At 42.8% G+C, this 243,642-nt stretch overlaps 3 protein-coding genes and 1 long non-coding RNA gene across 6 annotated transcripts; 1 reads left to right on the forward strand and 3 right to left on the reverse strand.

Annotated features, from left to right (window-relative positions):
* Positions 1-16,575: 16,575 nt before the first annotated feature.
* Positions 16,576-22,930, reverse strand: LOC141991933 (uncharacterized). Its single transcript, XR_012640497.1, has 3 exons — positions 22,876-22,930; positions 19,623-19,746; positions 16,576-16,695 (listed from the first exon to the last, which is right to left on the reverse strand). It is a non-coding gene; the product is annotated as an uncharacterized LOC141991933 (long non-coding RNA).
* On the forward strand, positions 22,875-99,669 carry FAM13B (family with sequence similarity 13 member B). 2 transcript variants are annotated; one of them, XM_074960387.1, is made up of 24 exons: positions 22,875-23,154; positions 37,820-37,986; positions 39,273-39,463; positions 39,956-40,168; positions 45,071-45,248; positions 45,770-45,914; positions 52,579-52,736; positions 62,928-62,969; positions 64,381-64,536; positions 68,129-68,264; positions 78,775-78,842; positions 79,579-79,633; positions 80,104-80,251; positions 84,098-84,163; positions 85,311-85,521; positions 90,382-90,511; positions 91,199-91,280; positions 91,597-91,826; positions 92,340-92,423; positions 94,350-94,445; positions 95,092-95,175; positions 95,262-95,434; positions 95,904-96,005; positions 97,349-99,669. In XM_074960387.1, the coding sequence occupies exons 3-24, from the start codon at positions 39,307-39,309 to the stop codon at positions 97,470-97,472; spliced, it is 2,838 nt and encodes a 945-aa protein (XP_074816488.1). In that variant the 5' UTR covers positions 22,875-23,154; positions 37,820-37,986; positions 39,273-39,306; the 3' UTR covers positions 97,473-99,669. The 2 variants fall into 2 exon arrangements, with proteins under 2 accessions (XP_074816488.1, XP_074816489.1); XM_074960388.1 differs by lacking the exon at positions 84,098-84,163 and having other exon boundaries at positions 97,349-99,646.
* An 8,062-nt stretch (positions 99,670-107,731) lies between these two features.
* PKD2L2 (polycystin 2 like 2, transient receptor potential cation channel) lies at positions 107,732-129,520 on the reverse strand. Its single transcript, XM_074960389.1, has 15 exons — positions 129,394-129,520; positions 127,922-128,023; positions 126,828-126,961; positions 124,265-124,521; positions 123,119-123,340; positions 122,245-122,473; positions 120,420-120,590; positions 117,619-117,800; positions 116,744-116,864; positions 115,519-115,620; positions 114,231-114,322; positions 112,409-112,490; positions 111,329-111,453; positions 109,291-109,412; positions 107,732-107,869 (listed from the first exon to the last, which is right to left on the reverse strand). The coding sequence occupies exons 1-14, from the start codon at positions 129,476-129,478 to the stop codon at positions 109,295-109,297; spliced, it is 2,022 nt and encodes a 673-aa protein (XP_074816490.1). The 5' UTR covers positions 129,479-129,520; the 3' UTR covers positions 107,732-107,869; positions 109,291-109,294.
* A 5,578-nt stretch (positions 129,521-135,098) lies between these two features.
* MYOT (myotilin) lies at positions 135,099-152,990 on the reverse strand. 2 transcript variants are annotated; one of them, XM_074960392.1, is made up of 10 exons: positions 151,984-152,990; positions 149,387-149,987; positions 145,246-145,399; positions 143,370-143,471; positions 140,893-140,939; positions 140,081-140,216; positions 138,490-138,697; positions 136,893-137,058; positions 136,180-136,313; positions 135,099-135,639 (listed from the first exon to the last, which is right to left on the reverse strand). In XM_074960392.1, the coding sequence occupies exons 2-10, from the start codon at positions 149,821-149,823 to the stop codon at positions 135,467-135,469; spliced, it is 1,557 nt and encodes a 518-aa protein (XP_074816493.1). In that variant the 5' UTR covers positions 149,824-149,987; positions 151,984-152,990; the 3' UTR covers positions 135,099-135,466. The 2 variants fall into 2 exon arrangements, with proteins under 2 accessions (XP_074816493.1, XP_074816491.1); XM_074960390.1 differs by having other exon boundaries at positions 140,893-140,942.
* Positions 152,991-243,642: the final 90,652 nt, after the last annotated feature.

Consider the following 243,642-nt stretch of genomic DNA (forward strand, 5'->3'; position numbering starts at 1 on the left):
TTTCAAATTGGGGCCAATTCAGACTCCAATTACCCATTGTGAACATTAGAGCAACCGCATGCTGGCAAATAAAGCTGAGCCTTGTGTTCTGACATTTCAAAGTAGTTAGGTATTTTTAAAGCACACTACAAAAAAAAAAAAAGCTGTAAAAGTCAAATTGGGATCCAAGCACTAGGCATGGTGACTGGGCTGTTAAAAAAGAACCCTTGGGACAATAAAATGGTGTGGAATGTGCTTTGGAACGAAGCAATGGCGATTTTCAGTTGGGTGCCTTAAAATAAAGATCCATATGCCGGCCAAAAAAAAAAAAAAAAAAAAAAAAGCTCCCTTCTTGAGGCTTTGTTTAAAGCCAAGACATATGTGGTCCACACCCTTCTGCAAAAATGTCTGATGAATATCTTGGAGGCTTACACCATGGGAGTGAGGTTTGGGCATGCCTATGTTTACAAGGCAGCTCTCAGTGCACTCACAACAACGCCCTGCTCACCTACAGCCTGTGTACACTTTCCTCCAGGGAAATGGTCTGCTTTCCCATTTAAAGCCAGCTGCAGAATGAATCCATCCTTTCACTACGCCACCAGGAAGTAGGCTGGAGAAACTCACCAAGGCCAGGCACTGGGTGCAAACTGAACATCAGTTACCCTGGTGTAAATCTGGAGTAATTGTGGAAGTCAGTTCAGTGACATCAGATTTGTGCCCGTGTGAAAGAATGAGATCTGGCTTCCTCTTCGGCATGTTCCATTCCTCGCCACCCCAATCCAGGACTACCTGAGCACTAGTCTGGGAACATGAGTGCAAATAGGTAGTACGGTCAGCGGTTGAGGAGAGGAAAGGAAGGTATCAGATGGTAAGGGTTACCTGCACCCTTTGTTCTAAAGGGGGACAGCCCCCTGAAGGGTCCTGTCCCGTGCAAAATCTGGCCAGGAGCTAGGGCCGAAATGAAGCAGTAGCCTAGCTCTGGAGGAGTCCCTGGCCTTGGCAGAGTGACGCCCTGAACCTGCCATAGAGACCTCCTGAATGGAGAGAACGATATGTTTTTGTCATTTGCTGCCTCTTTCTCACGTATGCGGAGTCTCTCAACAGAGTTAAATAACAGTTTTCCCACCTTCGGACACTGGAAATGCTGGGTGCTCGCTTTGCTGAGGGACCATGGCAAAGGTTTCCCTCTCGGCTGGAAGAGAAGGAAGGAGGAGAAGGGAGAGTGGAAGGGGCAGCTCCCTGCTAATTCCTGCCCCTGGAGAGAAGAGCCAGAGTTTCCAAAGTGCAGCTGGGCTTCCTCCATCCCTCCTGCCTCAGCTGGGGATGCCCACGGATGTGCTGCACGCTGCTTTCACGTCTGAGTGGGCCTCTCTGGGCTGGTGCTGCAGGTGCACAAATAGGCTTTATAGATACACAGTTGTCTTGCCTGATTAGATCAGTAAATTCTTATGACCTAAACAAAACCGAAATGCATGCAAAGGGCAGATGTGACTAGTTCAGCTGAAGGGCAAAGCCCAGGCTTTATCTTATTGAGCTGTGGGGTGGGGAGGAGCTGGACCTGGCAGGCAGCATGTCCTTGTGCCATCCAGCCGGCACTGAGCCAATGTGCTCTCTTGCTTCCATTGTTCCTGTGTGCTCCCTTCAGAGCTTGCTGTCAAGGGAGGGTGCGGCCAGGGGCCTGAGCACACCAGCAGAACAAGCCCCTTTGAGGGAGGCAGGGCTGTGCCTGGGGCTCCATTTGCTACACCCTCCCCCAAAGCATTTGGAAGCCGCACTGGATGACTTGAGTCTGGAAGGGAAATGTCTCTCCCAGGCCTTCGCTGCACTATTGTAGCCATGCAATGCAGGGCAGGGTTTTGCCTGAAGGATTTCACTGCCATCCACAGGCTAGAATATCTACACACAGCACAGTGTCACCAAGTCTCACAAATCTCATGATATTTGATGGTTTTCTTAAAGCTCCAACTACTGGAGTCCTGTGAATACATGAGAGGCTCAGCTCTAATTTTATTTTAAAAGTTCCCTGATACACGCAGGTGAGAAGGGAATGAGGGAACAGGGTTTTGCAATGCAGATACATATTGAATAAATAAAAACAAACAGGTGACTCTACTGTCTCTTTGCACTATACTTAGGGCCTGAGCCAAAGCTCATTGAGACACAGTCTCCCCCCACACACATCACTGACTTCAACGTGCTTTGAATCGGGCCTTTACTGCTGTGGTTATACTTTACGTTACATCTAGAGGTGGTTTCACTGTGGGGACACATCTGAGTACTAAATAGGGAGGCTAGGTTGGTGGCACGAGTCACAGAGGCTTGCCGTCTAGCTGGCTGCAAGCAAGTGGAGTTGCCAGAGTCCTGTCTGCTTTGTATACCACAGCGTCCCTCAAGAACATGGTTTATTTTGTCTAAGCAGGGGCGTGTGCTGCGTAGGAGGCTCCCTCGGGCTTGGCAGGAGTCAGTGCTTTTTAAAGGAGCATTGTTTGCTCCAATTTAACCTCCAAACAAACTGAGAGCTGGCCAGAGCCACCAGCTCCACACTTGCTTTTCTCTGGACTGTCTGCTGCCTTGTGCATTTCCTTCTGAGTCCCACTCCCAGCTCACACCCAGCTCTTTTGTCTGAGCTCCCCTGGTGCCTTTGATGTTCCCATGTAGCTGCTGCACTGCAGCTTAGATACTTGATCCTGCTAACCTTCTCTATTAGATGCCTCTTTTCCTCGGGCCCTGCTTGCTCCTTCGGCCATTCCCTCAGCTCTGCCTGGCTCTCCCTCACATGCCTCCCTTTTCTTTTCACGGGGGAAGATCTCCCATGTCTTGGGAGCAACGGGAACTGCATAATGGATACAATGTTGTCAACTCTGCGATTTTTTTTTAAAGTACATGCCTCATAGGGTGACCAGATGTCCCTATTTTATAGGGACAGTCTGATATTCAGGGCTTTGTTTATATAGGTGCCTATTATCCCCCAATCCCCATCCCGATTGTTCACACTTGCTATCCCGCCAACCTAATGCTTCACCACATTTGGTATGTGAGAAAGTTTGGTTCTGTATCTGAAGGTGTGGCTTGTGCCCAGCTCTAATTACTGTACTACAATGCAGCTGTTTAATGAGCTGTGTGAAACTGCATAACTTCTCGATTTATAATTATCCCCCTAGGAATGCAGAGGGCTCCTGTGCTGAGCCACCCTGTGATCAAGCACTAGCATCCTGCATAAAGATGCAGAGTAATTACAGCTGACTCATGCTGGCAGGTGGCTCCTGTTAGCTCCAGCCAGGATATGAGAGTGGATAGCAGCTTTCTGAGATAGAGGGGGAGCAGGCTTTGTGCTGGCAGTCAATTAGCAAAGCTGTGTTTGGATTATAATGTTTGTGTTTTCTGCCAGGAGTAGTGTGGGAACTCCACCTGCTTTGGAGGGCTGGAAGGTAACTTGTTGCTACATAGATTGTAGTAAGAGGTTGAGCTAAATAATGAAGGGGTATTAGTAATGTTGGAAACTTTTATATTAGTTTCATTCTAGCTCATAGAGTTTAGTGCTAGAACTATCCCTAGCTAAATAGAGGGTTTGTTGGCTGTGGTAGAAAATATTTGTGGTACCCCCTGAATGGCTAAGGGGACAAAAAAACAAACCCTGATTAGTCTGTCCCCCTCCCCCTAGCTGTTGATCTGGTGTCCCAGGAAGCTAGTATCCAGGGTGGTCACCCTGATAGCTACAGGGCCAGTCTAAGGGGCAGGCAAACTGTCTAACTGGAATTCAAGTGCTGGGGAGGGCCTTAATTTCTGAAGTGACTCTGAAGCCTGGTGATATGGGTCCTTATCCTGTGAGGTGCAGGGTGCTTTCAGAGGGTGATGAAGTCAGAAATGGGCAAAAACAAATGAGGGTTACTAGCCTGTGAGCACAGTGACATGGTGTTTGCTTGGTGCAGCTCATCTTTTTACTGTAACATTAAGTGCAAGCTAGTATTTTGCTAATGGAATGGTCAGAACCCACTTTTCTTCAAGGGGAATAAAAGCCTAAAGCTTAAATAGATAGATCATGGCCAGAAACTCTCTAGCTAGCAGTCCCAGCTTTCTCTGAGTGGTAACCCAGTGTGTCAAAATCCAACCTTCCTGTGACTGACTGATAAAACTATTTGAAGAATAATAGGATGAAAAGAATTATGGGAAAATTAGACCTATATCTGTCCCTGGCGTTCATAAATTCATATTAGCCAAATCTCCTGATCTGGTTATGGGACTGGAGGGATTTCATCCAGCAGCAGAAAGGACCCCTTGCAGAATCAGTGTCTTCAAAACTGGCAGAGACTCTTAGGTGGGGGGAAAGAAGTCATGGGGTTAGGATTTATAGAGCTGCATTTCAGGGATTAAAGGAAAGAGTTGTGTGAAGCAATAGATTCCTGCATGGCAGGAAGCTAACAAACCAATGCGGAGGCCATGAGGGAAAGCAAGTCCCCGCCCCAGTCAATGTAAACTCTTCCCTATACTGCTCTATTAGCAGCAATATAGTAGGAGCCTAATTCTGCTTTTGTTGATGTGAGTGGTGAAGCTCCCACTGATTGCAATGGCAGCAGCATTGGGCCCAAAATCCAGAGGGCTTGGATGTTATAGTGAGTTAGTACATTTTCCTCTCACCTCTGGAGGCAAGGCTTCATAGGCTCCTGCTCCCATAGACCCTAATGGAAGGGGGAACTCCCTGCCATCTGCCTTGACTTATGCTACTTCTCACTCTAGTGCCAATAAGGTGAAACTCAACGCAAGATTTGTCCATATTGCAAAACTGCCACAATTCAGCAAAACTTGGTGTCTGCTCCAGAGAGACCCAAGGATTTGGGGCTGATCTTTAACTCCCTGATGTAGTTCTTTCACTTCAGTGGGGATACTTGTCTGAGTCAGGTGAGCAGGATTTGACCTCTGGTTCCTGAGCCTGATTCTCCCTGAAGTCAATGGCAAAACTCCCCTGGCTTCAATGGAAGCCAGATTGAGCCCACAGACCATGGTAGCTCTTGTCTGAGGCTCATGAGCAAAGCTGTGCAGATGGGCCCCAGTATTAGAACAGGAAGATCTTCCAGCTCCGGAGTGAGGAGGGCTGTGCTGTGAAGCTCTTGCATGGAGCCTCCCTGAATTCTGCCTGGCCCTAGTCAGTAATACTAATCCTTTGCTTTGTGAGCACAAAATTCACAGAGACAAAAAATCCTCCTCACTTTCCTATTTTGGACACACGATTCCCCCCCCCACCACCACAAATATACTTAAGTACATCTATTAAAGCAAAGTGGCCAAACCCGTAGCCTAGAATGTGGGCTTCCCCAGAGGAACGGGGAAGGATGTTTTCCTGCAATGTTTAGAGAATAGCTACTGAGGAATTTTTTTGTGATCACAACTTAATTTGAAGAGTACAAATACTTCTAAAGCTCCGGATACAATCTCCAGGCTGCCAAGAGAATGCAAGACTTGTCAACTGAAATAAAACTCAGTCCCAGGGCTTGGGAATTGACTGGCATGGCTTTTAGAGACATAGAACTATACTGGTATAGTTCACCACGTGGATATCCTGTTCTGGAATACAAATCACTCTTATACAGTAGAATTACTCTGTTTCCCAATGGAACACTGACAGACATAGCTATGCCAGTCACTTTCCCCATGTATAAAAGTCCCGAGTTAACTTCCCTCCTGCCTCCCACTAGATGGACTGTCATATGCTGCCTAAGCAATTCCAGCAAGCCATAATGGCTTATCTGACTGAGTGGAATTTGTTTGTTTCTGGGAGCCGTTGCTTCTCTTACTAGTAGAAAAACTTAATGTCACACTGAGGAATCCTCATATAGAGCATCTAGTGGATGTTTAAAGTAAGGTATTTGTGATTTGTTAACCAGGAATGAAGTAGTGACTCTTTTTGCCTTATCCTTTTCGAATATAGCCTCTGCTTCACTTCTTGATCTCCTGAGTTTCCCACCTCTGCTTTGAATAGTTGCTTATCCTAAACTCTAGCTAAGATGGAAACAACTCCAAAGGCAAGTGTCTATGGGGAATGTGGTCTTCAGAGGAGGGTGTATGTGATTTTTGATTATAATAGCAATGTATGGCTCATGATAAAATCTCAGTGCTACTGACAATAGTGGACTACATTCTGCTCCGTTACAGTAGTTAAGCTGGAATAACTCCATGAAAGTCAGTGGAGTTAGATTGGTATAACTGAGATCCCTGGACCTCTGTATTGTAAGACAGAGAGCACCATACTCCCCTTAGACAGTGCATTGGTTGGTTTTCTGCTGTCACTGGAGATAATCTGTGACATGGCTCTAATGGAAACTTATTGGCAAAGAATGTAATTCTTGGAGCTGACTTATTTTAGAGCCACTGAAATGAAATTGTAGCGTTGTAGTTAAATATAATGGGCCAAACACCCCCCACTCAGTAACTTTATCCAGGCTTTCCAAATATTGGGCAGATTGTATGCTGTTGTTGAATGGGTATATATTTCAAGTAACTGCAAAGAAGTCACAGCACCAGTGTAAATGAGACCAGAACTTGGCCCAGTATCCACTTCAGTAACCCATCCATGGGCCAATGGGTATGCTTGTTCTCAGTGATGCAGCGAGTGGTATAGCAACAATGCAGAATTAGAGAAGAACAATTCCTCCCAAAATATCTTAGGTCAGACTGACCTTCCATTGAGGCAGCAAGATTTAACTTCTGTAGTTACTGCCCAGTGGCTTCCATGGGGAGAAGGAGAGGTGGGAGCGCTTGAGTGGGAAAAGAACAAGGCCTCCCAGCTCTTCCTCCAGGGGATCTCTGTGTAAAGGCAACACCACATCTGCAGAGTTGTCTGCATGGGAAGCTCCTAGGCACTGCTCCCTCCTCAACCAGGGGAGGAATGCAATCCCAGAAGGAGTTAAGCCATGTTGACTCCCTCCCTGAATTCCATGCTGCAGTACAAGGGATGGTACCAGGGAGTAGTTCTCTTCAGCCCTGCCTCAAACCCTGCAGCGCCTAAGGGGTTTTGATGGGGATTAAACTGCCACATGGTTGGCATTCCTTCCCTTCTGCACAGGCAGGGGAAGAGCTGTGCAAGCAGGCACCACGATGGCGGAAATGCTGGGGAGGTTGGGGTTGGGGCTTGGTTTTGTGTCAGACTTCAGTGTACTGTGACTACAGCCTGCAGCTGGAATTTCACTCAGCTGCTACAGACAGTAAGCTCTTCAGAGCACAGAGTGTCGTAGGTCTACACGGCATCTACCACCGTGTGGTTCCAACCTGGCTGAGGCCTGCAGATGCTAGTTTAAAGCAAATGATGAATAATACTCGGAAGGATTTCAGAGTTGTAAACCTATTGTGTTGGTAAGTTTCAAAGACCGATATTTTCTCTTCGACACGGAAATGGACACTTTTTGCAAGTAAGAAGGCTCATACGGGACTTTGAGTCACAGTTCTTCTAGGACTCTGTAAAAGCAAGAGTTCATCGGTTTCAGAATATTTAATTAAAACTCCTCCCCCCCCCCCAAGACCAAAAACCAAACATTTGTTTAAACAATTAAACAGGCGCCTAACAGTGAACTGAAAACAGAACGGGAGCAACCCCTCCCTGAATGAGAAGCCTGTCATCTTTTCAGTTTTACGTTCAGGATGTGCTTACTTTGCTTTTCTGTTCAATAGCTGCCAGATTTGAGAACAAAACCAAGTGTCAATAAGGTACTGTTTTGATCAGATTGCAAAATGCAGATTTGTACAGACACTCGTCGAGAGGGGATATCTGTGCCTTTTCTTCTGATATGATGAAGTTGAGTCCTTTCCATTCCCATAGAGCTCATGTTATTTCTTTATACAGGCTTGTGGACCAGTATGCCTGTTGCTTTGAACAGGGGATCGCTGTGTCGGCTTGGAGGGGAATGAATCCTCTCATTAGGCAGGGGCAACCACTGTTATAGGAGGCCAGACACTGCCACCCTCTGCCATGCAGTTCTGCAGTCACAGACCCACTGGGCATTCCTCCCTACCCCTAAATCTCCTCCCCAGATCCCCCATACTGCCACAAAGCAGTGCCTCTGAGAATGGAGGGTGCAGTATACAAACCATCCTTCCTCTTGCAACTGAACCACAAGTGCAGTGGAGAGATGAGGCCAGGATTCCAGACAATGCTTGGCTGGTGGGATTAACCCTGATGTGGTGGCTAGCACTACTGCGCCTGCCAGGGCCGGCTCTAGGGTTTTTTCCGCCCCAAGCAAAAAAATTTTTGGCTGCCCATGCTTTTTGTGTGTGTGCCCTCCCTCCCCCGCCTCCTCCCCGGGCGTGCCCCATTCCCCCCCCAATTGCTTCCTGCAGCTCCCCCCGGCCCTAGCTCACCTCTGTCCCACCTGCTCCCCTGACCACGCTGCACCTCCGCTTCTCCCCCTCGCCTCTCAGGCGAGGGAGAGGCAGCACATTCAGGGGAGCCGGCGGAGCGGAGGTGAGCGAGGGTGGGGGGGAGCGCAGGAAGTAACGGGGGGGGGGGGTAGAGGAACCGCTCCCCGTCCCAGCTCACCTCTGCTCCACCACCGCTGCCTCCCCCGAGTGCACTGCCACTAGGCTTCTCCTCCCTCCCTCCCAGGGTTGCTGCGCCAAACAGCTGTTTGGCGCATGGCAAGCCTGGGAGGGAGAGGGGAGAAGTGTCGCGGCGGCAGCGCGCTCAGGGGACCAGGCGGAGGCGGAGCGGAGGCGAGCTGGGGTGGCGGGGGCACATTTCTAGGGGCGGCATGGCCGGCGCCGGAATGCCGCCCCTAGAAATGTGCCCCCCCAAACACCTGCTTGTTTTGCTGGTGCCTAGAGCCGGCCCTGGCGCCAGCACGTCAGGAGGTCCCTGTCTCAAGCCAGGACTTGGCTGTATATCCAGGCAGAAGGCTTTTGGTGGTAGGGGAAGTGCTGCCATTCAGATGATCTGTTAAAAGGAAGTCTGGCTCCACCATAGCGTCTCTGGATGCTGTTAGGTGGAGGCCAGGACACTTTCTGCAGAAGACGAGACGTGGGTTACTTTTCTCCCCAGCCATCCTCCTCTAAAGAGAACCACTCACCAAGGTGCTCCTGGAGCGCACCATGGCTGTCATTGTAACAGTTCAGATATATACAAACCACGTTTACAAGCAACTACGTACATGCAGGGAGAGGGCTCGCTGAATTCTGCTCTGTGGGGTGGGCAAAAAAGCCACACAGGGCACTGCTGCTGAGCTAAAGAAGAGTCCTGGTTAGCTGAGGGTGGAGGTAGGTCTCCCCTGCAATCTAGGCTTCTCCCATCTACAGCAAGAGAGAGAATTACACTTGAGCAAGTCTGACACACAGTAGCCAGGAGAGGGCAAAGAATGTTTCCCTTCTCTTCAATAAGGGCAGGAACAGTCTCACAGTGCGGAGAGCGACATGTAAGTGCAGACAAAACATAAAATCAGTTAATGTCTTGTGTAGTCAGAGGGCCAACTTAATCCCTGGTGTAACTCCCCTCGAGTTATACCAGAAAGGGATTTGGGCCATTAATCCCCTAATTAGTATTCATTTGGTATATTAAGTGGAATACACCGTCTGCTGGTTGCCTTGTGTCCAATCAACCTCAGATGCACTCACTCTCTTTGCATTTCACTTTCTGCAAAATCTGGTTTGTCAGACATGATGGGTTCTGACAAAGGAAGGAAAAACATGTCCACAGCTTTGTTAGCTGGTGCCATATCAGCCACTGTAAAACATTTTCTGCTTTAAAAATGTAAATAATTTAAAGCTGACTTTTAAAATCAATCTAATGTGAGTCGTTCTGGGATAAGTCTCCCAAGAGTTCAATTTTTCAGAACAAGCAGCTGAAGAAAGTTATAGCTGTCTCTGAATCAGTGTGTAAAGAAAGTATTAAAAAAAATGAAAATTTAAGAATATCTTTATATTTAATGAAAGACCATGCATTAATTTACAATAATCACCCTTCTCACTTAGCACAAACCAATATTTTCTAGAATATCTGCTACCAGTAAACCAACAGTGAAGCCACAAATCCAATAGGAGCAAATAATTTGAAATATGATTTCTTACTGACTGGAATTAAAAAAAAAAAAAAAAAAAATTCTACTTCCCTGAAGCCTATTTTAAATATATACATGCACTTCTGGCTTAGCTGGTGTGAACAGTTGTGCTTAACAATAGGAGGACTGGTTCACAGAATGCTTTGATAGCTCCTGCACTCAATATTCAAGTTGCATGCTCAATGTTTTTGATTAGATTTTCCTTTAAAAAAACATCCAGCAAATGTACCTGTATTAAACACTTTCGCTGTCAACACTCTCCTGTGCTAACTGCTGTTTTTTAGAATAGAAATTTAGGATAAAAGTCATCCTGTATGTAATTTCACTGACTTCAATAGAGCTTCCATCGTGGATGGATTTGTCTGAGAGATTGCAGATAAAATTGTCTTATCCCTTCCTTAAAACTGTCTGCTTTTAATGCAATCTGCATTGAAGCAACAAAAGTAAATATTCACAGGCACAACAAATGAAAAGCTACTAAAGCCACGTGCTGTTACGGTTTTGCTACTCTCTCCTCAGCTGCTTCATGACTGAGCCAGTATGGGTTTAAGAAGGTCATGCTAATCCCTCCTCTCCCTCCCATCTCTATTAATATTGATTAGTTTGCTGCTAGGCCAGCTCAGCCCTTGTGCAAACCACTGACCGTTGCTGCAAAAAAGAGATGAGGAACATTAAGGAAAAAATCAACCTGCACAAAAATGAGATTAAATTCTGATTTTTAAGTTACTCGAGCACAGATACATAGAGCTAAAGTTTTCTCCCCATCTTTCACTTGTTTTATGAGGCCCGGGTCATGAGTTATCCTATAATTTAGCATTCACCGTTATAGAATCATAGAATATCAGGGTTGGAAGGGACCTCAGGAGGTCATCTAGTCCAACCCTCTGCTCAAAGCAGGACCAATCCCCAATTAAATCATCCCAGCCAGGGCTTTGTCAAGCCTGACCTTAAAAACTTCTAAGGAAGGAGATTCCACCACCTCCCTAGGTAACGCATTCCAGTGTTTCACCACCCTCCTAGTGAAAAAGTTTTTCCTAATATCCAACCTAAACCTCCCCCACTGCAACTTGAGACCATTACTCCTTGTCCTGTCATCTTCTACCACTGAGAATAGTCTAGAATCATCCTCTTTGGAACCACCTCTCAGGTAGTTGAAAGCAGCTATCAAATCCCCCCTCATTCTTCTCTTCTGCAGACTAAACAATCCCAGTTCCCTCAGCCTCTCCTCATAAGTCATGTGTTCCAGACCCCTAATCATTTTTGTTGCCCTTCGCTGGACTCTCTCCAATTTATCCACATCCTTCTTGTAGTGTGGGGCCCAAAACTGGACACAGTACTCCAGATGAGGCCTCACCAATGTCGAATAGAGGGGAACGATCACGTCCCTTGATCTGCTTGCTATGCCCCTACTTATACATCCCAAAATGCCATTGGCCTTCTTGGCAACAAGGGCACACTGCTGACTCATATCCAGCTTCTCGTCCACTGTAACCCCTAGGTCCTTTTCCGCAGAACTGCTGCCTAGCCATTCGGTCCCTAGTCTGTAGCTGTGCATTGGGTTCTTCCGTCCTAAGTGCAGGACCCTGCATTTATCCTTATTGAACCTCATCAGGTTTCTTTTGGCCCAATCCTCCAATTTGTCCAGGTCCCTCTGTATCCTATCTCTGCCCTCCAACGTATCTACCACTCCTCCCAGTTTAGTATCATCCGCAAATTTGCTAAGAGTGCAATCCACACCATCCTCCAGATCATTTATGAAGATATTGAACAAAACCAGCCCCAGGACCGACCCCTGGGGCACTCCACTTGACACCGGCTGCCAACTAGACATGGAGCCATTGATCACTACCCGTTGAGCCCGACAATCTAGCCAACTTTCTACCCACCTTATAGTACATTCATCCAGCCCATACTTCTTTAACTTGCTGACAAGAATACTGTGGGAGACAGTGTCAAAAGCTTTGCTAAAGTCAAGAAACAATACATCCACTGCTTTCCCTTCATCCACAGAATTGGTAATCTCATCATAGAAGGCGATTAGATTAGTCAGGCATGACCTTCCCTTGGTGAATCCATGCTGACTGTTCCTGATCACTTTACTCTCGTCTAAGTGCTTCAGGATTGATTCCTTGAGGACCTGCTCCATGATTTTTCCGGGGACTGAGGTGAGGCTGACTGGCCTGTAGTTCCCAGGATCCTCCTTCTTCCCTTTTTTAAAGATTGGCACTACATTAGCCTTTTTCCAGTCATCCGGGACTTCCCCCGTTCGCCACGAGTTTTCAAAGATAATGGCCAATGGCTCTGCAATCACATCCGCCAATTCCTTTAGCACTCTCGGATGCAACTCGTCCGGCCCCATGGACTTGTGCACGTCCAGCTTTTCTAAATAGTCCCTAACCACCTCTTTCTCCACAGAGGGCTGGCCATCTACTCCCCATGTTGCGATGCCCAGCGCAGCAGTCTGGGAGCTGTCCTTGTTAGTGAAGACAGAGGCAAAAAAAGCATTGAGCACATTAGCTTTTTCCATATCCTCTGTCACTAGGTTGCCTCCCTCATTCAGTAAGGGGCCCACACTTTCCTTGGCTTTCTTCTTGTTGCCAACATACCTGAAGAAACCCTTCTTGTTACTCTTGACATCTCTTGCTAGCTGCAGCTCCAGGTGCGATTTGGCCCTCCTGATTTCATTCCTACATGCCCGAGCAATATTTTTATACTCTTCCCTGGTCATATGTCCAACCTTCCACTTCTTGTAAGCTTCTTTTTTATGTTTAAGATCCGCTAGGATTTCACCATTAAGCCAAGCTGGTCGCCTGCCATATTTACTATTCTTTCGACTCATCGGGATGGTTTGTCCCTGTAACCTCAACAGGGATTCCTTGAAATACAGCCAGCTCTCCTGGACTCCTTTCCCCTTCATGTTAGTCCCCCAGGGGATCTTACCCATCTGCTCCCTGAGGGAGTCAAAGTCTGCTTTCCTGAAGTCCAGGGTCCGTATCCTGCTGTTTACCTTTCTTCCCTGTATGTATATAAGGGTATGTACCATAGTATAGCATTTAAGTCCCAATTCAGCAGAACACCTGAGCATATTCTTAAACCCCATTTAAGTCAATGGAACTTAAACACATGCTTAAATGCTTTGCTGAATTGGGGATATGGGAAACAATTTAGGTCCAAATCCAGAGACCAGCAATGGCCTGACTAGGGCTGCTAGGAATATGTGTTGGGGAGGAGGGACAAAGAATCTCTCTCCCAGTCATGGAGGGGCTACAAGGAGGTTACTTCAACCTAATCTCTAAAGAGATGCCCCACAATCCCTTGAAGGAGAACAGGAGACTTGCCTATGAGTGGACCCTAACTCAGTTGGTGCAAGAAGCTTGCATAGCCTTCCTCCTGCTTCCCCTCTCATGCAACTGAATCCCACTGGTTCTGCTGCCAGAGGAACTCCCTAGCTTCAGAGATAAACTAATATTGTGTAGACTATCATGTCTCTGAACTACTGGAATTTCCCCCCCCCCCCCACCCCAGAACCTTTAAGAGTGGTTGGTAACTCCTTAGGGTACTTTACAATAAAATGCATTTCAGGGCTGAGCATAGGGTAGCTGACTGGGAACACGCAGCATGTGGAACGTAGCTCGGCCCACGCATTACAGCAGTGTTTGCTAATGCCATTGCACTCGATTCATCAGCATCTCTGTGATGATAAATCCTACCGTCAAGGCGGTTTAGCTGCACCCCTGGACATACTGTACAATATTATCTGCATAATCCATTTTGCTGTTCAATCTGGCTGCTACTCAATCCCGTTATTTTAAAGTTATTGATTGAAAAAAAGAATTCTTAGCTGTTTGGAGCCTGATGCAAAGCCCATTTAAGTCAACGTGGAGTCTTTCCGTTGGTTTCAATAGCCTTTGGCTCGGGCCCTGGATGAGTCTGGAGACTGACGTTAATGCAAATTCCCTTTGTGCACTGAGAAAAATTAATTAATGTGTATTTATAAAGAATGTGCCCGAACCTTTTGGCCAAGATGCACCGACATTAAAATCATGAACATAATATACCAAATAAACTCACGAGTGCCCCTCTTTTATCTACTGGGATCAGTATTACAGCTCTCCAACCTACTTCCACCCTCTTTAATGCATCCTCATCTCCCCACTCCTCAGGAACCAGCTAAGCCTTGAGGTATGACCTGGCAATTAGCAGACCGAGATGGGGGCTTTGTATTTGCATCATCCGACTTTTACATGTTGAACCAAACCTAAGAGCAACAGTTGTCATTTCCACCCCCACCTTCCCTCCAAAAATACAGGTATTCATCATTGGGGTTGACAATGTATCTTTTTATCAGGTGGGAATGAACAGGCAGATGGCTGCTGGAATCTTCACTATTAATGGTAACTAAGAGTTGGCATTTGAACAACCTGACTATCCCTTTAAAGGGACACATCAACTTTGTCTTATTATGCAGGTAGTCAGACTAGATAATCATAATGGTCCTTTCTGACATTAAAATCTATGAATCACACTTAAATATGTTACCTTCTATTGTTTCAAGTAGCAGTTACGATTGTTACAATTCAAAGAAATGAGGGGGAAACACTTTGGTTTTTCAGATTGTTGGGGTTCTGCATCTGACACGACTTTGGTCCCAGAGTTTTCAGACAGGCTCAGCACCCTGGAGAGATGCCAGACTTTCCAAAGAGGGGTGACGCATTTTTCGAAACTGCTGAACTCCCAGAAGCTCACATGCAGAGCAATGGGTTAGGTGTGAAAATGGGAGCTTTTTGACAATCTGGCCCCCCATTGTAGGCACTGAGGTCTTCTGAAAATCTGACTGAGCACTTTGGAGAATCTGGCCTCCTGTGTACAGTCAGTTTCACTGTTTCTCCTGCATAGTCAGTCAACCCCCAGTCCCACCCATGCTATTTGTATAGGTCTTTCACAGAGCAAAAAGGAGAGAGTTGTTTTGTTTGTGTCACTGTAAAATCACAAATTGGTATGAGAATTTTGGGGTAGGCCTAGTATTAAAAATAGGTTCAGGTACACTTTTTTGAGGGGGAGCTGACTGGATTTCAAATTGATGGTGTCCCTTTAGTTGTAGCAGGACTAGCTAGTAGTATTATGTAATTATGAGAAGAAACATGCCTCCTGTGAATTCAAATCATCAGCCACCTGCAGGGGTAACACCTTTGCTGCAGCATGTTGCCTCTGCTAAGTTTCCACAGTTTGTTAGGACATTACTCGCTATGGTGAAACAAATGTACTGGACTCAAACATCACTTTCATGTTTCTGGATGCTGTACACAGTACAATGCCACTTATTTTCACACAGAAATCTTTGTGTAGAGTCTGTCGGAAAACATCTGAGGGAAGGGCAGATCAGAGTGCACTTCATAGAGTTGGGTACAGTCAGGGGTTATATTAGGGAAGGTGAATGGAGAAACTTGCAATTCCAGTGGAGTTGGTCGTATTTGCTAATATGATCAACAGTTAAATAGTTAATGATACTGCTATGAGAAATCATCAATAGGTTTCAGAGGCAATAGTTTAAATGAAACAGAGGCAGAGAATTACCAGCTCTCAAAGCTATTGTTATACAAGTGAAATGTAGCAATCTCTGGGGTGTGGAATGTAAACTGACCAACGCACAGAACGCCGCAACAACCAGGGACAGGAGAAATTTTGCCAAGTCCAACAGAGCAAATCCTTCCTCTTATTTAAAACAAACACATGCACCAAACCATGGGAACTTTACTGGCCACAAAAACTTGCTTATGGCCTTATTTATAAGGTTTTGAGTGGGGGTGGGGGGAACCACCTCCTATACAGCAAAAACTGCATTTTACTTAATTTACCACAGAAGGATGAAAGTCTGAGTCAGCCCTTCCTAGGTTCCAGTGCTTCATAGCTCTCATGATACTCACAGCACTAAGCCATCACTTCCTGCACAAGGCTACTTAGAAGGACTATCAGGATGCAGTAATAGGGAAAAGGAAAGGTTTAAAGAGGGATCAAGTGAATAGGAAAGTTTAAGGGGGGATTGATGAGGCAGGCAGTCTGTTTGCTCCTGGGCTTGTTTCCTGGGCTGCAGTGATTTGGAATGGGTGAACTCAGTCACTGTCAGAGACACCCTCTACTGACTCCTTTGGCCAGTTGGGTTGTTGCATTCAGAGGTCCTGGAAGATGCTATGTTCAGCCCCCTTCATCGCATCAGACGTGAGGTCTGGAGGACCCAAGTTTCAGTATAACAGAGATGGACAGTTTCTCTTTGGATAATGGATGCAGAGGAGATTGATATGATTATGGAAATTGGATTGCTAGCCTTTCTGTGTGGAGACAAAAGGGGACAAGGTACCCTAATGAATGCAGCACTTTAGAGGAATAGATGTGGTGGCAGATCAAAGTCTGTAACGGAGCCAATAAACTGACAACTGATTTTATTATGTTAGTGCTGTCTCAAAATAACACACCCACTCAACTAGGAAAGTGACTTTATTTTCATAAATGTTATGCTATTTTTGGTGCTCAAAGTAGATTAATTTTGAGATTATAGAAGAAACATACCCTTTTATTTTCAAGACCAGAAACGCTGGGCCTGATCCTATGGAGTGCTCGGTACTCCAGTTGTCATTGGCTTCAATGCAAGTGAGGGTGATCAGCACCTGCCAGGATTGCTCTGTCCCTGGCATGATTGAAAAAGAAAACAGAACAGAGCTTCACTGAAAGGATTTTCTTAGATCACGTTGTGCCTTTTGTTCCGTCTTGTTGCCAGTAAAAATATCCATGTTTGGGAACAGAGACAGGTTCCCAGGCTGAGACAAAGAATTCTGGGTGTGCAGCTGAGGCAACAATCCCTCTCTCTGGTAGGAGGCTGGTCACGATGCAGTACTGCTATGTCTAGATCACCTGACACTGGAATGCTCTTTTTGTTTCCTTGACTAAACTGTTAAGCCTTGTCTATCATCTCCACTGGTGCTAATAAACCAGGCCCTAGTGTAGACAGCCCTACTGCTCTAGCTGTTGCTTTTAGCTCCATGACAGTTAGACATGCTCTGAGCTTCTTTACTAGTGTAAACGGTCTGCAAATATCTTCTGAACCCAGGGCTGTCTATACCTGGACTCCCACTGTTGCTATACCGCAGTGCAATGAACTGTGACTAGCATGGATAATATGTACTTAACCTATGCACTGGGATGTTGTGGGGCTTAGTTTGTTAGTAAAGGCCAAACTTTCCAAAAGTGGACATTGATTTTGGGTGCTCAAACTGTGATGCCTTAGGCAAGATTTTTGGAAATGCTGAGCACCCACACCTCTAAATGAAGGCTATAGGAGCTGCAGCACTTCTGAAAATTAGGCCCAAGGCATCCCAAGCTGGGCACCCAAAAAAGAGAAACCGGGCACTCCTAACTCTAATGAAGTACCTCCGACAGAAACATCTGTAGATGGACAAAGTTCAAAAATGGCAAATATTTTACTAATAGGGATTGTCCTTCCCAAATTTGAACAGCTGGCAGATATGCTATGGATATTATAATATATCTTGTTTGTTACTATGTCTCCGATTTCTGCGGTCCTTCAGTACACTAATGACTTGGTATGAAGACAAAGAATGAGCAGTGCTATTGAATAAACTGTACATGATTGGATGTTAATGTAGAACTGATTAAAATGCCAAAGTATCCTATCTTAGTTTCCACAAGGTTTTGTATTATACTGGGCATATCCCCAAATAATCTCTTTCAGTTATTCCAAATCCCTAGTGAGGAACTGGATGGGGATATTTCTGGGAGACTATACTTATCTGAGTCTGGAAAGTTAAAGTTTTCAGAGAGTGCATCGGAGCGAGTTTATGGTGAAAGCCATATTAGGTTGGAGCACTGAAATCAGTGGAGGCAAAATGGCCCCCAATTCTGCTGTTTACCCTGTGTAAAACATGAGTAACTCCTCCTGAAATCAATGGAATTGCTCCAGGGTAAGATTAGAATCTGACCTACTGAGACACTTTGTGGATGCCTAGCTCTGGAAGCGCTGCAGGCTTCTTGGGCTGAGCAGTTGTAGAGGATGCCATAAGTCTCCAAACGTGAAAACTGGTCTTAGCCCTAAATACTGGCAAGTCTTCTTAGATCCTCCATGCTATTTAACTGTGCTCAGAAAAGACCTATTCTACATAATGGTTATAATGCTGGTGGCACCTTCTCTACACCAATTCTCTCTCCATTGCTACCACTGGTAGAGCTGAACCAGTAGTAGTAGCAGCAGCAGTGGAATAGTTTAAGAAAAATGCTAGTATAGACATAATGAGACAGGACATAGATTTAAATATGGAATAAACTACACACTTTTCATGATTTTTTGTCTCCTGACCTGAGAAGTTGACATGGAACCCCATGACTATGTAGCTGATCATCTGTTTACAAATACTCAGAAGAAATAAGGATGTATTCATTAGTAATTCAAGCCTTTTTGTTCATTTTTGTATTTTTTCCCCTTCATAAATATGGATGTGGAGCAGCTCTGTAATTTATTAATACTGCAATTTGACCTATTATTGGGATGGTTACTGTATGAAAATATTGATTTAGTATAAGAGGGGGCTGTCAGAAGAAACATGCAGGAAGGTTAAGAATGATTCAAGATAGCCACCCTTCTGTTTACATTTCTGGGGTGGTAAGGGACAATGCCTGAACTACTAGTTCTGAAGATTTTATCGCCTCTCCGGCCAAAGCTCAGGAATGGAGAAGAATGAATGAACTCTGGCGTTTAAAGGGATACAATCTCTTCTCTGGAGGGGGTTGGTAGCTTGGGGGAACCAGACTGATACACAGGCACATGCTGAGAGTGTTTTAAGAAATTAGGCCTTCCTAGGTTACCATCAGGGATGGGGAGCCTTTTAGGTAAGACAGACATGCATGTAGGCAGTCGGTCATAAAATCCTTTTTTTCTCAAATTCTTTGTTCCTACTGTGAAATAAACAATACTTTTTGTTTAATGAGGACTGTCTGATCACTGTAGCCCACTGGTCACAGACGCCCAAAGGGAAGAACCACAGGTACTCCAACTCAGTTGGACCTGCAGGGTAAGAACTGTAGACACAGAGAGTACTGTAGCCCAGGGCCTAGTGGGAGAATTTCAGGTCTAACATCTGAGGAGGTGCACTCAAAGAGGCCAGAAAGGATACTGAGCTGCAGCTAGCCCTGCGACTGTGACAGCTACTGCTTTACTATTGGCACTGCTGTGTGATATTTTCAATACCTGTATGGTTGAGACTGCAGACGCAGTTTAGTTGTCATTTTGCCTCTTTGAACAATCTCATTCTTCTCCCCTGTATGTTCTCATTGATTTTCAACAAGATTACGAAGCACCAGAAGTCCCTCTTTCCCTTCAAAACTTTTGAAAATAGGGAGTTAGGACAGAAAAAGAGCATACTGGTGAACAAATGAGACTAAGAGCAGCAGCCTAGGACTGCATATATTTTTCCCCTACAGAGAATGTTGAAGATATCTGAAAGGAGGTAGGAGAAACTGGCACAAAAAGGTGCACTCAGAACCAGTTTAGAGTAGGAATATACTGTTTCAGTTCCAAAACAGTGAAGCCAGTGCTGTTCCTACCTGTCTGACGGGAGGAGCCTCCACTATCTCCCTCACCACCTGTTCGGTGTCAGATTTCCTTTGGTTTTACTGCTGTCAGTTGGCCAATCTAGCTGCAGAAGAGTCAGTTGGAGTCCATTCTCTCCTGTGCATCATCAACAAAACAGCCAGCTAAGTTCTGATTCCAATATCTTTATTGCTGCTTATGAGGTTGTACAAATCAGAAAGAGTACAGCTTGAATTTCATACACCAGGGTGAGCTCAGTGCTATACAGTGAGAAATCTTAGTAACTGTTAAAGTGGGAAAATCTGCTGTGGAAGCCAATTGACAGTGAATAAACATACACCCCCACTAAGAGGTCATTTTCCCCTGACCATAACCATGTTAAATACAGAACTAATAATATCATTATACTACTTTTGGAGAGAGACAGAGCATTAAAAATGGGAAAATTTCTAAGAAAATTTGACTTTTTCTGTCAAATTCTGAATTCAAAACATTGACCAGGTTTACAAAAATACATACAGTATGTTTAAAATTAATAATCCTCTTAAAAGATCCCCAAACAGTGGAAAGTATGGAATATGCAAAGTATCAGAGGGGTAACTGTGTTAGTCTGTATCCACAAAAACAACGAGGACAACTTTGCATCTGATGAAGAGGGGAGTTTTACCCACAAAAGCTTATGCCCAAATAAACCTGTTAGTCTTTAATGTGTCACTGGACTCCTCAATGGAATATGCAGTTAATCTCACCCGAACAACCTTAATTCTGCTCTGTACTGCTAACTTGCTATCCTTTCATATCATCTTTGTAAGATGTTGTCCTTTTCGAACAAGGACTTTTCTGAATGGATTTTTGAGTAAATTTTAACTTCCTTAACTTTAATAAATCTACGGCACATGGTTACAGCCAATTTACATTTGGAAAAGCCGCTGTACTTTTACAGTTTCTGTGTTGAGAGTAACTATTTATTTCAAAGGACTGGGGTGTGAGTTTTGTTTTTCATGTCTCCAGTGTGGTCCTCTGTCAGCACACTAATCTCTACAAGCCCTCACTTTAAAGGACCTTTGAGATTTGGGTTTAGGAAATTTTAATTCCTAGATATGCTAGCTTTTGGTTCAAATAACATTCTTGTAATCTGGTGACATGCATACTTTTCAAGAATAACTGTTCTCAATAATTGATTCAGAAAATAGTAAAATATGCAGTTTTTCTGTACACTACAGATCAAAAAGGGCAGAAATCCTATGACAGTAAATATAAATAATTTATACATTTAATGAAGGCTTGGGCCTCAATTCTGTGGGTGGAGCTTTGAACCTGCACGGAGCCCTACTGAGGTTATTGGATGTCACAATCACTGTATGGTTAACAAAAAGGTGTTCTAGAAAGATGCATTCTTACTTCATGGGGTCATTGCTTAAATTATCCCAAGGGATAACACTACCTCTACACTTCATTCTGAAAGTAGTGACGCGGGGCCATGTTATAGTTATTTGAGTAATCCTAACTGTGCAATGCCATGCTTTTCTTGTGCTCTGTCTAGACTGGGAAAATTTACCAAAAAATAAAAACAAAAAAACCCAATCCCCCTGGTTCTACTGACTTAGTGAGAATGGATTTGTTAATTTTCCTTGTATAGACACAGCCTTAACATGTGTGTTCAGGAATCCTACTTTGATTTCAAGGCATTGCAGAGTTTTGGTAGTTTACCTAAAGAGTGAGGTTCTTTCAAATCATTTCTTAAAAGATTACAGTTGAGTCTGCTCAATCTGAACAGGTGCTCAGATCCCTATTAGCAACATGTTTGGCCCTGTATTACACACGATGAGAGCCACAAACATGTTTCTCTGACTTTCCATGCCATGCACATCAGGTAAATTCCTTCCCTGGGGCATTCCTTACATTTCAAAAATATTTGGAAATCACTCTGTGCCTGGGAAGTATTTAGAAAGAAACAGAGCTGTCTGCCTGGGGACTTTACTGGGGTGTCAGAGGCAGACAGAGAAGGGCTTGATAATCACTGCTGAAGCACCACAGCACATTTTCTACTGTTCTCCTTGCTCCCCCTGTGTCTATTATCTATTCCTTTTCTCCCCATCTCACTCCGAGTCTCCCTTCCCCTCAGTCCTAGCCCCAGCTCCCCCCATCGTCCACCCACTTTCCCTCCCCTCCCCCTCCTCTCTACCCTCAGCTCCCTCTTCCTCTCCATCCTAGCCTCAGCTCCCTCCATCGTCCACCCCCACTTTCCCCCAGTTCCTCCTCCTCTCTACCCTCCCCTCCCTCTTCCCCTCCACCTAGCCTCAGCTCCCCCCATCGTCCACCTGCTTTCCCCCACCTCCCCCTCCTCTTTACCCTCCCCTCCCTCTTCCCCTCCGTCCTAGCCCCAGCTCCCTCCATCGTCCACCCCCACTTTCCCCCAGCTCCCCCTCCTCTCTACCCTCCGCTCCCTCTTCCCCTCCGTCCTAGCCCCAGCTCCCTCCATCGTCCACCCCCACTTTCCCCCAGCTCCCCCTCCTCTCTACCCTCCGCTCCCTCTTCCCCTCCGTCCTAGCCCCAGCTCCCCCCATCGTCCACCCCCACTTTCCCCACCTGCCCCCTCCTCTCTACCCTCCCCTCCCTCTTCCCCTCCGTCCTAGCCCCAGCTCTCTCCATCGTCCACCCCCACTTTCCCCCAGCTCCCCCTCCTCTCTACCCTCCGCTCCCTCTTCCCCTCCGTCCTAGCCCCAGCTCCCCCCATCGTCCACCCCCACTTTCCCCACCTCCCCCCTCCTCTCTACCCTCCCCTCCCTCTTCCCCTCTACCTAGCCTCAGCTCCCCCCATCGTCCACCTGCTTTTCCCCACCTCCCCCTCCTCTTTACCCTCCCCTCCCTCTTCCCCTCCGTCCTAGCCTCAGCTCCCTCCATCGTCCAACCACTTTCCCCCAGCTCCCCCTCCTCTCTACCCTCCGCTCCCTCTTCCCCTCAGTCCTAGCCCCAGCTCCCCCCATCGTCCACCCCCACTTTCCCCCACCTCTCTACTCTCAGCTCCCTCTTAGCCCCGGCTCCCTCCTGTTTTCCCCCGCTCGTCCCCCTTCCTCTCTACTCCCCGTTTCCCCGCCTTTCCCTCAGCTCTCCCTCTCCGCCCCCTGCTCCCCCACGGCGGCCCGCCCACTCTCTGCTCTGTTCCCACTCCCCTGCCTTCCACCTCCCGCCTCTTGATTCCCTTCTCAGCCCCCCTCCCGCTGCACGTGACCTCGGGGGCGGGGGCGCGCGCGCGCGCTGCTGCACCTGTCAGTCAGCGCGTCACTTCCGCCAGTCGCTACTGCCGCCGCCGCTGCTAATCCGTTGGGGACCCTACTAGCCCAGGAGCTCCAGCTACGGAGGGGCCCGCGGGTCAGATTGTGTCGGGGCCGGGCTGCTGCTTCGTGCTCGGCAGCAGCTGCAGCTGTGGAAGGAGGAAAAGCCGAGGAAAGCGGCGGGGCCCACACCGGACCCCGGGGTAGAAAGAGGCGGAGGAACCTGCTGCTGCTGAAAACGGCGGGGAGGGAAAGTCATCACCTGGCAACGGTGAGGGGACTGGCACCGCGCATGCGCCACGGACAGGGTCTGTGGGGGGGGCTGTGGGGGAGTCAGATTGGGGTGGGGGAGAGAAGTGGGGGGAGGGGTAGAATCGAGTTCTGTTTGGAACCTGCCCGAGGAGCTGCTCGGGGCCACGGCCTGTTATAACATCGACCACATCTGCGGGGGGGGGGGTTTGAAATGCAGCTTCTTTACCCATTGGCCCTTGTGGTGGGAAGTTCTGCTGGGCTTCAGGCCCGTTCTGGAAGCAGCCCGTTGGGGACATGTAACTTCCGTCTTTCTCACTGCTCTTTATTCTCAGCCAAGGTTACAGAAGTGCGGGGTGGCGCCTAGGACTGTTTGAGGCTTGGCCTCTGGGAGAAGAAAGAGGATTTAAGTTGTGTTCCTGGAGTTGGATGTGTGAACCTGCTGTTTGTTCTGCTATGGGACTTCTCTTTCCCTAGTCACAGGGTACAGCCTTCATACTTCGAGCCAGTGGAGGCTTCCTGCCTTCTTCGCCATGACAGCCTTCTGAGCTTGATGCCTCCATCCCACAACAGATCAGCCTTATGCCCCTGTGAAGGAACTTAGGTTGCATTTGAGTTCAAAACTAGGCAAATCAGGGACTTACACTGATGAAGTTGGTACTGGATAGATTTGGGCTCTGTGGCTGTAGTGCCTAAGTCTTCTATGGGCTCTGAGGCCTCATCAGCACTGAGAATATTGTTTTGGAGATTTGTCTTTTAGTCTGATGCTAAATTCAGCTTTGAAGGAACATGTCAGTGTGGGTCCTTCATTGGTACTGAGAGCTCCCTAGGGAGTTAAACTTATTACTAAGGCCTGGTTAAAAATTAGATTAACCTATCTGTGTTGCTTAGGCCTGTAAAGAAGTTTCTCACCCTGACCGCTGTAGTTAGGTTGATCTAACTCTCGGTGCAGGTGCGGCTAAGTCAGTGGAAGAATTCTTCTATAGACCTAGCTACTGCCTCTTGGAGAGATGGATTAACTACACTGATGGAAAAACCCCTCCTGTCAATGTAGAAGCATCTACACTATGATATAGCATCACAGCTGCAGCACTGTAGCTGATTCACTGTAGTAGCTGTGGTGTAGGTGTGCCCCAAGTAGGCGCATCATGGCACCAAAGTGCTGTGTTCCTTTTGAAATGAGTTATTATTCGTGGCCCCTCAATGCTAGCATGTTCCTCTATGATAGGGAAGTCAGCGCTGCAACATAAAGCTGTTGGTGCAAGGTCATCTTTATTGCAGTTTCCTCAGCCTCTGGGGGAAAAGCACGTTGTTTTGAAAATATTTTGATGCTGCTGGTAAGCACAAGGGAAAGAGAGTGAAGTGGCTGGAAATTAAATATACTACAATAAATGATCGAGGTTTGTTTAGTACTACTGTTCCTTGGCTATGTTTCAGCCCCTTCTGTGTATGGAAAGTGAAACTGAACTTATTAAAGCTAGCTGTTAAGTTTTACTTTATATTTCTGAGAAGTACTCAAGGATGGAACATATGACAAAAAAATGAAGGGCATCCAAACACTGGTAAACTTTAAACAGGATGATTTTTAGAGCAATTAAGGTGCAGTAGCACCTCTGTAGAAAAGGTAGGAAGGTGAGGATTCATAGATTCATAGATATTTAGGTCAGAAGGGACCATTATGATCATCTAGTCTGACCTCCTGGCACAACGCAGGCCACAGAATTTCACCCACCACTCCTACAAAAAAAACCTCACACCTATATCTGTGCTATTGAAGTCCTCAAATCGTAGTTTAAAGACTTCAAGGAGCAGAGAATCCTCCAGCAAGTATAGCAGACCCCTACAGCAAATTTTCCATGAAAGGTAGGCATATGTGCCAATACTCAGAAAGAAAGCAAATAGCTTTTTGTCATTTGGAATATGGGGAATTCTTGTCTATTTAGCTACTTAATATTTTCTAGTCTGGTTGTCTTTAGATACCCAGTAATTACTGTTATTACTTTTGGTTGCACATCAATATTTTTGATAATACCAAGGTTCTCATGCTGACTGTGAATGACAGATGAGACATTCTGGTCCACCTGCTTGTATCTTTACTAAGATTTTGGTGGATTTCAATAAGTATATTTAACAAATCCTCAGACACCCTAATTTAAGGATGTATTGTTTCTTGTTAGGCCAAGTCCCTTTCTGATATCAAGCAGGAAGATTTACTTCTCCCTTCATTAATATTTTGAAAAAGAGAAGTAGCAAAGCTCTGGCGTATGAAAGTATCTTCCCTACCCATCTCTGGAAAGTTTGCTTAGTCTTTTATAGGAATAGCAATAAATGGAGCATGGCCTGAATAGTTTTCTGGTGTCTGGCAGGGGAGATAATTTTAAAATAAACTAAAACGCAGGGTCTGAAGCCCTCTGGATTTTGTACCTACCAATCTTGGCAAGTCTTTCCAAAACAAAAGGCATTAGCCAAAGTCTTGGATTTTTTAAAGACATCTGAAGACTTCCGTTAAGATGTTTTGGTGATATTGAATCCCTAATCTGCTTAAACAAGTTTTATTTAGAATAATGCTGAAAATTGTGATGTGTACCTTTTGGAAATGCATAGTTCTGAGAGGAAGGTCAGTGGCATGATGCCCAGGAGCACTGAGATAACTTGTGCTGGCTTGCCTGCTTATAAGCACTAATGGTGCAACTGATATGTTTTGTTTTCCAGGATCTTACACTATTCACTGTACATCAGAAATAGGAGAAGACAGATATTTGAAATATGGCTTATTAAAGAACCTTAAGTTATTGGAGAATTCTGCAGCAGATTTTAGTGAATTCTGTGACAACCATTTCAGCAGAGAATATACAGTGTAAACCACTCTCTAGTTTTACACTGTAATAGTCATTGTTAAATGAAAAAAATCTAGGATTCATCCTGACTTAAAAATGTCATTTACATAAGTATTTTTGTCCCCTCAATACTCTGGGCTGTGCAACAATGATAGAAACAGAAATGTAAAAAAACCCCTACATTTCACAGTGGAAGTACTGAAAAGATAAGAAGCTATCCATCCTGCCAAAAACAGATATTTGACATTTAAATGGGGATTCTTCATGTCTTGAACATGAGTGCAAGCTGTACTAGTCAGGCAAAAAGTGATTTGTATTCTTTCATAATATCTGTTTTAAGTAAATGACTTCCCTGAAAATCTAAGCTTCACACCCCTCTTTTAAGGCAATCTAGGAAAAAATAATGAAAATTCATTAGAACAGACAGAAAATCTGTTCCTCCATTCTTGACACGATTGCAAGAATAGAAGTAACACATACTATAGTCTCATGAAATAAAGTTTTACATATCCTGGACAAGTGAATGAGTGGAGTTTGTGTTTCTTATAGAAAACAAAGTGGAAGAAGTATGCCTTGCACTTGGAACAGAAGGTGGGAAGGCTTGATGATCCTTAGTTCCTTTGACAGGTTTCAGAGTAGCAGCTGTGTTAGTCTGTATTCGCAAAAAGAAAAGGAGTACTTGTGGCACCTTAGAGACTAACAAATTTATTTGAGCATAAGCTTTCATGAAGTGAGCTGTACCTCACGAAAGCTTATGCTCAAATAAATTTGTTAGTCTCTGAGGTGCCACAAGTACTCCTTTTCTTTTTAGTTCCTTTGGGTGTTCATCCTCTTTGAATACACAGCCTTTTGAAGATGTGCTACCTTTGGGTCACAAGCCTCCTCCTGAGGCTCATTGAAAGGGCAGCGCAAACTCCCACGCTGTGGGTGGATAGGATATTTCAAAATTGGAGGTGTGACAGGAGCGTGAGTCTGGTAATCCTTTTTCTGAAAAAGAAGTTGTGGATGTGAAGAAGAGAGATCTGTATGGAATGACAAACTGCTTCAATTCTACACATAACACCAAATAACCTTTGCTGCTGGCCAAACACCTGGCTAAAAGAAATAATTAGTAACTCACTGTTGGAGGGTGAGAGAAATTATTTTTTGCAAGGCTGCTAAATGTTTAGATTGTGAGGAAGGAAAGTGATGTTAACTTTGAAAGAATGGGTGTACCGTTTTAGAGCCAGTTATGTTTTTGCTGGCTACTCTAGGGATGGATGCTGTTCTTTAGAAACTTTTTTTATTTAATGCTTATGCAAGCCTTCTGAACAGTTGATATTCCCCTCTACTCACATGCCTTTTTTTTCTTTTTTTTTTTTGAGGAATGTGAAGGGATATGGTGGGGGTTGGTTTTTTTTGTATGCCGTTCCAATAGTGATCTGCTGAATAATCTGTTTTTGTAATTTTTCATGCTGAAGTTGGATTCCAACCTAGAATCTAAGTATTATTTCACTTTGTGAGAAGCTAGCTAACCTTTTGCAACCCCTCTTTGTGCCTGTTTCTCACTGAACATGTCTTTCTGCACATTTCAAAACATTTTCTTTAAAAAGAATGGTATAGTATATTCCTTGGTAGAATTAGGGATTAGTTTTGATTTCTGGAATATATTCTTGGTCTGTTGTTGGTAATTGAATCTGAGTTGACCAGACTTTCACAATGCTCTGAGAATACATACAGATCAAATCACAGATTTATTTTTCAGTGCAACTTCTATTATATATTTTCTTTGGACTGTAGTTAGAATATAGTTTCTACAATACTGTGTGTCAGTTTCATGAAGAGATAAATGCATTAGAAACTGGGTACAATGAGTACATCTTTTATTTTCAGTATGTGGGTGGAGCAGTGTAATGTTAGAAATGTACAATATGTTGTAGTTGTATCTAGGTCTGCTTTCTGGCTGTAGCCAAATAAGGAGTGTTATTGTGATATGGCAGTTAATAGCTATTCTCTTTTTAATTTATGATCCCTCACCTGTGTATGCATAAAGTGTTCTAATATCTTATTTAGGTATTCTGGGTATTTGTCTTAAGTACAGTATATGTTTTAGAAGGGAGAAAAATTGAATTTAAACTATAATTATTGCATCACATTTAAATTCTTGTCACTACAGTAAAGTTTATGGCCCTGCTCCTGAAAACTATACATGGGCAGGTGGCCTAGTCAGAGCCCCATTTAATTCTATTAAATATAAGACTGTGTTGGTCAGGTTAATTACTTGCAAACAGCAATTGTAAAGATTTTAACAGTGATCATTCTATCCTGCAAGCTTCTCTGCTCATACAGACTCCCTTTCCATTCCACCTTTCCCTGCAGTGTTTTAATTAAAACTTTGCTGCATATGTGTTTGATTTCATAATATAATACTTGGACAATATTACGGAGACAAAATAAAGCTAAACGTATTGTGATTAGAGTGGCAGCTGGTTTGTTTCTCCTTCTGCCCCACCACCTATACTGTATCTGCTTTTTTTTCTTGCTTGGGTGTAGGACTTTACATTTCATGAGTATCCAGTCTGTCATTGCCTGAGACCATCACTGGTCTAATCTTTCCAGGTCACTTTTAGTTTGATTGTGTCATCCTGTGTATTTGTTACCCCTTCAGTTTTAGTGGTGTTTGTAAATTTGTTTGTGGTTGAAGTTGCATTAAGAAACACTGAACCACAAGGCTCATTGGCGGTTGTTCGTTACTTTGCAGCAGCTCAAATAGACATAGCTGTGGAATGGAATTCTGTATGAACAGTGCATGCATGCGTGTTCAAAACTTTCTGGGACTGAAGGACCACCTTTTTGTTTCATATGGTCATCACCATAATAGAGGCAGTCTGCCTATCATAAGTGGACCAAGCACCACATTTTGTTGAGCATTGAGTTCACATGTGTTTTTGTTCAGCTGTCTGAGAGGGGGAGAAATAGAGACAAATCTCTATAATGGGATAATATTTATAATTATAGGTGCATTATGTACTTACATTATTTGCCTTTTTTGGGCGGGGGGAAAGCCATGTGAAATAGCTTGACTTCTGAACAGGAATCAGTCTGTAGCAGTAACAATAATTGTTAAATAGTCTTGTTTACAGAATGTGAACCTCTTGAATTGCATAGCTCTACTGATATTTTCTTCCTGTTAATATATTAGTTACTCAATTTTGCTTATTTTTATAATGCCATTACATTTATTAGCTCTGTATTATCTGATGGGTGGTGGTAAGTACAGGTGCTTGTTTTAAGGAGTGCTGTTTTTCATTATTGTAGGGCAAGTAAGACCAACATAATTAGCTCCTACACAAGATACAAAAGGCTTTTTATTTATTAACTAGTGGCTGTTAGGAATGAGATGTGATCTTTGCTAGCAGGAAGTTTCTTTATATTTCTGCACATGAGCACTGGCAGCAGCTGAGGGAGAGAATCTGGCAGTGTTTAGTGGTGTGTGTAAAGCAGCAAGCAAGGAACCTCTACTTTTGTTTTCTGGTATATGTGGTGGTTTAATCCATTTTTGTTGGTAAAATAAAATTACATAAGAATCTTGTTTTTAAGTTGTTGAGATATGCTGTTAAAATTCCTCTGGATTTGAGCTAGTAAGTGAATAAAATTATGTCTTTAATATATTAGTGAGCATATTTTCACAGAATGATTGATTTTTTTTTTTTAGTGGTGCTTGGACTAGTCTTTAACAGACTAACAGATTGCAGTGTTTCATCAGTGTATTCTTTCTAAAATGATTGTAAAATTGCAACCTAGTGCTTACATTTAAATCAAATTTGTTGATATTGGTTTTGTTTTTTACTAAGTTTACAAATAGAATATACAACCGTACAATAAGTATTTGAGATAAGACTTGTACATTTTTCTAAATTTTTAGTGTAATTATTGTAAGCAGTAATGTACCTTTGTTGATAGCCACTAGAGATTGTGGCAGTGTTGATTAAGACCTGTTTTTGTTTGATTTGTGAAGAAAATGTAATACGGATTCATCCTCTTAAAATCAAATGACTGTAGACTAAATTGTAAAGAGGAGAAAATACATACAGAAACACTCACCATCATTAAATAGTCTGTTTTTGTTAAAAATTATTTCCAAACAAGTATTACATAATACTTTTATTAATATGTGGTTTAAAAAACTATGATCGGTTGTTTGTGGTTGCGATACAATTTCTTCCCTATACTGACATAACTGCCAAATTGTCTTCTAATTGCAAGTTTTAAGAGTCACTATGGGAATGCTATTTTTATTTCTGACAAGTACATCATTCTAACACAAAATATTCTGTGCTTATATTTGTTTTGTTATAATACTAGAAGGCTTAAGTACTTTCTGAGGCTGTCCGGTTATGCAGGAAAAACTCATGGCAGGGTAATCTGGTGTTTGGGGTCATTCAGTAGAGATCTAGTCTTGTGTGTATATATTTATACTAAGTTTATAATGAAAGAATAATCAGTGTGGCTATTTCTAGTTCTTTTGATGCTGTGCAAAATTGCTGAGGCTTGTTTCCTTACAGCCAGTGTATTCCTGTTAACTAGTTAGATAAGGAACATGTGAGTTTAATAATCATCAGGTTAGGGACAGAGCGAAAAATGAAATGTTAGTATCTATTTGATAAGGCAGTCATTTCTGACTAAGCTGTAAAAATCGTCTTACGAACCCACACATTAGACTTTGTACCACTGCTTGTCTCAGATCATCACAAATTTAATAAGTCAGGTTTTACGTAGACCAAACTGTTAGATCTACAACTATAATTGAACACAAGCCTTTAATTGGAGACCTGTTAACTCAATTTTACACTGGTATCTACTGGTGATATGTCATAAGCTGCAAATAGGAAATAGTTATAATGTACTATGCACTCTTATATAGCGCTTTTCATCTTTAGATCTCAAAATGCTTTAAAAAGATCAGTAAGTAACATAACTTATTATTCAGTTCTCAAACACAAAATCAACTCTAAAATGTTCTTACCTTTTCATGCACACTAAAGTTCATTTAAAAAGTATTATTTCATTAGTGGGTGTGGAATACTTGTAATTCTGTTGCCAAGATAAGCAAATGCCATTAAGATTACAAAAAGCAAGGCCTGTAATGCTGTTTCCCTAGCAGATGTTGTGAAGTATTCACTCACCATAAAAGGAATATAACATACAAATAGATAAAAGTCATAAAGATCAAAGTGCAGAATGATACATGCTATTTCACCCTAATGTGTAGCTGATATATTTAATGTGACTTACTGTTTTTCATCTCTCTAATATTGTAATATTCTATAATACTCGGTCATGTCAGGATGAGTCTTTCTATTTTATATGATTAACTGAAACTTTAGCATTTTTGGGTGATTTATATAAAACGTATCCTCACAATATAGAAAGTATTCCAGATTTGGAGAAAACCCCACTTTTTTTTTCCCACTAAAACACACCCTAACATGTTTTTAGTGTGTCATGCTGAAGTATTTGCATTTACCCTTTTTGAAGAGGACGTAATTCCATTTTAATTCTGATATGTGGGATGAGGTGAAAATTTCAGGATACTATCGGTTCCTAATCCGCCATGGCACTCTTGCTAGTGACAGTGGGACGTTTGCACAAAAATCAAGGGTGGAATTTGTTTGGTTTAGTTTACTGATTTGTTCAGTATCTTGTCATGTTTGGCATCCCTTAGCGGGAAATGTGTTTCATCTTTAAGATCACAGCTATTTTTTCCCCTTCATCTTTCTTTATCTTCCCCCCCTCGATTCAACTCCTAATTTCTCCCTTCCCCATCTGGACTGTGAAAATGCTTGGGAATTAAATAATACAGGCATTTAAAGCGTCATTTGTAGGCTTTGGGGTCAACACCCTGGTATGATCAATGGAGGAGCAAGGGAATTAACACTTATGGGTTGTTGTTTCAGGTTGTCCACATAGTCAAGAAGACAATATTGCATCATCTTATTCTGGTGGTTCCCAAAAGTTATTGCTTCATGTACCATCTTCTTAAAAAAATGTTTGAAGGTATGACGAGCAAACTTCTCCTTTTAGTGCACATTTACTTTGGGTCTTCATAGGCTTATTCTATGTATTTCCAGACTTCAGGCTTATTTAGGTATTTATTTTACTATAAAATGTTTGATTATAAAGTCCTTTTTTAAACATCTCAGGTTTTTAGACAATACATCAAAAAGAGACACAATGAAGCAGACATTATTTGTCTTTTGTAGTATTCAAATTACAAGAAACAAATGTCATAGATAACATCTTGATATATCTTGGTATGTAGCGGAACTGCATTTGTAGCTTGACTTTTTAACTTGGCTAATTTTTAAATTTGAAGTTCCTCCTCCTTCTTATCTAGATTATTGTTGAACATGAACCAAAGTTCACTTTGCTTCCTGTTTTAGAAAATTGAAATAAAGAAAAATACAAAACATTTTGAGTTGGGGGGGGGGGGGGGCTGGGGAAGTGCCATTAATGGTAGGGTGGGGTGTGTGTGTAAAAGGGCCAGTGGGCCTTTGGGGGAGTGGGGACTCTGCTGAAAGTGGGGGACTTTACTTAGGCATCAGGCAGCTTCCACTCCAGGAGGCCTCTTGCTGCCCATCAGCTCCTGTCCTGGACGTCTGAACTGCTAGGCAAACTACACAGGGGCTCCTCCTCCTGGGAAGAGACTCAAATTGCAGCCAGCCAGCTCCTCTCCTGCTTGAAGAACCAGGTGTGTCTCCTTAGTTCTGTAGCGAAGTTTTTATTCACTGTGACTCCCCGACCCCTCGCCCCAACTTCACTGTGGAGATAAGAGGGAATTCCCCATGCATACTCCCCCCGTCTCCTAGCCCTGCAGAGGCAGGCTGCAGCCTCTGTAGGGCAGGGAGTGCAGAGGGAGCTCCTGCTCTGCAGCAGCTTCCTGTGTGTGGGAGCCCTTAGATCTCGGGGCTGCCTGCAACCAGGCGTTTTTCAGCCACTCTGAACTGGGCTTGCATCCGTTGGTTGTTTCCGATGGTGTGGTGTGGAACTTTGGGAGTTCACCTCAATATCTTGAACTATGCAGCTTGATGGAAAGTGAAGGCTAGGCCTAGCAGAAAGCCTGCCATCTGTGTGCCTCTTGAGAGTTAAGCACCCATCTGCGCTGCCACAGTGCACAACACGCTGCAAGTGTTGTTCATTATGGCCTAAAGTGGCCAGGAGAGAGTGCATTTTGCTTCATAGGCATTTTCTGGCATGTTGCAGTGCATGCGACATCTGTTTGTTTGAAATGGAAAGGGTGTTTTTTTTTGTTTTGTTTTTGTTAAGAGCTTTTAGCATAGCACTTGCAACAAGCTCACATCACTGGTGGTACATGTAGTCCGTTTTGGGAACCTTGGTTTATTCTCTGTTCGCTTTGGAAAATTTTTTCTTCACAATCATGAAGGCTAGATTTTTATTTATTTATTTATTTTTATGAAAGCTTAGTTTCTGAAGAGCCTGAATATCATGTGGACTACATAAATATATCAGATTTCAGAGTAGCAGCCGGTTAGTCTGTATCTGGAAAAAGAAAAGGAGGACTTGTGGCAACTTAAAGACTAACAAATTTATCAGTTGGGCCAGATGAGGTTTGTGAGATATGGGCATATTGTCTCATTGTACTCCACTGTCTGTCCATCTGTTGTCTCTCGTCTTTGGGGCAGGACTGTCTGTTTTCTGTGTTTGTACATCACCTAGTATATTGAGGTTCTGGTGTGAGGCTCCCAGGTGCTATGGAAGTAGACATACATGATTCATGAATTTAACATACTTGAAAATTTAACACTGAAACTCTATTCTAAAAAAACTTTGAAAGGAAAATGAGGAGAACATCAAGATGATTTCTAATTACTTAATCTTATTCATAATAAGAATCTTGAAGCCTGCAAGCGAAGAGGAATGAGTGCAGTCATTGGTGATTGAAAAAGAGAAGGCAGTGGCTGGGGTTGTAAGTTGATGGACTTGATTTGCTAGAATCTCCTGGAATGTGGGCAGAGAAAATGATAGTATGGTTCTCTATAAAGCTAGATATCTCATAATAATTTTTACACTTCTTTGTCAAAAGCACTAGATGATGGTTCATGATTGTACCTTAAGTAAATTTGGAGGCTATTGATCAATATTGCAAACAGGTAACTAGCATTTAATTAACCAACGTTGGTGTTGCAGTCTGAATTTTTATGGATTTATCTAATACAACATGCTTGGTAGGAAAGTGAGATAAGTTGTCTTTGCCAGTTGTGTAATCGTCAGTGGAACATAACCCTGGTAATGGATGTTCCTCTCCTAGGCCTTCAGCAACTCTTTATCAGCTTCATTCAGGAGCAATCCCTCTTTGTCTTGGCCACCTAAAAAATGACAAAATTGTGATTAGAACATAAAAGTAAAGGTTTGAACATGAGAAAAATGTAGCCTTGGTTTATACGAACATCACTTTCAGTGTTGCACAAAATTGGCAATATAAAGAGATGATAGAAGCTTTGTCCTGGATATATTTTTCCAGGCAGGCTTAAACTTGCATGATTACCATTAGATGCTGCAAGTGATAAAAATAGAGGAAAAGGAAGAACCTATAAGAATCAGCATTGATAGTTCAAAGATGGCTGGCTGAACAGGAGAACTGGCTAGATCATTCCTAAAGGTCATTCATCCATACAGGAGAAAATGCATTCTCACTTTAACATTACTGATTTTACACCTGAAAAGGAATACTGTAGAATATTTTGTCTAAGCTGTTGAGGTCCTCTAAGAATTCAGAGGGAACTATGACCAGGAGGACTGTCGTTTGCTCAGACAGCAAAAATGGAATGCAAAAGTTGACAGATTCTCAGATGCAGTCATCTGAAACTCCTGATTCTTCATTTCATTTCTTATTTTTTTGAGAAAGAAATGCCACCTAACTCAGCTTTAAAGTATGCTGAAATTTCAAAACTGCTTCCATAACTATCCTCACCCTCTTGGTTGGTTGACTGAAAAAGGAATGATAGTCCATATTCCCAATTACACTTGGTAGAACTCAGGTGATAGTGTCTTTATATCTGTATGTTTGCATCCATCTACCATGTCTGTTGAAATTTACATGGAGAAGGAACACTGATCAAAACATACATTTTACACAACAAAAGGATTTTACAAACAGCCAAATTTACAAAAGTAATCAAGAGTTTTTGTAAGGATTCGATATATGACAGGTATATGACACTACTGTAACTGTCTTGGTGGAAATCTGGTTTGAGCTAATTAATCACTAAGAACTGCATAAGGACAGAATTGAAAATGATTCATAAAATTATGGAGCCTTTCCATTATGTAGTAATATGACTGATCCCCTAACCGTTTCAGAGGTTGATCCCAGAACAGTAAAGAAAAGACTGAAGCATGGCTGTGGGAACATAATCTGAAGTTTCCTTTCTTCTTCACTAGTATTCAGAATTAAAGATCCAGTCTTCTACCGCAAATCTAGCTTTACAAAAGGAAAAGTTCTAGAAGAAAAATCATGGGGGGAGGACAGTCAATTCAGTATTAATCAAGCATAGTTTAACATATTTGGATTGTTCTAGTTGAAATTTCATAATGGATTGGGGCTGGAAAAGTGAATAAATTGGTGAAACTGTGTCTGGGTTTGAAGATGGAAACAACAAACCTGTAAGCCTGTATTTAGTAGGCTGGGGAATTAATTATTGTGTTCTTATAGAATTGCAAGCTTTTCATTGTAGACAATGTGTACTTTATATCTGAGGAATGCTTATAATGTGCATTGCATAGTGGTTTTTGTTTCATTTCACATTCAGTGACATTTTTCACTGGGTTTTCATTGTGTTTTTAGCTAGTGGCTTTTTTTTGTTTGGGGAAAATTACAGTAACTTTGCCAAATTTTACAAAATATTCCTTTTGTGCACATTACATATAAACTAAGCTGTGAACAGTTTACCATGAACAGGAATAACCACATTGTGCTGAAGGTAAACATCCTTCATTTAGCAAATGCATGGCAACTCCTATAACTTTAAAAGGTGAAAAATTGGGTTCAGATGGTCACCTAATGTATTGTTTATTCCATTATGACTTTGGGAGAAAAATGTGCCTCTAAAGAAGTCCTTTAATATGAACTTACTTATATAGTGATAATATCTTTATATGGATAACACTTCTTAAGGGGAAAAAAAGTTCTTAACCTGTGTAACTTGGCATTTAAAAATGTCCATAAAATACTTACTTGGTAAAGGATTATTGTTGAGTGGACTGCTTTTCAAACCTTTTCATGTTATTTGGGTTAAAGTGGAAAGGAACTTTTTGAGCTGGCTTTCAGATACACACATTCACTTTCATATGGTGCTATAAGGAGATGTGTGCAGAGCTTGGAAAAACTGCTAGTTAGTGGTGTGTGGGAAACTTTCCCTGGTGAATGAAGGTGCTGAAGCCATTAGTTTCTGCAGAGCTAAGCTTCCATTTAAAAATATTCCCCTAACCTATCTACTTGAGAGAATCTACTTTATTGCAAATTGAAACTTTATGTTTCTGAGGTTAGACAGCTCCAGCATCTCTGCTGCTGCTCATTGCTTTGCTAAATACCAATAGAGTAAAATTATCAAGACCTAGTGATTCACTGTCAAGAATCATGACACAGTCAAGCTGCTGCTTGGGAAAGCTGAACAGCAGCAAAGACAGACTTTAAAAGAAAAAAGATCCATAAAATGAAGGCTATAGGAGGAGAATAGTGGAGGACCCTGATCTTTCCCCAGCAGCTAAGAAACAGAGGTGGGGGATGGGAAAAAGGGTTGAATGCCTTCCCCTTTTAGAAGGTGGAGGGACGTGGAGATTTAAATGCATGTATTTAAAAGCCAGAAGCAGATATGAAAGATAGACTTTCTAAGCATGGGTGTAAAGCCTCACTTTTCCAAGCCGTGCGCAGACTGGGCTGGATGTCTTCCAATGCATTGTGCTTGTACCTACGTGGTCTGTGCTCATTAATCCTGTTTTTCATATTTACTTCGGCTGGTAGGTTTAGTCCTTCAGCTGGGAGGTGTCTGGCACATATGTAGCACTGTCTGTAATGCTCACTGCATCCATATTGTCTCTGGTTACTTGTGCTGTGCACTGTACTAGCATATAATAAAAAAAAAATTCCCTTCCCTCAAATTTACAGTCAAAGTGCTTCTGACTTCAGTGGGTTTAACTGAAGGTGAAGACCTCCTCTACACAGGGAAATTGACCGGCATAGCTATTGCAGAATAAGCGATCTAGCAATTTAATAATGTAGCTATTTTGGAATAGCTCCCTGTGTGGACACTGTTCAGAAAGAAAAGTGACCCTTATTCTGGAATAATTATTCCGCTTTGTGAATGGAGTAATTATTTGGAATAAATCAGTTTTAATCCTGAACAGTGTTTCCACATGGAGAGCTATCCTGGAATACCTGTATCTGAGTAGGCAAGACCTAACTCAAAATCTCAGTTATTGGTTTTTAAAACAGGGGTCAATTCTGATGTGTGCTTTATAACACATGACTCTCGAAAATGTTTACACCTCGGTGATTAGTGCATAAGAAAAAATGAATGTTTTAGATAATGGGATTTTTAAACTTCAATTTCATGATTATTAAAACTAATTAAAACTTCATGATTAAGCTTTAACTACTGTGTAAACAAAATGGATTTTGCATATCTGAGTGTTGCTGCATGTGAGCCAGGTTGGAGGAAGCATTAAGTTGGTTCTTAAGTCACATCTGTTTTTTATTGACCCTGAGAATGTTTCAAAACTAATATTTAGACTTGCAAGTATTTTTAAAAAAATAAAACATGAAGGACCTTACAATATTTTTCATATTTTTAGATTAACTGCTGAAGTACTGATCGAATTCTGCTCTTCTTCAATGAGGAACTACCGGCTGATCTTCTGCCATAATCTCAAACAACCGTAAATGACAAAAGAATGCTTGGTCAGTGAGGGCAGCTGGCGTAGAAAATATTTTTTAAACTTGGGTGTTTAAGTACTCTGAGGTAAGTTTCCTTACACTGCTGTTAAGTCTTGCTTTTTTAAAATTGAAGTAGGAAAGTTTGTGGATTCTGATCTGCCTGGTGCATTACAGTTTGACAATCCACTCATAAATTAAGGATAATCCACTTGCATGTAAAACATACTTTTAGTAATAGTCTGTGTATATATAGTATTTTCCAATGGGCACTTGAGTGGCCACCTGAGTCTAACCAAGCATATTTTTTCTTTTGCTGCTCTTTCTCCAGAAGAGGGCAACTTCCTCTGTTATAACAAAAGTAGCTTATTTTGAGACAACTCTGAAACAATAGTATGCACCTATTTTATATACATCTTTATTAGTACTTTGTAGTGTACTTTTAAGACACCATCCTTCTGTGCCTGTATTGGTCAATGACTCAATTTAAGAAGCTGGATCAGTAGCTGCTTCCTAGGATCGAATTACACTCCCTCCACAACATTTTCAATCCCTCTTAGATCACTGGTGGAGCAAAGATCAGCAAGCAGTTTTCTGCGTGGTAGGAAGAATGCTACTACTAGGTCACTGGTCAACCTGAGAGATTTTTCATGGGAATTTTCAATAAAAAATATTTTAAGAGCGAGACAGGCATTAAAAGTTTATTTAGAAATTGGTTTAAACATGAAAGTCTTTTGCAAATACATTTCATGGAAGCTGAGTTGCATAGGCTGTGGTGTTTTCAGATTCCGTAGAAATTCTGGTGGTATTGCAGCTGTAGAACACCAGATTTTAGCTTTTCATATAGCTCCATCTTGCATAGTTATGTTGACAGAACAAAACTAGACAAGACTATTTTATACCAGCAGTTTTTGGTAGTCTCTTCCAGCTGTGTTCCTCTTCATCAAGTTTGGTGCATGGAAGTTCAATTTAATATAGTCAGAAAATTATCTCCGGTGGATTGTCCAAAGCTTACTAACAAGCTCAGTTAGAAATAGGGTGGGGAAAATCAGACTCTCTAAAGCAAGTTGACCATTACTTGAATAATTGTCCAGTAACTGGAATTTTCTTGAATGTCAACCAGCTTTGCTGCTGATTTATCTGATTTGATCAAAACATATCTACAGAAGGGATCAAGAGGAACAATCCCCATATGTTCTACTGTGCTTGGATTAATGAGCCTAATGAAAATGTTTCATACTCGTGATCCAACAGAGGTTGGAAAGTATTTAAATGCTAATGAACATACTTACATGTAAAATATCAGTGTCATTTTCTTAGTCTTCTAGCCCCATCATAAACATTGTCTTAGTTTTAAATCCTTTCATTTGACAGAAAAGACAGCTTTGATTTTTGGCTGCAAAAAGATATGAGGAAGAGCTCCTCCCCTTCCTTGAGTAACTGCAACTCTGTTCTAGCTAACAAAATATTTGGAATTCCACTTGATGAGCTGCAGCAAGAAGGGCAACCAGACAATGAGGTTCCATTCATAGTCCGCCATGTTGTGGACTATATTGAGGAACATGGTATGTATTTATCTACTGTATTTTAAATCAGGAACATGTGTCTTAATTGATTTTAATTAGCATTACTGTTTTTATATTTTATTCTTGCCTTGAGAAACTATGTTTTCATGGGTCAAACTTTTTTTTAGTTTCTAATTTCCGTGTTGTGTGTTTCACTCCTTTACTTCTGCAGTTACCTTTGATTCAATCACAGTATTTGGAAGAAATGATAACCAACCAAGTACAGTACTTTGTAGGAAATTATCTTTTTGGGCTGGAGAATATTTTATCTGGCTATTGTACTTTCAAATAAGGTACAGGCATGTTTGGGGGTTGGTTTTCAGAGAAATTCTACGAAATAACTTGCTTTGCCATGATCTTGTAAAATGCATGTGTTTAATCTTGAATCTACAATTATCAATTGTAATTCATAAAAATGATGGATTTATAGTAAACATCAGATAAACCAAGAGTTGGGACTGAATTTATTTTTGCAACTTTCTACTGATTTAGGAGGTCTGGAACAAGAAGGACTTTTTCAAGTCAATGGGAATGCTGAGACAGTGGAGTGGCTTCGGAAAAGATATGATAATGGAGAAGACGTGGACTTGGTTAAAGAAGCAGATGTACCCTCAGCTATTAGCCTTCTTAGATTTTTTCTTCAAGAACTTCCAGAGCCGGTGATCCCAGGCAGCTTGCATATTCATTTGATGCAACTTTCTCAAGGTAATGAGAATTATTTTGAATAGGAATTGGGAGGTAACAAGTGGCTTTAAGGCATCATTCAGTAAATCAAAAAGTTGAAGTGATTCCAAGACTTTCCTTTAGTGTTCTATATGTATATAGATACACTTTTATTTTGAATACAATTCTCCCTTCCAAGTAAATAGGCTCTGTTCAAATAACTATTTATGGGCTGAGAGATGGAATTCACCAATTGCTTGCAGGCAGACAGTTAAGCAGCTGGATAATCTCCATATCAACCTTTTTCCAAGCCCCCCCATCATCCTGTGCATGGATTTGTGGGATGTTGGATATGTAAGTTTGGGCAGGGCTACTGGATCCGAACAGCCCACTCCATCATGATCAATTGAGAATCAGGATGGAACCTTTTTCTCTTCTCCCCATCCCCGCTTCCTTCCCACTGATTGCATGTGGTTTGACCATGCTCTTGATTCAGGGCTTTAGTGACAAGGAGGTGGAGTCTTGAGCAGACCCTCTTTAGTGTGAATTTTACCCTTTTAGTGTATTCTTCAGTTACATTCCATTCCTGTAGAAGGTGTGGTGGTCAGCATGTAACAGCTAATTTTGTTTTCTGTCTGCCATAGAACCCTTTTTGTTCCAGTTGCCACCTATATTTGCTACTTTTTTTAATTCCCAAATTTTGTCTATATGTATCCACTCTCCTGTGTCTTGGCCTTTTGCTGTGTTGTGTAGCATGGAGGAGTTAATTCATAACTTGACTAGTAAAAGCTTTTGTCTTGCAGCACTGCTATTAGTAACACATTGTGCGTTCCTCAAAGGGTATATAGGCATAGTTGTACCACACCTTGTAAATTAATGGGTGCTTTCTATAGTTCCCAATGTCATCTATAGGCTTTTGACAACATTACTCACTGTTGTTTATCCTTGTTCTTTTCTGGTATGATTTTTTTTTCTCTTTTGTTTATGTATTCTGTTAGGGTAAAGTAATTTAAGTTTCCATGTTTTGAGTTTAGTGCTATGACAAGCGTAGGCTTGACAGCTTTCATGGCAGCAGCCCTACTGGTTTATAGTGGGATACAGCATGGGGCAGGGTTTTAGGTCAAGTTTCCCAGCATTGTTTTGCCCCTGTGTATCAATGCTGAAAGGTGAGACGGTAGTTCAGTTTCCATGCCTATTTAGCTGATAACCAATTCATGTTCAACGTTTTAGTGAGGGTATCTGGATAGCTGGTTAATAGAAACTGCACACCAGCTCATTTCATATAGTACGCCAGTATCCCTGAGATGATAACTTTTGGCTACTAACAATCTGGGTCAGATCTGAATGGATGTCCTAAAGATGAGGCACCCATATACCATTCGTTTGAACAGCAATCCCATAGTAATAATGAGAAACTGAGGTGGACAGCAGTAGATTAAATTTTATTTTTACGATGATTGCTATTTTGTCTCAATGTGTTTAGCTAATTTCTCACTTCACCAGATTAGCTAATGGTGAATCACATTATTTGGGAAGACTTGCGATATACCTTGTGGATTCTTATTTTATTTATATTTTTGCAAAAGAAGATTCCATAACACAGCATTTAAGTCACAGGGGAAAGATTAATGGCTGTAGTTCTGTTCTCTAATACAGCTGTCCATCCCAGTTTCTCTTTGTTACTCATCAGATTCGTAACTAATTTTTATTTCATCATGGACCAGATTTTGGAGGGATTCCACCTCACGTTATGTAGTATATGGGCTATTTTCAGTTGTCATAATTCCCATGCATATATATGTTTGGGATTCTTGTATGTCTTGACCTTCCCTATTCCCCATATCTTGTGTAAACTTTTCAGGATCTGTTGTATTACAGGATATTTGGTACTTAGTTTATTTTTGTATTAGTACACATGCATGAGAATTATATGTTTAAGATGAAAAAAGTGCATAATTTTGCCCTCTTTAAAAATTAAAAAAAAACCCCAAGTGATTTCATGAAGCTCTTGAAAGTGTCTTTTGTTTTGTTTCCTGGATGTAACTAAATACTTACACCACTAGGAGAAACATTTAACTAGAAAGATTGATTTCCCCTTTTTCAGGTTGAAGGTTTTTAACAGCATTTTATCATGCTTTATTTACATTTTGAATGTCTAATAGACCCATATCTCTACTTAATTTCCAGGATTATAAATCAATTACAATTTAGGAAAGGAATGACTGAAATAAGCAGAGTTATCAGAAGATGTTAGTGGTTTTTGGTACATGGTTTTCTGTAGCATCCTCTATCTTGAACTGGTTCACTCTGCTCTGTAGGTTGTTATATAACTGCAAGTTATGTTTACAAGGTGTGGCATATATACCCTTTAAGGCTCGTTCTGTGCAGGCCTAATGGTGGTTCCTCGAAGGCAAGTGTCTTTACTAATTGAAGTGTGAATTTGACCCTGATGCCATAGGCCATGTGTCTCAGAAGTATGTATCCGTGGACTACATTCAGAGGACTTCACTTACAGATAAGTACTTTCTCACTTCAGGTCTTTGACTGTGTCGTTCAGAACTTAAATTTTAGACAGACTAACAGATTTTTTTTAAAGGGCAAAACTGGTTGTGATTTTTGTGGGAAAGTGTTTTCTTCTTTGCATTGCTCTGTTTCCTAAACTTAGTCTAAAGTGAAGTTGACTGTCTGTTATATGTTAAAAGAAAGTATTACCACTTTATTCAGCTTTGTTTTACTGCACTGATGAGATTAATTGTTCTTCTGTAGCTGGTTGCACAGGGGTTCAGATAATACAGGTTTACCACTCCCTTACCCATGTTCATTTTCCCCAAATGGAAGAATCCTACAGAATTACCAAATGGCACCACTGCACTTATGCTTTTACACAATAGTGCTTTCTGCTTTACTTTTTGATGTTTCAAACCAACATGTTTCCGTCATTTTTATTTTTTTTGTCTTGCTGACCGAGTGTCCATTCATTAACTTTCAGACAACTCCTCGATTTCCCTACCCAGAATAGAAAAGGTATAGTGGGTTTCTGTCCGAGAAGAAAGAGTACCCTGTTTTGGTCCAAATTGTGACCAATTCTGCTGCTGCTCCTCCTATATGACTTTTCCTATCTGTAAAAGGAGTTTCCCTGACTAATCATTCAACAATATGGAACGCTGTAGGGTTTTATATCTTGATTCTGATAATTAGTTGTTAGACTTCATGGTGATTTTAAAAATATTACAGTCTCTTGCTTTTAATTGAACTTGTTCACAAGTGTTTAATATTTAAGGAAGAATACATCTGAAGAAAGGGTAGGAGCTAGCCTGTAGAGGGGAGTTCAACTGGGTGTGTGTTCTGGGGCAAATACCTTGGAAGGTGGTGATTGGACTTGCTAGGTAGAATAACTAAGCAGCAGAGGGGAACCCATTGGTCCAGATCATCAAATGCTTTGTTGCAGAAAGCCAGTTTACAGTAAATAAGTGTCACCTGACAGCATCACATAAATGTAGACTAGTATGTTTCAGTGTTCTGGTGGCACCACGGTATGAAGAGGAACTCTGCAGGAATATGTGAAAGTTCTTGCTGAGAGAGGCTGATATAGTAAGGAGAGAGGACAACTACAGAGACTGAATTGCGGGGGGGGGGGGGGGGGGAGAACCATAGAGAAATGTTGTATTAGTCATAAGGATGGTAGATGTAAAAGTGCCTCTGACAGGGTCAAGACTCACCACTGCTGGTGCCTCCCGCTGGTTGCTCCGGGAATTAGCTCTGTCCAGTCATGGAGCACTCTCTGGGCGTGGTGTCTTGCCCCTCGTCTGCTCTGCTGCCTTGGGACCCGCGTTGCTCCCCACTCGGCGGCGTCCTCTTCAGGACACTGCCTTCCCGCAGTGCCCACTACTCCAGACTCACCCCCTTCCGGGGCTGGGTTAACTGCAGTCTTTGGGACTTGCACCTGCCTCAGTGGCCAACCACAAGCCAAAGTCTAGCCCCTTACTCAGGGGCAAGTTGTAGTCCGTATTGGCCACAGTCCTCTGTGGCCAGGTGCAGTATAAGGGAGGAAGGGGGGGGACCCAGGCCTGTCCGCTACTCTGGGTCCCGACCCAGGGACCCTCTAGCGGCAGCCTCTTTCTGCCCTCCTTCGTTCCCCTCTTGTCCGCCTTTCTTCCCTGGGCCGCTTCCCCTTTGGCCCCATGCACCTTCTCGGCCCTTTGTAGCAGGGGCCGCAGCCTGGCAGGTTGGGGCTTGAGCTCTCTCCTGCTCCCCCAATGCTGCCCAACACTGCTCTGTCCAAGGTGCTGGCTCCTTACCTCAGGAGCCCATCCTTCTCCCTCTCTAGTCAGAGAGAAAAGGAGTACTTGTGGCACCTTAGAGACTAACCAATTTATTTGAGCATGAGCTTTCGTGAGCTACAGCTCACTTCATCGGATGCATACTGTGGAAATTGCAGAATTGTCTTCTCCAGCCACAAGTCCTCCTTTTCTTTTTGCGAATACAGACTAACACGGCTGTTACTCTGAAACTAGTCAGAGAGAGACTGCCTTCTTCTCTGCTAGACAGCCTTTATATAGAGCCTCGCCCAGCCCTGACTGGCTGCCTCTTCCTTCCCCTGAGTGGCCCTCCACAGGCCTTTATTGATTGGCTGCCTGTCTGTGCAGCCTCAAAAGGGCTGGAACGACCACCCCACCACAGTGACCCCACCCCATTTTTCACTCCAATTTGTGTGATGGATTTTTTTTTCCTCTTGTATTTGGAGGAGCATGGAGTCAGAAGTCCTGGTGCAGCAAATGAAATTCAAATCTTGGGGTGTCAGGTTGTAGATTGGTATATATGTTTGAATTTCAGAGGTGAAATGGCTTAGTTTTAGTCAAAATTTAAGATACATAGTAATATCAAATGTGAAAAATATCTGAACTATATTAATTTAGATTAAAATCCTTTTATTACATTTTACAGATTATAATAACGAAGATGAATTTGGAAGAAAGTTGAGGTTCCTCTTGCAGCAGCTTCCGCCTGTTAATTACAGTTTGTTAAAGTTTCTGTGTAGATTTTTAGTCAATGTAGCATCGCATCATGAAGAAATTTGGTCTGCGAGTTCTTTGGCTGCAGTCTTTGGTCCAGATGTTTTCCAGTAAGTTAATTCTACAAATTCATTCCATCCTTTATGTGACTCTGCATAATTGCTGTATTATTCTAGTTGTATCATTATTCATAAGAATATTGTCTTATATAGTGTATTTATACAAATATTAAAAATAGTGTAAAACATATAGGGAGGGAAGTTGTTTAAATTAACTTTGATTGCATAATAGTTCCTCTGAATCAGGAAAGTGCCATTCTTTACTGTATAAAGATTGATTTTTAATTACATTAGTTACATAAGCTTGTTTTAATCAACCTTCAAGTGTAAACTATCCAAAACAAAACCGTAATGCCCCTTCTTACAATGCATCCCTTGCAGGCAGAGCTCATATGGAACATCATTGAAGTTGGGACTTAAATTGTAATTCTGTGTGTTCAGAATATGAAACAAGACTCAGTGTAAAGAATAAAGAATGACTGTCTAGTCGATCATAAAAGCCATTCACAGGAAATTTTTGAGAATTAGGTGGATTTAGTCTTTAAACTAAGATAGTTTGGAATCTTTATTAGCATTTACACAGATGTGGAGGATCTGAAAGAGCAAGAAATAGTTAGCAGAATAATGGCGGGACTTCTGGAGAACTACTATGAATTCTTTGAAAATGAAGAGGAAGATTTTTCATCTACTAATGATTTAAGTTCAATAACTGAGCAGGTGAGTATATTTAAGTGGAAGTATTCTGTCACTTTAAACTTCTGTTACAGCGGATTATTTTTCTCAAGATGTGTTGGAATAAAACTAACTTTTAATGTACTGTTGATTATAGTTTTTTAGAGTTAATACTGTTAAAACTTGATCTCAATTCTTTATTTTTTAGTTAAGGTAGCTGTGTTTGTGAAATGATCCGTTTCACAGTTCATATTTATAGGAAACGGGTACACCATAGAATTAGAACTAAAATAATACCTTACCCTTACAAAGAGGTGGGTCGTGTCATGTTGAATGAAAAATATAAAGCATAACTAGCTGTGGAGCAATAATGCGAAAGAGCTGGAGAGCTAATTAGCAAATGGGTTCAGAACCACAAAGTTAGTGGTTATGCTGATAAGTGTGTGGCCTCAGTGGAACTCAGATCTGGGTTCTGTTCCTGGCTCTGCCACTGGCAAATGATTTCCCTTCTTTGTGTCTCAGTTTCCGTCTCTGTAAAATGGGGATAATGATACCTCCTTTGTAAAGTGCTTTGAGATTGAAGAATGAAAAGTGCTGTGTAAGAGTGAGGTGGTGGCATTATTTTTTTATTGCCCAAACTTGCAGGGCCTTATGCTCTGCTTGATGGCACTACTCTGTTTTGGATGTGACATAAATTTTGAATTTTGTATCTGATCAATTTGAAAATCTCAGGGAATGTTATAGTCATCAATGGGCAGAACCCTATTGATTTTGGAGAACATTGGAAAAATGAAAGAGGGAAATGTGGGATGTATGGAGCCCCGCTATCTGGTTAGCAGAGCTACCAGTTTCAACCACGTTTGTAATTCTTGATCGAGGGCAGCTATTAACATATTTCAACATAACAGTACTCCTCATCTTAACTCTGCCATCCTCCCAATACAGTTGACACCTTGAAAGAGAGAGAAGTCAGAAGAATAAGAGGAGCATAAGGGTGCACGCAGAGCCCCTAGCAAGGGGATTGATAATGGGAGACCTTGGTAATTGTGGGGGGGAAGGGAGGAACACAGAGCCTCTGGAATAGTAGGTGGAAGACAATGGAGGACGCTGGTATAGGATGGAAGGGAGAAGTGGAGAACGGAGGGTAGGGGGAAAAGGAGGTTGCGCAGAGACACTGGCTTGAGGGTGGGAGTGCAGTGATTCCCTGAAACAGAGAGGTATGGGAGCTTGGGGTGTGTGGGTGGTGCGGGGGAGATGGAGGGATACATGAGCTTGTCCTGCAGAAGCAACAACTTGTGCAATTTCTCCTCCACCTCCACAGTTCGCATTTAAATTGTTTTTGTGCAGTTTGAATTAACATTTCCCACAGCTATTAGTCTAGGCTGTCAGTCAGACTCAGGAAGATATCCCTGCACTTTGTCTATACTTTGTTCACAGTTAGACTGTCTTTGAAAACTGGGGGCTAAAACTTTCATTTTAAAGAAAAATTAAAGTCCATTACAGAATTTTTCAGCTCTTGTTGGATTCTGCAGCTCTGTAATGTAATGTAATGTTCTAGAATTGAAAAATACGCCAGGCACTGATCAAGATTTTAACACAATCTAAACCTGTTTATTACTGTGGTGGTTCTTGGGGTACCCAGGACTGCAAGTCACCTTGTTAACCCTCTGCCTCCAGCGTGAGGGAGTGCAGCTTGTGTTTAACTGGTTGTCAGCTTCCTGCTTCCACCCAGCTAATCAGCCACCCAAGCACTCTTCTCTGGGCTATGCCAGCCCTTACTTTGCCTTGCAGGTTAAGAGTAGATGCACTTCACTACCCCAAATCCCTTTGAAGCATTCCTCCTGTAGTGTACAGCCCCTTCAGAATTGAAGAGTCACAGAAATACAGGTCTGCTGTCCCCAGAGGAACAGGAGACACACTAGCTTATATGATTCAACTCAGGATCAGCATCTTGCTTAATATCACAGCTCTTAGATAGTCTGGTCTTCACTATAAATATAAGTTTACTTTCAAATATTCAAGTGATAGTGAGTAAGAATATTGGAAACAAATGTTTACATATAAAACAATCATAACACACTTTGTAGAGACTAAACTTAACTAATAGGTTAACGTCCCTTGTCTAAAGAAGTTTTTCATCCCCAAAGTCCTCTGCAGCATTTCAGCCAAGGTTGGTGAAGATCCTGTGTTCATGAATGAAAATTCACTGCCTGTTTACTTCCTAGATGCAGGATAAAGGGGTGTGTTCTATGTCTTCTGCTTATACTCCCCAAAGTTCATTGTCTGTACTCAGAGGCAGGATAGCCACTTGTGGCTTAATTTTCATCTGTGCTGCTTCCCTGTTGACTTTGTATGTAATGAGTTACTCCTTAGGGCATTCTGCGCCAAAAAATAAAAATACGGTGCACAGGTACGCCCGGTGTGGGCACAGGTACACCTCCGTGCCAGGTACACCCGGTGTGGGCAGGCAGGCTCAGCAAGGCAGGATCCAAGTGTGGAGGGGTTTAGTGTGTGGGGGAATCCAGGTGTGGGTTGAGAGGGTTCTGAGCAGGCGGCTCAGGTGGGGATCCAGGTGCAGAGGGGAGTGGATACACAGGGACTTGTTGGGGGGGTTCTGGGTGTAACGGTAATGGGACTCTGCAGGGGGGACCAGGTAAAGGTGGTTGGGGCTCAGCGGGGGGGGGGGGTGGATGGATAGAACTTGGCAGGGGGGGTCTGAGTGTGGGGGGTCGAGATGCTGGGGACTGGGGCTTGGTAGGGTGGAGGTCTGGGTGCAGGTGTCTCATCGGGGTGGTCCAGGTTCAGGGGAAGTGGGGCTCAGCGGGAGGGTCTGGATATGAGGGGGGTCTGGATGCATGGGGATTAGGCAGATGGGGGAGCCGCTCCGTTACAGGGATCCTTCCCCCTGCCACTGAGGAGCAATGAGCGCAGGAAGCGGCGGGCAGGGGGAGAGTTTGCAGAGCTTCCTCCAGCTTGGGGTGAAATCTGGGGGTGGGTCTGACCCGGCCCCGGATGCAGTGCAGGGGAAGAGGAAGTCCCGTCCTGCCCAGCCTAGCTGGGACTAGCAGCTGAGCCTGGTGCAAGGTAGGAGTCACCAGCTGGGTCTTCTCCAGTCCTGCCCCCTGCCCCATAGTTATTTACCTCTCTGGGCACCGGAAACATAATGCTGGGGAGGGTCGCCTGACCACTCTTGTAGCTTCCCTTTGCTTACCCATCAGAAAGTCATTTTTCTGTGGGGAAACCAAGAAATGCAGGGGACATAAATTCATGCGCAGTGGTGTAGAATTTCCCCCAGGTGTAATGGATATCCATTGTGTTGGCTTTCAATGCTTAATTAACATTTCGACAGAGACTCAGGTGAATAAATATCTCGTCTGACAAAAAACCTATGTTTTCCACCTGTGCTGCGATTCACAATCTAAAAACATATTTTCAGTGTATATATACAGAATTCCTTATATAGTATCTGTATATACATTTCACAATGATATCGATGACCAATGTGACCGTCACCTTTCATTTAAGGCCTCACATGACATTGGTGAATTAGAATGTACATACAAGAATTGGGACATTCCTGTAATTCCCTTGCCAGTTGGCATTAAGGGGTTCTTGAGTCATTAGTACTGTATATCTTTTGATATTAGAACATCTCCATTTAAATACATATTTGACTTTGTGGTTTTGCTTTACTACATGGACTAAACTTTCAAAACTCTGCACCCAAAAAAGGGAAATGCACAGACAATTGGTACTCATGTAACTTGGCATATAGGTCTCTTACAAAATTAGGTGCACCACTACCCATGCATAAATCTTTGAATCCTTCAGCAGATCTGGAGAAACGAGTGGGGTGGGCAGAGATCCAGCTACACACTTGGACTTCTCTTTGAGAACACATAAGGGCAATTACAAAAATATGTGCTCATTTTTAGGTTGATTTCATTGTATTTATTTTAGGATTTAGAAGGCCGCCCATCTTGTCACATTAGGAAAAGTGTTTTAGCGGGTCCTGGAAAAAGATGAGCAGATTTAGGCGAATTGGGGAGGGAGTGAACACCTTAATTAGCCTTGAGGTTGTGAGACAACATAGCTTTATTTTGTACCGACAACTCCATATAATTTGTAACTTTACATACTTATTGGAATTAAATGTAGGGAGAGAGACTACAGGAAAAAGAGACTTGAAAATAGATGAAGAGTCAGCGAGACACAGACACAAGACAGTTACAGATGACAGGAAGTATGTTGTTTTAATAGGAGAGATTGTGGCAATAAAGAGAAGGCTGGTGGGAAAAGAGACTAAATCCTCGATGTAGCTTAGAGATGATATAAGGAGAGCAATTTTAAAGCATATTCTGAAATGAATGTGGAGGCTAAAGCACTTGTTTAGCAGTGGGGATGATGCAGCCTTGATATGTAGGAGAAGGCAGTATTTTACACATTAGAATTTGGCTAGCTGAAACGGATGGCCACTGAAAAGAGAATTTAATAAGGGTATAAGATACGTTGGCTTGGATTTTTGAAGAGGTGGAGTGGTGATAGGCAACTCTCTGTAGATCTAGATGGAGGAGAAGAATTCAATGTCGGGAATGCCTGGGGAATACCAAACTTAGGCGTAGTGGAGGCAATTGGAATCGGTCAAGATGAAAGACTGAATCATAAATTTACCTAATCAAGAAGATGGCGTGTAAAGTTATTAAAGGTGTCAGATATACAGACCAATATAATGCAAAAATTATAATTAAAGTTTGAGTTATCTATAAAATGGAGTGTGTGGGGGGAAGTACCTAGAAAGGAAACAGTGCTGAAAATTGATCCTTGCAGGACAGCATGGAGTATTTGCATCTAAACTGAAGCAAACCTTTTTTTTTTAATTTTACCCATCACTAATTTACTAGTCTGCTTACATCCTTCCTCCCCCCCGAAGTAGCAAAATTATTAGCTTTTTAGTTTAGAGTCTTTCCTAAGAACTCCTGGAGGCATTCCAGCAAGAAGCAAGTCTTACTATTTTTCTTTTATATAGAACCGAAAGCATACTACCATAATGTATCAGTGATGCTCTTGAGAGAAGAAATCCTGTATAGTTTTTCTAACAACATGTTAAATGGTAACATTAGTGTACTGCTTAGTGAACTTTCTGTTAGTCCTAGAAGCTACTGGCTGCACACACGCAAGACTGTGATCACCAGCCAATCAGTAAAAGGTTTCTTGCAAATAGAAAACATCATTGCATCTAGGTGTGGTGTTATACAAATGAAAAAGGATTTTTAGTCAAATTCCAATGATGATGTCACTTGGCTCCAAGTTCCAGCAAGCAACATACTTGCATATTTGCCCAGTCTGTTGGGCAACTTATTGAACAAATGCAGATCCACTTGAGCTGCAGTCCCAAATATTCCTATGTATTTGATCCATTCATTTTACCTATTGTGTAAAAGAAAAACTGGCTGTCATTGTTGTGGACACACTCACATTTTGCCACTGATTTGATAAGTTCTGTTAAAGTACAGAAGATTGGGATGGTAAAAAAAAATTATAGTCAGTATAGTCCCATACAAAATTTTATAACCTCATAACTACTCTCTTCCTTACTTTCCACAAAGTAGCTGTTCAAAATGAACTTAGAAATTTGATTGATATTTGTTCCTTAATGAAACATCTTTATTTATCATATCATATGTATATGTGGATATTGAAAATGTTTTTGAGAGAGTCATGAACATTTTTTTGGGGTAGAGAGACAAGATATTATGAACTTAGGAAATAGAAAATTAATGCATACTAATAAATATTGGGATTAATTTGTGATTTGATTGGGCAAATGTTTTGTTCAACTAACTTAAAATCTAACCATGTATATTCAATTCAAAAGAAGTAACTGTGTTTTTGGATAGGGGTTGACAGAGCTGTTTTTTAAATATGAAATTGCTGTATCAGTCAAGTGGGAAAAAACCAAATTCTTTAAGAGCAAGGTTTACATATGCAAGTATTAGAAAATCCAATACGTTAAGATGTTCCAGTCTTTAAAATACAGCAAGTTGCACCTGCTGAATATTTATATTCACACTTAATTGCCAGATTTTAATATGCTCATCGTATGCACCTGGAAAGAAAAAGAAATTGTTAGGGTTCCTTGATATCCTGCTAAATCACAAAACAGACTATGCCTTTATACTGTTGCACTTGAAATTGGTATTACAAATGGTGCTCGCTATTTTGAAATCCTTAGATTGAAGGTGCTATAGAAGTCCAAGCATTTCTGGGATTTTCAGGTTCTTTTCTGACATCTAATGAATAAATCTTGAAAAACCCTGTGAAGTAGGTAAGCATTTTCCCATCCCAATTTTCGAGGATGGGAAACTTGGACGCAGTGTCACATCACATTGGTGGCAGATAAGGGAATAGAGACCAGATCTCCTGACTCCTCATCCTTTGATTTACTGCTTTACAGTGCTTCCTTTCAATTTATATTCTAATGAAATTTTTAGTGGCTTATTTAGCAGTGGAGACTGTTCTGCATTTGTCCTTTTGAAGGCGTGGTTTGGGCTGCTTCCTTTCTAGTTTGTGTTTTGTAACTTTTTAAAAATTTGAAAAGATGTTTTTCTCTTAAACTGTTTTATATCCCATAATACCACATATTTCCAGCTCTGTAAAATTAATATTTGATTTTTTTAAAATTACCGAAACCCTATTGATCTTTCTGTAGATAAATGATCTCTTGGAGGAGGAGGAAGAGGATATAAAGCTTGAGCAAACTGAAGAACTTCCAGAAGATAGCACAGAGAAACCTGAGGAAAAGCCAGATATGGTACATGATATGACAGAGAGCATCTTGGACTCCAGCAGTGTTACAGCATCAACGAGGTAGAGATATGTTTCCCACCCCATCATCTAAGATTAACATTTTTATGATGGCTATTTTAATAGTTACATTTGGTGAAGTTTTTTCTTGTTGAAATTTCAGGAATTTGATATTCTTTACACTTCATTTTGTTTGCAGTATTTATGAAAGGAGACTTGAGATTCTACCAATTTCTAGCGATGGTAGTGGTAAAACCTGGGCAGAATGAGAACTCTTCCTACATTTTCTACAATAATGATTTTATGGAACTAAAGTTAAGCTAAATTCCATAAATCTGGGGGAAAATGGAGGGAAATTGTAAGCTAGTTTTTTGAGAGTGAATGTTTATTTGAAATGGTTTGTAAATTAAAAATCTGAAGATTGATAGCTTCAAATTCATTCTGCCCTGTTTTTTCTTGTTTATTTACAAAGTCTGTATACAAGTACGTGTTTGTATCTGTTAAATTATTTGAAAACCAAAGCTGACTGCCTAGTGTGTAAGAAATGCCACGTTAATTTTTTTGTCCATATGATTGTGGGGAGAAGGGATCCGATAAGGAAAATTATTTCCAAGGGTTTGTTATATATAGCTAAAGTGTTTCACAGGTATTTGCAAGTGGTTCATCCCCCCCCTTGTGCTGGTCTACGCAGAAGATAACAAACTACTATTGCTATCAGTTCCAATAGTTCAAGTAGCAAAGGGCTGTGTGGTGGATCTAAAGGTTTTAACCCTGCTGATGAACCTTGTCAGTGTCAGTATGATGCTACATGATGGAATTAGGTTTTGTTTTTTCAGTTTGCTTTTTACAAACCTAGGAAATTGCCCACGAATTGTTAAAAGAATGTTAAGGTTGCAAAATCAAGCACTCAAATGCTAGGAAGAGTCAGAATTGAGGTTGCCTTGTATGTATACACTATACAGAGATCAGGAGGTAGCCGTGTTAGTCTGTATCCACAAAAACAACAAGGAGTCCGGTGGCACCTTAAAGACTAACAGATTTATTTAAGCATAAGCTTTCGTGTTTAAAAACCCACAGATTTTGGATACCCAATCCGAGATACCTAGGACTGGATTTTTTCAGAATATTTAGCAGCATGTAGCACTTTGTGTTCAAATCATAGCTCCATTGACTTTACTTGCAGCTATGAATGCTTAGCACTTCTTGAAATTGGACCCCTGGTCTCAGTTTGGACACCCAGAATATGAGCAACACGCAATTGGTGGCCACCTGTGGAAAATTTGGTTTAAGTGATTTTCCTCACATAGGAACTGTGTGGCAGAGAGAGAATCTCATTCTCCAGGGCAGCATTCAACTGCCTTGCCATGAAACTATTCTTTCTCTTCCTGCAGTTCCCTGCTTCATTCACTACATACCTTCCAACTTCAACAACAGAGCCATGTTGTTGGTAGGATCCTCCTTTATTACACATCACCTATTCCTCCTGAGGAAAAAGTCCCTCCTGCACACTGAATGAGGTGGGAGTCCTGTCGAAAAAATAGTATATTATCATGTAATTAAAGACTGTGCCATAATGCATATGATCAAGGGTTCCAAACTAAGGTTTCACAGGCAACCTTAATTCTGGCTTTTCTAAACTTGAGTGCTTGACTTTGCAACCTTAACAATCTCTTTTTTTAATGTAGGTTTTTTGTGTGTAATTAAAATACATTCTTATGCCCAGATGGTATGTTATGAATGCATATACTGCATGATATGTAGTGTTATGTTATGGTTCCATATTTTTAGTATATGTACAAAAAGAAAATTGAGTAGTGTTTGTTGAAGGGGAACTCCTTTGAACTTCTATATACTCATTTTATTATTAGGAGAGAGAGAGGTGGTGGTCTTAATAGTTAAAGTGTGGGGTTGTGTTAATGGACCTGGGCCCTGTCCATTATAGAAAATTGCTGTATCTCCTTTGGGCAAGTCACTTAATCGATAACAAGTTTGCTCAAGTGTAAAAGGGGAAAACACCCTCGTGAAGTAGGGAAATACGTTGAGGCTTTATTCATTAGTATTTGTACAGCACTTAAAGATTCTCTAAAAAATGCATGATAACATTGCAAAAAATAATAGGTACTTAGCCCCTGTTACAGACTTCAGAGGTGGATACTGCTCCCACCTCTAGGAGTTACATGTGTAATGGTTGCCAGCAATTACAGGTTTATTTTGTAAAATTCAAATTAATTTTTTTAAGTCTACCTTTAAAAAAATTATTGCTGGAAGGAAAAAAGAAAATCACCCTTCTATCGGAAAATTTACTTACAGTTGTCATAGGTAACGTCTAGGATTTTTCTGTGCTTTTTCAGTTTTACTTTATGCATTTGATAGCACTGTGTGTGTAGTTGGCTTTACAACTTCCTCTGTATGCTCAGTTTTCCATTGGGGTATTTCACATGGTAGCAGGGGAGAGAAGAGCATGCTGAAAAAGGAAAAACCAAAAGAACGGTGAAGGGGGAGATTTAGGTACAGGGTTCGTGCCAGAAACTGACCTTTTAACTGATCTTTTGAAACTGGGAAGGCTTCAGGTTGATGTGTCACTTTAACTACATTGACATACTTGCTGTAGTAATTCATAGAAAGAATGCTTGTGCTAAAGTCAATGGTTTTAATAAAGATGGTAAAACAGCCAAATTAAAAAGAAACTCATTTGTGTGGTTTTGTAATTTAAATGACATTTGTTGTGCTGTTAATATTTCTTATCCATCACATTGTAGTTGCTTAACTTGCTTTAAAAAAAAAAACCCAAGCACCCCCACCCCTAAAAATCCCAAAACCATTGACTAGACAAGTACTGTAAGCAACTTTTAATTTCTTCAAAAATATCCTTTGTTCCAATAGAGGTTTAAAGTGATTGTAGTATTATTCATAAGATATTCACATGTCTTTGGAATTTATAAATATGAAGGTAGTGTAATAAGATATTTGTCTTTAGGCTATTCTGTGTTCGCTCCCAAATTCCATCTGACTCTTAAGTTTTAGGATTGTTTTTAAAAATTAATTAGTAGTGCTAATTAGTCTTTTTGTGTGCTAAAAATAAAATCCTTAATATTGGATAAATGTGGATTGTTTATATAAATTTTCCTTTTTGAAGCATCCTCTAAACGCTTATTTTTTATAGCAATTAAATAACCAGACTCTTAAAACTAATTTTTCATAGTTTACATTTAAAAATGTACAGTTTCTAGTAAAACTGGAGAGGTTATTAAACTGTCAGTGTAACTGGACCGAAGAAATGGATTGTCTGTGTGAAGAGGCAATTTGAACATTTTAGTAAGGAGGACATAGCTCTGATAATATCATTCCTGAACATAGACCTTTCTGTCATTTCAAGCAAATGCATTCTGAAGTGGTTACTAAAAGACAAACAGGAATTCTAGGTGTCTTGTGTTGCGCAAGATACTAGCTCATTCATGTTGTATCAAAAAGATTGTACAGGGATTAAAAAAAAAAAACTTGCTCCAATTCTTTCATTGAGTGTTGAACTGAAGAGGGTTTTTAAGAGACTGCCCTGTGAGTCACCATATTTCTTTTCATGCAATGTGGGGTATACAATTTTGCAGCAGTTTTATCCCACTATTCCGTGTGGGGAAATAGTGTGCGGTCATGTAAGACTGCATACACACAAGGGGCCAAACCCAGGCTGCATTGGTAACCTTACTTCTGCCATTTCCTAACTTCTGAGAACTTGACTTAGCAAGTTTTGATGTTTAACATTTCTTTAAAAAATTAAAAATAAAAAAAAAAAAACCCTAGGAAATTACCCACACAAATTGGAAACAGACATTCTATCATGTTGACCCCCGCATAGGTCATCAGCAGGGCTGGAACTTTTCAGATCCACCCCACAGACCTCTACGACTTGAGTGAACAGAGTAACTGATATAGGCAGTGTTGTAGTAGCTGTGTTGTTTCCAGGATATTAGAGAGACAAGGTGGGTGAGATCTTTTATTGGACCAACTTCTGTTGGTGAGAGAGCCAAGCTTTTGAGTTTACGTGGAGCTCTTCCGTAGGTAACTCATAGCAGTAGTATGTTGTCTTTCTCTTTGTGGACTAGCACTAGAGGTGGATGCAACAGATATTTGCTGACAACAGCGTGACTGTCCCCCTTGGCCCCTCAGCATAGTCCCAGTCTCCTCACCTAGTAAGTCACAGTCTTTACTTTTCAGGCTTTTCAATCTAGTCTTTTTGCCCAGCCAGTCCTAGTCTCATCCCCCTCCTGATTCCACAACCAGTCTTTCTTTACAACCCTGGCCTCCAGTCATGCCCCTTACATACGTTCTCTGGCCCCGTTGGCTCCCAGTCCCAATCTGTTGCTCTTTCTTACCCTCGGATCCTCATTCAATCTCAGTGTCTCCTACCCCCTTTCCAAGCTCCTTGTTTGTCTCTTTGCCATTCAGTCACAGTTCTCCCCTTGCACTCAGCTCCTTGTCAGCTCTGTCTTCTCTCCCCCTGTTCCCCCCTGCTCTACTGGTTCTCTCTCCCAGTTTCCTTCTCCAGCCAGTCCCTGTCCCCCCCATTCCACTATCGGTGCCTAGTGTTCTCCCTCTCATCCAGCTTCCAGCCACCCCAACTTCTAGTCCCATCCATCCTCCTTTGCAGGTCCAGTTCCTGTCCCTTCTGGATTTGAGTCAGGCAATTTCCTCTTCCATACTGGATGGTGTCACTGAGAACACAGGAGAGATGAACTCCTTCTGTCAGTTCAGATGCCAGGACCAAGAACCTAATAGTCCGCAGCAGCCCAGAGTTGCAATTGCAGGGAAATTCTCAGCCCCAGGCTGAACTATGTCCTGTGTAAACAGAATCTTGGGCGATTTTAGCTGTTAAGCTCTAGCAAATCTCTACTGTGCATGTATGAACTGTGATTTTTCAAATACTTCTGAGGTGCCCAGATTAGGGCAGACTTTCATGGAAATAGCAAAAGGCACATCCCTGATATATAGGCCACCCCCTACCAAATTTCCTGTCCCTGCTCCAGATCAGGGGGCACAAGAGATTGGTTTTGATTTGTCTTACCAAAGAAAAGGTCGCCAGAATTCTTTAACATGGGCAAAAACATATTTTTTCCTAGCCTCATTCTTGGAAAGAGGTGAACTATTTTGGCTGAAAATTTCCCAAATAATTCAGCCTATAGCAGACACCTGGAATGGAAAATTTTAGCTTAAATGATTAAAGTTTGGCAAAGTTTTATAAGCAACTGAAAATTGGGTCTTGTAATGGCAAATGTCAGATAACACTTAATAGGCAGTGCTACAAGCTCTGCTTATAATAAATACACTTAAACAGCTAGTGCCTACTTCATCATCAAAAGTGCAAGTAATTAATGTATCACTCTCCAGTCCCTTTCTTCCTCCTTGGTGCTTAGTACTCTTGTGTTGTAGCTACGTAAACATTGATATACCTAGACGTCTTCCTCTTTTGAGGATCTAAAACATGTATAAAGTGTGTGGTTTTTAAACCATTAGTATTTGTCTTAGTTATTTTGAGTTTTTTTTCTTCACTGTTGTATCAGGTTTTTTAAGAGGAAAAAAACTTACCTTAAAACATGATAAACTTCTGAATGAGAGTTTTTGTTAGCTTTTTGGGAACCAAATATCAAAGACTGACAATCACAGCTGAACATTATGCCTTATAGCCTATCTGCAAAAACTCCTTGAGAGGGAAATGGAGGCTGAAGGTGGTATGTTCATCAGATTAAGGTTTAGCTATCTTGATATAGAGTAATGTGACACCTACGTTAGACTCCATTAATTGGAAATTCATTTTAATAATCTTGAATATAACGTGCTATAATTAAATTGATGCTGTGCACTGTTTTCCTCCTCTTACTCCTTTTTGATTATTTTCTTTTGAATGTGAGGCTTTAATGCTATTTCTGGTCGTTCTGTGTGTTTATTTGAAAACATGGACAGCCATCACTAATACAGCCTGATTTAGTGACTGTTTGAAAATGGTACCTAGATTAAACATTCAAATAATCTTTGGGTAATATGGGTTATTAGTCAATCAGAGGAACACTTGTACATTAGGTGACACTACATATTTAGAAGCCTCATTCTGTACTCTTTCTAATGCATCATCAGAAGCCTATCACCCTGGCACTTCAATTCATCTACTCTGCTAGTGCTGCCTTTCATATGTTGTTTGCTAACTCACTTTTACAAACTAATTTTAGAGAGATCGTACTGAGATAATCACGAAACTCCTCATCTAGTAAATTTGCAGTTCATTCCTAAAAGTTCTAGGTTCATTCTGTTTTTACTGCTGTAAAATTCCGTGGGGTTGTCAAAGAGAGATGCATGAAAGATAGTAAATTCTAGAACATCTCTCCTCTTTGCATAAAATTCAAAAAGAAGTTACTCTTCTTTACCTATAAACTGTGTGGTATTTATTACATTAGACACTTTTAATAAAGCAATTTAATATTGCCCTTGGCTGATGAGGAATAGGGCATATTAAATAAATACACTGTCTTGCTTTGCTACTTACACTGTTTCTGACCAAATTAAAAAAAATCTAGAAAATGGATTATAATATTTAGGTCAAGATTTGTTACTTAAGTAACATACAACAAGAGCCCATGTTTCACGCCCAGAATAAGTAGTGTGAAGTATACACTAGGAAAGCTTTAAAGTGTGTTGATTGGGCAGCTTATTGTCAGTAGTGACCTCATGTTGCAGTCTATTTCTATTTAGACTGCAGGGTTTAGTGCAGCACTCCAGAAGTACCGTCTGACAAGCAGCCACAGAAATCGAACAAGCAGTATGCATAGTCAACAGCCAACATCATACTTTATTGTTTTTCAAATGAAGTATTTTTACATGAAGTGCTCGTTTGGAATAGCAAAAATAATCAGAATGGCCTGCAAAGTTCTGCTGCACAGGTAAATGAATTAAAAATGCTAGTTTAGAATGATGCGAAATAACAGACTCCTTTAAGTTAGAAATGCTATATGAAGACTAAATATTTACTCCTGGGGAGGTTTGTAAAACAGTAGGAAACAATGTTGTGTAAGAATATAATGAACTATAAAAATGCAATCAGTAAAAAGCATTAAGAAAAAATCTGAATTTTTTTTCTAGTTATATAATTGCATTTTTGTATGTCATTTCTCTTTTTAACACGGCTGTTTGTGGACAGGAACGGAGGAAGGTATCAATTATTAGGTGTTCGTTAGTTGCCAAAATATGGTAGCACTCTCAAAACTAAAGATATGTTTACTTTTGGTTTCTTGCTGTGTCATTCTGCACTAAGACTTTGTGTACAAGCCATCATGTAGTCTACAACACGAAATAATTCTTTGACTGTGGTAGCAGGTTCTGAAGTGTGATATATTTTGAACTAATATTGATACACTTTTTTCAAACAGTGCTAACTTTCTAAACTGATTAGAGTTGGAGCCATAAGAGATTCCTTTACAAATAAGAGGATTCTTCAGGCTTTGGAATAGTGCTGATTTATGCACATCTTTTGCTGAGTTACACCAGTGCATCCTAGATGTGTATTAAGAGCACTACTAAATGATATAAAGTGGCCTGTCCTGGAGGTCGTGAAGGTTGCCCTTTAGAGCTGAAGGGTTTGGTGGTCTCAGCATCATGTCTGAAATAATTTGGACTCTTTGGAACCACTAGTTTGAATCCCAAAAATATTGACACAGCCTTCTGTAATTTGAAGATGGACAGACAAAAATCTATAAGAAGCTCTGTGTGCACATTAAAGATCCCTAGTCATCACAGTTTCATAAGATGGTACTTGCGCTAGAGCCCTTGACTAAAATTTTCCTTGCTTCCCTCCTCCCACTAGTGTTTTGCAGTGTGCTATGCTCCCATTGTCTCCTTAGTTTCTACCCACCATCCTAGAGGTGACTATATTTTAATGGTGAACTGATTTGTTTATTATTTGTAAAACATTTCAAGATGAAGGATGGTATATAATATAAAATGTATCAATATCTGTTAAAAGAGCTGTTTACTAATTTGTTCTTGTAAAATAGCTTTTACAAAAACTCTATAGTGATTGTCAAGTAAAATATATTTGTGTTTTTATTTATTATCATTCTCACCCCTGAAATCATTGCTTATCTTCCTCTCCTACCTAATTTTTGTCATGGGTCTTAATTTCTCCCAGTTTTGTTCTCCTGTTCCTTCCCCAACTGTATATCAATTTTGCTTTGTTTTCCAAATGTTTCTACTTAAATATTGTCAAAATAAAATTTGCTGATCGAAAAACTCAAAACACTTTGAATGGGTGTTAGGGTTGAGTTGAATTATTGTTCCCTTGCATGTCAATGAAATTTAACTGTGCACCTAAAAAATAAATTCAAAACTAGCCTCTTTCACCCAAAAGCATTGGGAAGAAATTTAATGTTGGAGGGCTTGGGTATATATTGCTTGTTCCTGCATCTTTGAAATCAGTGGATGCGGCATCAAGCCTGTAAAGCAGATGTGTTTTAATTTTCTTGAGCTTAATGGGAGTATCTGTCTAAAATGGTACCTCAGAACCACCAGAGTTGTCTAAGCACACTGGGAATGGATTTTTTTTTTCCTTTCACTAAAAATATCACACACTAAACTGGCTGCAAAATTGACTACCCTTTAATAAAAATTTAAAAGCCAACCCATGCACCAGCCTTGTTTAAATTCCCATCCTTGTACGGTGCTAGCTAAATTATTGAAGTGTTGTACTTACACACAGACAATATACAAGTCATATCAATCTTAGCTAGCAATAAGGTCAAAACCATCCTTGTTTTAAAAAAAAAAAAAATCTGTTTTCCCCCCCCCCCCCCCTTCCTTCTGTCTGTCAATCTTAGGTAGAGAGTCCTTTCCTGCATGTAATCCTGTTTTCCACCACATCTTTTTGGGGGAAGGAAGTACAGGAAATCTTTACTTGTTTGGATAGTTAGTCCAAGCTACTTACTAACCTGTGTGACAGTAGGTATTAAGCAACTAGCTAGTATAATACTTACCTTATGATTAGCCAGTATCAACAAGTCTGAGCTGGGCACTCCCAGATGTATTCAACCTATGGTAAAGTCAATAGGGAGATAGTCTGAGCTAAGAGTGGACACTGGTGCCACATAATGCTGACCAGTGCTGGTGGGATTTCAGTTGAATCTCCTTAATATAATTGCAAGGAGCGGTAGTGTACTAATGTTTCCACTAATACATTAGGGTTTGCACTGTACATCTTGGTTGTATCTGGAATCAGATCACCAAATCTTTTCTGATTGCTGGTTCATTTTTCTTATATGGTGAAGTAGCTACTGGAATTTGTTTTTATGTATGGTGTGTGGAGTGCCTAAAACTTGGGATAAGTGCCCTCTCCTTTTCCCCATCCTCTTTTTAGTTTAAATAAAATTGGCATCTCTCTCTAGTCTTGTTTGTGTATGTGATAACATCCTTATCACTGACCATGAGAAGGCATAATAAGGCGGTGACTGTCATTGTCATTTAAAGTAGAACTTAGTTTTGTTTCAATTCACTACAAGCATATTTATGCAAGTCTGAAAAATTGTTTTGGAACAATCATTTTATTTGTGATAGTATGCAAAATTGAAGCTTTGTAATTAGAATTTGCAAAGGAAAAAATGTTTGTGTTTGGTTGAGTGGGGTATACCTTGCTCAGAAATTTAGTATACTACTGAATTCAACAATGCTCACAGTAATATTTTGAAATCTATGAATGAAAAGCACCAAAATGCAAAGTGCTTAATAATAAGCCTCGAAAAACCTTAGTGAACTGGAACTCTAGAGGGAAGCAAGGTAGGCAGAATGTTTTGGAATTTGCTGTGGGGTTAACATCTATATTATGTAAAGCATCACACAATATTTCAAGAGTAAGTGATTCGTACCTCTCGTGTGAAAGACTGCCCGTACGGCAGCTCACTGCTCCCTGAAGTGTTTGGGGTATGGGTTCTTCAATTACTTATAACTACAGAATTGCTGCTGCCACAACTTTCTGCAATATATAGTTGTTTAAGACCTCTTCGATCCAAATATTGATCCAGCTTTTCCCTGTTTCCCTTGAGGTTGGGACCATGGCACATAGCAATACTGTTGCTGGCCAATGTGTTTACTGCATGCATATGTGTATTTCATTGAGCTGATGCAATTTTTTAGTATCTTCAAAGCTCCCTTTTGTCTTCCAGAATATTTGTGTAGTGTTGAAAGTCTTTGTGAAGATAACCAATTTCTTCTTCTTTATTACAGTGCTCATCTCTCTCCCATAAGCATCTTACCAGCCTCTGCAGAGTAAGTATAACTAATATATAAAATCTGTGTATCCCCGTATTTTGCTTTTACCAGTCTGTGCCATAGTTAGCATGCCTGCTTTCAAAACAGATAAGTCAAATACACGTGACCACAATAGTTTATACTCCAAACTTTTAGTGCTGAATATATGCTTTATGAAATGTAATTCAGCATTCACAAGTAAAAAAAAAAGCACATTGTATTTATGCATGCTGTTCTCAGCTGGACACGGAACCATAAGTTTTCATGGTATGGTAATACCTATGTTCCTAAATATGCTGTTTGCATTTTTCCCCCACTTTCTTTGGATAGGTACTTGATAAACTCTGGTGTAACTCCAAAATTGTCATTAGGTACTTGCATTCACGCCAGCAGTTTTACAGTTTCTTCTAATTGGTAGTGTGAGCCCAAGTTCAACTGGGTTGCAAATATAATTGCAGGTGAAAAGTAAACACAAAGTGTTCCAGAAGAGACGGGTGTGAAGGAGTCTAGAAAAAACTGTTGTGACTCCCGCTAGGGGCCCTTCTTTAGAAGTTTGCATCTTTTCTGCTAGTTGGCAAAGACTTACTGCCACAGCTAGTCTGTATTAAAGTACCCTGTTTTGTTACTCTCCCACCTCTCCACCTTATTTGTCCCATTCACCTGTTATGTCTTGTCTTTTTTTTTTTAACATAAGCCCTTCTGGCTGGGATTTTCATAACCTATGTTTATACAGTGTCTGGCCCTGTGAGGTCCTTGTCTGTTTGAGGCCTCTTGGAATGTTAGATGGGATGGGATCTGAGTTACTACAGAGAATTCTTTCCTGGGTGTCTGGCTGGTGAATCTTGCCCACATGCTCAGGGTTCAGCTGATCGCCATACTTTGGGTCGGGAAGGAATTTTCCTCCAGGGCAGATTGGAAGAGGCCCTGGGGGTTTTTCGCCTTCCTCTGCAGTATGGGGCACAAGTCACTTGCTGGAGGATTCTCTGCACCTTGAAGTCTTTAAACCATGATTTGAGACTTCAATAGCTCAGACATAGGTGAGAGGTTTATTGCAGGAGTGGGTGGGTGAGATTCGGTGGCCTGAATTATGCAGGAGGTCAGACTAGATGATCATAATGGTCCCTTCTGACCTTAATATCTATGAATCTTACCATGCTGTAAATATAATAAATTATATAAATTTCTTGCCTATCATTTTGTACATAACTAAAATCCTATTAAGTAAGCAATTAACTCCAGTTACTGCTGTGGTCGTATTTGAGAGATTAGCTAGTCTTTTGTCTAGTCTTGTCTTGATCTATTGGGGAGCCTAGATTTACATGTCTCCTAAGGGTCTGATTTTTCTACTTTTCTGCCCACACAAATCCACTAATGCCAAGAAAAGTAAAAATACGTCTTTAACATTAATTCTCTGACTTTTATTTGTTAGCATTTTAGAAAGAACAATTAGAGCAGCTGTGGAGCAGCACCTTTTCGATCTGCAGAGCAGCATAGATGATGATCTTAAGAATTTACAGCAACACCGACTGGTCTGTAACAATGAAGCAAAAAATATTAATAGAGATGAGGAAGGATCTAACAACCAGTAAGAATTTTTATCTCTATAATGCGTTGCTTAGGCACATATATTTGAATTCAGACTTGCTAAAAAGTCACAATAGAAGTTTTGTATGTTTATAAACTTGAATTTGCCTTAAACGAACTCAAATTCCATTCGTTGCTGTTCTTTGCTCTAAATGTAAGTATTTTAATAGATTTTTCCTTGCAAGTTTTGTACTTAAGTGAGAGGCATTCAAGGGTATGATGCGCACAAGTCAACGGGGAGACAGTTATGTATTTCTAGATTTTTATTTTTTTTTAGGTGCTACAAGTAGCTATGACAAACATAATTGACATTATGATCCTCAGCTGTAGATTTTTTTTTTTTTGTTCTAATGATTGAATGGGCATAAAGCCTAAATTGCTCTGTCACCCTTAGCTTTGGTCATTCTTGGCAGAAGTCTCTTCTGATTCCAGGTGAGGTGATGAGCAAGGCAGTGTGTGGAAGCTTACACTTCTGCCCACACTTTTAAGCTAGACTCTCACATGAGCAGTAAATTGCTTTAAGCTCTCACACGCGCGCACACAAGCTAAAATTATTTTTTGCCCAAATTACTATTAAAAAAAAAAAATTCCCATTTTAAAAAATCACAACCCACAGAGATACATGGGACTGGAGATAATAATTTTCATAGTTTCAGGGTAGCTGTGCCAGTATTCCCACTGTGCGGTACACCAAGGGCACCCACTTTAGGCTCCTGGCTCCTAGCTGTCACCATGTTTCGCTCCCGCCTGGCCTGGGTTTTCAGACTGCACAGCACCCTGAATTGCACTGCAATATCCCCACCAAGACAGACTGCTTAAATGGGCCAGGGCCTCCACTTTCCTTTCTCTCTGAAGTCTGACATGTCTATTGCCTGCAGTTATAAGTTACCACACAGCTCCTTCTAAGTAAGCACATTTATTCTTAATATATTTTTCTCTGTAATGCTTTTTACTTTAAAACAACAAAATAACCTACACACATGCTAAAAAGCTTACCAGATGTCACCCATCAGTCTTACGGGGCTGAGTAAGTCAAGTCCTTCCAACTCTTATGCATACATTGGTGCCCCCCCGTTGGACAGAAGGTCTTATTCATTTGCTGGATGAGAAGGAAGGCCTTGAGTCAGTTTAAACTCAAGCTATTCGTTCAAAAATCCTTTCTTTGTCTGCTACTCTCTGAAGAATCTTGTTTCAGTGTGTATATGTAAACCTCTGTGGGTTTTACAACCTGGCTGATTTGCCTTCACTACCCACTGTTTCTGATTCCTGGAGGAGCTATGGTAGCCCTCCTCTGTGGGGTGGAACACAGCCATACATAAACCATTAATTTAAAACAATGGATCTTAAAACAATGGATCTTAAAACAAAGATACTGCATGTGGTTGCAATATCTGTCTCAGTGCTCTGTTATAAAACCTTCAGAGGACAATTATAAGTAATTTATATTTTCCAAAGACAAATGATTATAACAGAATTTTAATTTTATAAGCTAAAAGTTCCACAGATTAGTTTATAAGTAAAACTGTGTAATTGTCTGAAAGTCCTTCTGTCCACAAGCTTCTCCCCTTTGATACATTGTGAGCGCTTTAGTGGATGGCCAGGCTTGCATCACAGGGGTGCAGGCTCCCTTGTTTATCTTAAACTTGAAACCGATAGATGTTTTTGGCACTGGTGCTGCATTTCAACCCTTGTATTCATCCTAGTCACTGAGGATTAATAGACACCATATGATAACATTCCTTCTAGAGGCATCATGAGCCCTTTAAACACTGCAGCCAATGGATTATTTATACTACATACAAGGCCAAAACACAGAGAAAACATGCAAAGTAAAAGTGTATCATTCAGAGAACATATTGTTGAAAACTTAGAATACTGGCACAAAGCTTAATTTAAAAACTAAGAGAATAGTTACTTGTTAAACTTTCAACCCATCTTGTTGGACATCTGATATAGGGAGAGCGCTTGTTAAAGGCTGTTGGAAGCTGCTCAGCAGGTTGCTGTGTTGGAATAAGCCCCTGGAGGCAGAGGGGTAGAAAGAGAGAAGGTGAAGGAGCCAAAGGTTCATGATATATTTTTATCACATAGTTCTGCAGTTTATCACATGAACTCTGCCTCTAGATATGCAGTATATGTGGGGTAAATAATTGTCTCTGTTCAAAAATTCTGGAGTGTTTCACAATTCTTTATTAATTCTCCACAATTTATTAGAAGCGTATATCTGAATATGTAACATACTTTGCACACAGTTCTAGTAAATGGAAGGAAGGTGAGAAGAATTTTTTTGAGCTTTTTTTAGAGGACTTGCATCTACCAGATTGGGTCTACAACCAACCCCTCCATTTTTGTGAATGGCAAACTTAATGGGTGTAGTCCTAAGGTAATTAACAGTAGCTTTAATAATGCTGTTGAGTGGACAGTTAATCATCCCAATTCTCTCAGATCAATCTTGATCCTTGTTCTGTTTGAGAGACTTTTTTTTAAAACCTCAAAACCCCATGCCTGGTTTTTACAAGGCGTGACAAATTTGATAGAAATGGAAGAAACAGCTAATCTTCTAAATGGTGAAACGTGAAAGTCTCAAATACCAACTGAGTAAAAGGTTTCACCTGCTGATATTTTTTTAATCTATGGTTTACTTAGTTTAATCCAATTCTTATATCTTAAACCAAAAACTGATATCTAGGAAGTGAATGTCAGCAATTTAGGGCTTGTATACACAATGCGCAACATGCTAGTGCACACTGGTATTTACACCCCCTGGTGCAGACTAGTACACCCACTGGTCCATATGACAGTTTCCCTAGTGCGTGTTAATGTTTCCATTTCAAGCAGTACTATATTAATATGCACTAAGAATATTTCAGTGCACACCAGCAGGGTGTACGCAGGCCAGTTAGTGCACAACATGCTAGTGCACACCAGAATTTACACCGCTCTGGTGTGAATTAATCCACTGTGTATACAAACCCTTTGTCTTCTTGGCCTTCAGTTTTGCCATTATTCATTAGGACACATTGTAGCGGGTAGTGAATGTATGTCTGGCCTCAGTGCTTAAAGTAAAAAATGCTTGCCAGTACCTTGATTAGTACTACAGATCTCACCATTAATAACTGGAAGGATACTACTTTTGTTATCCTACCTAAAATGATTGGTTTAAACTTAAATCAATCAATGGATAACTGGTTGGCTGTATGGTCAAAATTCTTGTGTAAGATTCTTCTTATAGAAGAAACATCTATGCCAGCGTGTGTACTGCTAAATGCTCATTAGAATGTCAACTGATTATAAAATACATATATACCCATGAAATAAATACTATTCCAACAAATGCTGGTTTTCCTTGTTCTAAATAGTTTGATTAAAATAGCTCCAAATGTGTTACCCTTTGACAAGTTACATAACTCTCCAGGTAGTGCCAGTAGTTTTGTGTTTCAGGATAGTTTTGTTGCAAATAATCTGCAATGTTCAAAATTATTTAAGATGTCAGGATTTTTAAATAAAAATAACTTTCAATAACTCTTTTGAACAAGTGAAGCCATGACATAGGCTATTGTAAGCTCTTCTGAGCTGCTTGTTTCTGTCTCTTTTAGGGATGATGTTACTAAAGATAATGGTATTAATAGCAGTGAGAATACTAGAGACTGCTTTGAAACGTTGGCTTGCACTGATTTAGACAGTGCAGTTATACAGCCTGATTCTGTATCTGAGGAAGAAGAAAATGATCAGGTAAGAGGAGCAGAGGGTATGCTTTCTATATATTAGAGCAGTGTGATCTTGTGATTAGAGCACAAGAGTTGGACTGCAGACCTGGGTTCTACTTATTGATGTGACACTGCTTCGCTTTGCTGTATTACCTTGGGTAAAATCACTTGCCTCTTCTGCCAAACTCAATCTCTTTTTAAAGTATATGTGTGTAGGTCTGATCACATTTAATTTGTTTGCATCTTAAGGGGCCCTTGACTCACCATTTCTTTTTTTTTCATTTTCACAGATAGCAGCCCTATCTCTTGCTCATATGGGTTTGTGCATCAACAGGGATAGGGCGAGCTGGAGTAGCACCTGGGTTAGCAAAGGCTTCCTGAAGAAGATGCACCTTCTCAAAAAACAGCACTAGGAGGCTTAGGGGGAAGGCTGTGGAGAGAGTGGTGTTAGTTTGTTTTTTTGTTTGTTTGGGGAGGGTCCTGCAAGGGAGCCCATTAGGTCAGTTACAGTAACATCAGTCCTAAGTGTTAGATAGCAGTAGGAGTTGTGCAGAGGTTGAAACACTGCAGCTGTGTCTGGCAGGCCTTTGGTATGGTTTTGTGGGGAAAGTGGGGGTTTGTAACTGGCCTGTTGAGTTCTTGTACCCCAGCATCATCCCCACACTCCTAATTTTCACCCCAGCCCTCCTCCACGCTTCCCACAGACTTTTGTGGTGGGGGTATGTGTTCCTTCCTTTTCTCCCCAACACTCCTCCCCAGTCTCTTTGAAGCAGCTCTGTTTCTTTTCAGTCAGTCTCTTGCCCCAGGTGCTGCTGCTGTGGTGGCAGCTGGTTCTATCTTTGCTGATGTATGAACTTATCTGTGCAGAGGGAGAGAATTCTACCTGTGAAGAGGAAGAAAAAGAAAAGTCAGTTGGGGTCCCTAAAGGGTCCAGAGCTTAACATAAAATAAAATTAATACCTTCCTTTAAGCAAACTGAGATTGGCAGTTTTCTCATCCTGGAGGGGAAAAGGCCACACTTTAATAGGTGTTTGGACAGTGCTTTGGGATGCTCTGATAGCATATATATAATATAAAAAAGTTCCTAAGTATTGTTTTATTCTTAGTACTATTGTGCTCAAAAATATTACAGCGCTTAAAGTATCTGCAGGCTTTGGAAGTTTCGAAAGTAACTATAAAAATGAATTTTCAAAAATAAAATAAATTGCAGACACCAGCTGGCAATAGACTAAAAATTTGGTTTTTGTATGTTACACTTGAATTAATCACACAAAACCAACACTGTGTAAATTTGACCAGAAGCATAACACTACGGAAAAGGTTTTAAAGAATTTGTTGCTTCACCCTGTGTTGGTTTATGAGCTGCATATTAAATCTCTAGTTACACACATGCAAAGCCATGGATCAAGGATGGTCTGGTGTATGGCCTGAAATTTCCAAACTCATAATCCTAAACCTTACCAGCTGTTTTGTTTCCAGTGGAACATAGGTTCCCCCTGTCCTTTGTATTCTTATGAGATCAAACAATGTTAAAAGAGATGCACTGATAAAAACCAAAACAGCTGACTGTACTATGCAGAACATAACTTGTCCAGGCTGTACAAATGATAAACACTTCTGAAGCAATAGTACTACCATCTGAAAATGGTTAGATAGGTGGTAAACAGTACTGTTTATTATGCAAAAATATGCTAACTTTAGTTTGTCCATCCCTCTTCACTGTGGGATTCCTCCACCTGTTCCCATATAAATCTAGATTATAAAATGTCTGGACAAAGACTCTCTTTTTCCTACATGTTCCCATAGCTCTTAGCATAATGGGACTCTGGCCATTGATTGGAATTCCTCAGCACTACTGTAGTGTAAATAACTACTGCTACTAATGTAATCAAATATCTAAATGTATTCTTCATCTAAATGTCCTGCTCTCGCACAAAACTGCTGTTGTTCAATTACTTTTCTCTTAAACCACCTAAGGAACTGAATTTATTTTTGATGTCTTATGAAATGATGTCCCTTAATTTTCTCTCTTTATGCCATTGTAGCAATATCAGTATCTTCCTTTTTTTTGGATAACTAAAATTTTTGAACATACCAATTCTCCAGATTCTTTCGTTAAGTTTTTTAATACTAAATCTCTTTAAAGAGTTTAGTGAAGTGCTGTCCACTGAAGTAAAAACTAAAACATGTGAAATTAGATTTTAAAATTAGCCAGAAGGAAAACGTGAACTTCTTGTCTTCTGTCTTTTATAAACAGATTAATTCCCCTTCCCACTGGTAGCCTTTTTTATTCAAAATAATTTATGGTTTAAAGTAGCCAGGGAGAGTTTTTTCTGATATTGACTGTTTTAACATTTTGATTTTGTTGGTAAAATGCAGGCTGAGTTTTGAAAATCTAGTTATTTAAATTAATAAAATATCAAAAAATCACTTTTAATACCAGAAATCTTAGCTAGACTGCTAAAAAGTAATTTTTTACTGATACCATCAGAAGGCTCTCTTTCATGCTGGTGAGGTCCATACCATGAAATAGGACTTTCTAGAGACCAGAATATTTGCAATATCTTAATGGAATATTGCCAGTTAGGACCCCAGACCTGGAAAGACTTGCACATATGCATAATTTATTCATAAACATAATGCATGGGTGTATATTCTTTGCAAGATGAAGGTCTTAAATTAAGTTCAAAAGCTATATGTTGTAAAATTAGGATTTTTGTTTAACTGAAGATCAATAGAGATGTGTCCACAATTTTAAAAATTGAATTTCAGTGCAAGCTTTGTTCTTCAAGTATGTCAGTGTGGGTTCTGCTGTAGGTGCATATGTGCTTCATGTGCATGAAACCAGATTCTTTTCACTCGCAGCGTCCACTGGGACCACACGTGCACTTTGAGCCTCCTTGTGCTCTTGCATGAGGGCATAAAAGGTGGGATATCTGTGTTGCTCCTCCAGTTACCTCTTGCTACCTGTGCTAGTGAGATGGAACTTGGAAATGTCTTACCTGCTGGTGCTCTAGCATCCGCTATCTTGTCAAAAATGTTCAGCTCATCTGAAGAATCTTCAGAACAGCCTTTGGTTTCTTCATTTTAAAATCTTGGACTGAATAAACTCCACTTGGATTGAATTCTGCTCACCTGACACCCCCACTTCTCTGGTACAAGGATTCAAGATGGTGTACTCAAAATCCATGGGCTTTAAGCCTTGCACATCCTGCAATGAACTGAATTCCGCTCGAAGACTTGACATAGCAGGTACCTACCCAGCAGGTACTTAGTCTGCTTTTCATTCTCCACCCAGACCTGAAAAGAAGTTTAGAGAGACAAGGCTGAAGCTCCAATTCTTAAACCCGTAAAAGAGTCATTTTGGACCTTGAAGACCCAGGTTCCAGGTCCCTGTACTGGTTAAGCCAGCACAGTCCAATGGACCATCAAGTAGGCTGGGGTGGGGAACCTGTGGCCCAGAGGCTGGATGCAGCCCACTGCTTCATTTCATCTGGTGCGAGGCAAGTCTCCGTGCAGCAGCTGGAAGCCCCAAGCCTTGATGCCCTCCCCACCCTGTGAGGCTGGAACTGCAAGCGCTGGCTTGCCCTGCTGCAGGAGGAAGCTAGGGTTGCCAGGCCATTAAAAGTCTGGTCAGCTCTGCACAGCTCCCAGAAGCGACCAGCATGTCCCTGCGGCCCCTAGGAATAGGAGTGATCAGGGAAGCTCCGTGCACTGCCTTCAGCGCCAGTTCTACAGCTCCCATTGGCCAGGAACTGCCCCTCCCCAGGGCTGTGTGTGGCCCGCAACTGATTTTTTTTTTTTTTTTTTTTTTTCCTGTGGATCAATGGCCCTTTGGTTTGAAGAAAAGTTCCCCACCCCTGACGTAGGCAGTTGATGATTAAGACTTTGGCAGAGAAATTGGCACTGAACAAAGAGTTGGCTCTGACATATACATTGATGTCATTCATGGTGTTGGATGCATCCAGAAGCTTAACCTCAAAGGCAATGCCCCAGACCTCAAAGCAAGGCTGTGAAAGGGAACTCTTAGAACAGGGGCAGGAGCTCAAGGAAGAGCTCTACATCATCTCATACAGAGAGACCCAGACATACCCCCGAGGCTTCATTCAACAGCAAGTGAGATGGAGCAGACTACACTGGCACTGTGATTCGTATCAAAAGCACCCTGCCAACCCTTGCACCAGAGGTGTGACCACAACCAGCACCTACTGTCCCAAGCATCAAAGAGCCACTCAGAGAGAGGTCTCCCCAATGGCATCACTGGCTTGGCCATTGTTGCTTGACTGCCAGGAAGAACAGTGTCCAGGGGTACAAGCACAGCAGCTCCTGTCTCTGTACCCTTTAATGATTTATCCTCCTCATCAGCTGACAGTCAGCCCAGCCCAAATATTCATGGGGTGATTTTAAAGTATTCCAAGAGCTCCTGGTTTAGATCACAGACTTCAGTCATCTCCAAGAAGTCTCATAAATTGACAAACCATCCACGGACCAACCAATGTTGCTCTCCCCATAAATGGTCCTTAGGAATCTGTAAATTTCCGGTATACCACAAATCATACCACAACAAGAACATTAGCAGAGACAGTGGATGAAGTCATAACATAGACAGATTAGCAGTCTAAGAAGCAGCTGAGATATGGTAGAGCCTGTCAACTCTCCTCAACTCAGGCCACATGCACATCATCCATCCATATGGCAGCAAATTTAATGATTTGTTCAAGAGCTGTACCATGACCAGTCAAATGAGCAGCACTTCTTTCGGAAGCTATCTTGCCTCATTTCACCAGGCATTGTCAGATATTGTCACCAACAAATGGGTGCTGGATATCATCACTGACCACTGTACCATCCAGTTCCTCTCCCTACTCTTCCCACGGTTTTCCCCATGCCTCTTCAGGGACTATTCTCATGAGAGCCTTTTACAAACAGAAGTGGCCTCATTGCTTCGTAGGTACCATAGGACAATCTGCCTCAAGAATACTGGCTCCATTGCATTCCCACAGATTCCTCTGTTTCCCCAGGATAATACCCAGATCAGATGAGGCAGGGCTACTGTTATCATGATAGCATCATGCTGGCTGAGACAATTTTGGCTATCAGATCTATTCTAGATATCCAACCAACTTTCCATTTGCCTGGACATAGTGTCTCAGAACTAGGGTCAGATAATGCACCTAGACTCACAGTCCCTGCGCCTGATGGCCTGGATACTGCTTGAAATAGTATCACTGACAGGTACTCCACACAAGTACAGGAAATTCTGATGCAGAGCAGGAAAGAAGAACCTACTCTGTGAAATAGAAAAGGTTTTCCATATGGGTGACTCAAACCAAGGTGAATCCAGGCAGAGCTCTGAACCCCAGGATCCTGGACTATGTGCTGCTTCTGAAACAGTCAAGACACTCTGTCTATCTAGCAGTAATGAGTGCACCATGCGCCAGTTCAGTTGCATTCCATTTTCTTATGGCTCATCAAGGACCTTCTCCATGCCTATTCCTTGGTTAGAGACCCAACTCTCACCCGAGACCTTAGTGTGGTCCACTTGTGGCTCATGGAACCTCACTTCGAACCTCTATTGGAATGTTCAATGTACTACCTTACCATCAAGATGGTTTCCTTGGTTGTCATACGTCAGCATGAAGAATCAGCAGGATCTAAGCTGTTATGGCTAAACTGCCTGACACTCCATTTCACAGGGACAAAGTGTGATGAGACCACACCGCAAGTTCATTCCCAAAGTAGTCTCAGAATTTCACTCGACTCAATCACCTTACTAGTTGTCTTCCCAAGAAGAAAAGAACTTCACACCCTGGACTTCTTCTCCAGAGCTCAGCTCTACTATCTAGACAGAACCAAGGCCTTTCAGCTTTCTACCCATCTCTTTGTGGCTGTATCAGCTGTATCAAAAGGCTCAGCAGTCTTCTCAAACTTTCCAGTACATCACAAAGTGCACTTCCACCTGTTCCTAATTGTCTTGTGAACTTCTCTCTTTGAATGTGAAGTTGAACTCCATCAGGGCACAAGCAGCCCCATCGGCCTGCTTTAGAAATGTGCCAGTTCCAGAGATTGGTAAGGAAGCTACGTGGAGTAACGTGCTGAATTTTGTTGAATGTTATGCACTTGACATGTCAGCCAGGGAGACACCAAGTTTGGAAGGGGAGTGCATCAATCTTTATTTGATTAACACAATCGATACTCCTCATACCCACCATCCCCATAAGGTTACTGCTTGCCTATATCGTACAGTGAGATCCATAGTGACACATACTTGACGAAGAAAGTATGGTCACTTCCCTACAGTAACTGTGGTCTTTAAGATTTTGTAGTCAGTGTGGATTCCAAGATCTGCCATCCATTTCTGCTTTTCAGAGTCCTCAGCTTCACAGGAATTGCGAGAGAACTGAGGGGGTTTCAGAGCCCACCCCCCTTTTATGCCTTTATAGGAGTACGAGGACGCTCAGGGTTTGTTCATGGCCCTGATGGACACTGCTAGCAAAAATAATCTGGTCTCGCTCATATGGGGTGCATGTGTACTTACAGTGGGATCTGCATTGACTACAACATCTTGAAGGACAAGAGTTACTGAAGGGTAACTAATTAATTTGTACTCTTTTTACAGTAAACATTCCCTTCCAGTATCTGAAGTACAGATACTAAGAACCTGGAGGGGAATCTTGATTTTTTTTTTTTTTCTTTTTAAATATGTTGAAATCACATCCTTTTACATAGATGCACTCTTGTTTTTGTGCCTGACGTTCAGCACAGTGGAGATCTTCTGGCCATTTTTGCCTTTTGATAAGTGTGCACTGTGCCCGTTTATTTAATTGGAAGTGTTGTGTGTATCCAAGAGCAACGTTTTTTTAAATATAGACATTAGGGTTTTATAGCCCCTCATTAGCATGATGGCTCAGATTATAATAATGTACTATTATAGGAAATATCGTTTGAAAATCTGCATGGCATTTTTCATCTCAAAGCAGCTTTATAAGACTATACAGCAGAGGTGGTGTGACAACTCATCTCCATTGTGAAAACATATCTGTCCTCGTATGCCAAAAACTCTATATTCCTGTATAAGTGTTTTTTGGGGCTTTAGCCATCCAGCTGAAACTGAAAGGGAAACTTAGTTGGCAGAAATCATCTCCCTGAACTGGAATGGGGCCAGAATGTTGGGGCTGAAACTGTATGCATGTAAACAGAGTAATGCAATCTTCTTCGAGTGATGTCCCTGTGGGTGCTCCACTTTAGGTGTCCGTGCACCCCTGTGCTCATAATCGGAGATTTATGGTAGCAGTGCCCGCTTGGGTCACACATGCACGGTCCCCATCTTGCGCCGCTTCAGGCGGTTAACTGGCGCTGTGTGACCAACCCCCAAGTTCCTTCTCTACTGCCTTTGGCTCGAGTTGGAGCAACTAGCAGTGCCTCGCAGCTTCTGAGTAGCTTAGTTCTCGCTTTGTTAGAATAGTTAGCATTAATACTTTATCCCCATCCTTTTGATTTTTTTAAAAAAAATCAAGCCTTTCCCACCACAATGGCCATTTTGGAGCCCGTGGGCAGCATATCCACAACAACAACGACGTGTACTTGTCAGTCTTCCCAGAGCTGGCACACATCAATCACCTTTATTAACACCACAGGGACTGTCTGACACCTCAGAATGGGGCTGAAGAGGAGGAGGAATTCTCTGACCAGGACGATGCACATGAAGTCCACTTCTCTTCATCCTCACCTGATGACACGATTATGCTCCCACCTCCCAACACAGGTGATAATTTCAAACAATTCCAAGACCTCTACAAGAGAGTTGCCACCTCACTGGACATTTCTTTGGAAGAAGTCCAGGAGTCTTGACATAAATTAGTAGATATACTGCACATGTGGACCTCATCTAAAATTTCCCTTCCGATGAATAATGCGGTTATGGACCCTGTGTAGTGGCTCTGGCAAACCCCTGCAATGATTCCACCTACCTGTAAGAGATCTGATTTAAAAAGAATTACATGCCTGCGAAGGGCACTGAATTCCTCTTTTCACATCCAACGCCAAACTCATTGGTGATTGACGCAGTCAATGAACAGGGTAGACCACAATACTCCAGAAATACTCCGTATGACAAAGACTAGAAACAGCTCCACCTTTTCAGCTGCAAAGCATACTCTGGTGCGACCTTGCAATTAAGAATAGCAAACTACGAAGCCTTACTGGCAAAGTATGACCACAATAACTACTCAAGTCTTTCTGAATTTACTGAGTTTATTCCAGACAACAAAAAAGAACAGTACAAATCTGTCATAAGGTCAACTCATAACCAGAACAGCATTACAGGCCGCTCTTGACTCAGTAGATTCAGCAGTGAGATCTATAGCAACCGCAATGGTTATGAGGAGGGCTTCCTGGCTCCATCTATCTGGATTCCTATAGCTGGTACAGTTGACTGTAGAAGACTTACCATTTGAGGGATCCAAACTCTTTGCAGACAAAACAAAGATGAGTCGTTACACATGCTCAAGGACTCGAGGGTGACTTGTGATCTCTGGGCATTCACACACCTGAGATCAAAAGAAGACAGGGAAGTTATCAAACCTCTCAAAGATTCCAATCCCCTCTGTATGCACAACACCATAGATACTATGAACATCGGGGGCGGAAACAGAAAATTTCAAGGAGCTCTCATGGCAGACCCACCTTACACAATCTTTTGCAAAGATAAAGTATCCCTCAGACCACATTCCAACTTTCTACCTAAAGTTGTCTCATCCTTTCACCGCAATCAACCAATCCACTTACCAACATTTTTTCCCCAAACTACATACGGACAGACAATAGTCCAGATTACACTCCTTGGATGTCTGCAGGGCTATAGCCTTCTGCATTGACAGAACAAAATCTTTTCACAAGTCTCCAAAACTGTTTTTCAATCACCAAACGATCAAAAGGCAATGCCATATCCAAACAGCTATCCAAATAAATATCGGACTGCATAAAATCCTGTTACCTCCAGCATGACCGACAGCCCTCTACGGGGATCTGCATGCATGTATTCTGCCTGAGCCCTATCAGCCTCCATAGTGTTTCTTCACAATGTTCCCATCATGGATATCTGTAGCGTCGCAACCTGGGCCGCACTACACACATTTACTCAGCATTATGCTTTGCAACAACATGCATCTTACAATACCCTGTTCTGTCACGTTGACTCTCATTTGCTACAACTTCAATGCCGAAGCCCCCTCCTTCCACCGGAGGGCACTGCTCTGAAGTCCACTTAAAGTGGAGCACCCACAGGGACATCACTTGAAGAAGAGAAAATTACTCACCTTGTGCAGTAACGGAGGTTCTTAGAGATCAGATGTGTGTCCCTCTGGGTGCTCCACTACCCTCCCGCCTCCCCTCTGCTTAGGAGTTCATTACTAGGCTCTGCGGTAGAGAAGGAACAGAGCAGGGGTTGGCTACCCAGCGCCAGTTAACCGCCTGAAGCGGCCTGAGACTGGAACTGTGCATGTGCGACCCAACTGGGCACTGCTATCATAAATCTCTGATTACAAGTGCAGGGGCACACGGACACCTGAAGTGGAGCACCCACAGGGACAAGCATCTCGAACCTCCCTTCCTGCACAAGGGCCTCTTCAGTGGTCCTATCTGATAGAAGGCTGTCTATTTTGCAAAATTGGTTGCTGTACATGAATTTGTATTTACTTAGCTGTATTGAGTAACATTCTGTTTAAACAGTTTTCATTTGATTTGAGAGCTGCTTATTAACTTTGCACTTCAGACACTGAGGTAATTTAGGGTCTTTCTTATATTTCATACTGTTTTGAATAACCATCCCAAATGAGCCACTTGCTTTTTAAAAGGGTACCTTCTGTGGACATTTGTTTTTGTTTTACCTGGTTACAGTAGCATCTACTCTTTAAAAATCAGTGAACTCCAAGCTGGAACAATCAGTCTTACCTGCATTAGGATCTAACAAACAAAATGGTGATGTGTATCCATCAAACATTCTTTTCTGAGTTAGTGTCACAGTAACTGCCAGGATTTCTTCACCACTTTACAGCCCTGTTGTAGCTTTATTTAGTAACTGGGATTAACAGTCCCTTTTTAGAAAGTCCATCAGACATGTTTCATTTTACACATACTGAACAGAAGCCTTCATCCAACATAATCATCTTAGACTTAGGTAATGTTGCTGTCGTAACAATGTTCAGACCCAAAATTTGGCCTACGATTGGCACGTTCCAGTGAATAATGCTGCCCACATCCTAAACAAACATAGATGAACAAAAAAACCTTATGGATGTGCTGAAAATAGAAAGCTACTGCTGTACTTCTAGTACTGTGCACTGCGTGTTCTCTGTTTATTTGTGTAAATGGTTTACTGGTTTCATTTGAATATGAAGAAATCATTCAATTGGACCTGACTTATATGATCCATAAAAAGCTCTGGCTTGTTTTTTGCAGGGAGTAACTACAGGAAGATTTTTCACTTTACAAAATATCTGTCTGAAAAATGTCTAAACTTAATCTTTTACCCACAGACTGTTGGCATATTGTTGAAGCCATGTAATGAAGATGCAGAAGTTGATGAAGAAAACAACAGTGAAAGGTATACATTTCAGTTTCACTAATATCAGTTGGAAGTTGTGGATTGTTTTTTAAAATGTGAATTATTTGTTTATGGTAATTGGTCACAATGCAATAACACACAGAGGCAAAAAGAAGCATTTATGAACTTGCCACTTAAAAATATGAAAGGTGAGGCACACAAACTTTCTGTAGTGTTGGCATCCAAAGTTCAGAGAACTTGTTTTTTCATTCAAAAAGAGAGATTCAAGGCAAAACGTGATTGGTTGACTGGGTATTCGCACAGCTACGTGTTCTGGGAAGGAGAGATGGGGAAGGTGTCAGAAGCAGCCTTGGTGCAGCCGGGAATGCAACTGGCATATATTTTTAAGTTTTTCAAAATGAACTTGTCTTGATTGTTACTGCTCAAATCTTAAGTGCTGGGCTGGGGAAGAGCAGAATGAAGAATTAAAATACTAAGTTCAGTAATATTTGCTACCCAATTGTTTTCACCAATGCAGCAAAATATTCTCTTCAGAAATCCCATTACGTTCTAGCAATTATTGCAAACAAGAGAGTAACAGACGGTCTTTATACGATGGGTGTAAAGTCCCGCACACAAAGATGTCTAACGATTTGCCAGTTTCCTAGATGTCCCCTTCTCTCTCTCTCTCTAGGGTAGTGTTGTCATTATTTGTGAAGAGCAGAATATCACCAACTGTTACTATCAGCTAACAATCTTTATTTAAAACAATAACCAGTCTGTCTCTTATTTTTAGGCAAGATTGTGAATCAGTTGATGATAATGATAAAATGTCTTCACAATTGGTTCTGGTAAGAAATTGCTTCTTTCGTTTGCTTTTTCCTTATTTTTGTAAACTAAAGTTTTCAACAGCTTTTCCACTGTGTTGACAAACTTGGGTTAGGATTTTGATAATTTTGTGTGTGTGTGTGTGTGTGTGTGTGTGTGTGTGTATGTGTATGTGCATAGCCATATCGGATGGCTATGCATAGTCTTCTAGCAGTAAAATATTCTTTCATGAAAAATGAAATCATTGGTTGGCTAACTTTTTTTTTAAAAAATGTTTGAAAATGTAAAGAACTATACAGAGTGCTGTACAAATTTTAGTTACTCTTGTAAGAAGTTCGAAGGTTTGACAATATGCTAATTTTTCAGGTAGGGAAGCAGAGAGACATTAAGCCACGCAAAAAAATTAATGGCAGCGCTAGAATTGGCAATTGCTAGTTCCTGGTGCCCAGTTACCAGATGATGAAAATAAAATGTACTATTTATTTAAATACAGGATTCTAGTAGCAAGATTTGTGACCTGAATGCAAACACTGAATCAGAAATATCAGGAGATGGAAGTGTTAATGTTCTTGAGGAAGCAATATGTATCCAAGTACCACATCTAGATCTGAAGAATGTATCTGATGGTGACAAATGGGAAGGTAATTTTTACTCTGATCTTGCAGTGTATTCAAAATCATGAAAATAAATAAGTAGGACTGCCAAATGATTGAAAAAATTAATCATGATTAATCACAAGATTAAAAAAAATTACCGTATATACTCATTCATAAACCAAATATTTTTAGTAAAAAAGTGACTCATCAAAGAGCGGGAGTCGGCTTATAAACGGGTCTACATCAAAATTTGATGATTTTAAACTCTATGAAATCATTGAATTGAATATCTAATACATTGTCGTTTTGTTTACCTGGAGCGTCTTCAGGCATGGAGCCCCGCATTTCCCTGTGGCCGTGGTTTGCCATTCCCAGCCAATGGGAGCTGCAGGAAGTGGCACCACTTCCCGCAGCTCCCATTGGCTGGAAATGGCAAGCCACGGCCATTGGGAGCTGAGGGGCTCTGTGCCTGCGAACACTCCAGGTAAACAAAATGTCCCGACCCACCAGCGGCTTACCCTGACGGGCCGGGAGCCGAAGTCTGCCAACCCCTGAAATATGAAAGGGTCATACAGTTTTTACCATTTTTACTTATCCATCTTGGGGGGGGGGGTTGGCTTGTAAACGAACCAGCTTATGATCGAGTATATACGGTAATGGCAATTAATGTTAAACAATAATATACCAATTTACATTTATTATAAATGTTTTTGGATGTTTTTCTACATTTTCAGATATGTTATTTCAATTACAACACAGCATACAGCAACAGTGTATAGAGCTCACTTTATATTTTTTATTAGAAATATTTGCACTGGAAAAATATAAACAAAAGTAGTATTTTTCAATTCACCTCATACAAGTTCTGTAGAGCAATTACTCTATCATGAAAGTTCAACTTACAAATGTGGAATTTTTTATATAAAACTGCACTCAAAAATAAAACCATGTAAAACTTTAAGGCCTACAAGTCCACTCAGTCCTACTTCTTGTTCAGCCAATCCCTGAGACAAATAAGTTTGTTTACATTTATGGGAAATAATGTTGCCCACTTCTTATTTACAATGTCACCTGAAAATGAGAACAGGCATTCACATGGCATTGCTGTAAATGTCTTTGCAAGGTATTTACATGCCACATATGCTAAACATTCGTATGCCCCTTAATGCTTCAACCACCATTCCAGAGGAAAGCTAACAAATCTAGTTAGTTTGTTTCGCATTAATCGCTTGAGTTAACTGCGATTAATTGACAGCCCTATAAGTAAGACGTTTTCATTATTCAGAGGCTAGCTATCTGACCGCTCATGCTTGTGTGTTGTTCAGTTTTATCTGAAGAATGCCTATTTACACTTGGGTATGACTACCACCATGTACAGGACTTTAAACTGCTGAACCCAGGGGTCATTGCCAATCTGCAGCCCAGTTAAGAAAAGGACCTTTAGAAATCGAAAAGAAAAAAATAATTGCGCAGGAGTTTAAAGAAACAAACAAACAAAAAAAACCAAGCAGCAAACCACCAAGTTTAGACTAGAGATATTCTAAGAATCCTAAGGGATTTTACATGCCAAAACCCTGGCACATAAGTCCCTGGGGCTCCTTTGAAAATGTTGGTTTAATCTTCTGTTATAAATGATATAAGCAAAGTAGTTTCTTGTGAATGACATTTTTTTTTAACTTAAAGCGCATCTGCCCTTAATAGTGATTTAAGGCAAGAATAAATCTTTCTACATTTTATTGAATTGCAAAACTAAGGTATTAAACACTAGCCACACAATTTACGTTTGATTAGACCTGAAAGTTTTTTAAAAATCTACTTGTTTTTTTAACCTTAGAAATATCAGGAATGTCAGGTCTTGTCTTCCCTGTTCCATTGGAAGACCTAAAATTGTGTATTGAGAGCTTTTCAGCTTTCAGTTGAAGAAAGGTATTAAACATTTTTTTAAAAACTTTTCTTCCACGTTTTCAGAAGTTTGGGTTTTGTAGGGGTTAACAAAAGTGTTTTAAAATGTATGAATAAATATAATTTCTTCTCTCGATTCGATGCAAAAACCCCAAACCGTAACTTTTTCATGCATCACTTCTTGAAATATTTGTCTTAACTTGGGATTTGATCTGTTTTCCTCCTCTGATGTTGATACATCTGAATTTTCATCAAACCACCTACACCTAGGCTAAATGGAATTGAGACACCGGGAAAATATTGTTCACTGCCATCAATAATAGTATAATCAGAGTCCATGTACTTCTACTTTTTATTTTAAAAACCAAAGAGTAGACAGCACTTTTTACAGATTAGTACAAGGTCTAATACAAACAGTTGGGAGTAAAGCTGTATTTTCATCAAGCTGTTCTGATGACATGTTTTTTGAGAACAAAGTTTGAATGGTTTATAAATCACAAGCAATCTTTGATAGATTGCAAACTTGCAAGAGGGAAACAGTTCCTTCCCTTGTTGCCCTGTGACCAGACTTAAACCTTAATGAAATATTCCTAAAGTGTACATAAATTAGTGACTCATCAAGCAGATATAGCACATCTCAGTTAGTGTATAAAGTTATACTCAGAATATCAAACAGTGATAATCATTTGAGAAAATTGCTACTATAGTTTGTCATCTATTTGATAATGCTCATTTTACCTATGCATGTTATTTGCGTGTAATTGGTCTCCACAATAATTTCCTGCATGAATCCACACATTCCCTCCCATACCTTGCAAAATAGTTAGCTTTGAGCCAAAAGAAACAGTTTGTTCTATTTATGTGTTTAGATTAGTTGCCAGTTTATGCTCTTGGGTGCTAGTAAAATTTTAAGTTTGGAGGGCATACCATTTGATACAGGAGTAACTATGCGCAGGATGCTGAGGACCCTGAGGCCAAGTTTTCAATCTTTGCTCAAAGTTAGGCATCCAAGTTTGAACATTTTGGCCTGTGCATAGTTAAAGAAAGTAATTCACCTTTTCATTCGCAATAGCTTATTTATATTATGTTGTACACTACGTCAGTGTTAATCTGTTCTCATTATATATTCTTAAAGCCACATAGGTTTTATCATTTTTCTTTGTTTTCATGAATTCTCTACATATAGAGTATACCTTAATTTCATATATCCAGTTTTAAGCTAATTTTATGATCTGTTTGCGTAAATTATTTTAAGATGGTAGGAATGTCTAGTTCTCTGGTCCTGTTTAGAATTATTGTTAGGACCCCAATCTTCCAAGCGCTCATGCTGGTGCAGACCTTTTTGGCATCCTGTTTTAAGCCAATGAGTGCAGGCCCTGTGAATGCAGAAGTCTTCATTAGTGCAACTGTTTGCAAGATTGGGATTCATTTTCATTATAATATCTTGTTGGCAGAATCTTAAAAGGTTTGTGACCAGTCAGATTCTTGCCTTGTTTAAATGGCATTAAAAGCTTGCTCTTCTAATAGTGAAAAAAGCAAACTCGGGGACATAAATCATTTAATCTTATCACTGGAGGGTGATAGGTGGAAGAAGAAGCTTTCCACATTTGTCCTGCATGTATAAGGATTACTGATCTCCATTACTTATTTGTGAACAAAAGCTGTATTTTGAACATGTGTGTTTGTTAAAATGTGGAGATGCAATGTGGGTTTTTATTCGAATTGCAGTCAAAAATGATTTTCTTTTGTTAAAACTTCGTAAAGACTTTCGATTAACAGCCTCATCTGGCAAGTGCTGAGAACCCTTAACTGCCATTGAAGTTACTGGGAGTTAAGTGCTCTCAGGACCTAGCCCAAAATGAGTAATTGAGCAGTGGGAATGCTTTCCTGTGGTACTGTATCTTCCTGCTTTACATGTTATGTATGGTTTGTTCTGACTGTGCTGTGTGTTCACTTTAGTATTTTTGCCATTCTTTTTCATTTTATTAGCGTCATGCCCTATCACTTTCCCCCTCATTGATTTCAAAACAATGCATCTGCAGAGAGAAGGGGAGGGTAAGTATGGTTCACCATATGTTCAGTTATCTGCCTTTTTGATGGTTTATGGTTTGCTTTCTAACTAGCCCTTCACCTGCTCTCCCCATATTTTGGGACAATTCTGATCTTCAAGTGAAAAAGCTTCCCTTTTTGTATCTTACACTCATGTTTACAAGTCAATTGTTCAAACAATTATGAATTTCTTTTTCAATGGGAAGCAGGTACAAGGGTTATTTTTAAATGTTACATTGTGGGTTTATTGTCATTCTGCACACTTTGAACTCAGTTTTCAAATTCCAGACTTTCACTGGAAAATACAGATTCTGTTACCTTTTGAAAAGAGAAATGAAATATTTTTTAGAAATATAAGCAAACTGCTGGGCAATAAAACATATTTCAGAATTTTAAAGGACACTATCAAGTGACTTGTTAAGGTTTTAACTTTTTTAAACCTTTGAAAGATTCTCTATTGTTTTGTAATCCCCTGCTTAAAAGCAGTCTCTTCCAACAAATAGTTTCCTTGCTTCTGATGGAGCTTGACATTTGTAACTCCTTTTTGTTTACCTCCTTGTTTGTTCACAACAAAAACAATTTTGCCAGCACAGCATAGCTTCAGGAGTAGTGTTGAACTGTAACTGCAGATCAACACATGGAGAAGACTGGAGTTGTGTAGCGCCTACATAAATATTAATTTAACAGCCCCCCCCATCGTTGTAGAGATGGATTTAAGTAAATAAATATTGCTCCTAAACTAATTGATAGTGTCCATTTTACCTAGCACTATTCAAATGTCAAGAGGATAACTATATAAATAAATTGGTCAAGTACTCTGGAAATCCATCTGCTCTGTAATTTTTCTGCAACTCTTACCGAAAATGCATACTTCCCATAGTCTCCAAGTTGCTTAAGTCTAGAAATAATGCACGAATGTGCTGTTGATTTTGCAAAACAAATGCATACCCATTAGATATATTTTGAAATACCTGACAGAATTTGTAGCTTTCTAATGTATTTCACTATATTTATTCACTTTGTGTGTGACATATTGTTTATAGTATACAAGATTAAGCATTGGATACTCATTTATTTTTCCTTTTGACACTGTTGTTTTATTACTCTTTTAATAGACTAGTGCCATTTTTGTGTTCTTGTTTGTATTTTGTAGAGCCATTTCCTGCCTTTAAATCTTGGCAGGAGGACAGTGAATCTGGAGAAGCTCAGCTTTCCCCACAAGCTGGAAGAATGAATAGTCATCCTTTGGAGGAGGACTGTCACCCAGTGTTGTCGCATCGTAGTTTGGATTTTGGACAAAGCCAGCGTTTCTTGCATGATCCAGAAACATTAGACTCCTCATCAAAAGCACTTTCTTTTGTTAGGTGTGTATATTAGTGCAATTTGGAAAAAACGGTTAGCATGAAAATAATTGTTGTTGTATCTCAGCTTTCTGTTGTAGATCCTCACGTTTTTCAAGACTTGGTTGACTAGTTGAAGGTCCAAGTGTACTATGTGGTTATGTGGCCATTCAAATGATCACATAATTTTCCCTTTTGTAAAACTGCTATATAAGTGTCTCCTTATGCCAAAACTAGTTGGTCAGGGAGCTTTGTTTTAAAGGGATCAAACTGAAGAAGGCAGCAGGTGCTGGGGTACTGCTTTTTGAAGAAGTGCTTGTCCTGCAGAGTTCTTGCAAAGACTGAGAGTATGGAGCTCTGTAGAACAGGCTTCTCTTCCAACTGGTGAGCTTGCTAAAGAGGGGCTTCCTCTTGCATGCTTTGGAGCTCCTCTAGAGTAGGGGCAGGGCAGGCTGATGCTTCTGTGCACTGTAAGATCCCCACAGCAGGGGATGTGCCTGCCTTGTGTCGTTCCTCAGCTTGGTTTTAATGTTAACAGCTCCCCAACTGTATCTCCTTTGGACTTCCCCACAGACCGATCTGACTTCGAGACTTTCCACCTCCTTCCCAGCTGCTACTTTGTGTCACTTGGGGAAGAACGGGAGTTCAGTTTGGATGAGACTTATAGGAGGCTAGTTGTGGGGAGAGCAGCCCTAGGCTACTCTCTGGAGGGTAGAGAGGTTTGTGGTTTGTGTAGTGAGTGAGGGTTTCCTCTGTGCTGGCTGTTGCTGCATAGTTTAGCTCTAATGTGCCTTGTAGTACAAGAGGTTTTGAAAGATGTAATTTGTAGTTGTGAGAGATGCTGTTGTAAGTGGAAAGAGGCCCCTAATAGTTTGGCTGACCAATCATCACTATAAAGTTGCTTCCAGCTCTGCTGAAATGGAAGAGCAGTTTAGAAAAAAGTTTTCAGTCAAGACTCTTGGACCTGCACCTTCCTGTTCTTGTCACAAGCTCTCTCCATGATGGACAGCAAAGGCAGTTTAAAATTGCTATATTTGTGAAGCTTATTTTAGTTTAAGATTTCTGACTACAGTGAAAAGTCTTATTAGAATCTGACAAGAAGATGCTATTTCCTTAGTTTGGGATCTTGAATAACACTTTTTCCCAAATCTTCTAGGTTGCAGTGCATCTTTCAACTCTGTGTTCAAGGGAACAGAGATGTATTTTACCTGTCTCTGGAAGCAGGCAAAGAAAAGTCCTGAGTTCACTAAAGAAATCGCCAGAGTGTTTTTTTTCAGGGTCTAGAAAAAGTACTACTTTCTATTAGCCTCATCTTTGAGACTGAAGAGCTTCAGAGGGCTAGCATCTGAATAGATAATTAATGTTTGAAGTTGCATTGTCTACAGTTTTCTAAAATGAATGCTACTATTGTAACCTTGGAGAAGGATGCAATCAGCAAAGACCTTCAGCCTTGAAGATGAGATGTGCATGAAGACTGAAGAGTCCTTGAAGTACTGAAGCATCAGCAATACAGACTTTTATACCCTCCTTTATTTTTCAAGGGCCTTGGTATGGTAGCTTGGTGGAACAATCTGAAAAGACCTTTCTGAAGAGAGATGTTAGTCTTGGCAGCTTCTTTTGTGTAAGGTACTCCCTAGGTACTCTTTTGAACCCTGCATTATGTGTGCGAAGAATTTTTTTTGCATTAGCAAAACTTTCAAGAGGGAATTTATTAAATAAAATGGTTGAAGAAATTGCAGGCAAAGGTGCTTGAGTTAGAATTTTGTTTTGTCCATTGAAAGCCAAAGGACCTCTTGCTCTCCTATGCTTTTTGGAGCCCAGGAGAATCAAAACCTGCACGTGACCTGGGCAAGGAAGTGTGGAAGGTAGGAGGGCCAGCTTTAGTGCATGGAACCTTACTTGACCAAAACCCTATGGAAGCAGAGGCATTCTCTGAAGTTTAGGTTCACAGTCTGGAAGCAGACAGAGCTGTATGACAGCTGCTTTATGTGGCATACCCCTCACACCCAATGAAGAGCAAAATGGTACAAGCTTGTTCAGCCCAAGCCTGCAATAACAGCTTAGGTTCTGCATCTGCGCTGTGGAAAAGCCCTTGCTCCCAAGAACTGTTGGAAGGTAGCAGTGGTTAGGGGGAGCACTTAACACTACAGTTTCTGAAGGAATCATGCTGTCAAGCAGATACTGGGGAGATGGGAGGCTGCCAGCAATGTGAAGGCACCTGGGTTCTGTATGGGTGTCCTTACTTCCACTGGATCCCTAAGATCTTCAGCTGTAGGGGTCTGAACCCCTAGTATTTTCTGCTGTGAAGAATGATTGAGTTTCAACTCAAGGAGTTGCAAATTCTCTATATGGTGGTAATCTGCTTAGGGGAGCATGACCCTCAAAGAGAGCCAATCATTCAGTGTCCTTTTCTGTCCAATACTATTACTCTGAAAAGTAGTTTTTAAAAAGTGATTGAATGTATGTTGAAAATAGTTGTCCCAGGACTTGAGAAACTGAGATCAGGAAAGACCAGATGGGACTCTAACTCTTCGTTCAGCTTTAAATGTTTTGACATGAAAAGTTTTCTCTTCCCATTCCCTCACCAAAGTCAAGAGAAAATTTAAAAGTTTGGGAAAGACCTATACTATGGTGCAAATTGATGAGTACAGTCTCAGAAAAGTGCATATCAGATCTATACAGAATAAGAATATATACCCTTCGTAACACTAATCAAGCATGCGAAATCTTTGAGGCACCAGGTATCCCAAATATTGCTAGCTATGAAATGATACCCTGTTCTGTATACTACAGACAGGTGCATTCATGGAAATTCTGTAACTACTGATTCTTGGTCTTGAAGTGTGGAAGAGTTTCAGCCGTATTGGATCCCAAGAAGCTGAACAAATGCACAAGGAAATCCAAATGCAGCATGAGGACTCCATCTTCAAATATATCATTAATAAACCCTAGGGATTGTAGGGTTTATATATTTGGTGGATGCGTATCTTGATAGCCATGTGAAACTTAAAAGCTGTTTTAATTGGTAAAATCATTACTAGTATTTTAATTAATAGCTTATTTTCAGCAGCTCTGTGTTTTTCACCAAAAGGATATTTGTATTCGTGCTATCACTGAGTCTAACAGGGGAATCTTTGTTTTCCCTTAACTAGCATCTTGGTCAAGGAAAACTTCAGAGAATAAATAACTCCAAAGAATAATCTAGGTTTTGAGATGAATGGGTTTGTTGATAATCTGAAGAAAGAACAACTTTTTAACCCAGTCAGATCATCTCTCATCTCGGAGTTCAGTTAGGCATTAGAAGAGTGATCATCTGTGCTTTGGAAGAGTGGGTCACCGTACTACAGAATCGTTATTTTTGCATTAATTAAAAACAATTCAGAGGTGTGCATGTTTAAAAGAACAACCCTAGTGTTACAGTACTTGGGGGCTAGGGATTTTCTTATCTCAATGTCTTATCACTATCCAGGGCATCAAGATAAGAGAATCCCTATCTCCGGGTATTGTAAGACGAGGGTTGTTCTTTTAAACACGTGCACACACCTGAATTGTTCTGATTAATGCTGTTTCTCCTGTACAGTTGGTCATACAAAAAATTAACCTGTATTTTCTAATCTGAGTTTCAGTCAGTCTCTGAATCACTGATGTTATGGACGAGCCAGGAACAGTATGGCAGGGGCCTCTGCTACAAAATCCATCAAAGGAACTGTTTTTAGAACAAATGCTCTTTGATGCAGGGATGTCTTCCTCTGTATTTATAAAGAATTCAGTACATTTTGGGCACTCCAGCAATCTAAAATAATAGCACTTGTAGCAGACACCAACCTGAGACTAGTAAGTGTGCATTGAAGCAACTCGTCGTTCAAGGGAAAATCTCTTGAAGAACTCACTAAGAATAAGAATTTTTTTTATATTCTTTTATTTCCCTGTTTGTGGTTTTACTATTAATTTATTTCTGTAGTGAGGATTGATGGACGAGTTCTCTGTGAATAAATGAAATGTCTTGCCTGTTTATTTGGAGGTACCATTTTCACCAGCCTGATCCTTACATTTGTGTTTAAAGGAAAGATTATGGTTTTCCTTGTAGAAGTGGGTTTTGTAATAGCATAATAGTTTTCAGATGTCATAGTTCACAGCTTTTTGGATGAAATCATCTTGTGGCAAGCGATGTGACTCCACACTTGACTGGTAACTTTTCCAACTGCTCATGTTTTCATCTGAGCAGAGTACAACCTTACAGTGACAATTAGTGGCAATGTAATGTCAGAGAAAAGAAGTTTATAGGTAGGAACGTTTTCCTCTTCATTCTGCTTAGTCATAAAAACAGATCCGTACCTTTTGCAGAATTCCATGTGACCTGTGAAATGCATGTAAATATACAGCAGCAGTTTTGAAACATTTTCCCTGTATGACCCCATTTTCACGTGTGACTGTGAAACTCCACTGTGTTGAGTGTGTGACTCCAGACAGCATTGAAGACACTAGTTAAAAATGGTGTCTCCATGCAGCGTGACCTTGCATGCACTGTATGTACAAGGTCACACCGCATAGAGGACACCATTTTGGTTTATAAAATGGCATTCTCTACACAGAGTGACATCAGGTATGGTGTGTGAGGTAATGCTACATGGAGGGCACCATTTTGTATTGCAAAATAGCATCTTCCATGCGATATGACTGCACATGTATGGTGCATGTGAAGTCATGCTGTGTGGAGGACACCATTTTGTAAAATGGCGTCCTCTGCATACTCAAGATTACTGTGACCCCCATCTGGTGTTGGAGTGACCCCACTTGGGGTCGCAACCCACAGTTTGGGAACTGCTGTGCTACAGTCTTTAAAAGGTACAAAACTTTTGACTGTTTTTTTCACTATTAATTCAGAACACGAAGAGCATCCTTTAGTTCAAAAGATGACAGAAGGGAAGACAGGACACCGTATCAGCTGGTCAAGAAGTTGCAGAAAAAAATAAGACAATTTGAGGAACAATTTGAAAAGGACAAAAATAGTAAAGTAAGTTGTTAGTCTGCAAATTAGCATCCTTACAATGTTTTAAAAAAATATATCAAACCCCCCTCCCCCTTTTTTTTAATTTTTCAAGGCCAAAGTCTGTCACCCTTACTTACGTTGAAAGTTACCTTATTCCACAAGCAGTTCCATTAAAATTAACGTCTACTTGTGGAGTAAGGTACAACTCCAACGTGAATAAAGGTGACATTCTGGCAATATGTGCCCAGCTTTTATGTAGGGGCTATGAATAGGGCGTGCTATGATGGGAGGGTGGGCTTCTGGCAGATGGAAAGAAGTTAATTTGGGACCGTATCCTTCAGTGAGTCCCTGCAGGGGCTTTCTCCTACTGGAACTCACCCATCTTCTCCACTCTATTCCCCTGATGTTACCTGTAGCCGTGCCACTCTTTTCCTGTCTCAGACTGGAAAACATCTGTAGTAGGCAGCATGCTGCCAGTGCTGAGACTGAAGGAGGACCGGCACTGACCTGCATGCAGGTTAGTTGGAGCTGTCAGATGAGATAATGTGGGTGTGGAGAAGGAGAGGAACAAGAACAGCTTAATTAGAATGCTCTAGCTAGTGTAAAAATGTAAAATGTTTGTAAAGATTTCACTCAACAAGCTTTAGAGAACAAACTTGTTGTGGTTCTCTTTGCCCCTGTGCAAATGTAGCTTGTGTATTTTTTTTCCAGCCCTCCTATAGTGATATTGCAGCCAATCCAAAGGTTTTAAAGTGGATGACAGAGCTTACCAAACTGAGAAAACAAATAAAAGGTATGTAATGTTGCACAAGTTTTGTTTTCAGACCAAGATAAATTGTCTCACACTAAAACTGAAATAATTTACACAATCAAGAACAACCCTGGGGATAGTAGAAATCATTTAACTTCTGGATCCTCCTGATTTGTTCTCCAAAATCAGGAGTAGTTTACACTTGTCTCTGAGACATCAGGAAGGGTTAATTGAAAGTAGTTTGTATAAATAACATTTATTATGTCATCCTATCATTTCTTTTGTCATCTGTCTGTTTAGTTCTAAATAGTTTTTGAAATCTTTCTTCTTTGGGATGGGGCAATTTTCTTAATCCCAGATGAAAAGCACAAATGCTCAGATGGAGAATTCATACCTCAAACACGTCCACGAAGTAACACTCTTCCAAAAAGCTTTGGCTCTTCTCTTGACCATGAAGATGAAGAAAATGAAGATGAACCCCGGGTTATGCAGAAAGAGAAGAAGCCTACGAAGGAGGCTACGCTTGAACTCATTTTGAAAAGACTGAAGGAGAAACGAGTTGAAAGATGCTTGCCAGAAGACATAAAAGTAAGTCTAAATTCACATTGCTTAGAAACAACAGCTTAAAATACTGTCTAAAAGAGCAATAAAACATCAGTCATCTGAGATGTAATTTTATCAGTAGGTGAGCTTATCTGTCTGGCAAGACCATTAGATTTATTTCAGATATCATTTAATTTTGAGGATGTCTCTGAGTAAAGCCATGTTTTTATTCAGAACTTCTCTCTTCTAACTATATTCTTGTTTGTACTTGCGGTGGAAAGGAGATGGTTGTAATTCTTCTCAGGAATGTCCTCTTTTAAGCCACTAATATATTAGGCTTCCAAAAATGCATCATTGCAGCACATTAGTTTGTTTTGCCAAAATATTCAAGTGTATGTTATTTCTGTTTCTTTAGATAAGGACAGAATATATGGAATATAACTAAATTTTCTGATTTGCTAAGATGCCTATCATTTGCCAAGTTGCCTAATATAGAGAAGCTATTGAAAAGAGGTACTTGTTTGTTTGACATAGATGTGAATTATTCTTGTCTAACAGAAAATGACAAAAGACCATTTGGCAGAAGAGAAAACATCTCTCCAAAAAAGTCTTCTGTACTATGAAAGTCAACATGGACGGCCGGTAATCTTTTCTTAACTTCCTCAAAACTACTCTAAAATACACTTAGGCAGCAATAACTGGTATGCAGTGAGGACTCCGACTGTTAACACAGTTATTGTAACAAGAAATAATGTAATCTATCAATTGTGCTCATCAATTTCCTTGTTACCATTGCTTCTCGTGGAGTTATACATAGTTTTAAAACTAACATGATCACATTCACTCATTATGTAGGGCTTTTTTTCTAAAGCAAAATGTTAATGTTGAAGGCAGGCTATGGAATGGAATGTATGTATAGTTCTGAAGCTGCAGAATTCTGCCCATTGACTTACAAAGAAGAGAGAAATCTTCTGCAAACACATTCCAGTGTTTTGGGGATTCAAATCAGTTCATTGCCAGTTTTTTGCCAGGATTCAAATCAGTTCATTGTGATTCAGATCACTGAATTTCTCACTTAAATTTGCATGGCCAAATATTTTTAATTTTTTCACAAAAATAGAAAATTCTAAAGGCACGCGCATTTAATGTATTGTTGTCTTGCTGACTATAAGTATATAGCATATTTTTTATCTAATTCCCAATATAGAAGCTAGAACAGATCTGTGACTTGTCTTTGCAATATAACTCTCAGCCTGCATACTGCTTTTAACATGTGACACAGTGCTTTGCGTAAATATAATATGAAGATTTTAGATCTAGCTTGGAAGACTTTAAGGACAACAAAACTCATGACCTACTGTTCAGCTGTGAAATGGAACTACTATACTGGAAACAGTTCTGTTGCTTGTAGGTGTTACTCCAGTTATATATGAAGTTAGCCGTTCCATCATTGTTCATGATAAAGTATCAAAATTGTGATGTGCTGAAAACCAAACTGATACAAGTTGGAAGCAATATTCTTGCATCATTCTCTGTTTGTTTTGGTGTTGGCATTTTGGAAGAGGTGTAGTTGGAGCTGATGAAACAGTGATACAAATATCCTCTAAACCACTCGCAAGTTCTTTAAGATACAGTAAATGTCCAAAATGAAATGCAACAAGAAAACTGTAAAATGTACTAGTTTTGAATGTCTGTACTTGAGGATATGATACAAGAGGGCTTGTATACTCTATTTATAACCTTGGAAAGACTTAGATCTAAAATTCTATATTTATTGCATTTTCTTGCTAGATGATTTCAGCAGCAGTATTTTTCTCTCCACTTATTCATAGTTAATTACTCTAAATGTGTCCTTGATGGATTTTCTGCCAATCCAGTTGCCTTTAACCTGCCTCCCTGTGTGTGTCCCTGATTGATATCACTAGTTGTCCAACCACTGGATGTTCCCAAGCCCATTTCAAATTACTATTATCTTCCACCTCAAGGGGCCAGTATCCCAGCTGTGGATTACCAGTGTGCTGTGGTACTCTGGTCAGATCCCTTATGCTATAGGCCAGGAAGGGGATGGTGTAGAAGTTTAGCTATACTGGCCCTACATCACTCAGGGATTTCCCCCTATGGAGGGAATCCTTAGCTAGTCATTTATACCAGTTTTCTGGCTGCTTTATGCTGTCAGAGTAGTGACTGAGAATCTGCAGTAAAACCAAATGGTCTAACACAATAGCATCTTTCTCTTACTTTGCTTACCATTTTTAGAGAATTGTCAGAATTCATCCTCAGCCTGCTCCAATCTTGGTCCCTTTTTCTCTTTCCCATGGCTCTTTGCAGTTAGAAGCTACTTTTCTACTTGAGCTGCCTTGTCTATTGGGAATTCTTCCCATCAGTTTTTCTTTAAATCATTCCTGAAAGCTGTGTTTCTTTTTGGTGTGTTTTTCTCTTAAGTGTTATGCTGTTAGGTTAAAAATAAACCACACTATATTACAAAGCCTAACTGAGCAGGATGTCTGAGCTGATGGCTGTTTGTGTGAAGTATGCTACTCTGTTACATATTTCTTTCTCTTTCTTTAGGTTACTAGAGAAGAAAGGCATATTGTTAAACCTCTCTATGATAGATACAGACTTGTGAAACAAATGTTGACTAGAGCAAGCATTACTCCCATCCTTGTAAGTAAAGCAAATATTTCTTCATGTGTTAACCAGACTATCACCTGACAAATGTTTTCAAATAGTTAATTTGCAAAACTTATCATGAATAAAAGTGTGCCATGTTGGAGTTTCCCTTTTAAAAACTATAGGGCACAGTCCTTGTGATCAAGGCTGTTGAGTGTGTGGGATGGCAAAGGTAGCTCTAAGCCACCTTTACACATGCCCCACCCTTGGGGACAGCCATATTGCACTCCTGCCTCTTCCTGCAGCACTGTACCTGGCCTCAGTGTGCTGTCTGCACCAGGGTGCCAGACACGGCTGGTGAAAGGCTGGCTGTGCTAGCTTTTGAGCAAGCTCAGGGGTCGTCCATACTGGGGGAATCTTCATCAGCCTCCTTTTTAGGGCTGGCGTAAGGTTCCTTTGTGCCACTTAGATGGTACAAAGTAATCTTTCCAAAGGCTGAGGATCCAGCCCGATATAGAGAGTGTTTTCCTAATGGACTTTGGATTTTGTATGTGTATCAAGAGTAAAAGTGTGAATGGAAATTCAGAAGGCAAATGTTTGAACTTTATGCAGATTGTATTACTGACATATCTTTATGTAAGAGCTTAGAATACGCAACATCCATTTGTATATAACAAAAAGCAAATGTGGAATATTGCAGGGGTCACCATCAACTAAGAGGCGGAGTCAGATGCTACAGCCCATTATAGAAGGGGAAACTGCTCATTTCTTTGAAGAAATTAAGGTAAGTAAAACACTTATCAAATATTTCAGTTCCTCCTTGCATATTCAAGAGAAAGTGTTGTAAACTTCTACTTTTTCACCATGCAGGAAGAAGAGGAGGATGGTGATGGCTTATCATCAGAATTTAATGATATCTTAAAAACTGCTGTCCAAACACAGTCTATTTCAAGCCCAGCTGAAAATTCGGAGTCTGATCTTGAAGAAGGTCAAGAAAAGCTGACTCGGGACCTCCGACTATCAAGTATCCGAGCAGCTTCTATGTGCGTATGAATAGGAAGTAATTAGTACTGTACTATTGTGAGAGTTACACTGAATGTACTTAAGACTATAACACCAAATGTGGAGTTTCTTAATATAAGCAGTTGTCTTTCTGTATCTCTCAACAAATGTGTGTGTTAAGTGATTCAAATGAAAAGGAAGTCATCTGAACGTCCAGTTCGGACCTTCTACTGTTCAGCTAAGTGTTTAATTCTCTTAGTAAGTTGTGTCAAATGATTTTGGGTTGATGACTGAAGAATTGTACCTCTTTTATTAATGATTAGCCTATGTCTGTGTTGGTGTCCCCTCCCCCTGCCCCCATCAAACATATCCTGGATACCAAACTACTCCTGAGCAAAATCAATGTAATATCAATACACCTAGATTCTTCATTTTGTTTTTAAGAGGGCAGATGAGGGTTTCCTTCTTATTACTTGGCCAACGTCTTTTTCTTTCTTTCTTAATTTTTAGGCCTGAATTATTAGAGCAACTTTGGAAAGCCAGAGCTGAAAAAAAGAAGTTACGCAAAACTTTACGAGAATTTGAAGAGGGGTTTTATCAACAGAATGGGAGGTTAGTTTAACAGAAGAATGAATATCAGGCTGGTGCTTCATTTTTCATTGACTATTGCTTTTTATTTATCAGACATATTAAAAGTTAACTCTGTTTGGGAAACTGAGGCACTAATTTTTGTAGCAGAGTGTCATCTTAATGTCCACTTAAATATGACCAACCTTCGTGCATTTCAGTACAGTATTCATCATCAAAATGTTTTACCGCTTGTTCCATATTAAACCAAGAAACCTAGCAAATGGAGTCTAATCTGTTTTGCATCAACAATCCATGTGTATGTGCTCTTTCATTATGCATAGTCTCATGAGGGACACTCATTTTAATGTAGGACTAGGTAATAAAATAATCCAGATTCTTCTGTGCATTTTAATGGTGAAGGTGATGCACTCTTCAGTCTTCCCTCCCCCTCCCCCCGTAAAGTGTGACTGGAAATCAAAAGAACAATTTATCTCATTTTATAAAAACAGGATAATCCCTCTGTTTTTATCCAGTGAAACTTTTCTACTAAGAAACATCTACTTTTCTAGTGTTCCAGTAGACCATTCTAAACAGAGAGTAATTGCTTCATAAACAAGAAGGGGGGAATATTTTTGTACCTTTTTTTAATATATATTCCTTAGTCCTTCAGTCCTCCTGCTTAGGTGTCTATTGTTGCAAATTTGGCATAACCTGCTACTGTGCATATATTAAATGCAGTAGCTGTTTTTTCAAGGTAATAGTTAATCGACACCCACATATAAATAGAACACAATTTATCTTGCTTAACTAAGATTTATATTTACCATTTGGCCAGCTATAAACTCACTGGCAGCTGTAGATACAAATTTCCATTAATAGGGCTTCATTGTGTGCTCATTGATGTCAGTGGCAAAACTGACATTGACTTCAGTGAGTGAATGATCAGGTCTATAGTGAATGGCAAATAACTCTAAATATTTAATTATAGTTTTAGATCTATTTATTATTTTTTCTTACTTCAGAATTGGATTATAATTTGTAGCTATCCATGAAGTTATTTATTCCCAATATGATTAAAAAAAAAAATTCACCTATGGAAAAATTTTCCAGAAAAGCTGGAGACATTTTGTAAATATACTGCCGGTGATTGTGCTGAATTAATCTCTTCAGATTTTTCTCTCTCCCAGGTATTTTTAGTCAGTTATTCTGCTAACTTTAACTCCTTAGCCCTGTGGCAGTTGCAGTATATCTGTTGTCAACAGGCTGCATACCAAAAAGGTCACCCAGAATCATATAGCTAACTCATGCTACTTCTGTGTGTGATGTTTGACTTTCTGAGATGTACAGGATTTTCTTGGAATTTAAATATTTTCTTCTCTTTATAGGAACGTACAGAAAGAAGATCGGGCTCCAATGCTTGATGAGTACAGGGAGTACAAGAAAATTAAGGCCAAGCTCAGGCTTTTAGAAGTCCTTATCAGCAAACAAGATTTTTCGAAATCAATATAGATTGTTCCTTAAAAACACTGAATAACATCATGTTTCCTCATACTACCATAGTACTTATCAGGTGCTTGTGTTCATTTTGTCATGCACTGTTGAAAGAACCCAGTTTGTGCACTTTATTATGGTGCCACTATAAAATGTTTGAAGGGTAAGTAGGTCCTGTCTAGAGAGCAAATAAAATGTTCTAAATTAAGAGACTGCCCTGTCCAACTTTAGCAAACACATAGTTTCCTTCAACGTTTTATATTACAGATGCATCTTGTTTCAGAAAGACTATAGAATTTTGTCCTTTAAGCATTCAAGAACTTTGGAGAGTCAATTTTTTGTTATCAACTTTTTGTTATTACCAGCTGTTTGCATTACTGAAGAAATTAAGGTATATATCTATATCTTAATGCTACACTCAACTACTCCTGTTGCCTTTTATTATGGAAAACATGACAAAAAATTCCACACACAACTCTTTTCCTGGAATACCAAAAGTGAACAGAAATTCCTTTCAAAGAACTGCTGTGGAACACTTTGTTTGATTTCTGGTATTCTAAATTACATCTGTCACATGGTAATATGTATTATGATCAATGGATTTTGCTACTTAGAGGTCACATTTCCTCATCGATAAGGATGACAATGGACAAACCAGAAAGTGACCTTGCTTAGTGTACTTTTAAAACTTGGAAAAACTGAACAGTTATATCACATGCTGCCTACAGGACTTATGTTACTGTTGTTCATTTTATCAGTTATTGTTTATCAAATAGTGGTCACATAGTGTTTTGTCTGAATTGGATACTGCATCTCACCCTGCAGAAAATTTGAGAAACAAAATAAACATTTCAGTTTATGGGAAATCTGATGGTGCTCAGACATTTACAGCTCCAGCAGATAAGAGCTGGCTTAGGTCAATTACATAATTTTGCTGTATCTGAAACAAATTTATGAAGGGCTAAAATCACTGTAGTTAAAATGCACCCGAGAATGGACAGTGTCCGTCTTAGTGGGGAAAAATTACTGCTGTATATCACAATGTGTTATGCAGCTGGGGAACAAAAATAAGTGGTTTAACCCTTGTGATGTAAGCAAATAGTACATGGGCCTTGCATGATTCAGCTTCAGAATTGATACTAAAACAATGTTTTGATTATCACATCCACTGTGTTGAATGATTATTTAGCTTGCTTATGCTACACAATACAACAGCCATCAACAATGGTTTTTGACTCGGCAAAAACTGTTAATTTTAACTGGTGCTTTATGGATTTTTCAGTGTGCATCAGCTGTTTGTGGCCATGTTTTGCATGCACCTCCTCTCACTGCATGTTTTTATGACTGGCTAATGCCAACACAGATATTATTCACACTGCTTAAAAAAAAGACCAAAAATGAATTTTTTTTCACAAAGTTACTAAGAACTGACTAGCATGTAACCTCCTAGATTAGTAGTTCTGTCATGTAAACATATGGAGTAGGTTCAGAATGGGATTTCTAGTGCAGCAGGTCATCTGCGTGGTATAAAATACTTTTTTTTTTTTTTTTAACCATGATTATTGGCATGTAACTTTGGAATTTGGAAGAAAGAACTAAACTAGTTGCGCAGTGGTGGGTTTGCCTTTTTATACAGCAAGCTGATTTTTAGTGGACCCTAGAGAATTGTGAGGTTAAACTAATCTTGAGACCATTTATCAATTTTATTCAACTCCATTGTGCAATGTGCACTTCAGTTATTTTTCTTCAGTCTGCAGACGCGGGTGTATCCAAACATCAAAACTAATGTGTACTGTATGGTGTTGTACATGAATGTTTGTGTTTTATATATACCACATGCAAAATGTCAATATGCACTATTTAAATGTTTTAAATAATATATTCCTCCTTTATAATGCTTAAATCTATATGATTCCAATATTTTTATAAGTGAGTGAATGATCAGACTGGTTCCAATTCAGAATTAACAGCTGCTTTGTGTGTGTTATGCAGTGTTTGGCTGTTTATTCAGTATAGTAGATAAGCATGGCAACAGTTATGCTACAAGTGTGTTTTGTGCCATCCTTGTTGAGCAATAAATAAATGGTAGAATTAGGCATTTTGTGATATAACATAGTTTTACTTTGGTACAAGTAAAAACTAATATATCTATATATCAATATATAGATATATGTATAAATATATATAAATAAACCAGATATAATTGCATTGCTATGTCTGGCATTCATTGTATAAACTTTTATAATAAAAGTACCTTAACCTGTATTGTCATATTCCATTGCAGTAGTTTCTTTTCATGATATTTTCTTCAATACAAGGTCCTACAAAGAATGCGGGATCCTTTAACATTCCTTTGGGTTCACCCTGTATTCTCATTCAATCCTTAGCTTGATCCTTAATCTTAGACTAGACTTTTGATAAAAAAAAAAAAAAAAATAGTTCTGTCAAACAATTCACCACCTGCCAGTGAGGTCAGAACTAGTATTCACTTATAAAACGTGCACTCCCAACTTTACTCACTCCTGCATTCATCCTGGCCATCAAATACAGCCATTGCGTACATTTGTGTAAGCACCATAGGGATTTTTTTCTACAGAGATGGTTTCTAATAGCATCTGTTTGTGTACGATCACACCTAAGATGATCTTTGACTGTATTCTGGTCTTGTGAACAAGCCATTCTGTTATACTTGTTGCATGGGGTTATTAATCAAACCTGGATTTTGTCTCTGAGGACTTGTACCATTTGATCATGGTCTTCCAGAATCATACTTGCTCCTCTTTCTGTAATGATACAAATCTGTTCATGTATCTTGAGGTTTAAGGAAATAGGTCACCTACTATCTTGGTTCCCACCTTAAGCTTCTGGAGTCCTGTTGACACTAATTAAAACAACTATGAAACTTCTGAAATACACGGTCAAACAACTTAAAATCTACTAGTCTGTTCACATAGTAAACCTTCCTTGATTACACTTAAAGTACAATACTTTAATACATGAGAAACCAATTAAACTGTCTGAAAGATAAAAACATTGTTTTGCCATTTTTGGTAAACAACATAAAAAAAACTAGCACCATGCTGCCAAATTAATATTTGAGATAGTCTTGACTTCCAGAAGACTTAGTTGTGTTTTTAATTTTGTTTTGAAAATGTTTTAGTAACATGCTGAATTAATTTAACTTCATAAAATATTTGCAGATTAATGTGGACACCTTTCTGAAAGTGTTCTGTCAAAACTGAAATACTTTTATATTAAGAAAATCCAAAGCTTTAATAGTATCCATAATCTATAGCAGATTTCCTTTGAAGTACAAAATGCATAGTATTTAGAAAGATCTTGATTATGCGCAATATATTAAACAAAACAGTTTTACATTGACTGTTTTCATTTATTTGAAATGATTCTTGGATACTTGTGATATTCTGAAAATGACAGCAGGAAAGATGGAGTAGATCTGAAGGGCAGCTATTAGTTACAACAGTGATGATGGCCATGTTCTGCCTACATTCACAGGTGTAAAACCCATCAAAGGCAACAGTGTAACTGAGGGTATAACTACACTGCAATAAAAAACCAGCAGCACCAAGACCCTGAGCCTGGGTCAATTGACTTGGGCTTGCAGGGCTCGGGCTCCAGAACTAAAAATTGCCAGGTAGATGCTCAGGCTGGAGTCTGGGCTGAGACCCACCCCTCCCACTAGGTGTCAGAGCTGAAGCTCTGGGATGAGCCCATATGTGTACGTGGCAATTTTTAGCCCTGTAGCCCCAGCCATGAGAACCTGGGCCAGTTGTGACTGTCACAGGTCTCCTATTGCAGTATAGATGTACCCTAAGGGGCTACCCTTTGCAAAAATACTTGCTATTTCCTATTCCTGTCCATGGTAGGGCAGGCCTCTGGCTTCAGTCAATGAAAACGATACTTTGTCCAGCCAAGACTGATACCATCTCCTATTGTTTCCAATAGGGCTCAATTCTGGACAGATGATGACTCCTTAATTTCCATGTGAGAGCCAGGAAAGGACCAGGGGAATGTGGAGGTGGTAGGGATGGAGCTGTGGGGGGCAATAGGGAGGGGAAACATGATCGGGACCAGGTGGGAGGGAGACTGAAGGGGAATGCTGGGGATTGAGTGTATTGGGGGAGTGGGTGGGGAGAGCTGGAAGGGGCATGCAGAGGAATGGGGCGGAGAGGGAGAGTGGGAAGGAAAGGGAGGAAACAGGCCAAATGTGGGTCAAAAGACTGAAAAAACGTGCAGGAAGAATGAGCGAAGCAGGTGCCTATTCTGCCTGCCAATGGAAAGTGAGAGAGCAAGTAAATGGTAGTTCCCCCAGCCCAGGGGGTAGGAGAGGGTAACAGTCTCTCAGCTGATCAATGAACAGGGAGGCTGCATATTTTGCATGCAGACTGACCCTGTGATGATCACACACACGCTGTGCAACTTCCCCTAAAAGTGGAGGGAAAAATCTAAAAAATGTGATTGGCTTAAAAATCATGAGCTTTAAAAAAACCTAGGATGTTTGCCTCATGATTGAACACCTGGTGTTTGGGGCAGTATTTTGAATATGAGGCAGTAATGTAGGTCTGATGCCTAAAGAAGGGCTTTGCAAAATTCACTCAGTGGCTCATAAACTTGGAGCGGCTTGACTGGTTCAAAGGGCCCAATGCTGCCAGGTTCTCTTAGATATGGCCACTGGCAGCAAGCACAGAGTGACCAGACAGCAAATGTGAAAAATGGGGATGGGGGGAGGGGAGGGGTAATAGGAGCCTATATAAGAAAAAGACCCAAAAATCAGGACTGTCCCTATAAAATCGGGTCATCTGGTCACCCTAACCAAGCAGCTTGCAGTGAGAGACTATTTGGGGGATGTAGTGAGGAGAGACCACCTGAGGTGGAGAGTAACAATGTTCTATTAAAGCAAAATAAGTCAAGAAGGGAAAAAACAAAAATAGCCAAGGATAGTGGCAAGTATCCAGGACTAGGGAAATCCCCAGCTATAAATCTACCACTTCATGCTTTGGTGGTGGTGGGGAAGTGCTAGGAGACTGTCACAATAAGGCAGACCTGGGCCAATACAATAAATAGCCTGTTGCAAGTTCTAGCCTTATAAAGGTCAGGTGACTGAAGACGAGCAGCAGGGGCTGCTGGGAGAAGGGGGCCAGGCTATAAAAAGATCTGTATGTTACTCAGACCAGTTGGAGAATCACAGTGGAGGGAATGCCTGGAAGTCTCTCAGCATAGGGCCCAAGGGAGAGCCCTGTGAAAGCAGCTGTGGCCAAAGGCTTGGAGAGATCTGTAGACCAGAGGACTGTGGGAAAGAAGGCCTACAACTTAGGAGATGGCTGTTGTAGGAAGTAGCCCGGGGAATCAGCAAAGGGGAAGGACTGTTATGAAAGATTGTTACCTCTGCCCCAGAAGGAGGAGAAGTCTCAGCTCAGCCTGAGGCTGAATCATCAACTCACTGGAATACCCAAAGCGAGAGGAAACTCAGGCATGGCTCGACCCTGACACTAGGATGAAGTAAGTGACCCTATTGCAGATGCCTTCCTAATTCTGTAATTGGTACTAAAATGCACAGCTGCTTCTCCTGTGCCCTTTTCCAGACACAGCTAAGGCAGTTCTACAGCAGTAACTCGGTGCTGAAATAGTACAAGCCCTGTTGTTTATTATTTAAGCCCAGGGCAAGATGCAAAGAACAGCCAGGCCCTGTCCCTAGAAGCCTATTAAGGGGCAAGCCTCAGTGGATGGTAGTAACAGAAAGGGTTTGGAGTGTTAGGTTTCCTCTTAAACTGGGCTGGTGATGGTGTTACTGATATGAGCTGATCTTCTTCTGGCCCTTGCCAGTGAAGGATAACAACCCCTCTCATCCTGATCAGTCCAGCTTGGGACAATAGCTTGTGACGAAGTGGGACTGTTCTTAATGGTTCCTCCGAATATTGTGGGGGTGCCTCAATTTCCCTTATGCAGTTCTTAAGTATCTAGGTGGTGGGGTAAGGGTGTATGATCACTGCAGAGCCCTAGAGGGCAGGTGTGTGCAGGGGTCTGGACACAGAGAATGGCCGACACCCTGTTTCCTGGCAACTGATGGCCTGGACCCTTCCCCCCTGCAAGGTGAGAGCTAAAGGGTTGGAGAACAAAGGAATCAGGTGACCTCCTGGCCTGGGAAAGGAACAAAGCCCAGAGGAGGAGGGGCTGGAGGGAGTTTCAGTTTGGGGCTGGCTAGGACATGGAGTGAAGGGCAGACGTGGTTGTCTGGCTCACTGCCCTCCAAAATGGACCCAGCTGAGGGGTCCTGTTCTCTGCACCTGCAAGCTCTGTTTTAGACCATGTTCCTGTCGTCTAATAAACCTCTGTTTTACTGGCTGGCTGAGAGTCCCGTCTGACTGCGAAGTTGGGGTGCAGGACCCTCTGGCTTCCCCAGGAGCCCCGCCGAGCGGTCTCGCTGTGGGAAGCACACGGAGGGGCAGAGGATGCTGAATGCTCCGAGGTCAGACCCAGGAAGGTGGAAGCCGTGTGAGCTGTTTGCCCTGCGGACAGGCTGCTCACCGGAAGGCGACTGCCCCAGAGTCCTGACTGGCTTCATGGGGAGCAGTTCCAGAGCATCGCCCGGGCACTCCGTGACATAGCTGGCCTCAGGTTTTTGGCAGTGTTTAAGTCAGTAATAAAGACAAATCTGGGGAGAGGAGTCTGGGCCATTTCCAGTGTTTTTGCTGTTTGGGGAGTGGGGCAAGAACCAAACCAAAGGTTCAGATGATGCTTCCTGGCATTCAGCTGTTTGGTACTTCAGGTATTTAGCTACTAATCCCAGTGCTGGTTTCAGCTCCTACACGCCCCCACCACTGCAGATCTTTCTGGGGCAAGTGCACTGGGCAGGTGCACTGTGCCAAAGCTTGTTAACCCTAATGACACTTCCCAATGACCAGGAAGTAGCCCGGGCAATCGGCAAAGGGGAAGGACTGTTATGGAGGATTGTTACCTCTGCCCCAGAAGGAGGAGAAGTCTCAGCTCAGCCTGATGACCCAGGAAGGTGTCCTTCCCAATGACCAGGAAGGTGTCCTCACTATTGATAGCTTTGAGCTGCCATGCTGCAGTGATTTATATGAGACATACAGCTGCTGGCCTTCCTTTCCAGCTGAGCACCGCAAATTGCTAATGGTGGTTCTTAGCCTTGCTTGCTTCTGAAAAGGAAAATCTTGCTGCCAAGGGTATATATGGTCCTCCCTCACTTGCAGATTAGAAAATTGTGGGATGGCCAGACAGGCAGTAAATGTTTGTTCGCTCTGTGTGTGTGTGTGTGTGTGATCCTGTTAGGAGGAATAGCATTCCTTGTCGAGTTGACTCTTCGTAACGGGAATTGGGTCATTAACAGGATGCATTGGGAGAGCGAACAGAAATGCCTGATGAGCGTGACTGAATTTTACTCCTTCTGGTCACTCATGGTGGGATTCTCACTAATGCCAGGCAGCTGACTGGGCTGGAGCACTGCTGAAGACTTTGCTTGGTTGAGATAGGGGTGGAAGGGGATGCGTGGCCTCAGAGAAAGGCCATTCCTAATGCCCCACTGTGTATACAAATACTGATGAAAATAAGGAAGATTAGGTCAGCAGAACTATGAAGAAATAATGCTTAAAATCCGCTCTAGCTAGTGAGAGAGTGTCGTTTTCACAAACTTTACTGCCCTTGGAGGGGTGGGGCAGGGAAATGTGACTGGTGCTTCAATGTGTGAGCAGTCTCCATAGCTGGTACCATGCTGTCTTTAGCAAGAACACCACTTGGGTTATAAATATTCAGGTAGGAACCAGCAAACCAGTGGTGCATTTTGGTAGATGTGATTAATGAGCAGCCTCTTCTTGCTTAGACCTAAAACTCCTCTAAATGGGTTAGTGCTGCATTTTACAGCAGAAAACTGAAGTAAAAGGCAGATTTATGTGCACTTACAGTATCTGTTCATAAGGCCACCTGGTAAGCCTCTCTCCTGGATACAGGATGCATCTCTACAGGAGAGCAAAGTTCATTCTTCTCTAATAATTCTAACAATTACATACTGCTATATAGCACTTCGCTATTTAGTCATTACCAGGCCATCCATCAGCCAGAGCTGAAAGAGAATTAGTTTCCTAATTCAGGTGCTTATCAATCGCTGTAGCATCTGGGTGCAAATTAACTTTTGACTTTTTTGGAGGAGACAGGAATACATGAGAATCTCCTCTACTTAAAAAGAGAAGGCAGTTTCTAGCTCCCCCGGGTTGCCAGGGGAAACCTTGAAATATGATCCTCGTGCTTCCTAAAGGCTCAAAAACCAGGAGGTAAATAATAAGTTTAGGTTTTGGTTTTTATTTTATTTTGAATCTTATGACTTTGGGCAGGGAGGGAAGTGGGGTCTAACTCATATTTTTTTTTAACTTGAGTGGGTGACACTGCACCCCTGAAAGTTTGCAGAGACAGTGAAAAAAGATCTAAAACTCTAAAGGTTACATAATGGGCATGGAATCCCATGGCATGGTGGTAAAGTGTTAGGGGCAGGGCTTCATTAAGCCTCGTAACGATGTTGCTTGGGTCAGATATTATTATACTGGACAAAGCGCTACTAAACACCGCGAGGCAACAAGTCTGCAATGTTGGGGAACAAATTAAATTAGCTAGTAGGTCTTTAGTTTTCCTGAATCTATATTCACCAGGCTTTCTGATTAGATAATATCCAGTACTGAGTTGCAGTTGTCTGCTGGCACTCACAGGACTTACTGAATTTTGTGTTCTTAATTTTTTCACTTTTGGAGGCCTGAGCTCAAATCTAGCTTAGGTAAGAACTGAAGTTGAAGCTGGTGTTTTTTCTCTCTACTAACTGCGGATGCTTGTCTCTCTCACTCATGCACCAGGCCTTGGGGCGACTGGCACCCTCAACTGGCTAGGAGCCTAGAGCTGGAATACACTGGGGAGTGGAGTGGGAATGGATCATGCTCTCATTGAGCCTGGCTCGGTGCTGGTGTGTTTGCTGTCTGGCCAGAGTCAGTCACCAAATTCCTACTTGGAAACTAGGCTCTGTCAGTCTCTCTTCAGGCTGTAAAGGGAACATTGGCCATGAGGATTTCCTGTATTCAGGAGAAAAATACATGAGAACCCTTAGGAAACAGGAGGATGTGTACACTGGAGTTAAAAGCACACAGCTGTCCAGTGCCAGCTGACTCGAGCTGGTTAGTTGTGGTGCAGAGATTCAGGCTCGGGCTGGAGCCCAGGCTGTAGGACCCTGTGAGGTGGGAGGATATTACCTCCCCTACCTTGTCTCTCTAATATTCTGGGATGGTCAGGGCCCTAACAACACTGCACGCAGCCTTCGAGACTAGCTGTTGTGCAGGCTGTGCCAGGGATGGAGAAGGTTACACCTGTGCCTGGTTGATTTTCTGCATGCAGGACCGGAAGCAAGTATGGGAGTGGCAATCCTGCTTCCTATGGGTCCTGCCTATCCTCACCCCTCCCTTGCTGGGAACTAGCCTCTGTTCTTCCTGGCTGGCCCCTTGATGGGCTTCCTTTTCCATTAACCACCATGGCAGCAAAGGAGAAATGTGAGCCGACATTCGCTTAAGTTTCCTTGTTGGTTTCTTTCCTAGGCTCCCATCTGAAATGTGGGTCTTGGAGCTCATTTAAAAACTCGGTTAATCTGAACAAAGATGGATGGTCCATTCCCTTTAGTCCCTATTTCACCAGCTGTGGCTGTGCCTGAAACCTTCGTTAAATGCCAGGCTGAACGGAAGCAGCAGCCTTGTTGTAAAGAGGATTTCCACACTAGATAAAATTGAGAAATATTTCTAAAATGTGCTTTGCCTCTAACTGCCTCACTTCCCTGAACCACTGAGCATGTCTAAGCGACAGGGATTGTAATATTGGGGTGAGTGAGGCCTTAGGAGCCCCAGGAAAGGATCCGGGCCCCATTGTGCTAGGTGCTGCACAGACCAGCGACAATGGAGATTGTCTATAAACTCTCTTGGCGCAGCGACTGTGTGTCAGAGAGGACACGATAGCTGAACAATCTGTAAGGTGTAACTTGCCTTGATTATCCAGTGCCATCGCCCTTGGAACCGAATCCTTTCCACCCTGTATAGCGTTTTAGCCTTTCTCTGAATTATAAACTGCGGCGGTCAGAACATGTTAAATTTAGATACTAGATAACAATAGAAAGCTTTACTGCCAGCCAGAATCCTGTGTGCCGAATAAGCCAGTCATTTAGCAGGCATACAGAAAAAAATCAGCTGATTTTATTTATTTATTTATTTTTCATGACATTTGGGAACTTGGCACTGTAGTTGAATGGCCTTCCATCTTCCCTAGCATCTGTGTCCTTTCAGAGCTAGCTGGGAAGAGCCAGTTGCCAGCATGCTTTGGAATCTATGATTTGTTTTGTGCAATTTGTCTCTCTGCAGCTGTAACCAGGAACAAACAAACATCACAATTACCAGCTAGTTTTAAGTGAACCACCTCTGGCTTCTTTTTAAAAGCTTGCACGTGAGCCATCCAATGGGGGAATGCATTGCTGATGTCCGTCTACCCTGATGGGTACCATTGATGGCAAAGAGCTGAATGAGCTGTTGTGGGTGGGGGGAGACAAGGCAGGCAGGGAAGCATCTTCTGAGCCCTGGCATTGGTCCCTCCAGATTAGGTTTGGGCTAGAGTGGAGTGGGGAAGCTTGTGCTGCTTCTACCTGTGTGGTGTGTGTTTAATGGATGGACAGAGACCTCTGGTCCCCAGGACTATCAATCCAGCATGTCCCATGAGCATCAAATACATGGGGGGGGGACCCACAACAACAACAACAAAAAATCCCTAATCCACCTTCCAAGACAGGCTGCTCTGTTTAAAATCGATGCTGGCTGCTTTGATTTGGCAAGCAAAGAGGAAAGCTCCCCCTACTGGCTCAACTGAAGAAGGACTGGATGTTTTATAGGTGAATCAGATTTTGTTGGACAAGGTGAGACAAAGCTAATTTGTGAGAGGTGGGAGCCAAAGGAAGGCCTGTTAAGAAACAAGTGTTTCCATCCTTTTCAGTGGGCAGGATCTGCCGTAACACAGAAAAGTCTGTAATGTTTTTATCTAGTTCTTATCAGCGGTAAATGTCAAAGTGCTTTACAAAGGAGGTCAGTATCATTATCTCTATTTCAAAGATGGGGGAAACTGAGGCACAGAACTGCAGCAACTTGCCCAAGTTTACCCAGCAGGCTTATGGAAGAGCCAGGAATAGAATCTAGGTTCGCTGAGTCCCAGACCAGTGCTCTATGAGTGGTGGAGCTCTACCGGGGAAGTCTCTGCAGCCATGGCCCCATGAAGGCTATTTCCAGGCAGCCCCCATATAAGGGGGGAGGTGGTAGAATGCAGACCAGAGTGGGACTGTAGGATCTGCAACTACATGGATCCTTTGACTCAAAATGTCTTTTAGGGGATATGAAAAGGCAGCCACCCTGATCCAGCCTGTTGGCTAGAACAGCCATAGCTGGGTTCTCCTACAGCTCCATGCCCTGCCTGCAGCTTGAGGATCAGAGATTCCTGCACAGAGCCTGACTAACTCTGGCTTTTGGTGTGTTTGTGTGGGAGTGGGACTGGGGGTTAGGGGAGCGTGAATTTCACTCAGTCCTGGTGAATACATTGGTTCACAATTACAGGGAGGTAGGGGGGTTAATACTGAATTTCTCTGTTTCAACTTAAGAAAAATGTTAAGAGAAATGGTCCCTGTTCCTCCTGTCTAGAAACGCAGGAGCTTAGGAGAGAGAGACTCCTGTGGATGACTCAGAAATTCAGTCAGCAAAGAAATAAGCCCATCTGGGGTTACAAATAGGCCCATCCCTTATACCTCACTATCTCGGTTTCTTGTCTGGAGAGCCTTTCGGGTCAGGCATGCCTTTCAGAACTCTGCTCAGCTTCGTGTTAACCTCGTTTAGTCGCTTCTCCAGTTCCGTCGCGTATCTGAAAAGTCTAGCACAGAATAAAAATGCACCGATAAATTGTACCCAGGGGGCACTGTCTGGTCTTCAGAACTCTGTTTGTAAAAGTCATCCTCGTTATTTCTATTGTGGTAATCCCAGCCATGGGCCAGGAGCGTTCAAGGCCAGACGGGACTTCCTGTATATCACAGGCCATGCAGCCACCTCCACACCAAGCCCGCCATAGACAATAATTAGACGACAGTCTTACAGCGCTGCAGTGGCAGGGAACTGATTAAGTGAAAGATACTCAGATGATCCTAGTAAGTGACCTGTCCCAGGTGCTGTATAAATGCAGACTGGAAAGACATTCCCTGCCCCAAAGAGCTTACAATCTCAGCTTACCTCTCCAGGCAGCGACTGTGACACTTCCAAGCGAATGGGGGGGGGGATGCCACCACGACCCCTTTCTTTACCTCTGCATATTGGTCCCTGTGGCCGCTTCCCACAACACTTGATGGGGCCTGGCAGGACACCAAGCTTCTGTGCCGCTTCCCTGCTGAGCCTGGTGTGTCGGGGCCGACGAGGGGAGGGTGTTGCCCAGTCTCTGCGCTGAGGTATACCTCACCCCCTATGCCCCGTATTCTCGGTACAGTAGATATAAAACATCTATTTACTCCCAATAATTTAGTGTTCCCCAAATTGTTCCTCTCTCTCTTTATCACTTGCTGTTCTCCACAACTAAACGTAAAACATGGGCAATGAGGAATGGTGAGCCAGATCCCTACCCACTGATACCAGTGGGATTCTTTTTGTTAACGTCAGCTGGCCTTGGACCTGGTCCATGGTGAGGGGAATTCTTCAGCCATCTCACTACTGTCCTTATTTATTGGAGCATGATTTTCAGATTCCAGCATAGGGTGTGTGTGTGTTAACTGATTTACTGGTACAACCCAGCCTCTGGATGCAGTTGTAGCAGTATAAAGGTGTCCTATACCGGGTATAGCTGATTTCGATTCCTGAGCCTGAATAAGCCATGCCCAGTATAAGCACCTTTAAACGCACCAGCATAACTGCTTACACTTTCCTGCTTTAACAATGCTGGTATGCTTAAAGAAGCAAAACCTTCTCGTGTAGCTAAGCCGCGTGGGTGTAATCGACGGTGAGTGAGACTACTGCCCTGCCCTTTGCTGGATGGAATGTCAAACTTAGGGCTGTAGAGAGACCAGGTGGGTGAGGTAATGTCTTTTTTTTGCACCAACTTCTGTTGGTGGAAGAGACTTGAGGAAACTGACTGGAGTAACTACTTCAGAATAAGCTATTCTGGAATCATTCCTTCCCCAGGAGCTATACTGGAATAGTTATAGCGTTTTTAAATTTACCCCTTACCTTCTACTAGATGAACTTTCCTGTTTAGACAAACCCCTATGCAAAGCTGGGTGTCTAGCCGCTGGCACAGCCACATACTATTGCTCATGGAATAGTACTGGAACTTCGGTGATTAGAAACCTCTGCTTGTGTAAGTGAAGGTGGTGGGTTCTATCCCCATCCTGGTCATGTTGGTTACAATACACGTCAGTTGATCCTCACAGATTTTAAGAAGGGCAGGATTTAGAAGTTGCTCATCTTCCCACTTGCCCCTTCTGCTCTTTCTCTCTCAGGAGGCCTGTGTGCATTTGCACAATCTCTCTTTCTAACGGGTGCTGACCTGATTGCTTGTCCCTCAAGTGACTTGGTACAAAACCCCAGTTAAAAAGTGGCATAGGTGACCATTGAGAATAGGCTGCTGCACCTCAGCTGAATGAATATTAAAAAGGAAAGTGTAGTGAGGTGGGAGACGAGCCAAGCTGATTTCTCCCCGCAGCCTGCCAGCCTCCTCTGCAAGGGGCCAGCACTTCTACCTCCTCCTCCCACTTAGAACAGACACAGTAGCTAGTGCTACTCTGTCCAACTATGACAAAGACATACTGCTGAAATTCCTGAGGAGAGACTTGGTCCTGAGGAGCCACGGCCAATTCCTTATTCTCAGCAGAGCGATACTTCTGGTTAAGCTTCTCCTTCCACTGCTGTAGCTGTGGTGACTTTAGATAACCCTGCTCAACAGAGGAAAGGGTATGTTTTCCAGAAGAAAAGCCCCATTGTATAAAGAGCTAGCTGTCTCCCACGCACACACTGTAGGTAACACATGCTCACACAGTGTACTTTAGGAAGCCATGCAGCTGTAGGGGGAAAATTGCTTTCTGGCTTTTTGGTGGTCTCGTCCCTTCATTTTAAAGGGAATTCTGCATCAGATCCTTCCAAAACTGCGGGAGGGGGAGGGTATAAATATAAATATTCATTCAGAGTTAGGAGAGGCCCCAAAATGGCTTTACCTGGAGAGGGAATGTTACAAAATGAGTGGAGAAAATAAAAGAATTTTCAGGGGCAAGGCAGTTTCCACTATGCAGCTGTCAAAGCTCCATTTTTATGGACTCTTAAATAGTTCAAGGGGAGGCAACAAGGTTGCAGTGAAGCAGTGACCCTCTATTGCCTCAGTAGGGACTTTACAAGCCCCCTGGGAATTCTTCGCTTCCTTCTGTAGCACAAAATAAAACCTGTGGAAGTACTTGCTCTCTCTGATGCTTGGAAGCAGATGGGGGCTCTGATCCAGTCAGGCCCCTTATATAGCATTTTGCTTTCTATTTCTTGTATTGCTTCAACATTTGGTTAAATGATCCACTCATTAGCTGAGAACCTGTTCCCACAGCCTACGGTCTCTGCAAAGGCACTTAATTCAAGCTGGCAGGAGCTCTGCTCTTCTGATGCCTGGCCTCCCCTGAACAGAGTGGCACTGTGGATGACCTTTCACTGAGGGCTAGAGAATACAACTAGAAAACTCATTTCACCACGTTCAAGTTTGAATGCTACTTCCATTATGTAAAATGTTAGCGTGTTACATCAACATACAACTGAAACCCTCCTCATGTTCTCCACTTAGTGACCATTGCGAGTAAAATGTAAAATAACGTCAATGCCTTTTGGTAAGAAAAAAAGAGAAACAAAGTCTACCTTCTCGTCCACACTAGATCTTCTGGAAAGCTTCAGAGCATCGTCTGTTTTGGAGGCAGAATGCCCCTTGCTATCCATCATACTAAAAAAGGAAAATCATGTCAGAGTACGTCTTTGAGGCTCAGGAGGGTATGGGGGGAAATCTCTCTAGCAAGAAAAACGATGGGTCTGTGAGATGGATTGATGGCTTGGACTATTTGTCTTGTGAGAGTAATGAACAAGACACACTGATGGACCTTTGTAGTCCTCATAACAGTGAACGGGCCATTGAATGGAGGTAATTTGGCAGTCATAGTACCAATTGGAGGACTTTACTGACAGAGAAGATGCAAGAGCTAAAACCACGTAGCTTAGGGGTTCTCAAACTTCATTGCACTGTGACCCACCCCCTTCTGACAACAAAAATTAGTACACAATCCCAGGAGGAAGGACTGACACCTGAGCCCTCTCAAGCCCCACTGCCCCAGGCTGCGGGGCCAAAGTCCAAGGGCTTCAGCCCCAGGTTGGGGGGCCTGTAACCTTAGCCCTGTTGCTCAGGGCTGAAGCCCTCAGGCTTCCCGCAAGACTTGGGGATCAAGGCATGGGTGGGTGGGGAGTGTTTAGTACTTGATTGGCTATGGGTCCACATAAATAATATGGCTCCAATCCATCTAGTGTGCTAAGAAGGCCTTTTAATGAGAAACTCCCAAGAAAGGGACAATATTTAACCGCTCCCCAAGGAGATGGATATTAGCTGTCCCTTCTCAGGCCAGAAATGAGCTTTCATTCAGGAGAGAGAGTAGATGCTCCTTTCACCTTTTTATTGTGCAGGAAAAAAGAAAACTCCCCAGAACCAGTCTGGGAACTCTTACCTTCACTCCTGGCAGTGAGGATGTTAGAGCATTAAGATCCTTCAGGATGAAAATCAGTAGTTTATTTTGTAATGACTGAAGGACAATGCAGAGTCCCGTTCATACCAAGGGCCCGCATATCATCACAGACACAACATGAATGCATGTCTGAGCATGCATTCCCCTTTATGCGTGCAAAGAAACCATTCTAAAGCTGGCCCTGCGTGTCCTAGCAGCCAAAGACTACAGTGGGCTCTTCTGAAAGGTGTGGGTTAGCAATAGTTGCTGCAGTAAGTATTTATGCAGAGGTTGCTATTAAAAAGGGAACATTCTTCTCCCCATATCACGGTGCAAATAAGTCACAATATTTTTCTGTTCTTCACAGATGAAAATATTTACTACTTAAATGGCAACCACTGCAATTTAACCAAAGCTTTTAATAGTCTCATTTATTAACTCATTCAATCTAATGTTTAATCTACATTTCCCCGCTGGTAAAATGGTATCATTTTTCTGAAGTTCTTTGAGAGAGCTGAATGAAAAGCTCTATAACAGAGCTAGGCATTTTTTTTTAATTTTAAATAAGACTATTAAGGCTGATTTAGGGATAAGGGCTGAGATCATATGAAAATATACTCCAGGGAGCAATCTTATCTTGTCCATCCCCCTTAGCACAGACAGGATCTTCCCATCTCTGACTTCTATGATCACCAAATTACAGTGCGAAACACCTTTAGAGCTTCATTCTGCCCTCCTGCTGCTATCATTGCGAGTCGTACCCAGGAAACGAAGAGTGAAAATGAGCACATGGTGCCCCTGAAATCAATTGGAATTAGACTCCTAAATACCTTTGAGGATCTGGGTCACAGAGTTCACTCACTCTACCTCCTGCACCATTCTCCAGATATTAGAGTGTATTTGAAAATTAAGTAGATGGATTAAAAGTAATTTACTGAAAGTTAAAGAAAAAAATGCCAGGGCTGGATTCCTACGTTTTCATGCTTTGCAAGCTTCCACCTGCTGGATACAAATCCTCCATCTTTGATTTCTTCAGCCGGAGTTTCACAAGGGCTTTATTGTAACTCTGAGCATAATTTAAAGAAAGGGGAAAATGCACCAAGTGAGTTAAAGTCTAATCGGGTCTTCTACAGAGAGAAATGCTTCCCTACAAGCCATGACACAAAAAGCTTGTAATGCTTAATTCAGCGTGAGGCATCAGCAATTTAGAAATGAATCCTATGAGTGTTGCATTCAGCTCTGAAAATTTACCCTTTTATAGTCAAAGGCCTCGTGGGATCCACTAAGACAATATACAAGTGAATCCAGTTAGCCTCTTGTTTCTTCTGCTATGTTCGATTTAATCTTAAGAAGTTTTCTCTTTTTCCCTCTAATTATGAACCTAGACCACTTTTGATTTATAAAGCCATCTTGGTGGGGCCTGAACAACCTAGTATAAAATGTTCTTACATGTTGTGGGCCAATTCCTCAGCAAAGCTGAGCACCCAGCTCCCTTTTGGAATCCGGCTCTAGGGAAATTAGTGACTCAAGCCAACAAAACCCCAGAGGAAAATGGAATGGTTGCAAGAGCCTAGTAATTAATTCTGCACATATATGCAGATACCTCAAGCAAACACGGCTGGAAGCCCTGGTCCTGCAGTGAGCTCCATGAAAATGGATCCCTGCAGAATAGGAGCCTTCATGCACATCCAATTGACCAAATTCTCAGTCGCAGACCCCAAACCTTATCCCAATGGATAGTGATTTTTCTGATAAAGGAGTGATCTCAGGATGGCTGTATTCTATTCTTGGGGTCGTCTGTTCAACTGGATCATCCCTATACAACTGTTTAATGTTCAGCATATTCTCCTTGACATGCATCCTTTTTGGGAGGGGAAGAAGAGGTCTTAATTTCAGGCCTAAAGGTGACCTGAAAAGTTTAAGCTGAAAGCGGTTTATGCCCCTTTTTTGCTCCTCTATGCTGTATAAAAATAGCCTGAAAGCTGGAGGGTGGGGGTTAAAGATTTTAATTTCTGCTTGTTTGGTCTTCCCAAATTTTCCAGGAGGGCCCTCATTAGAGGTCTCAGAGATGTACCCTGTAAGCTTTCATCTATTTGTTAAAACTGCAGAAACAAATTCAGAGTATACTTAAATAGTTACAGACTAACTGATTTCAGAACAGGCATTTAACCAGTTCTGTGGATATTTTTTTTTTCTTGGAAAAAATATTTCTATTGTGAGTGTGACCCTTTAAACGAGAGCATTTTAGAGGTATGTACTTACCTGTCTAATGAGGTCACTGATCTCAAATTCTTTACTTGGTATCACTGCAAAGTCAGCTTTCACTTCTGAATATGTGTCATTAATAATAGCCAAGAACATGTTCTGCATAGAAAGGAAGCATTTGGAGATTTTCTCTTGTAAATTCTATTTCTGCTTCTCTGAGTCTACTCAGATCTATTCAGGTTCTTATCTAGCACCCTTCTTTCCCTATTCTGACTCCGCTTCTCTTTTTCCCTGACGTGCTCACGAGTGTTTCTGTGCTGAGCATGGCAGGGACATACACTAAAGTCAGCCTCAGATGCTGCTGCAGCAGAGTTCTAGAAAACTAGGGGTAGCAACTATGCCCATTTGGGCACCGGTGTCCTTGTATTAAGGATTACTGGTTAGAAAAAAGGGCCAAATTCTGCTGACATTTACACTGGTGTAAGTAACAGACACAATCAAAGGTGCATCTAGAGGATCAAGGAAAGGAGAATCATACCAAGGGTGTGACACCCTAGATGGAACTACAGACTGCCTCTTCCTACCTCTATCCCTGTATTCAGTGCTGTGATGTTCTTTGATGGAGGACAGCTCTAGCTCAGCAAGGGTCTGTCTTCACTGAGCCCTGGGCTAACCTAGCCCATGGTGTGAGCAGCTGTGCTGCAAAGCTACACCAGAGTTACTGTGTCCTCACTGGTGCTGCACTGCTCTGTGTGTTGACAGACTTTTGACGGCATGTTCTACCGTTCTTTGTGCTGCAGTAAACTGAGCCACTCTGATTCTTTCCCCGTGAATTGTGGGAGATCTTGTCTTTCCTTCTGGGAACACGGGCAATTGTGCGAAGGCACTGGAAGACTATCAGCACTCAAGTGTTTTAATCTGTGTCCACTCACTGCAAAGTGGGTGGATTACCAGCCCGAATGAAAGCCGGGATCCAGAGTTTTAACTCATGCCTCCAGTTGGGCTAGCTAGCCTGGGTTGAAACCACCATTAAACTCAGGTGAGATGGGAGGAGGGTTAAAGGCAACATGACGGTAAGAACCTGGGCTAACTCTGAAGCAAACACAGAGGCTTGCATAGACACAGCAGGCCCTAGCAGTCACTGTCACATGACAACCCTCCATAAGAGTGACATGGCCAAGTCTGGTGTGCTCTCCTTTCACATAGTGAAGTTTGTGGGTTGAGTGTGACTTGTGTTTAATGTAAATGTATTATTATTATTCATAACTAAAACACCACTTACCAGCAATACAAAGAACACAAAGAACACGAATGTGATGAAGTAAATGGGGCCGAGAATTCGGTTGGCTTGCTCTATGCTTGCAAAGTTAAAATCACCCAGCACTATGCGAAACTGCGTAAAACTTGGAGAAAAAATAACAGAAATATTGTGACTGTGTGACCTTCTTTTAAAGTCTTAAAGGGGTTATTTTGTAAGGTAGGAAGTATATGATTACTGATTTAAAGAACTTCTGGAAGATAAATGTTTAGAAAGGGACAAGCCAAACACTGGCTAGCTCTGTGCGTATGCCCATGCAATAAAAATTATGGCCGATACAGGAAGTGCAGGATGGAAACTCATTGCCAAGATTCTGGCACCTGTAAAATCAGAGTGATTACTCAGCAGGTTCTCTCTGATTTTTACCCACAGGGCAGAATGGAGCATGGCTTAGAGATCAGGGAATGTGTTCTGCGTGATTCTGAGTACGTTTGGGGCTGCAGATCAGGCAACAGTCCTATCCACATGCCCATGCACAAATTATTCTTGCTGTCAGGAATGAGGGCTGCTTTCAGCCAAGACTCTGCATATACCATTGATTTGGAAGCATATTGGGTACTGGACGCAGTAAACCCGATTCCAGGTGCCAACTGGAATCTGATCTGGTCTGCTGCAGCAGCAGCAAGATGGTTGAGAATGCCTTTCTAGAGGAAATCCAGAAGGGGTTGTGGATGGGCTGCCGGGCTCTGAGCTTTGTAGCGCTCGTATTACCTGAAGAGAGTACAATTACTGCAGTAGCATAAGTGGCAGGGGGCCTGTATTAAGTTCTGCTGAGGGGAGGCTGTTTGCATGCCCAGTAAATGGGGTATCTGCACTGCAAAGGTTTGAAAGCTGCATACATGCAGTTCTGAAAAGTGGAAAACTCATCAACTTGTGACCCGAAGACCAGGTAGCCTAACTGTGCGTATGCAAAGAATATGATGAAAAACATGATGGCAAATCCAATGATGTCTTTGGCACAGCGGGATAAAGTGGAGGACAGCTGAGTCATCGTCTTGTTAAAGCTTATGTACTTAAATATCTGGAAGAGAACAGATCAAGTTATTACTGGGAGGTGACCAAAACATATTGTACATTCTTTAATACGATACTGGAGTGTTGCCTGTTTACAGTTACTTACGGGTTAAGTCTGGTGTCCAATCAATATTGATAGCATGAATCTTCAGTTAGAGCTGGACTGGACGTGTTTGTGGGGAAAGGATTGCTCTGTGGGCTGGTGGCCAAATACATTTGCTCAGTAAAGCTCACTGAGGGGGACTGCGCTCCTACTGGATGCTGAGGCTTGTAATCAAGTCTGTGGCACATGGTGACTCCTGGCAAGACAGCTTGGCTTGCAGCAGCTAACAGCCATGATTCAAGGCCTCCAGAATAGGGTCGATCCATGTATGAGTGTGTGTGGGGGGGTGCTGATAAGGAGGTTTCTCCCCCAAATGTTTGAGAGTCTAAGATGACAAGTCATGTATTCAAAAGCAGATCTGCATTCTTGTGTGATGGTCAGCAGCCAGACAGACTGAATGGCACCAAGAGCCATCCCCTCTTTACATTAATGGCACATGAATTAGAGAGTCTGCTGTAGCTTATTTAAATGCTTGGGGCCTGACTTTAAAAAAAGCAGTTTCTATTCTCCCGATGCTTCCGCTTATGCTTGCACTCTTCTGATTCGTAGCCACCTATTTACTACAGTGCTGCCACTTTACAAATGTCTGAGCCAGAGATACAGATCAGTGAAAAGTACAGGAGTAATTTTTGTCTGTACAAATGGAAGCCAAACTCAGGGCCTTCACAGAATCTGGCCCAGACACTTTTAGAATAATAGAATCCTAGAAATGCAGGGCTGGAAAGGACTTCAGGGGGTCTTCTAGTCCATTCTCCCCTTTCCTCCCTCTTTCCCCCCTCCCGCCCCCTCGCACTGAGGCAGGACCAAGTAAAACTAGACGATCCCTGCCAGGTATCTGTCCAACCTGTTCTTCTTAAAACCTTCCAGTGATGGGTATTCCCATGCTATGTCCCTGCCATGCTCCCTTGGGAACTGTCATAAATTTCAAGGGAAGGGTAACCACCTTCCTGTATACAGTGCTATAAAATCCCTCCCAGCCAGAGGCAAAGGTTAAGAAGCTAAGGTAACTTCGCTGGCACCTGACCCAAAATGACCAATGAGGGGACAAGCTACTTTCAAATCTGGAGGTGGGGAAACAAAGGGTTCTGTCTGTCTGGGTGATGCTTTTACTGGGAACAGATCAGAAATGCAAGCCTTCCAACTCCTGTTAAGTTAGTAAGTAATCTAGCTAGAAAATGCGTTAGATTTTCTTTTGTTAATGGCTGGTAAAATAAGCTGTGCTGGAGGGAATGTATATTCCTGTTTTTGTGTCTTTTTGTAATTTAAGGTTTTACCTAGAAGGATTCTCTATGTTTTGAATCTGATTACCCTGTAAGGTATTTACCATCCTGATTTTACAGAGGTGATTCTTTTACCTTTTCTTTAATTAAAATTCTTCCTTTAAGAACCTGATTAATATTTCATTGTTAAGATCCAAGGGTTTGGGTCTGTGTTCACCTGTACCAATTGGTGAGGATTATTATCAAGCCTTCCCCAGGAAAGGGGGTGTAGAGCTTGGGGGGATATTCTGGGGGAAGACATCTCCAAGTGGGCTCTTTTCCCTGTTCTTTGTTTAAAATGCTTGGTGATGGCAGCATACTGTTCAAGGACAAGGCAAAGTTTGTACCTTGGGGAAGTTTTTTAACCTAAGCTGGTAAGAATAAGCTTAGGGGGTCTTTCATGCAGATCCCCACATCTGTACCCTAGAGTTCAGAGTGAGGAAGGAACCTTGACAGGAACCTATTTCGGAGCTTAACTATCCTTATAGTTCAAAAGTTTTTCCTAATATCTAACCTCAATCTCCCCTGCGGCAGATTAAGCTGATTAATTCTTGTCCTACCTTCAGTGGAGGTGGAGAACAATTGATCACCATCCTCTTTGTAACAGCCCTTAATCTGAAGAGTGTTAACAGGTCCCCCCTCAGTCTTTTTTTCCTCAAGATAAACATGCCCAATTTTTTAAACCTTTCCTCAGAGGTCAGGTTTTCTAAACCTTTTTATCATTTTTCTTGCTTTCCTCTGGACTTTCTCCAGTTTGTCCATATCTTTCTTTTAAAGCACTGTGCCTAGTAGTAGACCTTATGTGCACTACAAAATGAACTTTATTTTTAAATAGCTTTTAAATACAGTTTCAGCTATCACGGCTGTGCCATCAGTATAGGCCAGGTCAGAGCTTGTTAAAACTAGGTCTAGGGAATAAATGAGTTTTAAAACACTGTTTGTGCACAATTATTCCCCACTTAGTCTAGCAGGCCAATGATTCTGTACAGGAGACAGGGCTTTTAGCCATGGGATCCAAAATGTGAAACTTGTCTTTAGAAGGACGACGGTTGTGTAAGGATTGGGCATGTGACTGGCTCTTGGGGATGGTTCCTTAAACAGCCAGTACCCTGTTTTTCTTCTGGAATCTTATAAACAGAATTATCACTTTTAGCTCTACCTTTGCAGTTCAGCCTTGAAGATGTAAGAGCAAAGATTTACAATACACTTAGCAGTACTGTACTATGATTCTGGTGTACAACGTAGGAAAATGGAGAACTGGTACCTTTATCCATGCAAAGAAGACATTGATAGCAATCATGTTGTTGTAACGGGTTTGCCAGTATGCAAGGAAATAAAAGTCTGGATACACATAGGCATTAGAGAGCAGGCTTTCCATCAGCAAGGACACCTCTACAGTACGATACATATTGAAGGCAATGGCAAAGATAGACAGCTGAATAAAAGCAGAGGCTAGTCAGACTATGGTCCAGATATCCCCTCTCATCTTCAATGCTCTAATCGTGCCCAGCTGCATGATCATTAGCCTAAAACTCTCTATAGCTTGGCAAGACTAATCAGGAACACTGAGTGGAAACATGAGTACAGGCATGTGTTGGAAGTGTGATGTCAAGCTGGCATGTTCAGGGAAGGAGTCCACTGAAGGGGGGAAGTGTCACCTCTGTGCCATCTCCTCCTAACCGCTGCCCTTCTTGACCTTGTAAAGCCCCTCCCTGGATGTCCCAACAGGACCAGGTTCTGGACAGTCAGACAGGCATGATTCCGAGCACTGTCCCCCACCAACCGTATAAGGGATGAGTAAGTAGGCAGTACTAAATTACTTCCCCCTTGAATTGTCTGCTAGGGACCATCTTCTGATAGGGGATCTGGGGCGAGGGAGCCATATGAGACAGATTCCTATCAGAACCAGGCTCCTATGCGGGCTGGGGTTGGACCAGGAAGCAGTGTGGAGGATTGAGGGGGATCAGAATTCCCTACCAGTCAGGTGGGGGTGTGACACCCCTTAACCACCTCTTCAACAAAACTCTTTAAGGGAAACTCTGTCAATGGAGACTTGTGTTTCCTGTTGTATGGGTGGGGAAACCCCACACCGTGGGCCAGTACGGCCCTGAGCACAGATTCAGGATTTAGCCCCACAACAAACTAACATTCTGGTTGTATGTTAAGGATGTCCAAATTTTCCTGCCTGAGGGCTGCACTGGCAGCTTGCCAGGGGCTTTATTCAAAGTCCACTGAACTTAATGGAAAAACTCCCACTGATGTCTGGATCAGGCTTCAGAAGCCCACGGACCACATCTAGTTTAGTTTGGTCATAAATTAATTATGAAACTGTATTGTCAGATTTATTTTTAATTATTTACATCAGTGATACTCAGATCTCAGTGGTTCAGGAGCCAAATTAGCAATCAACATTACCCAGAAGAGTCACAGTAGTGTGAATTCATTGTTTCGTTTACTATTTTTATATTATAATAAAAATAGTAAATGAAACAATGAATGTATATAAAATATAAATTCTCACAGCAAAATGACTGACCAAGTATTGTTGTTTTATCAGCTACAATTGGTTAATAATATAGTAAAAGCATCCTGATTGGTTAATAATTAAATCACAGTGTTTTAATATCATGTGCTGAAAAGAGCCACTTGCGGCTCGCGAGCCTCAGACTGAGCATCACTGATTTACATTGTGGTAGCGTCAAGAGGCCCCAGGTGCTGTACAAACAATTGGAGACACTCCCTGTCCTGAAGAGCTTTTAGTTGAAATAGACAAGACAACACAGCGCGAGAGGGAAGAGAGGCACAAGGAAGGGAAGTGACTTCCCCAGAGTTACATGGCACATCCATGGCAGAGCTGGGTAGAGAACCCAGCTCTCCTGAACCCTCGTTCAAGTGCCCTACCCATTGGATAACATGGCCTTGTCACTATATTAAACTGGATAGACCCATTGTAACCAACAACTGAATCGGGGCTGTTTTCTCTCTTGGCCATCTCTGTCACATCTCACAATGGCCATTTGTTCCAAACTCGTAGCTTCCGATGGAGATCTCAAACCTGCAGGTAGAAGCCAGGACTGGGTAGTACTCACCGACACCAGCAGCATGTCCAGCCAATTCCAGGCACTTTTAAAATATTCTGTTTTCAGTTTTTTTACTTTTAAAATTTCTTGGATGATGAAAGCAAAGATGAAGAGGCAAAAGATGACTTCACAAGAGGCAAGGAAATAATCGTAGTAAGTGACGTATCTGAGAAGCTTTACTGAGTAAAACTGTGAAGAAGGAAGAGCACCACCAGTGGCTGGGAATTCCACTACCAACCTGTGAAGTGATTTAGACAGGATTGTATTTGTTGCTGGTTTCAGTGATCAGACAGCATCACTTTAAGTCTTTGTCCTTAAAATTAAAACATGATCCAATGAGGGAAAATGCTTGTGTAAAAACAGCAAGCTTAACAACTCCCATTTCCATTAACTCTTCCTCAAAAGATAATTCTCAGTCATCCAGAAAGGGAGTATAATGGAATAGGCTGAAGACAAAACAAGAAAAGCATGTGGCACGCAATCCAAATAGGTGCTGTCAATTAAAATATTCCATCTGTTTGCACTGATCTTAATTAAATGGTGTCTGAGCAGATCAGACACTCTGCCAACTCCTAAGTTCAGGATTCTGTGTTTTTCCTTCAGTAGCTGATGACAAGACTAATACCCAATGCTCTGATGGTGCAAAAGGTTACTCAGTCAAGTCCTGCCCCATGGGAATAATCGGCTATACAGCTAGGCATCACCCTCTGCAGGATTGGGTACAAGCGTTTGCTCTTGTTTTAAGAATTAGCTGTCTTCCCAACTGCTGAGTGAGAAACACAGAACAGGGTGTGCTGGAGGTAAACCGCCTTTTATTTCACTCTTAAAGAAGTATAATGCCTTAGTAAATGGGATTTCAGATGGAGTAAATGTAAGCACTGACCTGACTACACAGAAGAGGTTTATGTTAGCATTATACACTGAGAAGTCAATAAATACAACTCTTGTTCCTCTAGTGAGCCAGCCATTACGTCTGAGAAACGCAAGCTTTCTTATGCTCTCACTCTTTGATTTAGGTAAGGTGAACATAAATCCTCCGCCGCTGTAAAGGCCAATAGCTCCCCAGTGCCAGGGGGCTAATGAGGAGGCAGAGGAATACGTCCATCTGTTGGAGACAAGGAAATAAAGGAGCTCAGCTCATGGGAAATTGGATTGGAAGAAGTTTCTAATGTATCCAATTATTTTCCAGTTCCTATGCTTCACTCAACCACTACTGTATTTTGGACTGTAATCCAGGCTCCTAAATGATCCTTTCCTCACTAGGAAAAATGGAATAGAGACTTGGCCTTGGAAGATTTACATATATCTAATTTGGGTTGTCAACACATTCTTCAAAGACAGATGCACTTATGAGCTTGAATTTCTCCCATGATAAAGCAGATGAAATAATAGCTTACACCTTCTATATGCAAATGGAACATCTCATGTTTACACACAGATTATTGCTATTATAGTAATCCAGTTTACATTCTCTTTAAATGGATTTAAATGATCCAAAATAAAATGTGTAGTAATGGCTGAATAATTCTTCTGGAGGTCTGAAAAGCCGGCTTTACCTCTGTCTGCATGGCATTAGTATCAGACCAGAAGTGGCCTCCCATAATTTGATGCTTTTCCAATCAAATCAATGGAGTTGCATACATCTTATGCAAGTGCTGAATTTGGTCCATAGTCCCTAATCTTTTTTTTTTTTTTTTTTTAAACTGTGCATCTATGGTGCCAAATCAGTGGGGCTGCACCAACGTAAATCAGTGAAGAATTTGTCCCATTTTGTGTGTGTGTGTAATTGTATCAATTTAGAAATAACAAGGTTAGATCACTGAGATAATCTGTGCAGTAAAGCAACGACAATGGAAATTGCACTGAGCATTTTTTAGGTTTTATGGATAGAATTCTGAAAAACATCTAAGGGAATTAAGTGTCCAACTCTCATTGAAAGTCATGGGATTTTAAAAACCCTACATGTCTTCTAAACCTATATCCAAAGTAAATAGTAAGAAAATCCAAAGTGGAAGACTACAGTACTTACACAGACCCATTCTTTAGACCAAAATCAGATTTATCTTCAGCTACATAGCGGTATTCATGATAACACTCTTTCAGAAATGTTCGGAAATAGGGATAGATGGCGCACGTGTTGTTGCGGACTTTTAGCTGACGAATCTGGGCTACTCCTAAAAGTAAGTTCTCATAGTAAACATGACTGCTGTTTCTGTGGCTAGTCAATGTGGTGTTGTTGTACCATGTGTCCCAGTACAGACCATCAAGCAGGGGTCCTTCTGCAAACTACATAACACAATGAGATTAGATAATTAAGAGAAGCTGGAAAGGCCACTTTCAGTGTAAGTTTTTTAAGATACCAATCTTCCTTATAGAGCTCTCAGATAAAAGGCTAGAAATTACAAGTTAAGGCAGAAAACCTAGTTGTTCTCCAAAAGCTAAGAACAGTGGAGTGTGATAGGTTGTAAGAACATAACAGCCATACTGGGTCAGACCAACGGTCCATCTAGCCCAGTATCCTGTCTTCCAACAGTGGCCAATGCCCCAGAGGGAATGAACAGAACAGGTAATCAAGTGATCCATCCCCTGTCGCCCATTCCCAGCTTCTGGCAATCATGTTGTTCATGGCCTTCGAAGAGAAAGCAAAGTGCAGATACTGGCATGACTGGGCACACTGTCTTGCTGGGAATATCACAGTATAGGCAGGGAACTGTGCTGCCTGGAAGAAAAAAAAAAACTCAGTCAGGAGGGAGAAAGATGCAGGTTTCCGCTCAAGAGAGATGATGGCTGGGAGCCTAGAGTGGGTGCCCTTGCTGGACCATGGAGAGAATATGGGTGTAGTTGCCCTGAACTGTGACATTTACATGTAGTTCTGTAATGACCATTTGGTTATTTGGGATCAAATCTGACTTTCCAAAGACCAGTTTTGATATATACTTAAGAGTTTGCTCCTGGTTTATATTAATCAATTGAGCTTTGATCAAATGGATCAGACTTTGTTTTTGAAAGCAGGAAAGAATTTTCCCCCCCTTTCTAAGTGCTACTTAGCTGCTGATAAAGAATGTTACAGCTTAGGTGAGTGCTAATTAGAACCAATAAAAATATGATTGATGCAGCTTGGCACTAGAATGCATATTACAATTTGCTCTGTCTTTTGAAAGACGGAGACTTTGCATTAATACATGTGTTGGGGGAGCTCAGAATTGTACGGATCCAACTAGTGATCAAAGGGGGGGCATGGGTCCCCCATACTGATGTTATCAGATTCCACTGCTTTTAAATCTTAACTAGGAAAAAAAATAGTCCTAGAATTACAATCTTTGTGTCTTCTAATGTTGCCTGGACGCTATAGCAAACTGAGCTGAGTCCCCCATCTAGTGGTAAAAATCTGTGTGAGCATCTTGCACCCAGCTTTATATGAAAGCTTAGACTCAAAGGTTATGTCTACACTGCAATAAAACACCCATGGCTCGCTCGTGTCAGCTGACTCAGGCTTGCAGGGCTCAGGCAGTGGGTTATGTAATTGCAGTGTAGACGTTGGGGCACAGAGCCTGGACTCCAGCCCCAGCCCGAACATCTGCACTGCAGTTTTGCAGCCCAAGCCCCGTGAGGCCAAGTCAGCTGATATGGGCCAGCCGCAGGTGTGCTACTGCAGTGTAGACGTACCCATAGCCATAGCATATGTCTACACTGAAGAAAAATCCATAGCAGTTGAGCCTGGGTCAACTGACGTGGACTTGTGCTGTGGGGCTAAAAGTAGCCGTGTAGAAGTTCCCACTCAGACCGGAGAGCTTTGGCTCTCAGACTCTGCCTCCTCACCAGGTTTCAGAGTCTGCGCTCCAGCCTGAGAGGGAACATCTACACTGCTAATTTTAGCCCCATGGTGAAAGCCCAAGACAGTTGACTCGAGTTCTAAGACTCGCTGCTTCAGGAATTTATTTATTTTTGCAGTGTAGACATACCCTAAGTGGAATCCCAGTGGCAAACCAGATAATCAAGGGGAATGTTCCTCTTGGCTGAGCTGGTAGGACCTGTCCTGTGCTAACCCACCCCAGGAAAGTCACTTCTTTGCAATTATCAGAGGGGTAGTCGTGTTAGTCTGGATCTGTAAAAGCAGCAAAGAGTCCTGTGGCACCTTACAGACTAACAGACGTATTGGAGCATAAGCTTTCGTGGGTGAATACCCACTTCGTCGGGTGCCACAGGACTCTTTGCCGCTTTCTTTGCAATTGAAAATCGAGACAACTGTAAAATCAAAGTAATCCCTTTTCTATTTTCCTCTGATTATCCCAGTCCTAAAACCGAGAGTAGTAAAGAACAATTATGAACATCCCCTCATATAGTTAGTTAGGTTAGTCTATCAGAAATGCTTATATTTGTACTCAGAACTTTTACAAACTTAGAGTTGCTCAACCCTTGTCCAGCTGGTGAGACACTTCACTGGTTTCTGTACCACAAGGCCTCTTCTGGTCTGGATAAGCCTTGTATACAAAATGTTCCACTGTTGCTAACACCTCGGAAGCTGCACAATAACACTAAAAGCTTGCCCCCCTAGTCAGCTCCCAACAAAAAAATTAAAATTAGAACCTTACCTTCCAGAAATCAACCATGCTGCCTATGGTCTTGAAGGAACTTCTATCTGTCTCAGACCCAGAGGTTTCCAGAAAGAGATTTGACATAACTTTGTTCAGGTAATACATGTCTGTGTTCACCATGCCAAATGTCACTAGCAAGAAAGAAAGAAAGGGCTTGATTGTAAAATGAGGCCTGAGGATGAAGACAACTGCCAGTAGCACAGTGATAGCCCGAGAGTGCTGCTTACATCAAACTGGAAAAGTAGTAGCCTGGAAACAACCTAAAAATGGAGGTACTTTTGGTCTGTTAAAAGCAAATGAAAATTATACACTTTCATTTAATATACTGTAAGCAGATAAGCCACCTGGGGTACCTGTTTACCTTGTCACAGTAACTATACTGGGGCCCTGCATGCATTACAAGGTGCCAAAGCTCATTGTTTAGAATGTATTTAAATCAAAGGAAATAAGTTTGTTAAGCACCAGAGGGGTGTATAATATTTTCCAATTTCATAGTGCCTTTCATCTCAATTCATTTTACTGTTATAGTCCAGATTCTGATGGTACTTCAGTTAAGCGTTACTTCAGTTTTACAATGGGGTACCATCTTCATTAACTGTTGTTCTGGAAGAAAAGTTTTGTCGGGGCACTTGCAAATGAAACCACACCACTGGCTGAAAGTCAAAGGGGTAGGAGACTGAGGGCATGTCTACACTACCATGCTACATCGGCGCAGCTGGGCCACTGTAGTGCATCTGGTGAAGACGCACTTTGCCGACAGGAGAACGCTATCTCATAGACATAATTACTTCACCTCGGTGATAGGCGGAAGCTACGTCAGTGGGAAAGCGTCTCCTACCAACACAGTGCAGTGTGGACGGCGCTTTAAGTCGACCTAACCTGCCTCGCTCAGGGGGATGTCGTTTTCACACCCTTGAGCAATGTAAGTTACATCAACTTAAGCGATAGTGTAGACCAGCCCTGAGTGTTGGTAACTCTCAGCCTTCCTAGCCCAATGTTATACATTGAAAGAGGTGTAGCTCTCGCTTTGTAAGCCAAAAAATATTTGAAAACCATGCATTACAATTCATTTAGCTCATTGGTGGACTTACATATACATAGATCTGTAAGGAAAATGATGTAGATTAGCAGTTCCTGAAGGGTAGTTTTCATTTCTAGCTCTCTGCTATAGGTCAGACGAGGTTTTACAATACCTAACCATGTGAAATAAAAACGCAGGGAAGTAGAGGAGGGGCATACATATTCAAAGAAAAAATAAAATTAAAACCAGATTCCAACTATGCAGAGAAAATCCTCAGGCCTTTTAGCATTTGTAAAGTGAAACCCCTTTTAACCCTGAGGTTTCCTAAATATGTTTTGAAATTCTTATATGCAGTGAAATAAGGGGCTTTCAAATCAGAGGAATGTGCATGCTTGGGGAGTTTCCCTCCCTTTGAGTGCTGGGACTGTTCAAAGAATGGGATGGCAGGTGAAGCACTTGCAGGAATGGGAAGGGGGTGGACACTGCTTTGGCTGCATCCCATCCCCTCTTCTTTGTTTTTAAGTCATCCCTGTCCCTCTAAACTTAGTCAGGGACCTAGCTGGAGAATGCCTACCATGTTGTTGTTGCTGTACAAACACAATAATCAATAACAGGTGGACTAGGCTGGACTGTGCAAGGCCTGGAATGGCCAAGGGCATGGAGGAGAGGGAGCCATGGGTGAGGCTGGGTCTGAAGGGTGCTGGATGAGCTGAGCAGGGGATGGGTAGGTTGCTCTTTCTAGACTGAGCCGGGCAGGGTTGGGCTGAGCTGGGCTCACAATGATGGGAGGTGCAGGGACAGACCCCACAGGTTGTGAAGGGACATGGTAGCCATCAAGGATGGGCTGGTTTAGATGGGTGAACAGGAGCTGGGCTGGGCTAGTTTAGGGTGCCTGGGGCCAGGGCTGGGCTAGCTTGGGGTGTATGGAGGGGGGCTGGGGGGGATTGGGCTAGTTTGGGGTCCACAGGGCCAGGGCTGGGCTAGCTCAATGCCAGGGTGGGAGGGGAGCTGGGCTACCTTGAGGTGTATGGAGGAGGACTGGGGGGGATTGGGCTACCTTGGGGTGCATGGGGGGGTTGGGCTAGCGTGGGGTAGACGGAGGGTGGGCTAGGTTGGGTTGGTGGGGGGGGTTGGGCTAGCGTGGGGTGGATGGGGGGGTTGGGCTGTTCGGGGGGGGCTGGATTGGTGGGGGGGTTGGGCTAGCTTGGGGTGCCCGGTGGGGTTGGGCTGGTGGGGGGGTTGGGCTAGCTTGGGGTGCCCGGGGGGGTTGGGCTGGTGGGGGGATTGGGCTACCTTGGCGTGCACAGGGGGGTTGGGCTAGCGTGGGGTAGACGGAGGGTGGGTTGGGTTGGTGGGGGGGTTGGGCTAGCGTGGGGTGGACGGGGGGTTGGGCTGTTCGGGGGGGGCTGGGTCGGTGGGGGGGGTGGGCTAGCTTGGGGTGCACGGGGGGGGCCTGGGCTGTTCGGGGGGACCTGAGCTCCGCGGGACGCTGGGCCCGGTGGCTCCTTGCCCTGGGCCCCGCCGCCCCCCCCAGCCACCCACCGCCCACTCTGCGGGTCCCCGAGGGCCGCCGCTCGGCTCGGGGCTCCGCCGCCTCCAGGCCGACCGGCCCGCTGGGGTGCTCCATGGCGGGGACTCGGCTCCGAACCGCCACCCCGCGGCTCGCGCGGCGACCGGGCCGAACTGTGCGGGCTCGGCCGCGCCTGACCCGGGCCCGGGCCCCGGCCCCGGCCCCGAGCCCGCGGCGGCTCGGGCTGGGCCGCAGGGAGGCGCGCCGCCGGGCGCGGAGCCAAGCCACCAAGCTCCGCCCTCGGCGGTGGCATCCCCCATCCCCGGCGGTTTTGAAGACCCGCTTGGGCAAACGCCGGCCAGGGCTGGACCCGCTTGGCTTGGTCCCGCCTCAGCGCAGGAGGCCGGACTTGACCTCTGGAGAACCCCTCCAGCCAGGGCTGGCCAGCGACCACACCCAGGCAGCAGCCATGGGGGGGACCCAGCCGTGCACAGAGGGGGCTGAATGGCGTCAGGAGGCGACTTGAGCCCGCGTCCGCTCGCACGGGGCCGGGGCGGCTTCCCGCACGGAGCCCCCTTTCTCCTCTTAGGCAGGGGAAGAAGTTGCTCCCTGCCTGCCGTAGGTCTGTCCTGGGTGCTGTTTGGGGTCATGAGCTGTGCTCCGCCGTCACTGGGGCTGGATCCTGCTGCCTTGGAAGCCGGCTCGTTGTGAGCCTGTGCTGCCCCATCTGGAAGTCAAGGCACAGGCTCTCTTTTGTCCTCCCGGCCGCCAAGGTAAATAGGCTGAAGGCTCTGTACTTTCTCGGCTGTGGATCCTTCAGATAAGCCAGAAATGAGGCTCTTTGTGGACTTGCAAGAAGTGCCAAAGGTCCTTAAAAGACTGGAGTTCTCCACAGCGCCCTCAGTCACCATTTCCCTTGTTGGGCAGCGAGTTACTTGTCTGCCCTCTCACGCCAGAGGCGGCTTAATTTCAGCGGTTGTGGCAGGGGTCGGTGGGCCGAGTCTTCCTTTGTTCGCTTTAATTTAAGGTTTCGTGTGCCAGTCATACGTGTTAACGTTTTTTAGAAGGTCTGTCTCTATAAGCCTATATATTATATAACTAAACTATTGTCGTATGTAAAGTAACAAGGTTTTCAAAATGTTTAAGAAGCTTCATTTAAAATTAAATTTAAAATGCTGATCTTATGCCTCAGGCCCGCTCAGCGTGTTGCCGGCCTGGGGTTCCGTTCACCTAGGCCGGCAGCGGGCTGAGCGGGGCCTGCGGCCGGGACCCCGGCTGGCAAGGGGCCGGCAGCCAGAATCCCAGACCGGCAGCGGGCTGAGCGGGGCCAGCGGCCGGGACCCCGGCTGGCAAGGGGCCGGCAGCCAGAACCCCAGACCGGCAGCGGGCTGAGCGGGGCCAGCGGCCGGGACCCCGGCTGGCAAGGGGCCGGCAGCCAGAACCCCAGACCGGCAGCGGGCTGAGCGGGGCCAGCGGCTGGGACCCCTGAGCGGCTCAGCCCACTGCCACTCAGCCTGCTGCCGGTCTGGGGTTCCGTCCGCTGGCTCCTGCCAGCCGCGGTCCCAGCCGCAGGCCCCAGTCAGACTGCTGCCGGTCTGGGATCCCGGTCCTGCCCACACAGAGTGGGTACCTATCTTCTCCCTGGTTCTGCCCCCTCCTCTTCCTCTCTCTCTCTGCACTGAGCTGAGGGAGGGAGTGCACTGAGCACAGGGCTGGGGATGAAGGAGCAGGCTGGGGGTTGGGGTGCAGGGTCTGGCCAGGAGCTAGAATGAGGGAGGGGGCTCAGGGTTGGGGCAGGAGGTTTGGGTGTGGAGTGCTTACCTGGGCAGCTCCCATTTGGTGCAAGGAGTGCAGGTGGGAATGTGGGGGAGGGGGTGCAGGAGCTCCTGTTTGGTGCTCAGGGTGGGGGTGGGAATGTGGGGGGGCTGGGGGCGTGTGAGGGGATGCAGGGGTCAGGGCAGAGGGCTGGGGGCGTGTGAGGGGGGTGAAGGGGTCAGAGCAGAAGGCTGGGGTGTGTGAGGGGGGTGTAGGGGTCAGGGCATGTAGTATGTGAGGGGGTGCAGGGGTCAGGGCAGAGGGCTGGGGGTGTGGGCTAGGGTCCTGGGGTGCTCCCAGAGCGGCTCACGGCATAGGGCTGGAGGGGATATGCCCTGATTCCACCTCCTTCCCCATGGCCCCGTTCCTGTCCCCACCTCTTCTCCGCCTCTTCCCCAGAGCAGTGAGTGCGCTGCAGCTCCGCTTCTCCCCCTCACCTGCAAAGGCCATCAGCTGATCGGCGGCAGGGAGGGAGAGGAGATGGGGCAGGAACCCAGCACCCTGGGGGAAGAGGTGGGGGAGGGGGGACCTTGCCTGCTCTGCAGCAGCAGCCAGAAGGACCAAGCTTCTTCACGCTGCCCCTGTGGGGGGCGACGGGGGGGTGGAGAAGAGCAGGCCGGGGCGGGCAGGATTTTTAAGGGCACACTGCTGCCTGCCGGGGTCCCGGCCTGGGTTCGGCAGCCGGCTGAGCGAGGTCGGTGGCTGGGACCCGGCAGGCAGTAGCGTGCCATTAAAAATCGGCTTGTGTGCTGTCTTTGGCATGTGTGCCATAGGTTGCTGACCCCTGGGTTATGGTATAGGGCAGGGGTTCTCAAACTGGGGGTTGGGACCCCCTCAGGGGGGTTGTGAGGTTATTACATGGGGGGGGTGAGCTGTCACCCTCCACCCCAAACCCTGCTTTGCCTCCAGCATTTATAATGGTGTTATAAATTAAAAACATGAATATATTTAAGAAGGGTCGCACTCAGTCTTGCTATGTGAAAGGGTTACCAGTACAAAAGTTTGAGAATCACTGGTATAGGACAACATTCAGCTCTTGTTTACCCCATTGTAAACACTTGGAGTATCATCAGAGTCTGGACCATAACCATAAAATGAATTGAGATGAAAGGCACAAAGCAACTGGAAAAATATACATCCATGTGGTGATTAACAAACTTATTTCCTTAGATTTAAATACATTCTAAGCAATGAGCTTAAGCACCTTGTAATGCGTTCAGGGTCCTGTTATAGTTACTGTGATACAGGTGAATAGGTAGCCCCCATGGCTTATCTGTTTAGAGCACAATAAATAAAAATGAATAATTGGGAATTTTCATACCGTCTGGGGTGCCCCATCAGACAGGCCGGTCTGGCCTGGACTCCACAATACAGGCTAGTGCCAGAAAAATACCCCCCATTCTTACAGTTTTGTTTCCAGGCTACTTCTTTCTCGGTTTGATATAAGCTGCATTATTAGGAAATCACTATTCTGTCTACCATATATATGCTGTTTCAACGGCCATCTCTGATGGTAGAAGACCAGCATGTGAGAGAGAAACTTGGTTTGAGTCCCTATCTGGTGTGTGTCTTTTTCTTTTTTTTTTTTTAATCCAAATAATTGAGCCTCAAAAAATACTTGCTATTCTGGGACATTCATAAAAATGAGCTAGCACAACACAGAGCATCAGCTCACTCTCTCGGAAAAGTTATTCGGGCACCAAAATACTTGTAATTTTTATTGCGTAAATGTGCCTGTGTAATAGTCATTGATAAAATCACCAGTTTCCTGCTCCAGCTAGCATTTACTTTTGATGAGTGAAATAGGGGTCAATGTTATCATGAAACTTGATTTTAAGTTGGTTTCAGGGTGGATGTCTGGTTTTGTTTTTGCAATACCACAGGGAAAGAGGAATAAAGATTTTTGTCATGGAATTTAAGGCCAGAAGGGACCATTATTATCATCTATCTGAGCTTCAGCATCGCACCTACTATTTCTTAGCCTGAAGGACTAAGATTGGGTGCCTTTTTTTCAATTTCAAGAAGGTCAGACGACTTATGAAAATCCTGTGTAGTGACAGAGTGGGGAGGAGAGGAGAGCACAGGCCAACTTCAGTGAGAGCGAAGGGCTCTTAATATACAAACCATTGCTTTGGGCTTGTCCTTTTCATAAAAGCACACACAATATCAGTTTGTCATTTCCTCAGAAGGTTAAAAACACACTTTCCACATTTGGCAACTTTTGTTCCAACAGGGTTTTTTGTTTCGTGTGCTGCCTGCTCCAGCGTCCTCAATACTGTCTGAATAGATGTCGGAGCAAAGTTTGGCAGAACTAGTCCTTCCAGTTCTAAAGCCAAGAATTGGCGGTTGCCTATTAATAAATTCCAACAAAACGTTTGGTGATTAGTAGGACATCTCATTTTCCAATAGCAGAATCAGACAGACAATGTCTAATAACTAGCCTAGACAGATTATGTGCAGGCTCTTCATTTTTTTTTTTTTTTTGTATTGAGTTAGAACCTAGGTGCTCCTGTCATGGACCAGAAGCCCTTTGTGCTAGGTGTTGTATAAAACAGAACAGAGAGATTGCAGTGTTTAGAGTGGGACATGGACAATGTCTTACAGACAGCAAAGATCTCTCCTGCAGTGACAGAGTTGGATTAAAAAGTGGCTTATTCATTAGATTGTAAACTCCCTGGGACTACCTTTTTTTTGGTTCTTTGTTTGTACAACACCTAGTGCCATGGAATCCTGATCCAAGAATGGGGCTTCTAGGAACTATGGTAATACAAATAATAATCACAGAAAGATTTAAGTTTCTTCTCAAAAACCAAATCCACACACAACACAACCCAAGTCCCATATACAACAGTCTACACTAGATTAGTTCCCCAACTAGGGCCAGCCATAGTTAAGAGAGAACAGAAAGAGCAATGGCTCACTTGAGCTGCTGTAACCTAACAGCCCATGCAGTGGGGTGGAGGGAAAGGTACGGTGTTGCTGTTGTCACAGCATGTGCAGTGGTTTTTACGACTACTGGGCATGCAGCCCACTGTGCAGACTTCCTGGTCGCCATATATTCTATTCTGTGGGTAGTTTTGACTGTCCCCCCTGCCCCTGCTTCCAATGAATACTGTTCATCTGTTTAGGTGGAAATTGCAGACTACAAAGTCTAGCTCTACTCTATGGATCCAAGAAGAAAAAAATTTCAATCCGACAACTGCTATTAAAAAGTTAATAGTTTGAAAAGGGCAGAGTTCAAACAAACAGTTTGTGAATTAGGCATGAAACACAGTTTTTGTTGAACAAGTTGTGGACAACATGCAACACGTTTCAGCCCTGTGGGCTACTTGAATTCTAAGTCATCTACTGTATGTAATCAGTTATTTCCTCTCTGTTTAAGGAGTGTGAGATTGGTCATTCAAGTCACATGGTATATTGTTTCTGCTGCTTTATTGGATGATTGAAACTCAAATAGGCAGAGCGAAAGCAGGTTTCGAGATTGCCCCCAAATACTTTACATTAAAATTCTAACCTTTGGTTAATAGGTACACAAATCTGTGAGACTGCCACTTTCCACAATCATTTTTGCAACTAGGTCACTTGTGAACGTTCAAGGAAAACAAATGTGAAGGAATGTGAATACTGAAGGCATTTTACTTGAACAAATGTTCACAAATACTGTGCTTGCAGCTTTATTTACAAAGCACTGTCAGAAGGCAGGTAACTAGATAGTTTGTATTGCCAAAAGAAGCTACAGTGTTGTGGGGATAAAGAATAAAAATTCCATCCTTGCAAGCTTACTAGCTGTTTGATACTGCACTTCTAAAATTCCTGGTTTTAATAAAGCAGAATAGTCACAAGCTGTATTTTATATTTAGTACTTTATTTGCATTTGACATAAACCCACATTAAAAACATTCAAATCTATTTGGTTTTAGTATTCAGGCAGCACAAAGTTGTTGTGTTACTGAGAGTGGTGATATTAAGAAAGCAGTACAAATAAACACGCTTTTCCTTGTAATTGAGCATAGATGTAGTTAAACCTACACTTTCATCATCACCAACTGCCCTGGTTTCTTAGGCTTTACAGTTAAAATACAACATCTGAGCATTATCTGCTATATTCACCAATCCATACAAATAGAGTACTACCTTGGTAAATCAGAACAGCAGGAAATGTGCACGAGTCAAATTATAAATAAAATATGTAGGTATGTTTGCTAGTTAGAGCAACCGCCACTTAACTGCATATATGTGGAGTTATGATATGGGTCTGTTACATAAGTGCGTTTTCCTCCTCTTTTCACGTTAAAGTTCATCACTTTCATACAGTCCAGACTGAGCAGCCAGCCGTTCAAACTCTCCTTCTGGTGAGAAAGCTGGTTTCACATCCAGTCCTTTACTATTGAATGCCAGGTATTTGCTAAAAGTCGGTCGAACCTTCAACTGCTTGGGGGTTGGAACTGGCTTGTACGTATGAGCTGAAACAGACCAAGAGATGCCTCATTCGGCTACTGTAGATTGTTAAAGTCCCAAAAGAGAAGGAGCTGCAGCATGCCAGGTCAGTTGTTAACTGTTGTCCTTTGCACAATTGAATAGGCCCTTGAGGGAGAGCTCACCTGCAACTGCAAGTCCCAGCTCTCAGACACTGAAGACCGATGGGGAAGTTGGAGGGGATCATAGTCTCCCCACCCCACCCCCCTTGATACCAAGGGAATTGGGGATAGTTAAAAACAAAAATGCACGGAGAGTGGTGGTGACAGAATATTTGCAATTTGTGAAGTACCATCCCCAGTATATTTGGGTGCTCTTTTAATGGGGGAAGTTTCTTTGGCTGCTTTGAGTCATTATTTATGGGGTATTGTGTGTCTGATAGTATCTTTGGGAACACATGTCCATCTAGTATTTACAACTTGATTGGATCTGTGCTCAGATCTGTTCTGAATGAGGGGGAAGAATTCCTACCCATCATATTAGCTCATAATATAAATTCTAGTTTGACATTTATATACAGTACTTACTTGCAACATCCAGTCTGCAGTGGCATGTGACCACTCCTGCCTCGTTGACTGCAGATACCGTGTACCAACCGGCATCTTTCTTATTTACATTATGGATTAGGAGGCAAATCTTTCCAGGATTATCATAGAACAAACTGAAAAATTAAAAGTGCATGAGGGGCAAAGAAATAAGTTGACTTAAGGGATGTCTTTCATGGTGGAAGACCCTAAAGAACAATAAACAATTTTTGCAGGAGACTAGAGACTAAAAGTGATGCAAAAATTTTTTTTAAAAATGGTGCACTGGATTATACTCTCAAATGTTATTGCTATTCTTTGATTAGTTAATTATTTGTATTATGGTAGCACCTACAGGCCCCAAGTCAGGATCAGGGCTCCTTTGTGTGTGCTGTACAAACAGAGATAACAGCCAAACACATTAAAATATTTCAGTCTTAAATCTGTGCTGGCTAGTGAGCAAGTTGTGCATTTTGGGTGTGTGTATTTATAAAGTAAGAGGTCAGAGGGAGCTCTCTTTCCCTCCATTCAAATGGAATATCTTCACCATAGTGGGATTGACTCCCAGCCAACCCGTTCACCATGTTTGTTGTTCACGAGCTACGGACACATGCAGCTGGTAAATGCAAATGCTGCATCTTTAGAGACTGGATTATTTGTGTTTCATATATTGGCTATTTTTTCTGCTACACCATTGGCCAGTTTTAGTTACATACCTTATTCGGTCTGTATTATATTGTAGCATTTCATTGTTTCTTTTCCAGTAAATCCGTGGTGTAGGGATGGCAGAAATCTGACATTCCAGTCTGGCTGAATCCCCTTCATAAACTCTTTTGCTTTGTGGTTTGAAGATAAAACTTGGAGCTTTCTGATGTTCTTTTGCTAAGTTATAAGAGAGAAAGTTGTAGTAGATTGCATGAAAATATACCGCTGCAAGTGTTGTTCGAGTTTAATCTCCATCTCCCAAAGTCTCCTTCCCCTAACCTAAGGGCCCAAGCAGTAGTCACCAGGTAGTCCAGATTGAGAGCAAAATGCACAGATGATTTAACTCCATGGGAGGCAAATAGGCAAGGGAATTGCACCAGCTTTCACCAGCTGTGAATACGGTCCTGAAAGCAAATGAAGGCCCTGTGCATGCTGTAGCTCGAATCATGCAAGCAACATCTGCGCTGGGAAAGAATTTGTAAGCAAAGTTCTTAAGTTTCCTAACAAAGTTGCTTCCTTCTGGTTTGTTGAAACTGTGGCTATATACTACTTATCCAACAGTTCATGATGTTAGAGGAGGATGTCGGACCATGTGTTTGAAGAATGGTGTTTAAATAAGAAAATTTTGCCCAGCAAGGGAATGTAGTAAGTTAAGTGGGTTTCAACTCAACTTTTTTTTTTTTCCTACTTATATGCAAGGAAGTAGGAAGAAGGTTATGCAATGGAACCAAACTGTGTTCAATATTTGTTGAGCATAAGTTGAATGGAAAAATATTAAGGTGTGATTGGAAGACACAATGTAGGTAGAATCAGAGACAAAATTGCTTTAAAAGCACTCAACCCCACACAAATGAAGAAAGCAGTAATCCATGCGGACATAAATAAGGCCACAGATCAGCGCTCAGTGAGACTTTTTGCATGAGTGAAGACTACTTATCTGAATAAGATTTTTCATGATTGGGGCTTAAGTGAGCCCAAATCGTCTTTGATTTCAATGGGGCTAGGATTTCACCCAATGAGAACTTTGCTATTGCTTTAGCAGGGCTAGAATTTCACCACTTGTCTTGCCTGGAATGCACATTTGTCTTAGAGGTAAAGATATCTTCTGAAAAATTAATCTCTTCCTTCAACATGTTCAAACGTTATTAGTTTATAAATAACTTTGGAAAATGAGTGTGGTATGGATGATGATCATCTCTGTATTTTGTGTAAAAATTTTTTTTTTGCAGTTTCCAGATATGAAACTGATGAAATAAACAGCCAAGGAGGAATTTTCGAGAGTTCTCAGCACTGGCTTAACTCTGCTCCCACTGAAGTCAATGGGAGTTTTAACATTGGCCTAGCTCTGAATCAATGCTGAGAACTTTGGAAAAATTCCATCCCAAGTTGATTTTTTTTTCTAAGCCCCACATTTGGTACGAAGAATTTTTCCACTGTAGTTCTTAAACCTGGACATCATGAAGTAGAAGTTTTCAAAGCTAAAAGCAGACATCCCAATAAGTTTGTAAAGGTCTTTCAGGTACATGAAGAAAGGCATTAGTAGACTTTTGGGCACACACAGTTGGAGAATAAAGATTTCCAGGTAGCCATCACAGCCATATATCTTACCAGTTACATCCAGTTGTACTGTAAAGGAGGCTTCTCCAGCACGATTGGAGGCTACACATTCGTATGTCCCTGCATCAGAGCCTCTGACCACTTCAAAAATGAGTGAGTAGAAGCCCTTTTCAGACACTATCATTTTATGAAAGTCATCTGGGTGGACCAACCTTCCATTTAAATACCATACCAGATCTGGAGCTGGTAGCCCGCTGACCTGTGAAGCAGGAAAAAAAAACAAAAACCCACAATCATGAACAAATACAATCTTAAACCATTATGGTACTGTAGTTGTTCATGTTTAAATCTAAAGCCATCTATGTCACTCCACTACAGAAAGTTTTATTAGCTTAGAAGACCAAGCCAGGATTCTACCCTTGGAAGTTCCAGCCAGGACTGGTTTTCTTTGTAAATTATGAAGCTTATGGAGTAGTCTGGTGGATTTGGAGACATGAACTTTAGTTATGAGACAATGGAGTCTGCTCATAGAAACCTGTGTTGTTCCTGATGACATGTGAAGTCCCATTTCAGTCAGTGCGGTTCGTTGTGGGTGTGCATTCACAGGGGCAAGCCTACCATTTTATCTCAGAAGTCTCTAAGAAGGTCCTCAATAAGGCCACATTTTGAACCAGTTTTATCATCATTAAATACAATGCTATAGTAATGGAATATACTCAACTGCAACTACTTAATCTCCAAGATAGAGATTAAGAACAGCCTTTCATACTGAGGTGTCAGAGGTCATGTCAAACTTGGGAGAAAGTTACTTCAAATTCCTCTACTTGATGCCTCTTCCAGTTTTACATTTACAGAATCAGAAAAAACAAGATAGGATCAGCACACAAAACATTTGCATTAAATATGGCCTACAACACAACACAAGAGCTAACTTTCTTACCATAAAGTAATAGAGTTGTTAGAAGAACTTTGTGGAAGTATAATTGTTATGCACATTTCACTTTAAAATGTATTAATAAAATGTTTCAACTTTTTTTTTTTTTTCAAAAATAGCTTTTTCTATGAGCAGATGCCTTCTATGCTCAATCAAGATGACATTTCAAGCTTCAAAGAGGACTTTTTAAATGCTCTTAAGTGGCAGGCAGCTAGGCTCCAATTCAGGAGTCTATTCGTATTTGTGGCACAATTAAGCACCTGGTTACATCCCACTGAGTCAATTAGGGCCCCTATTCAGCAAAGCATTTAAGCACCTGCTTACATGCCTTCCTGAATTAGGGCCCTAATTTGTGGCAGTAGCATTTAAAAAGTCCTCTTGCAGGATAGCAGTGCATATATTTATAGAGCATACTCAGCTTTAGTCACTACCTCATAAATCCTAGTTGAGAGTGAAGATATGGCTACACTCAGTCAAATTTCAGGTTTTTCCAGGGCTAATGTGAAGATTGCAAAACTTCTCTCATTACTAGAATTTGTAAAGCTCTTTGGAATGGATACTGTACTTGCAGAGCCAGTAATATTAGACAGGCAGCACTCCAGTTCATAAGGATTGAGGTCTCTGAGATGCAGTGACACATGTATGTATTGCATATAGTAATTACCAACAGACAAATTACAGTTTTGATTGTATGAACATCGGTCTTACTTTGAAGTCAATCCTGCAAAATCGTCCCTCTTCAACAGTTATTTTGTCTTCAGGCACTTGCACAAAACGTGGTTGAAAAAACTTCTCCTGGATTGAGCCCTGCTCATTCCTCTCCCCTCTTGAGGATGGTCTGCTCCTATAATGTGCACATTTACAGTTCCTTACAACAAGGTATACACACGATCACGGACATGTTACCTTTAAATAAAAAAACAAAACCCTTTAAAAAGGGACTCTGGCTATATTAATAGACCCAAGAATGTTGTTATCCCTCCAAAGACAAAACAATAGGGTGGATTCTCCCCCCTCCCCCCCCGATTTTCTATTTGGTGAATTATGATAGCCAACCAGCTATCTTAGACTGTTGAATAGAACAGTCAGCATACATGCTTCACAAAAAAGAGCAGCTATCTTTGGCCTTAGGTCTCAAAGCATTTGCAGCATGGCCCAAAGATTCTTGCATCATATCCCATACCCTACAGTTATTCCTTACATCACTACACAGAAGAGGTGTATGATGTACTTTCTAGAATCCCTAGCCGATAGTTTGGCTTGATGTATGTGGGTTACCAACCTACCTTTGAAGTTACTCCAATAACTGAAATAACTGTCACCTTGATTATTCTAGAAACTGAAGTTTAACTAAACTTTTATGCTGATGCCTATGAAAGGAAGTGAATGTAGCTGATTTAATAGCACTCTCGCTCTCACACACACACACACACACAATTTGGATCAAAACTCACATCTCATAGAAACATTGAGAGGGGGATGTTGTAACAAAAGTATCTGGGTATAGATTCAAAGATTACCTGATTTGTGGCGTAGGAACCTGTAGTCTTGTGTTTTCTGAATTCTGCTGCTTGGAAAAGCAAAACAGCAAAATAAGTTAACGATGCAGAATTTACCAAGAGGTTGAACTGAAAACACATGTTGAATAAAGAGCAGTTTGCCTTTCAAAAGCCAATTGTTGCAAGCACTTTTGGAGTCTTTATTATAAAATATAAAGAGATGGACATCATGAGTCAATACACTTATTCATTTTCATCCCAGAGTTCTGCCTTGGCTAGGAACAAACGCTACTAATGGTTTAGAACAGCTTTCCGTCACATTGCACAGGTGACTAGTGCAATCATTTCTTTTGGCTGAAAGTCTTTTGGCAAACCTATAACCTCTGTTAGAGGGGATTATTCGCACTGGAATATTTGAAACGGGAGCTAGGTACAGGGTGTCCTTCAGTAAAGCAGGAATAGAAATGAAGTCACTTTGATACGGTACTAGCAAGAACGCTTTGTTGTGCCTGCTCACAAATGGTACCAATACCCATGAACACGTGTTCAGCTGGAAAATACTTTCCTTGCTAGATCACAGCACCAGCTAAGCTTTCGGATAAGTCCCCATCAAGTTATTAGAAAAGTACAAGTACCCAAGATTGGATCCTACTAGGACTTCTTTATTTTAGGGTTCTGAGGAACAGATACAATGGTGTTTAATACCAGCAAGTCAGAGAATTTCCACCATTTTAGCAGTGGAGCCAGTTAAATATAGGAATGACAATATAGAAAGCTCTTAGGGATTTGAGTGCCCATCACAGTAGTAGTCAAGCAGTAAGACATTGATCTTGCACAGTGCTAAGTTTGTTAGCCCAATCCAGTGGTTCTCTTACGTATGTGCTTAACTTCAAGCACATGACCAGTCCCATTAAATTTAGTGGGTTACTCACAGCTTAACTTTAAGCCTGTGCTTAACTGTTTTACTAGATTGGGCTACACTGGTCAGTACCGTGCAGGACTGAACCCTACTTTCACACTCCATGCCCACTGGTTACAAATGCAAGTGTCCTCCTTAATACATGCTCATTTAAGATTTAGCTGTAAAGCATCAGTTTGTCCACAGTTTCTACAGACTGGCCGAAGTAGTAAAACGAATAGTAGTGGTTGGATGGGTCACCGATTAGGGGTATTTTGAGAACAATTTGAAGCCATGCATGCAAGATCACCGAATTTGCTGTCATGACTCAACCTCCCGTCTGCTTTTTGTAGAGCATGTCCCAGACTACTGCAGAACTAGCTGCGCCAGGATTGATGGCAATCACTTTCTTGGTCTTTTGATCAGGACGATGGGAAACAACACTGTAACATGCTTCTTTGGTGCTCTCTTCTCTACAACTATTGGGTGGGGGAATTAGCTTTATTACAAACATATCAGGATTTCTTCCCCAGTGTTTGAGCTTATGGTTTCTACTCTGCATTGAAGTCTCTAGACGTTTTGCAATTAGACCCCTAATCATCAATTTTCTCTAGTGAAACTGATATTTCAGCTGATATATTGCAGGTTACCCTAGTAACATACAGCAGAAGGCAATCCTTGGAAACTGGGATGGTTTCTCCTGGGTATGCAGATCCCTGGTGCCACACCATAGCCCTTTCCAGTAATCTGGACCAGAGAAATACCGAAGGTAGTGTCTGACTGCCCTGTTCTGTATGATATAGCAGCCAATGGATATTGTTTGTGGGGGGAGCAGACAAATCCAAAAATCAGATATGCTTTTTTAGCATCTTAGCTATACATCCCCAGTTACCTGCAGTGCCCAATACAGGATCAACTTCTATAGTAGCCAGTATTTTACACATTCTTCTATCTTCCTCTTCGGTTTTATTTCATGGGTACTGAGTTTTCTTCCTCCTTGTATTCAATGTCATCCTAGCAGCTAGCATTAATTATGCATCTTTTGGACAGGATGTTTAAAAAAAAAAAAAAAAAAAAGACCCAGATGCTGACCTCTTGTGGTCATGTCACTATTCATAACACTAGTTAATCCCAATGTCCTCGCCAAGTTCTAACTCGGGCAGTTACATACTAGGTACCTGAATCCCCCTGCCATTTAAATTGATTATTGTATTAGTCATCACTCCTGTCCGAAACAATCATACAATGTTGCTGTGAAACAGCTGTTATGTTCCTCCCCAGAGATGGAATTCCTGTATATTCCTACCTGATGAGTGATATAAGGGTTAAAGCCCAGATTCTCCAAGGTCTATAGGCACCTACCTCCCATTGGGAGTTAAGCACCTAAATACTTCTGACTGGGCTTTAGTTAATATTCCTATAGTGCTTTGAAATCCTCAGATAGTGGATGCTATACAGAAGTTTTTTTATCAGTATAGGTATCTTGATTTTTCCTTTTTTGTACTCCATGAAGAGACCTATTCCCCCTACCCCATTCCAATACAAGTGACTGAAAATTTAAACAGACAATGGACACTAGTTTTGGACCATTTTCATTTACCTGTGAGTTCTGTACATTTTCTTCATTTTGCGTTACAAGCACAGAAGCAGCATTTTCTGGTCCAAGCAGCCTGCGAGCCATTCTTTCTTCATAGGTTAGCCGCTGAAAGCAGTGGGAGAGCAATTCTGGTTAAAAGGTGATTTACTATCACTTGAGTTTGTTACAATTTCAGGTTACTCAAGTCAAGTTAGGGCACATTAATATGCCAAACATTCATGGAGCTGTTGAAAGGAAAGTGTGGCTGCTGCATGCCTGTGGCTGTACCAAAGGATCTGATGTCTTGGAATCTGCTGAGCTCACTCTCAATTTTATATAGCACCCAAACAAGTATATGTTTAAACGGTCTTTTCATCAAGGTCTTGGAAATGCCATCTCTGGCCTCCCATTCCTCCCGTTGTTGCAGAGAACCTTCAAGAGGAGGATGGCCAGGGATGATTAATAATTAACACTGATGACACTAACTGGGAGATCAGAACAAGCTTCCAGGGTCCCCTTACATTAGCACTAGGAGGCCTTTCCAAGTCCACCAGCTGTGTACAAGCACTAACTGTGTGGTAGGTGCTAAAAACCTACACACAACCAAAAAAAAACCCACCCATCCACCCTGTGAAGTGCTGCGTGTTCTCTCTTGAGCAAGAGTAAATATTAACTAGGTAAGGACTAAATTCTTTCACGGTAGAAGCAGAGAGGCTGACGCGGCTGCATTGACACCCAATTTGCACTTGGGTAAGTAAAAGCAGAATTTGGTTTGAACTTTGATAGTTCCCCCCAAGTTTAGAAGCCACATTAAAATAGAAGTTAGGTCTATGCCTATGGCTGCTAGGCAGTAATGGTAATGCAGGTGTCAAGCTGTGCAGTGTTCATACTCAGCCAGATTAAATGCTGCAAGACGCACTTCTGCCAAGGGACATTCTTAGGTCAGATTGGGCCAAAGATTCAGGTTCTCTCTCTCCCCAAATAGATTTGTAATTTATATTATAGATCTGCATGGCCTGCTCTCCCTCCCATTGAAGTTAATGGTAAAACGTCTATTGACTTCAATGAGAGCAGCATCAAGCCTTTACCTGCTAAGCTTTTACCAATTCTCAGACCAATAGGAATGTTTCCACAACACATTAGAACCAGCTCACTACAGGTTTGCCTGCTTCTTTCTTGGTGACACTGCACTTGGAGAGTGGTTTTTGTTTTTTTTTTTTTAAAACCCTCTACAATTTGGATTTCACGGCCCAGGAGAGCTGCATTTTGAGCCTCCTGAATTTAGGCAAATGTATGCCTGGGATGAAGAGACTTTTTTTTTTTTTACAGAAAATGGTTTCCCTTTGAAATAGATACCCGGACATTTGTGTTCTGATTGTCTGAAGAAAATTCGTTTTGATTCAGTTTCGTTTCAGTAAGCTAATACAAAGCACTGTGGGACGTTGTTAGGTGCCCTCTTAAAAAGAGCTTTAGGGAAGATTGCGACAAGACAGCAGCCACTTATCAGAGGGCAACTGGTCACTTTTACTTATCAGTGTTACTAATTAAACATTACTGACTAGATTGATAAACTACAACTGGAAACCAGGATAAACATTCTAAAGCTAACATTCGCTGGGGCTTCTGGTCGGCTGCAGCCATTGCAGTTATGTCTGAAGTAGTTCTGGCCCCTCTACTACAAACAGTTGCTTTCTAGGGGCTAGCAAAGATGCAAACCAACATGTGATTAATTGAAGCAGTTGGATGTAAGTCTCTGAACTGCTAGAAGTCCTCTAATGAAATTCAGAGTAAGTGGATTCTTTGCACTAAGACAGGTTTCAGAGTGGTAGCCGTGTTAGTCTGTATAAGCAAAAACAACGAGGACTCCTCATTGTTTTTGCACTAAGAGGTTCTCTCTTACCTGGTTGCCATTGTGAAGAAGGTTGTCTTTGCCTCGCAGTTTCCTTTCCAGGTCTTGAATGAGGGCTTCTTTTGTTCCTTGTATCTCTCGATCTGAAGTCTTGTATGTTGGCTTGGTGCTAGCTTGTTTGGCATACATTGGCTTTGAGTAACTACTTTATACAAGAGACAGACAGAAAGTCACTCCTGTGAGCTAGACTAGGTACGAGTTAGGACTGCATAAAATCTAGGCAGAGAATATATATAAATATTCAAATTTATATTTGCCGTCCATTAGCTATAACATTGGCTATGAATCAGTTTATAAAGTGCTTGTGACAGGTAAACCATTATACATGCCAAGTATTGTTACTGAGACACAGAGTTCAGGGAAATGGGCCTGCACTAGGCCAAGTCACCTGGTAGACAACACAAGTACCAGACATGCATAGATCACCCTTACCACCTGAACCTTGTAGAAGGTCCCTCGGTGGGGCTGTCAGGTGTGCAGTGGGGCTAGAAGACCTCCCTGCATGCACATCACTGATCTCCTTGATCATTGCAGGTCTGTACAGGGAGAAATCTTACCCGACATATCTAAGTCTTTTTGCCCCTCTGCACCCCGAGCGCCCATCCACTCAACACTTCTCTTGTTGAATTAGCATTGCCCACCACTAGTTGGCAAGAGCTTGCCATTGGCACTGCCAGGAAGAACTAGATCAGTACAGCTGGCATGAAAATTAATGCGGGTGCATGCCTTCAGCCAGCAGGAAATACACACACACACACGGCAAGATCCATGGGGCAAAGAGAACAGGGTGCAGGTCACCAAATATACTGTGTGGGATGAATAATTCAAAGACTAAATTATTCTCCTAAAACCCCTTGTGAACCAATCATCAGAGGTAGGGGTTTCACTGCAATCCTGTATATTGTTGGCATATCAAAGATGGGGGCCTTTTCCCTTTATGTATTGCCAGCATAAGCAAGGCCTTTATCCCCTTCCTGTCCCTTAAAAGCCATCGGGTCCCCAAAGCTCCCTCCGACTACCTGGGCAGAAGGGGAGCAAAAAGAAGGTAGACGCAGACTGGCAGCATAGCAGGGAGGAGGATTAGGCACGCCTGTCATTGCTCACCCCTCTCTGCAGGTGGGGCAGAGGGCCTGCTGCGAGTTCCCAAGGGGCTGGAGTTGCGAGGCTCAGAAATAGTAGTAGAGGGGACCAAGGGGTTTTTTTGGGAGGGAGGGAAGAGAGGGCAACCACTCCCCTCTGCTTGCGGTGGGGCCCACCAGCCATGAGAGGATGTCAGTGGTGACGAGCAGGATTAACAGCTGCAGGGGCTGCTCAGCAGCTTTTACTCCACAGCCCTGGGGGACCAGAGACACAGGACGTTGAAGGATTGGGAGAAGAGTGACCCATAGATCCTTGGGCTTTGCAGATTTACTTGTCCGTGCCACCCCCACCTCCAGCTGAAGGAAGCATTAAGAAACAGAGGTTTGCATCGTGTGGTTCCCCTCTGTTCCCTTCCCAGGGGTTTTGAAAGAGGGTCTGAAATAACCCCAAATATCACACCCAAGAAAGGGTTAAAAACCTAACTTTGTATATTTCCAAAGGTAGAGGAGAGAAAAAAATTCACACAAGCAAGATATCTTCCCTCCACTCATCACATCTTCCTTCCTTAGAAGGAACTTGGGCCATTCTTTTCCTAGGCTACAGTTTGATACCCAGCCATAGTCTGGGTTGCGTGAGAGGGCTCAGAGATGGTGTCAGTTATGGCCAAGTTTGGGAAGGACCTTATGGTTATATTCCACCTAGTTCTAATGGTGGATGTTGTCTTGGTGCATTTTTACCACAACTCTTTCTGTAGGGTAAATCCACAGCTGGACAAGTGTTTTGGGGAAAAAAAAATCTGCATCTAGCGATCCTTTGAGAGACAATCAGATTAACAAGTGAATACACAAGCAGAGATGTGGCTGTGCCTTTCGTTTGAGTTCTCACTACCCAGGGAATTACGGGGGTAAAACGTTAGGGTTCAGAGTTACAGTACCCAAGCCTATGCAGAGCAGTCTCTGTCCCTTTCGGGGACATATCCTGCAAACTTCACTGAGGTGGAGAATACTAACCTCCTTTGGGTAAGGATGCCCCATGAGTGAGGATTGCAGGATCAGGCTATTGGCAAAGGCTGAGATGATTTACATAGGCAATGTCCTTTTCTGGTCATTTCTTGCTAGAAGGCTTGGGTAGTGCATAGGAATAGGTAAAAAGAACAGGAGTACTTGTGGCACTTTAGAGACTAACAAATTTATTTGAGCATCAGCTTTTGTGTAGCTCATGAAATTTGTTAGTCTCTAAGGTGCCACAAGTACTCCTGTTCTTTTTGCGGATACAGACTAACACGGCTGCTACTCTGAAACCTAGGAATATTTAGCGTCTCTTGGAATAATTTTGTGAGCTCGCTGGTGGTGCTTTAGTTGTAGAAGTGGACAGAATACAACCGGAGCAGCAGTGTAAGTGTGTAGCAGGACCGTGTATATTCTAACATGGGTATTTGGACCCCATCATGCCCCTACATTTCCTTCATATTATGTTTTTTCCATAAAGAGCAAGAGTCCCAACAGCTTATTTTCAGTGCACACCATTCCAAATGCTCTTCTTCCCCCACTGAGTACTTCCTAGTGGTCAGAGCAGGGGAAGTGGAACCTGGATTTTACATATCTCTTCCTGATACTTGACTATTTTGAAATAGCTGCATGACCGTGGCAAGTTACCCAGCCTCAGTGTTCCTCAGTTTACACATCTGTAAAATTACTGGGATAATAACGCTTCCCTGTCTCATGGAGTACTGAATTTACTTAGTATTTGTAAAGCATTTAGATATCCACAGACAGATGACATAGTAGAGCTGCAAAGTATTCGGTTGTATAATTGTGGTTGTCACAGGCACGTATCTAATTATCTCACACACTACTACAGAACAGTGTAGTTCTGGAGAAGTATGGGGCTAGTTAGAATTACACCTAACCTAATTAATAATACCTGCACTTTATCAATCACACCACAGTTGTGGTTCAAGGAAGCTGGTAGCTTTAGTTTTCATGAATACGAGCATTTAATCCAGCTTTATGCCCAAAATAGCAAACAAAACACACTTCCCTCCATTATCCTCAATGCAGTTGCTAGGGCACATTCTTCCCTTGCTCGTCATATGAGCTCCCAGTGAGGTCACTGAGTCTTGCCTCAGCATGGCACTGAATCTGTGAGAGACACATCAGGGAGGAGACGCTGGTCCTTGGTTTCAAGGGATAGAACTTTGAGAAGCTCTCAAGTCACTTACACCTCAGAATCATTGAAATGGGATTCCTGAAAAGTGTTACCATGGGTCAGTTTCTCAACCTCTGGATACATAAAGTGAGAGGGACTCGGGGGATACCTTTGTATTTTGCTATGAAACATTATAGTTACTGCATGGGAGCTCTCTCACAAGGAGCACTCTTTTCGCACAGAATTCCTGTTTTCTGAAATTGAATGAAATCAGAGAATAATTTAATGTAGGCAATTTAAGACGAGTGCCCAACCCTTGCTTTGGCTGCCCTTATGGGATTAGTTTCCACCATAACGACAAAGTAGACTGCTCATGTCAGGTCTGGTCTACATTAGACCTATATCTGTATAACTAGGTCGCTCGGGGGTGTGAAAAATCCACACCCCCGAGCGACATAGTTCTATCAGCCCCCCCGTGTAGACAGTACTGACAGCTACCGCTTCTCAGGGCGGTGAATTAACTACAGATGGGAGAGCTCTCTCCCATCAGCTTAGAGCATATTCATTAAAGTGCTACGGTGATGCAGCTGCGCTGATGCAGCATTTTAAGTGTAGATTTGCTCTCGTGCTAACAAATGAATGCACAGTGGAGGGGTATGTAAAGAATTTGCAGTTTAGTTTCTAATTTACAAATGCTTCTCCCACCCAGACACCATGGGCCCATGCCTGCGTGAGTAAAGCAAGTAGGATCAGGAGGGATGGAAGCCAATGGGAGTTTAGTCATTGGCTTCCTTGGAACCAGGATTTCACCCAATATATGGACATGGTCAAAACTTGGAGCAGCACAAAACCCATACACAACCAATTCAAAGCAGGGGAAAGTTAGAAGCCTGTACATACTTACTTAGATTCCACAGTAGAAGGACCTTGGCTATTATAATCAGACTGTGAGGGCAACACTGAGCAGAGGAATGCTGCAGGGGACTGGTTATGCATGGATGAAAGCCTTTGCCCAGATGAGGAGGTAGCAGGAGACTGTGCAGATGCAGGTGTGATGGGACATGCAGATTCCTTATGGGAGCTATGGGAAGACGAGGAGAGAAAGATTGGGGAGCTCAGCGATGAAGACGAAGAAAACTTCTGCTCGCTAGAGTTACGAGGCTGGATTAGAATTGATGACTGTTTGGTTTGACTGCTTGACAATGCAGATGTCTTGGGTCCCGGAGGCTGCAGTTTCCCTTGACACGTATTCTGAGACTGGATAAAATGTTTTGGACGCTCGTAGTTAAACATGCTTGGTTGGTACACCGAGGACATGGATGGGAGATTACTGACACTCATAGGGGAGGTTTCGTGATTGTCCTGGCTTTTTGTAGGTGACAGTGGGCTTTGGGTTGGTGGCTGGTAAAAATTAGATGATAGGCCACAAACTTTCTTGGCTAGGTTCCTTGGTAGAATGGAATCCCTACCTCGATGGAAAGGGGCTGTCTTGATGTGGATTATTCCTTTAGGAAGACAATACAAATAACATAAATTGTATGTTACAATTTGAGTTGTAAGTATTGCGTAGTAGAGAGCAGTCACTCAGATGCATGAGCATCATACTCTTTAGATTGATTATTAAATATTAATAAATCAATAACCCATGTCTGAAGTTTCTATTTTAAGCCATTCTAGAGCTATATGAACAATACATTTCTGATCATCAGATGGAGTTCTACTCCCCCATTCAACCTTAGCTCGTTGGTCACCACGGGAGTCTTCTCTGGAACAGCACGTTAAGTTCTGTCACAAAGTAATGGAGTTGCAATGATCACCTTGAAAACATGAACCAAGCATGACCTGAGGGTGCCGCCTGCCTGAATCTGCAGGCATCCTGAAGTGATAGCTCTAAGAAGGTGTGAACTGCCACAGTCAGCTCAATCAAGGAACTGTGGTCTATATAATTCTGCACCCCGGAATCTAGCATTTTTTCTGTATAGCACAGAATTCAGTATTTTTGCTATGGAATTAATCAATTCACTACACTGCTAGTGAAGCCTGAACTGGGGTCTGTATCCGATTACTAGAGTTTTGTTAACTATAGTAGATAAGTTTTAAAAAAAAATAAAACAAAAGAATTAAACTTCTCAGAATTGTCATTATAGGACTATAGCTATATTCCTCATTTTAAAGTCACTAAGTTAAGTTTTCCATACTTGTATAATGCCTTATTGGAGACCAAAGATCAAAACTTCTGAGCTCAAATTTTCTGACCAATTCAGATTAGGTGTGTAAATAGGAAGCCTAGTGAAGGGAAGTGTGTATTTCAGCCTTTTGCATGTAATAGCAGATTACTTCAACAGGGTGAACTGCTGAGATTTGTGAGTGAGCATTAATGCTGAAGTTGCTGTGAGTGAATGCTAATTGAAAGCATGGCTGTAGTGAATTATGTTTGTCTTGCCAGATAGCACACAGACAGTACTGATTAAGGCAGAATATATCGCTAAAGCACTGCTATAAGATACAGTAGGGCAAACAAACTTAGAAGGAAAGGGCTTGATTGTATTACATCTGTAAATTGCAGATGTCTAAACTATACCTCTTATCAGTTATAAAGAAGAGTCAAGTTTCATAAAAGTGGACCAAGCAAGTTGCTGAATTGTAAAAGCTATTATTAAATAAAGAACTATAAATCTACACAAGTTACATGTGCTGGAAAAAATTGCAGTCTTGTCCAACAGAGATCAGCTGTTTTGCTTCTCTCTCTCTCTCTATATATATATAGACACACACACACACACAAGCACAGTATATTGTATTCCTTTCCTAGGAGAGCCCAAAGAAGAGTTCCATGAGGTCATAAATTCCCCTGGGGAAGAGATCATATTCTTAAGACATCTCTCCTGTTTTAAACAAGAGGTAAAGCTTCCATTTCCTAGTGCTGTTTATCAGTGTAGTTGTAAATTAACCATAAACGAACAGGAATTTTCTCATGAAGTCCATAACTTTTCCCTTCCGCACATTCTTGGAATGTGAAACTAATTTCTGGATCATGTCCAAACTATTTTCTTGTTCACCAGTGCAACAAAGTGAGTTTAAAACCCAAGAATTCAGCAATTTTTACTGAAATAATTTACAGACCCATTTTATCTACTATCCATTTACACACACACACACACAAAACCAACCCAAAGTTCTAGAGAACTGTCTCAATACTGTACATAAGTATTTAGTAAGGTCTACCCTAAACCTTCTCTTGTAACATAATATGAATATAAAACTTTACATTTTAGATCAAGTACATTTTCCTTACAAGTAATTCTGAGTTCACATCAAAAGACTTGTTTTTCCTCAATGTTTTCCAGATGAACAAGCAAACTACAGTACAAACACTGTGCATTTGACTGAGCAATGTTATTCAGTGCATCACTTTTTTTTTTTTTTTTTTTTTAAGTACAGATCAGACAGTGCTGCTAATCAGAGATCTCAAATAAAAATGACAGGGGGAAAAATACTTACCTACAGAAGTTGTCACCTGGGCTTTAACCAATATTTTGGGGAAGGGATAGTCATTCCCTGACACGGACTGTAATCATAGTAGCACTCTGCTTAGTATTATAAGACCAAGTACTTTTATCTGCTGCCAGATAATGACATCTGATGTACTCCCTTGTCCACCTATCTATGCAACCATATCAAAATAAGAGTCCCCAGCCTAAACACTATCATTTGCAGTTCTGTTAGGTTTAATGGAATAAGCCCAGTTTTTTCAGATGCTGTTTTGCAAGTGGCCGTGTGCCTTTGCGGTCTGCTGATCAGTGAGCTACACCATATAGTACAAAAACAGGTTAATACATCTACATAGCCACTTGTTTGGGTTTTTTTTTTTTCCATCTCAGTACGATTTTTGGAGAAAGGAGAACTGTAATGACTTGTTTCAGAGTAGCAGCCGTGTTAGTCTGTATCCGCAAAAAGAAAAGGAGGACTTGTGTCACCTTAGAGACTAACAGATTTATTTGAGCATAAGCTTTCGTGAGCTACAGCTCACTTCATCGCTGTAGCTCACAACGCTTATGCTCAAATTAATTTGTTAGTCTCTAAGGTGACACAAGTCCTCCTTTTCTTTTTGTAATGACCTGGAATACTTCACAGGCTCTGCACTAAGCTGCCCAACCCTGCAGCTTGCTCTAGCCTCTTGCATGTGTGTAAAACAGCACTGTTTCTTCCAGCTGAATAAGGACCAGTGATGATGGGCTGTGACTGGCATTTTCCTCCAGGGGGCTTTGAGGATGGGGTGGTAGGACGAGCCTTAGGGTTCTGACACAGGCCAGCAGGCAGAGGGTGGATACCAAGGCGATAGGAGGCTTGTAAATATCTAGCACTGCTGCACTGGGGTAGGGAGAGATAAATGAATCATTTCCCTTGTCTAGCTGAGCAGCCGCTTTATGCAGAGGGGACCCCCCCCGCCCCCAGGAACAAGCTGGGGGACTCTAATTCTGAAAGAGATACCAGAAGCAGTAGCATTGCAAGTGCTCAGATTTCAGTTCTGCCAATCTAGTCACAGCCTTCCTTTGTTCCAGCACCTCCCTAGCATGCAGTGTCCTTCCCTCTTCACCGCTGAAAACTCAGCGTGCCCAAGTGCCTGTTGTTAAACACACTGCAGTGCTAAAATATACATAGCTACCCACACACAATGATGGGCACTGGGGCAGCTCCTCACACTGTGGGTAGGCTTCCATCCAGCTGAGCTGTAAAGGGAGTTATTTGCAAACTCTGCAAAGCACAACAAGCCTTAGTTACAACAGCTGCGTGAGGTAGACAAGCAGGTTTCATTATCTCATTTTTCAGCAGGGAGGATCTGTGACATTGTCTGCACCAGCAGTTTTGGACACCTTATTCTATTATTCCCTTTCCTCAGTTCTCCCCACATCAGCTCTCCAGAAGGCATTTTTATTATATTGTCTAACCCAGTGGTTCTCAACCAGGGGCATATGGTGTACCCCTGAGGGGACCCGGAGGTCTTGAGGTCTTCCAGGCAGCACATCAACTCCTCTAGATATTTACTTACTTTTGAAACAGGCTACATAAAAAGCACTAGCAAAGTCAGTACAAACTAAAATTTCATACAGGCAATGACTTGTTTATACTGTTCTATATACTGTATACTGACAAGTACAATATTTATATTCCAGTTGATTTATTTTATAATTATATGGTAAAAATGAGAAAGCAAGCAATTGTTCAGTAATAGCATGCTGTGACACTTTTGTATTTTTATGTCTCAGTCTGTAAGCAAGTAGTTTAAGTGAGGTGAAACTTGCGGGTATGCAAGACAAATCAGACTCCTGAAAGGGGTACAGTAGTCTGGAAAGCCTGAGTACCACTGGTTTAACCCTACTCAGAGGGCATTTGAAATCACACAGCAGTAAAAATACCTGCATCTGGTCAACACAAGTTCTGTGACCATAACGAGTCCCAGCTGATCTGCAATGGTGGCGAGAGTTTGAAAATCCTGTTGACAAGGCCACTGAAGTTAAATGATATACTCAAGGGCACGTAGCAAGCCAGCTTGAGAAGCTGACTTAGAACTTGACTTGCTTAGTTAGGAAGTTAGAACTTCCTTACTTAGCCCACTAGAAAAGACTGCCCACTTTAAAAGAATTGCCACACCATCTATTGTTGCTTTCTCAGTTAAATGTTCTGTGTTATTTAGCTGTGTCACTAACCTGCCAGAGTCCAGGAGCGGCCAATTCTTTATAATAGTTGTGTTCAGCTAAAAGGAACTGAGATTGCAAGCTCCTGTATAGAAACACAGCTTCCCTTCCTTAGGGGTCTGCTATAGAGTGAAGAACAACTAAACACAAAGATTTTCTTTGGTGTTTACGGCCTTGTGAAACAGCACAATTTAGCAAACTTACACCTCTGTTCATTTAATTGACTGCAATTTATTGAATGATATCACTGTAGAACCAATGCTGATTTAAAGGTGCCCAGGGCCATAAACCAGAACTATGCAATACAAAATATAGGGTTGGTTTAAATAGCTACCCATTAGCTCAGTGTTTCTCAACAACTGGTCCATGGACCAGTGCTGGTCCCTGAGATCTCCCTGACACTATTTAGGAAGGTAGCAAGCCAGTCCCTGGTATCAAAAAGGTTGAGAAACACTGAATTAGCACACACAAATCCTTGATTCTGCATTTAGCTCTGCAAGGGTGTGTAAGTCGGCTGTCTGCATGAGTGCATGTGGTCAATTCTTAACCATTTAGGCCCAATCCTGTAAATACACATATGCTTAACTTTACTATTATGAGTTATCCCATCAAAACCAATGGGATTACTCATGGTAGTAAAATTAACCATGGAAGTGTTTGCAGGATCAGAGCTTTAGATAGGATAGGGGTACAGATAGGTCAGCCTAGGCAACTCTGCACCAAAGCGGGAATTGACAATGTGACAGATGGACATGGGGGGCTCACAACCCTAACAATGTGTTACCCTAACCTGGGTGGATTGTATTCTTCCCTGCCAGAGACCAGAGTGCTGTCTCTCTTTTATTTATATGTTAGCAACACTTTTATAGCTTGTCCTATTAATATAGTGTCCATAGATTTCTACAGATGTACAGCAATATAAAATACATGTAACCTTTAGATTTCCCTCAATCACTTTTTTGGTGTCTTTTGGGCACTAAGAAAAGGAGCAAGTTGAAAGGTGCATTCACACCTAAAGCTCATTTTTAAATGATCCCTCTGTTGGGTGAACAAATTCTTCATAGCAGGTGTTAATTATGTGCTAATTTACTTAAATTTGTCATGATGAGAGTGATTATGGAAGGAAATGTGCTGTAACTAAAACCAAGATTCCACACTTGTAAATAGGAACTGCTGTGGACTAAAAGAGAGTAAAGACAATTGTAGTGCGATCATCAGACTTGTAGAAAGTTGTGAGAGTGTTAAAGGTCACATTCTGTGCTTAGATAGGCAGGATGGGCTCCCATTGACCTCAGTAAGAGTCTAGCATGCTTATCTCAGAACAGAATTTGGTTGCAAGACATCAATTTAAAAGGCAGCTTTGTATATCTAAGAGGCTGCTAAATACAGCTAGGACTGGGTTGGGAGAAGTGGAAGGAATGCAGAAGATGGAAATCAAAGGTAGGAAGTGGTTTAAAAGAACTGTTAATTCATTTTTTAAGAAGGGACACAGTCTACCCAATGCAAACTATGAATTTTTAAACTTGTAACTAACAGCTAAGGTTTCCCTAAACGAAGAACATTAGAGAAGAGCTGTTTCTTCAGTTTAATTTGTATATTTGATTGCACCCAGTTTGTGTCTAGTCAATTTCTGAGGATCTTTACACAGCAGCAGAGGGAGGGGGAAAAATGGAAAGATCATCTTGTAAAGACAGAAACTGGCCAATAGACTTAAGAACAGGTCTAGGGCCTCAAACCTCTTCTTTAAATGAGCTAGATTTGACCGTGTCCCTTTAACACTTAAAGCTCAGCAATTGTTTGTTTTGTGCTTTTTCCCCTGGGGAGCAGGGAAAAGGACACTAGTAAGTTTGGAAGCTTAAAGGCTTCAGAAGATGGCTGGCAGCTAGTGGCTATTTTCTAGCATTATTTACTGGTGTTTTTGTTTGTTTTTTTGTTTTGTAGGTGTGACTGTGTTGCTAACTGGTAGTTCTGAGAAGAACAAGCACAGGGAATTGTCTGCCCCGTTCCTTCCCAATAATGGGCTTGCATTCTGACATTACACCTGTCTCCACCTTCTCTTTACCCATAACTATTTTACTTACCCATAACTATTTTACATTTGGGGACAATGTATACCTTCAGATCAGCGGCACTGCTATGGGTACCCGCATGGCCCCACAGTATGCCAACATTTTTATTGCTGATTTAGAACAACGCTTCCTCAGCTCTCGTCCCCTAACGCCCCTACTTTACTTGCGCTATATTGATGACATCTTCATCATCTGGACCCATGGAAAAGAAGCCCTTGAGGAATTCCACCATGATTTCAACAATTTCCATCCCACCATCAACCTCAGCCTGGTCCAGTCCACACAAGAGATCCACTTCCTGGACACTACAGTGCTAATAAACGATGGTCACATCAACACCACCCTATACCGGAAACCTACTGACCGCTATTCCTACCTACATGCCTCCAGCTTTCACCCTGACCACACCACACGATCCATCGTCTACAGCCAAGCTCTGCGATACAACCGCATTTGCTCCAACCCCTCAGACAGAGACAAACACCTACAAGATCTCTATCAAGCATTCTTACAACTACAATACCCACCTGCGGAAGTGAAGAAACAGATTGATAGAGCCAGAAGAGTTCCCAGAAGTCACCTACTACAGGACAGGCCTAACAAAGAAAATAGCAGAACGCCACTAGCCGTCACCTTCAGCCCCCAACTAAAACCCCTCCAACGCATTATTAAGGATCTACAACCTATCCTGAAGGATGAACCATCACTCTCACAAATCTTGGGAGAAAGGCCAGTCCTTGCCTACAGACAGCCCCCCAACCTGAAGCGAATACTCACCAACAACCACATACCACACAACAGAACCACTAACCCAGGAACCTATCCTTGCAACAAAGCCCGTTGCCAACTGTGCCCACATATCTATTCAGGGAACACCATCACAGGGCCTAACAACATCAGCCACACTATCAGAGGCTCGTTCACCTGCACATCCACCAATGTGATATATGCCATCATGTGCCAGCAATGCCCCTCTGCCATGTACATTGGTCAAACTGGACAGTCTCTACGTAAAAGAATAAATGGACACAAATCAGATGTTAAGAATTATAACATTCATAAACCAGTCGGAGAACACTTCAATCTCTCTGGTCACGCAATCACAGACATGAGGGTCGCTATCTTAAAGCAAAAAAAACTTCAAATCCAGACTCCAGCGAGAAACTGCTGAATTGGAATTCATTTGCAAATTGGATACTATTAATTTGGGCTTGAATAGAGACTGGGAGTGGCTAAGTCATTATGCAAGGTAGCCTATCTCCCCTTGTTTTTTTTTTCCCTACAAACCCCCCCCCCCCCCCAAGACGTTCTGGTTAAACTTGGATTATTGCTGTGCACATTGTAAGATGAGCTATTGCCAGCAGGAGAGTGAGTTTGTGTGTGTGGTTTTTGGAGGGGGGTGGGGGGGGGGGCGGGGGCGGGTGGTGGTGAGAAAACCTGGATTAGTGCTGGAAATGACCCACCTTGATTATCATGTGCATTATAAAGAGAGGTTTCAGAGTAACAGCCGTGTTAGTCTGTATTTGTAAAAAGAAAAAAGAAAAGGAGTACTTGTGGCACCTTAGAGACTAGCCAGTTTATTTGAGCATGAGCTTTCGTGAGCTACAGCTCACTTCATCGGATGCATAGCATATCGTGGAAACTGCAGAAGACATTATATACACACAGAGACCATGAAACAAAACTTCCTCCCACCCCACTGTCCTGCTGCTAACAGCTTATCTAAAGTGATCATCAAGGAAGGCCATTTCCAGCACAAATCCAGGTTTTCTCACCCTTCCCCCCCCCCCCCCCCACAGACACACATACAAACTCACTCTCCTGCTGGTAATAGCCCATCCCTCTTTGAAACCTCTCTTTATAATGCGCATGATAATCAAGGTGGGTCATTTCCAGCACTAATCCAGGTTTTCTCACCACTGGATTTGTGCTGGAAATGGCCTTCCTTGATGATCCCTTTAGATAAGCTGTTAGCAGCAGGACAGTGGGGTGGGAGGAAGTTTTGTTTCATGGTCTCTGTGTGTATATAATGTCTTCTGCAGTTTCCACGATATGCTATGCGTCCGATGAAGTGAGCTGTAGCTCACGAAAGCTCATGCTCAAATAAACTGGTTAGTCTCTAAGGTGCCACAAGTACTCCTTTTCTTTTTTCTTATTATAAAGAGAGGTTTCAAAGAGGGATGGGCTATTACCAGCAGGAGAGTGAGTTTGTATGTGTGTCTGTGGGGGGGGGGGAGAAGGGTGAGAAAACCTGGATTTGTGCTGGAAATGGCCCTCCCTGATGATCACTTTAGATAAGCTGTTACGAGCAGGACAGTGGGGTGGGAGGAAGTTTTGTTTCATGGTCTCTGTGTGTATATAATGTCTTCTGCAGTTTCCACAATATGCTATGCATCCGATGAAGTGAGCTGTAGCTCACGAAAGCTCATGCTCAAATAAACTGGTTAGTCTCTAAGGTGCCACAAGTACTCCTTTTCTTTTTTCTTCTCTTTCTGGTAAGTCTCCTTTGACACTGTTGCTTCCATGTATTTAAGTCTGTTTCTACAACTTTTTAGCCTATATCCCAAAAGAGCTGGCTACCGTGTAGCAAGTCATTAGGGGCGTGACCCTACAGACACTTGGCTATAGCTAGTTTCATGGGAGTCAGTAGTAGTATTCATCGACTTGGGTAGGACATGTAGTCACGTTTCCAGGATCATGCCCAAAGGGCCTGATTTTTAAAGGTATTTAGATGTCCAAAGATACAAATAGGAGCCTAGTGGGATTTTCAGAAGTGGCACGGGGAAGATTCGGGGGGGGGGGGGGGCGGCTATCTTTAGGCACCTAAATGCCTTTAAAAAGATCAGGCCCAAAGCCACTGTCATTCCAGTGAGAGACTTCCATTGGTGCTGTCCAGACCTTAGTTGTCTCATGTGAAATAACACAAGCTTTTAAACTAGATCTCACTTTTATGTGACATTTTGTATAAGCCTCTTTCAGAATTTATAAACCAGAACTTTAAAAAAAAATCTAAATAATACTCACTTCCCCTGGGATAAGTTAGAACAAAGCATCATCCAAAAAAGAGACTACACAAAATTGAACTTACTGGAAATGTTGAAGTACCAACTTCCTACCTCGGGTGACCAGTCTGGAAAGAGGGTGGAGAAACTGACTTGACTCCTTTGGCTAAGCTAGAAAATGTCTCCCTTTTAGAAAGAAACGTGTCAGTGAAAGCTTTATAGGGACTTTCCTGTCTGGGGGTGGTTGTAACAGCCTGCCTTGATTTGAAATAATTCACAGGTAAAAAGTACAAGTAACACACTCTTAGATATGCCCCCCCACCCCCATTGCTGCTCAACTCGCCACTTTAGGTGTTCAGAATTGTTATAGGAGCCTGAGTTGACCACACAGCATAGTAATCACATGTCTGGGTTTAGTTTCTCATATTTGATGGCTTCAGTAATTAAGGCACATTCACAACCTGTAGAAGACTGCAGGAACTGCCTCTTCATATCTTACAAAGCTGAACTCTGTCAAGGTATAGTGTAAGCAAGCTGATTTATCTAGGGCCACCAAGCTGACTTCAGTTACAGCTCTGATTCTGCCATAAGCAGATCTCAATAGGTGGAGACCCACTGATGTTATGGGCACAGGAATCTGCCTGTGTGGAGTTCATTGCATGATCAGGCCTCAGCTGATGATTTGCAGATTATTTAAATTAAAACCCCCACTTTCAGTTCCCTATTAAATAAAATTTACCAGGAACTAATCCCTGCCCAGGGAAATCGATATTTAAAAATAACCTCTCCTCTTCTGGTGAGCTTGCATAATAGTATGTTCAGAGTTGTTAAAATAACTAATTCATTGGCTGTGGTTGATGAGTGGATCCAAATATAATCTGTTACCCAGTACAAATTGCTTTCTGTCACAGAACCAGTGATACATGATGTGAAGGCATAATGCAGTGCTGGCATTCAGCTGACCAAGTGAGAGGCACAAGCTTGTCTTTTAGTGAGCCTTCTGGTCATGAAAAGTGCTGGGGAACCTTGGTGTACTAGCCAGTCTTGGACTGACCATCACTAACCCTGCTTGAGAGCCACACAGTGAAAATAAGCACCATTACAGTGTTGCTCCTGTCTAGGACAGGATTGCAAAGAAAAGTAACCAAGTCCAGTTTGTTCTTTTTGTCCGAGACAACATTGCAACAAATCTGTGGCCACTAGGACTTCACAGTTGTCACCATGCTGTGAGCTATGGCCACGAGATCTCTGTGGAACCAACAGGTTAGAATGCTGAGCCTCCTGCTCCAAAAAGCACAGGGTCCTACCAGAGCAAGTAATGCTTCATTCTGTTGGAGGAGCTGCATGAGCTGTTGGCAGTAGAGGGGCTATGACACATGGTGGAACCGTTCTGGTTGTATCCTGTAGAGCAGCTACTCAATGCTTACCATTTATTTATTTAGCACCTCTCATCTTCAAAATGCTTTACAAACAGTAATTGAAACACGCTTCTAAGACACCCCCCCCCAAGTATGATCTCTAATGTACAGGGGGGAAACTGAGGCACACAGGTGCTGTAACTTGCCCAAGACTACTGATGAGATTGGTGTCAGAGCTGTGATTAGAAATTGGGAGTGCATGGCTCCCTGTCTCATGCTCTGCTCTAGAGGCAGAGAGGTTTCCTAGGGGTTAATTAAGGTTAGATTTGTAAAGGTGTTTAGGCACCTAAAAATGCCTGGGAACTCTTGAAAATCCAATTAGGCACCTATCTGCTTCTGTGGATGCCTCTAAATACCTTTAAAAATCTGGTCCTTACTTTTTTGTGGCCAGATTTTTCAAAAGTATTTAGCATCCTGCCACTCCCCTTGAGAATATTTGGGAGCTGTTGAATGCTGAAAACTCTTGAAAACCTGAGCCTGAATTTTGAGTGTTGAGCTCTTTTTAAAATGTGGGCCCAGCATGGCTGGTTGTCTGTCGTGTGTTTTGGGGGAAATGAGTCATTGACAGTATTCATCTCTTGATTTGTGCCCACTTATTTTAATGGCCTGAGTACTGTATGTCTGAACTCTGGGTCACGTTTTCCAAGTTCATGCAGCAGTAGAATTGTGCTAAACATGGGAACCTGTGTATGTGGGATGGCTGCTTTTCTGGACAACACATCAGAGATTGAACTCCAGAACTAAAGGCATGAGTTGATACAGATGGAGATAAAGAGCCAATTCTCTCTAGCTCAGGCTGCAACAAACTCTTCTGCTCTAAAGATCGGCATAGAGAGGGACCTGTCGCATATGCTCCCCAGTGGGTTACATATGCAAACATTTGCATTGTGCATTTATTACCACAGGTCCAGGTAATTGTGCATGTGTGCAAACAGGCAGCTATACAATGGACTTAAGTACAGCTGTGCTGTCCACTTTGCCTTACCAAGCAGATGAAGTCTCAGGAGAGTCTTCATAAATGCCATGAAATTCTTCCATTTCACGCTGGTGATTCTGCCATCCAGAATTCACACGTTCCCTTTGCTTGCCTGGGTCTGGGGTCTTTTGCAGCACATTACATGGGGGCTTGGTAGCCAGATCTCTTTCCTTTACCACATTCTGGCTTTTCCTCGGTAATGAGGCTGTCTTCTTGGTAGCTTGCGTATGGGGAAGGGTTTCAAATTCTTCCATCTCTTTTGCTCCTGCAAAGTACAATTGCTAAGTGCTCAGGCAAAAACTGATATCGCACCTTCCAGGCAGAGGGCATTCCAAAGAACTTTATAAACACATCTACGAATCCGTTCACTCACTGAGGAAGCTCTACCTTATCTAGAGCGAAACTGAGCCACCTCGTGGGTGAAACTAAACACGGTGCAGCAATACCATGCATGTGATTTGGAGAGAAACTGAAACTACTGGGGGAATTTTGGGGAGGCAGGTACATATCCCAAACTGGAATATTCCCAGGATGCTGCTGATCACATCCTTCCTGTTAAGAGGTGCCAGGAGAACTCTGACCACTAGTGACCATTCCCTCCAATTTACATCACAGCTGAAAGTGTAATATCCTTATTGGAGTTCTTTAAAAATGACCCAGAAACTCATTTGTTTCCTGTTCTCCCATCTGCACCACTTTCCTAAGAAGCTTAAAACTGAACAGAAAGCTTGTGTCTTGAATAGAGTAATTCCAATGCCGTATCACATTTTATGACTGAACTTTGGTCACTTTACAACTGGGGAGTGTTGTTGTTTTCCTCCTGGAGTTAATGAAGAGAGTTTTCCATGCTGCTGTAGGTGGCCTGAGGGATTCTTCCGATTCTGCCATGTGAGTGACGAGGGTGACCAGATGTCCCGTTTTTTGGGACTTTTTCTTATATAAGTGCCTATAAACCCCACCCCCGTCCCGTTTTTTCACAGTTGCTAACTGGTCACCCTGTGACTGACCAACAGCAACCTAAAGGGGACCAGGTTGGAGAACTGTTAAGTTCCGTTGCTGAAGATCCTTAGGACCATTTTGGATGATCGGACTGGCTGGTGTGCCAGTTCCTGTCTACCTTCTCTGAATGGCCTGCTTAGCCCCACTACACAGGTAGGCAGCGGCAGGCATTGCCACAGTGTAAGACCATCCTTCTGTTGGGTACTGGGAAAAAACAGGGACGGCTAGGGGCATGGTAAAGGCACCATACCCTTTTTGGTGATAGCACTCTTGAGCACCAGGAGGGGAGGAAAGGCAATGGGGACCGGTACCACAGGGGGTTGCAAACTAGCAGGGACAGCAAGGGTAGGGAAACTGAGACTGACCCCAACAGGTGCCCTACGACCTAGCAAAAGGCAGAGGAGTACAGTGATCACAAGTCAGTATCCGTAGAGACATTTTTTTTCTGGTGCGAAGTGGCCCTCTTAAGAAGAGGTGAAGTAGGAGGATGCTGCACCCCCATGGCCACTTGAGGACCCCAGTGAGGATATCACTGAGATCATAGGGCTGGGTGGGGTGGGGGAAGGAGAGTACTTATCTTGTAAGAAAAGAGTGTGTCTGGCTACTTGGAGAGTTTATGGGGATGTAGTTCTGGGAAGAGCCCCCTTTCTGGGAAAGTGCCCTGTTTATTGGCTCCACCATGTTATCACCACCTGGAATGACGTGACCTCACCCTCCTTCTTACTCATAGTCCAGTATGAAATGAGAAATGAGCCCAGTGGGGACCATCCTGTTTAGAGTAAAAAAAAATTACCTTGGAGCCACTCCTCTTATTACCATATCTAGCTTGAGTTTCTAAGATGTTTAGGCCTGGTTTTCCCCTTGATAAGAAACTGGGACTCTGCCCAATGCTGAGTGGAGGCAGGTCCTTTGAATTTATTACCCTCTTCATGAGCTGAATGCCTTTATTTACCTTGGGAAACAGAAAGGTGGGCACTGGATGCCACTGCTCCAAACTCATTTTCAGCAATACATTTAAATACCCCGGAGTCTTCGGGAAAAGCTTCTGTAATAACCAAGGTGCAAACTTCCTCTGAAATGAGAGATTGGAGGACGTGATTGGTACCATAAGGGGCTCTGGGCCAAATGCTGACTCCCAGGAAGTCCATGAGGAATTTTGCCATCCCCTTTAATAGGCTCAGGATTTAACCCTTTGACCTTTCTTTAGAAAGCTGCCACTTGCAAGGCGAGGTGCACTGAGTGCTGAGAGCTGGGGCTGGGCATGAGTGAAGCTAAGCTGGGGTCTGTATTCCTCACATGCCGATGCTCTTGAAGAGGTACACACTGAGGCTTGTAAAAACAGCAGTTAGGAAGTATGGAAAGGTTTCAGAGTAACAGCCGTGTTAGTCTGTATTTGCAAAAAGAAAAGGAGTACTTGTGGCACCTTAGAGACTAACCAATTTACTTGAGCATGAGCTTTCGTGAGCTACAGCTCACTTGTGCTGTAGCTCACGAAAGCTCATGCTCAAATAAATTGGTTAGTCTCGAAGTATGGAAAAGCAGCCGGGGTCAAAAACAACGGAAGCAAAGGAAATACCGAGCCTATAATTCCCAGCAATAGTGTCAGGGGCTCTTGATAGCCTGCCACCTGAGCCTGCTGATGGAATTGCTGTCTTACACTCATTCCCTGTATTCTGGGGCGAGCAGACCCTATGCAGGTGCTAGAGGGATGATGTTATTTCCAGTCTGCCAGCCGCCCCTGCCCACTGACCAGGATGGGTGAGCTAGGAGGTGCTCCTTGCAGAAACAGTAATGGGCCTCTGTGGTAACAGGCAGCTGGGTTGCCCAGCAAGAAGTGAAGGGATTTTGGGGGTAAGGGATGGTAGGGGAGGGTTCCTTTCATATCCGTATCCAGGATGCAGTGCAAAACTTGCTTCCCCCATATGTTAAATTCTGCTCTCACTTACACCCGTGCAAGAGGAAACCCCACTAAAGTCCTGAGGTTGTTTTATAGGCTGGTAGGTTTTCACTGCAGAAGCCTTCTGTCTTCCTAGCTGAACTTTAAAGGGACAAAATCCTTCCTTACTACGCCTCTTAGGTGCTTGTACTCGAACCCAGGTATGCAGAGACTATCACTGTGTCAGTGCACAAGCTGTTTTGCTCTTGCTAACCTTCCATCAGTGGCTTTTATTCTGGGCCAGCCTATTGCAAATGAAGTGACATAATATTTAGCAAAAGCTTTGCAAAGTACTTACCAGGAACTGCCGACAAACATGTTTCTGTTCAAAATAAGAAAGAAGAGAGAATTAATTGTTATAAAATTTCCTTCAGTACTCAGATTTCCAGACAGCCCATCAAAGAGGTTACAGAATGATCAGTATTTTAGGATGAGATTTCATATGCTGGGAACATTTTTCATCTGTCTCTCTCTCATTCAGTGTCATCTCATAGCTCAAGAGAAAAATGCAGTACTGGTGGTCTTATGTTTCTGGAGGTCCTAACTTAAATAATATGATTTTTAATTGTCCATGAGTTCATAAAGCCAGTCTAAAATACAGAATTGTTTGTTTTAACCACAATTATTTTCATTGTATCTCTTCTTTTTAGTAAAGTTTTGGAAAGAAAATAATCTAAGATGGTAATTACTTTTCACTTTCCATCCAAGAAATGCTATACACTTTCCAGATATTGATGAATTTATCTTACATATGGCATAGGTTGCATTATTATCCCCAATTTACTGAGGAGAAAACTCAGGAATAGAGATTGTAAGGAACTTGCCCAAAATCTGAAAAGGGAATGGAATCCAGGTGCCCTGACTTCTAGTTCTGTGTCTTCAGCACAACACCCTGTGGTAAATTCTGCTCTGTTATACCAGTGTCACTCCACTGACTTCTGTGGAGTTAATCCAGACTTACACCAACATTGCTGGGAGCAGAATTTGGCCCCATGCATTTGTACAACATGACAAATAGAGATAAAGGAGTAAGGGGCAAGGTATATGTTATGAAACAGGAAGCCAAGCATCTTTAGCATCTGAAAGTGTGGGTATATTGGAGATAGGCCTTGGACACATGTTGATGCAAGAAGAAATTCATATCCAGAGGTCTGAACTCTGTGGCTCAAGGTTATCTCCAGTGTGTTCGTATGTAAGGATCCTTATTCAGTCTTGGTACAACTCCATTGATTTCAGCCGTGTTACACCAGGAATGAATTCGGCCCATTACATCTCTGAACTCCTATGTGGGAATATGCTCGTGTTTTGTCTCTTCTTTAATGTCTATTGCTAATCAGTAGTCGTTTGTTGAAGATACTATTGATCAATAGATGCTTTGTCATGATATTTTGTAATGGCTGTTGCTAATGGGTTCTGAAACTCCTGCAGTTATTTTCCTGAAAAATACTCTTTGTATGTGATCAGCAGTTCAAATGTCTGATCTCTTCTCACCGAGGAATGAAAGGGGAGACCTAATATGTCCTTCTGTTTCTTTAAACTATTTGGTATTTTCAGGCTGATTCTTGCTATATAAATGCACAGCTGTCTTCTGATCTTCTAATAGCTCTCTGTTCCTATCTTATTACTATCCCATGAATGTGTCTGTGCCAGGAATGAAATTATTCTGCGTCTGGTGAGCATAATAATACTTACTTTTCCTTAGTATTCGGAAGTCTGCAGAATCAATGATCTGATTATAGTCTCTGTACCAGCGAACTTGCATAGTGGGCCTGGCCTGTATTCGACATTCAAACACCACTAATTGACCTTTTGTGGCCCTGATGTTTTGTAGACTCTGGAGGAAGAAAAACAGTTTGAAATGGCTGAGGTTTTGTTATGTACACAGTTAAATGGCAAATGCTTAGTGTTGTTTACACACACATTTATGAACATACAATGTAGCTAAATGAAATGCTGGGTTTTTGTTTGTTTTGTTTTGTTTTAAAGTAGTTGATTAGATTCCATGTAAATCTTGGTGGGTTGTGGGTGTTAGCAGAGATGATGCATAACTGTTGATTTAAAGGTTCTGGTGTTCAGCGGGGTTCAGAGCAGGGCATATAAACCCTGGCAGAAATTGGGGGGGGGCGGGGAAAGCAGGGAGGAGGAGGACGACATGACTGTCTCTCTTCCCCCCCCCCCGCGTTGTCTCTGGGTGTTTTATAAAGAGCAATATCTTGTATGAATATGTGATAGACTTTTTCCCTTACATCTTTAAAAATGTGGGGAAAAATCATCTAGGCAAATGGAGCAATTTAACTGAGGAACATCTGTAGATACCCTGATACATGTGCACCCTTAAGCCTCCTTTGTAGAGAATCAGTGGAATTGATTTATGTACACAGTTCCATTTAAACTGGGACCCTCTACACCTTATGATGTAGTTGATCATATAGCACTGCCAAACGGACATGACATTTAAGGTAAGCCATGTTTCATCCCCAGATATCTTGCAGTCCAGGAGTAAAAGGAGAAACCAAGACCCAACATCAGTAGTTCAAGCCCAGATGGTGTGGAGAGAATATACTGAGGTTTGTGCTGTTACCTTTGTAAACACGGGGGCGATTCCATAAGTAGACCCAGTCTGGCTTGTAGATGGGCTCTGCAGCTGCATAGGAAAGAAGCAAAAAGAAAAGGAGGACTTGTGGCACCTTAGAAACTAACCATTTTATTTGAGCATAAGCTTTCGTGAGCTACAGCTCACTTCTCTGAAACATTGGAAAGAAGGCTAGAGCTGGGTGGGAAATGGTTTTCCTGTCCTGCTACACTTCTCGAGAGTGGAAAAAATGAGTTTTTTTTTTTTTTTTTAAAATTGGGATTAAAGTGAGAACTCTTCGTAATTTTTCAGAAAAAATTACACACCCACTTACCACAGCAGGCTATAGCACAAAGATTAGGAAACTCACCCAGAATGTGAGAGCTCCAGGTTCAAGACCCAGCATTACTTAGTTCAGAAGGGACTTTGAACCTGGATCTCCTCCTTGAATGCCTTTAACCTCGAGGCTTTTTTGACTATTCTGTGATGGGTCAAAGTCTCTCTGCCTTGGAGCAAAAATTCCAAGATGGACCGGAGAAACTTTTCCTGACGAAAGTTTAGTTGAAACTACCATGTTCCCATGAAAAATTTCAGTTTTGATAAATTGATATTGTCTATCAAAAAAATTCCGGACTAGCGCTAATCATGGATAGCATTTCTCATGTGCAAAAATCCAGCAGGACAGGTCCTGAATTAAAATAAACTCAGGAATCATCTGCTACTCATACATCAGTTTACTGACTATTCTGTGGATAGTCTCTGCTCAAGTGCTCCAGAAGAAAATGCCTCCTTGGATTGTGATCAGCAAGTTATTGGAAGGGAGGCTTATAGCCATGTAAGAATAAGTGGTGGTCAGAGGGCTGGTAAGCCAATTTATGGGCCAAATCTTGCAGTCCTTATGCAGAGATCAGTCCTGCCCTCAGTTACATCCAGGCAACCCAACTGACTTCAGTGAGAGTGGTTGCACATACGTGACACAGCATGGAATCTGGTGTTCAGTCCTTACCCCATTCTTGAAATTCAGCAGACGTAAAGAGAGAGGAAGGGCTGCGGGATTGTGACTCGCTGTGTTTAGATCGAGCAAAGATGGCAGGAGTGGGCCGTATTGGATTTCTAAACCACACTTTCTGTGTGAAAGAAGACTGCATGTGAAAGAAACATTGGGGGTGAGTTACACGGAATGTTGACTGCTCCTCACTGACCTCCGCTCTCAAGGAAATTTAGTTTTCAGATTGCATTGCTTGGGATTGTTAATATATAGTTGAAGTGTGTGTGTGTGTGTGTGTTTTTGCTGTGGTCCTGTTCTTTGTCATTACCCCCAGCCCAGTTTAATGGGAATCCAGTCCCTGGATGTTTTGAATTCCCCAGCTCTACAGCTCGTAGCGCTCTTAACCAACTGTCCTTTCTGAAATGCGCCTTTGAAGGAGTATGACAAATGGTTAAGCTATGTGGCAGCCACTCTATTTCTAAACCTCCATCAACTTATTTAGGAAAATACAGTTCTAAGGCAGCAGAACAAATGAAAAAAAAAAACAACCCTCCTTTCAGGGCGTCCCCATGCAGATGATTTGCCATTTGGCCATTGGCTTCAATGGGCTCAAGAGCTGACCATTAAATTGCTTTAAAATACTGTAAATAAAATAATAAATCTATAACCTACTCTTTGAGGGTCAATAGATACTGGCTGAATTAAAGTGGAGTAACTCTGATGAGCTGTATTGCTCCTAGAGACTTCACTGGCTGAGGAACCAATGGTCAGTGAGATACTGGTTGCTTTCCGCTTTGTCCTAGTGGGAAAAATAAACAAGGCTAAGTGGAGGCATAGACTTTTAAAGGCTGAATGTGCTTCAGTCATCAACCTCTGAGTCTGCACTTACTGTGACATTTCTCTGGCACCACCAGACTACAGAGCCTCGCAGGGAGGACCCGCCTTCAGATTTCTCTATAAACCTACAGGAAACAAATGTAAAACAACGGTATTTACAGCTGCCTCCTCTTGCCTATGGGAAAATGATGGCGAAGCAAACAGTATGTAATTAAGTGCAACACACTGTGCCTCTGTGTGTGTGTGTGTGTGTGTGTGTGTGTGTGTGTGTATTAATATAATAAACATTGATGTTGTATAGAAATGGGCACAAGTCACAAAACTCCAATGTGTTTCCAGGCTCAGGAGGGCTTGGGGTTTATTTTTTTTTGTGTGGCCTGTTTATAAAGACAGGAGATGTGCGAAACTTGGATCTGGACCTAGGTTTGCATTCCAAACACCCACACAGTGCAGGAGTGTTAGAATCGAGGGGTGGGACTCCTCTTTACTATTGGAGCTAGTAACAATAAAAGAAATAGTTGGCTGATCTCCATAGTTTCTCTGGTTTTCCTCATCTTGCAAATCTTTAACTTGGAGACTAATCTGAGCAGCACACTGATGGTTCTAATAACTGCATGGAATGCTGTAAATTATACTTGAGACATCTATTTATTTATTTATTTCCTCCCCTGTGTCTGTAAGGGCTTAGGATTTCACCTGCTGTTCTATTGACGTTTTATTAAGCAATTGGCAAATGGCAGGTTCCTTAAACAAAAATAGTTTATTAGAATAAAAAGGTTTTTTGTTTTTTCTAGGTCATCATACCTGCCATTAGTGGAAAACTATAAACCGAGACATCTGGGGAGAAAAATGGGACCTTCTTTCTAACTCCATTGGAGTACATAGTATATAGAGATGGAATTGGAGGGACAGACTGGGAAATACGGTGCGTGGGGGCAGACTTGGCTTTCAGTGGGGTTAGGTGCCTAGCTTCTTTAATTGCTGTGCTAATACCACTGCCTATTGTGTTGACCACAATAGATCACTTGATAAATTGCCCTGTTCTGTTCATTCCCTCTGAAGCATCTGGCACCGGCAGCCACAATCAGAAGACAGGATACAGGGCTAGATGAACTATAGGTCTGACTCCAGTATGGCCATTTGTATGTTCTTGTGACCAAATAAATAATCTTTACAGATTCAGACACATCAATGAACATGCACTATGCTGCTATCTTACACTTTGGAGCCATTTTTGACAATTCTACACCACAGACGGGGCCTTTGAGTCATGGAGACAATGGCTCTGGATCTCCATGGGGGAGCATAGTTAAGGAGGAGGAAATGAGTTTGGCCAATTCAGCAGCATGGTGGAAGGATGGAGATTATAGATGTGACAATACCCATTTAAAATATAGCAAGGGGCTGGGTGAACACCCCACCACTTTGCCTGGAATGTTGTAACATTCCTGAGCCATTGAATGGAGAAGTTGACAATGCCCTGGGATTATGTCCACTGGCCAATGAGTGAGAGCCAAAATTTAGGTGTGTGCAACCCACCAGGCCACCATTATAATTAAAATCCCTCTCTCCTAACTCAATAGGATTTACACCATGGGGACATGTTCAAATCACTGAGTAAAAGGCATACATGTAATAACATGATTTCCACTTACAGTGTTTACTCAGTGCATCGAAAATACCTTCTGGGACCCGGGGGCTCTGCCTGGGACTAAGGCCCAGGAGCATCTGTTGTGTGGATTCATGGGTATTTGGAGCCATATTACTCAAGGTGCAGGGCAGCATGGAGTCCTTGATACTACAAATGTTTATGATGGACTGTAATTGCATGCGTAGCGCCGTAGACTCTGAGGGTGTTTGAGGTTAAGTTACTGTGTCAGTGTGTTCAGGACTGGGGCCTTGCACTGCCAATATCATTTGGTAGTGTTTCACACTCCCTTTGCATAGGTGTAAATGGTTAAACACTTGCCTTTACAGAGAAATTGTGTTGTCTTGCAGGTTGAGACTCTCTATGGCCTAAGGGCCAGGTTTGTAAAGGTATTTAGGTGCCTGAAGATGCAGATAGGTGCCTAGGGAGATTCCCAAGAAAGCCCAAGCAACAGTCTACCTGGGGGAAAAGACAGCCCCCAAGGCAGAAATCCATCTTGTCTGCTGAATGTGATGGCAGATGTTGATTTAGAATGTAATGTGACTGTTACAGTCAGTATTGCCAACCCCAAATGTTCAAAAATCAGGAGTCAGGCTCACCAAAAATCACGAGATTGTGTAAATATAATAGATTGGGTATTTTTTCTTTGCCTTCTGCTTTTTAAGCCTTTAGGGTGCACTGGGGTCATGTTTTGAGGCTTTCTCCGCAGCCATGAGGGCTAGAAACTTACTTTTTTCTTAGGAATGAAAGGTGAAATCATCACATATCCACTTGATTCCAGGAGCTGGAGCTTTAAGGAAAACAATAGTTTCATGCGACTCATGACAAAACCATGAGAGTTGGCAACACCGCTGGACTGCGCATGTCCTGACTCTGGTTTTAATGCCACCTCTGCCAATTTAGAATGCTCAGTTTAGTTGTTCTGACCAGTTTGATGAAGCAGTGATGTCACATGATGAACCCCACTGTGAAGTTTTTCAGTCAAAGCTATTATTATCCGAGTACCCAAAAACGCCTCAATTTATATATTTGTTACCCAAAACTGGCTGACCCAAAGGCTGTCAAAAATGGCAACAAAAGTGTATGAGGAGACTCAGTCAGATCCTAATACCCACCTGGATAGTTGCAGTCTGATGGGACCACTTACTCACCCTCCCCCCCCCAACCCCACAAAAAAAGTTACGACTGAAAACCAGATTTAAAAAAACAAACCAGAACACCTGGGCACTTCTTCCTGCCCTGGGCACAGGGCTACAAGAGCTCCCTGTGAGCTCCAAGCATGATTTTGAGGAATCGAATGTGTGCTGCTTTCTTGTATCTTTTGCATTATTCTTTCTAGAGTTAGCAGAAACTTCAGCATTGTACGGCTTATGTCCTTGAGAGACTAAATAGCGTGCGTTTTACCTTAGTGAGTCATTTTAGCACCCTCAGTGTTCCACGTAAATGGCAACCTTTACTTAGTGTAACTCTAGATCTTTGTGAAGAGGACAGAATTAGACTCGGCTAAATGAAGAGTTGGGGACCTTTGCAACCCAACACCAGAATGATTACAAGGTACATACCAATCATGCTGTTGACACAAACAATAATGACGACATTCTAGCATTGCCCAAATAGTTGACATGTCTGCAGAATTATGCTATATCCAGTACTGGCGCAAATATAATACAAGGGGTTAGGAAAATGTTAAAGCAGCATGGAAAGCTTTGCCAGATGTTGAAAAGTGGAAAGCACATTGAATCTGTTTTAGGAACAAAGTGAGCATCTGACAGATCTGAAATAAACCTCATTATAAAAATGGGTGGGGGGAGGAAATGCCTTTTAACCCTACAGTTTAGAGGTAAGGCGGGCTTAGATGTGCATGGTAATTTTATTGTATTAATATGTCTTGTAGTTTTAAAATCAACTTAGAGTTGATCCACTGCATAATCTTCGGCTAACTTAACTTTTGCAAACCGGAGCTAGAAGCTGTCTGAATTATTTTGAGGATTTAAAAAAAAATTCAAATATAATTTTGCTTTATGTAATATTTATGATTATAATTACTAGAGTTTGAACTAGTATAAAGGATGATGATTTAGCAGAGGTAGCCTTGTACCAAAAATTGGACCCCAGACAGAATTTTCTGTATCTTAAGTTTAGATTGGTGAACTGTGGCCATTTCAGGTGTGAGCTGTCTAGTCTTAATTTTTCTGTTGGAGGTGGTTTGTCAGTTGCTCGTGGAGAGTTTCCAGGGAAGCTGGAAATTAAACTGATATGTGTTTTGGTCCTCCTCAGAAACCTGGAGTGATTGGGTTAGACCAGGCATTTTCCTGCAGGTTATGGAATGGATTAATAAATTACTTTGATTAGGGCGAAGAATGAGGGTGACTCTAAATCTTAAAAAGAGTTTATCTAGTGACTCAAATTTTTTTCATAGAATTATTTAAACATGTATTGCTCACTTTTAGTGCCTTACCCTCCCACTCAGGGATTTCATGAAGATTAGTGAGTGTTTGTATGAGACTTTGAAGATGTAAAGCATTTACATAACAGCCAAGTATAAATATGTATTTATTTATTACAGCCACTTGTCTAAATTTGGTTGCAGCCTTTAAGTTTATTCATTTAGTTAGAACAAATTTCTGGCATATTAACTGGCTACATTATCCTGAGGGTGTGTTGCAAGGAGGAGGGGGGACACAGAGAAGAAAAAATAGCAAGAGAGATTATTTTTTAGCCATAACACTAGCAGTAAGTGATTATTGCAGTTCTTACTGTAGCTCTTACAGTAGCTGAAAAATCTTGCCTAGAAAAACATACTAAGTCTAGTTAAGAGCTTTTCTAACCTGAAACTGATCTAATATTCAAAGGCATTGTTACAAAGGCTGATTTTATTATTATTTTTAAATATACTTCAGAGCCTGAAACACTTAAATGAAGTATTTCAAGGGATCATTTACTGTGGTACTGATGACTGTTAAGGCAGCAGAATTTTAGTCCTATGTTCAGCTATAACACATGTACTTAGGGATCCATTCTCCACTCCTTGTGTGCATGGGAGTTAATGTCCATAGTATCAAGGGAAGAATAAAACTCCCCTAACTCTTCAGTAGAGACCTATATTGAGACTGCTTGATTGTCTTCACTATGTAGAGTTGCAGCATCTCTCAAATGCATGCAATGCCATCACTGGGAGTGGAACATTTTAAAAGTCAATAAAGAGAAGATCAGCGGCTTGGACTGAGCACTGCTCCATCCAATAGAAGCCATATAATAGAATAAGTATAGTTAATTAATAGATTATAATTAAACTCTTAAATTCTCATTAGGGGGCGAATTCTGAGTGTGTGAGGCTGTGTACTCGCACACAATGCACACCAATATGTGAGTGAAACCTGAGAGACTGTGGTGAATGGGGCACAATATCACCCTCTGCATGTTCATCCACAACAATGTAGAGTGGTGGCTCTGGATTTGTGATGGATCAGAGAAGGGAGGGACATAGCCATCAGTGACGATCCACATCCGCTGCACATCCCGGTGGAAGAGTGCAGTGACCATGGAAGAGGGCTCAGTCTGGGGTGGAGGGCCTGGCCTTACAGAACTCCCCTGTGCGCTACCTATTTACCCACTTTGGAAAATTTCACTTGAGACCTTTATTAAAGTATAAGCACCTGCCCAGAAATCCCCTTGGTGCTCCTATAGAGCCCCCTAGTGCAGTGTGCACAACACAACCTGGGAGACAATAGCCTCAGGGACCCTTCATTTGAAAGAGCTATGCCGTTAAATTAAGAGCTGTGAACATAGCACAGGCTAGGGATGATGAAAGTGAATTAATTTTAGTCTTGGTGTTATGTTCCCACTTTTCTGAGTATGGCTGTGCCCCCATGGCAAACCGCTGCAAAATCCCCTGCTTTCCCCCGTTTTCTGATAATCACTGAGCTACTGGCAGATACAGAGTCAAACGTTTCAGATGGGGGTGCCTAGAGTCAGGCGTCTGCATCCGTATTTAGATAGCTAAAACAAAAGAAGCTTGATTTTCTTTTTAGGGATACCAAGTGACTCAGCTCCTATTTGAAGTCAATGGGCTCAGCACGTGTCAAAAATAACATTCAACAAACTCTCTGACAGAGAAAGTTTAGCTTCCATAAGCACTGGTCCAGCTAAGCCCCAGGGCAACTTTGATACATCTTCTGAACTGACTTTCTGTTAGGCACCCTTGTTGAGCTGGGGCAGCCCAGAGCTTTGTATCTTCTGGAAATGGTCGTCTTGTACCCCAGAATCTGAGCTTACCTTCAGCAGAACAAAAGGGCCAAATTCACTTTCCTTCACTTCCCTTTTTCCACCCCCTACCCCTTTTAAACCTCAGTATAAGCCTGCCTGCATGCCAAGGAGCTGGAAGAAGTTGTATGCACTTAGGCTCCCTTGCACCCAGAGAGAGTGGGTCCAAGTGAATGTAAAGGGGTCTGATTTAGGTCACTGTATGCTTTGCTTCTGAATCTGGCCCAGTGTCTCTAGCCCTTCAGGATGTGAACCAGATGCACACCTGCTTGAGTCTGTGGGCAGCTTGAAAACACTGGCCTGGTTCTCCACTGCTTGACATTGTGTCGTCATTTACACCTGTGCAAAATGGGTAGAAAACACATCCAGTCTGCATTAGGAGAGCCTGGCACCTCCTTTGCAGAAATCAGGAGGACACGGGGGCAAGTCAGTGGACAATTAGGCCCCGTCAACTTTTTGGAAGACTGGGTACTTGCATTTTTTGCAGGTAGGTGATACTTTACATTAACAAGAATATATTGCAATTTGTTAAGTAGAAAGCTCTTAACCATTTTTCCTTAGGGTTTCTGCTCCTAGAGGTATCTGTCAGGAATGCAAGAATCTTCCTCTTTCTTCTTTATGCTTCTAAATATTAGAACCCCTTCCCCTATCAAGAGGCTAGGGCTATGGCTACACTACAGCTTATGTCGGCATAACTTATGTCGCTCGGGGTGTGAATAAACCACCCCCCTCAGCGATATAAGTTACACGGACATAGCTCTGTCCACACTGGCACTTATGTCAGCAGGCAGACTTCTCGCACCGACAGCACTCCTGCCACTCTCAAGGGCTGGAGTAGGCAAGCTGACAGGAGAGCTCTCTCCCATAGGCTTCAAGCAGCTACACTAGAGAGCTCTCTAGTGTAGACGTGCTTAGTTAGACTCAAGCTGGTTTAGACTTTGGAGTGATACAGCTGAGTTACACTATTTTTAATTTTTGTAACTTCCCCAGCTCAGAGTGGTGGATTCCCCCAAGATAGCTATGTAGATACAACTCTTATGGTAGGAACAGCCAGGAGAAAGGGAATGAAGAGGAACCTGTACTTGCAGGTCAGAGGTCTATACAAAGTTTACTACTCTGTCCCTAAAATTCTCCACTACCCTGTCCTGCATCCAGACAGAAATTGTGTTTTTTAGCACAGGAGGACATAAAAATGGAGCTGGGGGTGGGAACAACTCTGTGGATGGGCACTGAGGTTACCACCTATACCACACGCTCAGCTGTGCTGTCCAGTGACTTGGAAGAGGGGGGTAAATCAAAGCTCTCTCCACCTGCATGAGTCCTGAGGAGGCTGCTTTCATCCCTCAACGCACTGTGATCTGCAATGGAGATGGCCCTCACATGGTAATCAGGGGGTGCCTCACATGCCCAGTGCAGGCAGACAGGGTGACTCGCAATCTTGTGCTCAAAGAGAAAACCTTGTGGGGTTTTCTGAGCAGTGCTGAGCACCGGTGACTCCCATTGACTTCACTAAGACTGTTCATGAGTAAGGGTGGCAGGATGGACTCTAGAGTCTAAATGGTGGTTTGTTGTTGGAATTTCTTTCCATTTGAAGATCCCACCAAATTGCAATGTGGCTGGTTTTGAGTATTAGGTTTTGGGTTTATTGGGCTTTGACAGAGCCTTTCGTCCTAGTCCATAATCTAGCCCAACGGTTTTCAAACTGTGGGCTGGGACTCTAAAGTGGGTTGCGACCCCATTTTAATGGGGTCCCCAGGGCTGGCTTAGGCTTGCTGGGGCCCAGGGCCAAAGCCTGAGACCCACCGCCTAGGCCGAAGCCAGAGGGCTACAGCACTGGATGGCAGGGCTCAGGTTACAGGCCCCCTGCCTGGGCTGAAGGCCTTGGGCTTCGGCTTTGCCCCCATTCTCCCTCCCGGGGCAGTGGGGCTTGGTCTTGGTCGTGTAGTAATTTTTGTTGTCAGAAGGGGGTCACGGTGCAATGAAATTTGAGAACCCCTGAGCCTGACTGCCTTTTCAAAACATCTACAGAAAGTGCGAGCTGAATACAGAAGACCTTAGCCTTTTTAGATAGGTCTGTGAAATAAGCAAGTACCAAAGCAGAGTTTATTGCTCTTTGACTGTGTTCTCTTCCATATTGGCCTAGAGATGGTGGCCCACAGATGTAAGCAATTAACAGGACACTTGATAAGAAGGTTCTGCATTATTGGCTTTATGCACAAAACAGCAGGACATGCTCTTCAGCTTGTAAATGGCTCTGCAGTTCATTAACCCATTGCCCCAACATCTGATAGAGATTTTTCTGCAAGGCATAAAACACACGGGGTTACGTTAACAAGATGGATGGGAGGGGAGAATCTACCCAACTCGACTGCACAGTGTGGGGCCGATGTGTCATCCAAGTGACTTAGAAGATCTAAAGAGTGTGGTCACCATGTGTGAGGTTTTTTAGGTATGATTCATGGCTTTGCTATTCTGTGATGAAACCGTTACCTGCTATTCCCACTGTTATACATGCTACAACACACTATTATACCAGCTCTTCCTCTAATACAGCATGTTCTGGTCTCTGCTCAGGCCTGGAAATAGACCTGCTGCACACGTCCTTCTCTGCATGTGACCAAAATTCGTATAAACCGTATTCAATAGAAAATTAGTAGTGATGTTAAACTGTTACAGTTCCCAATTCCCAGTAACTAGATGGGCTTTACATCACATCCTATAGTTTAACAGACCAAGAGGAAAAGTGTATCCCAGAACGGAGAGTTCCCCACTCCCCAAAGTTCTAATGCTGGAGCTGTTAGCTCAGCTGATCTTGACTGTTCTTACTGTGAATAAAGAGCGAGTGGCTCCTCAGGTAGGAGTTAGGACCAAAGCCATGTAGGGCTTTATAGAGCAATACCAGTAGTTTGGATTGTGCCAGGAAGGAAATCAATTAGGAAACTGTAATATATTCCACGCAGCTAATACTGGTGAGTGAATAGGCTGCACCTGCTCTTGCTTCCAAGAAGTTTCCAGTCGTGGCCCCACATGAAGTGCGCTGCAGAAATCCAGTCTGGGAGGAACAGAACTGTGGAAAGGGCTGAATCGCAGAGAAGCTTTCTCCATCCTTGTACTAAACGCAGCTGAGAGGGAAAGAGCCCTTTGGCAGTTGATATTACCCAGGATCAACCACTGATTTGCAAGCACTGCCTGAACTGCAAATGTCCTTGACAAAGGGTGGGGCAAACCCCTCCGTCACAGCAGCTAGTTCCATCCCTGCCAAGTTCGGGCTGCTGTGACAGTGATCCTCTGTGCCTGAGACAAGAAGCCATTAAGGAGGAGAACTGTGGAAGAGGTGGGAGGCGTATTGTAAAACATGAGCCTGAACTGCTTCCCAAGTGCTAAGCTGCCCAGCACCTAGCTCTCCAGCGTTAAGGTTGCCATCAGTTTTCATTTTAAAGCCTTTCTTTCTTTTTCTTTTCTTTAAGTAGCCCTATAACTTGGGAAACTGGTCTGCTCAGATGATTACCATATTTACCCAGAAGGCAGGGTGTTAAGAAAATTCATCAAACTGTGTCTGAGTTTGTAGCAGTGTCCGTCTCAGGATATTAGAGACACAAGGTGAGTGAGATGATATATTCTCTAAAGTGCCACAAGTACTCCTCTTTTTTTTTTTTTTTTTTTTTTTTTTTGCAAATACAGACTAACAGGGCTGTTACTCTGAAACATGATATCTATTGTTGGACCAGCTTCTGTTGAGGGGCGGGGTGTTAATGGGCCACTTCACCTTGAATGGTCCCTTGAAATATGTGTTAACTACTTATGCTAAACCATCTGTTCCACCTTGTATTTAGCTGTCAGGCTATGTCTACACTAGAGAACCTAGTACAGCTGCGGTGTGTCAGATCTCTCACATAGCCGCTGCATGCCAAGGGGAGAGAGCTCTCCCACTGACATAATTAAACCACCCCCAACAAGCAGCAGTCGCTATGTTGGCCTGAAAGGCCCTCCCACCGACATAGAGCTGTGCACGTTACCGCTTATGCCAGAGAAACTTATGTTGCTGAGGGGTGTGTTTTTTTTTTTCCTCACACCCCTGAGGTGACACAAATTTTGCTGACTTAGGCCATGTCTACATCACCACTTAAGTTTCCCAGGACTGAAGAGGAGCTCTGTGTAGCTTGAAAGCTTGTGTCTCACCAATAAGAGATTACCTCGCCTACCTTCTCTCTCTGGGTTACGGGTCATTCTTCCAACGAAGTGAGCTGTAGCTCATGAAAGCTTATGCTCAAATAAATTTGTTAGTCTCTAAGGTGCCACAAGTCCTCCTTTTCTTTTTGCGGCTACAGACTAACATGGCTGCTACTCTGAAACAGGTCACTGAATAATCACCCTGATTGGAATGTTTGATTCTTATCTAATCTTCCTTTTGTCTCTCCTTCACTCAAAACCAGCCTGTTAGTGCTTCCTCAAACATCTCCTGTTATAATCACCTTGGAAGCTCATTTAGATCTGGAGAAAACAGGATGTAATGAATCAATCATTAATGATATTGGTTGTGGATAGTTTGCTCCCAAGGATTTCGGGGAATCCAATCCTGAGCCTAGGAATGACGACGGGGAGGTTTCTTGCTATTGATCTCAGTGGCAGCAGAATTGGGCGCTGCTTGTTTGACAGCATGTTGTCCTCTCTTGCCTGGTGGTGAATTAGAAAGAACGTAAGGCTTTTTCTGTATCTGATTTAGCTCAAGTGGCAGAGGGCTGTGGGTTGTTTCTGGAGCTTGTGATCCCCCTTTTCTGAGCTGGCCAGGGGATCAGTTGGCCCCCAATGCAATGCTGAGTAGCCATATCCCAGACACCTACCTGAGACATAGGGACAACCCCAGTCGTGCTGCCTCCCGATCCATCCAAGCACCTACTCAACTACATATGATCTGGGCTAGCCTAACATTGTGCCAAGTTACCTGTATACAGCATGCACATGGTGTGAAACACATGGGGATCTAGCTGCTAACTCTAGGATCAAGGAAGGTGGCCGCTTATTTGGCCATAAGTGTGCTTGTTTAGCCCTCAGCTTGGTAAGTTTTTTTCTATTCTTTGGTAAGCATTTTCCATTCTTTGCAGCGATAAAGCCAGACCTCTTGATTTTGGAGACCTGCACAGCCAGTCCCTTTTCTACAATGGACCAAACCACACCCCAGGTGCAAAAATCACACCCCTCCCCCCCACATACACACACTTGGGCTGGGCTCTCCAGGACTAGGGTAAAGCCTGGATCTGAGCTGTGTGAGTCCGACTCATCTCTGGAGAGCTCAGGACTTCTTTTCCCACAATACTTGGTTGCTTTTCTAGGGCAGCAATTGGGGTGGGAGGGGCAAGACCCAGAGAAGACATTTCCCCTGCGCCAAGCCTGGGTGGAAGGGTGTGAGCAGTAAGGGAGGGGAGCTAGAAGTCAGAGTGAGGCAAATGTAGCTACCAAAACTACACCTGTGGCGTGCCTGTGTTGAAAATACCTGCTCCAGTGAAATTGTCGATCGGAGGTCGGAGTAAGGGCTAATGCAGGGCCCCAAGGCAAACCACTGTAATGTTCGTCGGCTCATCTCATGTAAAGAGAGGTGTTCTAAGAGGACGAGAGTGTAACCCTATGATCCAGCTCAAATAAGGGGCAGTGCATTGCTTCCCCCTAGCTCTGGGGAAAGGGTGGGTGGGTAGGTTACTTGACCAGCCCGTTTGCTGGGGAAGATTCCTGAGCAGGCTGAAGGGAAGGATGAGCCACGGTTTCATCCCCAACCCCAGCCTAGTGGTGGTTGCTCTCCTCCCCACCTGCAGGCAGCCTGCCAAGAGGAGCAAAGGGGCTTGCTCCCCCCATGCAGGTGCACAGCAGGGCTCTCGACCGAGCCCAGTGGGCACCATTAAATATCTGTACCACAAAAGCTGCTTCTGTTGTGGTCCAGGCAGAAGAAACAAATGCATAGTAAAATGGAGGCTTTAATCCTCTGCAGCAGCCTGTGAAGAGCTGAGGTCCCTGTTGCCGGGGGTGCCCCGGGCTTGCTTCATGGCCGTTTGTCTATACTGACGGGTGCTCTTAACATCTCCCCACTGCACCAGTGCTGCTGCTGCTGGAGCTTTGGTACCGATCAGCTGCTGGTGTTTCTGCCACCTGCCCAGAGCAGCCCCATAAGGGGGTAGTTGAAAACTCAACAGCTGGGCTATACTTGTTCTCCCATAGGTGGAGCTGAACTGAGCCCCAATGCGAGATTTAAGCTCCTAAATGAATCCAGAAGCCAAGGAGTCCCCTTCTCAGGCGTCTGCATTAGTGAGGAGAGTGTAATGTGAAGCTCTCCTCTCTCAATTTTCACTGACGTGCCTGGATATTTTTAGCTTGCTGGCATCCTGGAAGGGGAGAACCCATCTCAGCTCTCTGGTGCAGCCAGTTTCAGCTCTTGCAGGAGGTGCGCTTCCCCCTCCCCCAGGGGCAAGGAACTCATGGGGATATGCTTGGGCGTGCATAGCCGTTGGAATGCTTGTTGGCCAGGTGAATGGCACCAACTAACAGCAAGATACCCAGCAGTCTGCACGCTGGGCAACAGCCAGCCATTCGCACGAAGGAAGGGGCCTGCGGAATTACTCGATAGTTTAAATGACTGCTTCTTGGAGCAGCTGGTACAGGAACCCACAAGGGGAGAGGCAACTCTCGATCTAGTCCTGAGTGGAGTGCAGGATCTGGTCCAAGAGGTAACCATAACAGGACCGCTTGGAAATAGTGACCATAATATAATAACATTTAACATTCCTGTGGTGGGAAGAACACCTCAACAGCCCAACACTGTGGGATTTAATTTCAGAAAGGGGAACTATGCAAAAATGAGGAGGTTAGTTAAACAAATTAAAAGGTACAGTGACTAGAGTGAAATCCCTGCAAGCTGGATGGACACTTTTCAAAGACACCATAATAGAGGCTCAACTTAAATGTATACCCCAAATTAAAAAAAAAAACACAGTAGAAGAACTAAAAAAGAGCCACCGTGGCTTAACAACCATGTAAGAGAAGCAGTGAGAGATAAAAAGGCATCTTTTAAAAAGTGGAAGTCAAATCCTAGTGAGGTAAATAGAAAGGAGCATAAACACTACCAAATTAAATGTAAAAATGTAATAAGAAAAGCCAAAAAGGAGTTTGAAGAACAGCTAGCCAAAAACTCAAAAGGTAATGACAAAATGTTTCTTTTTTTTGTTTTGTTTTTTTTAAGTACATCAGAAGCAGGAAGCTTGCTAAACAACCAGTGGGGCCCCTCGACAATCAAGATACAAAAGAAGCACGTAAAGATGACACAGTCATCGCAGAGAAACTAAATGAATTCTTTGCTTTAGTCTTCACGGCTGAGGATGTTGGGGGGGATTCCCAAACCTGAGCTGTCTTTTGTAGGTGACAAATCTGAGGAATTGTCTGGGAGTGGATGTGTCATTACACCAAGTAAAACTATTTCCCCATGTTTATTTCCCACCCCGCCCCACTGCTCCTCAGACGTTCCTGTCAACTGCTGGAAATGGCCCACCTTGATTATCACTACAAAAGGTTTTCTCCCCGCCCCCGCTCTCCTGCTGGTAATAGCTCATCTTAAGTGATCACTCTCCTTACAGTGTGTATGATAACACCCATTTTTTCATGTTGTGTGTATATAAATCTCCTCATTGTATTTTCCACTGAATGCATCTGATGAAGTGAGCTGTAGCTCACGAAAGCTTATGCTCAAATAAATTGGTTAGTCTCTAAGGTGCCACTAGTACTCCTTTTCTTTTTACAGATTGGAGTGTCACTAGAGGAGGTTTAGGAATTAATTGAGAAACTTAACAGTAACAGGTCACTGGCACCAGATGGCATTCACGCAAGAGTTCTGAAAGAACTCAAACGTGAAATTGCAGACCTATTAACTATGATTTGTAACCTGTCCTTTAAATCAGCTACTGTACCCAATGGCTGGAAGATAGGTAATGTAACACCAATATTTAAGAAGGGCTCTAGAGGTGATCCTGGCAATTACAGACTGGTAAGTCTAACATCTGTACCGGGAAAATTAGTTGAAACAACAGTAAAGAGTAAAATTGTCAGACACCTAGAAGAACATAAATTGTTGCGCAAAAGTCAACGTGGTTTCTGTAAAGGGAAATCCTGTTTTACTAATCTATTAGAGTTTTTTGAGGGGGTCAACAAACACATGGACAAGGGGGATCCAGTGAACATAGTGTACTTGGATTTCCAGAAAGCCTTTGACAAGGTCCCTCACCACAGGCTCTTACGTAAATTAAGTTGTCAGGGGCTAAGAGGGAAGATCCTTTCATGGACTGAGAACTGGTTAAAAGACAGGGAACAAAGGGTAGGAATAAATGGTAAATTTCCAGAATGGAGAGGGGTAACCAGTGGTGTTTCCCAAGGGTCAGTCCTAGGACCAATCCTATTCAACTTATTCATAAATGATCTGGAGAAAGGAGTAAACCGTGAAGTGGCAAAGTTTGCAGATGATACTAAACTGCTCAAGGTAGTTAAGACCAAAGCAGACTGTGAAGAACTTCAAAAATATCTCTCAAAACTAAGTGATTGGGCAAGAAAATGGCAAATGAAATGTAATGTGGATAAATGTAAAGTAATGCACATTGGGGGGGGAAAAAATAACCCCAACTATACATACAATATGGTGGGGGGGGCTAATTTAGCTACAATTAATCAGCAGAAAGATCTTGGAGTTATCGTGGATAGTTCTCTGAAGACATCCACGCAGTGTACAGCAGCAGTCAAAAAAACAAACAGGATGTTAGGAATCATTCTCCGTCTTATTCTCTATCCCTTTTTTTAATATCTTATTGCCCTTATATAAATCCATGGTACGCCCACATCTTGAATACTGAGTGCAGATGTAGTCCCCTCATCTCAAAAAAGTTATACTGGCATTAGAAAAGGTTCAGAAAAGGGCAACTAAAATGATTAGGGGTTTGGAATGGGTCCCATATGAGGAGTAAAGAGGCTAGGACTTTTCAGCTTGGAAAAGAGGAGACTAAGGGGGGATATGATAGAGGTATATAAAATCATGAGTGGTGTGAAGAAAGTGAATAAGGAAAAGTTATTTACTTGTTCCCATAATATAAGAATTAGGGCCATCAAATGAAATTAATGGATAGCAGGTTTAAAACAAATAAAAGGAAGTTCTTTTTCACTCAGTGTACAGTCAACCTGTGGAACTCCTTGCCTGAGGAGGTTGTGAAGGCTAGGACTATAACAGGGTTTAAAAGAGAACTGGATAAATTCATGGAGGTTAAGTCCATTAATGACTATTAGCCAGGATGGGTAAGGAATGGTGTCCCTAGCCTGTGTTTGTCAGAGGGTGGAGATGGATGGCAGGAGAGAGATCACTAGCTCATTAACTGTTAGGTTCACTCCCTCTGGGGCACCTGGCATTGGCCACTGTCGGTAGACAGGATATTGGGCTGGATGGACCTTTGGTCTGACCCAGTATGGCCATTCTTATGTTCTCCATCCCAAAACATAACTGATTCCGCCACTGTAGACCAGCCTCCGGGTTTGGGGAACGATATCTAACAAGGAGGCATCTCTAGGCCACCAGCTGTTTCTTGCTGCCAGGGAAGTTGTGCTCAGCTGCTTCTGCTGGAGTCTGAACAGCAGGACGGCCAGCTCATTCTGGGGATGGGACCAAATGCCTTTTTTTAAATGACCACAAGCTGGGATATAAATGTGGAGATGTACGATCCCCCTCAGTCATGGAGTTTGAGGCCCAAAGGAGCCACCAGATCATCTGGTCTGACCTCCTGTACATCACAGTCCATGGAGGCTCTGCCCCCAGTGCCAGGGGGGGGAGGTCTGCACTAAAATGGGCTTGCGATTATTTCAGCATAACTCCTGTAGAGGCCACAGAATGACTCCAAGGTGGAGCCAGGATTAAACTGTAACAGTCACTGGCTCTCAGGCCCCTACTCAGGCCTTATTTCATGCTGTCCGTTAGAAGAGCTGTCTCAGCCAGAGGCAACAGGCTAGGAGGAAACGGACACCAGCCTTCACTGCACACTGGAAGTCTGGCTGGCACCGCTCCCCCAAGAATGAATCAGTCTGGGCTACCCAAGAAGCCAGACTCTGTGTTCCTCAGGTCCCAGATGCCAACGGTGGGAGGCTGTAGGGTAACAGCTTGTCTAGTTTCCTCTTCTGAGGGACATACAGAGTAAATGGCGAACGTCGGAAATATCTAACTCCGTAACTTCCCTTTTAATGATCCAAGGGGATAGTGCTACTAAAAATAAGGATCATCATAAAATTAAAATATCTTAATGTCAACTGTCCCTTTAAGTTCTGTCTTGTGTGTCTATAGAGGCATTGTAGGAGATGCTTCGAAAGCCAGTTTTATTGTATCCAATAGCCTGCTGCGGCCCTGTAGGAGCTATTTTGGTGTCTCGAGTGGGTGTCTTTGGATGATTTAAGCAACAAAGGCAGATGTAGCCGGCCTTAGTCCGTCAGACAGTGAGGCACCCAGTCAGGATGGCTCAGAAGGTGCAATACTGTGAGGCTGCAGGGATTAAAGATGTGGCTATTGGCAGCCATAGGGAAGACGTGAATAAGAGCCCATCCGAGCACTGTTTGTGTTCAGCACCATTGTTACTTCCAGTCCTTTGATGCCTTCTCCCACCTCAGGCCTTTGTAACCCTCCCTGCGCCTCTTATGTCACTCTCCCCTGCTTGGGGAGCTGCAGTTCACCTGAAGCTCTCCAAAGTCATCTAGGACTTGCCTTAGCCTGAACATCCTTCTTGTGGAAGCCAAAGGTCCCCATCCTATTCCTACTGAAGCTGATAGCAAAACGCCAGTGCCTCATTTTCCCAACTACCATGCTGTTGCGCCCTACCAGGAACCAAATTACTTTGGCACCACAGGATCTAGCCTCCCTAGGCAGAGTTTCATTTAAAGGGAATAGGCTGTTGTCCTAGTCTCCCTAATAGGATTTGCTGGTTTAGTGTGATGCAAAACAAAATCCGCATCCCACCCAGGCTGCTGCTGAATGTGCAACCATGTTTGAAATGATGCATATATGTGTATTACAGTATATTTAAGAAGTTCCAAATTGGGGCCCCTTTATGCTAGGCACTGCAAACATGGAGCAAGAGACAGGCCCTGTCCCCAGGAATTTACACTCTAGAGAGAAGTCATGCACCCTAAGAGTAAATATGTGGAATCACACTTTCAGCTGCAAGGCCCGTATAGAGTGCTAAGGCACAGGGTTATGAAACAGGTAGAAATACTAATTGAAAACACTCACAAGATGTCACATTGTTATATATATTGAGGCAACTTGACTATTTCGTTTTTTTAAAAAACAATCCTATTTTGTGCACCAATGAAGACTAACTTCCTGAAAAGTTTGCTGGCGCTGAAACAGTGGAGCCCTTAAACCCTGAAAAGTCCGCTTTTGTGATGGTGATGCATGTTGCACCTTAAATCTGGGGGGAGGATTACTATTATTTGTTTAAATGAATTAAAAATGGTATGTGGGCTTTAATTGAATAGCTGCCATTGAATTTCTGCCGTGAAATACCGTTAGGGTTGGGGAGCACATGCAGAAGCCAAAAGTGGGAAATCTGATCTAATGTCTAATTTTAACTACATGTGTACCATTTAATATAGAAGCAGCTGGTGTTGTATAAATCTGTTAGCCTGTCAGGCAGCCCAAGTGCATCGCTAAATCAAACACATTCATTTAAACCCAAAGCAATGCTTTCTTTTTAACATACCCTTGACTGAATGTCAATCAGAGCAATAGCTTCGTAATGGCACATGGAGCACGTGCAATGCCCAGAGTGCTAGAATTTAATGCCATTTAATTAGAAAACGGACATGATATATTTATTTTCCTGCCCAATGATTAAATTACATGCTAGTACATACCTGTGTCTGTTTACAAGTGGTGAAAAACTTTTCTGGTCATACTCACTCTCCCTCGTGAAAAGGTCTCTACAGTAAAACTCTGAACCCACGCACTTTCGCTCAGGAAATTACTTTTAACAATGCAAATCACTCTGCGAAAGTTTTCAAATGTCAGCCACTCATGATCTGAGACCGAGCTTCTGGTAGTCTCTCAAGTTATTGGATGTCCTGCTAATTACTTAAAGATAAATCTAGGAAGTGATCTCAGAGCATGCTCCGATGTCTGGATTTTTGTCAGCTGACTCTCTAGATTCCTAGGTAGAAAAGCACTAAAAATACAGAGGGGCTTGAACTTTCTGTCTGCCAGCGTGATTACTGAGAGAGCTCATCTACTAAACTCTGTTGACATGGTCTATAAACAAAATAATCCGTAATTACAAGAGTACATCAGGAAAGGAAAGGAATCGCAATCCAGTGTTTAACATAACCCTCCACTCCACTGTAAATATGAAATAGGTGAATTTGTCTGTTTCGGCCATAGTGAAAAAGAAGCATTTAAGAAGTTGGTTCTAAATTTTCATTTAAATAACAAATCAGCAGGATTGATTCAAACTCCAATCTCTAAAAAATAAAAAGCCCACCATGTCATTCTGTGTCAGCAACAGGTGCCTATTCCTTGAAGTCTAACAACAACGGAATGGCTTGGTTTGATAACTGTCCCTCCTTAGGCATGATGGAATCTAACAATCCATGAAGCATGATGGCTCAATCCAGCAGTTGTGTGCAATTTCCCTTGACTTCGGGGGAGCTACGTGCCAAACGAGAATGGAAGCTTCTTTGAACAACATTTAGAGAGATTTTTCCTGGAAAGAAGAGAACTGCATGGACTGATGTTTAGTGTTTGACTCAGGTGTCTTATCCTTTAAAACCTGGTACTTTGGCATTTTGTAATGCGAAGTCATGAACTGTAGCAATACATTAGATTTGTGGCCATTCTCGCTAGGTGACAGAGAAGATGGTGAGCTGTAATGATGGCCAAACCTAAACCTTTAAAATGGGGATAATTGTTAGGAGAAAAAAAAAAGGTCAGCTATTATAAAGCTCTAAGAATAATTCTTTGGGCCTTCTTAGGCCAAAATTCTCAAAAGGTATTTAGGCAACAGATCCTCAAAGGTGTTTAGGTGCCTAACTCCCACAGGTTTCAATGGGAGTTAGGCACTTAGAAGAACTGGGCATTAGTGCCTTCAAGCTAAAGGTCTCAGCACTCTTTTTTTATTTGTTTTACCATAGTGCCTAGGAGCCTCAGTCCTGGACCAGGAACTGCATTGTGCTCAGCACTATACAGAACAAAAAGGGAGCACCTGCCCCAAAGAGTTTACAGTCTGAGACAAGAGACAACAGGTGGCTACAGACAGGGGAGCAGAAGGAAACAGTGAGACCCCGTTGGTCAGCATGTTTGGAGATGATCTCAGCACAGCAGCAGGCTGACAGTAGTCCTGTTTTTTTGTAGGCATCATAGCAAAGGAGGGTTATGAAAGAGGATAATGAGGAGCTTTGTGGGGTTATGAGGAGCTCTTCCAAAGCATGAGGGGCAGCATGGGCAGCTTTACAGACTTAAGCCTCTCAACTACTCCCCATGTAAGGTAGGTATCGTTATCTCCATTCCACAGATGGGGGTAACGGAGACAGAGGTTACATGATATTATTGGGTACTGGTTGGGCTGGGTGGGTCCTTTAATAACATAAATGACCCTTCAGTGCAAGGCAGTGGAGTCCCCCCGATCCTGTAGCTCTCACAAAACAATCTTCTTGTTTGCTTTAGAGAGATGATGAGTTAACTAGCTTAAAATTACAGGAATTTAAAACAAATTGAGACTACACTTTTTAATTAAAAAATGTCTTTTTACAGGCTCTTTTACAATGGGCCAAGTTCATGTCTAGTGCAACTCCTGCAGCCAGTGGAGCTATACCAGGCATGAACTGTCCCCTGCAGCTTTTGAAACACCAGCCAGGGAATTTATGCAATTCACAGGTCACATTTTCGCTAGCAGAGGGCTTTCATCTCATTCCAAGTAATACAACAGAAACTTGGAGAAGGAAGAAAAGATGTATGTGAGGGCTATAAAAGTTCAGTGTTTCCTAGTTCATAATAACTAAATAACTAGGGGGAAATCCTGAAAATCAGGCATAATTCACTGTGGCTTTAGCTTCTATGTCAAGAATGGGAAAAGATTATTATTATTTTATTTATTATTTATTATTTAAAAAAAAAAAAGCTTACATTTTGGCTGTAAAATGAAGAGGGCACCTTTCAAAAGGCCAGCCCTGCCCCCATCTACCCAACGCCCTTGGGCTTCTACGGACAAGAATTTGTCCTCAAATGATTTTTCTTTAATTTGAGCTTGGGGGACCCACTTGAGATCCCACAGGGGTAAATGGGAGTCTGCCTATTGATTTCAATAGGCTTTGAAGCAGGCCTCCACATCTACTGCGGTGGTGGGGCTGGAGGGAGAGCAGTGAGTACTCAAAACGCCGCTGGCACCATCGGGCTCTGCTGAGCTGCAATTTGACTCCTAGTCTTGGCTGCTTCCCCATGCACTCAGGGAGCCTCTTCCCAATTCCCGGTGCTGAGGAGGGAGCCTCTTCCTCCTGCTGCCACAGAATACAAAAGTGCCTTTGGCCCTCAAAAATCTTGATCTGCTAATTAGCCTCTTGCAAAAGCAGGCTGTGGAGCATGGCTCCCTCCCCAGAGCCCAAATGAGCAAGGACAAATCCATCCTGGTCCAGAGGCCGTCTGCCACCTGTCTTGACTGCTTGTCCTGCATAAGTATTTAGATACTCGGACGTAGTTAGGTACCTAACTCACATGATAGCTCCCTTTGAAAATTAGGTGCCTTTTTACCTTTGAGATATGGATGTTCTGAGGGTCCCAAGAGGCTGTCTAAATGAGGCGTTGCTACAGCAACCCTCCCAGCAGTCTCCGCTCCCTCAGGTGAGAGAAGTGGTGTGTTGCAGGTGGGGAGCTGACTGTCTCCCAGACATCTTGCCCCTTACTGCCGCACTGTACAGCTGGGTTACGTCTAGGCTGCCAGACAGGCTGCCCCTATCTCTGTATGGCTTATCCTGCTATGGAACTAGGACTCTCGGCCTCAGCTGGGGACTGCAGTGTGCCAGGCCCTAGAGCGAGAGATGCTCACTCAGGCAGGAGTTGAAGAATGACTAACTGCTTTTGGCACTTCAGTAGAATTGGACCATTCCATTGGGTCTGGAGCCCCAGATCTGAAATTGAAAATGCAGCTTGTTACAAGCCATCAGGTAACCTTAGCAAACACTCGGTACGCCACCAAATGAGCAGAATTAAAGTGTTGCTCACCTCTCTGAGCCACCAGTTGAATTTTGGGCTCCTCCTACCAGCAGCTTGAATTAGCAACAGCAAGATTCCTCCAGACACACCAACTTCTCCCTCAGGACTGAAGCCTGCCTGGGACAGTCGGGCTAACTTTCTAATGTACAGATCCCTGCTTGTGAGTGATGGCATGGCAGGAATGTCCGCTGTATGGGAATAAATTGAAGCACTTTATTCTCCAGGCTGTATGAAAATCCCACAGAGCAACACCATTTACTGGAATGAAACCGGTCTCTGATGTGGGCTGGGGAGACGGAGCAGTGGCCAGAATATAGTTGCTTATAATTTACAGCCTTAGTCCTTTCAGAGTGCTGGAAAGATGCCAGCTCAGGTTAACCATTAAGCATGACACCTTAAGTCTAAGTAGGAGCAAGAGAGATAAGAGAGCAGTGAGGCAAAGGCTCATTAAGCGAGACACTTGATCTGGAATGCTAAGAATTTCTATCTTGGTATTTATTTAGTATTTAAAGAAAATGTGAGCTGCTACTCCTCCCTTAACACTGAAGAATGTAGTAGATAGCTGGGATTTGTTGGAGCCAGCTGGACAGTTTACTGACTCAGGCTATGTCAGATCAATCTTCCTTATTCTGTCAGTGACAGAATAACAATGTGCGGTTGCAATACCCTATAGCATAATATTCTTAGATCAGAAGCATCAAGAATTCTGGTACGGATATATATTTTTTTCCTGTATTAAATAGCTTGCTTAAATGGCTGTTGTATTGCTCAGTAGCTGGAGCAATCTCACTTTTGTGCCTGCTTGCCCAGTGCTACTCAAGCAAGTTATCTTGATTCTAATAATAATAATTAAAATGCTCCAAAAGACAATTAGTTTGGAAGAATTTATATATAGAAGGGATGGGGAATGCAAAAGCTCCCAATAGAGTTGCTTGGTCAAATAGGTCACTGCAAAATGTCAGTAAAGCATCAGAGTGTCTTCTCTCAGCACAATATATGTGGGAGGAGCAAGATTAAGTTGGGAAAATAAATGAATTAATGCTCAAGATTTGCCATCTTGTCATGCTATGGGGGAGACTGGGGCTGAGCAGATGCACAGGAAGCAGGAGACATAGCCTCCCAACAGACAGCCTGAGGTATATAGAGAAATCATTTCTGGCCTCTGCCCCTCGTGGGGCCCTAGCAAGCTGAGATTGCTTTCCAGTGTGTCCCTGACCCAAACCCTCTCCCTCACTGGGGGTAAATGGAATGCAGCACGACTCCTCAAGAACTAATGGTAAATCACTCAGGGTGAGTTTTCGTGGGACTCTTCCCACAGATTTGCCATACAGAGCAGCTACCAGGCTGGCCACCCACCCCTCTGTCTGGACACACTTCCTCCTAACCCCTCAGAGCCCTTACAGCTTAACATACACAAGTGGCAGGGTCAATGGAAGTATGAGATAAATGTCCCAATAGCCAACGTGCACTGGCAAATGGATACATACACGATATGGTGACGAGAATAGGGACGTGTCTGACTTGCACATCCCCACACTTGATTGGGGCACTCTGGATGTGGGTAAGCGGGATGGTCAGACTCTGTTTCTTAAGTGAAGAGTGATTCACGGGTTCAAACAAACAGAAGTGCATGAATTAAAATGACAAACACCTGGACCCTACTTAAAAGCTCATTCCTGTGGGTTACTCCTATGGAAGCAGCACTAGGCCGAGGATCTGTACGGCATGCTCATTTATCTCCAGCATTTCTACAGCTGCACTTCCACCATCCTCTGCATGCCCCTTTCTACAGCCCCGCCTCTTATTCTTCAGGGCAGACCTCGGCCTAGCATAGGTGGAACCTTCCCTCTAGCTCCTCCCCTTACTAAACGCAATATAAGGAAGAGCAGAAAGGTTTGTTGGACACTGCTGCTTCAACACAGGGTGCAAGCTGTCCTCCGGAGGACATCTCTCTACAGGTGAGTACCAGTCTAGTACAACCCTGCATCCTGGTTTATATGAAGCCTGGTGCCTTTTTCCATATGGTTGGGAGCAACAGAACAAAATTTTAGTTCTCTCCCAGCACCTTGAACCCTCCCTGGTCTGCTCTTAAGCCCCCGTAGAAGGCACCATAGCCGTTCCGATAAAAACAAAGGCCGCATCCCTACCTTGTAAGGCCAAGCAGGCCCTGAGAGGAAGCCAAGTGTGGCCTCGTTGAACGATGCTGTTCCCCACAGCTACTGGGGATGTCAGTAGTCCAGAGCGACTTTCAGGTGCTGCTGTTTGTATTGTATTGTTGTAGCGGCTTTTGCTCCTTCTCTGCATTGCATGCTGTAGCAGTTATGTAGCCTAAAGAGACACATTTGCTTGGCTGTATGCAGGGGAGACTTATACCTATAACTCATAGTGTCATGAATGGCATGCCTCTGCAATTCTTCCCATTTCATTGGCCATTGATAGTTTGGGGGCCCATAGACCCCTAGTTATGGAAGGATGTTTTCTGTGTAAATCAAATTCTGCAGAACTCCAAGTGGGAAGCTGCACCAGTCTGATAACCACATGGCTGACCTAAGTGGCTCATAGGTGTAATCTTATTAAGGGTCATATCCTTCCTTCACTGTTCATGCATTACTCCTATTGAAACTGACTCCTTTTGAGGTGTATTGAAACTGTTAAAATGATAAGCTATCACTTAAAATGCTCAGGGGGTTTCTTGGTAATGCTTGCCGGCTAGGGGGCTCTGTAAGGCAGTGTGTGAGCTGGGTGTTGTGCAGTCAGTCTGCAGAGAGCCAGCCTAGAGCACAATGGAGTGGGTTGTGTGGCTCTACTTTAGGGAGCAGCCTGCTTTGTCTCTATCTGATTTTGGTTCTTTTGTGTTAGGGTTCTGCATTTTTAGGGGGGGGAGTTTTTACATTGCAACCTTCCAGAATGAGTATTATGTGTGTTTTATCTAACTCCTCTCTTTGTATTTCAGGAACATAACTCTCTTATCTGTCTATTTCTAATGCAGTCATCTCTGTAGTAGTCAGGTGCCAAGTAAAAAATTAAGAGGTGCCATTATTGTTTGAACCTAAGCTACTTTCTCTCCTCTTCCCTGTGGCCGGTCCTAGCCCCATGGATCACTTGGGGCGACTCACCTGACTACTGAAAGTTCTGCTAAAAGATCATGGGGAAATTACACTGTTCTGAATGGGCAGTAGAATATGCATTGAGATTACCCTGAGGTACCCTGGACCAAGACTTCAGAACGTGCAAAGTAGCCAGAGCTCCCAAAGGATCCATTCCAGGTTTTATGCAGTAGTCTCCCAAGGGAGATGAAAACTCAGTGGTTTGGGGCACTTAATTTTAAACTGCACTAACCACTAGAAAATGTGCAGTAAGGGAAGAATCCTTTATGGGCAAGGAGATGAATGAAAGAATGGGTGATAGAATAGGGCACTTCTGCCCTTTCTTCTATGATCCTTTACTTGAGGGTGTAAAGGGACGGTCCTGCTCTGACACAGTATAACTAGTGGATCGCTTTGTCTTATTTGACTTTGCTTTCTCACTTACCTGTGTGTGTCAGGAATAGGTATATTCTGAACAATTACTGAAATGTCTAGTTCTGAGCACAGAGTGTTTACTGCAAGGAAGGGGATAAAAGGAAGGTATTATATTCCCTTTTGCATTACAGTAGTTCATGCCCCTGGCATGTCTGCCTCCTGCAGTCTGTCACCCTGCTGTCTCATTGGCTGAGACTCAGCAATGACGATGCATGGTGAGTTGGCGATTCCCTGTCTTTGCAAAGATGTAGCTGGATGTACCACTCCAAGGGCCAATTAGGTGGTTATGGAAGTGGACAGTGCAATCCCAGTTCCACATTGTTTTCTGACTACTTTATAGCCAGATGTTCTGTAACTTGCACCAAAACACCAGGTGTGCAAAATGAGTGTAACTTACACTGGTTTGGGATTCTGTGGCCATTAAACTCTGTTTATGGGAGTGATGCTTGCTTATACCAGGCCTGAATTTGTCACAGGCAGTTTGATAGTTTGATCTTAAAGTAAGTGTGTGTGTGCGCGTGCGCACGCACTTATTTTGCAACCACCTAAATATCAATGCAATGGAAGTTACGCTGCTTTACTACTCACAGACTTCATAGCCAATTTACAAGTAATGTGCAACATACATCACCATTTGTCACCACTGACTCTGGCTCAGGAATGTCCCTGGGTCTTACACCTGTTTCCTTTAAGGAGCTTTTGAGTGAATTTGGCCCCATGAGTCCTGTGTTGTGCCTGCAGAACTCGGAGAAATGTATCTCTCACTCAGACCCCTATTCTCCCCCGGCAGGATACAAGTAAAGTCCATGGGATTTTCTTGTGTCCTGTGGCTGGAGAATCTGGCCTAAGGAATTTAAACTATTAGTCACCTCTCGGTATCCTGTTTCTATCATGAACGTTTGAATGCAGGGATGGCAAGAAAAGAGAGACTGTTTCAATCTTCTTTAACCTTTCTCAGACTGGGAAAACAGCTGGCACAAAGGTTACAAATGGCTGAGGCCCTTCCTCCTGAATTTGTGTTTGTTTTTTTTTCTGAATGACACCTCAAATTACATCAGTTCAAACTCTTGGCTGGATTTAGTGAGTTGCTCAAAAGAAACTTTCCCAACAAATATAAAATTGAAGGGAACTGCCCCTTGGAGCACCTGGGTGTGTTCACCTGTAACCTAAATTAGTGCATGGGATTTGAGTTGAAGTCAAGTTGTTTGGCATTAATTTGATCAAATTTTGTGCTAACTGGCCTGGCACCACGCACCCCATTCTACTGTCTCTGAACTTACTCCCTTAACAACAAAGCTCAACTACTGTGTGTGGGAGGATGTTCTTTCTCTATGGAGTATTTTGTAGGCACTATGATCTCCATGCAGTCGCTGAGAATAGTGACAGCCCACGTTGCCTGAAAACACATCTTCCTCCACTCTGCAGTGACCAAAAGTGGAATGTTCGGTTATGGCCACCACATGGGTTTGACATATGTCTAATTCAGAAAGAAAATGTCGACTTGGCAAAGGGGTCTGAAGATCCCTTTGACAAGCTAAGTCATCTGGGAGACTTTCAAAGCCCACACAGCCCATCCAGGGGGAAGGAGGGTTTGGCAACTGCCGGGGTCAGGAAAGTCAGCTCAGGCTGGAGCACTTGCCATTAGGAGACTGGCGTTTGGCAGCAGGGGAGTTAGTCTGAACTTGGCACTGCTTGGGATTGGAAGATCAGGGGGCTTCTAGAGCCAGCAGGAGTTCAAAGGGGAGGAAGCTGGGGCCCAGATGATCTTTCAGAAAGAGTGGCAGAGGCGTTACAGCAGAGCAATGGTCTGAGGGTGGTTATGGGCAAATGCTGGGAGGGAGTGGAAGGTCACTGAATGGGGCTCCGTACAAAAGCAGAGATGTCTGCATTTCTGTCTGGTAAATGTCCAAAGCTGCCTCTGCCCGCTATCAATAACAGTTTGCACTCTTCGAGGATTCTTGACAGAAGTGGGTACATATAACTATCCCCTCTTACAGTCGGGGAAATGGAGACACAGAGGTTTAAGTGAGTTGCCCTTGGTTATGAAGTGAATCTGGGATAGAGCTGGGTGGAGAACCTGGTCTTCTGGTCCCTTGCTATAACACTAGACTACACAGCTTTCCTGCGGTACAGCTCCAAGGAATTAGTGTGGCTATGACTGCGTGTTTTGGAGGAGCTCCCAAAGCTCTGTGGCATTGCACAGAGGCATGTGGACCCAGCTCACTGATACAGGTTTGACTGATAAACCTGTATAAACAATCACCTTCCTAAGCAACCTCCTGTCTTCATAGCATGTTGGGCCAAACACAGCTTTGGTATAAAAGTGCAATTCCATTTACTTCTGTGGAGAAATAGCCATTTATACCAGAATTTGGCTGAATTTGGCCCAACTCCACTGAAGTCACTGGCATTTCATTTGTCTTCCACCAAGGCTGAATTTGGCCCACAGAACATAATTCAGCCCTCCAGTTAGAAGATTACTGGTCCCTGGGATGGACATTTAAGATGATTTCACTGAACTGCTAATGTTAATAGTGTGTGGTCATCTATGAAAGCCCATGGAAGATCAGTAGCCTTTGGGCTACACAGATCAGTAGTTTTGGCCCAGATTCTTATCTCAGTTATGCTGGTGTGAATCCAGAGTGTGTCTAATGACATTACAATGGGCCATATTCACCTCTTGGTTACACTGGCACAGCTTCATTGATGTCAATAGGATCGCACGGTGCCATGAAGGAGAATTTGGTCCTGTACACTTAAATCATGAATGAATGGGAGTAGCTCTTAGATGTCTCAGTACGTAATAAAATACGGCCTTGATAGGCCGATGCCTTAAATCAATCTCCTGAAAGTAATTTAGCAGGGGTGTGTGTTCATACAACCCAGATGGAATTCCAAGAACAGCCCTTTAGGCTGTGCTTTATCCAAATTAATCCTCCTTCAGAGTGTTGCAATAATTCCTTTATTCCATGAGGCCTCGAGGCCCTAGCTTATTGAACGATCTGAGAGCCATGCTTTCTGGCAGCAAATCAAGTATCTTTCTGCTTCGTATGCTCTAAGGCTGTGTTTCAGTTCAGACCCTTCAACATATCTAATATATTTCCTGTTGTAATTTTAAACTAATGCTCATCCAAGATATTGACCTGTTGCTAATTTGAGAAGTGTTGAATATGGTTGGATATGTGCCAGTCCAAAGTAATGTGCTTATTATGCTACCTATGGGGCCTGTGAACTTGTATGCCCTCAGGTCTAATCCTAGCCAATCAAGGTATGTCACAATATAAGGTCTGCAAAATATGTGGAAACACAATGCCTGTCTTTCCCCTGAATCTGAGACAGAGGAAGTCAGTTTCTGATGGCGTAGTAAAACCCTAACCTGCTATGCAGTAGACCCTGTTTCTAATCCCAATCTGCTATGCACCCAGGGGAGTACCAACCATCTAGTTCTCCTTAGCTAAAGGAAGGGAGGCCATGTTTAGCTAAAATGGGGATATCTTCAGTGTTCTTTCAGGATCACATGGTTATTCTGAAAAGAGGGAATCTGGAGGGATAGGGACTGTGATCAAAAATACCTGATCATTTGGAAAAGAGGAGGCATATAGCAGGAGGCCAAAATACCTTCAGTGACCCCTTCAGGAATCTATTACATTTGTCTCTTCCACTAGGAATCCCCTGAGGGATGGTGATGGGGATTGGGATTTGAAAAAAATTAATGCAAGATTATCGTGGTTATTTCTTATCATGTCTGAATTAGTCAATCTGTAGGAACCATGTTATTTTCTCGGCAGGTTCAGACATGGTTGGTGAGCAGAGTAATGTGGTGCAGAGAATGTGTCAAGGGACACCCTGTATGATGCGCCTCAGAAGAACAAGGGTGAATCACATGTTTTTTTTTCTTGGTTACCCAGTGTTGAAATCCTTGTGTTGCTCCCTAACAGACTGTATGCCCTCAGCAACAACTGCCTTTCTGTTCAGGGAGGCCCAGTAGCTCATTCCAAGTGAGTTAAATTCTAAATTCTGCCCCATCCTAAAGACTTTTGTTGCGTTCCCTACTGGGGACTGAGCAAGAACATGCAAGACCAAGATCTCCTAGGGTGAAATACGTTCCTGTGCAGTAGATACGAGCACAAGGTCTGTGCAGTTATGAGGGTATGCTATGTCTGTGTAAGCCCCAGAACATGAAGGCTTAGAGGGATGGAGGTCTCTGCTTCCTCCATACAAGGAAAGGGTAAAAGCCACCTCTGTCCAGTCTCACTGATATGAATTGCAATGTTATGCACCTAGGGTTCCACATATTGTGTGGTGTTGCTTTGGTTGGAGTTTGACTCTGTGTTCCTGAAAAGGGCACAGGAATTGTGCAAGATGTACCCTTGGCTAATTGGGTCACCCTGACTATACAGGCTGGGGAATCTGGTTTGGCAACGGGATTCAAGCTCAACAAGGTGAGGGTAGAGTACTTTGTCCGAGAGTCTAGTTCTGTCCCCAGGAGCAGGGATTCTGTCCCAGGGTGTGGTTGTGCTTTGGATTCCCCAGCCAGATTCTGAACCCTTGTGGAGAGATTCTGCAGGACTAGAGTGAACTGAGCCAGCAGTGGTATCTGCGGAGACCTGACTTCACAGTGAGGCCTGATGGGACCAGTGGTGTCAGTCCAGAGCTGATGTCACAGTGTCCTGATAGTCAGTCAGCGGCACAGCAGGGACTGACTAGACCAGCCGGGGCAGAGCTGATGCCACAAAACCAGACTGGGTAACTTCACAGCAGAGCAGGAACTCATGGTGTGGGCGTCTCTGGGCTGGAGCACACAGGAGAGCCACCCCTGGAAGCCCATCTGACTGCCTCTAACTGGACCCTCAAATGGGGTTTTAGGTGGTTGGGGATTGTTTTGTGACCAAATTCTGGACCTCAACTAGCCAGACACTACTATGTTGAAATTGTGGAATTGTCCAGATTCCTGATATGCTGACAGGGTTTTGCTCATTTTATTGTACGTAAGTAGATATGATTATTGGGTGTTCTCCCGTCCTCCCCCCACCAAAAAACAAGTATTGGGATTCCATGTTCCCCAGGACTTCTGAGTTGCTCGCAAGTGGAGAAAAATCACCTGCAAAGGTGGCCAAGGAGGCTTATGTTCTAATTTCTTCAAATTAGAAATAAGAGTATGACTCAAGCTGAAGGCTTGAGCCATAGTTGTATCTGTTTCAAGAAAGACTCCTAGACACTGAACCAAGCCCTCACTGCTGCCAATGGTATCCGGTGGAAGAGTTCTCTCTCTAGTGTATATATAGGTAGCTGGTTAATATATAAAATGCCAGTAGATGGCGCTCAATATTATGCAGCGTAGGTCCGTTAAAATTTGTTGTACCCTGCAAATGGCAGCTTTTGGCAGCTCCTTATATCGGCTCTTAACAAGCACCACTGCAATTCTACTGATGCTCCCCAAATGAGACCAGGTGGCATCCCGGGTTTGTGCTGACTCCCTGCTTAGGAGTAAATTTTAAAGCGGCACAAAAATACTTTTCCTGTTGGTAATCATGACTGGCTTTTTTTTTGTCTGCTGCTTCCTTGTAACAGGTACTCTCCATTGGTATGGGAGGGCGAAGGGGGCTTCAGTTGTAGTTTTGTTTTTGTTTTTTTTTTCCTTTCCTGTGAGCTGGTTTCTGTAGATTCTCTCCCTAGATGAGAATCTAATTCAAGGCTTTTTCAGGCTTCTGCTGTCCTGTTTCAGATGCCACATACTATGGCTGTCCAGCATGGTACGGGAAGCTGAGAGCCTGCAGCCAAGCTTCTCCCACAATACCGGTGTCCCTCGCAGCCAGTTGATTATGCAGTTTTGGATCAAGTGATTGTTTTCTGGTATGAAACCGACTGTGACTGCTGTTTTGATCCTGTTTGATGTGATGCAACCATTTAGCAGGGCTAGTAATCAAAGATCTCAATGCATCAAACAGGATTATGAGAGCATAGCATTTCTGTCATAAAGAAAATGAGTACTTGTGGCACCTTAGAGACTAACAAATTTATAAGCTCACGAAAGCTTATGCTCAAATAAATACATTTGTTAGTCTCTAAGGTGCCACAAGTACTCCTTTTCTTTTTGCGAATACAGACTAACACGGCTGCTACTCTGAAACCTGTCATTTCTGTCATGTTACTGATGTGCCAATCTCTGTCGGGCACTTAGAATTCTATGCCAATGCTCCATGTTCTCCTGGAACAATCATTAGAACAACAAACACTACTGTAGGAGTGAAGAAAGTAGGCAAATCAGTCCGTTTGGGTTGTTTTTCTAGTGGGGGTAAAAAACATGAGGTCCTGTTTTCAGTTTCTGGATGAATTCAAAATAGTATTTACAAATACCTGGAACTGACTTTTAACGGGCTGACCCTGAGAGTTACTGAGCACCCTCAGAGATTTCAATAGGACTAGAATGTGGCAGGATTGGGCCCTAATTACTGGTATGTGACTGGGTAAGTGCTCTGAGTTTCACTGCTAAGGTTTGCATACCTCTCAAAAGCAGACAGTATTTGTCAAGCTCCTCTTAAAATTTCTAGTTTCTCTGATGTGACCTTGATTCCCTTTTACTCAGCTCTCTGTAGAAATCATTAGAGAATCCCTTTATTTCACTTACTAGACTATCCTCAATCTATGCAGCAGAATAATCTAAAACAACTTCCAGCACAGTGGTAGAACAAATGGTTTAAAAAAAACCCCACTCAGTCTTCATATGAAATGCACATATTTTTGTTTGTTTCACAACATAGGTTCATTAGCCCAACAAAAACCTTTCCTTTCTATGAGCTCTCCTGCCAAGAAAAATGTTACCGAACCAAATTCATCCCTGATATAACTTTGCTGCTTGACTCATAATACAGGAAGCAATTGCTCCATTCTATATAAAATCATAGAATCAGAACTGGAAGGGACCTCAAGAGGTCATCTAGTTCAGCCCCCTGCACACAAGGCAGGACTAAGTATTATCTAAACCATCCCTGACAGGTGTTTGTCCAACCTGCTCTTAAAAATGATGGAGATGTGTTACATGTTGTTTTTTTAAAAGTACGTATATAGAGGATAGACTCTCCCATCTCTGAGAGAAGTGTCTCTCCCTAACCTTCATCTAAGCGAGCTGCTTTCATATGTGTGAAGATCTGTTGTGTCTCAGATTAATGACAGTCAATCTTGTATTGTGCTTAGGAGAAAAGGGTCAGACTGTAAAGGAAGGAACAAGGCAGCTAAAAGCATGAGACTGTCTCCTTTGGATGGATTACTGCATGCATTCTAACTAGCTTTGGACTTAAGTCCGAAAATACACTTAGCCTCGCACCAGCCATGGTTTCTGTTTTTAGCTTTCGCAGCCTCTCTGAATGTTCAGAATACCATCTGAACAGCTGCATGCTCTATACTGGTGGGTATGAAAGCACCTCTGGTTTCCAAGATCACTGACTCCAACACCCATGGGTGAGGAAAGTCAAAAACAAAATTGCTGGGCATTACCAAAAATCTTCTACCCTTTTTCTCCCTTTGGGTTAAGGGAGGTTTATTTTGTTTTTTTAGTTTAATAAAATCCCACCCACCAACTGAATAAATTAGAAGAGAATGTCTCTGGTATGGTGAGCCCTCTCTTTAGGGACGGCGAGTGTGCTCAAGGCAGAGGGTGAATGTCAGAATAACTTTTGAATGACTGTACAAATGATTCTATACAAAGTGTGTAATGTGGGAAGTGGGTGAGTGAGGCTCTGTCAAAACAACAGGTAGATCTTCATGTTCAGATCAATACCCTTGTGAGTTACAATCTTCATATTGGGGCTGAAGTTAAAGTGGACATCTTGAACAGACAATGGGGCACTTCGGGCCCTGAGTCATCGCAGCTGAATGTTAATTCTCCGGAAATGCTCTTTCATCCCCACTTTTTGGTGTGTGTGTGTGGGGGGGGAAGGGGGCCAGGGGACAAGGTAAGGGAGAAGGAAATCTGTGTCTTCCCCCACACTGGGGTGCGACAAAGTACCTGAACATCCAGGTACAAAAGAATCCAAATCTGGATGGCATCTGGCTTACCACGTGCTACAAGAAAGCTGTATAAATTCCTCCAAGAGCAGGTCAGCATAGCCACGTGTGTAACTTGCTCTTTACTTGTAGACGTGGACTGTGTTTTGCAATCGCTGTGCAGAGAGTACTGCCTAGGCTGCGTCAGCAACGATCTGCTTCTGGGTCAATATAATTCCCTCCCTCTCCTCTACACTCAAGTCTTCCATTTCTTTTTTTCCTAAAGATTAGTTTAGGGTACCCCACTTATTTGGCAGACAGCAGCTATCCATTGTTTTATGCCAATGCACTTGCTGTCTTTCTAATGCACGAATAGCGCCACCCTGGGAAAGCATCCTAATTCAGAAAAGCCCTTAAGCACATGCATATATTGGTTAATAGGGCTTAAGTGCTCTCTGCCTAACATAGGAAGGATAGTTTTCTTGCCATAGCTCAGGACTGGGAGTTCAGAGATCCTGGGTTCTCTTCCTAGGTCTGTAGCTGACTTCCTGTGAGCCTCTGTCACTTAATCTCCCCCTGCCTCAGTCTCCCTTTGTAGAATGAGGATAATACTTCTCCCATTCAAAGGTGTGTTCTGAGACATAGTCTTTTTAAAGCGCTTTGAGATCCCTGGATAGCAAGTGCTCTGTGGATGCAGATGTTTGTTGTTTTCAACAAATTCACAAGCGCATTTGATTGGATTTTGAGGGAAGCATTACGGAAAGTAGCAAAACCATATGGAGCTGCAGATAAAATAATTGCCGTTTATAAAAGCTATGTATAAAGAATCCTGCAGTGTCATGAGTATTGGTGAAAAATTAAGTTACTGGTTTGAGTTAAAGTTTGGTGTAAGACAAGGGGGCATGGAATCACCATTGCTTTTCAACATGTTCTTAAACTGGACATTAAGAATATTAGGTGAGTTGGAGGGTGTAACACTGGATGGTCTACAGTTAAGTTCCTTAGTTTATGCAGATGACGCTGTACAACAGCAGACATTTTTGAATTAACAGTGCTACTCTTCGCTGCCTTGGAAAATTGGTGTAGTTGACTTGGACTTACAATAAATGTCAAGACGAAAGTGGTTGCATCTTGAAAAAGGGACAACGGATAAAGCGTTGAAATGCAGTAGTGGTGAAGTGCTAGAACAGATAGAATCTTATGTGTACCTAGGGAGCTTGATCAGTCCAATAATTCTACCAAGGATGAGATTAAAAGGGGATGTACTGTAGCTGAGTGATGCCCAGAAATTGATGAAATTGTAGACTGATAAAAACATTGTTTGGTACCAAAGTGAAAAATGTATAAAACCAGTGTCCTAACGGTATTACTTTGTGGTCAGTTGCATTAAATGAAACAGATATCAGAAGGCTGGAGGCAGTAGAGATGAGAGTTCTTTGAAAGGTGACAGATGTAAAGTGGAATGATTGAGACAAACAAACAAGTTAAAAGGAGTGGAAAGAGAAATTGGAGTACAGGAGTGGCTACAATAAAAAAGATTATAATGGTGAGCACACTGCAGAAGATAGATGGTAGGATGCCAAAGAAAACAATGCAAACAAAGGTCAGTCGGACCTAGAGGCGGACCAATTAGACATTGTACGCAGGGACGTGACCAGGCTGGGTTTAAAGGAGGAACACATGGACAGCAATGAATGGCAACGCTGTACTGATCCAGTGTCTGCAAATATGCTCCGGGATGAGGAGAATAATATGGGTACAATGTATTATTATTGGCCAAGGTTTTCAAAAGTGACTAATGACTTTGGGCGCCTTGAAGGGGCCCGATTTTCAGAAGATGGGCACTACACAGTCGCTGAAAATCCAACCCCTTAAGACATCAAGTTGGGCAACCAAAATCACTTGTCACTCTTGAAAATCATGGCCATTATTTATATGCCTTTATATGTTATGCTTGGGTGGAACTCCAACCAGAATTTGACCCTAAGGGTTAGCCTCATGGAAATGAACACTGTATTAACTTATCGTGGTGTCCTCTTTCTGATTGCCACTATATAGTAGGAGAGATGCAGAAACCTATTCAAAGGTTCTTCTCACGCTTTTCAGAAAACATTGATTTAACCAATATGCATAAATGGCTTATAAAAACAGGAATCAGCTTTAATAGGTTGTTACATAGAAAGCTATAGAACAGTTTTGCTGGGCAGAGATCTTTGTTCTGATTTAATCTTGCCTTACTTTTCCAAAAGTATAATCCAAAATAGCCTCAAAATTCAGCTTCTGGCAGCACAAATATTGACCATTTTGTCAAAAGCTATTTAGTTTCATAAACAGGATTTCAGTTTAAAAGGTTGTCACAAAAGAGGCTTATGTTAATTTTAATTCTTCATTTTAATCTACTATTCTAAAAGCCAGTAGTAGTAAGTCAAACCTTAATACGCAATATTGTTACATTTTACAGGTCTGTTTACCAATGAAGGGGCTATAGACGCATTAAAATTAGAGACCCTTCAAAAGAGAATCAACTCTCACATACATGAGCTGAGCCAGAGGGGAACTGTGGGACACACTAATAAGAATATTCTTGCTAAATTGAGAACCAGTGTGAGTGCAGCATTGTGGCTCTGAGGTGCGAGCCATATTTTGGAACAGGGTTGGATGGGCTTTAGGAGCTGCTTTGGGAGATGCAGGCTTTCAGGTATGGAGTGAGAGTGCACATAGCGATGGCATCTGCTATGCCCTTTATCTAGGCGTAGTCTGCTCTTTACCCCTACTGGTTCAGCTGTCCTAGTGATGGGAAGGCGGGGACCATGGTCCAATCCCTGTTGAGGTGCTAATGGCCAGTCACTAGGGGTTCCAGGAGTGAGAATTTGTGCTTGGACCCTGAGAAGAGGCACAAGGTGGGCTGGAAGGTTACTCCTGTTGTACCCCCACACAGGGCTCAATGCAATCTAGCCCAAAACGGACACAAGAGAAGTGCCTCCGCCCACACCTGCAATGTATTTTTGGTGTGGAACTGCTTATTGGCAGCTAGTTGTCCAACGCCGTGAAAACAGCAGATGGCAGCAGAACTGCATCCTTGTCTGTATTAATATTGCAGAGAAGACAAAGGTTGGAGAAATGATTCAGTGAAATGTTACCCAGGATTTAAACTGTAAAACATAAGGATGTGGAGGGCTACAAGATGATGTATCATAGCTTAGTAACAAAGAGGAATGGAGCAGGAATAATTGTAGCAGAAACATTAAAGGATAAGGTAGCAGACATCCAAAGGAAGAGAGACTGGCTGAGGAAAGTTAGAATAGCACTGAGCAGAGACCACATATTTAATATTCTATACGGCTATGCGCCACAGACTGGCTGTACTCCAGAGGAGAAGGAGGAATGCCAGATACCTGGACCAAGTGACAAGTGTAATATGACAATTTGAGTGCTTGATTATTGGAGCAGATCTCAATGGACATATGGCAGAACACGGTGAGGGCTACAGTGACTGTCCTGGAGAATGAGGCTTTGGAGCCAGAAATGAAGCTGTTGTGGATATCTTAGTTAGCTAGAGCCCAGGGCTTGACTGTTGCCAATACATACCTCATAAAGAGGGAGGAGCACTTAATTACCTACCAGAGAGTTGTCTGGGTCCCAGGTTGACTACTTTCTGACAAGACGAGATCTAAAAAACACAAGAGACACTAAAGTGATTCTGGGAGAGCAGATTGCAGAGCAACAGATTGTTTGTAATGGATTTCTGGGTGAAAAGGCTAGTGGGGGGACAAAAGACGAGCTGTGGAACAAAGGATAAAATTGTGGACTCTGAGATTTAAGGATGAGGTTCTATGGAGGTTGGACAATGACCAGACCAACCATGATGACACCAATGAGGGTTGGGGGAAATATCCAGATGTATTACAGAAAGTGCAAAAGCTATCTGTGTGGTCAAACAAAAGAAGGAAAAATTCATGGCAAGAAGAAGTGGTGGTGGTGGTGGTCCACCAATGTGCAGGAGGCAATAAAAAAGGAAAGGTTTATGCAATGGCAGAAAGTAAGAAGAGTGGAAAATAATGAGGAATACAAGCTGGCAAAGAAAAAGGCAAAAAGCCGTTGCGGAACTCAAGGGTCAAGCACTTTTAAAACCTTCTATACGCAGGACTGCTTACAAAGGAAGGAATGAGGAATATACAGATTAGCGAGGATCAGGCTATGAAGTGTGTCAAAGATGAAAATGGAAGAGTACTGGTGGAAGACAGCAAAATCATTGAGGTGGAGGCAGTTTTATGAGAAACATCTCAATGAAGAGAATGTGAGGAAGCAGAGGGAAGTGTGTGCAGGCAACAAGTGGACAAGGCCCATCGCTGCAGCGGAGACTCGAGCAGCACTAAAGATGAAGAAATGTGGGAAGGCAGTGGGACTGGATGGTGTGACAATGGAGTCATTTAAAGTGTTAGGCCATGAAGAAGTGGTGATAATGAACTTCTTTCACTTAATCTTCCGAACTGCAAAAAGGCCCGTGTGGAGGAAGAGCACACTGGCCTCTATCTTCAAGCACAAAGGGGATATGCAAGAATTTAATAATTACTGATCCATCAAATTAACGAGTCACGCAATGAAATGATTGGAAAGAGTTATTGAGAAAAGACTTTGAGGAACTGGAACATCAAGTAATCAACAACCAATATGCCAGGAAGGTCAGCACTGGATGCAACATTTGCAGCTGGAATATTGCAGGGGAAGTACAGGGAGAAATGCAACAAATTGCATTTTGTGTTTGTGGACTTAGAGAAGGCTTATGACGGTTTCTAGAGAATTGATATGATGGTGCCTGAGGTTGCAGAATCTTCTGGAGACCTGTTCAGACTATTGTGGACAAGTACGAGGGCAACACAACAGCAGTGAGAAGCAGCTGCAGTGAGATTTGCACTGTGAGGGTAGATCTTCATCAAGGATCAGTCTTAAGCCCATTTCTGTTTGTGCTTGTAATGGACACATTGACACAAGATTAAAGGAGAGACTCCATGGAGCATGCTTTTTGCTGATAACATTGTGTTTGTGCCGTGAAGATACTGGAAGCTGGAAAAGGATCTAGAATGATGGACGGCTGCATTAGAAGAAAATAGTTTACGAATCTGCAACCAAAGATGGAATACATGAGATGCTTTGTTGAGGGGGACAACGGGAAGCCAGTAAAACTAGATGGTTAAAAGAGAGTCTGTACAACAATTCAGACACCTCGGTGCAGCGGTGAGCCATTTTGGGAATGTGGAAGCAGACATTAGGAGCCGCACGAAGATGACTTGATACAAATAGAGAGATGGGAATTCTCTATGATAACCACATGCCAAGTAAACGAAAGAACAAAGTGCATAAGACCATGATTAGGCCAGTCTTGACATATGGGTTGGAATGCTGTCCAGCAAGGAGAACAACAATGGCTTCCCACTGCTGAAATGACAATGCTCAGGTGGACACTGGATTTGAGAGCTGATAGGCTATTCAATCTTCTTAGTGTATGTGGAACATGCCGCAGGTGTCACGTGACCAGGATTCATCACTGCTGGTTGGATCATTAGCTTCCCTGGCTTGGGCCAGGTACTGACTGGGAATGCGATGTGAACACTGATCCATGCCCCCGGCTATACAATGAAACAGTACAAGTCACGATGTCCCCATCATGAAAAAGCTGATGGAGTATTGACTGAGGGATGGATCATGTGAGATGAGGAGATGTGGGACATGTTGGTCAGAGAGTGCAAGAAATAGTAGTCATGGGACAAAGCCCATGAGGAAGACCGAGAAGAAGGAAGTTTTGAAACACTGAAGGAAGACATGAAGGTTGTAGTCCTTAGGCAATAACTGCACTGATATTTTACCAGAATAAGTACTGCAAGATCTGGCCCATTTCATTAAGCCTCGCAGCTTGTAAATAACTAAATACAGATGCAAAGGACTCCTCAGGGCTTCAGTGAGACCTAGCTGGAACATAACCCTTGTGCTGGCCTTCCACACAGGAGCAGACCGTCATCTCTTGGGCTCTCAACTATGGATGTTGGATTTTTTAATAAGTGATTCCATTTTGTTTCCTTTCTTTCAGTTTCCTGGGGTTCAGCCCCTGCACTCCATCTATGGTGCTCTCACATCTCCTATGATCACTAATCAATAAAATGTTGAAAACTGGCAAGATGGAAGAACCTTTTTACACAACAAAAAAAACTAGGACGTTATCTGTTGCAGAAGCAGTGATTTTTTTTTTAATTATTAAATTATTTGTATAGCACTTTCCATTTTCATGTGGCCCATGTAATACAGCAGTTATTTGGGTAACTACTCTTTTTTGCAGTTGATCCATAGGGCACAATTTATCACAGTTCACACGGGTGTACACAGTTTACAGGTGTGTACACCAGATCTCTGCAGGGCTGTGTGGCTGAATTCTTTGCATAATATTCCTTAGCAAGAAAGAAGCCAAGATGAGGAAGCGCCCAGCCTTGCTTGTTCACCTGACAAGGCTAGACTGCACCTGGCCTTTATGTAGATGCACAGTGGAAGTGGTCAGCAGGGGCAAGGCCCTCTTCTCTAGGCAGTAGGTCCCTTGCCCTTAGCAGCACTAAGGGTGGCAGCAAGGGTCCCTTCTTTCCCCACACTTAGAGAGGTGGGGATGGCAGCACGGGAGCCCCAGTAGTTACCCTAGCAGCCATGATATGTCTGTCTGGGCTGGCAGGCCATGATGGTGACTGCTTCACTCTTCTGCAACCACACCCACAGGCCCCTACTGGAGTGGTGGTCAGGGAATCCCAGAGCAGTGGGTCTTGTAGTTAATGTCTCAGGGCCAGAGTTTCAGGCTCTCAGCAGACTCAGGCAGGTGTCACTGTGTCAGTTATACTCCAGTCGCATTTTCCTGCTTTTCTTTTTAATCTTGAAGACTAGAAACATACTTTTCTCTTTTTAACTGACAGCTCTGAATCTGTAATCCTGTGACTCCAGAAGCTGAGGCCCTAGGCATAGTTACCTTTGCCTTAATCCAGTCCTGTCGTCATTGCATGTGAGAGCAGGCTGCAAAAATGGGCCCACAAGAAGTTAAATAATGTGTGCAACAAAGAATCTTTCTATTTGCTTGTTTAAAGAAATGTTTGATTCTCATTCTCCCATTCCAAATTTTGTTAAACTTCTATCAAAGTGAAATCTTTACAATCTATTATTTTATGGTGTGTTCTCTTCACCTGCTGTGAAACAAAGTGTACTCTTCAATTATTTGTATTGCTCCAAGGTTACAGTATCAGTTAGTTAGGATAACAGTTCATCTCCAAGAAAGGTCTCTGAGGGACACTGTCTAACAGACATTAACTGATGTTAACTCAAGTTATATGAACACATGGGAGAAGGAGAGCAGGCAAAGAGCACAAATAGTTATGACAAACCCCCTGCCTTTTAGTGATTCTTTGTTTCTGACAGCTCATGTCAAATAGGTTTTGTTATGCTTCTTACATCTTTTATCCCCCTGTATTTGATATGATTCCTTTGCCCATTTATTTTTCTTCTGTACACTTCAGAAGTAGTAAAGTACAAGTGAGAGTTTACATGGCCTAGGAGGCTACAGAAGATGGGAACTATGTTTCAGAAAAATAGCTCTGCTTATGAAAATGAAGAAAACTGATGTGTCAAAGCAATTTGTGAATACATTGTTTTGCATGCCTGATTTCTATAGCAAATCTGCTTGTTTTAATAAATACTTTAACCCTTTCATGGTAAACGCTAGGATCCAAAAAGCTATTAGGTGTTGCTTAAGTTCTTTATTATTTTGATTGTATTAAAAAGTGCTGTTTGAATGAAGATTTCCACTTGTGGTCTGGGCACCCTGATTGTAATTAATATTAGCAATCCATTTCTTATTCCATTCAGGTACTTAAGTACTTCTCTCTCATCATTCCCATACCAACATCTACTCTCAAGACTCCTACCAATAAAATAATCAGAACATAATATCTACAAGTCTTTACTCCTAGTGATTAGATTATGAGCATTATGTATATGTGTTGGCAAAAGAAACCTTAGATTTCCATCCAAGTTTAATGGGGACACATAGTACAACTAATTAGACAAGTGATCAACTTGAGTACCAGCATGAGAATGAAGAAATACAGGAACTGGCAACTTTAATGTTCCTTCTCTCCTATTTAATATTGGATCACAATAATAAAAAGAGCCGTGTGAAGTGTGCGTACTTAAAGCAAACCAGCAAATGTCGTCAGTGAGTCACTAGTCGGTTTCTCATTACAGTGCTCTTGCAATTGCACAGTGCAGCCCACGCATTGCAGTTGATACTACCAGGTAAAATAATAGAACTTCTTTTCACTTGTTTTAATACAAAAATATTTTAATTTCATAAAATGCACACTTAAAATTTTAAACAAAACCTAAATTTTTGTGTCTAACCTTCCAGAGATTATTTGAACACAAATGTTTGCTAGAACTCGGAGAATCTTGTGTGGGTGACACTAATAGATACCTTGGTTATTTTAGGAAACTATCTCTTTCTTGTCAACCATTGCGAAGGTAGAGTTCTATTGTAATAGGATTTGATCTGATAACATGTTTCACTGCAAGGAACTAATATGCAAGCCTGTAGCCAGGGCTGTCCCTAAGGAGGTGCGGGTGTGACATTCTATACCTTGGTGCTGTAACCCCCATATTCCTCATTTTCATATAATCATGATCTTGCACATCGAGCACGCTTTATAAGGTACCAGGGGAAAGGGTCTGATCTGCGGAAAGTCATTTCTCTATCCATAGATGTGTATCATTCATGAATATGAAGTTCTGAGAATTGTGTTGTTTGGTTGTCACTAAAACATGCTGTAAGTTGGGGAATCAGCAAGATATTAGCTCCCCAGAAGCAACAGCAAGGAAAGTAACCAACACCTGGGTGGGGTGTCAAACAACCCATCAACAGTCATTGTCCAGCAAGGGAGCTACAATGCGATGACTCACCTGCATGAGGCCACACCAGGGGAATTGCTCACCCTTGCTTGGAGAGACTCATGCTCACCTGACTCTGAAAGGGTGGGGGGCAAAGCCAAGAGGGAGGAGAGGACATGATAAAAGGAAGAGACGTTTGCCATGGTCTTCCTCTCTCATCCACCTACATCTACAGATACCACATCAAGCGACTGAAGCGCTGATCAAAGGGGAGAGCCTGGCTGAAGAGCAACCAGTCAGCCTGTGGTGAGAAGCATCGAAGTTTGTAAGGGCATTGGAAGTGTTAAGATCAGCTTAGAATGTGTTTTGCTTTCATTTCATTTGACTAAATCTGACTTATGTTTTTGATTTATAATCACTTAAAATCTATCTTTATAGTTAATAAATCTGTTTGTCTATTCTACTTGAAGCAGTGCGTTTGGTTTGAAGCGTATCAGAGGCTCCCCTTGGGATAACAAGCCTGGTACATGTCAATTTAATAAAGAAATTGATATGTACCAGGCTTGTTATCCCAAGGGGAGCCTCTGATACGCTTCAAACCAAACGCACTGCTTCAAGTAGAATAGACAAACTCCTAGAAGCTTGCAGCATCCAGCGGGCATAACTGGACACTGCAAGACAGAGGTTCCTAGGACCATAGACATTGGCTAGTGTCATTCAGTTGCACAATCCAAGGAGCAGCTCACATGCCAGAGGCTGTGCGTGCACAGCCGGTGTGGCGGGCTGCGGTCGCTGCTGCTGTCAGATTGAGCAAAAACCCCGTGATGCCGAGCAAGAAAAAGAAATACAAAGCATACTTCCTGCCAGTGAGTACGAGCCTGAGCCCCGCTGCCAGCACCTGGCCCCCCAAACCCTTAACCCCACCCTCTGGGATGGCCTGGCCTGGCCTCCCAGGCACCCCTAACGCTACCCCTCTGGGCTAGCTTAGCGCCTCCTGCCCTACACATGCACACTGAAGTGCAGGGCCCCCCAAAACACAGGGCCCGGAGCGGTCGCCCTGATTTGCCATACCCAAGGGACGTCTCTGCCTGTAGCATGATGCAACCACATCCAATGCCTATTGAAGTCAAGAGGAAGTCTTCTACTGGCATCCATGTGCATTGCATCGAGCTGTTAGGTATCCGTACTCTTTAAATGCAATAATATAACAGCAAAATATATCTAACTGAATTATTGTAACAACTTTTGCTATACTGGTTTAATAGTCTCTTGCTTATGTAATTAGAGAATGATTACAATATCTCCCTCTACAAAAGAGTAGTCTGACAAACAGGACCAAATCTCAGCACGAGAGGTGTAAATAACTGGGTCTCATGGTGTTACTTAGGATTTGCACCAGTGTAACTGAGAGCAGTATATGATGTATAAGAGATGCAAACCATTCTATAAAGTCAAGCCTTCAGGGACCTGATCCAGTGGAAAGAATTTCTCTGGCTTCAGTGGGCTTAGGCAATTAACATCCTGATCCAATGTAATAAAATCAGGAATCATCTGCGGTTCCTTAGAATCAAAATGTCTTCAGCAAGTTGGGGCCTTGACATTCTGGTTTGGTGCTGAATTCTGGTGATTGCTGTAAAATATGAAGGGTGTGTACTTCCTCTTCTTTCTCCTCCCCCCCCCAGTGCAAGGAGGGCATCAGGAGGGAGGGAAAATGTGACTGAGGCCATGTCTGCACGATGACCACTACAGCTGCCATGCTGTAGCTATGCCTCTGTAGTGCTGGTAGCATAGATATCTCCTGCCTTGATGGAAGGGGTTTTTCCATCACTGTAGGTAATCCACCTCCCCAAGGGGCAGGAGATTTCTTCCAAAGACCTTCTGTGACTGCACTGCAGGTTAGACTGGCTTAACTGCGGTGCCCATGGGTGTGATTTGTTCACACCCCTGAGCAAAGTAGCGAGGTGGATCTATTTTTATGTGCAGACCAGGTATCAGAGTTTCAAACCCCTCTTGATGTGGGATTGCCCCTGCTGAGAGCAATCTGCTACAGGCCACCCCTGCTGTGCTGGCTCAGCTGATCTGGTAGGTCCCTGGGTGGGGGAGGGGGCGGGTTGAATTAAGGCCTCGCCCCTGCCCACTTACTGCCAACAGACCTGCATGGGCGGGGGAGTAGTGACCCCACCCCCACACCATGCAGATAGCCCTTATACCCCCTTACTACCTTGAGAGCGCACATAGGGTAAACCAGTGGCCCTCAAACTGTGGGGTGCCCCCACAGGAAGCAGAGAAGAGAGGGAGCCCCACCCATCCGTGCTCTGCCCCCAGCTCTACTCTGGCCCTGCCCTTCCAGCTCGGTCCCCAGCTGTGGTCCTGCTCCTGGCCCCAGTCGCAGCCCCACTCCTGGCCGCAGCCAGGCCCCCTGTCCTGCTCCCTGCTCTGGCTGCAGCTCCGTTCCCGGCCTGACCGTGGCTCTCTGCTCCTGGCCCTGCTCCCAGCTCCACTCCTAGCTGTGGCTCCCGACCGTGGTTTGTGCGGGAGGAGGGGTGCAGACAGCATCCATTATGGGTAAAGGGGGGCGCAATGGAAAAAGTTTGAGGACCACTAGGGTGAACCATGAACTTGCCAAATGGGAGGCAATAAAGAGACAAAAAATGTCTACCATCATGTTCCATGCTTAAAATACATATTTACCAAGTCTCTCTGAATTGCCTGCTACAGTGAGTGTTTGCATGCTCTGATTATCTTTGCATCCTTCATGTCACTAAATAATTAAAGAACTGGCGGATGGCTGTGATTAGGAAGGGCAAGTGTTTTGACATGCCGCAGAGATTCATAGCTCGATGAGGATAATTGTTGTTTTTGAGATGTGTACTGAGAGGTTTTAGGGAGCATTCCTGAAACAGCAATGCTACATCTTGTATAAATTCCCATCTACTGTATCAATAGCTCTTGAAAATGCTGCTAATCCTTAGCATGTGTGACAAAGTTCTTCCTCTACCTTGGTGGGTCTTGCGCTTATTGGCAGATTTGCTCACCTTGGAGCTTCATGGCAGACTGCAGTTTGGCCATTTTTCATGAACCCACAGTCCAGGTCATCTCCTCCTGTGTCTGACCATGAGTTGGGAGGTTTGGGGGGAACCCAGGCCCACCCTCTACTCCGGGTTCCAGCCCAGGGCCCTGTGGAATGCAGCTGTCTAAGTGCCTCCTGGAACAGCTATGTGACCACTACAACTCCCTGGGCTACTTCCCCATGGCCTCCTCCCAACCCCTTCTTTATTCTCACTATAGGACCTTCCTCCTGGTGTCTGATAATACTTGTACTCCTCAGTCCTCCAACAGTATGCGTTCTCGCTCTCAGCTCCTAGTACCTCTTGCGACTAGCTCCTCACACGCACACCACAAACTGAAGTGAGCTCCTTTTAAAACCCAGGTGCCCTGATTAGCCTGCCTTAATTGATTCTAGCAGCATCTTGATTGGCTGCAGGTGTTCTAATCACCCTGTCTGCCTTAATTGTCTCCAGAAGGTTCCTGATTGTTCTGGAACCTTCCCTGTTACCTTACCCAGGGAAAAGGGACCTACTTAACCTGGGGCTAATATATCTGCCTTCTATTACTCTCCTGTAGCCATCTGGCCCAACCCTGTCACACATGATACTGGCATTTTTCATCCAGATGGCCAACCAAATAAATGCTTTAAGAGGACGCACATATGGTGTGTCCATCTGCAATGTTCAGAGGGCTGAGGTTCATTAAACAAAATTACTGAAACACTTACAAGACTGGGACACTGTAAATAATTCCCTAATACAGCAGTTAGTGTTTGCTCTATTAGCTCTTCAGAATGTATTGTACTACCATGACTTTCCATTTATAAGAGCAGGTTGTTATTGTTGGAACTAGATGGGTTTGGAAATGTGGCAACTAAACTTGCTGTTTCTGTTTTACATCTCCCTGGCCTCTCTAATCTAGGCAGAGCTTAAAAAGCAGAGTTGGAATTGAACAGCTAGACCTGGGAGTGGTGACCCTCCCCTTGCTAGGAGGTACTGAAGTTCATTTTTTGACCTAATGGGGATCAACCCTGGCATAATTCCAATACAGAGCCTAGACAGACCCTGAAGAAAGTAAACATGTAGGAAGCGTAGCAAGAAAGGGGAATTAAAAGCAGACGTGAGAGATGAAAAGGAGATAAGCAATGAAAAGAAAAATTACTTAACCATGTTGTTAATGCTGAGTTCTCCTCTGTCCACCCATAGCAGAGTAGCTTATAGGGTGGAGGGTAAAAAGAAGTCCTACGAGAGCAACTTTTTGGAGGCTGCTTATTAACCTACCAAACCTCTGTGTGTGTGTGTGTGTGTGTGTGTGTGTGTGTTTTACTTTGTGAGGAGTGGGTGGCTCAGGGGTTATTAAGGTGCTCTGGAGCATCTTGCCCGTCGGCTGCCAGTTCAAATTCAGCCCAGCACAGCAATAACCGAAGTTGTTATAATCAGTGGCTGTTTGCTGGCCAACATGATAAGTATGGTCTCAGTCCCAGAGCTTGGTTGCTCTATTTTTGAAAATAAACACTTTTTTTGCTTTTCAGAAAGGTTCTAGTGTATTTTGAAATACCCTGAGAACATAACGCTCAGTCAGAGAGGGAAGGATCAGGCTGGAATAAATGAGGCTGGTGTATTATGGCAAAGAGGGCAGGGACACAGTCTATTTTGATCATTACTTCTCCATTTATGGATTGAATCATTTGCCTAAGGGAAAATATTTACAAAGCATTTCTAAAGACGGAAGCAAAAATGAAAAGGACGATTTGCCATCGTTTATTGCCCCTTCCTTGATAAACAGATGTTGGTGATGTGCTCCTGTTCATGTCTTGGTAGTGCTACGGGCATGCCAGTGAATGAGTCTGTTTCACTATGAATTGCAGTAAGATTATTTTTGAACCTGCTCTAGCAGGAAGCATCAACCTGATTTTCTTTCTGGTTCCATGTGTGTCCACCTTACGCTTTCATGCTCCTCCTGTTTAAAATGGTGGAGGAGAAAAGGATAAAAAAGCCCCCCCCCCTTTTTTTTTCTTTTTCTTTTTCTCTTAACCGGCTTTCTTGGCTGCATTATGTCAATATTAACAGGACAGGCGGGGTTTCCTCTCATGATACTAGATAATGAATTTGAGCCTGGATTAGAAAGATATAAAGAACCCATCACATGGATGCTTTTTGGTCTGTCTGGGAGTCCTAGAATCATAATCAGGGTTGGAAGGGACCTCAGGAGATCATCTAGTCCAACCCCCTGCTCAAAGCAGGACCAATCCCCAATTTTTGCCCCCTCAAAGATTGAACTCACAACCCTGGGTTTAGCAGGCCAATGCTCAAACCACTGAACTATCCCTCCCCCCAAAATGTGTGATCGGAGTCATGATATTGTGATCTAGAAAGAGACACTTCATACAGATGGGAGATGGTGAGACATACCTGAAGAGGGAGTTGGGCCTGGTGATTAGAGCTGGACTGCTGTAGGGTACCAGTGGGAGTCTAGTAGCTCACTTCAACAGAAGGATCCAGGGAGGTATTATTGTCCAGTTCTTGAATCCTTGGGATCTGTGGTCTGAGGAGAGCCTGATGCAGTAGGATCTCACTAAGCGCTGACTCCTTCAAGGGCAGGAGCACCCTCGGTTCCCTTGGACTTCAGAGTTGAGGGCTCCTTGCTGACTTTTAGAATCCAAAACCAGATGGCGCGTGCAGCTGAGCAGTGTTTGGATGGAGGAGGGAGCAGGGCACAGCAGGCTTTCCCAATCCTGGAACTAGTCTGGTTCCCAGCCCAAAGGCTACTGTAATTTATGCCTGGCTGCCCATGGCCCAGTGGAGCTATTCAAGCAGCTGGTGTGTAGACATACCCGGATTACGCCATCAGTGCCAATGGCTTAGAACCAGTGTAGAAGCTCTGTGGTCAGCCAGGGATTCACCTTCCAGGGGAGAATCCCCAGGTAACTGGTTAAACTGGCTTCCCAGCTGTTCTGCAGCACTGGAACTGGGGCACGAATCGCTCTTCAAGGGTGAAAAAATTACCTCAATGAAGTCAATGGAAGTTTTGCCATTGACTGGCTTCATCCTATTTCACCCTAAAGTCACCTAATAGTCCACCTAGAGGGAAGGCTGAGAGAGGAAAACAGATACAGCATGAAACGTCTAGTTGAAGAATAAGTGAGCATAATTTTGCAAGTGTGTAACCAATGCTTTAATTTATTCTTCTCCCTCCCGCCAATGCAATGGCTAATCATACTAAATGCATGTGTTGTAACAGTGCCCCAGGCACTGCACTAACTGGAAACTAAGGCATGTTGGTTGAAAAACTGGGGATAAATTCATTTTGCTCACAAGACTATAGTCACCCAGCAAAATGAGCTGGAGGCTTCTGTGTAAATTGATATCCATCACTTGGCACTCTAATAACAACGCATAGTGGGTGAAAGTGGAAATTCTGTAGTACTTTGATAGCTATGATGGGTATGCTGTTAATGTATGCTTCTGTACATTGCAAGGAGCAATGAAGGCCACATCTTGGAAGCAATAAAGGATCGTGGAAGCCGATTCCAGGACGTGCTGTGAACTTTGTCATTTCTCTGAATCAGAATCAGATCATAGTAGAGGCTCCTTGTAAGTAATCTTCCCTCATGCAAAGAAAAAGGTTCTTGCATTTAAGCTTGTAAGGGCAATGCTGTGTAAATTTTGGTCTTGTTTAAAGAGTGAAATAATAATGGTAGAGGGTTTTTTCTGACTTGATTTTTTGAGAACCCAGTTTTCAACACAGCATCTAAACACTTGCCCACAACATTTAGGGGCTTGTCTGTTTGTTCAGGAAGAATCAGCACTTCTGCGTGAGCAAATCTGCATTTGACTTGTGCAAACAGATGCCGTCCCTCTTTCACTCCACAATCTTACAGGATCCTACATGAAAATTTTGGCTCTAACTTGCTGTGGTGACTTCTAGTTGTATCTGTATTTCTGCATTGTGCTGAATTGTTCATCTAAAAGTTTATAGGCATGAATGTTTTTCACCTATTCAGGTATTCATCAAAATCCAGTGGGGATAGAATGGCTCTCAAGTTTCAGCACCTAGTACTTTGAGACGAATCATGGGTGACTTAGTTCATGCTGCAAAACTACAGGGCATTAGAACATGTGTTAACTGACACAAAGTTAAACTTCCGAGCTAGGATTTTCGAAGAAAGAGCCCAAATCACACTAAAATCCACTGAGAGCTGGACACTAAATCCCTTACGCTCTTCTGAAAATTCCAGGTTTAGTGTAGATGGCGTGCTTCCTGTTTAAAGGCATGTCTGGTCATAATACAACCTAGGGTGGACCCTAGTGCTAATCATGACCACCCTTTGATACTGTTAAACACCACAGTCCCTGTCTACGCTGAATACTAAGTTGTGCCTAACATCCTGTTAGTTAACATTTTCTAACACTCATCTTTCTGTAGACAAGCCCAGTGGGAAAGGATAAAACATTTGACAGTAGTGAGTAGGACGGGGTGGGCAAACTTTTTGGGCCGAGAGCCACATCTGGGTAGGGAAATTGTATGCAGGGCAGGGGGTTGGGGTGCAGGAGGGAGTACAGGGTGTAGGAGGGGGTGTGGTGTTCAGGAACGGGCTCAGGGCAAGGGATTGGGGCAGAGGAGGAGTGCGGGGTGTATGAGGGGGCTCAGGGAAGGGGGTTGGGGTGCAGGAGGGGGCTCAGGGCAGGGGTGCAGGAGGGGTGCGACAGGGGGCTCAGGGCAGGGAGTTGGAGTGCAGGAGGGGTGCGAGGTGCAGGCGAGGGCTTAGGGCAGGGAGTTGGGGGGCGGCGTGCAGGAGGGGTTCGGGCTCCGGCCCAGCGCCGCTTACCTAAAGCGGCTCTAGGGTGGAAGCAGCGCGCACCGGGGCCAGGGCAGGCTCCTGTGTGACCCCGGGGGGGGCTACAGGGCTCCGTGCGCTGCCCTTGCTGCGCCTCCAGGTACCTCCCCCGAAGCTCCCATTGGTCGCGGTTCCCTGTTTCCAGGCAATGGGAGCTGCAGGGGGCGGTGCCTGGAGGCAGGGGCAATGCACGGAGCCCTCTGCTCCCCCTTCACGGCCACAGGGACGTGGTGTTGGCCACTTCTGAGAGCATCGCAGGACCTGTGGCACCACAGGGGGGCAATCCCACGGGCCAGATCCAAAGCCCTGACGGGCCAGATCCGGCCCGCGGGCCGTAGTTTGCCCACCCCTGGACTAGGACTTGGGCGCTGCTTGAGAGGCATTTCTTTAGACATATAAAGATAAACTTCTCAGTTTCTTTGGGGCAACTTCCTTCACCAGGGAAGCCCCAGTACTTGGCTTTAAGGGTATGTCTACGCTGCAGCAGGGAGTGAGCCTCCCAGCCTGGAGAGAGAGACTTGTGCTAGTTGGGCTTGAGCTAGCACGCTAAAAATAGCGGCATGGACCTCACGGCTCGCGCTCTAAGCCTAGCGGGTCAGGTGGGCTCTTGAGCCTGAGTTGCGACATCCATGCTGTTATTTTTAGTGCACTAGCATGAGTCTGTCTATCCAGGCTGGGAGGCTCACACCCAGCTGCAGGATAGACATACTCCAAGGGGTTCCAGACTGCAGAGTGCTCTGTCTACCACATGAGGTTGTATGGCTTCCATAGGAATTTATCTGCTTTGTTAACAGATATTGGTTCACTACAATTCAAGTGGCTTTAGACTGGTGTTTGGGAATTTCAAGCAGGCCGTTGTGGGGGCGAATCACTGAACCCCAAGAAGAGGGAGTAAAAGAGGATACCTGTACCCTACCCCACTCAGTATTCTTGGTGTAGAAGGGTGTAGACTGAGAAGTCCTCCCCCGTGCCAGGGATGTGGTCAGAAGTGCTTCCTGACCATGGGTGGGAACAGAATTTAAGGGGTTTAAGGTAATTGGCTCATCTGGGATTTCTCAGTTATTAAATCACGAGGGAGATTTTCTATGAATCTTACATTTATGAAATTAGGAAGCAGATTGTAGGCAGACAATTCCCCTGGTGGCACCACCTTGGAGGGGGCTGGGCAGCAGGGAGGATTAAATCAAATTCTGTTAAGGCAATAAATCACAGCTATTATCTGTTTTTCTTCAGTAATGGTTTCCATGTGAACGAGAGAAACTGTTGTACATGAACATTAAGGTGTTGAACACCTGGAACTCCCATTGGCATGAATGGGATCGGCTGAGGATACTCAGTACCTCTCAAGACTGGGGATGTCAATTAACAAAAGAAGGAACCACAGCAAACATATCTGTCCCAGCTCTCTGTGGATGCTATCTTGCCTACAGAGGAAGAGTCAAAGATGGCACACTTGGGCAGGTGACATCACTTCTGCTCTGGCACATAGTTTCTAAGCAGCTGCCCTCAGGAGACTTGTTTGATACACCCTCTGACTCTGTGACTTCTTGGCAGCTGCTCCCCTTGGTCTAAGCTCGGGTGTGTGAATTATCATGGCACGATAATCCTGCTGGTAAATGATTTCCATGTGTTAAGATGAATGGGTTCTCCTACAATGAGTGACAGTGTGTCACTGAAATACCCTGTGCATGAAGGTTCAGAAAGATTCTTGCTTTTAGCAATTAAATCAGCATGTGCAAACCACGTAGTTGGTGTTGGGTTTTTTTTTGTTTTTTAGAAACAAAGCTTAGAAATACGATTTCAAACCCCAGTGCTTGGTTAATGAAGCTATTAGTGTTTGAGGCTAATATCTGCTGTTAATCATCCCTCTTTAATCCTTCCTTATGTAACAGGAATAGCTGTCCGACACTAATGCCGAGACTCGAATGTACATGTTTGTTGCTCCGTTAATAAGCATTTGAAAGATCAGTCTCCAGGTCTCTGTTAACAGGGAATATTAGATTAGCCCCACTCTGCATTGTTACTTGTTAATAAAGGTACTGAGTTGTACAACAAAAAGGTCTGTAGCTATGGGGCTTTTTCTACTTCAGAAATTGTACTCGTGTTTTTGACAACTGTGAACCAACATATAGGTTAGGTTAATTCTAGTGCAGACAAGACTCAAATGTCTGTTCCTAGTTGCATATAACCCTAGGGCATGTCTACACTATGGGAGCTACAGTGCAGACCCTACGTTGACCTAGTTATTGCTGCTCAGGGAGGTGGATTACCTACAGTATAGGAAAAATCCCTTCTGTCAGTGTAAGAATTTTAGCCATGTATATGCTGGCAGTTAGATTGGTTTAACTATGGCACTTGGTGGCAACTTAGCTAGGTTGATCTAAATTTTAAATGTAGACCAGGGCATACACTTAAACATGACTAGGAACAAAATGTGGTTTTGTCCCTGCCTACAATTGGCAGTCCATTTTCAGTGTGATGCAGTGTCTCAGAGTTATATTGAATTCATCTTTTCCTTGCCACTCATTTAATTGCAATGGTGAAAAGTTCTTTCCTCCATTTTTGCCAGCTAGGAGGCCACGTCCTTAGGGTAGGGACCAGGCCACAACGCCTGCTTTTATCACCTCCACCTCAAACTGCTAGATGCGGTACTCTGCCTGTGGCTGACCAAGCCTTGCAGAGGCTTCAGCTGGTTCAGAGTGTTGCAACACCTCTCTTAGATAAGAGTGACTAGAAGCAGGGGCGCTGGAATAGGGGGTGGGTGGGCAGTAGGCCATGGCCCCGTCACTTTTAAATGTGGGAGGGCTGTGTTCTCCCACTTTTTACAGCCATCAGGGCAAGCAATGGGAGGAGGGGTGGAGAGGAGTGAGTGGAGGTGTGAGTCTTGTGGGGAAGGGGCAGCGTGGGAGCAGGAGCTCGGGGTGAAAGGGCAGTTGGGGAGGGTGTGGCTATGGTTTGGGTGCCAGTGGCCCCCTATTTATAGGGACTTCCTGCAGCTCCTGACTAAAGACATTATGTAGGTTGTTGGTGCTCTGTGCTGACTCCCCATTTGATTCAGGATTCATTCCAAGGTCCTGGCCCTAATCTAAAGGGGTAGGGCCCAACTCTTGAAGGGGCTGCTTCTCCCTCTATGCTGCACAGTAACAGCTGCAGTCAATGGTGATGTTAAGCTGATGGTCCCTGTGAAGGTCTCAGGGACTGGGTTTCTGGGGGGAATGCTACTTGCTATGGATCAGGATGAATCTAAATCTTGCAACTTTTAGTGCACCCTGTAAGATCATCTCTTCCTTCGAACCATCCCTCAGTAATCATGGTGGAAGAAAAATGGCCTGTTAACACACTTTCCTGGCAGACCACAAAGTAATCACTCTGATCATTGCAGCATAAAATAAAAGAGAAGAGGGGCAGTGTATGGGCCTTGATGGATAGTCATGATGCTACTCAGGTGCTACCATGAGAGGTGCTTTAAATATCCACAGACCACATGGTCCTCAAACAACTTTCCTGTTTGGAAGCATGTAACACCATTTGACTAGGAAGCCAAATTGAAACGGGAGATCTTGGTGCAGGTGAAACAAAAAACTTTGCTGGATGATCCGTTGCTTCATTGAGCCCAGCTAGACTCAAGGTAAATGTCATTTTTCACTTTAGCAATCTAATCAAATCTCTCCCGGTGTTGACATTTTCATGGTAGGATTGAGCAGAAAGCGAATTTATTTATTCTCCTTTCAGGCGATTTCTAATGTTTATGTAACAACTTACCTTCTCACAGTAGTATATACAAACAAAGATCTCACCTCTTTGAAGAACAGCACTGTCCTCAGTACTGCAGTCACAGGGGAACAAAGTAGCCTTGTGATTTAATATCAAGGAAGATATGACCTTATCACCACTGTTTCACTAGGCCTGACACAGAACTGGAATCCAGTTATGTGTAAATAACTGAAAAGCGTGACCCAGGATAATGATCTTTCCATAGATACCGAATACCAGGATTCCATAGATACTCTATAAATTGCTGCTGGGCTTCCTAGCTGGCTTTTGTGAAACATTCATTTCCTTTTTCAAAAGCATAAAGGTCTAAACGCTTTGGTTTTAATGAAGTGGGGTGGCCACCCTCTCTGTTTTGTGAACAAAGTTTTTGGCCTGTCTGCTGCTACTGGTTTCTAAATGACTCTGTGTAACAGCCATATGGAACTGAGAATAATTTCCTAATATGAATAATTAAGCAAATACTGTCTACGGCAGAATGTTGCCTTGACTTTCTCTGTTGCAATAACTGGTTTGTGCCTACTGAGCCTGCAAAACATGCAAATAAAATACCTGCCATTTTAATCTGGTGTGGAATTTGCTCCATGTGCGCATGAATGAATAATATCCCTAGCTGGAGTTGGGTGCTGTACTGGCTAGCACGCCCAGCCCTGTCTGCACCTCAGCCCTGACCTGAAAGGTCCTGCTAGTCTGGCCCTTGGCTAATCAGTGACAGCTGGGATGCCAAGCTGGGTGGTAGTAGTTTTATGGCGTGGACTAATAGCCACTAGGGATTGTGGTGATTCCCTCAAATTTCTTGTCGCTTGTGTCCACATTACAATTTGAGCCCAGGTCTCCAGAGCTGAAAGACAATCTCTCTTCATGCAGTAACAAAGGCAAGAATGCAAAAATAAATTTAGTTTAAACAAAAATAAGGTTTAAATTCTCTCCCCCAGCCTTCTCAAAACCTAATAAAGAAGAAATCTGGTTATTTCATGTGTAAACCCTACTGTATTTCCAGCAAAGCTTGAACACTGGCCAAGTTCTGCCCCCAGATAATGCCCAATTCCTGCTGACTTCAGTGAAAGCACAGACTGTACGTAGTAGAAAGATTAAATGGAAGCATGTGCTTAGATTATTTTAGTTGTGCCTGATTGCAAACACAGCTGTTTAAATGGCTTTGTAATATAGTTGCCTATTTTCACTATATGATGTAGCGCTGTAAGCGTGAGGGGCACTGTGTGGGATCTGTATTGTTTGGGTGGAAATTCTTAACAAAATGATCCCCTAAGAAGAGTTTTTGGGGAACCCCAGTAACAGGCAGAAAGAAATTGCTGGTCTTTAGTGACCAGCTGATGTAGCATGTATTACTGTCCATGTGGATCCAACAGTAGAATAGAGACTACCTGCTTGGGGAAAACAGCCGAGTACATACCACGCTGCTGTTACTGAGTCTTTTGGTCAAACAAAATATTCTTCCTCTGCTTGTAAAAGAGACTGATCTCTTGCAGAAGAAGCAAGAACTTTATAGTCCTGAAATAGCCTAAGAGCAGCTGGAGTAAATTGATGTAGCTCCATTGAGGCTATGTAGACTTACCCCGCTTTACCTTGATCCTCAAGCCCTACTTCTTTAATGACAAGGATATTGCTGTAATTGTGTCCTCGGACATAGTTTCTGGCATAGTTTCCCCAGAAAGATGTGCCGACGCTAAACTAAAATAAGTTTGGGAGTGACCGTCTCTGTTTGAGCCTTAGGATGTACTTTGTGGACATAAGATCAGCAGTTTGGTCTGGACATCAGACTATATGTGTAGATACTTGTGGGAGTTGCAGATGGCTACAAAATCTTCTCTTTCTTATGAAGAGGAATGTCTGTGAACCTTATTCTTATTCACCTCTGATTCATAACGGCCAACTGACGTGTCTTGTCATAAAAAGATACACAAGTCAATAGAGTGCATTTTTAAACATCAATGACATAGAGTTACCTGCCAGTTCACTTCATCTGGCACCTATGTGGAATCAAGACCATATAGGAAAACAAAAAATTATGAACTTGAATTGGCATTCAGGGTGTGATGTGCGCACACAATGGCTTTGCATCAAATTCAGCTGAATTGAAGTGCATTTGTTTACTTGAAGGAGCATTGACTAGACTAGATAATACTCAGTCCTGCCTTGAGTGCAGGGGATTGGACTAAAAGACCTCTTGTCTGCTTCCAGTCCTATGATTCTATGATTGTCTAGTGGTTAGAGCATTAGCCTGGGGGCCAGTAGTGTTGTGTTCTATTCCTGCATCCATCACTGTCTTGTTGGGTGACCTCTGCCGAGCCATTTTGACCGCTCTATTTCAGTTTTCCCATCTGCTCTTCAAATGCCTTGTGGTTCTCAGACTTAATGAATGTGTGAGTGTTGTCTCGAGATCCTGGGACGAAAGGTGCGGTGTAATTCAGTATCACTGATACTTCCATGGTCTCAATAAATTAATCTGAAGTGTTGATTTTTATCTTTTGGCTCAAATATAGAATTCCAACAAAGCATGATGATCGACTCAAGTTGAAGATTTGTCCTGATTCAGACCAATACATGACATAGTACTGTAGCCTGTAACTGCAGCACACTGTTATCTAGTAATTCTATTTTCAAATCTCTCGGGAGTAGATCTAATTTAACTCATGGGGGCCTCATTATACCTCTGAGTGGACTCTTCATTTGGTCAGGCTTTCTTTTGTAATGTATTTACTGAGAACTACTCTCAGATACAGCATCTGGTCCGTAGTGGCCTCCTTCTCCCCCCCCCCCCTTTTTTTTTTAATTGTTTCAAATAAGTTGACCAAGTCATAGGGAGGTCTGATCTCCCACTGAGGTCAATAGCATTGGATTCATTGATGTTGGATTGGGCCTATAATGAGTTGGTGACACAATCCTGGCTAACCTACAGCCTCTGGGGCATGAGCCCTATCCAGAAGGGAAATCACTTGGTGGATCTGTTGCACTTTGATCCTGGTTTATACAAGACCTCTGGGGTTCATGCTCCTCAGACTTTTGCAGCTCCAGCCACAGAAGGGCCCGGTGGGGAAGAGGCTTAGGTTGTGTCTACACTGCAATTAAGCACCCACAGCTGGCCTGTGTCAGGCTATGGGGCTGTTTAATTGTGGCCCAGGCTCTGGGACCCTCTGGGGCCAAGGAGCAGGGTCTGGTTATTGTACCATAGCCACCTGTTCCCTTACACACTTTCCCCCCTTGCATGACCCTGATTACTTAAGCCAAGACCACGAGTGGACAGCTACTCAGACACTCTTGGGCTGACCAGTCTCTGACCACCCACAAATAACAGAGTCCCTATTATGAACAAATGCACAAGGGGTGTGCATCCTAATTTAGCCCTAGAACTGTTTTCATTGCAACATTTAATAACAAAGTGAAGTGATTTCTTCTTGCTGATATCCTTCAACATGAACTGATGTCTTTTCAGGGTGCATAAGTGTTCTGCAAAAGGTTTTTTTGCTTGTGTCGAGCAGAATATTGTTATATTTTCCTTTTACTTGCTGTCCAGTGAGATCTGAAAACACACTCTGTCTTACAGTTTGTACAGAATGAAGACACATTGAGTTATTTTTGCAATTTTTTAACCTCACTAACCAATGTTTGTGCAATCAGCCTGAATTCTGACCATCTCCCCCCACCCCCCCACACCCACTGCATGCTGTCTCTCGGCATGAAAATGGAATGTTGACAACAGAGAATGTTAAGAAAACAGCTGTGTGTTTGATCAGAAGCAGTGGCTGAAAACTGAACTTGGAAATTCTGCTACTACAAATTAGCTGAAAATATGCTGCTTTTGCTTGTGAGTAGGGTGTTGGCCACCAATGATCTCAAAGCATCCATGCTGCTAGGCTTACACAGAAGGTGTTGAGGTTGATTTTGAAGGAACCTGGGCTCATCTATTTTAGTTGGTTGGCTTATACTGTGAAGATGAACTGCTGTAAGAAAAGACTCTGGAAAACCAGGGGCCTAGCGAGAGGCAATGTGGCGTAGTGTCTTGATCCTGTGGCTAAGGAACTGTTTCTAACTTTCTGTGACAAGCTTGTGTATGTTTAAAAGCTTGTCTTTCTCACCAACAGAAGTTGGTCCAATAAGACATATTATCTCATCCACCTTGTCTCTCTAATATCCTGGGACCAACATGGCTACAACAACACTGAATACAACACAGGTCCATCAATGGCTATTAACCAACATGGTGAGAGAGACAAACTCATGCTCTGGGTGTCCCTAAGCCTCTAATTGCCACATGCTGGGACTGGACAACAGGGGATGGATCACTCAATAATTGCCATGTTCTGTTAATTCTCTCTGAAGCATCTGGTAACAAAAGATAGGTACTGGGCTAGGTGGACCATAGGTCTGACCCAGTATGGCTGTTCTTATGTTCTTATCCCTACCCCACTCATGTGTGTGCCCAGATGTCAGACGGGATACCTACCCCACCACCACGGGGCTCAGACCTCAGTCATCACCCCATCAACACCTCCACCCCCCCTACCCTGCCATTATTTTTAGTAAAAGTCACAGACAGGTTGCAGGTTTCCGTGAATTTTTGTTTATTGCCCGCGACCTGTCTGTGACTTTTACTAAAAATAACCGTGACAAAATCTTAACCTTAATTATGCAGTCTCATTCCAGCTGCATGGCAGAAGGAGCTGAGGTTTGATAAATATCATGAGAAACATGTACCCTTCTGGTTAAGGGAGAGATTCTTGTAGAAAAAAACTAGGCCCTTCGGTGCTAATGCACCATCAGGCCCTAGATAGGACCAATCACTATGGTAAACACATAGTTCAGATATCTATGCAAGTCAGGGTCAGATTTCTGCCTTTCATGCAGTTCGGGAGGCTCAAGATTCTTCCTGCTTGCAGCGAGAATTTCAATGAATAATGAGCTTCTGTTTAAAAACCCCTCGGAACAGCTTAAATTATTTTAAGGCTGCTGGACTGTGTTAAATATTTGTTCTGTGGATGTCTGAATATGAAAAGTGGACAACAGATTCATCTATATTCTCAGTAGTGGGGGGTGGGAGGGAAATAGATATGAATATTTTATAATCTTAATCCTCTTTTCTGGGATGGGAGAGAGTGAGTATTTTGTCCCCCAAAACCACATCTCTGGGTTTTAAAAGTGGAAGTCTGCACTTTTCATTATAGAAATGGAGTCTCCCTTTTTAATTAAGTTACAATGATTTTTCACTCTTAAAACTGTCTAAAGCTATGGCAAAGGCTGACAGTCTGTGGTTAACCTTTCATTTGTAAGAGTAGTTTGTATTTAAATTCTTGTCAGCTTGGTTAATTAGAAGTAAACGTTGTCCAGGATTATTGGCACACAGCTAATTAGTTGGTTCCCTTAGAAGTAAAAAGTGTTGCTAAAATGTCAAGGGTCTTCCCTGGGGTAGCTGCAAACCTTATTGAAAATAGAACAAAGACAACCTGTGTGATTTCAGGTAAATAGGGTGATATGCAAAAGATTTCAACTTTATATCAATGACAGCTAATAAGGAGCAAACCCAGTACAACTTAATCCTCTATGTATTTTCACACTGCTTGATTGAAACTAACCTTTTCCATAGTCTGTTAAATCACTCCAGTCTTTGAATGGTAGGTACCAACCTATTACTCTTCTGCTTTTATTCAGAACCCATCTGGTTAAGCCTTTAAAGGGCTTCAGAAGTGGAGAGGTATGGGTAGCACCAGGTTCAATTTGTTAGGTTTCAGAGTAGCAGCAGTGTCAGTCTGTATTCGCAAAAAGAAAAGGAGTACTAGTGGCACCTTAGAGACTAACCAAGTTATTTGAGCATAAGCTTTCGTGAGCTAAAGCTTGCTTCATCGCATTTGTGTAACCCCTGGTTAATTCGTTAGTGACCAAAAGATCTGACAGCTGTCCATTGGCTTATGTGAGATGGCAGTCTGGTTCCCAATGGACAAATGTTCATGTCACATTCACTGGCCATCTCAGCAAGAGATGGCAAAGACTGAGTGTCCATGAAGATGAAGCTGCCTCCTCCCTAGAGAAATTGTATCCTTCCAGAGCAGGGTCACGACAGATTGATGCTGCAGCGTGGAGGAAACTTGTACTGTCGCTTCCTGTGCTGTGGCAGCTCAATGAAAAGATTGCCCAGGAAACGGAAGTTATCTGTCATCTTTTAACAGCGCTGAATTCATTTCACCTGCTGCCTTCTTTGAGAGTTGTACCGCACTTCCATGAACTCCTAACTTTTCCTGGACTAACTACCCTCCCCAACATGCTGAGTTCTAGGGGGCGATTAGGCACCATTCAGTAGTGGCATATGAATGGGTATCTCGCAACGTGCTCTGCTGTAGGCTGAGTGGAAAGCTCACGCTCAGCAGTGGCTCCCTGTCTCTGCAGGGGGCTCCCGGGTGACCTATCTATGCTTGGTAACTCTTAAAAGAAAACAAATGCATCAAAGCAGCTGGATGCTTTATGTTTGTGATGTTCATGAGCAAGTTGTCCTTGCATAGTGGCTCTTTTGGACAAAACAGTAATGCCTAAGGAGAACGGAGCTATGATTGTGGAGACGGGCTGGAAACATTTCCTTGACACCAGCTTGCCCAAGGACTGAGGCTCCTAATCAAGGTGACAAATATCTTCACGGCTCCTCCCCATCCTCATGCGCTGTCTATTTAACTTACACATTGCTACATCTTCTCTTCCAACACATCAGCCCAGCCCCACCCATCCACCCGCCTATGAATCCATCTGCCCGCCCCAATAAATCAATAAAGATCAATTCTCACACCTTGTGCTCCCGCCACACCAGTTGTTAAATTCTGGGTGCCGCCTCACAGTCCAAGAGACAAACTCCAGGCTCCCCACTCTCCTCCTAATTAATGAATTCTGCCCACATCTCCTGCTTCGCAGGACACTGCAGCCGCTTTGCTAGCGAAGGCCAAGCTCTTTTCCCCCACCAGCTTTGCTTCCTCTGGTTTCCCCCCTCCAAAGATGGCAGCAGCAGTTCCAATTACACTCTGCTCCTGCCTCCTCTCCTCTCACTGAGAAGTGGCACCTCTGATTTGTTCCTCCCTTTCCTTGGTGCTGTCCGTGCTCCCTCCACAATTCCTGCTCTCCCTGGGCAGGGAGGTGAGTCAGGTTTTCTGGCCGTGACCTTGGAGCAGTCAGTGTCACCTGTGCCCATCACGTTGTCCCAAAAAGGTGTCATTCAACCAGTGTGTTAGACCACTGTGTGCCACAGGATGCTGGCTGGTTCTAGCTGGAGGTTTAACCCTGGCTTCAAGTCAATAAATCCTTACTCCCAAGTCTTCTCTCTCCATTCCACTTCGTGCTACTGACAGACAACAACTCGGAGCTGACTTTTCTGAGGGATGAAATTCCCACATGCGAGAGACAAGAAGAAAATAGCCATCGGAAAGGCAGCGCTCTGGGCATGCCACACGGAGGCACTGATGCAGCAAGGGTAGACATCTGAGGAAAAATTGGATTTTTCACCTGTCAAGACCTCCTGGGGGTGAAATTAATAGGCAGAAGCCTCTTCCTCTGTCCCCTGTTGTTTGTGAAGCTGCAAAAGATATGTGAGTAAAAGTTCAGGATGCCACAAGAATAGAGGCCACCAGAATCTGCAATATTCCGAGTTCCTGGTTAGGCAGGGACAAGTTATTGGCACTAAATTATATTAACCATATTTTGGGATATCAAATTTGATTTGCAAGAATACTGCCCAATTTTGTATGTGCACATCACCTTTAGATTGCATTAGCAGCTGCAGCATGCCACCTTTTACACTATCGAATTAGCTGCTGAGTGCCCTCTAAAAGCTGAACTTTTGTTGAAGTGGCTAAATGAATGTTCAGCAAGAAAATTCAATTTTCTGGTTTTAACACTGCAGAGGAAACCATGTGACCCCCTATTTCCCAGTAATGTGTTCCAAGAGAATAATGCTCACCACATGGTACCCCTGTGCTAGTGCTAGCTGCAAACACTAAAATCGAAACAGTTGGGTTAAAACAGGGCTTTGATCTTACCAATATGTCCACTGATGGCATCGTGGACTTTCTTGCCTGTATCTCCAACACTGGTCATTGTACGCTTAAAATGATATGTTAGACATGGGCTCCTTGTGGCATGGAAGCCCATGTGTGGTTCACTACTGTGTCAACAGTATAGTCAGGCCTGACACACTCCCCACACCTCACCCACTGTTGTCATAATCTGTATCTAAAAGGTGGCATGTAAGATATCATAGGAAAACTGATAACTCACTGATCATTAATATTCTTATATGATGCATGCGCAGGATGTGTACAAACAGTTCTGAATATATTCCAGAATTATATTCTTAAAATGGGTTCAGCAAGCAATGCATAAGCACAGTCTGCCTTAGACAAAGGCGTGTAGGTTTACCTCTGTCTACATATAAGCAGTAAACAGGGTCATCAAACTAAGAAGGAGAGGGGAGATTGCAGGAAACGCAACAATTTGCATTTTAGCAAGCACCCGCGGGGGAAGAAAGAGCATGGAGCTTCCTTCTCCGCCACATTCTGTCACCTTCCTCACAGCTTGAATGAACTTTACTTTGAGGGGTAACCGTCTGTGAGAGGGTGGTCCAGTCACCGCAGGGATGGCACCTCCTCCTGGTAACTGGGGAGTAGCTTGTGAGTTCATTGCCCCTCCTGTGGTTGTGTGCTGTCTCCCTGTCAGTCTCGCTCTCTGGTTCTGCAGCCCCTGTCTTGCTCCACGGGTCGCTGATGCCTCTTTGTGACTCAGCCCTCCGGCCAGGTGACCAAATGTTAACACTTCTGCAGTAGGAGGGTTAGTGGGTTATAGATTGTTGTAATGAGCCATAAATCAGTCTCTTTATTGTGACAGTGGTTTTTAGTGTCTAATAAAGTTATGAATTTAAGCTCCCAGGCTTGTCTTTTGAAGGTGTTTCCTTTGAGGACCGACTGAGAGATCTGATACAGAGTGATCATTTTGTGACAAGTGTTCACCCCGTGAGTAATACGTTATTTTTGCCTTTTATCCTTTTTGGATGAGTTCATTCCAGAGTGCAGTGATTGTTGGGGCATTTAGTGCACTGGATGAGATACATCACATGTTGTGATAGGCATGTCTAGGGCCCTTGGATCGTGACAGTTGTGTTGTGGGGGGTGTTGGTCATCGTAGCCGTGGAGATAGGTCTGCAAATTTTGCATCTGTTCTTTTAGCAACGTCTGGTGCCGCTTTGAGTTGGTGGGCCCTGGTTTGTGCGGAGCTTGCTTCTGATGATGAGGTCGGGGGAGGGGGGGTTGAAGGCCAGAAGAGGTGGGGTTTGGGAAAGATTTCTTTCAGAATATGGTCCCCATCGAGGACAGGTTGTAATTGTTTAATGATTCCCCATATGGGATCCAGGATTGTGGGGAAGAAACAGGGGTATGAGGTCGAATGGTTGGTTTTTTCCCTGTATTGAAGCAAATTCTCTCGGGGTATTTGGGTGGCCTGTTCCAGCATCCAATCTACTTCTCTGATGGTGTGTCCTTGTTTGGTGAAGGTGGTTTTGAACGTGTTTAAGGTGTTTATCCGCGACTTTTTTCTCGGAGCATACTCTGTGGTATCGGAGTGCCTGACTATACATAATATATTTCTTTGTGTTTTTGGGGTGGTTGCTGGATCTGTGAAGATAAACGTGGTGATCTGTGTTGGTTTTTTTTTTTTAAATATATATCGTTGTTGTAGGGTTCCGTTGTTGAAGCCCGCAAAAATATTACCTCACCCATCAATAAAAGATATTACTTCACCCACCTTGTCTCTCTATTTTAGTCCTGCATTTTGAGTTTTAGCAAAGTTTTACTCTCTACTTTTTCCCCATATCTATCAATCTATGGAAAAGTGTTTTAAGATTGACATAATCCTGGAAAGAGTTAGAAACAAAAGAAATGGGAGTAGTGGAAATGTCTCAAACCTCTTTAAGATAGATAGGACTGTGTGGTTGGGTTAACCTTGTTGTTATGGTTTGGGTGACGGTGTAACCATAACCTTTCACTCAGGATAAATGTAAAGAAACCATAGTATCCAGGTGGCTGAAACAATAGCAGTAACTCCCAAAATACAGGTACAGTGCATGGAAAAGCTGACCCATGTGGCTGAAGGAGTTTCCCTGGAGACTGATCTAGAAAATGCAGGGCTTCGACTGTTGGAACTTGGACTGTCTGTGTGTGTGGGAGAAGTGGCCAGAAAGCCAAGTAGACAGTACCAGAAGCCCAGGTAATGTGGCCCTGAGAGAGAGAGCTTTTGGGACACAGAGTGCTGGCTGGAAAGACAAGTTTGGAGCAGCAAGCAAAGGAATTCTCTCCTCCTTTTGATACCTACTGTGTCCAGGCTAATAGAACTTTGTGTATAATCTTTGTAAATAAACAAGATTGCATCAAAGAAAATACCTGGTTCCAGTCTCTTCCCAGCGGAAACAATCCTCAAAGCCCCGAACTTTGACTAGCTGCTCAGGTTAAAGGGGGTAATGATAGTTCACAGAGTCAGAAGACCAGAGCATGCATTAGCTGGCATTTAATATGGGCCTCTTAAGTATGGTTTTACTTACGCATTGCATATCGATTACCCAAATTAACTGTGCACCAGAGCAAAAAGAAACACACTTTTTCTTGAGCAACTTAGGCGATTCTCAGCACGGAGCTGGGTACCTAATAACAACAGAAGGCCCCAATCTTGCAACTTGATTTGTGCCAGTAGTGCCTACTGTGAATTATGTGCCCAAAATAACCCTGGTGATTTCTCCTTTACTTCCATTGATCAAATCTTCATCCAAAGAATTTATGTTCCACGTGCTTCGTTGTCCAATTGTTCTGAGGGTGAAACTTTCTTAACGGACGATGAAGTAGTTGGGATAGTGGAGATTTTCCTAGAGGTTACCATGTACGGGTTCTTTCTCTCCTTCATCTAGAACCCCTTAGTAACTGCCATGGAAATGCTCTTGAGTACCGCCTGAGGTTGTGTCTACAATGGCCCAGCTGCAGTTGTGCTGTGTAGTATAGACACTTGCCACAGCAACGGAAGGGTTTTTTTCCATCACTGTAGTAAATCCACCCCCTGAAGAGGTGGTAGCTAGGTGGATGGAAGAATTCTTCCGTTAACCTAGCAGCATCTATACCTGGGCTTAAGTAGGCTTAACTGTCTCTCTCAGGGGTATGGATTTTTCACAGCCCTGAGCAATGTAGCTAGGTTGACCTAAGTTTTAGTTGCAAAAAGAAAAGGAGTACTTGTGGTGCCACAAGTGCTCCTTTACTTTTTGCGAATACAGACTAACACGGCTGCTACTCTGAAACCTGTCAAATTTATTTGAGCATAAGCTTTCATGAGCTACAGCTCACTTCATCGGATGCATGCAGTGGAAAACACAGTGGGGAGATTTATATACACAGAGAACATGAAACAATGGGTGTTACCATGCACACTGTAACAAGAGTGATCAGGTCAGGTGAGCTATTACCAGCAGGAGAGCGGGGGAGGTGGGGGTGGGGAACTTTTGTAGTGATAATCAAGGTGGGCCATTTCCAGCAGCTGACAAGAACGTGTGAGGAACGGAGGGTGGGGGGGAGGGGTGGAATAAAACATGGGGAAATAGTTTTACTTTGTGTAATGACTCATCCACTCCCAGTCTTTATTCAAGGCTAAGTTAATTGTATCCAGTTTGCAAATTAATTCCAATTCAGCAGTCTCTCGTTGGAGTCTGTTTCTGAAGTTTTTTTGTTGAAGAATTGCCACTTTTAGGTCTGTAATCGAGTGACCAAAGAGATTGAAGTGTTCTCCGACTGGTTTTTGAATGTTATAATTCTTGACGTCTGATTTGTGTCCATTTATTATTTTACGTAGAGCCTGTCCAGTTTGACCAATGTACATGGCAGAGGGGCATTGCTGGCACATGATGGCATATATCACATTGGTGGATGTGCAGGTGAATGAGCCTCTGATAGTGTGGCTGATGTGATTAGGCCCTATGATGGTGTCCCCTGAATAGATACACAACTGTGTGGACACAGTTGGCAACAGGTTTTGTTGCAAGGATAGGTTCCTGGGTTAGTAGTTCTGTTGTGTGGTTGCTGGTGAGTATTTGCTTCAGGCTGGGGTGCTGTCTGTAAGCAAGGACTGGCCTGTCTCCCAAGATCTGTGAGAGTGATGGGTCGTCCTTCAGGACAGGTTGTAGATCCTTGATGATGCGTTGGAGAGGTTTTAGTTGGGGGCTGAAGGTGATGGCTAGTGGCGTTCTGTTATTTTCTTTGTTGGGCCTGTCCTGTATAGGTGACTTCTGGGTACTCTTCTGGCTCTGTCAATCTGTTTCTTCATTTCAGCAGGTGGGTATTGTAGTTGTAAGAACGCTTGATAGAGATCTTGTAGGTGATTGTCTCTGTCTGAGGGGTTGGAGCAAATGCGGTTGTATCGCAGAGCTTGGCTGTAGACAATGGATCGTGTGGTGTGGTCAGGGTGAAAGCTGGAGGCATGTAGGTAGGCATAGCGGTCAGTAGGTTTCCGGTATAGGGTGGTGTTTATGTGCCCATCGCTTATCAGCACCGTAGTGTCCAGGAAGTGGATCTCTTGTGTGGACAGGTCCAGGCTGAGGTTGATGGTGGGATGGAAATTGTTGAAATCATGGTGGAATTCCTCAAGGGCTTCTTTTCCATGGGTCCAGATGATGAAGATGTCATCAATGTAGTGCAAGTAGAGCAGGGGCATTAGAGGATGAGAGCTGAGGAAGCATTGTTCTAAGTCAGCCATAAAAATGTTGGCATACTGTGGGGCCATGCGGGTACCCATAGCAGTGCCGTGATTTGAAGGTATACATTGTCCCCAAATGTGAAATAGTTATGGGTGAGGACAAAGTCACAAAGTTCAGTCACCAGGTTTTCCGTGACATTATCAGGGATACTGTTCCTGACAGCTTGTAGTCCATCTTTGCATGGAATTTTGGTGTAGAGGGCTTCTACATCCATAGTGGCTAGGATGGTGTTTTCAGGAAGAGCACCGATGGATTGTAGTTTCCTCAGGAAGTCAGTGGTGTCTTGAAGATAGCTGGGAGTGCTGGTAGCGTAGGGCCTGAGGAGGGAGTCTACATAGCCAGACAATCCTGCTGTCAGGGTGCCAATGCCTGAGATGATGGGGCGTCCAGGATTTCCAGGTTTATGGATCTTGGGTAGCAGATAGAATACCCCTGGTTTGGGTTCTAGGGGTGTGTCTGTGTGGATTTGTTCTTGTGCTTTTTCAGGGAGTTTCTTGAGCAAATGCTGTAGTTTCTTTTGGTAACTCTCAGTGGGATCAGAGGGTAATGGCTTGTAGAAAGTGGCTTTGGAGAGCTGCCTAGCAGCCTCTTTTTCATATTCCGACCTTGTCATGATGACGACAGCACCTCCTTTGTCAGCCTTTTTGATTATGATGTCAGAGTTGTTTCTGAGACTGTGGATGGCATTGTGTTCTGCTCGGCTGAGGTTATGGGGCAAGTGATGCTGCTTTTCCAAAATTTCAGCTCATGCACGTTGGCGGAAGCACTCTATGTAGAAGTCCAGTCTGTTGTTTCGACCTTCAGGAGGAGTCCCCCAGAATCCTTCTTTTTGTAGTCTCGGTAGGAAGGTCTCTGTGGGTTAGTATGTTGTTCAGAGGTGTGTTGGAAATATTCCTTGAGTCGGAGACTTTGAAAATAGGATTCTAGGTCACCACAGAACTGTATCAAGTTCGTGGGGATGGAGGGGCAGAAGGAGAGGCCCCAAGATAGGACAGATTCTTCTGCTGGGCTAAGAGTATATTAACAATATTGCTGGGTGGGTTAAGGGAACCACTGTTCCTTGTGGCATGTAGTAGTTTAGATAAGTGTCCTTTTTCTTTTGTAGAGAAGCAAAGTGTGTGTTGTAAATGGCTTGTCTAGTTTTTGTAAAGTCCAGCCATGAGGAAGTTTGTGTGGAAGGTTGGTTTTTTATGCGAGTATCCAGTTTTGAGAGCTCATTCTTAATCTTTCCCTGTTTGCTGTAGAGGATGTTGATCAGGTGGTTCGACAGTTTCTTTGAGAGTGTGTGGCACAAACTGTCAGCATAGTCTGTGTGGTATGTAGATTGTAATGGATTTTTTACCTTCAGTCCTTTTGGTACGATGTCCATCTGTTTGCATTTGGAACTGTTTGCAGTTTTAGTTGTAGACCATGCCTGAGTCAGGAGCCAGACTTGTCCTTAATAAATATTTAACTTTGTGTATAATTGTACTTAGCAAATACTTATTACAATATATAAAGGGGCATATTGTTTGCAGTTATTCTTTAATTTACAAGTGAATATAGCTCATTAGCCTGCACAAAATAGACATTATAGTGTTCTGCATTTTTTCAGTTGTTAAAACTTTGATTTCCCATTATTTGCAGGTTTAGTAAAGTGCTTATTATTATTTATTATTATTTTATTTAATACCAGCTTCCAAAGAGGACGAATCAGCAAAGCATTGTGGATTCTAGGCTTTCAGGGAAAAAAACATGTCTAATGATGGTGATTATTTCCCAACAATAGTTTGCAAAACCTACCAATACTTGCACGGTTTCCTTTAAATTCTTCCTACCCTTTAAATTCTTCCTGAGAAGAGAGTTTTTGAATGAGGGCATGTCCACACTACATAGAGTGGCACATCTTTGATGCTGCAGCTGTAGCACCGGGATGTAGATGCTTCCTACACTGATGAAAGGGGTTTTTCTGTCGCTGTGGTTAATCCACCTCTGGGTTGACAGAACAATCCTTCTGTCAGCCTAGACATGTTTACCCTGGGGGTTAGGCTGACCTAACTGCAGTGCTCAGGGTGTGAAATTTTTTACAGCCCTGAACAACTTAGCAAGGTCCATCTAATTTTTAAGCGTAGACCATGCTTAAGTCTTGTTTGGGTCTGATGCTGACTAAAGAATACAGCGATGTGAATAGAAAAGGAGTACTTGTGGCACCTTAGAAACTAACAAATTTATTTGAGCATAAGCTTTCGTGAGTTACAGCTCACTTCATCGCCATATGAATGACATCAGTCTTTCCATGTTTGTTTTATTTTATCCTAACTCAGCTATGGAATTTAATATTTCTCCCAAACTGTGCAGTGATGTTTGTAAGGAAGTGGCATGTCAGATTTAAACATATGATACATTTTCAATTTGTTTTTATTATTCTTTATTGCCTATTTGACTTTTATAGAATGAAATGATAGCTCTTCAGGTGAGCAGTTATTACTGATTTACCTGATTGTTTTGAAATGCTGACTGTACTTTTTTCTTTAAAAAAAAAAAAAAATTACCTACATATGTATTTAAACCACTCCACATCATTAAACAATCATAGCTGATTTTCAGCTCTTCCCAGAATCTTACTTAGCAGCAGAAATATTGTAGCTCCTGATAAAAATGAAGGCTGGATTACATTAACATGAATATTTTAATCTTTTACATTTGTATCTGAGTTGAAATTCACAAACATTTTCAGTTAAACTGGTCAGAAAACAAAATAAACCCCACCCCAAACTTTATTAATAGTATTTTCCCATCTTTTCATGAAAACACCTTCAATTGAAATATTCTGAGTAGGACTAGGATGGCTCCGTATATTGGAAGGAGGTCAAGGACCAAAATCTGGATAAGGAAAGAGCTTCCGGACTTTGTATAGTTGACTTATTACTCATCAAGTTAGATGTTGATGTTAGCACAGACTGAGTTTCCTGTATAACTGTTTGATTTGTAATGCATCCCAACTGACCTAGCCTAAGGCTTATCAAAACATTCCAGTCCATACCACCGCAAATATCTTTCGCTAAGTTGCCCTGAGCAAGGACTCAACCTCCATTTATAGTATTTGATACATCTGTTGCTTGCATGGAGAAAAGCAGAGTTTCCTATCAAAGAGAACACCTCATTGTTCTGGTAGACTAGGAGTTGGTAACGTTTTCTTCATTCATGGCTTGGATCTGCTGGAACATCATGTTGCAATCATCCTCCTGTGTTTGCTAACCTTTCACTAAACCCTGCTTTTGCTCTAGTATCCAGTGTTAAATCTCAGCTACTAGGGGCAGCTTTTTAAAGGGGCCTCAACCTAATCTCTAATTATGTGCCGTCAGTTTTGTGTCAGTCAGTCACAGGAACAAGTGATAGCATTTAGGCTTGTACTGCCTGAATTGCACAGCAATTAAATGTCTAAATGCTGTAATTTGTGCCTGTAGTTTTGCACCTGGGAGTAACTGTAGGCACAAAATGAGAAGCTGTTTAAAAAATTAGGCCCAAATTTTCAAAAGTGCCCTCTAACTTTGCATGCTTAATTTTTGGACACTCCAACCTGGCAAACCTGGTATCTGAGGTTAGGCATCCAAAAACTGATGTGCTCATAGTCAGAGGACACCTTTGAAAAAGGTAGCCTTAGCCAGTGATCTCCAATGCTGTGGGCTATCCTATCTCATTCTGCTGCCTTCAAAACTGTCAGGGTCAGACAGACAGGCCACCTTCCTTGTCCCTGGCAGCTAAATTGAGTTCTATTATCTGTAATTCAAGAGTTTAAGAATTGGTGTGTCCCTCTGTGGCAGAGTGAACTCAGGACAGAGACAAAAGCGGCCTTCAGAAAATACTTAGGCGATAGCCTCTTTCGGAAGAACGCTTAACCTGAGGTTTATGACATTCTTGTTGGTTATTACCTACGTTAACAATAAAGACAAATCCCAGGATGATGGTCATTTTGGACCTTCTCCAGTGTGGGTATTCTCTGTTTGGAGTAGGGTGAGAACTCTGCTGGATAGAAATTAGCATAACTCTGCTGACATCAGTGGCACTGCATGTCTTCATGTACAGCTACAGTGTAGTGATTTAGTGAAGACGCTACTACGCTGACGGGAGAGCTTCTCTCGTTGGTGTAGTTAATACACCTCCCTGTGAGACGGTAGCTGTGTCGGCAGGAGAAGCTCTCCCAATGGACCTAGCACTGTCTACAATGGGGGTAGGTTGGTGTAACTATGTCGCTCATAGTTATACCGATAGAGGTCTGTAGCGTAGGCCTGGCCTGATTTACACGTGCTAAAGGAACAGGATACCTGAGGCCAGATTCTTCAGTCTGCTTTGTGTAAAGTGCCTCCCTAAACCAACCAGCCATTGGAGGGGATGTGAAGAGGCAGAGCGGAGCATGTGTCTGCCACACCCAGTCCTCCACTGGCCCTGAGGGAACTGCCTCAGTGTAGCCCTAACTTGCACCAGGGCCAGACAGCTGAGGATGGGAGCTGCAACTGGCTCCCAGCAGCTATTGCTCTCCCCTGCGTCTGAGCAGATTGGCTTCACTGTCAGCCAGTTCAGGAAGTAGGTGGGGGTCACTTTAATACAGCAGACTGAATAACTCTGTCTCTCTCTCGGGTTACCAACTCAGACTGAAGCTATTCAGGGAGATTTTCCGCCCCCCGCCCAACATGATGTAATGTCATATTCTTAAATTATCCTATTAAAATCTCCCGGATTGCTTTCAATAGTCACCGGGAGATTGATGCCGATCCTGGAAGGTTGGCAACCCAGTGCTTCTCAGAAACAACCAAAACAAAACAAAGCCAACTCCTTCGAGGAGAATGGATCATCGTATACATCAGCTCCTCGCCTCCTATGTTACACGCAGCCTTCCCCCAGACTTGCCCATGGCTGACCCTTGCAATGGGGCAGTACTGCACTGGGACCAGGGTAAATCCCATGCATGGCCCTAATGGATACAGAAAGGTCAAGTATAGGAAGATGCCTTTTAGGGCCCCTCTCCAGCAAAGCATTTAAGTATGAGAATTGTCCTATTGAGTTCACGGAGATTATTCCTGCTAAATAATACCAGCCCTTATAGTGCTTTTTACTAGTCGATCTTAAAGGTAAATGTTTGCAGGATTGGGGTATAAACTCTCAAACAGAAGGAGAGTCTGCAAACCACAAATGCCCACCTTTTGCCGTGGGGCATTGTTCCGTGTGGACAGGGGGGCACGGATCACTGGTTAGTGTCTCAGCATTATTGGTCTCCCACTTGATCTTATACCAGTGTGGCACAGGCCAGAGGCAGCTTTCAAGGGCAGGAACAAGGGAAAGTTTAAAAAAAAAAATTATCTGACATTTAGACACAATTTTCAGTCAATGCACCTTCTAAAGAAGGGAGTGTGTGGGGGGGAGAGAGGGTACAAAGAATATTTTCACCTGCAGCTTCCAAACTGGCCTGAGAGTTAACTTGGATTAGGCTTCTGCCTCTCTGAGTTCATTTGAAGGGGAAAGAAGGAGAGAAAAGGGGAAAACTTCCTCGGGGAAATAAAACGTGTTTCTTAAAATTGATTTTTCAAATACTCTGTTTACCAAGTTAGGATTTTCAGGAGGTGGGGAGGATTTTTCATTATTTCACAGGAAAAACATATGTAACTATATTTTTAACCTCCTCAACAATAGAAACGCTACCCCAGGGTATGTGGCTGTAAGGACTGTAGTGTATGGCTGTGATCCTTCACCTGTTGAAGTCCAAAGTGCAGCTGCTGTTGATATCCATGGTGCAGGATCAGACATTAAATGTGGATCTCAAGTACCGAAGACACTCATCCTTCACCAAGCACTGGCTGCAGGGTCTCTGAGGCAGGCAGGCCGTTAAGCAGAGATCCAGGGCAATCAGGAGCCGCAGGGGTAGTGCTAACTGTTAAAAGTTCGGAGACTTCTGTTCGGGGGTGACTGTTATTAGCCTGGAAGGATGTTTTTCACTGAGTAATGATACCACAGGTCCAAGTTCACGAGGATAAAATATGGTTTAATGGCTGTTCAGGGGCAGAGCAATCTTTTTGTGTTATCTGTTTCCAAGCGAAAGGAGCCTTGCCAGAGAACAAACCATCCCAATGTTTTGTTTTATTTTTATCTCCTAAATAAAATGCAAGCAAAGGGCCAGATCCTGGCCCCACCAGCCCTCTGCAGAGCTTGCTGGAGTGATGCACCTATGACCTTGAGACCTCATGAAATCCTGATCCCCTCTGCTTCTTCTGGGGGGGACCTGCGCTGGGGACCTGCGTCCAACCTGTCCCCTCTCCATGATTCCCTCAGCAGATGGGTGGATTGGAAGGCAGGGAGAATGCACAGTGCCTTCCCAACACCACAGAGGGATGGGTTCCTCCCAAGCAGGGAGGTTGAGTGGACCGTTGAGAGCAAGAAAGGGATCTCCCAGGATACGTCATGGATGGGAGTCAGGGACCCATTGGGGCAAAGAGAGCCCCTCACCCCACCAATGCAATGAGGAAAGTAGAACATACTAAGCATAATGTTAGGGGTTGTAACTGGAGGCTGGAGCTGAAGGGTATTAGATTCATTGGCAACATAGTGCGACTCCCCTCACTTTCATTTAAATCCCCCCTTCTCCTTCCCCTCTCCCTCGGTCTGTTATTTTTATTTTCTCTGATACAGATTGTAAACACTTCTGAGCATTTTGTGTCTGTATACAACACGGTACAAAGATACTGTGCTAGACACATATGTAGCAATTATAAAAGAAGCTGGTCCTTACAGTCCAGGCAACAGCCAGCCTGTGCGATGCTAAATGGATTTTCAGTTTGTAATTCTGTTTAGAACTAATGTGAGCCTTATTATATTATGCCCTATTTTTCTTCCAAAACCTTCCTAATATCTTCAACATACTGCTCCTCCTAGACCCCTGGGAACATCTTCCATGGTAGGGGTACTTTAGCCTGTGCTTCAGCCAGAGAAAAGTCATCATTCTTCCCACCCTGAAAGAAAGAAAGAAAGACATCCATCTACTTGGCATTCACTTCTGCGGCACAGGAGCTGAAGGGAGATTATTCAACAATAGACTCAGATTTTCAAGGTAGCTTTTTACTTCTTGGTAAGGACAGTTGTTCCATCTCTTTAAGAAGAGGCAGGAACTCCATTGTTTTAACATCTGGAAAAGTTCTCTCTCCTACTCGGTGACCAGTAAATAACCAAACAGTATGGCCAGAGTACGAATTTTGTGAGTAGGTTTCGTGAACTAATGAGTGGTTATATTTTATTATTTGTAGGATTTTAATGAATATGGTACTTCTCTACTTGTTAAATTAGTAAATAGCTGTGGCAGTACAAAGGGTTTAAGGTTCCCAACTGGGATGCTTTATAGGATTGCACATAATTTGAATGGGTGCCACAGTGTGGTGTTCCTTGAGATGGGCCCAAACCACAAACTTCAGAGCTAGATCAGAAGTCCACCAAAGTTTGGAAACCCTTGTGTCTGAGGTTTGGGCCAGCTGTGAGGTTTGTAGTCTGATTCAGACTTCCTCACAGTCTGGGAGCATTCAGATTTGGAGTTCTGGTTGGACCCATCAGTAGTTTAGAATGGATATATTTTTAAAAGATGTGTTTTTTCCAACATAATGTCACCAAGAAAACACTTGCAATAACTTTGTAGAGATAAGCACTGTAGGAGTCTGGAAACTGAAGTTGGATACGGAGAACTGGACCATTAGCTATACTAGTGATTTTCATGAAGGGGGACATGGTCCCCAAGGTGATTGCCAACAGGTTTTTTGTGGGATGTGGTGTGTGGTTCTAATTCTTCTCCCATTCTGTACTCCAGGTCTTCCCAAGGGCACATTTGCTCACTTAGTTGAAACCCATCCTCCTCAGATGCCAGCAATGGCACCCAGATCTCTACAACAATTCCCACATTGCTGTTCATAAAATATTGTGGGAAATGGCACAAAGAATTCAGGGGAGCCTTGGAGGAGAGTAGTATAATCGGCAACCTATTCCACAATTACTTATTCGGGGACAGGACTTAGACAGAGCCTGTGTGGTAATATCATGCAGCCTGAGTGATGTTGGCAAGCTAGAAAGCAAGGCCCGTGAGGGCCCAGCAGAGACCCTTTTGTGTTGAGTATAGCTGAATTCTGTCTCTTCACGGTCACAAGGGACACGACAAGGAGGCATAGTGGTGAGTGACTAAACATGAGGTAGGGGTCTAAAAAAGTTTAAGAACCTCTTCTGCCTAGAGTAGGTTTATCTGATTAAAGAACTAAATTGACTTTATAAAACTATTAGAATGCCACAATTTACCTAAAGAAAAAAGTAGTTTTGTTAATCCTCAAAGATAAGGGCAAGATGAACTCTGGGGCATGCAGAACGTAATTCCGTACAGGTGACATTTCCATCAAGTTATGTAAATCGGTTGTGACTAATAGAAAAGCCTATGAAATGACATCAATCGGTATTGAAACCAAGGCATTTGCCACAGACCACCCTGATCGATCGGTCCATCAGCCCTCACAGAGAGAGTGCCAATCACAGCACATCATTCATGTTGTTCTAGCCCAGCGGTGTCCAACAGAAATTCAGTGCTAGCCACACTTGTGGTTTTGAATTTTTCTTATTAGCCACATTATAAAAAAGCCACATGCATTAGCCACAATTCAATAGCCT

Source organism: Natator depressus, chromosome 8, assembly GCF_965152275.1.
Source record: "Natator depressus isolate rNatDep1 chromosome 8, rNatDep2.hap1, whole genome shotgun sequence".
NCBI lineage: Eukaryota > Metazoa > Chordata > Testudines > Cheloniidae > Natator > Natator depressus.

Excerpts from the sequence above, each read along its gene's own strand:
- FAM13B (XM_074960387.1), top strand. The coding sequence starts at position 39,307 with ATGAGGAAGAGCTCCTCCCCTTCCTTGAGTAACTGCAACTCTGTTCTA. Across the intron at positions 40,169-45,070 it reads TTTGATGCAACTTTCTCAAG|ATTATAATAACGAAGATGAA; the intron begins GTAATGAGAATT and ends TACATTTTACAG. Across the intron at positions 64,537-68,128 it reads GAGGAAGGATCTAACAACCA|GGATGATGTTACTAAAGATA; the intron begins GTAAGAATTTTT and ends TGTCTCTTTTAG.
- PKD2L2 (XM_074960389.1), bottom strand. The coding sequence starts at position 129,478 with ATGGAGCACCCCAGCGGGCCGGTCGGCCTGGAGGCGGCGGAGCCCCGA. Across the intron at positions 128,024-129,393 it reads GGGGACCCGCAGAGTGGGCG|GTATTGTAAAACCTCGTCTG; the intron begins GTGGGTGGCTGG and ends TCACATGGTTAG. Across the intron at positions 126,962-127,921 it reads CCTTACAGATCTATGTATAT|TGACATTTGGCATGGTGAAC; the intron begins GTAAGTCCACCA and ends CTTTCTTGCTAG.
- MYOT (XM_074960390.1), bottom strand. The coding sequence starts at position 149,823 with ATGAGTGTCAGTAATCTCCCATCCATGTCCTCGGTGTACCAACCAAGC. Across the intron at positions 145,400-149,386 it reads CCTTCTACTGTGGAATCTAA|TAGTTACTCAAAGCCAATGT; the intron begins GTAAGTATGTAC and ends TCTTGTATAAAG. Across the intron at positions 137,059-138,489 it reads AGTACAACTGGATGTAACTG|CAAAAGAACATCAGAAAGCT; the intron begins GTAAGATATATG and ends CTTATAACTTAG.